A 288,358-nucleotide genomic window follows, 5' to 3' on the forward strand; every position below is an offset into this window, starting at 1 on the left:
ATTCAAATAAAATTTAAAAGGCTCACAACATGTTTTTCTCTCACTACAGGAGAATACTACAAGGTATCAGGTCCATAATTTTAGAGCTACAAGAGCATACTGCAAGTAGCTTCAAGGAGGGTTTTTCTACAGGAATAAATAGATTTTTTTTAAACGCTCACGAAGGCCCCCGATAAGACTAAATAAGTTGTTTTTTATCCAAAAGCCATAATTCTAAGCCCTTGCCATCATTTTAATTTTGCATCGGGTCTGCTACTTAATTGTGGAAATTTACCAGTCATCATATTTTGTGTCAAAGGAGTAAATTAACAAAGCAATAGTCAGTTTTTTGCCTCTCCATTTTTCTCTTGCCTCTGAAGATACTAGATAGTGTTGATTTTACTAGTGTATTAAAGACTATAATAGTTTTTCACAATTGATAAGTACTTCTAATGATATAACCAGTGTTATTTTACATTCCAATCATTAAGTAGATATACATGAAAAACTTCAACTATCCATTTCATCAATAGAGCAATAAACGGATCACAGTAAACAGTAAGCAAGAGACAAGAAACAACTGAAATTAGGCTCATAGCTAGGGCAAAACCCAACCAATCTTTCCTTATGAGAGAAACTTTGTCCAATTCCATTTTGTACAATAACTAGTCAAAGGTCAACCATTGACCATCCTAAATATTCAAGTTAAATAAATTCAAATGAGTGATAAACCATACTGATATTTTCTACAATTAAAGTCAAGTCAGCACGTCGAATTTCATCCTATAGAAGTTCAGTCAAATTGCAGGTCAACACAAAAAGTCAATGTTGAAAGTCAACATAGATAACTTGAGTCAACAAGACTGAAACTTGATCAACTATAGTCAAAGATTCCACAGAATATTCAACCTCCACAATAGTTTGTTCAAATAGAAAAAGAATGACGGGTCAATGTTGGTCAATGTAGTCAAAAGCAGAAATTCAACGTTGGTCAGAGATGCTCTTGTTTTCCTTTGCATGTGTGGATGAACCTCTATGATTTCAGATCGAATTTGTGTGTGATAAGATGTGATCAAAATGAAGCCTAGTGATGCCATATTTATATGTGCCATGATAGGTGGCTTTTCACACATGTGGGCCAACTTGTCCTTCTTGAGGTAGACTTAGTCAAACATGAAAATTTGAATGTTCTCCATTAATTTCCAATGAAAATACTAACCATAGCTACTAATTTTTCAACACTCCCTCTTAGCTAGGGAGGTACTTTTCATTCTCTCTCAAGATAAATCTTCCTGACCAATTCATAGGTCTCATAACACACAACCTAAGGAAGAGATCACAAATATAAGTCTATCTCTCTGTTAGGATCAATATTTCCGACCAATCCATAGGTCTCACAGCACAGCCTATGGGAGAGATCATTAGTCTCATCATAAGGAAAGATACATATCATCCAAATCATCTCAATTCATCTCCCCAACCACAAGGTCTCACAGCACACAGCCTAAGGGAGGAATCACCATCTCAATGCATCTCCACGACCACAAGATCTCACAACACACAACCTAAAGGAGGAATCATCATCTCAGTGCACCTCCCCAACCATAAGGTCTCACGGCACACAACCTAAGGGAGGAATCATCGTTTCAATGCATCTCATCGACCACAAGGTCTCATGGAACACAACCTAAGGGAGGAATCAGAAAATCAATGTCCTCGACCACACTGGTCTCACTGTCATCGCGACCTAAGGGAGTGACAATATTCCCGACCAATCCACAGGTCTCACAACCTCATCCTAAGGAAGATTGTCCATCATATGATGCTATGCAATCAATTCTCCCTCTCTCTCAGAGAGGGGTTCTCGAAAACTCTAATTTGTTCTCTAAAATAAGAAAACTTTATCCGAGACAATGGGTTTGTCAACACATCAGCAACCTACTTATGAGTAGGGACATATTCGAGCCTCACAACTCCCCTCTGGACAATATTCCATCTGTAATGATACTTGACTTCAATGTGCTTCGACCCGTCATGGAACATCGGGTTCTCAAAGAGATTCACATAATTTTTATTATCACAATATATAATTGTCAATTCCAACACTTTATCAAACAAATTGGCAAACAATTTTCGAAGCCACACAGTGTCACAATAAGCAGAACATGTAGCTATGTACTCAGCTTCAGTCGTACTCAGAGCAAAAGAAGTTTTCTTTCTACTAGACCATGAAATCATAGCAGTGCCCAAGCCAAAACAAAATTCATGGGCTCTCTTTCTATCATCAAAGCTTCCAACCCAATTAGCATCCGTGAACCCATGCAGCTTCAATTCTCCATTCGAAGCATATCTCAGACCATATTCAATGGTGCCACACAAATATCTCAATATGTGTTTCATTTCAACCCAATGCACATGTCGAGGCTCAACATCTTCACAGCATAGAAAATATCAAGCCTATTATTCACAAGATAATTCAACGATCCAATCAGTTTGTGAGACATTGAGGGATCAATCAAATCAAAGTCACAATCTTAGATCTTCCTCAAATTCATCATCATAGGAATGGCCATGGACTTGCATTCCATCATACCAAACCTCTGAAGGATCATAATAGCGTATTTGAGTTGTCCAACAAATATTCCATCAAGCTTTTTCCAAATTTCCAATCCCAAGTAGTAATGCATGAGACCAAGATCCTCCATTTCGAATTTAGAAACCAAGTCCCTCTTACACTAGATAATTATAACTTCAAACCCTATCAAAAAAAAAAAAATCATCTACATTCAAAAGCAACATTAAGGGCTCGCCTTCAACAACTCTGAAGTACAAGTATGGATCAGCATCACTCTTCTTGAAACCAAGACTCAACAGATAACCATCAATATAGGAGTACCATGCACGAGGGGCCTGCTTCAGCCCATATAGGCCTTTCTTCAATTTGCAAATATGTGTTTCTATATCATGAACCTAAAATCCATGAGGTTGCTCAATATAGACTTCCTCTTTAATGACCCCATTCAGAAAAGCAGTCTTGACATCCATGTGATGCAATTTCCAACCTAAAATAGAAGCAAGAGAAATGACAGATCTAATAGAAGCATACTTGGCAATGGGAGAAAACGTGTCTTCATAATCCTCTCCCTCTTTCTGGGAGAATACTTGGCCACAAATATTGCTTTGTATTTTTCAACACTTCCATCAGCAACATGCTTTATTTTGTAGATCCACTTTGAAGACAAATAGACTTTCCTTTAGGTCTTGGCATGGTTTCCTATACATAATTCTTCAATATAGTTTGATATTATTCAGTCATAGCATATTTCCAAACTTGTTCTTCAACAAATTCTTCATAGGTGGATGGCTCAGACTCAACGATCTTGCACATCATTGTTGCATATCCAAAGTATTTCTTTGGCTTCTTGCTTTCCCTGAAGGTCCCATGAGGTGCAGCATGTCAATCAGCGTCCTTCAAATTTCTTTCAAGCTAGGTAGGTCTCTTTCTAGTCTCGGGTATAGAGGCTCTTGGAGATTCAACAAGTTCATGATCATCGGATTCTTCATGAGGGGCTTGATCCATCAATTCAGGTTCTTTAGACTTCGATTCCACATTCTTCGAAGCCACCTGTATCTCTTGATCAGAGTCCAAGTGTGAACCCTTGGACTTCTATAAAGAAGCATCCTCATCAAAAATAACATCCCTTGCAAGTCTCAATATAACGTTGTCCTAGAACATAGACCCTAAAGGCCTTGGAATTTTCATTGTAGTCAACAAAAGTTCCTTTCTTCCTAGAAAGTTCCAATTTTGTCCTTTTCTCTTTGGGCAAATGAACATAAACATGACAACCAAATATTCTTAAGTGCTCAACATTTGGTCTCTCACATATGAAGACTTCTTCATGAGTCTTGTAGTCCCAGATACGATGTGGGCATCTATTTTGAGCATAGACAGTTGTTCTTGCATCTTTTCCCCATAGAAACATCAAAAGTTCTTGATCATGAAGCATGGCCTTGGCAGCTTCCATAATGGTCCTATTCTTTCTTTCGGAAGTTCCACTTTGTTGAGGATAGTAGGGAACTATCATATCCCTCTTAATTCCAACATCCATGCAAAAATCAATCAATTCCTTGGATACATATTCTCCACCATTATCAAACCTTAGAGTCTTGATTCTTCTTCATGTAGCGTTTTCAACCTATTGCTTGAATTCACGAAACTTTACAAATACTCGATCCTTGGACTTTAAGAGGTAAATCCATGTTTTGCAAGAGTAATCATCAATGAAGGAGACATAATACAAATTGCCACCCAAGGTCTTGTCAGACATAGGCCCACAAACATCAGAATGCACAAGATCTAAGATTCCTTTTGATCTACTATCACTACTAGTACATATTCCTTTAACATTTTTCCCAAGGGCGCATCCTTTGCACACTCCATCATGCTCAGTCCTAAGTTTAGGTACACCTCTACAAAATATTTCAATCTAGACAAGGTTTTATAATGTATATGATTGTATCTTCGATGCCATAGCTCATAGAGATTAGTGGTCTTGTGTAACAAGGCTTGAATTGAATGTCCAAGAAGACGATATAGGCCTCCAATTCACACACCAATGACCTTGGCAGATTCAAAAGAAGAATCCTTCTTCCATACTAGGACTTGTCCATCAATGAATGTAATTCTATATCCTTTGTATTCAAGAGATGAAATAGACAACATTTTTTTCTTCAAACTAGGAACATACAAAATATTGTTGATAGATACATTGCTACATGATTTCAATTGCAAGGATGATATATCAATGCCCTTGACTTCGTATTTTCCATTATCTCCAAGCTCAACCCTTTGAGTTATATTCTTCTCAACCAATTCAGAGAGATGTTCATGATTCCCAATCATGTGCCTAGAGGCACCACTGTCCACCAACCATATTTCATAATGACTTGCAATGGAACCTGTAAAGGTAGAATAAAATGAGTATTCAGAATCAGAATCATTCTTCTTATGTCTCCTCTTATCAGAGGATACATCAAGGTCAGCTGCAAAAGCATGATGCTTCCCTTTCCTTTTTTGATATCCATCCCTTTGATAGTAATCACTTTGATATCTCAAAGGACAATGAGCTTGATAGTGACCATATGCTTGGAAACAAAAGCATTGAACATTTGTCATATCTCATTCATCTCTTCTCTCTCTTCTATCTATTATATCATAAGAGGGAGGAGGAGGCCTTTTATGTGGAGCGGGTTCCCTTCTTGGATCAGATCTTGCTACAGGTCTCGAATTAGGTGTTAAACATAACTTCTTTGAAATCTTCCAAAATTATGTCTTATTTTCTTGTTTCTTTTTGAATGGGCTGCAAAAGCTTCTTCACTTGGATCTTCTATGTCACCTCTAGAAAGAGTCTTAATCCTTCTGTTGCGCACACAACCCACGACTTATAAAATGAAGGTGTATTCTCTCTTCCACAAATACTTGATGCAAAAGGATCCCACAATCTAGGAAAACCACCCAAAGCCACAGCTACCAATTCTTTGTCAAAACTATGATACTTCTTCTCCAATAGACTTGTGTTGATCTTGTATTTGAGAAATATTGACAAAGTATGATGCCACAGTATCATTCTTTGTCATCTTGATATTACGAAGTTGACCCTTTAGATTGATGGATTGGTTGATGTTTTTGGTAGCGTACAAACCAACAATGGAATCATACATCTCCTTGGAAGTTTGGCGATTAGCAATATAGGGGATTAGATTATCCCTAGCGGATTCTATTAAGATGCTCCTTGCCAAGATGTCAGTTGGTTTAGTAAATTTGTCTTTTCATTCTTGGTCAGCTGGTTTAGTAACTTTTCCTATAACAATTCCCAAAACCTTTTTCCTTGCAAGTACTAGGTCAATCCTAGCCTTCCATGCCTTGTGATCAGTTTCTCCTTCAAGCTTATTCTCTGCCTTCATGAAGGAATTCATGATGAAGATGACCAACCAAAATCACAAGATGAAGAATCCCAAACTCTTTCAAGGTGCTCTCAACGCTTCTTTTAAGGTGATCTCACAACTCTTTTCCTTCACCAAAGCTCTAATACCATGTTGATTTTACTTGTGTAGTAAAGACTAGTATAGTTTTTCATAATTGATAACTACTTCTAATGATACAACCAGTCTTCTTTTATAAGTAGCTATACATGTGAACTTCAACCATTCATTTCATCAATAGAGAAATATAGAGATCACAGTAGACAATAAACAAGATACAAGAGACACCAAAAATTAGGCTCACATCCAGGGGAAAACCCAACCAATCTTTCCTTATGAGAGAGAAATTTTGTCCAATTCCAATTGGTACAATATCCAGTCAAAGGTTAACCGTCGACCATCCAAAATATCCAAGTTAAATAGATTCAAATGAGAGAGAACCCATACTAATCTTTTCCACAGTCAAAGTCAAGTCAACAGGTCGAATTTCGTCCTATAAAAGTTTAGTCAAATTGTATGTCAACACAAAAAGTCAATGTCGAAAGTCAATGCATACACAAATTCAACAACACTGAAACTTGGTCAACTATAGTTAAAGATGCCACAGGTTATTCAGCCTCCAAAATAGTTCAGTTAAACAGCAGAAGAAGGATGAGTCAATGCTAGTCAATTAGTCAAAAGCATAAAGTCAACGCTAGTCAGAGATGCTCTTGTCTTCCTTCGCACATGTAGATGAACCTCTGGGATTTCAAATTGAATTTGTGTGTGATGAGATGATCCAAATGAAGTCCAACGATGCCATATTTATATGTGTCATGAGAGGTGGATTTTCACACATGTGGGTCGACTTGTCCTTCTTGAGGCCGACTTGGTCAAACATGAAAATTTGAAAATACCGACCATAGCTATTCATTTTTCAACAGATAGTTTGAATTTCGGAAACAAGTTGTTAATTTCAAATTTAATTAAAGGACTCTGCATTTTTTCTTTCATGACAGAAACCATTGTTGCCACAAGAAACCCTATAGCAGAGTATTAGCCCTTGCTTAGAAATCTGGCCAAACTTGTGAAAACAAATATTAAACTCTTGCAAATCTTGTCATACACCATGTGGGGTGGATTCAACAAAAGAGAGCCAACTGATACCATTAGGATTCATCAAGATCCTGAATTCATAGCCATCCTAAAAAACTGTCATTAGTTGGGCTTCTTTGAAAAGCTCATAGCATATGATGATGAAGTTGCCTTAAAATTTTCCATGAACTTACAACACCCTGAAGGCCAAGAAATAATCACTGTAGTCAAAGGGTTGGTAATATATGTTGATGAAGACTCAATCAGTAGGGTCACCACTCTTCCAAAGGGGTACATTGGAGCAAAGAAGAAAGGCAGATAGCTATCTACGCAAAGAGAAGATTTTCCTCCCTAATGAACAACCAGACAAGGATAAAAATGGGATCAAAATGGAAAGCCTTCCTTACCCTTGGGATGAGATAGCCTACCATGTTCTCAAGTACATTTCTTGTGATGGAAGGCTAAACATAGTTTATGCTTACCAATTTAGACTCTAGCAACTAAGATTTCAAGATGACCTACCATATCACGAGTCGTTTAGTGTCCCATATTTCCTCCTCCAATCCATAAAGGAGATGAGCACCAAGGTCAAGGAGCATAAGCATAATTACCTAGCTTATAACGACCTAATTAGATTGCTAGTCATTGATGCATCAGAACATCTTCAACATCCCATTCCCTAGGTAGACTTTGTGGATATGGATAGACAAACCTTCTTAGAGGCCCAGGTGGAGTTTGTAAAACCCCAAGCAGAGGTTGAAAATCCCCAAAAGACGTCAACTAAGAAGAGGAAAGAAAATGCAATGGCCATCCATGTACAACAGAGAGGAGAAGAACTCCTAGAGGAAGAAGAGAAGGAAATTGTAACTACATTCACAAGACTCAGCACCCCCACAAATCCAAAGACAAGTAGATCTGCTCAACATGTTGTTTACACCAGAAAGAAAAGTAATAGGGTACAATATAGTGGCATGCAAAGGCCTCCTCCCACTCCTATCACTATTGAAGAGACTCCCAATCCAAAAATAGAAGAGATAAAGGATGTAAAGGAACATAAATCAAAGGCACCAAAGATATAAACAATAGAAATGAAAGCACCCCTTGGAGAAGCATAGAAGAAAAAACAGCTACAAGGACAAACTGCCCATTCACAAGAATAGGTTGCCCTGCTACAAGAACAACTTGTAGAATTACAAGAGATTAGCTCAACCAACCCCTAGGAGATCTTCCTCGTTTTTCTCTTGGATTGGTGCAAGAAGGGTGTTTCCTGAGCACCTAACACCACAATTATTGCTCGAGGTGGAACACGAAAAAGTTAAGACTCATTAATGGAAGAGTATCACCCAATTCAAAGGTTTCGTTGATATCGCCAAGATGGAAGATGATATGAAGAGAATGGGAGAAGAAATGGCACTCCTAAGGTTGGATGAAGCAAACCAGAGGGAGCACCTGGAGAAAGAAAACAAGCAATTGAAAATCCAATTACAACAGACACAAATATTGCTACATGCAAGGGACACTCAGGTTGCAATGTTGGAAACATCTTTAGCCACCATGACACACCTCTCTTTAAAGGCAGTCAATTGCAGGCAACCCTCAAAGACTTATTATTCCTAAAAGAGCAATGGTGCCAAGTTCAGATAAACATGATTACACAGAAAGAGTCTATCCCTCTTCAAGAAGTCAATTCATTACTTTTTTCCTACATAACAGCATGGAGGACAAAACCAAGGTTGTTGAATTCTACCTTCACAACCTTGACGTGCTTTCAGACCTGGCTATTTGGGATCCAAACCCGTATCTGGGAGATACATAATTATTGGCCCTAGAATCTTAGCTAAGGTGTGAGGAGATCAAAGTTGAATAGGTAGAATAGGAACCACTCTCAAACATCTTGAGTCATTTCATGATAATGTTAAAACTTTAAGTAGAAGGATGAAAATGAAAGATAAAGGAGAATGTCACTTTTACTTTAAAAATTTAACATTACCATGAATTGCATAGAAATATTTGGGCCATAGGCTTGAATATTAGGTTTCCCCACTCCAAAATTCTTGTTAAAAAAAAAATATGTTTGGAACGTCTTTGGTTAAATAGTACGAAACTGATCAGTTTAGTTGAAAACAAGCCAATTCAGTGAAAAAAGGTCATTTTGATACCGAACTAGCCATTTTCGGTTCCAAACCTGTTAAGGTCCAACCCTAACCCCCTTATTTATGTAATAGGGTCAAGTCATAGTTATAGTTAGTTAAAGAGTCAATAAAGCCCATATTAATAATTGTAAGTGGTTGACCCGCATTTAAAGAAGGGACCACAGTTAGTTGCAAATGGGCCATGGTATTAGATAGATGGTATTAATAAGAACCATGGTACTGACCCATGGTATTGCATGTATGAATCCTATATAAAGGATAGAGACTCCCCTTAAGGAGCGTCGTGTCTTATTTTGTAATTGAGCCCAGCTCTATTGGAGGTTGCCCCCTCGAAGAGGCAAGTGAACATTGCTTTCCTTTCTGAATAATAAAATACATGTTGTTATTTCTTATTGTTCTGTGTTCTGGGTATATTTCTTCGCATATTTGGTATTCTGGTATCTTCTCATAGGTCAAGAGCATAACAAGTGGTATTAGAGCACTTTCTAGGGCCAGTGGGATCTCCATTTTTAGCAGAATTTTTTTTGGCTAGAGACGTGTTCCGGCGTCTTTAAACCACAGGATCTGTTGTTGAGCGCATAAACCTGCAGATTTGGGGAGGCATGCACGCAGGAAATACAAGAGGTGGTCACGCTTGTTGGACTCCCTTGTAACCCCTGTGGGTACCCCTTCGAGTAGTAGCGCATTAGACAGAACCGCGCATGGACTGTCTTCCAAGTACCCTCTAGGTATATCGGAAGCCCCCTAAGCTCTCTTGAAACCTCGCCATAGATAAATTGTCGACCGTCTTGCTGCTACAATACACTAAGAACAACACTCGGGGAGATTACTCGCGCGTACGATAGGGTAGTCGGGTTGTACAGCTAAGGGTACGGTTGATCTTCCTTGGTTAGCGCCCTGAAAGATTGGGCCGAGTACTATTGTTGGACCCTTATGTGTATTGCAATCTATAGCACCTGACACTCCTTGAGACCATAGTTCCCTTGTCTCTCTCTAGATCACGCATCATCTTTGCCAGATCAGATCTAGCAGGTTGGGTTTTGTCGCAACCGCAATAATTAGTTCCACCATTCAGATCTATCAGATCCTCCATTGAAAACTATCAGATCCGCCATTCAGATCCAGCAATTTGGGTTCTGTAACAGTCGCAACAATCAGATCCACCATTCAAATCTAGCAACAAGGGTTTGATCACTGCCACATTCCTACTCATACTCTGCAGTTGAGGGTTTCGCCGACAAATCTGACTATTTGTGTGGCTCCTATACCTGGGCATGATTCTCGCAGGACATTGGGCATAATTAACTTTTTTGGGAATCGGCTACTGTAGTATTCCTAAGCGAGGAGTAAAACTCCTTTCGGAGTAAAAAAAAAAAGTCTGAGACCCTCCCAGGACGCTTATAGGAGACTTAGCCCATAAGAATCAGGTCGACGGGCTGAGCAAGGTGGTACCATTCACTTGTCAGCATCAAAATTTCGGGTGGTCCCAAAAAAAAAATTCACAATAATGACAAGTGCACCAGATCTGTGCATGGTACAAACCAGAGCTCAAGTTATGGCCAATGAGAAGATAGACACCCTTGAACAAAAGTTGGAGGCATTAACGAAGCAGATCCAGACCTTAAATGACACAATCACAAAGGGCAAGTCGGGGGAACAATCAGAGGCATATGATTTTAATGAAAACCTTGAGGGCGAGTCTAGCCATTCTCTTCACTTCTATGGAAACCACCAACAGTCCCAGCCTCGACCACCCAAGCTGGACATGTATAAATTTGATGGCTCTCATCCGGCCATATGGCTAGCACAAATGGAGCAATATTTCACATTGAATCACATCAGAGATGATGCAACTAAGCTAAGTGTGGGAAGCCTGTACTTGGACCAAGAAAGATGGCAATGGTGGCAGTGGCATCAACACTGCTATGCAAGGCCAATGACTTGGCAGATATTCTCAAAAGCCCTTTTTTATCGTTTTGATTGTGAATCTAAATTTTTGGGTCGTCTTACTAAGCTCCGACAGATAGGCACAGTGCAAGAATATATTAAAGCCTTTGAAGCATTAGCCTTCTGCACAGGAGGTCTAGCAGATGAATTCTACTTGGAATGTTTTGTCAGTGGTCTCAAAGACGCCATACAAGCCCACGTTCGAATGCAAGACCCAGTCTCATGGCTGGAAGCTTGCAAGATAGCTCGTGAAGTAGAACACGCATTAGCGGCCCAGTCGACTCGTCCAAATTTCATAGCTAAGGGACGCCCCACCCAAGCTCCGAGCACTACCCAAACACTTAAGATTCAAAAGGTGTCACCAGCGAAAATGGCGAAAAGAAGAAAGCAAGGATTGTGTTACTACTATGATGAGAAATACTCCCCGAGGCATAAATGTAAGGAACCCATATTCTTTCAAATTTATGCTACTGATCACAGTTCATCTGAGAAAGCCCCACCATTTGAGGGACCAAATGAGGAAGATGAGGACAACCAGCCAGAAAATGAGCTCCCAGCTACACCTGAAGAACCAGTTATCTCGCTTCATGCTTTGGCAGGAATTTCTTCTCCCCAAACTCTCAAAATCAGAGGTTTTATTAAGCATCGCCCTGTAGTAGTCTTGATTGATAGTGGCAGTACGCATAACTTTATCCATCAAAGAGTCGTTGAAGCAATGCATTGTTTTGTCAGAGCAGTCTCTAATTTCCAGGTCCATATTGCTAATGGAGGGACAATGAAATGTGAAGGTCGTTGTGAAAATGTCAAACTTCAAATGGGGGATTATCACCTAAAGACCCACATGTTTGCCATCAACATGGGTGGGTGTGACATTGTCTTGGGTGCTGAATGGCTCCGCACACTCGGCCCAATCACAATGGATTTCCAGGAGTTATATATGAGCTTTAAGCAGAATAACCACACACATACCCTCCGCAGACTCCAGGCAGGTGCTCCTTCTATCATCAGCTCGCATAGGATGGAAAAATTGTTAAAAAAGGGCCACCATGGAGTTATAGCCCAATTTAATGCCATCCAGGCCTTCGAACCCACTTCTCTTCATATTCATCCTGAGATGCAACAGGTCTTAAACAACCATTTGCAAGTCTTTGACAAGCCTCATGAGCTTCCACCCTCGAGAGGGGAACATGATCATAGCATTACTTTGGTCCCAGGGGCACAACCACCAAATGTGCGCCCATATAGATATCCTTTCGCCCAAAAGAATGAAATTGAAAAAATCATCAAGGAACTCCTGGAAGCCGGTGTCATTCGTCCTAGCATTAGTCCTTATTCATCGCCTGTGGTCATGGTGCTCAAGAAAGATGGGGAATGGCGTATGTGTCCAGATTTCAGGGCCCTCAACAAGCTGACAGTCAAAGATAAATTTCCCATCCTAGTTGTTGATGATTTGTTGGATGAACTAAATGGGGCTCAATTCTTTACTAAGCTTGACCTTCGCTCGGGCTATCACCAAATTCGCATGAAAGAAGTAGACATTCCAAACACTGCTTTCCGAACTCATGAAGGCCATTATGAATTCCTGGTCATGCCATTTGGTCTCTGTAATGCCCCATCCACTTTTCAGAGCCTCATGAATCACCTTCTCAAACCATATCTCAGAAAACTTGTCCTTGTTTTCTTTGATGACATCCTCATCTACAGCCTCACCTGGAGCATGTAGATCTGCTCTTGCAACTACTCCGGAAGCATAAATTATTTGTCAAATTGTCCAAGTGATCTTTTGGCATGGAAGAAGTTGAGTATTTGGGCCACATTGTGGGGCATGAAGGTGTCAGGGTGGATCCCAAAAAGATCCAGGCAATGCAGGATTGGCCTCAACCAAAGACCTTGAAGAGCTTGAGAGGATTTTTGGGTCTCACCGGCTACTATCGCAAATTTGTCCGCAATTATGGTTGCATTGCTAGACCCCTCAATCACCTTCTCAAAAAAAATTCATTCCTCTGGAATGATGAAGCGCAACAGACATTTATAGCTCTCAAACATGCCATGTGTTCCACTCCCGTATTGGCACTACCCGACTTCATCAAATCTTTTGTGATTGAATGTGATGCTTCAGGTACGAGTATTGGGGCTATCCTAATGCAGGAAGGTCGACGCTTGGTATTCACTAGCCAACAACTGAGTGGGACAAATTTGGGAAAATCTACATATGAGAAGGAGATGATGGCCATCTTACATGCAGTGGATACCTGGCGACCATACTTATTGGGGTGGCATTTCCAAATCCGCACAGACCATCAAAGCCTTAAATATTTTTTGGAGCAACGCCTATCCTCGCCACAACAAAATAAATGGCTAGCCAAAATGTTGGGATATGATTATGAGATAATTTACAAGAAAGGGCGCGAAAATGTTGTAGCAGATGCTTTATCACGCCAATTTGAGGAGGAAAGCACCCTGCTAGCAATCTCTCTTCCCATTCCAGAGTGGATTGAAGAGGCTCGCAAGGAATGGTTTTCACATCCTTTGCTCTCCCAACTCATTAATAAATTGCAGGCGGATCCAAATTCCACAATGGGCTACTCTTGGCAGGATGAGATTCTTCACTACAAGGACAAAGTAGTGATATCACCAACATCCACCCTCAAAAGTCACATTTTGGAAAAGTTGCACTCATCTCCCACTACAGGCCATTCAGGCTTTTAGAAAACTTATGCTCACACTCGACGTTCATTCTTTTGGACAGGCATGAAAAAGGACATTCTTACTTTTGTAGCTGAGTGTGATGTGTGTCAGCGCCACAAAGGAGAAACAGTAAAATCCCCAAGCACATTACAGCCATTGCCCATCCCTGCCTCAATCTGGATGGAAGTTTCTATGGATTTCATTACGGGTCTTCCGAAGTCAGGCAACAAGTCAGTCATCATGGTGGTTGAGGACAGACTTTCTAAGCATGCTCATTTTTGCGCCCTACCCCACCCTTTTACACCAGCTTTTGTGGCTCAATCTTTCATGGACCAGATCTTCAAATTGCATGGCATGCCCACTTCCATTATGTCTGATCGTGACCCGATCTTCACCAGTAATTTTTGGCAGGAACTCTTCAGGCTACAAGGTACCCAACTACATCTCAGTACTTCCTATCATCCCCAAACTAATAGTCAACAAATTTCTGGAAACCTACCTCAGGTGTTTCACTTCAGAAAAGTAACATCTATGGGTACAGTGGTTACCTCTAGCCGAATGGTGGTATAATACGAACTATCATGCCACCACCAAAATGACTCCATATGAAGCAGTTTATGGTCAACTCCCTCCTTCACCTACTTCTTATATCTAGGGATGCTCGAAGGTACAAGCAATGGATCAACTCCTACAGAACCGTGCAACCATGCTGGCCCACCTCAAAGAGAATCTCCATCAAGCTCAAAATTGCATGAAGCAACAGGCAGACCAACATCGTTTAGAATGCAAATTTCAAGAAGGGGATCAAGTATTCTTGAGGCTGCAACCATATAAGCAAACATCACTCAAAGACAAGGGTTGTCAGAAATTATCTCCAAAATTCTACGGACCATATCAAATACTTCAGCGCATCGGAGAAGTAGCCTACAAGCTAGCCTTACCACCCATTGCAAAATTCCATCACGTCTTCCATGTCTCATGCCTCAAGAAAGTGGTTGGGAAACATTGCAGAATTCAAACCAGTCTACCGGACTTGGATGAAGAAGGTTCAATCTGGCTCCAACCTGAACAAGTTCTTGACACGTGAGAATGGCACCTACGTGGCCGCACGATCAAGGAAGTCCTCATCAAGTGGAAAGACACCTCTCCAGAAGATGCGACCTGGGAACCAGCCACTGTTCTTCAGCAGTTTCCGCAGCTTCAGCCTTGAGGACAAGGCTATTTTTATGGGGGAGGGCATGTTAGGGTCCAACCCTAACCCCCTTATTTATGTAATAGGGTCGAGTCATAGTTATAGTTAGTTAAAGAGTCAATAAAGCCCATATTAATAATTGTAAGTGGTTGACCCGCATTTAAATAAGGGACCACAGTTAGTTGCAAATGGGCCATGGTATTAGATAGATGGTATTAATAAGAACCATGGTACTGACCCATGGTATTGCATGTATGAATCCTATATAAAGGATAGAGACTCCCCTTGAGGAGCGTCGTGTCTTATTTTGTAATTGAGCCCAGCTCTATTGGAGGTTGCCCCCTCGAAGAGGCAAGTGAACATTGCTTTCCTTTCTGAATAATAAAATACATGCTATTATTTCTTATTGTTTTGTGTTATGGGTATATTTCTTCGCATATTTGGTATTCTGGTATCTTCTCGCAGGTCAAGAGCATAACAAAACCTCACTCCAAAACAGTTTGACCCCCAAACCGATTGAACCTGTTGATTCCATTGGTTACATTCGAATTAGTTGATTCCACTTGTTCCTGTTCGGTTCCAATAACATCCTTGGTAGATAGACAAGAGACAAATGAGAAGTACTTCTTGAACTTTGCTACAAACTCATCAATTTGAACTTCTGCTAATGTTATTTTCTACTATGACTTCCCCTTTCTCTTCTTCTTCTCTAGACATTGTGATGCATAGTGCCTATTCTTGTGGCAAATGAAGCACTTGTGCGTGCTCAAGTTCTTCTTCTTCCCCGACTGAGAGGTTGCCCTCTCATCATTACCCTTGGAACCCTTCCCTTTACCCTTCTTAGCCATACTAACCAGAGTCAGGTTCTCCTCTCCATCTCCCTGCCTACTAGCTTTAGGCTCTTCTTGAGTCTCTTCCTGGATGTGATCATCCCAAAGTCTTTCCCAATTGAGAAGGTGTTCTCGAGTGCAAATCCCCTTGACAAATGGTTCCCGTGACTTGAAAAAAGCATTCAGTTTCACATTTATGAGCTCTATGTCCTCCACTTTCTCCGTATTGGTTACAAATTGATCTCGTGTCTAGGTGATCCTCATGAAGTAACCGGTAATGTTATCAAACCTTGAAATCTAGACAAATTTGAGCTTGCTCCTTAAGATTATCTTCTTATTCATGTTTTCACTCTAGAACAAGTCCACTAGAGCTTTGAACATCTCCCCGACTGACTTATTTCTGCCAAGTGCAAAGATCAAATGATCCTTTATAACATCCATGATAATCGTTTGAGCTTTGATGTTCTTCATATGAGTTGCCTTATCTGTTGGATCTGTCGGTTTGGAACAACTTTTTCTGCAAACTCTCAAATGTCATGTTCCTTCAATAGCACAATTACCCTTGCCTTCCAGGATAGGAAATTAGATGCTCTATTCAACCTACCTTCAAATCTCAAATTGGTTGTTGCTATTTCTAGATCTCACCATTTTTCTACCTTGTCTAAGTCCTCTAGCACCACAAGAAAATAAATGTTGTTGGTTTATATATCTGCAAGGATCGGTGGATCTATGTCTTGGTCCTTTGAAACACCAACAAAAATTAGTTTCCTGATAGGTATGGTCTCCCAATATCCCTCTGACAGATAACCTCCACCAATCATGGCTCGCTACAATTGGTACTATCCTTCGCACTTATTTTCACTACTGCATATGGTCGTTGTCCTTTATGTCCCTATTGTTTTACAGCTCTGGACGGTGACTGCTCTAGTTACCAGTGACTTGTTGTATTGTGTACAATTGCATTACTTGCATCATATGGATATGTACATTGTACACCCGACTCTTGTCTGCAGCTGCTAGTGGCTCCCTGCTATAGCGATTCCTTTATTTTCTGCCTACAGCCCCTACTGGCAGCTCTATCGTTGGTTGGCTAGCGTTGGCTTGGCAGTTGCACTCTATCCCCTATGTTGACCCCTCTTTGCCATTGACAGGCCTATCACGGTTGTCTCTTCCTAGCAACTCCTTTTTCCTATTCCCCCCACATGCAGATCAACTATTGGCTGCTTGGAAAAAAGAGTAAGCACTCACATGATGGTGTGCAAAGGCAACTAGTTGTGGCTCCCACTTTATATATAGCTCTATAGTTGTTTGCCTAGGCCCATAACTCCTGCACCATCAACTCCCCTACGACTATCATATGGCTTTTCCTTGTTGTAGTGGATGGAATTTTTTTTGCTCTCATACAGTCATGATGACTCACTGCCCGTATAGACTATATGGTTCCTTTGTACGTTCAACCTCCACACGTTTGGCCATGTACGAATTATGTAGTGTACAATTCTTAGAGGTTGATTCCTCTTAGAGAAAACACTTTGATACCATGTTAAATTTCCTTAACCCAGGAACCCAACAATTTATTACCTAGCATATTTCTTTGTAGTAAAATATTTATTATGCAAATCTACTGAATAAAAGCATAGTTGGGATTTGAACACAATAAAGTAAAACAATAGAAGCAAATTAAATCACACACCAAGTCCACACATGCACACAAAGATTGTCTTCCCTTCAAATTAGTTCATTTAAATAACTTCAGAACTTGCAAGGGCTCCCTTCCTGGGATAATAGCCCGCAGAGGAAAAATACATACAACAATAAACCTGGAATTTGATCTAGTTGATCAAACCCTTGATCAGTGCTTCAATCTGTTGGCCGATTTGGATCCTTCCCTTGTTGCCCCTTGCATTCTTCCTCAAACCCTGCACACCTGGATGAAAATCCTTTTTCACCTAATCACTGAGATCTCACTATCTCACTGTGCCTAATGCACAAAGATGTGTGTTCTCCCTTAATCTAGCTTTCAATTTATAAATTTGAGTTATTCACTGAATCCACAACCCTAATCTCCAAAATGATTGACGAATATGATTAGATCTCACTTTACCGGATATCAATAGTTGAGATTCATCTAATTCGCTAATGCAAAAACCTTTGCTTTTCATTTGATTAACTCACTTCATCTTATAAAAGTCAATTACTTTAATAATTAAAATAATTGTTAAGCTTAAAGGTCAATTAGGCAACTTCGACACACCTAGACACTTGGCTTGTGCGAAAGTACTTGCCCAAGCTACTAACATCAACAATTAGGATCAATGAAAATATGAATTGTCAAATCACTTTATGTCTATAACATATCGTAACCATCTGATTACACAATTACAAATGCATGCTAAAGAGACACACTAAAGAAGTATACTTTACTTAAAAAAACATTAGGCCAAGTTGATCTTCACCAACTCCTAAGTATTTAAATACCTAACATGATGCAAACACATTAAAAGGGCTTGCGATGACATTTTGAGTGATGACTCTGGTAGACTCTTACTTTCCATTTAAGGAAATGCATGCTTCCAAACACGTACTTTGCCCTTCATCAAAGATACTATCTAGAACCTCAAATATCGAATAGTTCTAATATATCAGAATCTGAATGTCCAATAGTTCTAATATATCGGTAACTATATGCAGGCCAATTTACATCGCTACTTGTATCATGAAAGAATAGCACCAGAGATCTCAAACATTTGATTAGATTTATAACAATAATGGTACCTCTAACCTCGCTGGTTCGAACAAAGTACAATGAATAAGTTTGTAACCAGTTTTCACTTTTCATATTTGTTATAGTTGGTGCTACCAACATTTGATTAGATTTATAACAATAATGGCACCTCTAACCTCCTCGCTGGCTCCAACAAAGTACAATAAATAAGTTTGTAACCAGTTTTCAGTTTTCATTTATGTTATAGTTGGTGCTACCAATAATCTCCACATGAGCATGATCCATCTTCAAAATGATGGAAACGGTTTGCATCCCTCACAATGATCTTTCTCTTGACAATCTTGGAGATGGACTTGGTAGCACTGTGGCAATCACCACATATCCGGAGGTTTTTGGTAATATGAATAGGTGTACCAGGGATTGTTTTAATGAGACCAAAAGCAATGGCCAATTTTTCACTGTGGCTACAAAGGATGTATTCCTTCTCCTCCTCCTCTACATCATGTAGGACAAAGCTCTTGTCAGGCACATACCCTACATCCTTCATCTGTCCAGTTAAGCTTTCCAACAGTCTCTGGATCTCTTCTGACTGGTCATGTGATTGGTCTCCAGCAAGGAATGCATGAACTGTATTCTCTATCTCAATCCAGGAGCGACCTGGAGACTTTTTCAACCCACTATTAATTAGGACTGTTCTTACCTTTGCCACATCCTCCCATCTTCCAACGGGAGCATACATGTTAGATAGTAATATATAATTCCCAGCATTATCAGGCTCTAACTCCAGAAGGCGTTCTGAAACATGTTCTCCTAGCTCAGTGTTGCAGTGAGTTCTGCACGCACCAAGCAAGGCTCCCCACACGCTAGCATCAGGCTCCACTGGCAACTTTTCGATGAAGTTATGTGCCTCATACAGATGCCCTGCACGACCAAGAAGGTCAACCATGCATGCATAGTGCTCTAACTTGGGTGTGATGCAATAATCGTGAATCATGCTACTGTAGTATCGCCGTCCCTCATCCACCAGGCCTGAGTGTCTGCACGCAGACAAAACACTAATGAAGGTGTAAGCATTTGGTTCCACGCCTACTTGTTGCATCAGAGAAAAAAGTGAAAGAGCATCACTACCTTGCCCATGCATTCCATAGCCGGCAATCATGGCATTCCATGAAACGACATTCTTTTTAGATATTTTGTCGAAGACTTGACGAGCAATATCTATACTCCCACACTTGGCATACATAGCTATAAGTGAATTCAATACAGAAACGTCTGATTCAAATCCATTTTTAATTATATAATCATGGATCCATTTACCTTGCTGCAGAGCTGCTAGATGGCCACATGCTGGGAGCACGCTCACCATCGTGACTGAATTGGGTATCACATCAAAATCTTGCATCTGATAGAAGAGTGTCAAGGCTTCATTAGCATGTCCATTCTGTGCATATGCTGCAATCATTGCATTCCATGAGACCACATCTCTTTCAAGCATTTTGTCAAAGAATTGCTGGGCAATATCGATATCCCCACACTTGGCATACATAGCAAAAAGTGCAGTCCCTGCAGCAACATCTGATTCGAATCCACTTCTAATTATGTTACCATGGATACACTTGCCTTGTTTTAGAGCTTCTAAATGACCAGATGTTGGTAGTAAACTTACCATGGTGATCGAGTTGGGTGTGATATTATCCAGTTGCATTTTCCTGAACTGTCTGAATGCCTCATTCGCACATCCATTCTCAGCGTACCCTGCAATCATCGTATTCCAGGATACCACATCTCTTCTAGACATTTTGTCAAACACACGGCCTGCATTTTCTATCCCCCTACATTTGGCATACATCTCTATAAGTGTAGTACCCACAAAGACATCTGAATCAAATCCATTTCTCAGCACATAACCATGAATTTCTTTCCCCTGTTTCAGAATTCCTAACCCGGCACAAATCGTAATAGTACTTAATATGGTCGCTTCATTGAGTTTCATGTCTTCCAGTTGCATATGGTGAAACAACTGCAAAGCCTCATAATCACACCCATTCTGGGCATATCCTGCAATCATGGCGTTCCAGGAAACCGAATTCCGTTGAGACATTCCGTGAAATTTTTGCCGTGCATCCTCTAAACTTCCGCACTTTGCATACAAATCAACAAGAGCAGTGCTCACATAAACATCCGATTCAAGTCCACTTCTAATTATTTGAGAATGAATCTGCTTGCCCTCTTGCAGAGACAGTAACGCAGTGCAGGCCTTGAGTAAGAAAGGATAGGTTAACTTGTTTGGCTCTATGTCAGCTCGCTGCATTTCACAATAAAGCATTAAAGTTTCTACCCAGGGACCGTTCCAGGCATAGCCTCTGATCATGGCATTCCACAGGAAAACATTTCGTTTACAAATACTGTCAAACACTTGGCGTGCATTCGCCATACTGTTAAACATGGCATACATGTTCACAAGTTTAGTTGCCAAGAATATGTTTTGTTCGAGTCCCTTTATGAGCACTTGGGTGTGACATTGTTTTAATGATTTCACGTTGGTGCAATCCTGCAAGAGATTAACATGTGTTTTGGTTTGGGAACACGGTGGAACGAGTTGCTCGTCCATGGTTGAAGCCGGGGAAGCCATGATCGATGAAGATGATAGAAAGGGACGAGAATGAGTGAGTCTACGAGTAGCATAGCAGGCCATATATTCGTAGAAACTCTGATACTTTTCATCAAGAAATCAAACATAGGATTAGGCATCTGTGCGCAGAGTGGAACTCTGAGATCATCCCACAAGCGAAATGTTACAAACCAAAGAAAATCCAGAGATTCTTGTCGCTGTGATTGATACATCGGTAATTTCCATTCCAAAAGTATGTGATCAGATCCCAGAGCCTCATCTCAATGGCATAAAAAAGTTACTAGGAAATTCTTGTATTTGGTGGCTAATAAATGTTTCACTTTGAAATGTGGTATAGCCTTTTGAAATTGTTTTTAGATTATAAAATCTCGAGTGCAAAGTTTGAAGGGTAATGTAGATGTACATATTTGACAAATGATAAGTTAATGATTCACAATATAAATTAAATAATAAATAATTTATGAGAGAGGTATATTAGTTGGTTTTCCTTGAGCTTTAGTTTTTATCTAGTTTAAATTTTATAAGAAGGGGTTGAGGATGGGAGGCATTTATGAGGAAATTAAACTATTTCAAGTGGCATCCAAGTTCAACTGAGTTTCACACAATCTCAGTGATAGCATCTTACTCGTGGGAAGATCATTCTTCCATCCAACATTGAAGTTGACCTCGGGCTAAGCTCAACCTAGTTGAAAAAATTAAACAATAATTAAGTTAATGATTAACCAAATAAATAAGAAGAAGAATTTTAGAGTGATGGAGCTCACGCTGGAGATTAGGGTTTACTATTGTTGTCGTTCTCTCCCTCCCACCACTATGAACCAAGGTCTCAATTTTAGCTTTAAGGATGTGCTATGGTGCAAAGTTCTGCCTCCTTGCTTTCTCTTCAGAGTTGACTGAAGATTTCAAAAGCCCTCGTCTGTAGCGAATCGGCCTTTCCTCTATTGTAGCATGTGTTTTTACCATTGTGAGTACAAGAAGGTAAGGTATAGCAAGAATTCCATGTGCCTATCGTTGTTCTACGCATAAAGTAAAAGACCATAGTCCGATAAATAACCCAAACTCTGCCTACTTTGGTTCGTTTTTGTTTTGTTTGAGGTTGGTGCGATGGGTGAGCCACCCAGCGAGGATTTTCAAACCCCCTTTCTCCTATGTCCCAGTAACTCTTGCCAGCTCCTTTTCTTGGGTGTTGGCATCAGCGATGTTCACTTCACCCAAGCATAAATGGATGCCTTCTCCACGATGCGCTCTCATCCGCTCTCAAGCTTTTTTGCTCCGTTGCCCCCAAAATTGGAGTCAATCTTACTGAGAAAAAATAAAATTAATTAATTAATTAATTAAAAAAAAAATAAAGAAATAAATAAATATATATATATATATATATATATATATATATATATATATATATATATATATATATATATAAATAATAATAATTAAATAAATAATTAAATTAAATAAAATTAAAAAAAATAATAATAATAAAAATAAATAAATATAAATATAAATTAATTAATTAAATTAAATTAAATTAATTAATTAAAATATATATATATATATATATATATATATATATATATATAAATTGATCCATACTCAGTGAGCTTTCGAGTATGGTTTCAAGTCTGCATGCACAAATCCATACGCTTTTTCATTCTTTAGAACCCATATCAAAGTAGATCTGATTGAAAATCTAGATCAGAAGCAGGGTTTTTGCACAAAGGAAAATAGGAATTTCCATATATTTATAAAAACCCTTACTGGCAGATCCATATTGATTTGGGTCAAGGACGAGGACTCAATGGAGAACATCAAAAACAAGATACAATAGTGGGAGGGACTCCCAAGAATAAAGCAAAGGATCATCTCAGAAGGGAAACTCTTACAAGACAAGAGGACCCTCAAAGAATACAAGATAAGTAGAGGCTCTACTTTATCCTTGGTATCAGGATTGCCTAGAGGAATAGGACCTGGCCCTTAAACCTCCTACAAAGAAACAACCAGAGGGGGTGCAAAACATGCTAAGGCCACAACCCTAATCGGGACACTACGTGGGCCTTACATAGTGGAAAAGATGGAGAAACACCCACAATTAGAGATCTGGAACTCATAGGTAAATAACATGTTCTCATATTTTCATAAAGAGGTTGTAATTTGTAGATTTAATGTCTTATGGCCTAAATTTGAGGACCTCTACCAATGGATCTACATAAACTAGACTTCAGAATGTGACATCTACTTATGCTCGAAGGGTTTCTTCGTTGTACGCCCTTTCTCAAAAGAAGACAACCAGAAAATTATGGAGGAAGGACCATGGTTATGGGGAATAGTTGGGTTATTCACTATTCCCCGGTAACCTTGAATTTGACTCATGAGCTATGTAAGTAACAAAAATGTCCCTCTAGGTTTGTCTGCCTAACCTCCTATTCCCCTTTTGGTACCATAGTTCTTGAAGACATCAAAACGCATCGGGAGTATTTTATTAAAACAAACAGTGAGAGAATAACAAAGGGGCTTTTCACATACGTCCGCATTTGTGTGTAGATTGACCTCAGCAAGGGGCTGCCAGATAGCATCCAGCTAAACAATGGACACAAAGTCTAGATTATGAAAACACAGTCTTTAGATGTTGTATATGTGAACAAACAAGACACTTACAAGATAGTTTCCCCCTGGCCAAAAAAACAACAAATAAGAGGAAAGGGCAATTGCTTAAAACAAAGAATTGGCAACACTACGAGCCCCTATTTCTGACAATGAAGAGGAGGTAGATCAAAAGGACCCCCAAGCAAAGAAAATGAGGAAATGACTGAAATAATAACATAGGAGGAGCCCCCTCCCCGGGCAACAGATCTGAATCAGAACACAGAGATGGGAGTCACACAAATTCCTATAGTACATGAAGCAATAACAACGAAGAATGAGATGATACCAATAACCAAAAGATCTCATGTATACAATGGATACGACATTAGCTATTATCCAACTTGTCATGGGGGTTTGGAAGGAAGTAAAAAAGAAGAAAGGGAAGAAAGGAAAAGTGGATGATTTCTACAACTATACAAGTTGTTAGGCATTCTACCTAGTTTTTTCTTTGTTTTGCTTAGTTATGAGGGTTTTTAGCCACCATTTTAATGGATCCAAGTGATTCCTTATCTCTAAATACATATTAGTCATGTATCTATAAAATGTAATTTTATTTCAATTGATAATAAAATTACACTTTTTTCTGAACACAAAATGATTAACCAAATAAAGTAATTTATTTGGCAATTGATAATATTAAATTAAATATAATAAATTTGAAAAAAAAAATATTTTTTCCTCAAAAGTAGAATCATAATAATGTAGGGTGAATTTTATTTAGAATTTTAGCATATAAATTTATAAAAACATATTTTTTAAATATCCACCCTATAAAAATTTTCACTTAATTTTTTTTTAATAAAAAATACTTACCGTATAGCTCTCTTTGAATCCTCTAATTTCCTTAGGGTTAAGATCTTCATTTCAAAAAAAAATTCCCCAACCAAAAGAACTATCCCAAGTGACTAGATCTAAGATTTGAACTAAGAAATGGGAACATAGTGAATGAAGGATAACAACAAAGGGATATTTTCATGTTGGAATGAACACTTAGTCAAGAAGTTTTCATTAAAAGTTATTATGGTTATATAATAATATTATTCCCAGTTTCATATGTTACATATGGCAATAAAAAATCTTAGCATGATGTTATTAGATATTTGTCAAATTGTTGAGATTTGATTTTGATTTTGAGTCAACATTTGATACCTGAGGGCTAAGTATCGAGCAAGAATACGCTCAATTTTGTTACCTTGTCATTCATAGATTATATAGATAATTGTTATTTTATAAAGTCAAATATGATTATTGTTCTTCATATCTATATTTGTTCATAATCCTTTATTGTTAAAAGAATTGAGAATGCTTAATTGGGTAAGCATGAGAGCCAAGTTAATAAAACTTATTCATGCATGCAAAATATATCTATTAAGTAGACTTATTGTATATGTGAGATAGACGTCGTAAATATGTGTATGTGAACTTGAGGTTGCCAGTGTTTTGGTTGTGTTGGAGGTTGGATAGACTTGTAATACGTTGTAGATATATTTTATATTATTGTAGTTTTATGTTAGTTATTTATATGTTTTTTCATAGTACTTTTATTTTGAATCGTTTATTTTTGAATCGTTTATATTAAAATGAGGTTACATCAAAGAATTGTTAACCTAATCAAAATATTTGTTAAGATTTCTTATCACCATCCATACACTAATGTAATAAATATCCTTTTGTAACATGCAATAAATATCTTTTTGCATTGTGTTGTCATAAGAAAAATCACAAATACTATTTAGCATTAGGCATTCTATTAAAGAGGTTGTGTAACCTTCATATATACCAGTATTAAAGTTGATGAAATATTGAGTTCAAGTGTGATTATAAAAAATCACAATGCATAATAAGTCTTTGCCATAAAAAAAGTAGTTATATAAACAACAACTCATAGATTATATATGATTTGGTTTCAGAGCAACTTGTGATTGTTTGTCAAGCCAAAACATTGATTCTTTCTAACATGGTGGTAAAGTCTAGTTGTATTTATCCCAAGTATTCCTAATACTTTCATGGTTCCTTTGAACATGTTATTCGAGTAGGTTTTCTTGATCTTATATATTTGAAGGGCTATGCTTGATTATGGATAATCTTGACACTTAAAAGAGTTATTAATTTACAACATCATGTCATAACCACACTGCGATAATTCTAAATACTTCTTTTACTCAAGTTTTCAGTGAACATGAGCAAGGGGCAGTTGCATTATTTTAGATTTAAAGTTAGGGAAAAAATGGCTACACCATGGAAGTTTTTTTTAGCTAATAATACATGAGGAATATCTATTCTTCCAAAGTTTCTCAGGGCTAGTACTTAGTCCCATTCATTTATGCAAGCACAAGCATGTCATTGTATGGACTCAAAACTTTGTGGGGGTGACAGCAACACCCAATTTTAACCAATTCGATAATGCATACTTGACTTCCTAGACACTTTTCTTACCTACATTAGATTTTGAAGTTTTGTTGTTGTTATGTGGGGATTATTACACATTATCCACACAAAGGGGGGATGGCTTCAACATCTTTGAGCATTCCTTTACGTGACATCAAGTGTAATGGTATTATTTAAGTTGAAAATTTTGCATTTATAATGTTATTTTGATACTTAGATATTTCAAGATTAAGGAAGGTAAGGAAATTGTCCTCATTGATATTAGTGAATGATCCAAGTGGATATCGGTGGTCACACACATATTCCATTGGCTCATGTCACAACTTTCCTATTTTTACAGTTTTCTATTTTTGGCAATTTTTAGGTCATGAACTTCCAAAGCCGTTTTGAGGCCCTAAATTGTATTTTTTGGGGAAACGAGATGACGACAAGCATATATTGATGTTAATAGTTGAAAATTGTACTCCTTGAATAAACCTTTCCACTAGGATGTCATGTGTGACAAACAAAGATTGTATGCCAAAGTTATGACCCTAGGAAGTTGATGTTCCAACTTACCCCATTGGGGCCTGTAAGCCTTTGGTGCTTCATCTCCTAGGGTTAGGTTTTTGGATGTTTATGATTTCTCATTACTTTTTCATAGTAAAAAGGGATCAGACCCTCATTGAAGGAGTGTAGCCATCACATATATTCTCAAAGATAAGGTGCCACTGATCGATCTACTTTGCTTTCATTCTGCATGTATATAGTTTCAACATTTTCCATTTATTAATTGAAGTCATGACGCAGTGATGGATTTCACTTGGAGATTCCATTCTCTTATATTCTTCTTATTTTCCTTTTGTTCTTCTCTCACAAACTATAATAAACAAACCAATTTTTGACCCTTTTACGTAGCAAATGATGGCGGATGTAGAAGATGGCCTAGGCCATTCTTAACCACCAATCGAATGAGCCGATATGAATAAACATCAAAATCATGCATAGCAGTTTCACAATCTCATATGAGTGTATGCATCTCATGAGTCTAGAAAGTAGTCTGGATGACATAAAGATTGGGATAAATCTTACACATGTCATGTTGTCCAAGCTTTGTCTAAATGTGTTGCACAAAAGTATTGATTGCAACATGGTTCTCTACTCCTTGTGGGATAATAACATCAACCTACTTTTTTAAAGGTAGTATAAAATAATCAAAAGATGGCTTGATGAATTTGACATACTAATTAAGGACACAATTCACATCTCTACCTCTCTCAACTATGTGACATCTTATCCTCCTAGCCAACCTTACATTGGCATCTATGTCAACAAATATCTTTATGTTCCTTGTTTCTCATACATAGGGGCAATGAAATGCTAAAATTCCTTCTAAAATAATGACATTGATGGATTCACCTTGTGAAAGGCATCATAACACTAATGATCATGCTTGAAATCATAAATAGGTATATGAATAGATTCACCCCAGTTTAACGTACTCATATAATCAATAAGTTGTTAAGTGTCAAAAGCTTCCAGGGGATCAAAAGTATACCCTTGCATCTCCTTCAATTCCTTTAGGCTTAAACCATAATAGAATGGGTCTTGATAAATAAGAATGACATGATGATCATGGAGCTATTAAGTGATGTTTCACAAACTATAGTCTTTCTAAAAGATATAGTACTTGTAACCCTTGAACAAAAGATTGGAAACTTGAAATGATGAGGAATGGGTAAGTCTTCGAAATGTCAAATTTTTTTTATAATAATGCAGAAGCATTAAACCCAGGAGGAAATCATTGTAATTAAGTAGACATAGGGGGTCATGTATTTTTAGGAAGTAGTTTTCCTAAATGATAAATTAATGTAATTTAGGCCTTTAAGTGATTTAATTAGATGTGTGAGAGAAATTGTAAGTGCTCTCGAATAAATGAGGACATGAGTGGGAGTAATGACAAAAGAGTTCAAAATCAAATGTAACTCTTTAAACATTCCATGATTCGAGGGACAAGAGAGAGACTTTAGGAATTAATTAGAAGTGGACATAATGGACAGAGGATTTAGGAGTCGGTTCAGTAGGTATAAGAGTCAAACCAGGATCAGTTCAACAGAACTGTCTGGCATATATGTAAGCCTACGGGCAGAGTCAAAGGGAGGGGCCACTGATAGCAGAAGATCAGGCCTGTGTGAGACAGAGAGGTCTCGAATGTAATATTTTTTTTTGCATATATATATATATATATATATATGTATATCTATCTAGATATACATATATATATATATATATGTATATCTATCTAGATATACATATATATATATATATATATATATATATATATATATATATATATATATATATATATATATATATCTAGATAGATATACATATATATATATATATATATGTATATCTATCTAGATATACATATATATATATATATATATATATGTATATCTATCTAGATATATATATATATATATATATATATATATATATATATATATATATGTATATCTATCTAGATATATATATATATATATATATATATATATATATATATATATATGTATATATATATATATATATCTATCTATATATATATATATATATATATATATATCTAGATAGATATACATATATATATATATATATATATATATATCTATCTAGATATATATATATATATATATATATATATATCTAGATAGATATACCTATATATATATATATATATATATACAGAGTTTGTTCCTGACTGTGTCAGTGTTTGAAGAGTATTTTCATGAATGAATTACTTGAATTCGTAGGTTCTGCAACAGAGTGCAGGCAGAATTCTGAAGGACGCAGAGGAACAGAGTGATTTAGAGGAGTCGTAAAAGGATCTTAGAATCCAATTGAAGAAGTAAAGTGAAGCTTTGGAGAGAAGGAGTGAAGTTAAGCTCAGTGAAATTTGAGCAGCGGAGGCGGAAAGCAGAACCTTGAAGAAAAACCAAGTTACAGAAAATGTTGAAGAAACAGCGTCATTTCCAAGTAAAAGGAGCGAGAGGAGAAGTGAAGAGGAATGCACAGGAGCCGTTTGATCATATGGATCAACGATTCGGATGATGTCATGAGGAGAAAGATGAATTATCGCACCGGCGGAATTTATTTACAAAGTTAAGTCCCGCAAGTGTTAAAGTTTGTTTACACTAAAAACAAGTGCAAAACACAGTCGGATTTAGACTCTAGACTTGAAAATTTATACAAGTTGGTTTATATCTTATCGAGTCCGGAAGGCATATCAGGTCAGTGGAAACCATTGCAACAAAGACTGGAATGGGCCTTTGTAACATAGCAATTGCAATCGTGCGATTAATCGTCGACTGTCGGATCATGAACCTGATCGACGGTCACGATTAAATTGGCCATAGCATATCAGGAAAGCAGAGATCGAAAGTCAGGCCTTCATATAGTACAGCACTGTGGAGTGACTGAAGGGTGGACCCGACGACACCTATAAGTGCCAGTGGATAAATTTTGAAGTCTGCCATATATGGTTCAGGGCAAAAGGTTAGTGTAATTCCTTTGTATTGTGTTAAAGGATTATGCCGAGTGTTTATAGGCTTAAGCATTATTTTAACGCTTCCGATAGTCACATATCAGAATCGGAGGGGTGATGAGGCACATATGAAATGTGGCCTGCAAAAGTCCTAATAGCTGATAACGATTGCGATGAGGTTTAACCTCGGGGACTGTGCAGAGTTCGTATAAAAGTGGAGAAAGGTATGTTTGTAGTTATTTCCAAGGTTATAAGGAAAAAAAGGGCGCCGATAGTGTATTCATATGTTAAACCCATACGTAACCAATGTTTAAAGGGGGATGGCTGTATATATATGAATTATGGGTTATATAAAGATTCTGAAAGGTTTTTCATTCCCGATAAGAAGGATTAATGAAAAGAATTTAATCAAAGTCTTATACAAAGACTCAAGGGTTGATAGAGTCCCGATAGGAGGTTTAGGCAGGGTGATTGTGTTCCAAAAGGAAAGGAACTATACATAAAGAGGGCCTTAACCATGTATGGTTGAAGTTTGGACTCCTTGGAAGAGTCAAAAACCTAGGACTATGTACGTATGCATTTTATGCATAGTGTGGGTATGTGTGGGGGTAACCCTGCACCATTAGTGGTATCAGAGCAGAATTGAAATCAGAGTGAGGAAAGATTTCTGCGAAAGGGAGTTTTCACACAGAAGAAGGTCATGTGCATAAGTTAATTGATGAATGGTGGAAATTACAACAAAAGACTGTAAGGGGAACTTTTGAAGTTCTTGGAAGACTGTAGCAGTTCCAGTGGAGGCTTGGACTAACTAGGAACAGAGGATTCCTTGAGGAAACAGAAAGCAAGATTGCTTAGAACAATTCCTGAGGGAAAGAGGACATGGGGAGTAAACATAATACAATCCATTCAAAGTACATGAAGAATGGTGGAACAAGATCATACATAGATCTTGAAGGTGAGGTAATATGTTCTGTTTTAAATTGAGAATGTGTGTTTTTATACTAATGCATAGGTGACATCAAGAGAAGCTGTGAGAGGAAAACCATATGTCCTTGAAGACAGAGTAAGGAAAACACTCTGAAGAAAGGTGGTAGTGAACCTGAAGAATCCAACAAGAGATTGGATAGAGAGGACAACTGAAGTGTTCTCAAGAGAGAGTGAGAGATTGCAAAAGTCTAGAAGGAGCAAAGGTGTTGCTCAAGAGGAGGTTCCAGATATAGGACACCTGCTTACCAAAAGACTAAGTGAGGAGAGCTTAGTGAGGTAAGATTGTAGCCAGGAGGACTAGCTGTAGAAGAGGCTTGTTGCAGATGAGTGAGGAGCTCATGAAGAAAGAGGAGAAGAAGATGACTATTGATAGTCATAGCAAAGGTTCAGAGAGAAGCCACAGCAGAAGATATGAGAAGAAGAATGCCAAAGAAAATGGCAAGAGGATGAGTCAAGAAGAAATTGACAAAGAGGTTGCTGAATTAAAAGAACAACTCAATGCATTAAGGAGAATGCTTGAGGAAAGCCAGAGACTAGGTTGGGTCTTGAGGAAGAAGCCAGTGGAATGGCATGAGATGCAAAGAAGGCTACAGCAAAAGCAAGTAAAGTGGTTGATGGGAAAACTCAAGGAAGCTGAGTTGGAAATGGAAATGGAAGAGTCCATTTGTGAACCAGAATGGGGAGAAATTCTGGGAGATACTAAAGATGAAGACTTGAAGATTGAAACTTCAAGTGAGGCCAAAGGGTCACATGGGTTTAAAACTGACAATTTGTGTGTGTATGCAGGTGAAACATGTAAAGAAGGAAAATTGGTTGATATTTTCATAAAGGAGGAAGAAAACCAGCAGAATCTAAATTCTGTTCTGGAAAAAGATGAGATAGATAGGTCTCATATGCAGTTGGAGGAAGATATCAAGCAACCAAGTGAAGGGATTGAAGAGATTGAAGAGATTGAAGAAGAGACTATCAAAGATTTTTTGAATCATATGAATGATTTAGAACAACAAGGAGATATGATGGCTGAACCATCAAATGAGACCATAGGGTCTTATATTTTTAAAACTGATAGTTTGTGTATGATGACAGATATTGCAGGAGAAAAGTAGCCTTTTGAAGATATCTTCAGAGGAGATGAATATCTAGAAATAAAAGGTGACAAAGAAAACTTTTCAGAAGAGGAGAAATTTGACTGCATACAGAAGAAAAGGTCTATGGATGAGTCTATAGAAGCTTTCATGGAGATGAGGAATCAAGATCTTATTCTGATGAAGAATGAAGGAATATTGTCTCAGAAAGGTAATCAAATGAGTTTGATTGATGTTATTGATGGAAATCAAATGCAAGAGAATGATAATGCAGATGATGAGACAAGGATAGCTCTTGGGGAATATAAACAACAAGAGATTGAAGGCAAGCTTGGAAAAGAGACTATGTTAGCTGAAAACATAGTAAAGGATCATCAAGAAGTAAAGTGAAGCTTTGGAGAGAAGGAGTCAAGTTAAGCTCAGTGAAATTTGAGTAGCAAAGGCAGAAAGTAGAACCTTGAAGAAAACCAAGTTACAGAAAATGCTGAAGAAACAACGTCATTTCCAAGTAAAAGGAGTGAGCGGAGAAGTGAAGAGGAATGCACAGGAATTGTTTGATCATATGGATCAATGGTTCAGATGATGTCATGAGGAGAAAGAAGAATTATCACATCGGCGGAAGTTATTTACAAAGTTAAGTCCCGCAAGTGTTAAAGCCAGTTTACACTAAAAACGAGTGCAAAAAACAGTGGGATTTAGATTCCGGACTTGAAAATTTATACAAGTTGGTTTATACCCTTATCGGGTCCGGAAGGCATATCGGGTTGGTGGAAACCATTGCAACAAAGACTGGAATGGGCCTTTGTAACAGAGCGATTGCGATCGTGCGATTAATCGTCGACCGTCGGATCATGAACCTGATCGACGGTCACGATTAAATTGGCCATCGCATATCGGGAAAGCAGAGATCAGAGATATCGGTTGATCGGAGGTCGGGCCTTCATATAGTACAACATTGTGGAGCGACTGAAGGGTGGACCCGACGACACCTATAAGTGCCAATGGATAAGTTTTGAAGTCCGCCATATATGGTTCGGGGCAGAAGGTTAGTGTAATTCCTTTGTATTGTGTTAAAGGATTACGCCAAGTGTTTATAGGCTTAAGCGTTATTTTAACGCTTTCGATAGTCACATATTGGAATCGGAGGGGTGATGAGGCACATATGAAATCTGGCCTACGAAAGTCCCGATAGCCAATAATGATTGCGTTGAGGTTTAACCTTGAGGACTGTGCAGAGTCCATGTAAAAGCGAAGAAAGGTATGTTTGTAGTTATTTGCTTTGTTAAAAGGTTATAAGGAAAAAAGAGTGCTGGTAGTGTATTCATATGTTAAACCCATACATAACCAATGTTTAAAGGGGGATGGTTGTATATATATGAATTATGGGTTATATAAAGGTTCTGAAAGGTTTTTCATTCCCGATAAGAAGGATTAATGAAAAGACTTTAATCAAAGTCTTATACAAAGACTCAAGGGTTGATAGAGTCCCAATAGGAGGTTTAGGCGGGGTGATTGTGTTTCGATAGGAAAGGAACTATAGATAAGGAGGGCCTTAACCATGTATGGTTGAAGTTTGGACTCCTTGGAAGAGTCAAAAACCTGGGACTATGTATGCATGCATTTTATGCATAGTGTGGGTATGTGTGGGGGTAACCCTGCACCATACAATGTAATTGTGAGTTACAATAGATGCCACCTTTGAATAGATGATTCCTACTAATGTCATAGAATTTAGGAGTTTTGTGGGACTTTTCAAATATCTAAGAAAGTTCATATCGTCATTTTAAACTATGGAAACACTACTTCATGTAAAACCCATGGTAAGAGTTTCTAGTAAGGAAAGAATTATCAGAAGAAGAAAAAAAGTTTAAGAATTGAAGCAAAATATTAGTCAAGCATTGGTCTTAATATTACCTAACTTATAGAAGCCATTTGAAGTGGAAAAGTATGCAAGCTAGTGGATATGATATAGCAGTAGTGTTTTAAAGTTATTTGTTGGAATAGTATTGAACCACCCTACATATAATAAGGAACTCTATGCCTTGGTGTAGGTGATGAATAAATTCAATCATAATGGGTAAGGAGACCATCATCAATACTAAACACTAATATCCATAATGCTAGCATGTTCATAGTAAGCTCCAACAATCAAGACATTCAATTAGATGGCATTTCCATGGTAATTTCATCTAATAATTAAATGCAAGAAAGGCACTACTGACAAATTGAAATATGATATGTTATCAATATTGCCAACACTAAAAATGACCTATTTGGGAACAATTATGCATGTGTAGCTATTTACCGATGAAGCATACAAAGCGGAGTATGCATAGATGAGGACTTTAAGGGGGTGTATTAGTAGTTGCAGGATCAACAAGAACAAGTAGACATGGAAAACAAAGTGATTACCATATTTAATGTGGATTACTCCACAAGATGGGGGAGCTTTATGTACCAAAGCAATAAAGAGTACAACTAATAAGGGAGGCTTGTATATCTAAGCTTGATGTGTATTTCAATATTGGCAAGATTGTCGCAAACTTGAATAAGTATGTTTATTGTCCAAAGATGCAAAGAGAAGTATCTAGGTTTATCAAAGGTTGTAAATTGTGTTGTACCATCAATCTTATGGGAAGTATGTGATAGTAAATATGCTTAATAAGATGTGCATTTTGATGGTCATTAAAGGATAAGAAGTTGCAATCTTGTTCTTTAAAAGGGTTTGGGTGCACTGTGGGCCATCAAGGAGCATACTTTTTTTATAGAGATACTATATTCCTCAATACATTTTGGATCTCATTATGGAGAAGCTAGATACTAAATTAAGGAGATCCACCATAATCAACTGACCAATTGTTGGGAAGAAAGAGGTGGTGATTTGGCTTTGGTTCAACTTCTAAGAGGATACAAACAAAAACATATGAAAACCTATGATGAAATTTTGATTTACATAAAACATTCCTCCAAAACTTTGTCCACACTTCCACCGATAAATCCCTCTTTTAATATGTTCGAATATTTTTCAACATCACCATTGTATGTTGTATATTGATGGAGTAGGGGCATCATGGATAAGATCATATAGATACACCCATGGGTTCAATGAAAGTTGAAGTAATCTAAGGAAAAGTAGATGGAAAGGCATGGTCAACATGGGGTTGAAAATAGAGACTAAGTCTGGTTCCACCTCGATAAGGAAAAGCTAGAATGTTATGAAACCAGCTCACAAAAAGATAGAAAATATAGATCAACGCCTTAGAATTCAGGCTCTTCGAGGGGGCAACCTCCTTTACATTACATAAATGAACAATTCTTGGATGATACAAATGACAAGACCTCCTTTCTATATATAGGAGTCTAAGGGGTCATAATATAATCACAGCCGACATAACAATAATAATGTAAGGGCACAATAATAACAATAGTGGGCTTCTATGGGGCACAATAGTAACAATATGGGGACTACATGGGTTCAACAATATAATAAGGGGGTTGTACTAATAACAATAAGGGGTTACACTAGTAGTATAGGGGCTTAACATGCCCCTCTCCTTCAAAAAGTGTTGTCCTCAACACTTGAGTAGTTCTTGATGCTTCTGTATAAAATTCTTGTCCTCCCATGTGGAATATTCAGCGGGTAAGTTCTTCCACTTGATGAGATACTCTAAAATTGATCGATTTCATAGCTGTCGGGTTCTTGTTTCTGTGACTGATCCAGGTTCCAATATGATTTTTCCTTCCTCTTCAAGTTTTGGCAATATTGTTTGAATTGGGATCTTCTGCAAATTTTGAATGAGTGGCCACACATCTTCATCCTTCTTCCATTCATCCCTTGCTTCATTTATCCAATCTGGTTGGATAATAGAAATAGCACAAAAAAATTCTTCCACATCCTCATCCTTTCTTGAGAGTGCATCTGCAACAAAAGATTTCTTCCCTTTTCTGTACATGATGTCAAAGACATTACCCAACATATTTGTGACCCATTTTTTCTGTTCTTCTAAAGATAATATTTGTTCTAAAAAGTATTTAAGACTATCATGATCCATTTTTACCTTGAAGTGTCTTCCCATTGGGTAAGGTCTCCATTTCTTAAGTGCATGTAATATTGCCAATATTTCCTTCTCATAAATAGCTTGCTTGAGATGTAGCTGTAAAAATACCCAATCACCTACATCAAAACTTTTTTCACTGCAATGTTGACCTACTTGTTGTTTCATTCGATTCTGCACCAAAGTGGTGTTATCCTTTAAAAGTTGGAGAACTTGGTGTTGATGGTCGATGTGATCTTTCATTGCTTGAACCTTTTTCTTCTTGATATGTCCTTCTATCTTGAGAGTTTGAGGAGTGGTAATTTCTTCCAATGCTTTACAAGATATGGTTAGATTCATTTCTTGTTGCTTAATGTGATCTTTCACTTCTTGAACATTTTTCTTCTTGATATGTCCTTCTATCTTGATATTTTGAGGAGTAGTAATTCTGGCCAATGTATTACATGATATGTTTGGATTCATTTCTTCTTTCTCGATGTGATGTTTCACTCCTTGAACCTTTTTCTTCTTGATATGTCCTTCTATCTTGATAGTTTTAGGAGTGGCAATTCTTGCCAATGCTTTACAAGATATGGTAGGACTCATTTCTTCTTTCTCTCGGGTTGGGTCCTGACGTATATCCTCTTCTTTTGATGTTTCTTGATCCTTTTCTTCCTCCTCTTCATACTCTATGTAAAATAGTTTCTTCTCAGCACACTTATGACCTTTAGTGCATTTGCTATCACAATTGTAACAAAACACTTTTTCTCTTTTTTCTTCCAATTGTTGTGGTGTAACCCTTGTAGGTTGTGGAAGGCTAGGAGAAGAAACACTTCCACAATTATAGTCGTGAGTGGTGGGATTCCTTGTTTCCATAATTTCGCTTTCAATTTTTCTTGCCCACCTAAATGCATTCTCTAATGAATCAGGTTCCCAAAGACGAAACTCATGTTGAATGTTATCCTTTAAAGTACCTATGAAGACATCAATCCTTTGCTTCTCTGGAATATCATTTACCCTTATATTCAATTTTTTAAAGTCCTCAATGTGCTTTACCCTTAAACACTTTTGTTTGAGATTTATCAATTGGCTAAAGAAGGTGTTTCTCTTTGTATCCTCATAATGTGCTATCATTTCCTCCGTGAAAATTGACCACGTAACAAGTTGTTTACGAGAACAAAGCCCTTTATACCATAAAAATTGATCCAGTTCTAAATATGAAGATGCAATACATACCTTTTGTAACAGTGGTACACCATGTCGATCAAAATATTGCTCTATCTGAAGTATCCAATTTGCGGGATCCTTGCCATCAAACTTCCTCATATCTCCTTTTCTTGATTTTAGGAGTTTGATCTTGAAAAGACTATAACTCTGTAATTTTGGCTCTTCCAGTTCTGAAATTGTGATCTGCATTAGCCCTCTGTGTCTTCTTTCCAATGCCACCAGTCTGATCAAAATTGGATTCTCCAAGAAAGAGTTATGCACAATCTTCCAAAATGACCTGATTATATACCTTTCTAGAAGAGCGAACTTGTATGAAGTGCCACGTGTCACTGTTTTGACCTTAGTATCTGAAAAATATACACAGGAAACTACAATCCGTCCTCTTTCTGTAACTTCTTACGAAATTTCAATCTGATGCTCAAAACAAAAGTTATGACGATTTTCCCTAGGTCACCTGTTTGGAATGAAATTCGGGAGTCTGCAAAAAGGCCAACTTCCTCAGATCATATCTCTACAAACGTAGCATGAAACACTCTGAAATTTGGACTTGCGGTTCATAATTATTTCTTCCCAAATGGGTTTTTTTTTAGCGTCTAAAAAAAAATAAATAAAAAATAAAAAATAAAAAAAAATTATAGTGCAAATTCCACGATGACCTGTTTGGAGCAGCGAAACCCTAGAATTCAAAGCTTTGATACCAAATGTTATGAAACCAGCTCACAAAAAGATAGAAAAGATAGATCAACACCTTAGAATTCAGCCTCTTCGAGGGGGCAACCTCCTTTACATTACATAAATGAACAATTCTTGGATGATACAAATGACAAGACCTCCTTTCTATATATAGGAGTCTAAGGGGTCATAATATAATCAGAGTCGACATACAATAATAATGTAAGGGCACAATAATAACAATAGTGGGCTTCTATGGGGCACAATAGTAACAATATGGGGACTACATGGGTACAACAATATAATAAGGGGGTTGTACTAATAACAATAAGGGGTTACACTAGTAGTATAGGGGCCTAACATAGAAGGACCAAGAAAGAAAATGGAAGCCAAGGACAAAGAAAGAAAGTAAAATCCCTAAATTATAAACTCTTTGAAGTATTGGAGAAGGTAGGCAATAATGACTATAGATGCAAAATTCCACCTTATATGCACATTTTCTTAGTAGTAAATGTAGAGAACCTTAAACTCTATGAGATATCTATGCTTGACGAGGATGAAGAGGGCCATGCATTACCATCCATAGAATATCTGGCACTAGATTCACAAGCAAATATACTTGGGGATATCATTTTGTAGAAGGAAACCAAAATGATCATAGGAGGTTAATAATAACTCTAATGGGTGGATTGAAGGGATAACTTTTGCCAAGGACAAGTGGCACTCTAAGGAGATAGATGCAGAATGATTCCCTCATATCCCTCAAACTAAAGAGTTTGGATACAAAAAGCCTCCCAAATTTGGGGGAAACGATCCAAATTGGATATACATAGTTACCATGTGGCTTCCTTGATGCTTTGGAATAAGAATATAGAATTTGGGATTAGGATTAGAGATCCTCTGGTTTGGGTTAAAGAAGTGGAATTTCAGGATATTTAACCTCAAAAACAAATGTCTCAAATCTTCATTATATTATATAAGTTAATGGCTCTCAACAATCGTTAATTTTCATCAAATGGAGTTTGTACGTGAAAGATACGACCTCAACAAGGTATAAATCCAATTATTCCTTGCAACTCCAAATGGTGACCATGGCCTCTCCCAATGGTTCACCCATGTGAATTAGTAACATATGGAATCCACTAGAGACTGTTATTAACATCACAAGGATTTCAAGAGGGTTCTAAAATGCTAAGCAACCCAATCGTAATTCTAGCTATGAACAACCAAAGGAGGGAAAATGGTTCATTAATTTTGGTTGCTTTTGTTTTTCCATAATATGAGCAATGAGTGTAGAGGAGATTTTAGCATAGTAGAGTGAGATAGAAATCTATAAAGTGATGTAGCAAACCACATAGCGAACCACAATTTCTCATAGCTTCACACCAAACTTAGATCAATTTGTAATTTGCATTGAAACCTTTATTGTATACAAGCCATAAGGCACAATCCTTTCTTTCTTGTTGGGTTTCCCACATCTCATAGGGTAAATTCTATGTTCTAATTTGTGCTTTTACTATTGTTGTTCTTTGCTTTTTTCATGTCATAATAGTCAAAGAATCCACTTGGTGTGTTTTATTTCCTATTAAATCACTACAAATACCGACAGAATAGTTGTGTAATATAGTATAGGGTCACTCTAATAGTTGTAAATTTAGATTTCTTTTGGTGAGCCAACAATATCTAGTGTGGTTTAAAAATCAAAATTTGTGATTACAAACAACAACGTCTACATTTTATCAATCTTATCTTCTAAAGCTACTTCCCACACTTCCCCATAGAGCTTGTACTAATCATACTCACTATTTACTCTAGCAAAACTTTCCCATTGACACACAAGAAAGTATAATGAATGAAGTTGAACTACAAGTCAACCTCAGATCATTAATCTTGTAGGTATTTGTAAGAAAATGTGAATTTATTTATATGCAACATTCGACATCTATGACAAGACAAAACTCTTAGAAGCTACATTATTCTTACTATTGTTATCCAAAGTGACCTTCCTTTGTTTGGAATCACTTCATACCTCATAAATGAAGTCATCACATATGCCATGTGTAGAGTGGCTTTTGAATATGAGTACCAACACATGAGAATAGTTGTGACAACTAGTGTTGATATGGAAAACAACTTAACTAATCACTTCATCTTTCTTCCTTTCATGAGCAACATATCTCAGAACATCCTTCTTGAAATGTCCTTTTAATGTGGCGATTGCAATTATTCTCATTCTTCTTCCTATTTGTATCTTGCTTTCTTTTCAAGCATTTGGTTTATGTCATGCTTGGTGTGGACTACCCTCTCATTTCTTCTTCACTATGCCTTTATTGTTTAATGAATAAAGACTATATATAGTTTTGAAACCAATCCAACACATTTTTACCAACTCCCCTCTACAAAAAGACTAGAAGTATCCTCTCCAAAGCTAAGGTAAATTGAATTTGCAACGCTACAACTAATACCTCATAAAATTTATTTAAGCATCTAAGGAGAGTTGTGATATAACATTTCATTGTGATCTTTGAAACCATTGTTTCCAATTTTTTCATAAGGGAGTTAAATTAATTAAATATAAAACTATATTCTAATTTATATTATCAAAATCTTGTGATTCCTACATGGTCATCAATTGTTCCCCACTACTTTTCCATGATGTGGCATCACGCACATCAAAAATCACACCTAAGTTTTAAAAAGACACATCCAAAATCCTTTCCATTTTTTTTTCAACATCCCAACTTCAACCCAACCCATGGTTGTATTTTTTATATGGCTTCCACAACTTCATGCACATTCTTGAACAATAACATTCTTGAGCAATAACAATACATTAAAATACATGATACATTCAAATACAAGATATAGTGTATTTTCTAGAAGGAAAACAAAATACATAAATTTTATCTATATGTATGTGTAGTTTACAACTTCATATATAAAACATGAAAATTGTAATTGAGCAAATCTTGTAATTAAATTACTTTCATTCTTATGTTTATTCAATTTTGTAGAGTTAACATCTATAGATATCATATTTCTATGTTAACATTGTAGTTGTAATCTCCAATTGTTGTGTACAAGACTCGACCAACAATATTCCTCTACAAATACTCTCCAATTTACTGATGTCATCCCTCATGGATCCCTACAAACTTTGATATGTTAGCCCACATGTTATGAAACCAGCTCAAGAAAAGATAGAAAAGATAGATCAACGCCTTAGAATTCAGCCTCTTCGAGGGGGCAACCTCCTTTACATTACATAAATGAACAATTCTTGGATGATACAAATGACAAAACCTCCTTTCTATATATAGGAGTCTAGGGAGTCACAATATAATCCAGCCGACCTAACAATAAAAATATAAAGCCACAAAAATAACAATAGAGGGATTCTATGGGGCACAAAAATAACAATATGGGGGTAATAAGGGCACAACAATATAAATAAGGGGTATAACTACAATAGTAATGGGGTAATCACTAGTATTATAGGGACCCAACATGCCCCTCTCCTTCAAAAAAGTGTTGTCCTCAACGCTTGAGTAGTTCTGGATACTTCTGCATAAAATTCTCATCCTCCCATGTGGAATCTTCAGCGGATAAGTTCTTCCACTTGATAAGATACTCTGAAATTGATCGATTTCGTAGCTGTCGAGTTCTTGTTTCTGTGACTGCTTCCGGTTCCAATATAATTTTTCCTTCCTCGTCAAGTTCTGGCAATATTGTTTGAATTGGGAGCTTGTCACCTATAACCTTCTTTAAACATGAAACATGAAAAACTGGGTGCAATCGAGAAGCTGCAGGAAGCTCCAATTTGTATGCCATAGTACCAATCTTTTGCAACACCTTGTACGGACCATAATACTTTGGTGATAATTTATTATCCTTCTTAGCTTGCTTTAGGGACATTTTCTTATATGGTTGTAGCCGTAGGAATACCCAATCACCTACATCAAAACTTCTTTCACTGCGATGTTGATCTGCCTGTTGTTTCATTCTATTTTGTGCCAACACGAGGTTATCCTTTAAGAGTTGGAGGACTTGTTGTTGATGTTCGATGTGATGTTCCACTGCCTGAACCTTAGAATTTTCTCTTAAATATGATGTGATGGATGGTGGTTGATACCCATAAAGTGCCATAAATGGGGTCATTTTTGTTGCTGTATGGAAGGAAGTGTTATACCACCATTCAGCCAGAGGCAACCATTTGACCCATTGTGTCTGTTTATCAGATACAAAGCAACGAAGATATCCTTCCAAACATTTGTTTACTATCTCAGTTTGCCCATCAGATTGAGGATGATAAGATGAGCTATGAGCTAACTGAGTACCAAGACAAGAAAATAATTCTGTCCAAAAATTTCCAGTGAAAATGGGATCTCTGTCACTTACAATAATCTTTGGGTTTCCATGTAGCTTTTGAACTGTTTCCATAAATGCAGTAGAAACTGTACTGGCTTTAAATGGATGTGATAATGCACAAAAGTGTGCATACTTGGTAAGTCTGTCAACTACCACCATGATGACACTCTTTCCCTCAGACTTGGGTAAACCTGTGATAAAATCCATTGAAACCTCCTCCCAACGTTGGCTTGGAATGGATAAAGGTTGTAATAGACCCGTGTCTTAATTGTTTCAACTTTATTTTGTTGGCAAACCAAACATTCCGCCACAAACTTTTGAATATCTGATTTAAGGCCATCCCAAAAAAATTCCTTCTTAACCCTGTGGTAAGTTTTTAAAAATCCTGAGTGCCCTCCTAAGGGAGAAGTGTGCAATTCCATAAGAATCTTTTGTTTTAGCTGGGAATTCTTACAGAGGTATAAGCGATCTTTGTACCATAACGAATCATTTTGCCAGCTAAATGTATCAGAAGTACTGGAATCTTGTTGTAGCTTTCGAATAAGTGCCCACACTTCTTCGTCATTCTTCCATTCCTCCCTTGCTTCGTTTATCCAATCTGGTTGGATAATAGAAATGGCACACAACAATGCTTCCACATCCTCATCCTTTCTTGAGAGTGCATCTGCCACCACATTTTGCTTCCCTTTTTTGTAGATGATTTCAAAGTCATAACCCAACATCTTTGTGACCCACTTTTGTTGCTCTTCAGAGGATAATCTTTGTTCTAAAAAGTATTTAAGGCTATCATGATCCGTTTTTACCTTGAAGTGTCTTCCCATTAGGTAGGGTCGCCATTTCTTAAGTGCATGGAGTATTGCCAACATTTCCTTCTCATAAATAGCTTTGCTTAAAAACTTTCCCTTGATTGGACGACTTTCAAAAGCAATGGGTCTTTCATCTTGCATTAGAACAGCACCAATTCCATTTCCTGAAGCATCACATTCCACAATAAAGGTTTTTGTGAAGTCCGGTGTAGCTAAGACCGGTGCTTGGCACATTGCCTCTTTAAGATGTTCAAAGGCCTTTGTTGCTTCCGGAGTCCATGAAAATGAATCTTTCTTCAATAATGTTGTTAGAGGTGCTGCTATTCTCCCATAATTCTTAACAAACTTGCGATAATACCCTGTCAACCCAAGAAATCCTCGCAGATGCTTTATGGATGTGGGGATTTTCCATTCCTTAATGGCTTTAATTTTGCTAGGGTCTACCTTAACTCCTTCATGAGATACAATATGACCCAAATATTCCACCTCCTGGACTCCAAAGAAACATTTGGATCTTTTTGCATATAATTGTTTCTCCTCCAATAGTTGTAGCACCCTGTCAACATGTTCAACATGATCCTTCCAAGACTTGCTGTAGATTAGTATATCATCAAAAAATACTAACACAAATTTTCTAAGGAATGGTTTGAAAATTGAATTCATCAAACCTTGAAATGTTGAAGGTGCATTGGTAAGGCCAAAAGGCATGACCAAAAATTCATAATGACCCTCATGAGTTCTAAATGCCGTTTTCGGAATGTCTTCAATCTTCATTCTGATTTGATGATATCCCGAACGAAGATCCAACTTGGTGAAGTAAATTGATCCATGCAATTCATCCAGTAATTCATCAATAACAGGAATGGGGAACTTATCTTTAATAGTGAGCTTGTTGAGCTCCCTATAATCCGGACACATGCGCCATGATCCATCCTTCTTGTGCACCAATACTACTGGAGCTGAGAAAGAACTTTGACTCGGTTGAATTATACCAGCCTCTAGCATTTCTGCAACCATACGTTCAATTTCACTTTTTTGGACATAGGGATATCTGTACGGCCTGATGTTTGGAGGAACACTTCCTGGAATCAGATGAATAGCATGATCATGATCACGCATAGGTGGGAGACCTTTGGGAGTCTCAAATACCTTGGAATGATTGTCCAGGACTTTTTGGAGATCTGGAGAAATAGATGATTCCAATGTGGAAACATCTAGCGAACATAATTGTGCAATTACACCTCTTTGCTCCTTTTTTAGAAGCTTTGTCATACCATTAGAGCTGATTATCTTTCCTGGTTTCCCTGCAATACCCCTTAATTCAACTTCCTTTCCTTCCGTAGAAAATTTGATGAAAAGTTCTTGAAAATTAAAAGCTATTGTACCCAAGGATTGTAGCCATTGGACTCCTAGTACAACATCAGCACCTCCCATTGGAATGGAAAGCATTGGGCTAGTCAATACATATTCTCCCATGGATAGCTTGATATTATGGCACTTTCCAGAGCAATTTATTGTTCCTCCATTTGCAATCATCACTTGACACTCTGGTGCTGGATATAGGAAGCAATTCAATTCTTTTGCTACCCTACAATGAATAAAATTGTGGGTGCTTCCTGAATCAATCAACACTATTACCTTTTTCTTCTTGATTTGTCCTTCTATCTTGATGGTTTGAGGAGTGGTAATTCCCGCCAATGCATTACAAGATATGGTCGGATTTATTTTTTCTTCATCTAGGCTTTGTTCCTGGAGTATATCTTCTTCTTTTGACCTTTCTTGCTCCTTTTCTTCTTCCTCTTCACAATCTATGTAGAATAATTTCTTCTCAGCACACTTATGACCTTTAGTGTATTTGCTATCACAATTGTAACAAAGCCCTTTTGCTCTTTTTTCTTCCAATTGTTGTGGTGTCAACCTTATAGGTTGTGGAAGACTAGGGGCAACAACACTTCCGTCTTTATAGTTGTGAGTGGTATGCTTCCTGGTTGCCATAATTTCCATTTTTCTTGCTAACCTGAATGCCTTCTCTAATGAATCAGGTTCCCAAAGGCGAACATCATGTTGGATATTATCCTTTAAAGACCCTATGAACACATCAATCCTATGCTCCTCTGGAATATCTTTTACCCTTATGTTCAATTTTTGGAACTCCTCAATGTGCTCCATTACTGAACCCTTTTGTTTGAGACTTATCAATTGGCTAAAAAAAGTGTTGCTTTTTGTATCTTCATAATGTGCTATCAATTCTTCCGTAAAAATTGCCCAAGTGATAAATTGTTTACGAGAGCAAAGCCATTGATACCATACAAACTGATTTGGTTCCAAATATACAGTTGCCATACGTACCTTTTGTGTGTTTTGCACATTATTGAGATCGAAGAATTGCTCCATCTGTAATATCCATGTGCGGGATCCTTGCCATCAAACTTCCTCATATCGATTTTTGGAATATGGTGATTCTTCGATCCAACATTAGCGTCTATGGAATCATGATTAACATTTCTTTTGTTCTCATCATGAGTTTCCTTTACTACCTTTTCACCATTAGTGACCCTTTCTTGTAGCAACTTCTTCAATTCTTCCATGTCTGTCTTCAAATCTATCTTCAAATCTGCCATGTCTCTCTTCAAATCTGTCTTCGAATCATCCATATTAGCTTCCATGCCCTTTATCTTAGATTCCACGCCACTTATCTTAGCTTCTGTTAGCTTTTGTGAGCGTGACATTTGTTGCACTTGTTCTTGTAATTTTGATATATCATGTAGCATTTCTTCCTCTTCTTCATGAGTCATGCTAGAGCTTTCAGGTTCCTTACTAGGTGTTTGCATTTTCTTTCCTCGGGGCATCAGTTACCGATAATAATGCTTTACTATGCCCTTTGAATTCCGTTAAACCAAGCTTACACAAAATTTAAAAAAACTACACACATTTTTTCACTTTGTAGAAGCCTGATATTGAATCTGATGTATCTCTGTAATTTCAGATCATCCAGTTCTAAATTTGCTACCTATAGTAGCCTTCTGTGTCCTCTTTCCAATGCCAAGTCTGAGCCAAATTGGATTCTCCAAGGAAGAGTTATGTGAAATCTCCCACAGTGACTTGCTTTTAGACTGGTTCAGTAGAGTGAACTTGTACGACGTGCCACGAGTCACTGTTTCAACCTTTGAATCTGAAACACACACACAAGAAACTACAGTCCGTCCTCTTTCTGTACCTTCTTACGAAATTTCAATATGATCCCCAGAGAGAAAGTTATGACGATTTTCCCCAGGTCACCTGTTTTGAATGTAATTCAGGAGTCTGCAAAAAGACCAACTTCCTCAGATCATATCTCCGCAAATATCGCGCAAAAAGCTCTGAAATTCGGACCCAAGGTTCAACGCGATTTCTTCTCAAATGGGTTTTTTTTGTGACTTCTGAAACGTCACAGAAAAAAGTTATAGTGAAAATGCCACGATGACCTGTTTGGAGCAGCGAAACCCTAGAATTCAAAGCTCTGATACCAAATGTTATGAAACCAGCTCAAGAAAAGATAGAAAAGATAGATCAACGCCTTAGAATTCAGCCTCTTCGAGGGGGCAACCTCCTTTACATTACATAAATGAACAATTCTTGGATGATACAAATGACAAAACCTCCTTTCTATATATAGGAGTCTAGGGAGTCACAATATAATCCAGCCGACCTAACAATAAAAATATAAAGCCACAAAAATAACAATAGAGGGATTCTATGGGGCACAAAAACAACAATATGGGGGTAATAAGGGCACAACAATATAAATAAGGGGTATAACTACAATAATAATGGGGTAATCACTAGTATTATAGGGACGCAACACCACATTTCATGGATAATTACATGTCTCAATTGAAGGTCCTCAACTGATGCATAAGTTTGCAGAACTATAACCTTTATAATTGCCTAAAACTTTTTTGCTAGGTTCTAGTCTATTCTACAACTTAAGTTGTAGCAAAGGCTTAATGGTCAAGAATATGTGTTTCCTCCTTGGAGGTCACAAGTTTAAATCTAAGGAAGGGTAGAGCATGTATTCTTCTGTAAACTAAGTAGTCAAATTGCTAGACAAAGGGTGCCCCTTACTCCACAGACAATGTGGTCTCATATGTCAATTTCATATTTGCTTAGGTCTTTATTATTGTTGTTGTTGTTAATTTATTATTATTATTAGTCCCTCTCAATACAACACTATAACATTGCCTGTTGACTGACCAATGCAAGTTATGATGTTTAACTTTGAAAAATAAATATTTTTTTCAATATATATATTTTTTTTCAAACATTTGATTGAACTATAACTAGAAGGTCTTATTGCACGAGAAGTGCTGTCCAACCCAATATGGTAGAGATGTTGTAATGTAATGTTTAACATTTTGACTAAGTCAAAGGAGATAAAAATAAAAATTAAATTAAATTAAATAAATCGATTAGTGTAATGTAAATTTTTTAACTCACTTAAAATAAAAAAAATAAAAACTACCCTATAAAAAAAATAAAATAAAAATAACAAAATAAATACTACCCTATAAAAAATAAAAAAAAATGGCCCATGGTATTTTTTTTTTTTAACTGTAACGGTTATAGAATTTATTTATTTGAAAAGATCTTGGGTCTTTGCTGGAGTGACCCCTATTACATTGCAGAGTTCTAACTGCTGTTGATTTTGATCTACTAGATTTTCAGGGCATTTGTACAAAACTTTCATTGTTTACAATTAGCAGTCCTTTCATAAGAGAGCTGCCTTTGTTTGCCATCTGATCAGCTTCGCTATTTGACTTTCTAAGAATATGATAAAACTTGCACGTGTCAAAGTCTAGGAGAACTCTCTTCAATCTGTCCAAAATTTTGTTGAGGCTGGCATTGCTAAACAGTGTCCCCAAATTTAGATTTTTTATTATTATCTCTGAATCTCCGAAAACTTGAAGGTCTTTGACTCCTTTGTCTCTTGCAATAAGGCAAGCTTTGAGGAGCCCAAGAATCTCTGCTTGGTTGTTGGATTTCTGGCCTAATCCCCAGCTGAAACAGAGTTTTGAAAATCCATTTGGAGAGTAGATGACCCCCCCAGCACCAATGGCACCGAGATTACCTTTGGATGCTCCGTCAAAGAAAATTGTGGATAAGTTTTGAGTCCGCCACCAAGATTGAAAATTGTCATCATCGTCTCTTATGCGCCAATCTGGATTGACCTTTTGAGGAGAGAGTAGATGCTTATGCGGATAAGGCACTAGCGGGCCTAGCCACCTCTTTTCTTCGGGCAGTAACAAAGGATCATCTTTAAAATACTGTTGTTGGGCCGCTTCCAGGAGAAAGGATTTAGCTTTTGCAGCTACTTGCAACGGTGAGTGCCTCATCTCTCTGAAAATCAGCTGATTGCGGGCCAACCAAAGCTGCCAACAAACATATTTGGGGAGCGCTGTCCAGATTTTGCGCCAGAATGATTTGGGAGGGGTGCGATGGGAATAGAAGAGACTCCATGAGGCAAAGAGGTCTGAGACAGAGATCTGGGAAGGCAATGAAATCTGAAATTCCTGTAAAATGATTCCCCAGACCTCTTTAGCAAAAATGCACTCCAAGAAAAGGTGTTGGGTTGTTTCGAAATTGTTGCTGCATAACACACATCTATGCGGCCCTGCTATGTTCCTTTTTTCCATGTTATCACCAGTTAGGAGTTTATTATGGACCAGAGTCCAGAAGAAGAAATTCACTTTTGGTAAGGCTAGGGAATCCCAGACATTCTTCCAGAAGGCCGGAGTTTGACTGCTGTTTCTTGAGGCCTGCAATGCTCTGTAACCTGCAGCTATGGTGTAGACTCCGGACTGGCCCCAACCCCAGCTATCTTTCATGGATCTGTTGACAGGGGCAGCGTCCTCCAGCAGATCTTCGAGCAGGGTTTGTTGAAGGGATAACCGGGCAGGGACTCCATGAAAATCCCATCCTGCCCAATCTCCACGCTGATCCCAATTTGAAAGGTCGTATATGCTGTTGACTCCTGCTTGCTTCAGCCAGTCCCTGAGATCTGTTATGTCCTCATTGTTGTTCAGAGGTTCTTTCCCCATAATACTGTCGAGCCACAGGTGGGTGCGTTTGCCGTTACCAGGAATCCTGTAGACCTGTTTGTTGAAGAAGTTGCTGCTTCTGCAACATAATTTCCACACCTGCGTGCAGTTTGTTGTATTAGCATTGTGCAGGTTGCTGAGGGATTTGTTGGGTCCATACTTTGAACGCAGCGTGACGCTAACCGGGTGAGAGGGCTCGTGGATCAGCTTCCACAAAATCTTTCCTCCCAGCGCTAGATTGACGAGAGTGGGGTCTCTAATTTGCAGCCCGCCTTCTACCATTGTTTTTTTTACCACTTCCCAGTTCACCAAATGCATTTTTTTTCGTTGCCCTTACCTCCCTGCCACAAGAAGTCTCTGAGCAGTTTGGAGATCTGCTCCATCACATTTCTTGGTGCTAGGAGAAACGCTGCCTGGAAGATTGGAAGCGCCGACAGCATGGATTTAATTAAAATTACTTTGCCTCCCTTAGTCAGCCAGTAGCCTCCCCACGCTGCAATTTTTGTTTTGATTTTAGAGATTATTTCACTCCATAGCGATCTTTTGTTGGCTCCAGATATGATGGGGAGACCCAGGTACTTAAATCTGTCCCATGTTGCTTGACCTTTGAATCCGAGGAGAGTGGTTATGCCAGTGAGTTCCCGCTGATCTATATTCCAACTGAAGACTTCGCTTTTGCTCTCGTTGATTAAAGCCCCAGAGGCTCTGCAATAACTTCTGAGTACAGTGTCAATAGCTTTGGCTATTCTGGTGGAAGCTCCACCAAGGAGAAGGGAATCGTCAGCAAAGAGGGCATGGTTCAGGGCATCTGCTCCATGGGAAGGTTTGAGACCCGGAATGTTGCCATTAAGTCTTTCAGCAGTGAGCTTACGACTAAGGGAGTCTGCCATTATGATGTACAGGAATGGGGAGAGAGGGCATCCCTGCCTGATACCTCTCTGAGCTTGGAAAAAATTTGTAGGGCGGCCATTGACTAAAGGGGCAATCCACGGATTGTCGATGCAGGCTTTAATAAGATGAACAAAGTGGGTCGAAAAGCCAAAGGAGAGAAGGACTTTGCTAAGGAAAGTGCGATCAACTCTATCGAAGGCATTTGCCATATCTAATTTAATCAACATACCTTTCTCATTTCGCTGCTTGCTTGAATGTATAGTCTCCTGAACTTGGATTACATTGTCCAGAATATGCCTGCCTTCCACGAAACCACCTTGAGAAGAGGAGATCAATCTTTTTAACAATGGCTTGATCCGATTTGCTAACAGTTTAGCCATAATTTTATATGAAGCATTACACAACGAAATGGGCCTGAATCTTGCAAATGACTCAGGGTTGGTGTCTTTGGGGATTAAAGCGAGGTAAGTGGAGTTGGTTCCTCCACCTATCTTGGCTTTTTTCATAAACCAACTTATCATTTTGTGGAGATCAGCCTTGATAAGGTGCCAACAAGCTTTGTAGAAATGGATTGAGAATCCATCAGGCCCAGGAGCCTTGTCTGCGTCCATGGACCAGATAACGTTTATGGTTTCCTCCTTAGTGATTGGCCTGCAGAGAGTTGCGTTATCTTCAGGGCTGATGAGAGAAGGGATGTTAGAGAGGAAGTCAACAGCTTCCTCATTGTTGCTTTGAGTTCCTTCTCTGTATAGATTCCTGAAATGGGTTTCGGCGGCAGCTTTGACTTGATTAAACCCTTTGCAGACATTGCCCTCAGCTGTTTTGATTTCTGCTATATGATTCCTGGACAATCTCGCTCTATATTGCTGGTGGAAGAAGGAGGTGTTTCGATCTCCAGCCTTCAGCCACAGACTTCTGGATTTGAGTCTCCAGTATTCTTCTTCCTTTCTGAAAGATTGATATGTGGATCGTTGGGCTTTTATTTCTTTTTCCAGCAACTCTGCTGTGATATCTTTGCTTTCCATATCTATTTGCAGGGTCTGCAATGACTGGACTGACTCCTTTCTTTGATCGGTAGGAGAAGGGGTTGGTCTCTTTATCCAGTCCTTCAGAGCCTGTTTTGTGGCTTTCAACTTTTGCTCCCAGACATAGCTTGGGGATCCCGAGAAGGTTTTGGCCCATGCTGCCTTCACTGTCTCTAAAAAACCTTCTCTCTCGATCCAAAGAGGGCTGAACCGAAACGGAATAGGTCCCAGGTCTTCTTCATCTTCCAAGAGGAGCTGAATAGGCTTATGATCAGAGGCAAGTTTAGGCAGAATTTTTGTGATGATTATCTTTTTGTTCATCATTATGGAGCTTTGCACCAGGAATCGGTCTAAACGTGCTGAAATGTGGTCTGTTCCAACCCTGTTATTGGACCAAGTGTAAATGCCGTGGACAGGATTGAAGTCCAAAAGGTCCCAGCGCTGAGAGAGCTCCTCCACCACGTCTAGCATGGGGTCTCTGATGCTTGACCCCCCCTCTTCTCTTTTGCTTTCATAATGATATTAAGATCCCCGGCTATGATGATATTGCTGGGAGAAGACTGCTCTAAAAAGGCAGAGAGAGAATTCCAACATTCTCGTTTTTCAAAGTAAGAAACCAGGACGTAAAGATTGAAGAGGGAGATAGACAACTTACTTGCTTTGTGCATCAGTTCCGTGAAGATCCAGTGCTGAGTTTCATGATGATTTTTCAGATGGAATAGGTTTTCATTCCAAAGAGTTGCCAACCCTCCAGAAGTTCCCCTTGAGCTGACTGCTTTGCCTGTTCTTTTATTCCACTTTGAACTGCTAATCTCTAGAAGGGCTTGGCCTTCTATTTTGGTCTCTTGGAGCATGAGGATATCTGAGGGTTCTGCTTTCATAAGGTCCTTAACTGCTTCGATTTTGGAGGGATTCCCTAGTCCTCTACAGTTCCAAGAGATGAGATTCATTATTTACTTAAGGGGGGGTTGAGGCCTCCCTTGGAAGGCCTTTGTCTGATCGTTCGCCCAATAGACATTTCTATTGTAGCTTGACTTCCTTGTATTTTGAGTCTTTCTGCCTCCTCCTCCCTCTTTTCTTTGCGGGATTTCCTTCCTGCTTTTTTCGTTAGTCGCTCGTAGGTTTCATCCTCCGAAGAACCAGAGCTTTCCACTGGTTTTTTCCTTGCTATTTCTACATATGAGGGATTGGAGGGACTGCCTTGGTTGGCCTCGTTCTGTATTGCTTCCCCTACCTCTTTGTTTGAAGGTGGAGTGTCTGCCTGTTCTACATTCTCCTGGAGTAGAGTTACTTGATTGATCTGAGCACTTTCTGTCCCATTTGGAGTTTCTTCCATTTCCTGGTTGGATTTGGCGCTGCTAGGGCCTCCGTCCATATTGCCTTTGCCTGTGCCTTTTTTTGAGGTTGCATTTTTCTGGACTAGGGTCCATTGTTCCCCATTTTGTTTGTCTACTTGTTCCTCAACTTTCTTTTTACAGTTCTTTGCAAAGTGTCCGTGACCGTGGCAATGTCTGCATTTAAAGGGTAGTTGTTCATAGTCCAACTCCTGGACATGCATCCACCCAGCAACAGTGAGTTTGATAGCTTCCGGTAACCCCTCTTCTAGATCCACTTCTACGCAGATGCGGGCGCATGAATACTGGTCTTTTCTCGCAGCTTGATCTATGTATTTTCCCAATGCATTACCTATGATCTGGAGGGATTTTTGATTCCAGCAGTGAAGAGGCAAATGGGGGAGCCTAACCCAGACCGGGACAACAGAGGGGATGTCCTGGGTGGGATCGAAATCAGGAGACCATTTGTTTAGATAAAGACCCTGGGGTCCCATGAAATACGGTCCATTTCTAAAAATTAAGCCTCTGTCATCCGGGTTTTCGAAGACAAACACAAAGAAACCCTTACCTACAAAATAACTTTTGACTCCCTCTTTGATCAAAGGCTTCCAGTTCCTTTGAGTCCATTCATCAACCGACTTGGGAGAAGGCCAGAGGCCCGTGAACTGACCTATGAGGCCTCTCTCCGCAAGGTTCAAAGCTGCTTTGCAGGTTTCTTCTTCTGGAAGGGCCACAGATGGAATTGTGTCCAGTTTCTTAACAAACTTCTGCTGAATAGCTGAGGGAGGGCGCTTTGGTCCAGCGGCTACCATGGATCTGAATGCAAGCACCTCCGGAGGTGGCGAGGGAGGGGGATCAGGGTCCCCGCTGGCCTCCATTGTCTGAAGCTGGACGATCGGATGGGCGCAAAGGCCAGGAGCGCGCTGGAGCAGCCAGCAGACCTAGCAGAGTGTGGGCTGTGGTATTGACCCATGGTATTCATGTGGAATATAGCTTATTTAAAGCGGAAATGAAACTAGCCTAGTTTCATCTTAACTAGGATCTACCAAGATCCTACAGGGACCAAATCTCTTTTCACTCTAAAAGAGGTTTGCATATAAAGAGATTTGATTCCTCTAAGGGCTTGGTAGATCGGAGCTCAGATGGATCTAGTTTGGTTGCATCCTTTGTCCAATACAATGTCATGTGGATAACCCACTCATAGATTTTGTGTAATTTCTCCATACAATTTCAATATTCATGCCATAATTTTTACATATTTGTGGGATGGTTTTTTATTGTTAAGCTTCGCAATAAAACCATCCAAAATTAAAACTATTAAAAAAAATCATACTTAGGTAAATAACATATTTACCACCATAATTTAAGCAAGTCTCTGTATAAAAAATGGACAAGAATAAGATGTAAATAAATAAACTTACAAGGAGTTACTACCCACCATTATTTATGTGTTTTTTTAACATTTTAATAAGTAGGGATAAAAATGTAAATGTGTAGACTTACTATTGGTTATTATCCACCAGTATTTATGCAAGTCTTTGTGTTTGAGTAGGCAATCAATTCCTCCACTTCAAAAATCAATTTATTAGTTTTTGCTAATGCATGACCATAGCAATGGATTTGCTTGTTGATTTTCAATAGTTTAACATTGACCAATGCAAGTTGTAATGTTTAACTTTGAAAAATAAATATTTATTTTTCAATACTATTAAAAAAACTAATTTTCAACACAATACCCATTTCAAATTTCCAATTTTCCTACAATATCCATTTCCCCTAACTTTACCAAATTAACAAACCTTCAAATGATTTTAAGCTAATTTGGACAAAACAAACTTATGTGCAATTTTTCTCAAAACATAATTGATTCTAAGTTAATTTGAATACAACAATCTTATGTGCAATTTATCTTAGAACATAATTTCTAACTTGAGTTGAACAAATACTACCTTTGTTTATAAACACTTTATACTGAAAGTGCAAAGTGAATCCTCACAAATATGAGATGTTGTTGAGAGACAAACTCTAAATTCTTAAAGTTTAAAGAGCCCAACTTTATATATGTTCTAATTGCATTTTACAATTTTTATGTTTTTTTATTTTATTTTTATACATAAATATACACAATTCAAAAGGAGCTTTGATTATAATTAATTATCTTTAAAATTATGTATTTGGATTAAAAATGATTTTTCTTTATTACTTTATACTTTTATAAATAATGAAAATAATAATAAATATATATGCTGGCTGGTAACTCTTGGGATAATCTATTTAGCTAAGGGTTTGTCGAGAAACTCAAAGCATTTGTTGTGAACTTCACAGAAAAAAAAGGCTGAATACATCAAGATGAAGAAACAATCTGTCCTATAGGCTATCTGCAGATGAAGAAGCAATCTGTCCCATAAACTATCTTTAACCTCAAGATGAAGAAACAATCTGTCCTATAGGCTATCTGCAGATGAAGAAGCAATTTGTCCCATAAACTATCTTTAACCTCGTAAATGTTAAAATAATTTCTTTCTTGCTTACTTATTTTTTATAATTTAATATTATTTAAAAAATATTTATCTTTCATATTATTATCCATATTTAAAAGCATAATTATAATAAAGTTATGGTTAAATTAAAAGTATAAATCCCATTCTATAACAAATTCTTATATGACTATTTGAAAATAACCGCAAATAACCGTATACCTTATCAAAAAGAGTTTTTTAATAATTACGATAATATTATGAAAAATAAATTTCTTTTTTCTCATAGTCAGTCTTTATTTAAAGCTTTCCTACTTTTATTAAATGCCAAATTCTAGTGGTGTCATCGTCTGTGATAATCAGAGTATATTTTGGAAAAAAATCTTCATTTTTCTCATATTTATTCAAATAAAAAACTTCATTTGATTCAAAATTAAATCAAATACAATCTCCCGTGATGAGTCACATTAGCGTTTAAAGAGTGCTACGTTATCGCTCTCCACATAAGCCCAATGGTGAACTAGTTGGATGCATTCTATGGGTATCACTTTCATGAGATTGGTTGTTCCAAAGTCTTAAGTCAGCCGAGACCCTTGACACTAAACGGTGAACTAATTGGATGCATTCTATGGGTATCACTTTCATGAGATTAGTTGTTCCAAAGTCTTAAGTCAGCCGAGACCTTTGACACTAAATGACACCTACTGTTCAGCTACCAACACCCTCTTTTTTAAATTTGGAAAGCCCAAATTCAATCTCAATTCTGAAGAATTTTAGTGCCAGGGTTTTGCCTGCTTTCAGAGAAGGAATTCTAAGTTTACAGTTTGGATGATGAAGGGCTTTGGCCTTTATTCAGTATATGACCAGGCATTTTTCCTCCTAGGACTGTTTTCATACGCTGTCTCGGCCTTTTCCACTCCCTTAATGCTTGGAATTGATCCTCAAGGTACTTCTGGCTGCAAAGGCTTTTCTAAGTTCTCATTACTGACTGTGATGTTTGTAATTCCTAGCGGAATTACGAGGCTGATTGATGCGAGTCATGGTTTGCAGAAAAAGGATATTACGAATCAAAGAAAATACTGTGCAAAGATGGTTCCAAGAGTTTTTCTCGGGACCGTCTTAATGACGACTTCTGTGATTGTGCTGATGGAACGGATGAACCAGGTTAGCACTGTGTGTAGAACCTCAGTGAAGTTTTCATTTTTTCTGTCAATAATTTAGAAGCTACGATCACATTTGTATTATTGTAGTTCATAACTTTCGAATTGACCAGTATGAGTGATTGAGGTCATAGGTTGGGATGGCAAGTGGGTCATAGATAATTAAAAAAATGTGAAGTACAGAGAAATTGCCTTTAGATTTCTAAGGTTAGGATGGAATTCTTAATGAATGAAGAAAAATAACAGGATGGAGTAGCATTAACGTTGACACTAATGTTATATTCCTTGTCATATCTACTGTTCATCCACTGAGAACACACGGATGCACTTTGGCATGAAACTACATAGTTAAACGAACTCATTCTCGAGTGTTACTGAGATAGGTGGATTTCAAAAAAGTAGTGTTAACGCTTAGCATGTGACATGGAAGATGTGCAGAAGTCATCTTATATTTACTTGTAAAATATGATATTATCTTAGGGCATCGTGATTGTACGGATAGCTTACCTGCTTGCATTGTTACATAAGTTGTTTGGATGAAGCAGTGGTAAAATGGGAATCTTTTTCAACTTCGTCTCGAGCAAATCAAAGCTTGATGCTTCTCTATTAAGTGAGCCAACAAATTGTTTTCAACAAGTCTTTTAATTTAGCTGAAATCTTCTAGAAGTTCAACATGAACCTTTGGTGACAATCAGTCCATCTGAGATACTTCTTACTTCGTGCACACTCATAAGTGCCCTTTTTTTTACGAACTTAATCATCTTAGGATCAACACAAAACCCTTTTGTTGAAGCAATGCACCTCAAGTATTCAACTTGTTTTAGAAAATCACATTTAGATAGTTTTGTGTATTACACTTGCATCCTAGAAGATTTGCTGTAGGAATCTATGTTTGTACTCCCTTTTATAGGAGTCATAACAACTACCTGTTTCTTTCTATCCATTATCACTAATGACGATTGGTGCCAATCAACATTGTTGACAAGCGTGTTGATCAATACATTTGATATTGTTGGCACTTTGAGTCTTGACCTACTTCACAATGTTGACACTAGAACTTGGTGACTGGACATTGACAACATTATGTAAATTGGTGTTGCACTAAGTTTTCGGGTCTTTTCTCTGACTCTTCTTGTTTGCTTGCAAAGAACCACGAATTCTGTCCAATACCATTTTGTTTATTGAATGACATGCATTTTGTCAATGCATCCACAACCATCCAATTAGCATGCAAAGCCTTTGGCAATTTTGTTCAGACTCCGCCACTTCCCTATGTAATATTCAATGTTGATATGCTTCAACCTGATGTCATATTTTTTCTTTTTGCAAGATCCATCCTATATATGCAATATTTACATCAGCAAGTCCTCAACTAAGGGAGAAATAATGGATGAGATACCTGACATGATACTCCTGATTCTTTGTAAGCGCAAAGGCACTTTCATTGTCACAACAGATCACTGTCAACTTCACCCTAGCCACATTTAAATTGCCAAGCAACCAACGAAGACACTATGTTTCCATGTATCTTTATGTCATATCTATATTCTCAATTATCGTGCTTGACAAAGTAGTTGATGTCTATCTCTATCTCTTATGACACTAGTTGATTGCATTGCCATTCAACAAGAATGCATGCTAGGTAGTTGACCTTCCATTGACCTCACCTACCTAGTCAAAATCACTAAAGTCAACTCCCTCATGCTTCTGCTCCTTATTTGGTTGCCATAACAAAAATTTAATTGTTTGTTCCTTGCAAGTACCAAAAGATCCTCGCCACTACAATCCAACGCTCCTACCTCAGATTGGCCCGAAACCTTCTAACATCCCATGACATAGGCAATGTCTGACCTATTGCAAATCATGACCTATATCAAGCTCTTGGATGTACTTTGTTGTAGTACTCAATTTATCTTGTCAATCTGAGATTTAGATTTAGGCTCCATCTCCTTCAACACCATGCATCTCTCGTTAATAGGTGTTGACATAAGCTTATAAAATTTCATCCCAAACTTCTCTTGGAAGCTCATTCGACATTTCTCTTCAGTTAAAAAACTTTTTTGTTTTTTTTCTATCTTTAGTCCCTTGTATGCCAAGTCATAATGGAACTCACTCAAATCTTTCATGTCAAAATGAGACGATAATACTTTCTTAACACATGTGATCAACTAAAGATCTTAATTAGTCAACAATAGATCATTGACATACAAGGCCGCAATAACAATTTGGCCACCAACTATTCTTAGTATATGCATGGACACTACATCGAAATAACCAATTTGCAACATCACAAAGTCAAACCTTTTGTACCATTTTTGGTGACTATTTTGGTTCATATATGATCCAGGTGGATATGGTGGCCACCTGCCAATTCCACTTGGACCCCCACCATTGCTTCTTTCAGTTTTTCAATTTCCTTAATTGTAGCACAGTTTACTATTTTTAGCAGTTTTTTTCGGGTCCTAAACTTCTGAAGCTGTTTTGAGGCCCTAAACGACGTTTTTTTGGAAATCTACCGCCAACGATTACTTGTCTAAAATCGTCTTTTCCGTCATAGTCCTCGGAGAGATCTTTCCAACGGGCTATCATGCGCGTCAAATGGAGATAATATGACCAAGTCACGACCCCGGGAAGTTGGCTATCCAACTCACCCCAATGGGGCCCATAAACTCTTGGTGTTACATCTCCTTGGGTTAGCGTTTTGGTTGTTTAGGGTTTGCTTTTATTGTTCAATAATAAAAAATCCCTTGAGCCTCATTGTAAGGGAGTTTAGAGGCATGTAGCCGCTACATCTCTTCTCAGAGATAAGCTACCATTGCCTAGCTGGTTATTTCCATTTCTGTTTGTAAGCATATTTCAGTGTTTTACATTAATGAAATGAAGTATTATTTCCGCGGCATCTCTATGTTTATGGTTATCTTTGTAATTTGTTGTGTTCCTGTTTAAATCCAGATCAGTGGTATCAGAGCGGTCTGCTTTTTTCCTATGTGTTTTTTTGCATGTCCCCAACGAGGTTGGGATATAAGGAGTTAGGGCTTGAACTGGTCGAACCTTTGCAAGATCAGCCTTGCAAATCCCGACAGCCTCTCATGGTGGATGAAAAGAAAGACGAGGGGGCAGGAGATCCTATCAAAATCTTGCTCGAGGAAGCCCTCGAGCGACAAAGGAACGCGATGATGGACAACTTTGCCCAGATCCTTCAACGGCTACCCAGGGGCGACGCATCGGCTTCCAACAGCTACTCTGGACACGCCACACCGTTTAAGGTACAAGTAAATTTTGAAATCCACATATTCGAGGGTTAGATAGACGCAAATGCCATTGATAAATGGTTAAATCTGCTAGAGGGTTATTTTTCCGTTCATGATTTTTCCAGTCGGGAAAAGACTATTTTTGCTCTTCTCAAAGCAGCCCCCCACGTCAAGGACTGGTGGGAAACCTACTGTGAGCAGAAGGATGAAAGTACAGGCTCATTATTTTTAGCCGCACCCACTTGGAATTCATTCCGAGATGCCATCAAGGAGCAGTACTACCCTGTCGGAAGCTATGAGGATCAATATATAAAGTGGGCCATGCTGTGGTAGGGAAGGGACCAAGACGTGCTGGAGTTTATCAATATTTTCCATACCCTTCGCATAAAGTTGGGTATCAAAGATACAGAGCAGCATTTGGTACTCAAATACCATGGCTGCTTGCACAAGTACATCCAGGAAGAAATAGAATTCCTGAACATCTCCTCGCTCGGCACGACATATCGATATGCCGTCAAGGTCGAGCAAAAGTTTAAACAGAAGAAGCGAGACTTTGGATTTGCGAATCCAAAGCAAGGGAAAGGTGCCCCCAAACCGCAGAACAAAGGACAAAGCCAAGGCAGGGCGACCCAAGACAACCCGCCAAAGCTGCAAGCAAAGAACAACGCCGCGAAGCTGAAAAAGGACACGGGAAAGTGGTGTGAGTTCCATAAGAGCTCCACTCACAACACAAGTGAGTGTCGGGCCAAGTAGTCACTGGTGGCCGAGCTAAAGGTTTCAGAATCAGATGCATGTTCCGACTCTGAGTCAGAACCCGACAAGGGGAATGACAAAGGGAAGTAGATTATTGATGCGGAGCCCAATGCCACCGTTGCCACCACGAAGATCTAGAAGGAGGAACCCGAAGATCCAGAGGAGGAGCGTCTCTTCCACTCCCAGATGTGGGTAAGGGCTCCCCGCTACAGTTCATTGTCGATAGCGGGAGCCAAAAGAACCTCATTTTGGCAGAGGTCGTGAAGTGCTGGGTTTACCGACCACATCACATCCACAACCGTACACCATCGGGTGGCTTCATCAAGGACGGGATCTTCGCGTGAGCCAGCAGTGTCGCCTTCCATACAACATCAAGCCCTTCACGGATGAGGTATTGTGTGACATTGCTCCCCTTGAAGTTTGTGATGTATTATTAGAACAACCATACTTGTGGAAGCGACACGCTGTGCATGAATCAAGGCCCTGTGCTGTTATTGTTACTTTGGGAAATAAGTTGTACAGGATACCAGAGGTAGCACCGCCTACCGCCATCTCTTTGGTTACTGCAAAACAATGCAGTAAGCTCATTTCCAAAACCGGGAAATTTGTTTTCCTGATGATATGCCCTCAAGGAAAGAAGAAGACGGTGGCCACGACCTCCAGACAGGGCCCCTCCGCACGACAACTACAGATGGACAAGGTCGTGGAGGAGTACGAGGATATCTTCACCTCCCCTGCAGGGGTTCCTCTGCACTGTCAGGTCAAGCACTCCATCGATCTGACCCCAGGTGTGCCGCTGCCCAATGGACCAATCTATCTGCTGTTCATTCTGGAGAACGATGAAATCAAGAGGCAAATTCAGGAGCTGCTGCAGAAAGGTCACATCCGCTTGAGTTCATCGCCGTGTGGGAGCCCGATCGTGTTGGTACTGAAGAAGGATGGGACTTGGAGACTCTGTATTGACTATCGAGCGTTGAACAAGATCACTGTCTGTAATAGGTACCCGATCCCACAGATTGATGACCTCCTGGACCAACTGAAGGGGGAAAAATATTTCAGCAAGATCGATTTGAAGTCAGGATATCACCAAGTACCAATCAAACCCTCTGATGTGTGGAAGGCTGCCTTCAAAGCCAAGGAGGGCCTTTTCGAATGGTTGGTTATGCCTTTCGGATTAGCGAATGCTCCTGCAACCTTCATGAAGCTAATGGATGACATCTTGCGGCCATTCATCAACTCATTTGTAGTGGTATACTTGGATGACATCCTGATCTTCAGCCAGAGTTGGGAAGAGCATCTCCACCACATCCGAGAGGTTCTCCAAACACTGCGGCAACACAAGTTATGTGCCAATTTGGAGAAATGCACTTTTGGCATGACCCAGGTTCAGTATCTGGGATACATTATTGATGAACAGGGGGTGCATGTGGATCCAGCCAAGATCCAAGTCATTCGGGATTGGCCATCTCCAACCACTCTGAAAGAGCTTCACAACTTTCTAGGTCTTGCCAACTTCTACCACAGGTTGGTGTTGGGATTTTCTCATATCACTTGGCCCTTAAGTCAAGTCACCAGGGAGGAGCGAAAGCAAAATTCTTTTGGTCTGAATCTCAACAGAAGACATTCACAGGGTTGAAAGATCGCCTCTGCTCGACACCATTGCTCGCATTACTAGACTTGCAATAACCATTTGAGGTCGAGATAGACGCCTCTGACTATGCTATTGGGGCAATCCTTACTCAACACGGGCATCCAGTGGCATATCATAGTAAGACACTTTCGGACACAGTCTGGAAGTATCCCACTTATGACAAAGAGATGCATTCCATTGTGCAGGCATGTCGACAATGGAAGCATTACATTTTGGGGAAGGAAACGGTCATACACACAGACCACCGACCCCTGCAGTTCATACGAACCTAAGGGAAATTGCAGAATGATCGCCATCAGAAGTGGTCCACATACCTGTAACAATTCCATTTGAATATCAAGTATAAGAAGGGCAGCACTAATACTGTTGCAGATTGCCTTAGTCGACCACCAATCATGACATTAACCACTGTGCTCAACTCTTGTGGGCACGAGACTTCTGATTGGCCACTTCTCTACAAAAGCGACCCAGAATTCGGCCACACATACCAGACACTCTTGGAGGGTCAACATGTTCCAGATTTTCACCTCCAGGATGCCCTGTTATGCCACCTGGGTCACCTTTGTGTTCCTTCAAGCGAGCGTGCCAAGATGATTTGGGAAGCACACTACAATCGGGCTGTTGGGCATTTCGGAGTCGAGAAAATGGTGGCAGTACTGCAGAAGTATTTCTATTGGCTGAATCTTCGACAGGATGTCGGGAAGTACATCAGATCATGCACTGCCTGCGCCATTGCCAAACCGACCATCAAGAAGCAAGGCCTCTATAGCCCGCTGCCTACCCCTAGTCGACCTTGGGAATCCATCTCCATGGATTACATTTTAGGCCTTCCTTCCACTAAGCATGGAAATGATTGTGTTTTTGTGCTTGTCGACAGGTTCTCAAAGATGGCCATTATGGCGGCCTGCAAGAAGAATATCACAGCAGAAGCCACTACTAAACTCTTCTTTGAACGAGTGTGGGTACATTTTGGGATCCCACAGTCTATCATCTCAAATTGGGACAGCAGGTTCCTTGGTACATTTTGGTCCAGTTTCTGGTCGATGCTGGACACCAAACTTACTAAGTCCACAGCCTTCTATCCTCAAACTGATGGCCAGACAGAGGTTGTCAACAGGATGATCGTACACATTCTGCGCATGTACAACTCAAAGCATCCACGCACATGGGACGAGAGCCTCCCATATGTTTAGCACAACTACAACCGGGCTCTCCACAACTCGACTGGCCACAGCCTATTTCAGGTGGGCTTGGGATTCCAACCACTATGTCCCATTGATGTGGCCATGCCATTTGCAGCTACTCACATAGATTCGGCTCATGTCCAGTCTGAAACAGATAAGACAAACAACTTCATTGAGCACATCCAACATATTCGCCAACAGGTCCATGACATTTTGGAGAAATCAAATGCCAAGTACAAGCAGCGACATGATCAACATCGGGTGCCACACAAGTTTCAGGTGGGCGACAAAGTCTGGTTGCATTTGCAAAAGGAACGCCTTACCGGAGCCTATTGGAAACTCAGACCACTCCGATATGGTCCTTACACCATTACCAAGGCTGTGGGAGACAATGCATTTGAGCTCAGCATTCCCCCATTCCTTGGCCTGCACCCAGTGTTCAATGTGGATCGCCTTTGGCCATACTTTCCACCATTACTAGACACATCCGACATTGCAGAACAACTCACACCCACAGAGTTAAATCCAGATTGCATGGAACAAGCTGCAACTGATCGGATCATGGACACACAGATCAAGCACACTCGCCAACAGAATATCCAACTATATCGAGTTGTCAAAGTAGGCCAACTCCTTCACCAGGGCAAGTGGCTCACCAAGGACCAAGTTCAGCAGAAGTTTCCTCATCTCATGGAGGAACTCAATGCAATGGGGACCATTGCTTCCTAAGGGGGGAGGAATGATCCAGGTGGATATTGGTGGCCACCCGCCAATTCCACTTGGACCCCCACCATTGCTTCTTTCAGTTTTTCAGTTTCCTTAATTGTAGCACAATTTACTATTTTTAGCAGTTTTTCGGGTCCTAAACTTTCGGAGCCGTTTTGAGGCCCTAAATGACATTTTTTTTGGAAATCTACCGCTAGTGATTTTTTATTTAAAATCGTCTTTTCCTTCGTAGTCCTCGGAGAGATCTTCCAACGGGCTATCATGTGCGTCAAATGAAGATAATATGACCAAGCCGCGACCTCGGGAAGTTGGCTGTCCAACTCACCCCAACAGGGCCCATAAACTCTTGGTGTTACATCTCCTCGGGTTAGGGTTTTGGTTGTTTAGGGTTTTCTCTTATTGTTCAATAATAAAAAGGCCCTTGAGCCTCATTGTAAGGGAGTTCAGAGGCATGTAGCCGTCACATCTCTTCTCAGAGATAAGTTACCATCGCCCTAGCTGGTTTATTTCCATTTCTGTTTGTAAGCATATTTCAGTATTTTACATTAATGAAAAGAAGTATTATTTCCACTGCAATCTTTGTGTTTATGGTTATCTCTGTAATTTGTTGCGTTCTTGTTTAAATCGGATCAATATAACAATATTTGTAGTTGAAAAACCAACTACTCTTTACACTCCAGAGTCCACAACAAAGCCTTTAGGTTATTCCATATAAATCTCCTCGTTGAGATCCTTATTAAGAAATTTGATCTTAATGTCTATTTGGTGCACCCCTTAATTTAGTCCTGACGATGTCAACAATAATAATCTTGTTACCTCGATATCTAGTAGGCTTTGGAGAGGGAAACCCTACAAGGTATTTAAACTAGACAATGGGACAACAATGGGGTAGAGGTCCAGTGTCACCTTAGTGAAAACCCCTTGCTCTTTACAGGTTTTCACTAATGGGAGGAGTTCCGATAAGAGAGATAGAGATCAATTCTACGATAGATAGGCTATAGATGAGGTATGAGATGATCTCAGTAGGGCCCATTCGAGAGAGAGAGACAATATAAGTTCAAAGGCTTCTCTGAGGAAGCAATTTGCTCTCAATGAAAAGACCTAGAAAATGAAGGTATAAGACCTAGGGTTTGATGTATTTGATGATAATAGGAGTTCTCAAGGTCAAGACTAGAAGGAAAGGGTTTCTTACAATGCAAATCAACTATTCCAAGGATCATGAAACCTTCAAGAAAATCATTAATTTGAGAGAATAAAGACTAGGGTTTCCCTCTTAGGGCAACACCTAGGGCAAGAGAATTTATGGATGAAATTTGAGTGGATGCCCACCAAATTGAGAGATTTTGTGGCAAATCAAGTCAACTTGATGTTTAGGCTCTCAAACCTCCAAAAATCATCCTCCCTAAAATTTCTCTCAAAGTCCTATCTTCTCCTTTATCCTTGCAAGGACCGAAATTTTAAAGAGAGAGAAAATGGATAAAAATTTAGATTGATCACCAAAGACTTGGACTAGTGCCTTGTCCCTTGGGTATATGGAGTCAAGGATGTCAAAGATAGGCCAATATTGCTCTTAAGGAGGCTGAAATTTGATGCCCTAGCACAAATTTCAAGCATTTACCCACTCAGGAATAATGGAGTTTATGGGAAGAGCTACAAAGAGTTTCAACTCTAGGATAAATCTTACAATGTCATGTATGAATAATGTGTGCAATTTTCTTCTAACTAGCATTCAAAATATACTTTATCAATATTTAGGGCAACATTTAGCATAAAATAGAACTGAACATTCCCTACATTAGACATGAAAAGAAAGATCTTCAACAATAAGGCACTTACAAGACAATTTAGCAAGAAATTCCATCCATTATGCCAAGAATAGCTCCAAAAGATGTCCAAAAATTAGCTCCAAATAAAAAAATGCATCCAATCATGTAATAATCCAAGAAGAGAATAATTGCGAGTCTCTCTAAAGAGGTCAAATTCCCAAGTGAGAGATCATGAGAGATGAAATGACATCTCTCCAATATATATGAGTCCTAACATGTGCTATTATGCCTACAAGCCCCTAAAATCATAAAGTGATGGGAAAGAAGCACACCTAGGTCATAGACCATCCTAGTAACCAATGTGAACAAATGATAAATATCCTAAAGGAGGGCTGAAATGTTGACATCATGCATGCGTAGGCCTCCAGAGGGAAGGCGTTGAGGCCAAGTGGTGCCATGTGTGATGTAGAGGGCCTCTAAAATCATGATGGAGGGGTTGGCCCCTCTGTCTCGGTGCAAATCATCTTGTGGACCCCCAAGTATGGTTTGGGGCACAAAATGGGTCTCATGGGTCTCCATGTGGCTAAATCTGTATGTTTGCTCCAACGTTGAGGGCACTGAAGATGGTACAAGCCTTCGCATGTCTCCAAAGGTGAGACAAACCTCATCTAGGCACTAGATCAATTGCTAAGCCACGTGATCACTGATAAGTGGGCTGGGGCATGTTGGTCCAGGTGCATCAACCCATGAATAATATATGGCAAAGTGGAGAGGCTTTGGAGTGCTGAAGGTGCCCATGAATGCAGATGATGCTCTATGAATATTTGAGGACCCATGGCTCTCAATGCAACACTTGTGGGTGTCAATATGATCCTTTGGTGGACATGGGCCCTAGTTAAGTTGCCCAACCCATAATGAAACCCCTTGCCCCTCACACACAATATGCAGTGCTACAACTTATATCATCAGTTACATTTAATCATTTTTGCATCTAAGTGAATCAAGCTTGCAAGTAATGGGCAATATGACACTTCATACAAGGTTCCTTCTAAAATTGGACCTTAGTGACATAATGGTGTTACCTTCCTAGGTAGGAGTGGCTAATGGATGGACCCTATTAGGAATTTCCAACCCCCAAAGGGAAGTGACATGTCCTCAGTCCTCCCTTCAATTGATAGGTGTCATGTGAATAATGATGGAACAAAGGGGAGAAAGGGGTCTCAGGGCCAAATGCCATGGTCAAAGGGGTAGCAATGATGAGGAATTCCACATTTTGGGTGTACATATGTGAGGAGGGAGCAATTGTGGATGCATGAGTTACCCCGACCTTTGTTTTTCCACCCCTCTTATTGCCTTTTGCTTTTTCTTGATTTTTCTTTATATTACTCCTCGAAGCTTTAAGAAATGAGAGCATGCTTTGAATGATGTGTAGTAGTGGTTAACCCCTTAGTGGTGGGGCAGTTCATTGCCCACTAGGGGTTGGGATATGCAAGGGTTCCTTTCCATGATGTGATAGGGAAACATTGGCCCTAGGAACTGGGTGATGGCCATAATGGTGAGGGGTAGAGCTCATGCTTGGCTTTTCCCTGTTGAAAATAGTGTAACTAGGTTCGGTCTTTATAATATCAAATATTGTAATGATGTAATTTTGTATCAAGAATTTTTTTATATTTTTGCTTGAGACATGGGTTTCATGCTCAAGAAGTTTCTTGGTCTAGTTGTGGCTCCAATTGAGAGCCTTAGGATGAGTCATGTAAAATGAAGACAATCATGTATTGTTACACTTGTAAATGTAATTGTTATAAGTCAAAAGTCCTTCTAGATCATCAATGAAATACTCCAACATGTACCCACCGAATTGATGCAAAGAAACCGCTTGAAATAATTCATTTGGACAATTCTGGAAGCCTCTTATTATGTCGGCCTAATCAAGGGATCACATCGGCCTAGAGATGAGGAGGCAAGCCTATATAAAGGTAGCGTTGATACCTCCTCACGACACATTCATTCTTATTCATTCATGAAGGAAAAGCGAAGTGAAAGGGTCGAAGAAAAAGATAGCTGCAGTCAATGAGGAAGTCCGTTCCCTCATTCGAGTTCATCATCAAGTTTGTTCACACGTGCAACATTCTGATCTGATCTAGGGCATCACTTTGTATGAGTATGTTATTAGGTTAGAGGTCTGATCTAGCAACAGTTTGAAGGAGGAAGTCATTGCCAAGGAGATCGAAGTCATAAAAGGGCTAGAAGAGCCCTAACCCTCCTAGCACGTGTGTCCACGTTCTGAAGCAGAAGGTTCTGTTCTCGCTGCTCTAGAACAATCACTCCTTTGGCATCACGAGATCTCATATCAAGCTCAAATCAAAAGGTTATAATATGTATGATGAGTCTACAAGAAGTGTGAGGATAAGAGGAGGCTAGATGAGCCTGTCCTAAACCATATTTGTTGACTGTCATACTCTTGTTGCAGACCTACTATACTATTCAGAATTGCAGAAGGAGACAACTTGTTTGGGTACATGTTTGGAGGTATTGTCATTTTGATGTTGAAGGCATTGTTGAGTCAAAGTTTGGGTCTTGGAATTCATCAATAAAGATTCTATAAGAAAGAGTTCAAAGGGTTTTTCCTCTCACGATTTGGAGAGGTTTTTGCCCTGGCTTGGTGCCAATATCTTGTGTACTTGTGCATTGTTGATCTTCTTGTTTTGATAGCTGGTTGATGATAATAACTCATGTTAACAATAAGAAGCAGAATCTAAAGAAATAATATCACAAGCAATTATCATAGTTAAGAGAAATTGAATATTTAAATTGCCCTTAATTTCTCAACATGGTATCAGAGGGAGGTTCTACAAAGGGCTTGAAGAAGATCACTTCACTCATGAAGAAATTGGCAAGCATTGGATCATTTATGATAAGCTTCATCAATCAAAAGATCAAGCATGGGTTAATCTTATCAACATATCTACAAAAGTTGATGGCTTATTCTCCGCACTCTCTGGCACATTTCAAGATGAGAATATTTGGGTAATCGATAGTGGAGCTTCAAGGCATATGACGGGACACCATCATCAACTCAAGACTCTCTCCAAGGGAAAGTCTTCCTATTCTGTGGAGCTTGGTGACAACAAAAATTATCTGGTAAAAGGCATTGGATCTACCTCCATCAAGCTTGAAGACGGAAGCAACATTCATCTCAACAACATCCTTTATGTTCCAGGTCTGTGCAAAAATCTTATTTCTATTTCATCTTTAGAAGAAAAGGGTGATAGAGTTGCTTTTATAGATGGAAGGGTAGTTGTTTGGGCTAAAGATTCAAGCATTGAAAAGGCTAGAACCATTGGTGTCCGAGAAGGTAGATTATATAGATTGGCTTCTCCTATAAATCAAGCACTTGTTCATATTGAAATTAGTCCATGTGAATTATGGCATAGAAGATTGGGTCACCTTCACTACAAAATTCTTCCAACCCTAAATTCCATAGTAAATGGAATCCCGAATCTCAAAGAAGAACATGAAGGTGTATGTAAAGGCTGTGCATTGGGCAAAATTGCAAAGAAACCATTTGGTCATAGCACATCTCGTGCTCAAGAGATACTTGATCTCATACACTCTGATGTTTGTGGTCCCATGACCAAATCTCTTGGAGGACATCTATACTATGTCACTTTCATAGATGATCACTCCATGAAAACTTGGGTTTACCTTCTTCAATCCAAGGATGAATTCTTTTCAAAATTCCAAGAATTCAAAATTGAAGTGGAGAATCTCACAAAAAGAAAGATCAAGACCTTAAGTTTTGACAACGGTGGAGAATATACTTCTAAAGAACTTATAGCCTTCTGCAAGGAGGCTGGGATTAAGAGGGAGCTCATAGTTCCATATAATCCCGAGCATAATGGAGTAGCTGAGCGGAAGAACATGGCCATAGAAGAAAGTGTCAAGGCAATGCTTCATGACCAAGATCTACCAAAAATCCTATGGGGAGAAACAACTAAGACTGCTGTCTATATTCAAAATAGAAGCCCTCACAGGTCTCTAAATAATCGAAGTCTCGAAGGAGCTTTCACTGGAAAGAAACCTAATGTGGACCATCTTCGAATATTTGGATGCCCGATATATATCCACATTCCCAAGGATAAATGGAAGAAGCTCGATCTGGCAAGCAAGAAGGGATATTTGTGGGATATAGTAATTCATCCAAGGCTTGCAGAATTTACATCAAGGAAGGACATCAAATAGAGGTAAGCCGAGATGTAATCTTTGATGAAAATATTGCGTTCAAGAAGTCAAAAGACATTTCATCCGATTTCGATGAAGAGGATCTTCCTATATTCGAGGAAGAAGTCATTAAAGAAGAAGAAGATGCTTAACAAGAAGATGAAGGTCCAAGCGAACCTATCACTATCCCTGAGAAGAGGAAGAAACCTAATTGGTTGACCTCCACACTTCAAGATGTTGAAAGACACTAGGCAAGTGGAAAATTTAGAGAAAGTAAGAAACCTAAAAGGTACTCTGGGTATGCAGCCTATATGTCAAAATTGATTGAAGATGAGCCATCCACATTTGAATGGAAGTTTCCCATGCACGAGGATTACCAATCTATAATGAAGAATGGTGTTTGGGAAATTGTTCCTAGATCGGAAAACAAATCTGTGGTAACCTCGAAATGGATTTACAAGATCAAGCATACTGCGGATGGGAGCATAGACAAATACAAAGCCAAGTTTGTGGCTAGAGGTTTCTCTCAAGAAGAAGGAATTGACTATGAAGAAGCCTTTGCTCCCACAACAAGATATACAACCATTCGTTCCCTGATTTCTCTGGCAGCATCCATGAAGTGGAAAGTTCATCAAATGGACGCAAAGACAACATTTCTGAATGGTACCATAGATGAAGAAGTCTAAATTGAGCAATCTTTGGGATTTGAAGTCCAGGATAAAGAAGGCTATGTTTGCAGGTTGAAAAAGGCTCTATATGGCCTCAAGCAAGCACCTAGAGCATGGTATGCCATGATGGATGCTTATCTACAAAGACTGGGCTTTATCAAAAGTTTGGCCGATCCCAACCTCTACATCAAAGTAATAAAGGATGAACATGTCATTATCTTACTATATGTAGATGATCTTCTACTAACAGGTGTAGAAGAACGTATTCAGGAATGCAAGAAACAGTTGACTACAAAATTCGATATGAAGGATCTGGGATCCATGCACTATTATCTGGGACTGGAAGTATGGCAAGAACCCAATGAGATTTATTTGGGTCAAGGAAAGTATGTAATTGAAATTCTCAAGAGGTTTGATATGATGGAGTGCAAGCCTATGTCGACTCCTATGATAACAAACCTGAGACTGTTAAGAAACTCTGAATCCAGTCTGGTGGATCCCACAAGGTACAGGCAATTAATTGGATCCCTGATGTACCTGGTAAATACTCGGCCAGATATATGTTTTGTAGTGAATGTTCTCAGTCAGTTCCAGATGGAGCCTGTCATGATCATTGGGTGGCAGCCAAACATATATTGAGATACTTGCGAGGCACCATATATCACTGCCTAAAATATGAGAAAGGAAAAGATGTACTTTTGACAAGATTTACAAATTCCGATTGGGGATGCAGCGAGAAGGATGGAAGGAGCACTACTGGAGGATGCTTCAGTCTAGGATCCTCGATGGTCTCTTGGATGAGTAGGAAGCAAGAGACAATTGCCTTAAGTAGTGCTGAAGCCGAGTATGTAGCAGCATGTGAAGTCAGCCAGGAAGCGGTTTGGTTGAGGAAATTGTTATCTGACTTGTTTGCAGGACTGTTGGCCCCTACAACTATTCATTGTGATAATACCAGCTGTATAAGACTATCTGAGGACCCATTGTTTCATGGGAAGACAAAGCACATTAATAACAAGTATCATTATATTCGGAAGCTGGTGCAAAATGGTGTGCTAACGCTGGAGTATGTTCCCACCAATGAGCAAACTGCTGACATATTAACGAAATCACTTCTGAACAAGAAGCTTGTGTATTTTAGAGACAAGCTTGGTCTAGTTGATATGTCGTCCCTATTTGAGCGGGAAAGATAGACACTACATTTCTATCTTCTGAGAATGAAGAAGAAATGGAGGATTGAGTTATCATCTGGCATCCGACACTCTTTGAGGATGTGGTAGGGCATCCAAGATAAGAGTGGGCAAGAGGACCAATTTTCTTGAGGGCTGGGAACCTAAGATGAGAATAGTCCTAGTAGAGCATACTCAGAGAACACTCGGGTGGGTATGACCCTAAGAGAGACAATGACAAGTGTGTCTATAAGTCATTGGTCTCACCAACATTGTGCTCTGATCTATTTGAGAGATAGAGCTGTTAGTCAAGGCCTTGCTATATGGAAACAATGTTGGTTGAAATGATGCTATAACAAATGGATAACTAATCTGACTCTTTGCTTATGAGAACTCTTGTATTGAGAATGTCCATGTACCATGTATGTATGAATACCTCCCTAGTTAAGAGGGAGTGTTGAAAATAGTGTAACTAGGTTTGGTTTTCGTAATATCAAATATTGTAATGATGTAATTTTGTATCAAGAAAAATTTATATTTTTGCTTGAGACATGGGTTTCATGCTCAAGAAGTTTCTTGGTCTAGTTGTGGCTCCAATTGAGAGCCTTAGGATGAGTCATGTAAAATGAAGACAATCATGTATTGTTACACTTGTAAATGTAATTGTTATAAGTCAAAAGTCCTTCTAGATCATCAATGAAATACTCCAACATGTACCCACCGAATTGATGCAAAGAAACCGCTTGAAATAATTGATTTGGACAATTCTGGAAGCCTCTTATTATGTCGGCCTAATCAAGGGATCACATCGGCCTAGAGATGAGGAGGCAAGCCTATATAAAGGCAGCGTTGATACCTCCTCACAACACATTCATTCTCATTCATTCATGAAGGAAAAGCGAAGTGAAAGGGTCGAAGAAAAAGGTAGCCGCAGTCAATGAGGAAGTCTGTTCCCTCATCCGAGTTCATCATCAAGTTTGTTCACACGTGCGACATTCTGATCTGATCTAGGGCATCACTTTGTATGAGTATGTTATTGGGTTAGAGGTCCGATCTAGCAACAGTTTGAAGGAGGAAGTCATTGCCAAGGAGATCGAAGTCATAAAAGGGCTAGAAGAGCCCTAACCCTCCTAGCACGTGTGTCCACGTTCTGAAGCAGAAGGTTCTGTTCTCGCTGCTCTAGAACAATCACTCCTTTGGCATCACGAGATCTCATATCAAGCTCAAATCAAAAGGTTATAATATGTATGATGAGTCTACAAGAAGTGTGAGGATAAGAGGAGGCTAGATGAGCCTGTCCTAAACCATAGTCGTTGACTGCCATACTCTTGTTGCAGACCTACTATACTATTCAGAAATGCATAAGGAGACAACTTGTTTGGGTACATGTTTGGAGGTATTGTCATTTTGATGTTGAAGGCATTGTTGAGTCAAAGTTTGGGTCTTGGAATTCATCAATAAAGATTCTACAAGAAAGAGTTCAAAGGGTTTTTCCTCTCATGGTTTGGAGAGGTTTTTGCCGTGGCTTGGTGCCAATATCTTGTGTACTTGTGCATTGTTGATCTTCTTGTTTTGATAGCTGGTTGATGATAATAACTCGTGTTAACAATACACAGCAGAATCTAAGGAAACAATATCACAAACAATTATCATAGTTAAGAGAAATTGAATTTAAATTGCCATTAATTTATCAATATTGCCCATGTGCTAATGTTAATGTCCCAACCATCTTCTGCATTTTAAAATTTTCTTTCTTTTGTTTCTTGCTTGTGGCCATGATATGCTCTTTCTTTTTCTTTTTGTTGCATCAACCTTTGTGGGAAACATTTCCAGGCCCGACCCAGATATGCAGACAAGGGGAGGGGGTGTGCTAAATCCTAGTGGACCCATGGTCAAGTGGACCCGGAGAAGGGAGGTGGAATAAGGTCTCATAATGTACAAAGGGTAGTGATAAGTATGGAAACAAGATATATGGAACACACTATCTCGATCATGGATTCCTAGTAGTGCCACTTCCTAAAGCGATAGGCCACTAGGGGCGGTCCCATTGGACTAGGATAGAAAATAAACCCCCCATTTAAGGTAAGGGAACAAGACCATGGCCATGACCCTTCTTTCTTCCAAGTCACCCCATAATTTATGCCAAAGTGCGCAAAATACAAACAAGCATAAGAACCCAAATGAATAAATTACCTTTTGACCAGAAGCCCACCTTCCAACATGTGATTCTGACAAATGGGGGAGGGGACATATGATCGATTTAGGTGGCAGAGATATGAATGGCACATCACATTAGCTACAAGGTGGCTCTTAGGGGTTGCCAGCTCAAAGAGATAGATAGGAGAAAAGTTTCTCCTAGGTGTAACCCACTTTTGGTGGGTAACTAGTCTAATTGATGTTATCTTAACTAGGAGAGAAAATGTCTCTTGACTAACAACACCTTCCTTCTAATAATATCCTTTTGCCACAATTTTAGCTTTATAATATTTTGAAAACCCATGTACTTCCACTTCAAGCCTGTACTTGTAGGCATTGGTTGTGACTACTGTTACCTTCCACTTTATGGGTGATATCCATAAGGATTTTTTTTTCTTCTAGATGGTCCTCAGCCGATAGCCAACAACCACTTGCAGCCACCTGATAACTCGATGTGTCATTTTCTCCGCCACTTGAGCCAGCGATGTGGTCCCTCTCCCATCTGTTATGATCGTATGTTTGAAGGTGGGCCTTCCAAACCCGGAGGTATGGCTTATCATTGGGTGATTGAGTATTTTTCCTTACTTATCATGGACACTTTAGGCATGGATTAGTGGGGGGATTCACCGGAAAGAGTGGACTAGGTTTGTACTCTTGTCTCCTTTGCCCTCTAGATGGTTAACCTTGTATTCTAGTCCCGTGGGATCTCCTTTATTGGCTACTAAGCTTTAGGGATGGCACTACATGGGAAACCTTGATTTCGGTTGCATGGTCCCGCTTCCCAAAACCATATACATCACTCCCCTTCCACTCATTACAACCCCATTCATCATATTTCTCTCCGAGTCCACATTTGCCCGCTGGGTCCACAAGGAGTTAGCCTCCCCCTCCCCTTGTCCACACCTTAGGTCGGGCTTGGAACGATGCCCCGGAGGTTGATGCAACTAAAAAGAAGAAAAAGCATATTAGGCCACTCTCAACAAGAAATTGTACCATAAAATTCAAAAGATGGTAAGGACATACAAATTTAGCATGTGGGCAAAAGCCAAACATGAGCTCTGCCCCTTATCCATATCCATCACCCTGGTTCCTATGGGCCCTAGATGAGTCCTCTCTATCATTAAGGAACCCATGATTGACCCAACCCCTGGTGGGCAATGAACTGCCCCACCTAAAGGGGGTATCTACTGTTGTATCCTACGCATCATGCTCTCATCCCCTGGAGCCCCGAGCAGTTATAAAAGAAAAATCAATAAAAGACAAAGGGCATATGAAGTAGGGTGGAAAAATGAAGGCCATGGTAGCTCATGTACCACGATTTCTCCCTCCTACACTCACATACTCAAGTGTGGGCTTCCCCATATTAGCTACCCTTGTACCATGGCATGTGGCCCCGGAGCTTCCCCTTTACCCCCATTCCATTCCATCACTATATCACATGCCACCTACCATTTGATGGATGTACCATGGACATGTCACCCCCTTTAAAGGTTGAAACCACCTAATAGGGTCCTTGGTTAACCCCATTTTGAGCTTGGAGACACCGGTACATGCCAAAGCCCAATATGGAAGGGCATGCCATTATGAAGTGTGCACTTGTGTTTCATGATTTGTAAGCTCTTTACTTGATTACTCTCATGATTTGTTGTATTGGAAGGCGAGGAGACGCATCAAATCTTATGCGGGATTGCAGGTGGGTCTCCATTTGGGGTTTGGTCTCCCTATACGGGGTCCAAGCCCTCCAGAGGGTCACATTGGCACTTGTAGGGTGAGTGTAGATAGCATTGGGCCTCCACAATAGCAGAGAGCACTTCATGGATCTCCAACACCATTCACTGATTGCTCGTGTTCCACCTTTTGGATGAGGGTGATGCACCTGGATCACCATGCCCAACTGACTTCACACTTGTACCACACACTTGGTAGAGGTTCCAGGGTCTAGATGAGGATGTGTCTCACCGCGAGAGACAAAGGGAGGGCTTATGTCATCGTCCTAGCCCTTGCAGATGGTTTACAAGCATTATCGATCCACTTGGAGACCCATGAGGATGTCATTATGTCCCCACACCCACCTGCGGACACCACATGTGACTTGCTTGGATATCAAGCGACCAACCCCTTATTCAATATGTCTGGAGCCTATTCTCACACTTTGGCACACTTTGGACTCCACTAGGCCTTCTCAATGGCCCAACGACTCATTATGTTTACTATTTTTCCCTCTTGAGAGGCTTATCTTTCTATTTTGGAGCTATCTTGGTGGGCTTGTCACCAAGTCATATCATTATTGTACATTATTTTATTATTTGGGGCTTAATTAGGCCTAATTAGGCAAATTAAACTCATTAAAAGGATATAAATTGATGAGAGCTCATTTGAGTTTCATCATCACTGGGATTTGGATCATTTGTTTCTTCTGGAAGTTTCATTGGCCCTTTTGATGGATGAATTGAGATCTAAATGCATTTCGATGTTTGGAAGAGCTTAATGTCTTGTCTTGGAGCTTCCATTTCATTGCATTTTGATGATTGGAATAATTTCACTATACTTGTGAGTACCTTTTTCATGTTTATTTGTAATTTTGTCTCATAAATTGTCTATGGAATATTTTTGTTCATGAAGCTAGTGTAGCTGCTCTTTATGCGAAGTTGCTGGGCTTGTCTTTGTGAGGGATTTTCATATGATCATTGGAAGTATGGTGAATTATTGTCCTAGAGCAACATGAATGTTCATGAATTGCCTTGATAAGTCATTGTTTGCAATATAAAGAAGTATAAATTTCCCTTTGTAACCTAGTTGCTGCTTAGGCCATATGAAGTTGCTGGGGAATTCCTTGGTTGGAATTAAGCATATCTAAATGTTGATTTCATTTGACTCCATTCTCCCAATTGGCTAGGCACTGGTCTAGTCCAAGGTGATCACCAAACGAATATCTTTTACACCTCCTTTTCCTCTTTTCTAGGCCTAACCCTAGTAGGTCACCTAGGGCATCAAGTGAAATCTTTTGTAGCCATTCAAAACCCTTGAATTTTGGTCCACTACTGCGTTGGGGTTTTCTCAAGAGGTCCTCCAAGTTTGAGGCAAATTTGACAGTGGAATCCCGAGATATAGCAAGCCCTAGCCATAAGACCATCTCTTTCCCTAGGTTGATTTGGGTTAGTGTCCTCACTTGGATCATTGCATTTAAAATTCAAGAGAGAATTTGTCCTTTGATCCTATTCTCCTCCCTAAATAGGTCAAGCCCCTCTAGTGTTGATCAACTCCACATCCTTGACCTAGTTTGGGTCCACTTTGGTTCTTTGTGGTCCCGCAACTTTATAACTCAAATTCCACAAGGATTGCATAGAAACCACTTCTCCATAAGGATTCTTAGGTCAAGGAAACATCTTGTGAAGGGACATTCCTCAAACCTAGGCTTAAGCATCTTCTTAACCCTTCCTAGAGAGCCCATCACCTTGCTTCTTAAGCAAGTAAGCCACTCAATTGAGTCTCTCTTGTGAATAGGTTCTAGGGATCACTCTCTCCCCATTCATTGACATATTCATCCTTGTGATTCCTCTTACATTGGGTCTCCTCCCATTGGTGAAAGCCCGTAAAGAGCAGGGAGCTATAATTGAGGTGACAATGGGCTATTGCTTCATTGTTGCCACTTGACCTAGTAGTTGCTCTATAGGTTCCCCTACTAGGACCCCTGTTAGTTTGAACAGTAACATTTTTGGCGCCGTTGTCGGGGACATGAGACGCGTGTTTTGTTTCCCTTATGATGTTATTGTATATCATTCTTGGCGACTCCACTGGAAGAACGAAGCCCTAGTTCTTCTCTGAACTTTAAGGTCAATGCTTGTAGGGTGAAGTAAGCATTTCTTTAGGCATCTCTAAATTCACCTTGGCGACTCCTACATAATTCACATGTATATCTCAATAGGATGTCTTTCTTTGATGATTTACCTGCCTTGGACATCACTGGCATCCTTGGACACCCTAATCACGTCACAAGGAAGATGGTGTGTGGGGTACCCTTGTTTGATGGCGATCCACTCTCTGCAATTGATCACGTGGAAAGTTTTATTGCACATACTTCAAAGATGAAAGTGGTCCACCAAGATGTCCTTATGCTATTGTTCATGAGATCCCTCCATGGTCATTATTCATGGTTGCATAATCATGAACCTAGGAGCATATCATCCATTGAGGAATTCTTTGATGTCTTTCTCCGACATTTTCATATATGCCCTACACTAAATATTCAAGAGGAAGCCTTCATTAAGCATCATGATGTAGATGGTGAGCAGGGAGGAGGGTCCTCATTGGGTCCACAACGAAAAAAGTGATGAAGATAATTTTGAAAACACGTTTGATAGGGATGATGAGCCTATGGAAAGCTAAGTCGAGGTTAACCCTACATTTTCCAAGGATACTATTTTTGACAACCCACCTTTTGGAGACCTTGGAGAAGGTGACCTTGTAACCCCTTCAAACATTGATATCGGTGACTATTTACATATTGAAGAAGGGAAATGGGAAATTCAAGGGGATTGTTTCTACAAAGACCCTATTTATGACACCTATGATGATGATATCAATAGGACCCTTGTCATTCCTCACATCCCTGGGGTTGTAGTTGAATTGCATGTGGACTCTTTCCTCAACCCTCATTGTACTAATGGATCCTTTCTCTCACCTGAGTATAATTATCATGAGCAACCTATCTATTGTGTCTCCCCATGTCATCAATCTCCCTTTCCTTCCAATCATGACCCTATGGCAGTCATAAAGCACGATATACATGATAAAGACCATGATGAGGGTGATATGCCTGATGTTGCCATCCATCAAAGGTTTATGAGCTATTGTTGATATCTCTATCTTTTGGTTGGAAGAAAGGATCCCATGGAATAGATTACATCCCCTTGTTCCCTCTCCTTCTATGATTCTCCATGTGTGGTCATTTCATTTTCCCGCCTCCTGCCCTTGTGACCTTCCATGTTGTCATTCCTGCCTTTGCCTTTCGATCCATCGCATGAGTAAGCAAAAGGGCAGTTGTATTCATATTGACTTGATGATATGTTGGTTGCATTGGGTTTATTATTATACTGAGTACTTGGGGGAAGTAATATGCATGTTAGGATAGGATGCATTGCATATTGATTTTTGCATTAGAACTAACATCATATGATATTATCATGCTAGATTAAAATTGCATTTAGAATTAAATTGTTATTTCTTATTGATTTCTTTTATGGCCTAATACAAGCATGGGTGATCATAAGACACCACAAAAACATGCTGCCCTGTGTGCATGATTTGTGATATGTGCAGGTGACAGGTTTGCTGTCCCAAGAGATTGCTGGTGTTCTCATGACCTCCCCGTTCGAGTACGTTCTTGCACTCTTCTGAGAGGTCATGTCCTAGTTGGAGCTAGATGTTACCCACCACTTTACGGGTGATATCCATAGGGAATTTTTTTTCTCGTAGATGGTCCGTAGTTGACAGCTAGCAGCCCCTTGCAGCGAACAAATATGCCATTTTCTCTGCCACCTAAGCCAACCATGTGGTCACTCGCCCATCTGTTATGATCGTATGTTTGAAGATGGGCCTTCCAAACTTGAATGTATGACTTATCATTGGGTGATTGAGTATTTTTGTTTACTTATCATGAACACTTTGGGCATGGATTAGTGGGGGGATTTGGCGTAAAGAGTGGACTAGGTTTGTACTCGTCTCTTCTGCCCTCTGGATGGTTAACCTTGTATTCTAGTTTCATGGGATCTTTTTTATTGGCCACTAGGCTTTACGGATGGCACTACATGGGGACACCACTTGTCACTTTCTTGGATATCTAGGGGCCAACCCCTTATTCACTATGTTTGGAGCCTATTCTCACACCTTGGCACACTTTGGACTCAATCAGGCCTTCTCAATGGCCCAACGACTCATTATGTTACTATTTTGCCCTCTTGAGAGGCTTATCTTTCGGTTTTGGATATATCTTGGTGGGCTTGTCACCAAGTCATATCATTATTTTATTATTTGGGGTTTAATTAGGCCTAATTAGGCAAATCGAAATCACTAAGAAGGATATAAATTGATGAGAGCTCCTTTGAGTTTCATCATCACTGGGATTTGGATCATTTGTTTCTTTTGGAAATTTCTCTGGGCCTTTTGATGGATGAATTGGAGATCTAAATGCATTTCGATGTTTGGAAGAGCTTAATGTCTTATCTTGGAGCTTTGATTTCTTTGCATTTTGATGATTGGAATAATTTCGCTAAACTTGTGAGTACTTCTTTCATGTTTATTTGTAATTTTGTCTCATAAATTGTCTATGAAATATTTTCGTTCATGAAGCTAGTGTAGCTGCTCTATGCGAAGTTGCTGGGCTTGTCTTTGCGAGGGATTTTCATATGATCATTGGAAGTATGGTGAATTATTGTCCTAGAGGCACATGAATGTTCATGAATTGCCTTGATAAGTCATCGTTTGCAATATAAAGAAGTGCCAATTTCCCTTTGTAACATAGTTACTACTTAGGCCATATGAAGTTGCTGGGGAACTCCTTGGTTGTAATTAAGTATATCTATGTTGATTTTATTTGACTCCATTCTCCCAATTGGCCAAGCACTGGTCTAGTTCGAGGTGATCACCAACCAAATATGTTTTACACCTCCTTTCCCTCTATTCTAGGCCTAACCCTAGTAGGTCACCTAGGGCATCAACCAAAATCTTTTGTAGCGATTCAAAAGCCTTGAATTTTGGTCCAGTACTATTTTGGGGTCTTCTCAAGAGGTCCTCTAAGTTTGAGGCAAATCCGACGGTGGAATCCCGAGATATAGCAAGCCCTAGCCATAATACCATCTCTTTCCCTAGGTTGATTTGGGTTAGTGCCCTCACTTGGATCATTGCATTTAAAATTAAAGAGAGACTTTGTCCTTTGATCCTATTCTCCTTGCTAAACTGGTCAAGCCCCTCTAGTGTTGATCAACTCCACATCCTTGACCTAGTTTGGGTCCACTTTGGTTCTTTGTGGTTCCGCAACTTTATAACTCAAATCCCACAAGGATTGCATAGAAGCCACTTCTCCACATGGATTCTTAGGTCAAGGAAGCTTCTTGTCAAGGGACATTCCCCAAACCTGGGCTTAAGCATCCTCTTAACCTTTCCTAGAGAGCCCATCACCTTGCTTGTTAAGCAAGTAAGCCACTCAATTGAGTCTCTCTTGCGAATAGGTTCTAGGGATCACTCTCTCCCCATTCATTGACATTTTCATCCTTGTGATTCCTCTTACGTTGGCTCTCCTCCCATCGGTGAAACTCCGTAAAGAGCAAGGAGCTATAGCTGAGCTGACAGTGGGCTATTGCTCCATTGTTGCCACTTGACCTAGTAGTTTTTCTATAGGATCCCCTCCTAGTACCCCTGCTAGTTTGAGTGGTAACAACTACCATGTGTGATTTTCCATTAAGGAGTCATACTTTACATGAAAAGCTTTTTTCGATTCAACAAGATCATTCTTGTTGAGTGCTTCTTGCATCGACATGGGGTCATAAGTATTGGTTGTCAAAGCTTAATAAGGAAATTTGTTTGTAGTTTTCCTTGCTCTAATCAATCATCGTAGTATTGGTTTGTCCACTTTTTCGGTTTCATCATGAGTGTGACAATCAATGCTCATTGCTCATCGATTTTACATTGGATATCTCAAGCAACATTGGCTTCTCCACATTTTTTTGTCTTATCATGAGTGTCACATCAATGCTCACTGATCTATGGCAGATTGTGGACACTAGTGTCCAACCTATTGTCTTCTTCTCCTTTGTCGACTCATACCTGATCCAAATTAATGGTTTCAAATGCTGATGAAAAGGTCTCCATGTCGAAGAGCTCATCAAGAGCTTTCAAACACAATTTGAATGGTGTGAGACAAATATTGTATGCAAAGGTTATGGCCTTTGGAAGTTGAAGGCAAAACAGGGGTGGCACTAACATACAACACACTCCAATTGACATGTGGCATGTTGACATGATGATACATGGCATAATGATAGGTTGACGCATGGCATGGTCAGGTTGACACATCAACAATCACACGTTAATACATGGCACCATATTTGACATATGGCTGAATGGAATGCTACTATGTGGCACCACATGGACCAACCAAAGGCTGCAATGTGGGCCAACTAGAGGCTACCACGTGGACCTTCTAGAAGAGCTTACGTGGCACATGGTTGGCATATGGCATATGTTATGGTGGAAAATCCCAAATATTTTAGAAAAAATATTAATAAATTAATCTAAAAGTTTGAATGAATGTGGATATAACATCCTAAAAATGTGTATCCCATGAAAAATGCAACTAGTGGAGTTGAACTTTCGACTTCCTCTATATAAACCACGTGACTTATCGCTACACTAGGATGTGGATAAATGGAGATCTGCGCACAGATTTAGTGATATTGTAATTAACTATACAATATTTTTGGAGCAATATCCCAAAAAAATTGCAACAGCAAGGCTTGAACCTATGACTTTGCCTTTACAAACTCCACACCTCACCATTGCACCACAAGTTTGTCACGTGACAAATATTTCCCATAGTTGTTTACAAGGTGTATTTTATAGCAGTTTTGGGGAAAAAAGGCCATATCGCCTTTTTAATTGCAAGAAGAGGCTGGGGAGAGTATTCCACCAATGCTAAAGTCTTCCTAGAAGAGTCTTAAAGACATTTTTATTGCAGGTTGGAGATTATTTTGATGCAAGATGGCATTTTAATGTATTTTTTGTATCTTTTTAATGGATCGGATGCTCATTTGAAGCGGACTCGAAGACGTGGCCCTGGAGGGGTGAATTCCGTTAACAACTTGCTGTTATATGTCTTTCTTGCCACTGCTTATTTTGCAATTCTGTCTTTTAAATGTTCATTAAACTTTGTCAAATCCAATTAATTAATAAAGTTGCATACAACGACAATTTAAGCATTTAATTTCATTTCAAGTTTTTCTCCTTCATCTTTAACTTTTTTTCCTCAGAAAAATGCGTAAATTTTATTATCATTAGGAAACAAATTTACATTTTGCAGATACATGTCATGCATGTATTCATTTGATAGTTTATAAGCTTCAGAAAAGAAAAACTGCTGATGGTGCTGTTGATTACAAAGAAGATTTGCAAAAACCAGAAAAAATAATCTGAAGCAGTGCTGAAATAAGTCTCATCTGAAAAGTGATCTTCTGAAATGTTTGCAGAAAAATATAAACTGGGCTGTGTGAGCAGCCTCCTTGACGGTTCAGGGGCTGAAAAATGATAAATATCGGTGCCAATAAACAAAAAAAAAACACTGTTGATCTGCATTTTCAATCTGTGCTGTCTTCCTCAATGAATGGCCTATGATAGACCTTGTAGGCCTCTCCTTCAAGGTGTTCTGTTATTTCCCATGTCCTGCGAGCCAGCAGAATAGCCTCCTTAGAGAGGGTGTCTGTACATGTGTTGTGTTCCGTATAAATGTGAGAAATAGTTAAATATGAGAAAGCTGATTTGAGGCGAGATATGTCAGCTACAAGAGGTTAAAGCCTTAGGTTATAACATCTGTTCAATCCTTTAGTCCAGTTGATGATGAGCTGTGAATCCCCATAAATTTGAAGAGAAGTGATGTTCTTTTCCAAAGCAAAGACCAGTAACAGCTTAAGTGCCATGAGCTCTGGATATGACCCTTCTCCAAGCCCCATTTTCATATGGTAAGAGTGGTTGTCGTCGATGTGTAGGACAGCTCCGCCTCCACATAGTTTAGGATCGCCCTGTGCGGCCCCATCAAAGAGACCCCAGGGCCTGTTTTTGTTGATTTGAGGTTGGGGCATTTCTGATGCGAGAAGCATAGGATGGCTTAGGCAGAAGATCCAGAATAGGGAGGGATTGAACAGCTGTGGTTTCAAAAGGAATCGATTTGTCATTGAAAATAACCTTGTTTAGATTCTCAGGATTGCTCTTTGTTAAAAGATTTACCATTTTTATCTCCTTCGGCTGCAGTATAAAGACAAAGGGCTTGTGTCTTGAAAGAGAGCTAAAGATTCTCAGGATTGCTCTTTTTAAAAAGATTTACCATTTTTATCTCCCTCGACTGCAGTATAAAGACAAAGGGCTTGTGTCTTGAAAGAGAGCTTTTTGTAATTTTTCATCCATCAGACAAGCTTGTTAATAGGGGCTGATTGTAATCGTTTTCCTAATATAATGCAAAGTTTTCACTGTTGAGAATTAATTTTCTATTCTGATCTTTTTTACAAGGCAGTCTGACTCCGGTAGTTCGGGCCCACTCCTGGATGAGGCATTGTCTTCATTTGTATTATTAAGTTCGCATTTTATCTTCTTTCATCAATCATTTATCTACTAGATTAATTGTAAATTGTGTGTTTCTTTTGAGTAAAAATAATATTGATAGTCGTGATATTGATTCACATATATTGTTCCTTTAGAAGTTGATTTGTAATTGTTGTTGCTTTACTGTTGTTTCCTAGAGGTTATCTCTTAATTGTTGATGCTTTAATACTAGTTTTTCTTTTCCTCTTGCTATTTCTTTTTTCCTGTTTCATGAGTATGGTTTTCCAGCGCTGTTCCTTTGATTTTGCAAGTGTTGTTTCTTAAGTAGTAACTTAACGCTCTATATATTTTCTTGCTTTTTCCTGTTAAGAGTGATCAGAATTTGATGCCTTTGAATGGTTTTTAGAGAATATGGTTTGCCTGAAAGATTTTCTGAATGCATGCTTCAAGTTAGGAATTGATTCCTTCGTTCTAGTTAATTTGCTTGCTGTTAGAGAATTAGTTAGCATTAGTTTTAGAACCATCTCTTGCATATATTTTGTAGACAACCTTGAAATAACCAAATGAATCCTCGGGTTGATAATTTAATGTGTGGTAGTTAGTTGATCATTTAGAACAATTAATTGACCCAACAATGTGCACGAGCCTTACCTTCTGCATCTGCGGAGATTGATGTAACACTGGTCTCGGTGGAGATGTCGATGGGGAGACCATAATTATGTCCCTTGGATCAATAGCCAGTGTGGAATGCGAGATAGGGTCTTCTGCCATGGGGTTAGTTCACTTTGGGGTCTTGGTTGTGCTTTCTCAGACCACTACTTGCTGTTGGATGGCAACTTGCATTGGCAAACATTGTCGCCATCTCTGTGACAACCCCTGCATTTGAAGGGAATACCCTCATAGTCCAGTGTTTGTGTGTATTTTGTCCCTTTATATACTATCTCGATTTCGACCCATAATCCTTCTCGGATGTCCAACAACACTAGAACCCTTGTAACCTTCAATTCTTTGGTTTGCAGAAAGGACATATCAACTTCCAGAAGCTCGCCTAGGTTCGAGCCCATTGTAGAAAGAGCACTTTTTGTCCATAATATCATTGGTAATCCCGACATGCGGATCCATACAGGTATTTTGTCCATTCGTTCCTTGTTGGGTCAAAGAGGGGATTCCATCTTTTGAGAAGTAGAGGGGTAAAGTCAATGTGCCAGGGTTTTGTGAGAGCCCAAGATACCCCCTCCTTGTCTGCAAAGATCAGAGCGAACCATCCTTTGACCAATAAATGCATTTCTAGCATCTGTTTAATATGGACCTCCCATTCCTTCTTGACCCACTCCTCCAAAGAAGACTGGCTGAAGCGCCTTCCCTTAGTGCGACCTACCAAAGTGCGCTCAGACATGTGGAGCACTTGATGGATTTCAACGTCCTCCCCTAGCACCATTGATTTCGATCCAATAAGCTTTTTGACAGAGGGCTGGGGCTTTCAGAAGCACCTGCTGGTTCAAAGGGGGGTATTAGAGAGGGATTAGAGAGAGGGGTTCAGATCCTTGGCTGGCTCTTGAGATGGGTTCTGCAGGAGGGATGACAGGGTCATTGGATGGGGAGGGAAAGAAGAAAGGGGAGGAGCGAGGCGGGAGGAAAGGTTTCAGTAAACGCAGTGGGTTAATAAAACTGGTTGATATAGGGGCTACGCTAACCTGATTAGCAGGGATCGACTTGGATGGAGGCGATAGGGTTTGTTGGAAACCTAGATTGCGAGAAGACGGAGAAAAGGGAGGGATGTCAGCAAAAGGGGAGAGGGAGGGCCAGTGGAGGAGGGATTTGAAAAAGGGATGGTTCCAACAGATGAGAAGAGGGGAAACAGAGGTGACAGGTCTGAGAAGCTCGAAGGTTGTCCCTCTTCAGGTAGAGACCAGATGGAGGGGAAACTTTCATGGCTGAAATAGTAGGTTGCATCTGAGCAGTGATCACCGAGGAAAAACACATCCGACTGGGATAAGTTCTTTTAAATAACTATGTAGTAATTTAGAGAAGAGAAAGGGGGTATCCAAGACTTACCAGAGGAGGAGGTAGAGGATGGATTTGTGTTCTGATTGGTGGTAGGGTTGGTGTTGCCCGAGGGAAAACTCGATCCAACTGCATCCACTAGCAGATATGTCAGGCCTGTTCCCCTCTCTTGTTGACTGTCCATCTCGCTGCTGTGGAGGGGGAGATGCGCCTTCGACGAATCCATGCCGTCTGAGCCGTTGAGGGTTTACTGCTCGTTTCGAGGACTGGGAAGTGGTGATGTAAAAATGGCAAAACCCTCAAGGGGGTCCTCAGAATAGTTAAGTAATATTTCTTCCATGGTTAAATGGATTTACCCTAGTTGCCTTCATGCGGTGATTCCTGAGTTACCTAGCCGTTATGGAAAGCTTGAAACACCGTTTATCTTACCCTGCCTTTGGAAGTCGCGATCTCATGTATATGTTGTGAAAGCAGTTCTGGAGGGTTCATCGCGTGTTGGAAGTTCGAGCTTAACCCATGATGTCTCGAGAAAAAAACAAATGTGTGGTTGGAAGAGAGGCTTGCATGGATTCGTGGAAACCTATGGTACTCGGTCTTGTCAAAATGTGTTAGAGGTGGTCAGCAAAGGGCGTTTCTAGTGCTGGGGCTACCTACAACCCCTCCTCGATCCATTGGTTCCCTCGAAACTGCTGTGTGCTATCGCCATCTCCGCATTTGTTCCCCAGACTTGCGGCTCTCCTTCATCTTTAACTTGATTCAGGGCTTCTCCATTTTTTTCTTTGTTCTTTGTACCGCTCTCCCACCATGGATTTCATGTTAGGAAAAGCTTGTCAAAATGCCCTTTTAGACTTGGTTAGGCTTTCTTCCCCTTCACATTCCATTATTTGTCGTGGAAATGTTCATCTCGTACCGATCTCAGGATTAAACTCTTCAAGCAATCCCTCTCCACACTTGAGGCTGATTCTAAATTACCTTTGTGAGATGTGAAATTTGATTTGTCAATGTATAATGGTGAACTTGATGCAGATAATCTAGATAATTGGATCAAGCAGATTGAAGTCTATTGTAGGTTCAAAGTATTTTGGATGAAGGATCCAAAGTTCAACTAGCTACTGTTCGACTTGGAGGCGGACTGATATGGTGGGAGAGTAAGGTTCAAGAAGATTTCGTATGAAACTCCTTGGTATGAATTTACATTTGCATTAAAGAAGCAATTCTATCCATTAGGATATATGCAACAAACATTAATGGATTGGCAAAATCTAAGACAAGGTAGAGGACAAAACATGCAAGATTATACTCAAGAGTTCGAAATTAGGGAATTAAACCTAGGCATTCCTTCTTATATGCATGAAACTCTTTTGAAGTATATTGGTGGGTTGCATAGTTATTTGAGACATACTATTCTTATGTTTAACCCAACTAATCTTGATGAAGTTTGTGTCCAAGCTACTCACATCGAGTCAAGGGGAAAGAATGTCTATGAGAACTTCTTAAAGAAACCAGTTCAGCTAGTTGTAGGAAAGAACAAAGGAAAAGGTAAGGTCAAAAGAATAGCTATAGTGAAGAAAGGAGAGAAGACTATATGTTCACATTGTAAAAAGAAAGGACATGATGATGCCAGGTGTTGGAAACTTCATCTAGAGTTGAGACCTAAGAGGTTTATGAACAAGAAGGGTAATATGGAGTCCACTGCTACAATCCAACAAGATCTTGGATTAGATTTAGGCGATGAAATAAATATCATGGCCACGGGGATACAAGGTATATCTTTGTTGCTAGTTTGAGCTCTAGTGCTTATTCTTCAAAATCATAAACTATGCACGACAAAATGAAACAAAGTGAGCTATTTCTGTTGAAATTTTGATGCTCTATGTTGTAACAATTACTTATTCCAAAACTTCTTTTTGCTACAATATTAGTTAAGCAATTGTAGATTAAACATAAACCAAATGCACAATTGAAGACAACCAAGAACAAGATAAGACAATGAATTTAGGTCTAATGACCAGGGAAAAACCCACAAGGGGAAAACTCAACTAGATTCTTCTTCTATTAGATATCAATTGTTACAAAGATAAAAATACAATGAGAGATCAAGAGAATTGGTAAGTTCACCCAAATTTGAACAAGCTGTAGCATGAAGATCGCTGTTAGTAGCCATTGATGCAAACACTGAATCAACCTTCAAGTTCTGCTCTTACTCTCCAAGTCTCTCTCTTTCACAATCTTTTTCAAGTCTCTCCAACCGTCTCTCTCAAGTTCAAATTCTTCTTTCACAATACACAAGTAGTGAGAATGAGATGGTATGAGATACATATATAGGAGGAGCAACAAATTCTGGCCATAAAGGAGGAGCAATACGCATGCCTTGAGGAGGAGTTACATATGCCATTTAGGGAGGTACACATCCCTCTGTAACTCATGCCATTAAGGAGGTACGCATGCCTTTGTAACTCACGTCGTTAAGGAGAGATGCATGCCTTAGTAACTTATGCCATAAAGGAGAGAATGTAACCTATGCATCAAACAATGCATAAGAGGAACCTTTTATGACATGCTTTAATGAGTGTGTAAGAGGAATATGCCATGCTTTTAATGAGTGCGTAAGAGAGAGTGTAACATATCCATTAAGTGAGAGAGAGTAACATATGCATTAATTGAGGGGAGTTACATATGACATGATTGAGTGCCATGATTGAGAGACATGAATTTCCTTTTAATAATAATATAATAATATCATAAAGGATAATAGTAATAATAATAATATTGATGATTAAGTCGAGATTGAACTATTAGGATTGATTAATGATAAATTAAGTGATTTTCCATCAACTATATTTGATTACCAATTGATGCAAGGTGATTTACTATTTTTGGAAAGTCATACTTGAGATGCTAGACATGACTTTCTATTTTTAGAAAGTCACTCCAGAATTGTCAGAAATGAGATTTTAGATAAGGAAATTCATCCTTGAGTTGCCAATTTTCAACACTCCCTCTCAACTAGGGAGGAATTTCTTTCGGCATCAAGGATATCTACTGATCTCTGTTCATCTCTTCTTTGTATCATCTGGAACAATGATGTCTCAATCTAATGAAAATGAATCATCATAAGGGAGATTAATCTATCACCCTATATCCACTAATATTCCCATCTTGTCATAGGCTTAGGGGGATTACCACTTGTCAACACATGACAAGGATCACGCACAACCAAGTGTCACCTTTGCTTGGGGGGATTACCACTTGTCAACACATGACAGGGTCATGCTCAACCAAGAGTCAAGTGGTAGAACACCTGCATCCACAGACTTTGGGGGGATTATGACTTGTTAACACATGACAAGGATCGCGCATAACCAAGTTTCATCTTTGCTTGGGGGGGTTACCACTTGACAAGGATCATGCACAACCAAGTCTCACCTATGCTTGGGGGATTACTACTTGTCAAGGATTGCGCACAACCAAGCTTTATCACACTGATTGGCCAAATGGGTGGTACTCCCAACAAGCCCAACTTGTGGGTAGGATGTATACTAGGGTATACCTTTGGCAAGTCCTAGACTTGATTGTAGGGGGGATCACCACTTGTCAACACAAGACAAGGATCGTGCACAACTTATAGTGAAGATTTCCCTCAACCCCAGGAGCTCTCGTGGCTCCATCCCCCACTTCAGAGCTCAAACAAGAGGGAAGATCATAGCTCAGTGTTTTCAATCATTCATGATTGCCCCCACTAGGAAGGGTCACATCCGTTAGTCCAAGCTGCTCTCTGAATACTAAGAACTTCCTTTTCAGCAAAGGATTGGTAAGTATGTCAGCTATTTGATCATCAGTTGCAATATGATGGAGTCTTACTGCTCCTCTCAACACCATATCCCATATATAGTGATATTTGATCTCAATTTGCTTGGATTTGTCATGGAACACGAGATTTTCTGCAAGTCGAATTCCACTCATATTGTCATAGTATATTACTGTCGTATCTAGCACATGCTCAAACAACTCTCCAAAGAGCTTCCTCAACCATACTGCCTCACAGCTAGCCATGCTTGCAGCAATGTACTCGACTTTAGTTGAGCTAAGGGCTACAAACCAGTGTTGTGAAAATCGCGATTTTATCGTGATTTTTATACGAATTTATCGTCGGTAATTTTTTTTGCACGATTTTTATGAAATTATCGCGATAATTTCAAACTATCGCGATAAATTCGAATTTATCGCGATAACAATCGAAATTATCGTGGGGGTCTCTGGCAGTGAGGTTTTATAATGTTTTTTTTTGGTTTTTTAAGGGATGCTAAATGTTTGAAATGCAATTTTTTTTTAAAGAAACAAATAATTTTTGAGTGGGGTAGCTTAATGATCAAGTCTAGGCCCTAGTATTGATATGCTATTCATGGTAATGTTAAATTCTTAAAATAAAAGGATGAAAATGAAGATTAAGGAGAACGTCACTTTTACTTGAATTTTTAACATTACCATGAAATGACTCAGGATGTTTGAGAGTGGTTTCAGCCTCATTGGATTTCAAATGGAGAAAGTAGAATTTTAGATTTCATTCAAAATCCAGTAGACTTATCTGTTTTTCAGGATTTCAGGATTGGGAGATTGTAATGTTTCCAGGTGACACCACCTGCCTGGGCTACCCCTGCCACCAGTAGAGGACGTGTTCTACCTCCTATAGCTCCTACTTCTAGTTCTTCAGCTTCTAGAGCATAACATACTCCACTGCCAACTCCACCATCACCAGGATCTACATCTAGAGGGAAAGGGAAAGCTGTGGCATTTTCTCGCAAGAGGGCCAGAGGAAATCAATAGGATTAGACTTTAGTTATTTTCTTCATTTTATTGTATATGGCATTAGGACATGATGAGATACATTATTATATTTTTTGTTGATATTTGAGGCTGAGTTGGGACTTAGGAGTCAGGACTTACTATTCAGGACATGATTCAATGTTATGTGTGATTTTAGCACTAGAAATGATGTTAAACATCTTAAATATTAGTTCTTTTATCATATTTATGTGTCAATGTATTTATTTTATGTTGTAGATGGTTTAGATATTAAGAAAAATGAAAAAAAATGAAAAAAATGAATATTTTTGTACCAAACGATTTTTTCCCGATTATTTCCGATTATTTCCTGATAATTACGATTTTTTCCGAGCGCCGATATTATCCTGATAACGATTAATGCAACATTGCTACAAACTTCTGTTTTCTGCTCATCCAAGATATCATGGCAGATCCCAAGCTAAAGCAACATCAAGATGTGCTCTTTTTGTCAGCAGAGTTACTGGCCCAATCAACATTAGAGTATCCATGTAGTCTCACATCTCCCACAGTATACTCAATCCAAGATTGATGGTCACATGCAGGTATCTCAGCAAATGCTTTGTAGCAATCCAATGTGCATGTGATGGCTTAATCATATATTGGCTCAAAGTATTGACCGCAAAACATATGTCCGGTTTAGTGTTCATTATGAACATCAGTGCCCCATTCAATTGTTGATACTCAAAAGGATTAGCGAAATCAGGTCGTGCAACTTCACCACATAAATTTTTGAAATTCATTTCCATTGGTGTGTTCATGGACTTACATTCTGTCATACCAAATCTTTCTAGAAGCTTGACAACATATTTTCCTTGAGAAACGAAGATCTCACAAAGTCTCTGCCATACCTCTAGGCCCAGAAAGTAGTGCATCAAATGAATATCTTTCATTTCAAATTTAGAAGCTAACTCTCTCTTACATTGGAGGATAAGAGGTTCTTCACCAGTTAAAAATAGGTCATCAACATATAATACCAAAATCAAACGCATACCTTGGACCATCTTGAAGTAGAGATTTGGATCAACAATGCTTTTGGTAAAACCAAGCTTCATCAAGAAGCTATCAATGCGAACATACCAAGCTCTTGGGGGTTACTTCAATCCATAGAGAGCTTTTTTCAGTCTACACACGAGTTTTCCTATCATGCACTTCAAATCCTTATGGTTGCTCCACAAATACTTCTTCCTAGAGGAAGCCATGCAGAAAAACAATTTTCACATCCATTTGGTGAAGAGTCCATCCCTGGCTAGCAACTAGATTCACAATAGATCATATGGTAGTATATTGAGCAACAAGTGCAAAAATCTCATCATAGTCTACTCCCTTTTTCTGACAGAAACCTCTAGCCACAAAATCTAGCTTTATATTTTTCAATACTGCCATCCACACCATGTTTAGTTTTGTACAACCATTTAGGAGTCACAACAAACTTACCTTTGGGTCTTGGAACTACATCCCATACATCATTATGTATGATGGACTCATATTCTTCAGCCATTGCATCTTTCCATACTTGATCTTTGACTGTTTCTTCAAAAATGCATGGTTCAACCTGAATAATATTGCTCATGGCTACAATGTATCCTTGGAACTTGCATGGTTTCTTACTTTCTTTGAAGGTTCCTCTGGGTGTAGCATGTATATCAATATCTTGTAGAGTGTCACGAAGCCATAATGGTCTCTTTCTAGCAGGAGGATCACATGAAGGATCCAAGGGATCCATGGGCTCCATGGGTTCATCAACAAGGTCAACCTCAGGCTCAGGATCTTCTTGTGCATCCAAGGTATCATCCTGACTTTCAACATTAGCAGGAGGAGTGTCTCTTGCCTTCCCAATGTTGAAATTCTGATGTTCTATGTTGCAACAATTACTTATTCCAAAACTTCTTTCTTCTGCAATGTTAATTAAGCAATTGTAGATAGAACATACACGATATAAATCATATGAATCATATGCAAAATAAAAGACAACTAAGAACACATGTAGACAGAGAATTTAGGTCCAATGACCAGGGCAAAACCCACAAAGGGAAAACCCAACCAGATTCTTCTTCTATCAAAAATCAAATGTTCAACAAAGATATAGAGTACAATGAGAGATCAAGAGAATGAGTAAGTTCACCCGAATCTGAACAAGCTATAGCATGAAGATCATTGGTAGCAGCAACAGATGCACACTCTGAATCAACCTTCCCTTCAACTGAATCATCACTAAAACACTGAAGCATTGAATCAACCTTGTCTCACTGCTCTTACTCTCCAAGTCTCTCTCACAATCTTCTTCAACTCTCTCCAACTCTCTCTCAAGTTCAAATTCTTTTTTCACAATACATAAGTAGTAAGGGGAGAAATAATGAGGAACATATATATAGGAGGAGCATCGAATCCATGCCATAAAGGAGGAGTAACTCTCATGCCAAGAGGGAGAAAAACATATGCCCATTTAGGAAATGTAACTCATGCCATTAAGGAGGTTCACTTGCCTTTGTAACTTATGCTTTTAAGAGAGAGTGTAACATATGCATTAAAGAGTGCGTAAGAGGAATCTTTTATGACATGCTTTAATGAGAGTGTAAGAGAGTGTAAGAGGAATCTTTTATGACAAGCTTTTATTGAGTGTAAGAGAGTGTAAGAGCATTAATGAGAGTGTAAGAGGAATATGCCATGCCAATAATGAGAGTGTAAGAGAACATTATTGAGAGCCATGATTGAGTGACTTGAATTTCTTTTTAATAATAATATAATAGTATCATAAGAATAATAATATAATATTAATGATAATATTGATGATTAAGTCGAAATTGAACTATTAGGATTGATTGATGATCAGAAGGGATTTTCCATCAACAATACTTGATTACCAATTAATGCAAGGTGATTTACTATTTTTGGAAAGTCATACTTGAGACTTTCTATTTTTAGACTTTCTAGTTTTAGAAATTCTTTTTTTAGACTTTTTATTTTTAGAAATTCATCCCTGAGCTGCCAAATTTTCAACATCCAAGAGTCGCATCTTCATCAAATGTTATGTCCGTGATAAATTTTGTAGTTCTTTGACTAGACACGTATATGCTATAAGCTTTAGAATTTTCACAATAACCAACAAACGTACCTTTCTTACCTGAAACTTCCAGCTTGGTCCTCGTTATCTTTGGCACATGAAAGTGGACAGGGCAACCAAAGATCCTCAAGTGCCTAACTTCAGGTTTTTCACCAGTGAAGACTTCTTCAAGGGTCTTGTTGTTTAAGGCTCGATGTGGAGATCTATTTTGGACATAGGCAACAGTGTTAGCAGCTTCTCCCCAAAGAAACTTTGGTAGCTTCTGATCATGCAACATAGCTTTGACTGCTTCCATGATGGTTTTGTTCTTTCTTTTGGCCACACCATTTTGTTCTGGGTTATATGGTACGGTGGTCTCTTTCCTGATTCCAGCTTCTTTGTAGAAGTCAATGAAATCATTTGAAGTGAACTCTCCTCCATTGTCAGATCTAAAGATTTTGATCTGCTTTCCAGTTTATTTTTCTACCAGAGCTTTAAAGTCTTTGAACATGTTAAATGCTTGACTTTTGTTTTTCAAAAAGAAAATCCAAGTTTTGCAAGAAAAATCATCCACAAAGATTATATAATACAAGTAGCCACCAAGAGAAGTTACAGGCATAGGTCCACATAAATTAGAATGTACAAGATGAAGTACCTGACTGGTTTTGCTTTTGCTTGAAGGGAATGGTCCCTTTACATGCTTTCCATTTGCACACCCTTGGCAAACTCCATCACTATCCACTTTAATCTTAGGCATTTCAGAAACCATCTTTCTCACATGAGACAATGCTTTATACTGAAGATGAGTGAACCTTCGGTGCCACAGTTCACATTGATGATTACTATCATGAATAAATGCATGGATAAGTCTTCCACTGATTTTATAAAGATCTTCAAATCATGATCCCAAATAAGGCAAGTAATAATAATTATACATATTGACTTCATTGTTTGCAATCATATAATTCATCTTTAATTGCTACAAAAGAGTTTAGTTTAGAAAACTATCATTCCATCCTTTGCAAAAGTCATGATTCTTTCTCACAATCACTATTGTCACTAAACCCATGACCTTTCTCATCAAATATAATGTGAGAGAATCAAAATCCCCCTATCTTTAGTATTTGATTTCTGTTGGTTATTCTTTCATAACCTTTTATGCATTATACTTCTTTTTAAGAGAACATTTTCTGCACATGTATAAACAGAAGTAAAACTACTTTTTACTTTCATATGCATCGACAAGTATCAAAACCACAACTATTAAACACATGCAACACCTTAATTGCTATTTGCAAAATTACTATCATGTCTATTTATTATTGAATCAGGGAGCAGGATTTCCTGAAAAGTGATGACCTCTTTTTCCTTTTTGCTTTTTGTCTTGGGAAGCAAAGGCAGTGGGTTCTCACTCTTCATGCTTAAGAATTCTTCCTCTAAAAAAACATTTTGATCTCTTCTTAACTGCATTTTCCGAGGAGCTCATTAAATGTGGGACACTTATCATTGTCGCTGATGGTAGTGTTGTCGCATAGAATGTCTAGGCGCTGCGACAACGCTCAGATTGGGGGCTGTCACCCCGATCCCCAATCTCTCCGTTTCAGATGTCTCCCTATAGCAGGCTAAGGGGGGTAGACCCTATGGAGAAATGGAATGAAGAAGAACTAGTTGAGAACCAACCAGTTTGGGAGACACAACGAGGCGATCAAGTACTTGATTAAGGCTTAGCAAGACTTAGAATTTGATTAGATTTTAAATGATTAATACCAGTGCCTTATGGAGTCAACGATCTTGCTAGGGAAATGGAGACCAAGTAATCGATTAGCAACTGCTGCTTAGGAAACAAAGATATGAAATCTGTTTATAATTTCACGATAAAATTCTTTAACAATTGCTTGAAAATATTTGCAAAATGTCTAACATGTAATGAGCATTTAATGATTCAAGCAATGATTAATTTCACTAGATGCACAATGTCTTAGCAATTAAATTTCAAGAGATACAAATACCTTAATCAACCATAAAATTTTAAAAGCTAACCAGTTTCAAAAAAATTTATGCTAGTGACCTAATTCTAGGAAATTCACCACTTTCAAATAGTTAATCTTCAGATAAAAAATTTAAGCACATTTAACTATAGAGAAATGACAAATACTGATGCCACAACAATCTTTAGCACAAAAAGACACCAAGAAGAAATTTTAAATTTGACAACTTAATTATTTCTTAGGTGAATTTCTCGATATGCCAAGCAACACTAAATATGACCCAAAATAAATCGAAAAAAAGATCTAACAATTTTTTAAATTTTTTAATGGGCCAGAGGCCACATAAAAAAAAATTTAAAACCTTTAAATATGAAATTTATTTCGATTTAATACTTTAGGATTTCTCAAAATCACAAGTAATGTGAAGTCCCTTTTTGGATTTTAAATATTTTAGATGTTTTTTTTTGTTTTGTTTTTTTTTTTTTTTCCTCAGATTTTTTTAAATTTTTTAGAAAATTTTAATGTTTATTGAATGTAAATAAAAATTAAAAAAAATCAAAATAAAAAATCAAAAGGCAAAGTCAAATTATTAACAAAAAAAAAGTCAAAAAACAAAAGCCTAAACAAGACAATTCGAATTTCAAAAATAAAAAAAAAGAAAAGAAAACCAAAACTAAACTAAATCAAAACAAATTAAAATTATGAATTGAAAATACATCTAACCTTAATCTAACCCTACGAATATACAAAGCTAAAGAAGAAAATCCAAATTTAAATCGAAATGTTTGCAGGTCCTAGAGGCAGCAGCTGAAGGTTAGACGAGCAATGATGGAGAGGGAATGGCTCACGACGGCAACAGAAGAATGCAAGGGAAAGCCGAGGAAAGGGAAAGACTGCGAGAGAGAGGTTTTTCGTAGGATGAAGGATAACGTGGAGGTCAAGGGTATGGACATCGAGCAGCGGATGAAGAGCTACGCAGGCTAGGAGGGATGGCAGCGTGGGATGGTTTGCGTGAAGGAGGTAATATGCAGGGTTCGACGACAGCGTAAGGACTGAAGAGATTTCGACAGTGGCTGGGAGGAAATGCGTGAATCTATGGGCAATGGATGGATGAAGCTGCGTGGAGAGGGTTTGGGCGGCAGCGTGAAGTTTGAAGGGGAGTGATGGCAACGAAAGATGAGGGAGCGTGCAGGCTTGAAACTCTACGGACAACGTGGAGAGGTGGAGCTCAACGCGGACAGGGAACAACAAATTCGTTTGCAGGTTTGTGCAGGTGGCAAAGGATAGCACGCAGATCTGGAGGGGTTGGCCTGAAGGAAACGTGCAATGAAGGCTGTGTGAGGGGGATGAGATAATGCTGTAGGGTTTGTTGCAGGTGAGGTAGTAGCATGGAAGAGTTTCGATGGCGGGAGATCGCTGCGTGAAGGAGGGTTTGGTTATATGCTGTGGGTTTGAGGAGCGTATGGTAAGAGATGGGCAGCAAAGATGATGAATAAAACTGAAGGCAACAAAACCCTTTAAAAATGAATTCGAAAATGATTCTGCCTGAAAAAACCCAGGCAGCTAACAAAATGGGAAATCACTGCCCAATAAAACCTTGATATTTCCAGATTTATTAAAAAAATTTCCCTAGATTTTGAAGAGATTTTGAAACCCTTGTTCTGCAAAACAATGCCCTTGCAAAATCTGGTTTTGAGGCCAGATCTTACCCTCCAGGGCCTAGATCTGGCTTCAAAATCAAACTTCACCTTTAGATCTGCATCATATTCCTGAAAACACAAACACCCAGAATCCCGATATGCCAAAAAAAATGAAACTCCAGGAACCCTAAGTCAGAAAAATTAAAAAAATTACAAATCTATGCACAGGAGTAGCAGATCTACCAGATCTGGCGAGTGTGAGTCCAACTCTGCTCTTAGATCTGATAATCCGAGGCTCTTAAAAGCGAGATTTATCAATTTAGCACATAATTTTTTTTGAAATTTTAAATTTAAACGGAGGTGCTTTGCCCAAAACCCTTCATGCATCAACAATGAAACTTCTTATGATAAGCCCGGGATTCAATCAAGCTGGGCTCTTCAGAAAATACTAATCGGGAGTTGGCTGGTCCAACTGAAAACTTCCCCGAACACCCGATGATCTAAAAATCAAGAATTCCCTGCACAACTCAATTCAACCATTAACGTAGAGCGAGAAAACGATAATAAAATTCAGATTTAATAGAGATACCTGCCGTTATATTCAGAACTTAAATTACCATTCAGACCCCAGTGATCAAGCAGGATACCTGTGCTTAAATCACTCTTCATAAAGCTATCATCAATGCTGAAAGGAAATCTATGCATGAAAATAACACATCTTACAGCGTTTTCACGAAGAGTAATACTAGCAGAAATTAACCTCAAAGTCTTCCTTTATTGCTCATAAAAAAAAAGATTACAAGAGAACTTTCACTTAGCACACGATTCAAAGATCGAATGATCTCAACTGACAAATGATTTCCTATTTAAAGATAAATCTTTCAATGGATAGTTCGAGTGATCCTTGTCATGGTGATCTCGACCGTTGATGAGAATCAAAATTTCTTTTAATCTTATCCGTCGAAATTTTAAATATTGAGGAAATTTCGAATTTTTCAATTAAATGCATTTTAATAAGTTCAAAAATTAAAATTTTGCATTAATTTCCTCAAAATTTTGACTTTGACTTAACCCCAAGGACCCAAGGCATAAAATTTAGCAAAATAATCAATTAACCTTAGTCCCTGGATCTGTTAAGATTTAATTTTTTAAAGGACCCACGAATTTTACCTCTGGAAAATTTAAATTTACCTAGGACCTAGGACCTATGAGGGGATAAATTATTTTTCTAACCCTCAAGACACTTTACATCATGATTTTTTACATTTTTTACATCTCAAGGGGGAAAACCCATTTGAAAAAGGCCCTCACAGACTATCCATTTCTGCGACACAAATATAATCCAGTAGACTAAGCAACTTGTAATAAAATAACCTAACCAAATAGTTAGGATTATTCCCAAATCACTTTTACATAGATTCGATCTATAACACTAGGACTCGCCTAAGATCCTGGTGACAAAATTCATTCCGGCTTTGGGGTTAAGCTGAAGGAGAACTTTGCCGACCATTCGAGAATGGATCGGTGAGACAAAAAACCTCCCGAAATGTAGATCGTTACCAGAAAAATAGGTTTACCTAGGCAATTACATACATGACACAGATCTGTTGAGATTATTTACATCACATATATGCAGAATGGGTTTACATTATAACATGATAATCAGGCTGATGATGATAGCTGGACGACACAGACACATTGATTAGGTGCTATCCCTTTTGTGAAAAAAGGGGTGTACTGCTATGGGTCGTTGACACGTAGTGGTCAACATCTGGCTCTACTTGGGGACACGTTGCTGCACTGTAGGAATGTGAGAATCCAGAATCTGCATCCATGCAACACACAACAAAACATAAGTAGCTTCCATCCAAAAATCATCATATAACATTAAGCACAGGAAAAATATAAGCTCTTCATTTATTAACTATCTAGTAACATGAAAAGTAAATCTAATCCTAAAACAGAAATGAAATGCTGAAATGACAAGGTGTAGGGTTAGAAATACAATACAGAGGATGCCCCATGGCATCAGATGTCATCTTTGAAGAATAACTTGAGCATTTGGCCATTCGCAGGTAAGTCAAGTGGTTCACCATCCAATCTGCTCAAGTGGAATGAATTTGGCCCAGCAATGTCTCGGATAATGTATGGTCCCAACCACAAACTGTCAAACTTCTTATGTTTTCCTGGTTTTTCATTTTTGCGATTCCAAAGGAGAACCATATCTCTAACCTGCAAAGATCTAGATCGAGATGATTTATCAAAGCTTTTCTTAATGTTAGACTGACTTTTACATATATTATCAAAAGATGTCCTACGAGTTTCATCCAACTTCACAATATGATCAATTCTATGTTGAACAACATCTTTATTAGTGGAAAAATGCTAAAGGAGTTGATAAGCTGGCAATTCCAGGTGCACAAGTAAGGTTACATCCAAGCCATAAACTAATTCAAAGGGCCTCTTACCAGTAGCTTTCTTTTTAGTAATCCTATCTGCCCATAAAGCATACTTGATTTTGCTATTCCAAGCTCTTTTATTATCCCCTACTATCTTCTTGATAATGGTTATGAGATTTTTATTACTTGATTCAGCAAGTCCATTACCTTGAGGATAGTAATTTGATGAATGAGATAAGACAATGCCATACTTGAAACAAAAAGACGAAAATTCTGAAGAACTAAAAGCCTTGGCATTATCAGTGGTGATCTTAGCAGGGACACCAAATCTAGTAATGATATTATTTTCAATGAAATCCATAATGACCTTTTCAGTGGCATTCTTAGCAGGGATGGCTTCAACCCATTTAGTGAAATAGTCGGTAGCAGTGAAAATTCATGAGTAGCCATTGCTAGAATTTTCATGAAACTTCCCAATGAAGTCTAGACCCCAATGCTAAAAAGGTGCTTCCACAACCACAGGTTGTAAGGGCAGGGCAGCAAGCTTCTGTTTCCCAATGAATAGTTGGCAGGCTTGACAACTTCTAACAAATTTATGCACATCAGAAAAAATCGAAGGCCAATAATAACCAGCTCTCAGAATTTTGTGCGCAGTAGTTCTAGCAGCATAATGACCACCACAAAACCCCGAATGAAACTCAGAAACTAATTTCTTGGACTCAATTTCATCGACACACCTAAGTACTATGCCCTCAGGATTTCTCCATCGAAGGCCATCCTTCATGAGGCAATACTTAGTGGCTTTTAATTTAAGATCCCTTCTCTTATGAGCGACTAAATGGTTAGGACATGTAAGATTCACGAAGTAATAAATAATGTCCTTGTACCACTCAAGCTCTCGTAATCTCTGCAGCTTAGGTGAAGATGAATCGTTAAGACAAATCAAACCAAGTTTCTCATTACCTTTGGTCATCATTTGAGCCAAGCCTTGGCCTTTGACTAACTTGGTGGGTCTAATCTCTAAATCATATTCTTGTATTTTAGTAACCCACCTAGCACAAGTCCCTAAGAAATCAATTTGAGTTAATATATCTTTAACCGCAGAATGTGGGACAAAAGCAATGATTTTGGAATAACCCACACAAGTCTTGAAATGCTTAAGGGATTTGACTAAGGCATATGCTTGCTTTTCCATGGTATTGTATTTTAATTCAGAATTTTGAAGCGCTCTACTCATGAAAGCAATAGGCTACTCGTGACCATCCTTATTTTTCTGCAATAAGACACCAACAATGGTATCTTCAGAAGTGAAAGAGAAAATCATGAAATCCTTAGAGTAATCAGGACTAACTAAAACAAGGGCTTTTGCAATAGCACTTTTGATTTCCTGAAAAGCCTTTTTTCCATCTTCTAGCCAAACAAATTTTACATCTTTTTTCAGAAGACTTTGAATAGGCTTAGCTATTTCCGCGTAATTTGGAATAAATCTTCTAAGAAAATTTGTTTTTCCAAGAAAAGACTGAAGGGACATGAGATTATGGGGAAGAGGAATCTTTTGGATTGCCTCAACTCTTTCAGGATCAATCTTGATTCCATCTTTAGAAATGATGTGACCAAGTAATTTTCCTTCAGTTACTCCAAAAACAGACTTAGCTGGATTTAAAGAAATCCCATACTCTCTACATTTATCAAAAACTTGCCTAAGATGACTTATATGACTAATACCATCCTTAGAAAAAATAGTAAGATCATCCTGATAAATTTCGATAAACTTCCCAATTAAACCTTTGAAGGCATAATCCATAACCCTTTGAAACGTAGCCCCAACATTGGTTAACCCAAACGACATTCTAATATATTCAAAAGTACCCCATGGTGTGGTGAATGTAGTTTTGTGACGATCCTCCTTCTTAACCCATACCTGATTATATCCAGAAAAACCATCTAGCAATGACATCATTCCAGAACCAGTTACTCTTTGCAACATAGTCTCCATGTTCGGCAAAGGGTAATTATCTTTCTTACATGCTAGATTAAGGTTTCGAAAATCGACACAAAGTCTTATTGTACCATTCTTTTTCCTAACAATCACCAGGTTGGAACACCATGTTGAATGCCTCGTTTGAGCAATAATTCTTGCTGCAAGCATCTTTGAAAGCTCCTTTTGAACCAAAGGGGCTAACTTAGGATTTATCTGCCTAAGCTTTTGATGAAAGGGTTTAGCATTTTCATCTTTCAAAGGGATAGTGTGCTCCATGACATCTTCCCTATAACCTTTTAATTCATCATAAGAAAATGCTAAAACATCCCGATATTCACGAAGTAAATTGGTTAACTTTTTTCTTTCTTCAACATTAGTACCCTTACCAATTTTGATAATCTTTGGATCCCTAGAAGTACCAATGTTTACCTCGATGTATTCGCCTGGATCCATTTTATTTTCCTCTTTCATCTTTGTGGCATCATGCCGATCAAAGTGCTGTTCTAAAGAAACCACATTCCTAGGAGTAGGATTTATGATATCTTCATGATAATCAGATCCATCCTCCTTAGAATCTATCCGGAAATTTTCAAAATCATCCAAATTATCAAGAAAACGAATCACTTGTTTCTCGCCATCAAAAACTTGCCAATTCTCGAAGTTATTTGGAACAGAAGGCCTAAATATAACTTCCATTTTTATCTTATCCTTAATCAGCCCATCAGATAACAACAAAGTAGAAGCAGCTACAACAAGCTCATCTGTCGAACTATTCAGCTCTGTTGGGATAGCCTCAAAGTCAAGGGCATCAAAGTATTCCATAGTATCCCATACAACATTTCTATAATTATTTAACCTTTGATTGTTGCATGTAAATTTATTTTTAATTTGCATGATAATTAAGTCGGAATCCCCCTTGATGCTAAGCAACTTAACTCTTAAAGCCTTTGCCAACTCAAGACCCAACAACAAAGCTTCATATTCAGCAATGTTGTTGGTTGCTTCAAATTCCAACCGATAGGCAAATTTGAAAATATGACCAAGGGGTGATTTTAATACTACTCTTGCACCTTTACCGTGCCTAGACGATGCACCATCAAAATACATGTACCAAACTTTATCCTTGAGATCCCCAATCTTTTTATCAACCTTATCATCAGGAAGAACTATGGAATTAGATAGGATAGCATAATTCCCAATGTCAAATTGTTCTTTAATTATCTCATTATGAGGTCTCTTAGGATCTTCAACATGGAATCTTCTCTCAGGCTCTCTATTAAGTCTCACAAAACCATCACCTCTAGGAGAAGGAATCATAGCATATGACCAATTCATTTGAATACTCCCTCCTAGATCAGAGGCCCATTTTCTTGATAAAAGCATACCCCAAGCATCAGGCACATCAACAACGACAATGTCCATAACAATCATAATGTCAGGGTAAACTGATAAATGAACCTGTAAATCCTTGATCAAACCGTGAACTTCAATCTTCTTAGAATCCATGGCACATATATTGTAGTTGTTATGCTCTTAACCTGCAAAAAGATACCCAAATACAGAATATGCGAAGAAAGATACCCGGAACATAGAACAGTGAGAGACAACAACAAATATTTTATTATTCAGAAAGCAATGTTCACTGGCCTCTTCGAGGGGGCAACCTCCAATAGAGCAGAGCTCGATACAAAAATAAGACACGATGCTCCTCGTAGGGAGTCTCTATCCTTTATATATGACTCATACATGCAATACCAAGGATCAATACCATGGGTTTTATTAATACCATCTATCTAATACTACGGCCCATTTGCAACTAACTGTGGTCCCGTCATTAATTGCGGGTTAACCACTTACAATTATTAATATGGGCTTTATTGACTCTTGACTATGACTCGATCCCATTACATAAATAAGGGGGTTAGGGTGGGACCCTAACATGCCCTCCCCCTTAAGACTAGCCTTGTCGTCAAGGCTGAAGCTGCGGAAATTGCTGAAGAATAGTGGCTAGTTCCCAAGTTGCATCTTCCGGAGAGGTGTCTTTCCACTTGACGAGGACTTCCCTAATCATGCGGCCCCGCAAGTGCCTGTCTCGTGTGTCTAGGACCTGTTCAGGTTGGAGCCAGATTGACCCTTCTTCGTCCAATTCAGGTAGACTGGTTTGAATTCTGCAATTGTTCCCAATCACTTTCTTGAGGCATGAGACATGGAAAACTGGATGGATTTTTACAGTAGGTGGCAAAGCCAACTTGTAAGCCACTTCTCCAATGCGCTGAAGTACTTGATATGGTCCGTCGAATTTTGGAGATAGTTTCTGACAACCCTTGTCTTTGAGTGATGTTTGCTTATATGGTTGCAGCCTCAAAAAGACCTGATCCCCTTCTTGAAATTGGCGCTCTGAGCAATGCTGGTCTACTTGTTGCTTCATGCGGTTCTGAGCTTGATGAAGATTCTCTCTAAGATGGGCGAGCATGGTTGCGCGGTGTTGTAGGAGTTGATCTACTGCTTGTACTTTTGAGCACCCCTTGAGATAAGAAGTAGGGGAAGGAGGGAGTTGACCATATACTGCTTCATATGGAGTCATTTTGGTGGTGGCATGATAGTTGGTGTTATACCACCATTCAGCCAGAGGTAACCACTGTACCTAAAGATGTTGCTTTTCTGAAGTGAAACACCTAAGGTAGGTTTCCAGACATTTGTTGACGGCTTCAGTTTGACCATCCGTTTGCGGATGATAGGAAGTACTGAGTTTTAGTTGAGTGCCTTGTATCCTGAAGAGTTCTTGCCAAAAATTACTGGTGAAGATCGGGTCGCGATCAGACACAATAGAAGTGGGCATGCCGTGCAATTTGAAGATCTGATCCATGAAAGATTGAGCGACCAAAGTTGGTGTAAACAGGTGGGGTAGGGCGCAGAAATGAGCATACTTCGAAAGTCTGTCCACAACCACCATGATGACTGACTTGTTTCCTGACTTTGGAAGACCTGTAATGAAATCCATAGAAACCTCCGTCCAAATTGATGCCTGGATGGGCAACGGTTGTAATGTGCCTGGTGTATTGACGGTCTCCCCTTTGTGGCGTTGACAGACATCGCATTCTGCTACGAAAGTAAGGATGTCCTTTTTCATGCCTGTCCAAAAAAATGATCTTCTGGTGTGAGCATACATCTTCTGAAAGCCTGAATGTCCTGCAATGGGGGATGAGTGCAATTCTGCCAAAATGCGACTTTTGAGGGTGGATGTTGGTGATATTACGACTCTGTCCCTGTAGCGAAGAATATCATCTTGCCACGAGTAGCCCTTGGTGGAATTTGGATCTACCTGCAATTGAGAAATGAGTTGGGAGAGCCAGGGATGTGAAAACCATTCCCTGTGAGCCTCTTCAATCCATTCTGGAATGGGGAGGGAAATTGCTAGCAGAGTACTTTCCTCCTCAAATTGGCGAGATAATGCATCTGCTACACTATTGTCTTTCCCTTTCTTGTAAATGATCTTATAATCATATCACAGCATTTTGGCGAGCCATTTATTTTGTTGTGGGGAGGATAGGCGTTGCTCCAAAAAATATTTAAGATTGTGATGATCTGTGCGGATTTGGAAACGTCGCCCCAATAAGTAAGGTCGCCAGGTTTCTACTGCATGTAAGATGGCCATCATTTCCTTCTCGTAGGTAGATTGGCCCAGATTCTTCCCACTTAGTTGTTGGCTTGTGAAGGCCAAAGGTTGTCCTTTTTGCATTAAGATCGCCCCAATACCTGTACCCGAAGCATCACATTCAATGACAAAAGATTTGGTGAAGTCAGGTAGTGCTAAGACTGGAGTGGAACACATGGCATTTTTGAGAGCTGTAAATGCCTGTTGTGCTTCCTCATTCCAGAAGAATGAATTTTTCTTCAGGAGTTGAGTGAGGGGCTTCGCTATGCAACCATAGTTGCGGACAAATTTACGATAATAGCCTGTGAGACCCAAAAATCGTCTCAAGCTCTTCAAGGTCTTAGGTTGAGGCCAATCCTGCATTGCCTGCATCTTTTTGGGGTCCACCTTGACACCTTCACGCCCCACAATGTGGCCCAAATACTCAACTTCTTCCATGCCAAACGAACACTTGGACATCTTGACAAATAATTTATGCTTGCGGAGCAGTTGCAAGAGTAGATCTACATGCTGAAGATGTGCGGCCCAAGTGCAACTATAGATGAGGATGTCATCGAAGAAGACAAGGACAAATTTCCTGAGATATGGTTTGAGAATGTGGTTCATAAGGCTCTGAAAAGTAGAGGGGGCATTACAAAGACCGAATGGCATGACCAGGAACTCATAATGGCCTTCATGAGTTCTGAAAGCAGTCTTTGGAATGTCGACTTCCTTCATGCGAATTTGGTGGTAGCCTGAGCGAAGATCCAACTTAGTGAAGAATTGAGCCCCATTGAGTTCATCTAGCAAATAGTCAACCACTGGGATGGGAAATTTATCTTTGACTGTCAACTTATTGAGGGCCCTGAAGTCTGGACACATCCGCCACTCCCCATCTTTCTTGAGCACCATGACCACCGGTGATGAATAAGGACTAATGCTGGGACGAATGACACCTGCTTATCCTGCCGGGATAAGTGAAACAAGGACAAGGAACTTATCCCGGCAAGAGACGAGAGGAATAAGATGAATGTTGAAGAAACCAAGGACAAAAAAAACTCTATCCCTGGCAACGACGCCAAAAAATGTTGTCGCACAGAATGTCTAGGCACCGCGACAACGCTTAGATTGGGGGCTGTCACCCTGATCCCCAATCTCTCCGTTTAAGCTGTCTCCCTATAGCAGGCTAAGGGGGGTAGACCCTATGGAAAAATGGAATGAAGAAGAACTAGTTGAGAACCAACCAGTTCGGGAGACACAGCGAGGCGATCAAGTACTTGATTAAGGCTTAGCAAGACTTAGAATTTGATTAGATTTTAAATGATTAATACCAGTGCCTTATGGAGTCAACGCTCTTGCTAGGGAAATGGAGACCAAGTAATCGATCAGCAACTGCTGCTTAGGAAACAGAGATATGAAATCTGTTTATAATTTCACGATAAAATTCTTTAACAATTGCTTGAAAATATTTGCAAAATGTCTAACATGTAACGAGCATTTAATGATTCAAGCAATGATTAATTTCACTAGATGCACAATGTCTTAGCAATTAAATTTCAAGAGATACAAATACCTTAATCAACCATGAAATTTTAAAAGCTAACCAGTTTCAAAAAAATTTATGCTTAGTGACCCAAATCTAGGAAATTCACCACTTTCAAATAGTTAATCTTCAGATAAAAAATTTAAGCACATTTAACTATAGAGAAATGACAAACACTGATACCACAACAATCTTTAGCACAAAAAGACACCAAAAAGAAATTTTAAATTTGACAACTTAATTATTTCTTAGGTGAATTTCTCGATATGCCAAGCAACACTAAATATGACCCAAAATAAATCGAAAAAAAGATTTAACAATCTTTTAAATTTTTTAATGGGCCAGAGGCCACATAAAAAAAAATTTAAAACCTTTAAATATGAAATTTATTTCGATTTCATACTTTAGGATTTCTCAAAGTCACAAGTAATGTGAAGTCCCTTTTTGGATTTTAAATATTTTAAATGTTTTTAGGATTTTTAGTTTTTTTTAGATTTTTTAAATTTTTTTTTAGAAAATTTTAATGTTTATTGAATGTAAATAAAAATTAAAAAAAAAAATCAAAATCAAAAATCAAAAGGCAAAGTCAAATTATTAACAAAAAAAAGTCGAAAAACAAAAGCCTAAACAAGACAATTCGAATTTCAAAAATAAAAAAAAAGAAAACCAAAACTACTAAATCAAAACAAATTAAAATCATGAAATGAAAATACGTCTAACCCTAATCTAACCCTACGAATATACAAAGCTAAAGAAGAAAATCCAAATTTAAATCGAAATGTTTGCAGGTCCTAGAAGCAGCGATTGAAGGTTAGACGAGCAACGATGGAAAGGGAATGGCTCATGACGGCAGCAAAAGGATGCAAGGGAAAGCCGAGGAAAGGGAACGACTGCGAGAGAGAGGTTTTTCGTAGGTTGAAGGATAGCGTGGAGGTCAAGGGTATGGACAGCGAGTAGCGGATGAAGAGCTACACAGGCTAGGAGGGATGGTAGCGTGGGATGGTCTGTGTGAAGGAGGTAATACACAGGGTTCGACGACAACGTAAGGAATGAAGAGATTTTGACCGTGGCTGGGAGGAAATGTGTGAATCTATGGGCAGCGGATGGATGAAGCTGCATGGAGAGGGTTTGGGCGACAACATGAAGTTTGAAGGGGAGTGATGGCAATGAAAGATGAGGGAGAGTGTAGGCTTGAAACTCTACGAATAACGTGGAGAGGTGGAGCTCAACGCGGACAGGGAACGACAGATTCGTTTGCAGGTTTGTGCAGGTGGCAAAGGATAGCACGCAGATCTGGAGGGGTTGGCCTGAAGGGAACGTTCAACGAAGGTTGCGTGAGGGGGATGAGCTAATGCCGCAGGGTTTATTGCAGGTGAGGGAGCAATGTGGAAGAGTTTCGATAGCGGGAGATGGCTGCGTGAAGGAGGGTTTGGTTATACTCTGCGGGTTTGAGGAGCGTATGGCAAGAGATGGGCAACAAAGATGATGAATAAAACTGAAGGCAACAAAACCCTTTAAAAATGAATTCGAAAATGATTTTGCCTGAAAAACCCCAGGCAACAAACAAAATGGGAAATCGCTGCCTAATAAAACCCTGATATTTCCAGATTTAAATGTTATATTCTGCTTCAGGATTTATTAAAATTTTTTCCCCAGATTTAGAAGAGATTTTGAAACCCTTGTTCTGCAAAACAATGCCCTTGCAAAAGCTGGTTTTGAGGCCAGATCTTACCCTCCAGGGCCTAGATTTGGCTTCAAAATCAAACTTCACCTTCAGATCTGCAACCTGTTCCTGAAAACACAAACACCCAAAATCTCGATATACCAAAAAAAATGAAACCCCAGAAACCCTAAGTCAGAAAAATTAAAAAAATTACAAATCTATGCACAAGAGTAGCAGATCTACCAGATCTGGCGAGTGTGAGTCCAACTCCGCTCCCAGATCTGATAATCTGAGGCTCTTAAAAGCCAGATTTATCAATTTAGCACATAATTTTTTTTGAAATTTTAAATTTAAACGGAGGTGCTTCGCCCAAAACCCTTCATGCATCAACAATGAAACTTCTTATGATAAGCCTGGGATTCAATCAAGCTGGGCTCTTCAGAAAATACTAATCGGGAGTTGGCTGGTCCAACTGAAAACTTCTTCGAATGCCCGATGATTTAAAAATCAAGAATTCCCTGCACAATTCAATTCAACCATTAACGTAGAGCGAGAAAACGATAATAAAATTCAGATTTAATAGAGATACCTGCCATTATATTCAGAACTTAAATTACCATTCAAACCCCAGTGATCAAGCAAGATACTTGTGCTTAAATCACTCTTCATAAAGCTATCATCAATGGCTAAAAGGAAATCTATGCATGAAAATAATACATCTTACAACATTTCCACGAAGAGTAACAACAACAGAAATTAACCCCAAAGTCTTTCTTTATTGCTCATAAAAAAAAAGATTACAAGAGAGCTTTCACTTAGTACACGACTCAAAGATTGAATGATCTCAACTGACAAATGACCTCCTATTTAAAGATAAATCTTCCAACGGCTAGTTCGAGTGATTCTTGTCAAAATGATCTCGACCATTGATGAGGATCAAAATTTCTTTTAATTTCATCCGTCGAAATTTTAAATATTGAGGAAATTTCGAATTTTTCAATTAAATGCATTTTAATAAATTAAAAAATTAAAATTTTGCATTAATTTCCTCAAAATTTTGACTTTGACTTAACCCCAAGGACCCAAGGCATAAAATTTAGCAAAATAATCAATTAACCTTAGTCGCTGGACCTGTTAAGATTTAATTTTTTAAAGGACCCATGAATTTTAAACCCCTCCATCAAGTTGGCTTCAAGCACATCAAACACATCAAGTCGGCCTCACTAATAAAGCTACAACCACTATAAATAAGAGGTGCTATTCAACCTATTTTGCATCACTTGGATATGCAACTATAGAAGAAAGGAGGAAGTGTGAATATCATAAGTAAGAGCTTATCTCATAGCAAGAAGTGAAGGAAAGCCCAACAAAGAAGGAGGAAGCCTAATGTTTGTCTTTCTGTCACACGTGTGAAAGGATTGAAGTACTGCAGGATGAAGGTACAAGATTATGATTGCAGGCCGAATTGCAGAAGGACTAAAGCCCTAATTGATTAATATGATGGACCAAAGACCTACTTGATTCTGCATTGTCTTGAAGGAAAATTTTTGAGGGCTGGCTTGATGGATGGAGATAAAGTCTTTGTCTTGGTCAAAGGTCAAGGTTGTCTCATTTGATTTGATCCTAAAGAAGAGAAGAAGAATTTTTGGGTTTTGGGCTGGCTTGATGGATGGAGATAAAGTCTTTGTCTTGGTCAAAGGTCAAGGTTGTCTCATTTGATTTTGATCCTAAAGAGGAGAAGAAGAATTTTTGGGTTTTCCACTAGAAGTGGGGTTTTTCCCTAGTTGAATGCCCTACATCTTGTGTTCTCTTTTGTGTTTGTGATCCTCATTGTTTGGCATTTGTCTTGATGATACAAACTTAATAATTGGAAAGAAGAACTAATAAGAAACTTCACAAGAAAATGTCAAAGAAAGAGAAATCAACATTATAAAAACCCTAACTATGCTGCCCTGAAGGATTTCTCAACAAAGGGCAATGTCATATCTTGGTAATAAAGCATAGAACAAGCCATTTCCATGATTTCCTTATTATTACACTCAACCACTCCATTTTGTTTATGAGTATAAGGAACAATCTTTTGCCAAGAAATGCCACGAGAGTGAAGAAACTGTTGAAAAGCATTACTAATGTACTCACCTCCCCCATTAGTCTAGAGACACTTGATCTTCTGTTTGCACTGAGCTTTAGCAAGAGTTTTGAACTAATGAAATTTGCCAAACAGCTCACCTTTGGATTTAATGGTGTAGACCCATAGGAACTGGGAATAATCATCAGCAGAAGTGAAGAAGTAATTGGCTCCTCAAGAGAAGAAGCGGCCATGGGACCACAAATGTCACTATGAATCAATTGAAGGGGCTTAGAGGCATGCCTTGAGTTGTCCTTTGGAAAGGACTCATGATGATGTTTACCCATCACACATGCGTCACAAACATCACGGTTAAGAGGGCTTATTTGTGGAAGAACCTCAGTTAGGCAACAACAACTCATGTCTCAAAGACCTATAATTGATGTGACCAAGATGAACGTACCATATCTTGCTGTCATCATCTTCATTGGCCACCATTGCAATGCATTTATTCAAAGTTGGGGATGAAGAGGATTTCCGCAACTTGTACATATGTTTGTATTCATAACAATATTCACAAGCAACAACTTTGATCCTGCAATTTATGTCTTTAACAACCCATTTTTCTGGCCAAAATTCCACCTTTTTATTGGTGTGTGATGCAAAAAATGGATAATATATTTGGTCCCATTCCAGGGACATGAAGAACATCCCCATAGTTAACATTATCATTAATAATAGTGCCAAAACTAGAAACTGGAAGAGTTGAGTCGTCATTGATAGTTACCTGTTCACCTTTATGATGATCACTGTAGTGGATGAGAAGGTGCTTATGTTTTGTCATCTGTCTAGTAACTAGTTCCCCCATAATCTGCAATCCATTCCTGTGAAGAGGTGGAAGACCGTAAACAACAATGCACAGCTAAATCTGTAGCGTTATTGGTATTTTCTTCAAAGAGAGCATTGAAGAGTTGAGTCATCATTAGTAGGTACCTGCTCACCTTTATGTTGATACTATAGTGGGAGAGAAGATGCTTGTGTTTTGTCATATTTCTAATTACCCCAAGATCTGCAATTCATTCCCATGAAGAGGTGGAAGACCATAAACTAGAGTGCACAGCTAAATGTGCAGCGTTATCGGCCTTTTCTCCAAAGAGGGCCTTGTTGCCAGCTATTTGCCAAGCAATTTCTTCAATCTTTTAAAGGCAAAGAGGATTTTTTTTGAAAGAATGATACTCCTTATGGTAGTAAACGCAGGTCATCCTCTTTTTCTTTGAAGATTTGGAAGTATCTCCTGTAGACTCAATTATGTATGAGGTACTGGTAGAAGCCTTAGAATGGGTTTGTTCTCTAGAGGTTAGTTCAGAACTTCAGCCTAACTCCTCAAGGTGACTTGGTGTTGGATAAAGTTAGAAAACATATCTTCTAAAGCAGGCAAAGTAGGTGTCTTAAAAAGAGGAATGCTGTAAAAAATGATTGCAAAATTTTTAAGTGCAAGAGAAAGGTTAATAAGGGATGCTGGATAAGGTTAGAAGACATATCCTCTAAAGTAAGCAAGGCAGGTGCCATGAGAAAAACAGGAATGTTGTAAGAGACGATAGCAAAATTTCTGATTGCAAAAGAAAGGCTTCAAGGACAATGCTGATATTTTTAGAATCTCGTTTACATTGGCCACCAGATATAACAATATCAATCTTTAGGTTCTTGAAGTTGGTAATATCCTCGACAATAAAATCAGATATTTTGAGGTTGGAGAGCTCAGTTTCAAAATGATCGACTTGAGTTGTGTTCTCTATGCCAAATAAATCATGGAAAGCATCCCAAATCTGCTTCGCACTCTTCTTTCACTTGGTGTGATGAACAAGGTTTGACTTCAGAGTCCACATAAAGAGAGATCAACCCTAGGGCTTCGTCCTTCTTCAAATATATTAGATGATAACTGTCATCATCTTCAGGTGGAAGCGGTTTCTCCAAATACATCCATAAATCTTTGCTTTGAAGAAGGGGTGTCATTTGATCAGCCCACATATGGTATTTGGTTCCATGAAGATGATAAACCTACCTTTTTCCATCCATAACGCTAGGGCTGCTCTTAAAACCTGCAATAGATTGGTTGTAAGAAGAAAAAAGGAGAGTGTTGCACTAAAAGAGGGCACAATTCTACAAAATAACCCCTTAAATCTGATGATAAAGGCGAACCAAGAACCAAGGAAGGAGGGCCCTGGTGGAAGAGAAGGTAGAAAATCGTGAAAACTGTTTGCTCCAAAAAGTGAGTGCTGATATCTTAGTCTCAGACCTGAATTGACCCTAAAGGCTAAAACAGCTCCAGAAACCTAGTTTCAGAGTTGGAATAACTCTGAAATAATGCTGGATACAGAAAGAAGAGTCCACACTAGCTTTGATACCATGTTGAGATAAGATAGTGGATCTACAATGAAATCTTCGTTAAATCCTAATTTAGCTGTGCTACAAATACATCAGAAAAGAAACAACACTTAAATGATGTACACAAGAAAGATTGTTGTAATGCTTGAGCACATGAACAAGAAAACTGCTCCGGAGAAAGATTTCTCTTACGCTTTTATCAATTAATAACTTGAGTGAATGATTTACAAATGAGGGTGGTGATGTAGGCTTTTCCACATGAGGAGAGTGATGTATTTAAATATTTATTTTATATTTTAGGTGAGCTTTTGTCTTGTCAATGGTAGCATGTGGCATGAACAATGAAGGTTAATGTAGCAAATTTTATGTTGTCTTTTACTACAGTACCATTAAAGCTCAAGTAAATATTCGTCCTGAGACATGCTCCATAAATTTTATATTTTGTAGGAACATCAGCTTGTCCGGAAGGAAAATTCTATTGCACAAACACTGGGCATGCACCAATTCTAATGTCGTCATCTCGAGTCAATGATGGTATTTGTGGTAAGTGTCTATGTTGTGTCCTGCCAAACATTATCTGCTTGTTATTGCACTGATCTCTATTCTATGTATGCACAGAATAATAATTTATTGCTTGATTAAGATTCATAAAAATGTTATCTTTAATTATTTATCGTGGTGTATCAATTGGTGGCCTTATTTCATATCTTTCCCTAAGTTCATATGATATGAAGAAATATACATTAAAATCAATGTGTCATATGAACCAACGTATAAAACGCTTGGCTTTCATAGAATACAGATCTGATTCTTCCTATGAAAGAGGCAAAAATATTTATCAGGAGACAGTAAAACAGGCATTAATATAATCTTTGGAATGTGAGTTTAGGAGTTAAAACTTAAAATAATAAAATCTGCAGGGCCTTTTTGTTTCGAAAAGCTTGCCTGTCATGCTCTCAGCAACTCCAAGGCCTTTAATATATCTTTGGGACCTGGGTTCACTATTTGCAATTCATGTTAGTGTGTTTCTCTGTGGTCAATTTCAGCTTCCTTAAATCCCTAATATATGTATTTGAATGCATGCATACATGCTTCCATACCTGATTGCAGACATGCATACATACTGATGTCTTTGTATAGTTATGTGCATCCATACTTACCTGGGCGGGGTCAATCGATGATCAAGAAGGTCGATGGCCTAGGAAGGCCACCTCCATTGCACTTGGGAGGGGGGTCTACCTAGCATCTCCCATTGAGGTATGCACATCCATACATGGATGAATCCATATCTCAACGTAGACATGCATGCATATCCGCATTGAAAATAATGGCTGTGATAAAAATGTTTGATTATCTGTATTTTTAATCATATGTTATTATTATTATTTTTTTCACAAAATCGGCAGCTAAATGTATTCAAAAAAAGAAGGGGAGACTAAGCTCCGGTGTTACAATAGAAGAGCTCATAGGATGAGCTTGCAGCTGAATTACATTGAAGCATTCCGTTGAAATGCTTTTATATTCAATTTGAAAGGCTCTAACACAAGTGTAAATTCGGATAAACTGAGACAAAAGCAAACTGACTTTACAATACATCTAATCTATACTTATGTGACTGATCTGTCGAGCAGTGGAGTCCTTCAGGTGGCTGTCAGCTTCTGCAACCTTTATACTAGAGGAACTGGTACTTGGGGCGTTGATCTTATCCATCATATACTTGAGAATATCAACAGACTCCTGAATGTGCGCACAGGTATTTGTTTGAGCGTTGAATTGCTCTTGCAGAGAAGAGATGCGATGAAGGAAGAGGTTGAGATCAGCCTCATATTTGGCTGTGATAATCCTTGTAGCAGCATCGATTTTTTCATCCAGGAGATGCTGATGCGTTCTGACTTGCTCAAGTTCAGCTTGTAAGTCACGACAATGAAGACAATCTTCACTGCGGTCCATCCAAAGAACTTCAAAACTGGCCTGGAGCGAAACTGAAAGAGGGCTCTCACAAGCTGTAGCGGTGACAATGGGAACCCAAAGGAGGATCAGAATAGCAGGGAAGAGAGTTGAAAGAAGTCTCAGAAACTCGGGGACAGAGCTAAAGGAAATATCAGACTTTAAAGCAGGGGCTAATGCTGGGCGAGAGGAAGCATGAATGTGCAAAACAGAAATGCGATGAGGCAAGATGGTGATCCTTATCAAAGCAGAGAGGAAGGATCGGGCGTTAAGGAGCCTGTGAAATGAAGCGAAAACATTAATAGATATCGTAAGCCGACTGTTAACCACGGAAACGAGAGCAGAGGGGTCAACGAGCATGAAGATGGGGGCTTGCGGATGAAGGGGAGGCTTCCCGGAATAAATAACCGGCGGGCAGAGGCCCATGAAGTACCGGATCACGTGAAAGGAGCTTGGGCGATCACGGAGTTCACAGGAATAGCTTAGATTCAGAGGAACAACAAAATCTGCAATGAGATACGAAGGGATTTTCGGCGGCTTGCGACAGAGGACATCGGGATTACTGTGGATTTGGTCAGGGTACATTTTGGCAAAAACGCGGGTCATTTGATATAAACAAATTAAAACAATCATGAAAATCAAGGGATGAAATGGTGTAAGTCCTCATTGTTATAGAGAATGCTTCCTTTGGGCCGAGAGCAAGCTTGACTGGCCCGTTTGTCAGCTTCTCGGTTAATGGATCGAAGAATGTGATAGAAATGGAATTCCTGATCATGGGATATCAAGACTTTGCATCTACTGATGGTTTGCTGCAAGAAAATATTGGAAGCTTTCCGCCTGCTGTTCATTAAATTAATAATGATGGCAGAGTCGCCGAAGATGAGGGCTTTTTTGATTCCCTGAGCCTGTAACTGAAGAATGCCTTGATAGAGGGCCAGAGCTTCGGCCCTGTTGTTTGAGAGGATTCCCAATCCCCATTCAAAGGAGACTAAGGGTTCACCAGAAGGATTGAAGATAATGCCCCCTGCTCCCGCCGCTCCCAGATTTGATTTAGAAGCACCGTCAAAGAACAAGGAGTGGGAGTTACTTGAGCGAAGCCAATTGCTGAAGTCGTCCTGCTTTAAGCGAATTTTCCATCTGTGACTGTTAGCTTTGCCCAGATTGCTGCAGACTTTCACTGTTGGGGGGATACTAATCTTGTCGATTAAATTTCTTATGAAATCTTTTTCCTCAGCCCATAGACTAGTTATGTCAATTTTTTTAGTGATCTTAGAAGCAATAGTTTCGATCGCCAGACTTTTTGCCTTGATACAAAGATGCCTGATTGAAGTCTCTTTGTCTCTAAATATCATGTTGTTCCGAGCAATCTAGATCCTCCATAAAAGAGCAAATGGGAGGGCGTCCCACACTCTCTTAGCAGGATTATGTTTCATGGATTGCCAGGGGTAATTTCTTTTCCAATTATTTAGAGCTTCGCCAATGGATTGCTGAGGATTCCAGATGGGGGGCGCGGAAGGATTGATGCTGCTCCAACAAGAGACTGCGAAAGGACATGAGATAAAAAGATGCTGTATAGACTCCTCTGCTTCTTGGCAATTAGGACATCTGGAGGGTCCAACAATACCTCTTTTTTTAAGGTTCTCTGCAGTGAGAGTTTTTTCTTTCAAGAGAATCCACATGAAGAATTTTACCTTAGGAATTGCTTCTGCTTTCCTTAAAATCTTCCAATGTATCCATGTTGGCGCTGGGTGTTCCTTGCTGTTTAAATAATCATAGCCTGCTTGAATTGTGTAGCTGGTTCCTGTGGGGTCCCATCTGAATTCATCCTTGTCGTTTTTAAAAGTGGGAGCAATGCTGTGCAGATGTTTACAAAAGTTGTCAAAGCTGCCTTTGAGGCGTTGAGGGATGGGAGGAAAATTCCATCGCATCCAAGCATGGGTTATTGCATCCCATTGAGAAATTTGGTCTAAATTACATATACCTTTACTTTGGAGAAAGAGAATTATTGAATCCATACCTGGGAGGCTGTTGATTGGTGGATTTCCCATGATTTTATCAGTGCCAATGTTGACTTTCTTACCTCCTTTAGGCACCTTGGAAACGTTTTGTGCCATGAATGTGATGGCTTTTTTACATAGCTTCCAAATCTTTGTGCAGTTTCTGTTGGGAATCTCAGCCGCAAGCAGATGCTGCCTTGGTTGGCTGAGGTATTTTGCCTCCAAGACTTTTTTCCACCAGGCTGTTTGGTTTTCCATGAGTCTCCATATCAACTTTCCGCCAAAGGCTAAATTCATGAGAGTTGGGGATCTAATGCCAAGGCCTCCTTTCTCTTGGTTTTGAATGACTTGTTTCCATCCAACCAAGTTGAATTTTTTCCTCTCATTTTTCCCTCCCTGCCAAAGAAAGAATCTGAGAACACTGTCCATTTTGCGAAGAAAGGAAGCTGGAGCTTGTGCCAGGGAAAATTGATAAAGGGGAAGAGAGGAAAGGCCCGATTTGAGGAGCACCAGCCGCCCAGCTGGATTGAGCCAAGAAGTTCCCCACTTCTGGACTTTTCTTTTCATTTTGTCTAAGGTTAATTCCCAAACATCTGCCCTTGCATTCCCTATACTCACCGGCATTCCCAGGTAGCTGAAATAGTCCCAATTTAACTTGCAAGGAACACCAAAAATGTTGGCAATGCTTTGAATCGTTTGAGCTGAAGCATTCCATCTGTAAATACAACTTTTGAGATGGTTAATCTGGCCCCCTGAGTATCTCATGAATTGATCTAGCAAGGATTTGAATCTTCGAGCTATGATTGTGGTCGCCCCACCTAGCAGCAAAGTATCGTCAGCGAATTGGGAATGGTTGATGTTTTTTACTCCATCTTCAAATTTAATACCAGTGATGAGGCCTGCTTGCCTCTTGTGGTCAAGCGCACAGCTGAATGACTTTGCCATTAAGAGGAAAAGGTAAGGGGATAAGGGGCAACCTTGTCTTAATCCTCTTGAGGATCGAAAGGAAGGTCCAGGTCTACCATTGATAAGGGGAGCAATCCAAGGACCAGAGATACAGGCTCTTATGATATCAAGAAAGAAGGGAGAGAAGCCCATTTTCTGGAGAACCGCAAAAAGAAAAGAATGCCTTACCCTGTCAAAGGCATTGGCCAAGTCCAATTTCAGAATAAAGCCCTTTTCATTCCTGGAGTGGCTAGAATGAATGGCTTCCTGAACCAAGAGAATGGAATCTGAAATTTGCCTGTTAGCCATAAAGCCTCCTTGGTTTTCAGAAATTAACATCGGTAGGAGAGGTTTGAGACGGGAAGCAAGGATTTTTGTGAAGATTTTATAGGAAGAATTGCATAATGATATTGGCCTGAAGCGGGAGAAATTAGAAGGGCGGTTCTCCTTTGGAATGAGGGCCAGGTGTGTTGAGTTTGTATAGCCTCCTATTTTGCCTTTCCTCTGAATCCATTTGAAGTATTTTATGAGATCCTTTTTTATCAAATCCCAATATTCTCTATAAAAACATATTGGGAAACCGTCCGGTCCGGGTGCCTTGTTAGGCTGAAGGCACCAAATTGCTTCCTTAATTTCTTCCTCTTTTATCTCTTCTGTCAATTTTTTGTTTAAATCTGCTGTAATTTTGGTTGGCAAATGCTGCAGGAGGTCATCAAAGAGTTCTTCCTCCCCTGTTTCAGTTAAGAGCTCCTTGAAATGGTCTGAGGCAGCACCTTTAATAGCTGTTTGATCAGTGTGTTGGGTCCCTGCATTGTCTATGATGACTGTTATGTTGTTTTTGATTTGCCGAGCAGTGGCTTGCTTATGAAAGAAAGAGGTATTCTTATCTCCGCTTTTCAGCCAAGTCTGCCTAGATTTTATACGCCATTTTTCTTCCTCTTCTCTTTTGATACTGCATAACTGATTGTAAAGGTTTTCTTCTTGAATCTTTTCATCCTGATGGTACTCTTGATTTTCTATTGCACATTGAAGGTCTTCAATTTTGGCTTTCACCTCTCGTTTTTTTCCTCTGGTTCATTATACTATGTTTTTGCCCAATTTTTGAGCGCTTTTTTCACATTTTTTAATTTGTTCTCCCATATAAAGCCTGGAGATCCTTCAACATGTTGACCCCAGGTTTGCTGAATCAGACTTTTGGCTGCTTGATAATCGCTCCAGATATGATTGTATTTGAATGGAAGAGGCCCAAGAGGGCAGTGCGTATCCATAGCTAAAGTAATTGGATAGTGATCTGAGACCGCAAAGGGCAGAATGGTGGCGTTGACAACTGAATAAGTGGAAAGAAAGGAGATATTAACCAGAAACCGATCCAGTCTCTCCATTATATTGTTGCTACCCAATCTGCGATTACTCCAGGTGTATTTTCGGTTTTTTGGAATGATGTCGATCAGATCACCGTTTTGCATTATGGTTTCCAGCTGATTTCTAAATGGGTCTGGCGTAAAGCTTCCCCCACGCTTTTCATTGGCATGTAAAATTAAATTTAAATCGCCCCCTAAGATGATGTTGCTGTTGTCTTCTTCCATTATGTTCTTGCTGAGAGAATCCCAGCAAACTTCTTTGTCCCTGTAATGGTTAGGGGCGTAAACATTGAAAATCACAATCTGCTGTTTGCTCATGTTGTTCCTCAACACTGTCTTTATCCAATGCTGTTCTATTATTTCAGCTTCACTGTTCCACTCTTCCTGGCTCCAAATAGTAGTAATCCCACCTGAGGCCCCTCTGGCTTCACATGTACATCCTTTATAGCGCTTATGACGGTCAATGATCTTGTTAATTTCTGACTCTCTCTGTTTTGTTTCCTGCAATAAGATAATGGATGGTTGCTCTTGATTTATAAGATCCTTTAGGGCGTTGGTTTTGGAGGGGTGCCCAAGTCCCCTGCTATTCCATGAAAGATTAATCATTTCAAAACTGTGATTCGAGGAGTTGCTCTCCCTCCCTTATCTTTGCTTGCTGTTTCTTTATCTATTGATCCCTGTATGTAAGATTCTATAGGATTCTGGAGTCCTAGAGCTATGTCTTTTTGCGCGTTCTCATCCCTGTGCTGTTTGGAAGACTTTCTTCCCGGCTTCTTTTGACCATCTAGAGAGGGCCCCTGATCCTTGGAGTTGCTTCGAGTGATTCTAGGAGGGAGTGGATCTGATGGTAGGTAGGAGGGAATGGTCATGGAATGGGGGGAAGAGGGGGGCTCAGATTGATTCAAAGGAGCAGGGGAATCTTCAGGAAGGGAAAGGATGTGAAAGGGGTTGGAGGAGGGAGAAGAAGGAAGAGGGTTCAGCTGGCGGCCAGAAGATTGAGGCGGATGAGGGGAAGAAGGAAGAGGGGACGAGGGCGGGGGGGGAAGGATTATGAGAGATGGGAGGGTGTTGAGTGGAAGGTCCAGCTTCATTGGGTAGTTTGTGGCCAGGGGTTGTTTTTTTCTTTTTGACCATTTCCCATTGCTCTTCTTGCAGATTATTATCAACATTAGAGAGCTTAGTGCAATGGTTAGCAAAATGACCATACTCGTGACATACCTTACACTTGAAAGGGATCTGCTCAGAGTCGAGTTGCTGAATGTGCGACCAGTCGTCAACTTTGAGCTTGATGGCTTCTGGAAGACCTTTACCCAGATCAACTTCAACGCAAATACGGGCACATGCCTGCATATTATCTCTTGGCTCACTCCGATCAATGTATTTCCCGACCGCATTTCCAATGGCATGCACTGACTCGTCTCCCCAGCAATGCAATGGGAGGTGAGGGAGACGAACCCAAACAGGAACCGCATTAGGGATATCTAGCTCCGGGTCGAAGTCTGGCGTCCATTTGTTTAAGTACAAACCTCTGGAATCCATGAAGTAAGGTCCATTGCGGAATATCAAATCCTTGTCTTCCTTTGTCTCAAAATGAAAAGTGAAGTAACCCTTCCCACAAAATCTGATAGAAATTTTCCCTTGAATTTTATCTGTCCAATTCCTTTCCACCCACCTCTGAACAGTTTTTGGTGAGGGCCAGAGACCTGTAAATTGCCCTATAAGTCCTTTTTCCGCCAGAGCAAGAGCAACCATTCTGGGCAAAGTAGGAGGGAGAGAGACTTCCTGTAACCCCTCGATTTTTTTGACAAACTTGGAAATCGAAGGGCGAGCACGCTGAGGAGGTAAGGAGTTTATCAATGCCGAAAATGCTTGCTGTTGTGCTGCCTCCTCCGGTGGAGCCTCCGGAGGGGCCATCCGAGCAGCTGAGGGTCGATCCAAGGTAGGTTGTAGGCGTCGAAGGGAGCAGGATCGCGCGCGCTAGGATCTTCAAACAGGTTGCAGGCGACGGCTGCAGCAGGAGCGCGTGCGCTAGGTTTAATCACCTTGTTAGTGGTATTATGAAATGTTTATTAATCATATGTTATTATTATTTGGCTTGGTGAGTGAATCTTTGTTAATGACTTTGGCCTACATCTTGTTTAGATGCTGTGATCGAGGGGTATCTATTTGACCAAATTCACCCAAGAGTTGCACTTGGTCTCGACTCTCATCTGTTCATATATGCCACACCCATAATCTGTCAAGGTTGTTGGTATGTCCACATGGTCTTGGCTGTGGTATGAATCCATTTGCAACATTAACACAACAACAATTCTTCAATGGGTTTGGAACCCATATTTCAACACTAAAAATGCTTTGTCTTAGCCACTTGACCACTGTTAGTTTTTGTAGCATCGGATGTGTTGTAGCCAAGAAATTTGGCGGAGAGGCTAAAATACATGAGATCTCCAAAACCTAGAAATCGTTTCTGGAAATTCCACATGGAGATGGCTTAATTAGATTATTAACCGCTTTTTAAATATTTCCCTAGTCTAAGCTTAGGGAATATGGTTAATTAATCAGAATTAATTAAGTCAAGGTGAGAATAGTCTAGAACCTCAACAGAGCAACTTCAAGATGATCCTAGTCCTTGATTAAGATTTATTCTTGGCTATTGGAGTCCCAACAGAGGATTATAAGAAGAAGTCGATGGGTGCTTGGAGAATACACTTCAATAGTTTGATTTCTTTGGCATATCATTTTCCAGAGAGAAGCAACAGTTGCCAGAGAGCTAGAGATTGAAGCAGAGACAATGAGGGGCAGAGATAGTGATGCTGGAGGAAGATTCCTAGATCCGGCGAGTGCATTTGCAGAGAGGCAAAAGAGCCACAGTGAGACTGACGTAGGGACTGTGCAGTAGCCTCTAGAGGTAGTTCGATTTGCAGATTCGGGAAGTCATTTCAGTGTTCCGGTGGTAGAAGAATTTTGCAGAGGCCGGGAGAAAAATTTCCAGAGTTAGTGGCAAGTAGAAGAGGCAACAGAGTGTGAGATCTAGGCCGTACGGATTTGTGCCTGCGCAGAGCCCATGCAGAGGGTGACACAGGGCAAGACATAGAGGGTTTTAGAGGCTAGTGTTCAGTACCGGATTTGCTTGTGGGGTGAGGAAAATTCCTCACTAGATTTTTGCTAGTGTTTTTCTCCGCAGGATAGCCAGTTTCGACATCTAGATTATTGTACTCAAATTTCACTGCTGCATAATAATAAAACCCTAGCTGCTGCACCAATTTTCCCAGGTTGGGTTTTTCTAGGGACATTTGTCCAAAAACAATTGCCATTTTTATTATGTGTGTGTGCTATATTTTCTTAGATTCCAACTATTTTTCTTTCGCAATATTTATTTGTGAAAATCACAGTGTGAATTATTTGTCGTAACAAACTACAAATAAATTGAAAATTAGGAAAATAATTTCCAGTTGCTGTGATAGATGAAATTTTCACATGGTATCAGAGCCTAAGTGATTAACCGGGAAGCTTACAAGCGGAGGAGAGAATTTCGCTATTCAGAGGGAACAAAATACCAAAATTCTCAGAGACTGCGCAATTCCTTGACAGGCAGGCTGAATTGTTGAGGTAGGAGTTTGATTTTTCAATGTAGGATTGGCAGAAAAATTCGATTTGCCCAAGATGGTGATTCTAGTAGTTAGAGGGAGTAGCAATGACTTAGATTTTTGCTGAGCATATCTTTGGTTGGACGCAGAGGGTTTTGCAGTTGTAGAATCATCGTCAGGTGGAAGAGAAAAACACAGACAATGGAGGGAAAATTTCTCTCATGGAACTTCGAGTCTTAGAAGTTCGAATTTCCAGTTGCAAATTAGCAGTAGAAGCTAGTAGGTCTACGCGTTCTAGGAGAGAGTGCGAGTAGTAGAGCAACAACCGAGCAGAAGGAAAGAGGGAGTTTTCGACAAATTCAGAGATGACCACAACAAGGCTTAGAAATCAGGATAGGTTGGAGGGAGCCTCCAACTATGTCATTTAGAAGGTTAGGATCTCCTTCCTTCTAGATGAATATGGCCTGAAAGCCTACCTAGATATTGTGGTGGAAGTTCCCCAGGATGCAGATCAACTCAAGGAATACAGGAAGGAGATGGCAAGGGCAAAGTGGTTGATCTTGGATGGAGTCCAAGATCATATAGTCTCACATCTGGCAGATAAAAGCACAACCAAAGAGATGTCGGTAGTTCTCTCCATGCTATATCAGAATTCTTCCAAGCAATGAAAGATGTTCATGGAAGAGAAGCTCAGATGCATCAGGATGGAGAAGGGAGAAGGCATACATCCCTTCCTCACCAGGATTCAGGAGGTCCGAGATCAGATTGCATTTGTTGGGGCAACATCTCAACTATCAAAGATAGTATGGTTGGCACTAAACAGTGTCTCGAAGGATTGGAAAGTCTTTGTCCAAAGCATATTGGGCAAATACACGCTACCTAGATGGGACAGGATGTGGGCCGATCTACAACAGGAGAAGATGAGGTGAGATTTACTTAAGAGCTCAGTAGTGGCAACAATAGCAACAAATCGAAGGGTATGAAGGAAGAAGAGAATGTGGCCCTTGCATCGAAGGGTTCCAGTGATGGGTAGGGGGAGCAAAAGAAGAATAAGAAGGACCAGTTGAAGGTCCAAGTGCTTTAGGTGTAGTGAGTTTGCTCACTACAGTACCCAGTGTCCTCTCAGGAAGAAGGACAGGTAAGAGAAGCAGGACCAGCAGGTAGCATTCGCGGAAATAGACAAACTTTCCTTTAGGATAGAGGAAGAGTTTGCTATGTTCGCATACATACCTCTAGGAGTGAGGTGGGGTGATTTGATACTGTAGCGGCGTAGCCCCAGAGAGCTACAGAGATTGGGTAGGGTCCTTGAGGAGTCCACCTCATGGATCATTACCTTGCTACGGGGGCCCACAATATTCAGTAGCAGGATGGATCAATGGCAGTCAGAGGATGAGGAGTGCAGTACTGTGTTGACAGCAGAGCAGGTGGCTCAGTGCAGAGTTGGCAGCAACGCAGATTCTTCAGTGATAGTGCAGATGCTAGTAACAGTTAGAGGCTCGGGACAGAGGCATCATACTAGTAACTCAACACAGTTGATTCAGTATTTCAGATGCTTCTCAGTTGCAGTTGTTGCAGTTGCAGCAACAACAAATGAGAGGGAGTTGTAGTGAAGATGCAGAGTTGGTAGCAGTACAACAGTGTCAGCAGCAACATAGATGTAGCATCAGAGTTGCGCAGTAGTTGGTGGCAGCAGCAGCCAGACATCAGCAGCGTGACAGCTTGACAGGCACCATACAGAGACAAAGTTTTGTGGCAGGATGTGTAACACTAGAGGGAACGTAATCCTCGCTAAGAGGGAGTGTTAGTTTCTGTAGGATCGGATGTGTTTTAGCCACGAAATTTGGTGGAGAGGCTAGAATACATGAGATCTCCAAAACCCATAAATCGTTTATGGAAATTCCACCTAGAGATGGCTTAATTAGATTATTAACCAATTTTAAAATATTTCCTAAGTCTAGACTTAGGGAATATGGTTAATTAATCAGAATTAATTAAGTCAAGGTGAGAATAGTCTAAAAACTCACATGGATTGACTTCAAGATGATCCTAGCCCTTGATTAAGATTTAATCTTAGTCGTTGGAGTCCCAACAGAGGATTATAAGAAGAAGTTGATGGGCACTTGGAGAACACACTTCAGCAGTTCGATTTCTAGAGAGCAGCAACAATTGCCGGAGAACTAGAGATCGAAGCAAAGATAGTGAGGGGCAGAGACAATGAGGCTGGAGGAATATTTCAAGATCTAGCAAGTGCATTGGCAGAGAGGCAGAAGAGCCACAGTGAGGCTGACACAGGGATTGCGCAATAGCCTCTAGAGGCAGTTCAAATTGCAGATTTAGGAAGTCATTTTAGTGTTCCGGTGGTAGAAGAATTTTGTAGAGGCCAAGGGAAACATTTTTAGAGTTAGTGGCAAGCAGAAGAGGTAGCACAGTGTGAGATCCAGGCCATACGAATTTGCGCCTGCGTAGAGTCCACATAGAGGGTGACGCAGGGCAAGACGTATAGGGTTTTAGAGGCCAGTGTTTAGTACCAGATTTGTCTGTTGGGTGAGGTAAATTCCTCACTAAAGTTTTGCCATTATTTTTCTTTGCAAGATAGTCAGTTTTGACATCCAAATTATTGTACTTAGATTTCACTGCTACATAGTAATAAAACCCTCGCTGCTGTACCAGTTTTCCCAAGTTGGGATTTTGCGGGGATATGTGTCCAAAAATAACTGTCATTTTTATTATGTGTGTGTGCTAGATTTTCTCAGATATTTTTCTTCCGTGATATTTATTTGTGAAAATCACAGTGTGAATTATTTGGTATTTGCCGTAGCAAACTGGAGATAAATTGTTAAATAAATTAACAATTAGGAAAACAATTTCCAGTTGTTGTGATAGATGAAATTTTCACAACCACAACCTACTTGACATATATTGTTATTTATTATTGGTTCAGTGCTCTTTCATTAGTATCAAATACCATTTAATGTTTACTTGAACATTATAGTACTAATTTTACTATTTACAAGTTGTAGATTATTGTTATTGGATAAACATTATTTTACTATTAGTTTATATTATTCAATTATGAATTTAATTATACTCTTTGGATGTTATATATTGCTGACCTCAAAATTAGTGTAGAGAATCTTGATAACATGCATGTGGGCATGTAGAAGGCATCTATTTCAATCTTGGATTCTAAATAGATTAGTTTAACAATAAAATTGGAGTCATCATTAGGGGGGATCATGTAACATGATTACTCACGGGGGTATCTTTGTGTTATTAGGACTTGTTACCCACCTAACCTCTAGGAAAAAAAATTTCTGCCATTTTGATCAACTTGAAAGCAAGAAGCCCTATGATGATCTACAATTAGTTAGTCTCAAAGGCCCTCCATCCATGCTTTGGTTAGTGCTTTATGACATTTGGCTTACTTATTAGATGAAGATGGGTCATCTATTATAAGGTACACTAACCATTTTTATAATCAAGTGCTTTCATTTATTGTTAGAGATCATTTTAGTATGGATCACAGGTTGAATTGAATGATAGACCACTTTTGGTTATATTCTTGTTCCCATGCTTCACCTTGGTGGTTATCCCTAACCCTTAGTCCAATGTGACCTTCTTTAAGGCCTTTTTTCCATTGTCTAGGAGAAGCACAAATAGGAGGCACTGATTTATGTAGTGTGTCCACGGTAATCCATACTTAACACTTTCTCTTTTACCACCTATACCCTATATCCACATCCCATCTTTTGGTTGATTGTTATTTATGACCAATACCTTTTTTTCCTCATTCCAGAGTAGGGCCCTAAAAACTTTTCCCTAAGAGGTTGATGCAACAAAAGAAAAGAAAGAGCATGAGCCATTATGATAAAATGCAAAAAATTGGCTGGGATATAGTAAAGTACATGGACAAGAGCCTAGTTTGAGCTCTAGCCCCCTCATTAGCCCTCAACCAGTTCCTAGCTAATGCATAAGAAAATCAAAATGAAAGGAATTTTAATATCCCAACCCCGATGAGCAATAAACTGCGTTATCTTTAGGGAGTAAAAGATGTATAGATGAAAGGTTTTAACCAAAGCTATGCAAAAAAAAAAAATCCATGAAGAAAAAGGGGCACAAGAGGAGTGGTAAAAATAGGTTGAGGAAAAGGTTAACTCAAGCCCTGTTACACACCAAAAGTGGGTGACCCCTAAGAGAATTTTTTTCCTATTCATCTCTTCCAGTCAGCAGTCAACAATCCTTGACAACCACCTTGTAGCTGATGTGACGTGCCATTCATATCTTGGCCAACTGCATCAATCATATGTCTCCTCGCCCATTTTTCCAAGAGCACATTTTGGAAAGTGGGTTTCTAATTAGAAGGCACTTTATTCATTTTGTAATCGAGTGCTTATGCTTGTTTGTATTTGGGCATTTTGGCATGGATTATGGGGTAACTTGGAAGGAAGAAGGATCTTAATCGTGATTTCGTTCCGTCACATTAAATGGGGGGTTAATTTTTAATCCTAGCCCAGTGGGACTTCCCATAATGACCCATGGCTTTAGGAAGGGATAGTACTTGGGAAGTCATGATTGAGATAGTGTAGCCCCATCTCTCCCTATTCCATACTCACCACTTTCCATCTTACATTATGAGCCCCTATTTCGCCTCCCTTGTCTGGGTTCAGTTGACCATTGGTTCTCTGGGATTTGGCACCCACACATCCTCATACCTAGGTAGGGCTTGGAAATGCACCTTGGTAGGTTGATGCAACTAAAAGAAATAGAAAGAGCGTATGGTGGTTGTTGAATTTGTAATTATGTTTGGTCTTCATAATGTACACTTGGTCACTTGATGTAATTGTATTTATCATTATAAAGCATATTTATAAATGCTTGAGTCAAAATCCCATTGCAACTTTTTTTTTTTTGAAAATTTGAATTTTTTGAAATGTAAATTTTGGCTCCAAAAGTGACAAGTTGGCTTCCCTCCATGTCAAGTCAGCCTTAGCCAAGAGACACGTCCATTCACCCAAGATAGACTACTATATAAAGGCAGCTCGACCTCCTCCATTGACACATTCACATTCTCTCACATAAGAAATTTTATGGGCAAGTGAGAAAAGGACAAGAACGATGAAGAAGGATGAAAAAGAAGTTTGCGTTTTCTCTCCTCTTTCTCTTTAGCAAATTGCACGTGTGGAGTAATCTCTCTCTCTGTAGTTCTCATTTTTTTGTGGCAACTATTATAGGGGGCCAAATTTTTTGGTTAATGGGGGAACTGTTTCAGGGCCAAAATTCTGGGGCAACTGGCTATTGCAAGAGGGCCAAAATTCTGGAAGTGCGGGATCAAGAGTGAAGTGTAGGGTCAGATTGTGTGAATTGACCTAGAGGAGAAGACCAGGTTTGACGATAGGTCTAGGTTTGTCTCTCATTGAACAAGAAGAATTTCTCCATTGAAAAAGTTGTTGGTTTTTCCCCATAGTGGGTTTTCCAGGGTAAATCTTGTGTGTTGTGATATCTACTATTCTACTGTTCTTTATGGTTGAATTTCTAAAGTATAATTGTTGAATGATATATTGGAATAAGCTAAAAGAAGATCTACATCAAAAGTAATTATCATAATTTCAGAAATATTGTGCTAACCCTAATTGCACTAAGAAAATCAACATGGTATCAGAGCTTTGGTGAAGGAAGAAGGGAACATTGAGATCACCTTGACAAAACCCTAGAAAGCATTTTATTCAAGTTCTTCTTGTAGATTGGTTTCTATGGCTTCCTCTATGAAATCTGAAAACAAGCTAGAGGGAGCATCTAATTTCAGAGCTTGGAAATTTAGAATAGATATTCTTCTTGCCAAGAACAAGGTTTTGGACATTGTGAAAGGAAAGGTTGTTGAACTAGAAGATGATGTAGGAAAAGAAAAGTTCAAGGATGATGACATGTGGCTGGTAGATAGTGGAGCATCAAGGCACATTACTGGAGAATGTGGGAATCTCTCAAGTATGATAGAAAATAAGTTGTCTCAAAGGGTTGAACTAGGTGACAATAACAACTATGTAGTCAAAGGAGTTGGAAAGGTGTTCATAGCGCTGGAATTTGGTAACAATGTACATCTCAACAACGTTCACTATGTACCAGGTTTGAAAAAGAATCTTGTCTCTGTTTCTTGTTTAGAAGATAAATGAGATAAAGTTGCTTTTGTGGATGGCAAAGTACTCGTTTTCTCCAAGGGCTCTAGTACATATGATGCTAGGGTTATTGGCATTCGTGATGGGAGACTATATAAACTTGTAAGTCAACCAGATCAAGCACTAGTACATGACGAAATAAATCCAAGTGAGATATGGCACTGAAGGTATGGACATCTTCATTTTAGAGCATTACCTGAATTGAGTCAAATAGTGTTAGAGGTACCTGAATTGCAAATAAAAAATGGTGTATGTAAAGGCTGTGCTCTTGTGAAGAACATCAAGAAACCATTTCCAAATAGTGACAACATATCTAAGGAAGCGTTGGACCTGATTCATTCTGATGTATGTGGTCCGATGCTTGTAAAATCGCTTGGTGGTTCGCTGTACTATGTGACATTTTTTGATGACTTATCTTGTAAGACATGGTTATATCTCTTGCAGACTAAGGACGAAGTATTTGACAAGTTCCAGGAATTCAATGCTGAAGTGGAAAACTTGATAGGTAGAAAGATCAAGATCTGACAATGGAGGAGAATACACCTCAAAGGAGCTTGTTGCTTTCTGCAAGAAAGATGGGATTAAGAGAGAGCTAATTGTCCCCTATAATCCATAACAAAATGGTGTAGCAGAACGAAAGAATAGGTCCATCGAAGAATTTGTTAAGGCCATGATGCATGACTTGGACTTGTCGTTGTTCTTATGGGGTGAACCATCACAGACAACTGTGTACATTCAAAATCAAAGTCCTCGTAAAGTTTTGGAAGGTATGACTCCTGAAGAAGCTTTCTCTAAAAGGAAGCTAAAGGTCGGGCACATGAGAATCTTTGGTTGTATTGTATATATTCATGTTCCTAAGGATAAGAGGAACAAGCTTGAGCCTTCAGGAAAGAAAGACATATTTGTTGGATATAATGAATCTTCAAAGGCCTACATAATATACATTCCAGAGCAGTGTCGGATTGAGGTTAGTCGAGATGTCACCTTCGATGAGAAAGTGGCATATTGGAGGTCTAAGGAAGTCTCTGTAGATTCCTTGGATGAAGTAAAGCAGGAGGCCTCAAGGGAGGAGCATTCAAGTTCTACAAAATGTACCGGAAGGCCAAAAGGGCCTCAAGATCCAGCAGAACCAGTCATAGTTCTAGAGATCAAGAAGAGACCAACATGGCTTAGATCCACATTGGAAGAGGCAGAAGGACATGCAGCTCCTGATGGCACATCTAGAGAGGTGAAGAAACCTAAAAGGTTCTCCAGCTATGTAGCTCTCATGACAAAACTCATTGATGAAGAACCTTCCACATATGAAGAAGCAACTAGTCAGCAGGTTTGGAAGGAGGCAATGAATGAAGAGTACCAATCAATCATGAAGAATGATGTTTGGGAAATCATGCCAAGGCCTAAAGGGAAGTTAGTGGTGACTTCCAAGTGGATATACAAGATTAAGCATGCTGTAGATGGGAGTATTGACAAATACAAGGCATGGTTCGTGGCTAGAGGATTCTCCCAGAAAGAGGGAGAAGACTATGATGAGAGTTTTGCTTAAATTGCCAGGTACACCTTTATTAGATCCATCATCTTACTCGCTGCTTCTATGGGATGTGAGCTGCACTAGATGGATGTAAAAACTACTTTCCTTAATGGCGTGATTAAGGAAGAGGTGTACATAGAGAAAGCTCAAGGATTTGAGGTATATGGAAAGGAGTCTCATGTTTGTAGGTTGAAAAAGGCCTTGTATGGACTCAAGCAAGCTCCAAGAGCTTGGTATGCTTGTATTGACAATTATCTGATGAGACTGGGATTTACCAAGAGTGAAGCCGATCCAAACCTTTACTTTAAGGTTGTGAAGAATGCACTTGTGATCTTATTATTATATGTTGATGACTTGTTTTTGACAGGTGTCGAACCTCTTATCATTCAGTGTAAGAAGCAGTTGGCTTCTGAGTTCGACATGAAGGATCTTGGGTTGATGCACTATTACTTGGGATTAGAAGTATGACAAAAACCTGGTGAAGTCTTCCTTGGTCAAGGAAAGTATGTATTAGAGATCCTTCAGAGATTTGGTATGATGGATTGCAAATCCATGGCGACTCCCATGGTGACTAACTTGAAGAAGTTAAGAGTCTCCAACTCCAGATTGGTAGATCTATCTATGTACTGACGACTGATTGGCATGTTAATGTATTTGGTTAAAACCAAGCCGAACATCTGCTTTGTTGTGAACACCTTGAGCCAGTTCCAGGTAGAATTGAGGCATGAGCATTGGATTGAAACAAAGCACATCTTGAGATATCTGCGTGGTACAATGAATTATGGCTTGAGGTATGTTGCAAACAAGGATGTACAACTTCAGGGATATACAAACGCTGATTGGGCAGAAAGTGCTGAGGAAGTAGAGGTCGATCACACTCAACACTTTTGAAGCTGAGTACATTGCAGCCAATGAGGTTTGTACTGAAGCAGTATGGCTTCGGAAATTGTTTACACGATTGTTCGACCAAGAGTTGGAATTGACAATGATACATTGCGATAATCAAAGCTGTGTGAAGCTTTCAAAGAATCACGTGTTCATGACAGGTCGAAGCATATTGAGATCAAGCACCACTACATCTGTGACATGGTGTAGAGGAAAGCAATAAGGCTTGAGTACATCTCCATCGATGAGCAAACAACTGATGTTCTGACGATGCCGTTGCCAAGAGACAAGTTTGTGTACTTCAGAGACAAGCTGGAGCTCATGGAGATTACCCCTCTCGTTGAGAGGGAGTGCTGATATGTCTGTAGCACGGATGGACATTCTCCCGGAATATGTTGAGTGAGTGTCTCTTGGAGGTGGACCTTGATCACACACCAGGAATGGTGGAGTGAGGTCCTAGACCTTGATCACACACTAGGCATGGTGGAGTGAGATCCTTCAACATCTGGACCCTAATCACTCACAGGAAGGGTGGAGTGAGGTCCTGGACCCTGATCACACACCGAGAAGGGTAGAGTGAGGTCCTTTCAACATTTAGACCCGATCACTAACTAGGAAGGGGTTGAGTGAGGTCTTGGCCCAGAGAGATCAACAGGAAAGGTGAGTGAGTGCTTTCTAGTTGAGGGTCTCAACATATTTGGCCTAGGTAGAAGCCAAGAGATTCGAGGATTGATCAGTCTAGAGGAGTGAGTCCTGATATGCTGATGACAGTGCCATGGGTTTGGCACTGCCCCAGATATGGCCACTAGCGGATGTTGATGATAGATGATGATGCTGGTAATAATGGATAACCTTTTCTTTAGAGAAATTTGTTCAATTTGAGAACATTTATGAAAATGATTATGACTACCTCCCTAGTTAAGAGGGAGTTTTGAACTCGTAACTATGGTTGGTCTTCATAACGTACATTTGGTCACTTAATGTAATTGTATTTATCATTGTAAAGCATATTTATAAATGCTTGAGTCAAAGTCCCATTGTGACTTTAAAAAAATGAAAATATGAATTTTTGAAATGTACAATTCGGCTTCAAAATTGACAAGTCAACTTCCCTCCAAGTCGAGTCGGCCCTGGTCAAGAGACACGTCCATTCACCCAAGACAGACTATTATATAAAGGCAGCTCAACCTCCTCCATTGACACATTCACATTCTCTCACACAAGACAATTTATGGGCAAGTGAGCGAAGGACAAGAAGGATGAAGAAGGACGAAAAAGAAGGTTGAGTTTTCTCTCTTCTCTCTCTCTCTCTCTAGAAACTTGCAAGCATGGAGTAATCTCTCTCTTTGTAGTTCGCATTTTTCTGGGGCAACTGTTGTAGGGGGTTGAAATTTCGGGGTTACTGGGGCAACTGTTGCAGGGCCGGAATTTTGGGGCAACTAGCAATTGTAGGAGGGTTGAAATTTTGGAAGTGCAAGATCAAGAGCAAAGTGCGGCGTTAGATTGGGTGACTTGAATTGGAGGAGAAGACCAAGTTTGACCATAGGTCTAGGTGTCTCTCATTGAACAAGAATAATTTCTCTATTAAAAAGGTTGTTGGGTCTTTCCCCATAGTGGGTTTTCCTAGGGTAAATCTTGTGTGTTGTGATATCTACTATTCTGCAATTCTTTATGGTTGAATTTCTGAACTATAATTGTTGAATGATATATTGGAATAAGCTAAAAGAAGATCTATGACAAAAGTACTTACCATAATTTCAGAAATATTGTGCTAACCCTAATTGGACTAAGAAAATCAACAACAACAACATGAAAAAAAAAGAAAAATCAAAATGCAAAATATGGCCGAGACTTACAACTTAGCACATAATTGCTATACATCATACTAAGCAAGCTCTCATTCCTTGAGCTATGAGAAGTGATACATGTTGATTTCTTGTAGCATCAGATGTGCTCTAAGCCTCAAAATACGCAGGGAGGCTTGGACACATGTATTCCATAATACCCAGAAACCGTTTGGGAAATTCCACTCGGAGACAATTTTATTAAAATAATTAATTATTTTTAATGGGTCACTAAGTCTAAACTTAGGAAATTAAAATAGATTAAAGGGTATTAATCTAACCGTGGGTGAAACTTCTAGAAGAAGACGAGGATCAAGCCAAATTGATCTGAGCCATTGATTAGGATTTAATTTGGGCCATTGGTTCTCAACAGAAGGATTATAATAGGAGTCTTGATGGGCATTTGGAAGACACATCGAGTGGAGATTAGAATATCGAATTTCTGAAGCACAAAAGTTGCTAGGAAGAGAATTTGAAGTGATCTTTTGCAGTGAGGGGTAGGGATAGTTCCGGTTGGAGATTTCTCTTGATCTGGGAATACTTAGTAGAGGAGGCAGAGAGAGATTCGGGAGAGGCAGCGCAGAGACTAAGCTGGCCAGCGTAGGCTGACGCAGAGGCAACGCAAAGCCTTGAGGAGGTCTGTATTTTTGCTGGAGGAATCGATTTCTGAAGTTGGAAGCCGTGGTGTGAGACCGAGAGGTGGAAATCAAAGTTCTTGGGAGGCAAATCAATCAACAGAGAGAGTGACACTGTGACGTTGGGCTAACGTAGTGACTGCGCAAAGGCGGCAAGGAGCAAGCCATTCTGTGGCTGGATCAATCGGAATCGCCTGTGATAGTGTACGGTACTTCTCACTATTCTTCTGTCAGTGATATTCTTTGTACTGGATAGCCAAAAAGGCATCCAAAGATTGTATTTAGAAACTACTGCTTAATAATAAAACCCTTAGTTGTTGCACTAGTTTTCCTGCATTGGGTTTTTCCGGGGACATTTGTGCCAAAGCAACGATGTAATGTTTTGTGTATTTCTTTCTTGCTCAGTTTCTTGTTTCCGCTTATAATTATAAGTTGTGAACGTTGCAGTTGTATTTACTTTGATATTTACAGTAGAACACAGTAAATAACTTGCATGGGTTAACAAGTAGGAGAAGTAATATCAGTTTGCTGCAGTAGTGATTCGGGGTTTCTCAAATTTTCACAATACAAAGAAAAATCAAGAAAAATGCATTTAGAGGGGTGGAAAAGCAAGGGTCAAGGTGACTCATGCATCCACGATTGCTCTCTCCTCACATATATACACCTAAGATGAGGTACTCCACATAGCAGGTCCCTTTGACCATGATAATTGGCCATAAATTCTTTTCCCCTCCGTTCCATTATTATTCACATGGAACCTATTGATTGAAGGGTGGACCAAGGACATCTCACTTCCCCTAGGAGCTTGAGAACACCTAATAGGATCGTGTATTAATCACTCCTACCTAAGGAGGTAACACCATTACGTGACTAAGGTTGCAATTTTGGAAGAGAAGCCTTCTATGAAGTGTTAATTTGCCCATTTCTTTCAAGCTTGGTTCACTTTGATGCAATAATTACTAATGTACTTGATGGTGAAAGTTGCAGCACTAGATATTGCCTGTAATTTGCAGGTGGTTCCATCTATAGGTCTGTGCAACTTAATTGGGGTCCAGGTCCTCAAAGGACATATTAACACCAACAAGTGATGCGTTGAGGGTCGTGGGACTCCGGATAATTGTAGAGCATCATTCATATCCATGGGCACCTTCAACATCCACGGAGTTCCTGCACTTTGCCCTATATCATTTATGGGATGATGCACTTGGGTCAACATGCCCCCAGTTGGCTTAGCAATATTACAGGGTCAGGCAGTGATCCACGACCCAAATGAGGTTTGTCTCATGCCATGAGACATGGGAGGGCTAGCACCATCTTCAGTGCCCTCAATGTTAGAGTAGAATTAGGCTTATTCATCGCCAGGAGACCCATGAGGCCCATTTTTGTGCCCCAAGCCCAAAACTGGGGCCCACAGAGGATTTTGGTAAAGATCTAAGGGCCAACCCCTAGAGCATGATTTTAGAGGGCTTCTATGCTTGTCTTGGCACTCAAGGCACCCAATGCAAGCCCTAGAAGGGCAATCTGCTAGCATGATGTCAGTGTCTTGGTCACTTCAACTTACACGTGTGGAGACATTTATATTTTTTTATGAAAGCTACAAGGCTGGCTTGTGAACTTGCTTGTAGTTTTCCCATTATTTTATTATTTGAGGGGCTTGTAGGCTAAAATAGGCCTTAGTAGGACACATATAAATTAGAGATCATGCCATTGTGATCTCTCATCATCACACATTGGAATTTCGGCCTCCTTAGAGGAACTCACACTTGCTTTCTTGTGGATTTTTGGAGATCTTTGGATGCATTTTGATATTTGGAGCTGATCTTGGATATTCTTTGGAGCTATTCTTTGGTCTAATGGATGGAAATCTTGCATGTTATCTTGTAAGTGAATTTTATTGTTGAATATCTATTTCTTGAATGTCTAATGTATGGAATTATTGATTTTAGGTTATGCTAAATTGTGCCCTAATTTGTTGAAGATCAATTTTGAATGCTATCTAGATGAATGTTGCATGCATTACTCATACATAACATGTGATGAATTGTCCTAGTGAACTCCTAGTAGCTCTCCTATAAAACTCCATTTTTTCATTGAGTGGGTAAATGCTTGAAATTTGATTGCTAGGGCATCAAATTTTGACCTCCTTGGGAACAATTTTAGCTAATCTTTGACATCCTTGACTCCATATTCCTAAGGGACAAGGCACTAGTCCAATCAATTGGTGATCATTCTCAAATTTTATCCATATTTTTTCTCTCTCAATTCGACCCTTTCAAGGCTAAGTTAGGAAACTAGGGCTTGGTGTGAATCCCTAGGCAAGAGGAATTTTGGTGGTTGGAGAGCCTAAACATCAAGAGGATAGTATTTGCCACAAAATCTATCCTTTTGGTGGGCATCCACTTCAATTTCATCCATAAATTTCCTTGCCCTAGTTGTTTGCCTAAGAGGGAAACCCTAGTTTTCCTTCCTTCAACTTAAGGGCTTCCTTGAAGGTTTCATGAGCCTTATCATAGCTGATATACATTGTAAGAAACCTTTTTTCCTAGACTTGACCTTTGGTTACTCCAACACTCATCAAATTTATCAAACCCTAGGTCTTGTGTCCTCTTTTCTAAGTCTCATGATAGAAAGCGAATTGCTTCCTTGTGAAGCTTTGGACCCAAGTTGTGTTTTTCTTGAAGAGCTCCTAAGGAGAGAATTTCACACATTAACCATAGATCATCTCTTATAGGTGTTCCCTCTCCTACTAGGACTCCTCCGATCGATGAAATCCATAAAGAGCAGGGGTTTTTGACTGTGGTGATAGTGGGACACTACCCCATTGTTGCCTCTTGTTCTAGCCTATGCTTTGTAGGGCTTCCCTCTCTAAGGCCTGCTAGTTTTTGCAGCAACAAGTCCCACAATTGATCCCTTTTCACATGATAATGCTCAAGAATGGGATGATATTTCATACTTGGTACACAGATGGTGGCATCTTCCATGAAGCAAATCCTCCACCATACCACTATTTATTTGCACCTACCGATTGATGTGTTGGTTTAAGAACTATTCCTCCCCTTAGGGTTGGAAGCACCTATTAGGGCCTCTGGATAATGCTCCCATATGTAAGCACAGTAACTTGTTTACATACCCTTAGCTAGAAAGACATTTGAAGATGATGCTTGTGTGAAGTACTTTAGTGACTTCTGCATTATATATGGCCCATTTTAATACTTTTATGGTTACTTTACCTATGATGATGATCTCACTTGATTTTGCGGGTATGTTTCAAATGTTTTCTCCTAGGTACGACGACCATCCCTTGAGGGATTGATTTACTCCTCCAACACTTCAAAGAGGATGTCCATCCCCACTTGATGACCCTTCAAGGCACTATACCTAGAACGTTGACCAATTTGAGAAGAGCATTGACCTTGGGATGTATCCAGTATTGATGATGACTTTCTTCTTTCCCTCTAGAGCTTGAGATGCTACTCACTGAAGCCAAGACATTTCTTAGAAGGAAAATGTACCTGAGAGACCACAAGACACCCCAAAGCTAGCATTGCACTTTCTTGTGTTGATGTTTGTAGCTCGGGTAGGTACTTCTAAGTTCTACAAAAGCCTGAGTGTTTAGGTGTGCAAAAGTTGCCTAAAGTCTCCTTAGACACTTGCTCTCGTGTGAGCAAGTTGTTTTTGTAACTTAACATAAGTTAAACTGTAATATCCCCAATTTTGTGAGCATGGGAATTTTGCCTAATTTTGGTGATATTAAGTAAAGGGGTAAATATTATTTTGGAGAAAGGTGGCATTATTATTTTATTGGAGATTGGCGACAAATTATTATTTAATTAAAATGGAGGCAAAAGTTACTTGGTGGAAAATGGCCCCCACTAATAAATAATAATTAAAAAAGGAGTCTAGAAGCATGGGGAGAAATTATAAAAGGAGGATGAACTCATTTGCTAATCATCTTTTGACTATTACATTTCACCTTTTATCTTCTCTTAGGGATATTTAGCACAAGAAGAAAAGTGTTTTTTAGCACCGGGAATTCCAAGCGGAATTCCACCTCTACCTTCGGTGGACTTCGAGTGTCACCCTAGGGGAGTAAGAAGGAGTCCATCTCAAGGCTTCTCTAGGAGCTACATTGCATACTATTTCTAGCTGGAGCATGCTTCTCTTAGGGTGCAAAAGGTAATTCGAAGTGGCTAAGAGAAGCTAGCAGATAGTGGAGTTTTGGCCACAGAATTTGCAGAGAATTAGCCATAGGGAGGATGAGTTTTTCCTTGGGGATTTATAGGGCCGAGAGTGCTGCATTTTGGAGGACTGAATTTATCTATTCCAAGGCCTGCGCAGGGGTTTATTGGTAGCTTTTGTCCACTTGCAAAGATTCATAATTTGGGAAGCATTCGAGCTCGGATTTGCTTGGTGATTGAGGGGAGAAATTTGCAGGAGATAGGGAGAATTTCTTGGAGGGAGATTTGGGTCAAATTCCGCAGTATCTAAATTGTAGGGTGTTTTCTAGACAAATTGCGCAATTTACACTTGTTGGGGGTCACTAGGGGTCGATGGATTCAACCCAAACACTTTCTTGGTTTTTGTGGGTTTTGTGAGAGGAGTCCGAGGTTAATTTCATAGAATTTTCTGGGAGTATTTCTGGCAAAAATCTGTGTTCTAGTTAGTAGCCAACAACAAAAATTATTGGAGAAAGGCGCAGTTCACTCCAGGACCATTTCTGCCACTTGGGTTTGTGAGATTTTTCTGGGTTATTCTAGGTTCCTTGTGAGGAGGCTCTAGTTAATTTCCTGGAATTTTTCGAGCAGTTTAGAGGGCCAAAACACCGATCCATTCTAGCCAGCAATAGCAAAATTTACTGGGCCAACACAAAGACTCGGGGAGAGTAGTTTCCAACACTTGGGCAACTCCATTTTCACCTGGGACTTGCCTAGCTTGTTGTAGCAAACCCAGGTTCCTCTTCTTCATTTATATGTACCTTGTTTTCTCAGTTAATAAAATGGTTCAACTATTGGTACAATTTCTGGTGCAACTTGCCATTATGCTAGTGTGTTAATTTCATGGTTACATGCTTATGCTTTATTTGCTGTTATCACTTACTATTTCCCACTAGGAATATTACAATGGTATCAGAGCCATAATCTTGGCTCAGCCTGTGGGAAACCTTTCATTCTATGACAAGAAAAAAAAAAATCATGGGATCTAAAGAAAGGTTAAAATCAAACAACATAGCAGTAACCTTGAATGAGGTGATTAGGATGTGCAACAAATGATGATTCATGTGGGGATGCAACTAATTCATACTACAATTGGGAATCAGGACGATTCTCAATAATACAACAAATCCACTATCCCAAAATTATGGATAATGCATCAAGATGGCAAGACATGATTGCAACTGATGTGGAGTTATTGGCACCAAATTGGAGAGCATACCAATCATTTGGACATGGCATTCAGGCGTCCCTTTCTTTTTGGGAGTTTTGTGAACTAAGAGACATGCACAAATCAGTGGGAATTCAGTGGAATAATGCAGGCATGATGAGGAGGATTAAGGCAAAATATGGAGTAGTTGAAGGGGCCATGGTTCGCCAGGAAACAATTGAGCATACACCCGTTGATGAGATACCATCCGTTGTTGAGGTATCCATTGATGAGGTATCTGGGGTTATGACCAAGTACTTAGGTGATAGCAGCGCACCACAGGTTGATGAGGTGTCGGGAGACATATCCACAGTTGATGAGGAGCCGATAGGTACAGAGGCATCTAGATCTATGCCCGAGTTACTGGACGACAGCCACCTGCAGCTAATTGGCGAACATGTCTTGCGTGTTGGGTTATCTATGGAGGAGCAGTTGGAGGCTCATGTTGAGTCCATGATGGAGGAGGATGTGCAACCATCCTTTGGGCTAGCCATTGATGAGGGGCAGCATAGAGACCAGACGTTGGGATTTCAGCACAGTTCGTTTCAAAGGCACATTGACGGGATCTATAGCGTTATTAGCCCACCCTTATGCATTGGATTGAGGGAGGTAGAATTGTCTAGACAAACTCGAGGGGATGGCCAAGTTAGCAGGACTAAGCGACATGAGCTGAGATTGACACCACATTAGCTTGGAGGGCTTGTTCCTTCCACAAGGGATTGTACATTCGATCCCTCCTTTAGGATTGGATGGTGAGAGGTACTGAGTTGGTACCCGATGGAGTAGGCTAGGTGGTTGGATACATCCATGGCCACATTTCAATGGAGGCCATGGAGTACTAGAGGTACTTGAATGCTAGACTGTTGTTGGGATCCAATCGGGATTTCCCATCACATCATAGAGCCAGTAGGTGATGGTAGTAGCTACGTGATGGATCTGACGTTTGGGCGCACACATTTTCAGATCTTCATCAAAGCCTCTGACAACACTAGTGACAGGATGGTTTGATAGGGGAGCAAACAAATGTCATGCGTTGTCTTGGCTATTGAATGTGCATGGAGTCACAAGGTGATTAGCTTACTCTAGCAGGAGCTGGTAGGAGTTGGTGGCATTGGAAGGCGACCAGACCCATTACATGGAGATGGTGCTCTCTCATTGGTATATTGGACACCAAAGCCATTGAGGATAGGCACGGTAGTGTCATTCCCGTTGGCATGTGAGGAGTTAGGTCGTTCAGGTCTTTCATGGCAGATGGGGAGATGTAACCTACATCATGGAGGGCTTACTAGTAGAGTGGTGGATGCGTCGACACATGTGGAATGGCATATGATACAGGGTGGTATGACAGTAGGCAGTGGTACCCAAGGGTGCACAAGGATATTTCGCAGAGTCCAGTGTTATGCAGAGGGATGCAACCTGATGCATACAGACCCAATTTTAGACCCTAACATCTAGTGTTGTATAGAGGTATGCAGTGATGAGCAGTGGGTTGCAGAGGAGCATGGAGATGCATGGTTGTTTGATGTAGCATGTTGGTTTGCATTGAGCGACGCACATTGCATCGAGTACACATGGGGAGTGGCAGGTACAGTGACACAGGCATGATATGAGATGGTACAACAGTAGCACGGGGTATCCAGTGGTGTACAGGGATAGGTTGCATGGTAAAGTGTTAGGTTGAGGAGTACAGGGATACTCGGTGGGATGCAAGGGCATATGGTGTTGCATAGCGAGGTCTTGGAGGGTTGTCTCCAAGGAGACTTATGGACGGAGACACCGGGCATACCTTTGGGTGTAGTTTACCAAGGATCGACGGGGATGCAGATGAGCGATACTCGATGGTATCCATGGGGACTCACATGTCTGTACCTCTTATACATCACTTACAAGCACAGACGATTTGGCTGTTGCCCATTAACACTCTGGGCGCAAACAATGGGGGATAGGGAGCGCACGCGAGATATTGGGTTGACACTCAATGCACTAGGGGAGAGACTGCTCAGCGGTGGCATTGGGTCGGTGCACGAGTTGATAGCGACAGGTTGGGGGATGAGGTGATCATCTGCAAGGGTGGCATATCGTTCATCAGTGAGCATACGCTTGGGGAGCTAGTCACGAGGGAGACGTGGCACTCTTTCCACGGGGCATGTCAAGACCATGCATGAGCAAAGGATACCGTGTAGGACTGAGGCAGATTTCCAGTATATGTCCAGTCTCCAAATATTGTATTGGCACATTATTGAGAGGGCGGATGGTAGATTCAGTGGTGATGGTTGGCAGGAGCAGGACGGGTCCGCATACACTGAGTCAATTGCGAGTATCAAATACCCATCTATTGGTTGTCTTTAGGGGGTAGTTATTTGGCACATGTGGCTTCCGACAGTCATCGGTACTACGCAGTGGCAGACGCAGGGTAGATTAGTATGCATCAAATTAGTTCATGATATATGGGGCCTATATGTCGGTTGAATGCAAGGGCTAGGGACGAGGAACAAACAGATTCCAGCAGTTGTTAGAGCTATGCCACAACGGGTTTGGCTAGGGGATTCAGTTGGTTGATAGGTCACTCCATCTCGTGAGGAGAGGGACCATAGCAGAGGGTGATCTAGCTCGCTTTGGGGTTGACACATGGGGGATCATTGAGGCCTCCATTGTTTGGTGAGGTAGGCTTCTTCAGTTGCAGCTCAAGATCGAGACTAGCGATGGGTGGGTAAATATTGACATCATAGAGACACCTAGGTAGGATGAGCTTGGCCTTCGTTGATATTTCACCTCCAAGTTTCAGGGGAGGAGGTTGTAGTGTGCACACGATGGGAAGCCTATTCGAGTCAGAGTGGCGTAGTGACAACATGGTGGTGCTTTTATGAGACGAGCATGGGACCTGGGCATCACAGTAGTAGACAACTCAACAACCTTTAGGGATGCGCTGGCTGCTATAGGGGAGATCACTCAGATTTTCTGTTGGGCTTCAATGACTCACTAATGGCGTGGGAGACTTCATCATCATGGCAAGTTGGTTAGCAGGAGGATATCAGGGGAGCACATGCGGGAGAGACTTTGTCCCCACATGGATAGGGCTGTATCTTCAAGTGTTTACTCTTGGTGTGCATGAGGTGGACTTCTTGGTAGGGCAGCTTCATGGAGAGTTGGAAAAAGTCCTACATTATCATGATGCTCTACTTATTGATAGTATGGAGAGGGCTTCTGGAGCTTATACCTGGTTGGCAGTGAGTGGAGCAAGGGGCGCTTCACATTGATTAGGATGCCTTGGGATGCTGGTATTGAGAGATTCCTTCATGATCAGACAATGCAGAGATCGGGGATGAATCAATGGCACGTTTGGGACCCTGGTATTATTGGTGATGATAGTGGTGATTAGCAGGTAGAGGGGGCACTAGTTTCGGCATTGCTTGAGGACAAGCAATTTTTGTCGGGGAGGACTTTAATATCCCCAATTTTGTGAGCATGGGAATTTTGCCTAATTTTGGTGATATTAAGTAGAGGGGTAAATATTATTTTGGAGAAAGTTGACAAGTATTATTTTATTGGAGATTAGTGGAAAATTATTATTTAATTAAAATGGAGGCAAAAGTCACTTAGTCGAAAATGCCCCCCACTAATAAAATAATAATAAAAAAGGAGTCTAGAAGCATGGGGAGATATTATAAAAGGAGGATGGACTCATTTGTGAATCATCATTTGACTATTACATTTCACCTTTCATTTTCTCTTGGGGCTAATTAGCACAAGAAGAAAAGTGTTGTTTAGCCCCAGGAATTCCAAGCGGAATTCCACCTCTACCTTCAGGTGGACTTCGAGTGTCACCCTAGGGGAGTAAGAAGGAGTCCATCTCAGGGCTTCTCTAGGAGGTACATTGCATACTATTTCTAGCTAGTGCATGCTTCTCTTAGGGCGTAGAAGGAAATTTGAAGGGGCTGAGAGAAGCTAGCAGACAGTGGAGTTTTGGCCAAAGAATTTGCAGAGAATTATCCATAGGGAGGATGAGTTTTTCCTTGGGGATTTACAGGGCTAAGAGTGCTGCATTTTGGAGGACCGAATTTATCTATTCCAAGGCTTGCGCAGGGGTTTACTGACAACTTTTGTCCACTTTGTAGAGTTTCAGAATTTGGGGAGCATTCGAGCTGGGATCTACTTGGTGATTGAGGGGAGAAATTTGCAGGAGTTAGGGAGGATTTCTTGGAGGGAGATTTGGGCCAAATTACGCAGTATCTAAATTGTACGGTGTTTTCTGGCCAAATTGCGCAATTTACACTTGTTGGGGGTCACCAGGGGTCAGTGGATTCAACCCAAACCCTTTTTGGGTTTTTGTGGATTTGGTGAGAGGAGTCCGCGGTTAATTTCATAGAATTTTTTAGGTAGCATTTCTGGCAGAAATCAGTGTTCTAGTCAGTAGCCAACAACAAAAATTATGGGAGAAAGATGCAGTTCACTTCGAGACCATTTCCGCCACTTGGGTCCATGATATTTTTCTGGGTTATTCTGAGTTCCTTTTGAGGATGATTCAATTAATTTCCTCGAATTTCCGAGCAGTTTAGAGGGCGGAAACACTAATTCCATTCTAGCCAGCAGTAGTAGAATTTACTATGCCAACGCAGAGACTTGGGGAGAGTGGTTTGCAACACTTGGGCAACTCCATTTTCACCTAGGACTTCATTAGCTTGCTGTAGCAAGCCCAAGTTCCTTTTCTTCATTTAGATGTACCTTGTTTTCTCAGTTAATAAAATGGCACAACCCTTGGTACAATTTCTTGTGCAATTTATCATTATGCTAGTGTGTTAGTTTTATGGTTACATGCTTATGCTTTATTTGCTGTTATCACTTAATATTTCCCACTATGGATATTACATAAACTTAGGAAAAACACATGATTATTATGTTGTCTTATTGAGCTAAAGTAAACTTAGGAAAAGTAAATTAACTACTTTAATGATTATGTTTTAATCTGAACCCTTGATCTCACGTGAGGCAAGATCTAATCTTGGCCATCAATCACTTTGGAAATTAGGGTTAGGGATCTAACTCATTGTAAAATTATAAAAGCAAGGATAGGGAGAAGGAGAAGACACCATACAACAACACAAGATTGAGAGAGGCATCTAAGTGAGTGTGTTAGGTTTGAAGAAGGGGGAAACAAGGAGATCCAGATCACTCAAGGAGGGCTTGATCGGATGTATCCGATCTAATTGTTGTAATTATTTCCTAAGTTGGGTCATTTTCCCAAGTGGCCCAAGTAGGTTTTCAAGAATTTTAATGAAAAACATTGGGTAGAATTTGTTGTATCATCTTTTCATGATTGAGATTGGTAAATTTTTCTTTCGTTGAATTTTTGTGCCAATGATCCTAGCTGTGCATTTGATTAGTAGATCATGAATATGCTAGGAATTAAGTGCCAGGTGCTAGGTTTATAGGAATTCTAACATGGTATTAGAGTGTAAACTCTGAGGTACCGATCTTCGAATTACAGGGCCTAGGTTCGTACAGGATCGTTGGGGCTAGGTTTGACTGTGATCATATGACCATAATTTTTTTAGGGTCGAAAGAAATTGGCCACAAGGAGGCCGTACGATGTATTAAGCAACACAAATGATTAAGTAGAACTTTTTTGCTGCACAAACTAGGGCCTAGTTAAAAATAAATTTTTTTAAAAGGAAAATAATTAACAAAAAGGCGTTTGATACTCTAAAGTGCTAGGTTTGTAGGGAAACCGATCTATGAATCACATATGCCAGGTTCATACATGATTATCGGGGCCAGGTTTGGCTCTGATCATATGAGGGGAAACTTTTTTAAGAAGGCTAAAGGAATCGACCATATGACTTGACTTCCGCTAAAGAAATTTTTTTGAAGGGGGCGAATTTTTTTATGCCAAATTAAAGTTAAATATAAAAATAAATAATAAATAAATAATAAAAGGAGGCCTGATGGCTGGTGGCTGACAGTTTCCCAACTGCTAGCTAGCCTCACCACCGCCAACTGGACTGGTCGACTGATAAGGGATTGGCAGGCAATGACCATGTTGTGTAATGAAGCCATAGCAGGTTGGCCACTCGATAGTGAGGAGGCTGTCAGACCTTGCCGACACGTCAATGTGCTAGATTTGGCCGCAACATGGACTCACCAATAGACAACACAGGTGGAGAGACTGCTCATGTGGAGCTCGATAATAGCCATCACCAAGCAGTTGTAGAGTTGCTGCCGAGTGAGGGAGTACATTGTTTAAACGGTAGAGTCGTGGAGTAGTGGTTGCGGAGGGGGACACAACTCGTAGTGTCCGACAAGCTAGCCATAGCTTCCGCTGAAGGAGGCTCATGAACAAATAGCCGCTGCATGGGTTGAGGACCAAAGTTGCGGGCTAGAGCTCACAACCGGCCAAAAAATATACCACAAGTTGACAAGGCACAACCAATCCAGTAAAGGCACAACCAATCCAGTAGAGGCGAACGCAAGGATGGTTGAGAAAAGCAACGACTGAGTTTTCGCAGCAACTGTGGGATGGTGTAGGTGATAGGTTGATAGCTGCCCGACCACATGGCGTAGATGTAGATCAGGTCAACTTGGGACAACTGTCTGCCACAAAATTGTATGACGCAGATGTAGGGCTGACAAAGGATTTCAATAGTAGGTACAATTACAAATCTGTAGCAATGCAGGAAGGCTCGAAGGCAAGCCGCGACAAGGTTGTTGTGCCAGGCGAAGAAGGTTGCTGTCAAGGTAGGGTCAGGTTTGTGCAACAATAGAGAAGATGGTTAGATGCTGAGTGAATAGGTGATCAATAGACAACGAGTACATGGCTGCGTCAAAGACAAATCCATGGGCACTAGGCCAAAGTGATGAGGACCTATAGATTGGTGGAGGTTAGTCCTCAGAGAGAGAGAGAGGGAGACTGTACTTTTGATTTGTGGTAGCATCAAATGTGCTCTAGCCATGAAAATTGGTGGAGAGGCTAAAGCACATGATATCTCCAAGACCCAAAAATGGTTTGGGGAAATTCCACCCGGTTAGAGAGATATTAAAATAATTAATATTTTTAATGGAGTTCCTGACTCTAAACTTAGGAAAACTAAAATATTAATGGGTATTAATATAAAATTGGGTGAGAATGTTCTAAATGACATGGATCAAGTGAAATCTAATCTTAGCAGTTGATTAGAGACTTAATCTCGGCCGTTGAAGACTCAACAGGAAAAGTATAAGAGGAGGCTTGAGGATCAGTTGGAGATACACCAAAATTGATCAGTCAGTTCGATTTTCTGGAGCGGGGTTTGCTGAGAAAATTCGAACAAGTGATCTGAGCGCAGCGAGGGGTAGTGAGTACATAGCATAAAGGCAGAGATAATGCCTGAGGATCAATGCAGTGGCAGAGGGGCTACGCAGAGGCAATAGGAGCCATGCAAAGGCAACTAGTGATTGCACAGACGCTGAGGGGCCTGCATGGGTGACGCAGAAGGCCAGAGAGCTGACACAAAGAGGTAGAAGGCTGACGCAGAGGGTTTAGGAGTGACGCTGAGACTAGCAGGGTTGATGCAGAGCCTTGGAGAAGCGCTGGAAGGATTTTCGTGGGGCAGACTTGCTGAATATCTATCTTCGAGAAGAGGTATTACTGCCAGGTAGATATCTTTGTTGGGTGAGCCAGTTTGGTACACTAGTGAGCACGTGGGCCCCTTCTCTACGTGGTCCCTTGGCCCCCTTGGCTCCCCTTTTAAGTTACAACGTTGTGCTACTAGGGAGTGACTATATTCAAAAAGTGAGTTATGTCCCCCTTTCCTCACCTTTTTATTTATAAATAACTATAGAAGGCAAAATTGAGCAAAATCGAATATTCCAATTAGCCATGGCTAATTAGGAATATTACAGTCTCCCCCGGCAAAATGTTGCTTGTTCTCAAGCAACTGAAGTGATGGATGCTGCAAAATTTTCTCACTCTCCCAAGTGGCATCCTCATCCAGTAAATTCTTCCACCTCACCAAGAATTCCCGGACCGTGCTGCTCCGCAGATGCCTCTCCCTAGTACTAATAATAGCCTCTGGCTGCAACACCAAATGCCCTTCATCATCCATGGGTGGTAGCTCATCTGTCACTGTCACCTGCTGTCCCAATGCCTTTTTCAGGCATGATACATGAAAAACATTATGAATCTTGCTGCCTTGGGGCAGCTCCAATTCATACACAACCTGTCCAATCCTGTGTATCACCCTGTATGGCCCATAAAAGCGGGGCTTGAGCTTCTTCGCTCCCTTCTGCTTCAGTGACGATTGTCGGTATGGCTGTAATCGTAGGTAGACCAAGTCCCCTACCTCAAACTGTCTCTCTACCCGATCCCTGTCAGCATACAGCTTCTGCTGGTTCTGCGCTGTAGCCATATTATCCTTGAGAGCTCGGAGGATATCCTGACTCTCTTGGATCCAAATCTTGGCTCTCGGAGCCTTGCTAGCACCAAACATCACGTTAGCAAAAGACAAAGGATGATATCCATACAAAGCATAGAATGGTGACATACCAATAGACATGTGATGTGTAGTGTTGTAGCAGTACTCCCCCAGATGCAGCCACTTCAGCCATGCTCGCCGCTGCCCACTGACATAGTTACATAAGTAGCCCTCTAGCCACTTGTTAACTATCTTTGTCTGCTCGTCCATTTGTGGGTGATAACTCGTACTCGGTGTCAACTCCGTCCCCACCAACCGAAAAAGCTCCTGCCAAAACCTGCCCACGAAACGACTGTCCCTGTCACTGATGATGGTCTTAGGAAGACCATGTAGCCTGAAGACCTCTCTGAAGAACAACTCGGCCACCTGCACTACTGTGTAGTGTGCAGATATGGCGAAAAAGTGTGCATACTTTGTCAGTCGATCAACGACGACAAAGATACAATCCTTGCCCTACACCATGGGCAACCTTGTGATGAAGTCCATCGAAATACTCTGCCATTTCCCCTCCGGAATGGGAAGAGGCTACAATAATCCTGCGGGATGGCTTATCTCCCCCTTGTTCCTCTGGCAAATATCGCACTCTTGGATATGCTGGAGTACGTCCTCCTTGAGGCCCTTCCATGAGAACCTCTCTCTAATGGCCCTGTAGGTTTTGGTAAACCCCTGATGGCCAGCCAATGGTGAATCATGTGATGCCTGAAGTATCTTCTTCTTGAGCTAAGATCTCTCAGTCAAGAAGATCCGGTCCCTATAGTAGATGATCTCTTCGACTACCCTGTACCTGTCATCCGCCACCTGCCCATCCAGAACCTCACATGCAAATCTGTCCTTGGAGTACTCTACTAAGAGTCGAGCCCTCCAGTTTGTGTCCAAGCTCATAAGAGACAACGTGGCTGGTCTACGTGAAAGGGCATTTTCTACCACGTTGTTCTTACCCTTGACATACTCATTGTCAAAGTCATACGCTTGGATCTTACTGATCCACTTCTGCTGCCTCTCCTGTAGCTGTTTCTGCTCCAAAAAGAATCTGAGGCTGTTGTGATCAGTCCTCACCCTGAACCTGTTACCCACTAAATACTGTCGGAATTTGGCCAATGCATGCATAATGGCCAGCATCTCCTTGTCGTATATAGAATACAACCTCTCATGCGGAAGGAGCTTCCGGCTTTCAAAGGCTATAGGGTGACCTCTGTGCATCAACACTGCGCCGATCCCCTCTCTCGACGCATCACACTCCAAAACAAATGGCTGCGAAAAATTCGGCAATACAAGCACTGGGCAGCTGCTCATCACCTCCTTGAGCCTATCAAAGGCTCGCTGCGCTGTATCTGACCAACTGAATGCCCCCTTCCTCGTCAGATCTGTCAGGGGCGCAGCAAGCTGTGAGAAACTCTTGACGAACTTCCGGTAGTAAGTACAAATGCAAATGAATTCCGGAAGTTCTGTCATGTTCCTCGGCTTCGGCCAATCTCTGATGGCCCTGATCTTCTCCTCGTGGACTCTCACTCCGCCCACCCCTATGATGTGTCCTAAGTACAACATCTCCGTCAACCCAAACTCACACTTGGAGGGCTTGGCATAGAACTGCTGCTCCTCCAAGATGCGCAACACTGTCTCAATGTGCTGGAGATGCTCCTCCCAAGTCCTGCTGTAAATGAGAATATCATCAAAGAACACCAACACAAACTTCCTTAAGTGACTGCGGAAGATGTGATTCATGCAGGCTTGGAATGTGGCTGGGGCGTTGGTTAGCCCGAAGGGCATCACCAAAAACTCAAAGTGCCCATAGTGACACCTGAAGGCAGTCTTGGGAATGTCTTGCTCCCTCACGCGAATCTGATGGTACCCAGATCTCAAATCAATTTTTGAGAAGAACCATGCTCCTCTCAACTCATCCATCCTGGGTATGGGTACCTGTTCTTCAGGGTCTTCTTGTTCAGGGCCCTGTAGTCAATGCACATCCTCAATGTGCCATCCTTCTTCTTCACCAACACCACGGAAGAAGCAAAAGGACTCGTGCTTGGCCGAATGTGCCCAAGAGCCAGCAACTCCTGAATGGCCTGCTCAATCTCATCCCGATAGGCCTTGGGATGCCTATAGGGGGTAGTAATCACTGCCTGTATGCCCTGCTCAAGCTCAATGGTGTGTTCAAACCCCTGGTCCGGTGGCTGTCCTGGCAGAATCTCCCCAAACACTGTGGCATACTGGTCAAGGATGGATTGTATTTCTGGGTGCACTGTTTGCCCTGTAGTCCCTGCCTCTGATGCACGTAGCTCCACTGCCCACTCTATGTCTCCCTTTCGGAAGACTGCCTCCATCCAATGAGCCGAAACAGTCTGAGGCTGATATGTGCGCTGTCCCCGTATCTTCTCATGCCTCCCTGTCTTCTCATCATCCCACTCCATCTCTAGGGCCTTCCAATCTGTCGTGACCTTCCCTAGAGTGATAAGCCATTGAACACCCAGTATCAGGTTGGTGTCCGGAATATTGACCACAAAAAAGTGGTCAGTTAGTGTGTAGGTGCCCATCGTCACTAATAACTCTGGGACATAATGAGCACACACCATGGTCTGATCTCCTGGGACCAAAACTGAAAAGCCATCGAAGCTCTCTGTTTGTATACCTCTCTGCTCAACCATCTGTGCATTGATGAAGTTGTGGGTTGCCCCACTGTCAACCAAAACTAATACTCGCTGGCCACGTACTGTCCCCCATAAGCGCAACATCAAATACTTGGGAACTCCTCGCAATGCTGCAAGGGCCCCTCCAGTAGGTGCAAAAGCTACACCACCTGCTGGTGGTGGTGGAGGTGGCAAAAGATCCTGCGCGACATGACTACCTCCTGCGTCCATATCATCCTCCTCATCCTCTTCCTCGCTGCTCTCGGAGAAGACCTCAATAAAATGTGCTTTGCCAGCAGCACATCTATGTCCCGGTGCCCACGGCTCCTGACAGGTAAAGCACAACCGCTTCTTCTTCAGCCCCCTCTTGGCATCATCATCAATCTGTGCTTGTCCTGGATTCCCCTTTGGAGGCGGAATCCTCACATCCTTCCCCTTAGGCTGGAAAGTCTCTCTGGGGGTGAAATGTCCGGGTCTTGGGTAAGGCATCCTGTAAGTCCTGGGTCCTACTAATAGCATCCTGGAGTGTGGCTGGTCTAGTGGATCTGACTAGACCTCGAAGTGGCTCTGCTAACCCCTCAACAAACATGTAGATCCTCCGTGTCGCGGATAGATTTGGCACCATCACTGAAACCCTCAAGAAGTCTGCAATGTAGGTCTTTGGGTTCCCGGTCTGTTTGAGCCTCGTCAGCTCAACAAAGTGCTGTTCTGGATCCCCCCGATCAAACCTCTCTATCAATCTCCTGGTGAACTCGGCATATGTCATCACTGTGGAGTGTCTGAGTGTAACCATCCCATGGAACCACCAGTCCTGGGCCTCACCATCCAAATGTAATGTCGCCACCTTGATGGCCTCTGTCTCCGACATCTGGTTAAGCTGGAAATAGATGTCCAGCTTCTCCACCCAAGACTTTGTCGAATTGTTTGATAAGCCATCAAACGTAGGCAAGTGGAATCTACTAGCTGTGCGGTGGGTGTCTCCATCGTGATAATGTCGATATCCTCCGTGATGGTTGCAGGGTCTACTATCCTGCTGGAGTTGAACAAAGTCTCTGAATGGGAGAGCATCCCTGAACTCCTGCCCATAGGCCTGGTACTCTGCAAAATAATCGCCCATATGACCGAGCTCTGCCTCCTACTGGGCTCCGGCCACCGTGTCTGCTCCTAGGAAAGTGGGCATGGTAGAACGTGTAGGGGCATGTGAGGCCATCTGCTGAGTACTATCACGCTGAGTGGCACCCTGCTCTCGAAAATGGTGGGATGTACCCGATCCCTCACCAACTTGGAAAACCCATGGGTTCTCACGCTATCTAGCCTCCACCGCCGTGAATCTCTGCTCCATCACCTCGATCTGCCTTGACAGATCCTGCACTGATTTGAGGAGCATGTTCGCAAATCTCTTTTTGTCCTCATTTGCCATCAGATCCTCCTGCTCTGCGTCCACCACATGCTCTTCCTGTTCTGTGTTCACCACAGGCTCCTCCTGTTCTGTGTCCACCACCCAAATACAATCTCCCTCTCCATAGGTGTTCTCCAACCTACGTTCAATATCTCTGTATTTCCTATCTCTGTAACAGATGTAGGGCTTCTCCTTTGGTGTCATAGACTGCTAACTCCACAGGCTGAGCTAGATCTATGCTCTGATACCACTGTAATATCCCCTATCAGGGGTATCCCTCAAACACAAGCAATATAGTAGCCGGGGTGCTCAAAGAGATAAAACAAAAATAATAGTAGTGCAACATACAGTAATGTATACATGGAATATAAGCAGATACTCGAGGCATGCAAAGAGAAATTCTAAGCCATTTTATTATACTAAGTAATGAAAAGAGTACAAGAGGTGATCAAAAAGATAACACCTCGACTTGCAAAAGGTAAGTGAAGAAATACACCTAGAATAGTAAGGAAATGGCCTCTCTCTGAACTGCGTCCAAGCTGCCGGAGAACTGCTGTGTTGCTGCTACTGCTGGAATCAAGTGAGGATTTGGGGCTGTTCCCCTCCTCAGAAAATGCTGAAACTCTGGAATCAACCTCTGCTCAATAAACCCAGAAAAGCCTAGAAAGCTTTTCTAAAATAGCTAACCCCCGAAAATCACCCCCTTGAGGATCTACGCTATCCCTCAAGGCTCTGCGCTGCTCCTGAAGAGAATCCTCCAAAACTCTACCCGAGACTCTGCCAAAATCCTCCAATATGCAAGGGCTGATCCCTTGCTCAATCTCCAAGCTCAAATCCTCCACATAAACCCAATCCGGAGCTCCTACCAAAAGAGACTGCGTCCTCCCCTCTCAAGACTGCGCAGTGATCAAAATGCTCAATTCCTCCTCAACTCCAGAAATCGCCCCTCCTCCAAAATATTGATGAAACTACCTTGCCCGAGCAGGCACTTGAAGTCCCCCGGGGCTAAGGGTGAGATCTCCGAATGGTGACACTCGTTGCACTAAACAATGCTGCAGACAGGCTAAACAACCAGCGTGCTCTAAGTCGAAGTGATTAGCTCAAATGCAGCATAATATGATGCCAAAATGAGGAGGCTCCTCTCTCCTTTATAGCGTTGGCCTCTCGCAAAACCCTAAGGCCCACCTCCTCCAACGTAGCCTTTCTCTTGCCACGTGCTCCTTCTCCATCTGCGTAGTCCCTCCAAGTGTCTACGTGGGCCCCTTCTCTACATGGTCCCTTGGCCCCCTTGGCTCCCCTTTTAAGTTACAATGTTGTGCTACTAGGGAGTGACTTTATTCAAAAAGTGAGTTATGTCCCCCTTTCCTCACCTTTTTATTTATAAATAACTATAGAAGGCAAAATTGAGCAAAATCGAATATTCCAATTAGCCATGGCTAGTTAGGAATATTACAGGGAGAAGGTGAGAAACAAATGCTTTAAGGTGGTCACCTAAGGAAGACCAGTGGCTATTCCTTTGGGAGAAATGGAGTCAAGAAGATTCCAATGATTAGGATGGTTTCATTTAGTCAAGGAGGCCTCTAGAACAATTTCGCATGACAATTAGGGCATGAGGAAAATGGCTTAAAGGTATTTATACTTCAAGGTGCAATATGTGATGACTTATCAAGATAAATTTCAATGAAATATCTCTAGGAACATTCACTTATTCAAACATGGCCCATAACATGATGCAATGCTAATAAAAGACAAATTTATACCTTTTCAGTGTTCGCCAAAGAAAAGCAACGAAATTTCAGCCTAATATAGCGAAAATCCAACATCATTTGTGTGACATAGAAAATAATGACAAAATAGCATTAAAAGAACACTTACATGTGAGAACAAGTATACTGAATCATCATCATATGCCAATATAGAAGCTCCAAGACAAAAATGAAGATATCCAAACCTCAAAATTCATCCATCCATCCAATTTCGTCCTCTAAAAGGAATAGTGAAAATCTCTTAAGAGAGAATGATCAATCCAACCGATGATGAGAGAATGAATCCATCACACTTCTATTTATACACTTCCTAATGAATTCAATTTAGCTATTTAGGTCTAATTTAGCCCCTAGAATAAAATAATGTGCATAATAATACTAACTTTTTGTGACAAGCACACCAAATAGCTCAATAATACATGAATAAACCTCTCAAGAGGGTCGAATGATCAATTGATTGAATCGTTAGGCCTTTGAGGAGGCCTAATGAAGTCCAAAGGGTGCCATGATGTAGAAATGGACTCCCAACATAGTGGACAAGGGGTTGGCCCCTTGTTTTCCAAGAAAAAACTTGTGGTGCTCCCAAGTGGGTGTGGGGGCACAAGGTCATCCTCATGGGTCTCCAAATGGATCGGAAGTGTCTGTAGACCATTTGTAAGGGCTGGAATGATGACATAAGCCCTGCTTCTACAACGAGCAACAATCCTCTGGACCTTGGAACTCCTGCCAAGTGTATGGTGCATCTATGGAGCCGACTGGGCATGGTGAACCAAGTGCATCATCCTCGTTCAAAAGGTGGAATAGGAACAATCAACGAACATTGCTGGGGATCCATGAAGTAATCTCGGCTATGGTGGAGGCCCATGGCTCTCAACGCTCACCCTACAAGTGCCAATGTGGCCCTCTGGAGGGCTAGGACCTCGTATAGGGAAACCAAGCCCAAAATAGCAATCCACCTGCAATCCTGCATAAGATCCAATGTGTCCCCTTGCCCTCCAATACAACAAATCATTAGAATAATCAAGTAAAAGGGCTTACAAGTCATGGAACCAATGGGGCATTTCATGGTGGCATGCCCTTCCATAGTGGGCTTTGGTATGTATAAGAGTTTCCAATCTCAATAGGGGGTTAGCCAAGGACCCTATTAGGTGGTTTCAACATCTAAAGTGGGTGACATGTCCATGGTGCATCCTTCAAGTGGCAGGTGGAAAATTATATAATAATGGAATGGAGTGGGAATGAGGGGAAACATGTAGGCCACATGTCAAGTTGCAAGGGTAGCTATAAAACGGGGAAGCCCATACCTGGGTATATAAGTGTAGGAGTGAGCAGATCGTGGTAAATGAGTTAGCCCGACCTTTGTTTTCTCGCCCTTCTTCGTATTCCTTTTGCCTTTTATTGATTTTTCTTCATAACTTCTTGGGGCTCCAGGGGATGGAGAGCATGATGTGTGAGATGTAGCAGTGAATACCACCTTAAGGTGGGGCAGTTCATTGCCCACCAGGGGTTTGGACAATCATGGGTTCCTTAATGATAGAGGGGGCTCATTTAGGGCCCATAGGAACTAGGGTGATGGCCATGGATAAGGGGTAGAGCTCATGTTTGGCTTTTGCCCATGCACTAAATTTGTATGTCCCAGTCATATTTTGCATTTTGTGGTACATTTCTTGTTGAGAGTGGCCAGATTATGCTTTTATTTTTCCTTTTAGTTGAATCAACCTCCTGGGCATCGTTCTAGGCCCAACCCAAGGTGTGGGGAAGGGGTGCGGGAGGCTAACCCTATGTGGATCTAGTGGACACAGGTGGACCTAGATGGGAAAATAGATGAATGGGGGTAAAGTGAGTGGAAGGGGAATGATGTAGGTGGTATCGGGAAGCAGGACCACAACCAAAATTTGGATTTCCCGTGGAGTGCGAGCCCAACAACCAAATGGTCAGTGAAGGAGATCCCATGGGACTAGGATACAAGGGTAACGACGAAATTGGGCAATGGAGACAAGAATATAAGCCTAATCCACTCTTTCGCCGAATCCCCCCACCAATCTATGTCTCAAAGTGCCCATGACAAGTAAGGAAAATTACTCAACTATAACAATGAAAAGCCATACCTTTGGGGTTGGAAGGACCACCTTCAAACATACATTCATGACAAGTGGTTGAGGGACCACATGACAAGCTCAGGTGGCGGAGAAAATGGCACATTGTGCTATCTAATCGCTACAAGGGGCTGTTGGCTGCCGGCTGAGGACCATCTAGGAGAATTTTTTTCTCCCATACACACTAGCCATAGGTGGTGGGTAACATCTGGCTCCAACTAGGACATGAGCTCTCGGACAAGTGGGCGGACCTATTCGAATGGGAGGTCATGAGAACACCAACAATCTCTTGGTTACCGTAGACCTGTTACCTGCACATATCAAAGACTAAACACATGGGGCAACATGTTTCTATTGTGTCTTATGAACACCCATGCTTAGTGTTAGGCCATAAAATTAACAAGAAAGTAAATAGAATGCAAATTTAATCGAAATGCATCTAATCTACTATGATAAATATCATATGATGTTAGTTCTAATGCCAAAATCAGCGTGCAAGGCATCCTACACTAACAAGCATATTGTAAGGCTAATACTAAGTGTAATCATAAAGCCAATGCAACCAACATACATCATAACAATATACATATTCCTGCCAGTATGATTATTCATGCAGAAAATCCCAAATGATGCAGATATAATCACATGGAGGATGAAGCGGGTGGGAGGAGGGAAAATATGATTTCCATGCTAGATGAGAGGAAGCCTTAGGAGAAGGAAAATAAATCAATCTAGAAGTGCAGGAATTTCCCTCGAGGTACACAATGGTGGAATGCATGATCACTTTCAAGAACTCCCTATCACAATCATTGTTTATAATATAATGCTTTGTAGGGGCCACAAGGTCGTGATGAGAGGGGAACGAAGGGCAAGGGAAGGAAGGGGTGTAACAAAATGGTTGCTCAAGATGATGGACACATTGTAGAGGGGAGGTCATGGAGTGATCAGAACACTGAGAGTGTGTCCAAGGAGATAAAGTATATTCAATGAGGGGTTCTTCTTTGATACTATATACTCGGAAGAGGGAAAGGGCTTACGGTCACTTGAGGTCATATGACTAGGGTGAGGGAATCACTTGATGAAAACTCAAGATGATGAACAATTGGAAAAGGCCAAAGGGAGGGTGGAGTATTGTATTCAATGGGTTTCTCTTTCCCAAAATCATAATCTAAAGGCTCACTTGATTTGAATATAGATTCATACCTAGGATAGGTGGGAGCCTTATCGATTTCCTTAGTATCAAATATTGGATCTCTCATAAAAGGAGAATCGATTACTTCCAACTGTCCCTCTTCATGCAAGGGAAAATAATAATTCTCCTTCCCAAGGGTATCAATGGATATGACATCATAAATAATGCCTGAGAGAAAGGGAAGACCAATGTCAGTCTACTCCTCCTTGTCGGTATAATAAATGGGAGCACAATCAAATTGAGGACCAATGATTTCCCACTTCTCCTTTTTAATCTGTAAATAATCTCCAATGTCATCTTCCAAGGGGCTAATGGGATCACCTTCCTCAAGGTTTTCAAAAGGAGAGTCATCGGGAGTAATATCCTCGAGAAAGGCAAGGTTAGTCTCAATTTCACCTTCCATAGACACATCCTTCCCAACACGTGTTTTCAAAGTCAACTTGTTCATCATGTGGACCTAATGAGGACTCATCTTCCTGCTCATCACCAAGATCCTCAAGGTTATCTCCAACTCCTTCATCTTGACTAATGAGACCTGTTGTCGCACGAATTGGCACGACAACGCTCAGACCAGGGGCTGTCACTCTGATCCCCGATCCCTCCGTTTAAGCCTGTTTCTCGCGGCTAAGGGGGGTAGTCCCTGTGGGATGATGAGGCCAACTGTCGACCAGTTGGTTGGGAAACACGAGATATGATAAAAAAGGGCTCGATGGATTTGGTTAATTTAACAGACCAGTGCCTTAAGAGATTGTTATTAAAATGATCACTTGTTAGATGATGTAGAAACATAAACGTGAACAGCAATCATCTATCTTCAGCTAAATCACAATGCTCTTAGAATGATAAAAAACGATATCCAGCAACTGAAAAAAAAAAAAAAAAAAATGAATGCTTTAAACCACCACGCATCATAAACCATTAACCAGATATCAACTTCGCATCTCGACTTGAAAATTTTAGATCTCAGCATGAACGACAATTCCCGAAAAATAACTGGATCTGAGAAAGAAAAAATTCCGCAAAATTTTTCATTTTTTTATTTTTATAAAATGAAAATTAAAAAATCTAAAAAAAATATAAAACTTTAGACTTAAAATCTATTCTAATTAAAATCTAAAACATCAACTTAAAGTCTAAAACATAAAATTAAATTAATCTAACCAAGTCTAATTTCTAAAATCTAAATATAAAAAAAAAAACTAAGGCTAAATTTTTTTATAAATAAATCTTTTTTTTTGATATTTTTATTTTTTATATTATACAAATGAAAATCTAAAAATTAAAATCAAATAAAAGTTAAATCCTAAAACTAACACAACGCATTTTTTATTGGATTTCTTATATTCAAAATACAATTAACAAAATCCTAAAAAAAAAAAAAAAAACTAAGTCGCAAGGCATATATACATGAAACTAAAACTAAAAAAAATGAAAACGAAACTATAAGAAACCCTAAATCTAGAGCTACGACTCATAAAACGCGTATCTGATCGACTGAAGATGCCAGCCACGGATGCATATCAAATCGAAAACAAATAAAAGGAAATGCGTAACCTTACCCTCCTGTTCACGCGGAAAAATGAAATCGAATTTGTGTAGACAGGCAGGAATGACTGAAATAGCGTAACGTGATATGCTTACGGCCCAAAAAATTACGCAGACGTATAATGCATTCAACCATGCGTATTTCCGAATTGATATGGCACAGAATCGTTTACCTCGAACGTGGTATCACATGCATATGAGCTCTCCAGTGCAGCAACACAAATGCGGGGTGTGATGGGTTCTTTAAGATACGCCTTTATGCTTGAAACAGGGAGTTCAAATGAGCCCGGCTCAAAACCTGGATTCAGTTTTCCGTCATACTCAAATTTTGCTATACATGAGCTGTAGCGGTGCCACTCGGCTTGTATCTAAGGGGGCAGCATCTGTGACAGTTCGTGCTCAAAAATAGGCTTGAAGGAAGAGAAAGGCAGACGGACCGTCTGCCATTGTTCCTTAATGGTGTCAAAGCTTGTAGTATATCCCACAGCATCCGAGTCTGTGCTTGTGCGAATTATAAGTTTATACCGACGTCCATCTCCTTTCAACCGCAGCTCTAATCCATCATATGCATAAAGGTCTTCCAAAAGAGAGAGGTTCTGAGACCAAACTCGTGAATGCGTATACGGCAAATGACAGAACTCCTGCGTCCAAGTGAACACAGCGTGACTATACCCTGGCCGCTACAGTGCAGAGAAAACAAGCCGCGCTTGCCTTGTTTGCCGTGGTTAGCAGATATCTCATCCGATCTTGTCGGTGTTTGTTTGTGCTAAAGGTATTGCGAGACACGTCCCACAGATTTCCTGGTCCTTATGCGTTTGCAGGTGCTTGGGGCTGGGAAGATTGACGATGGTCATGCAAAGACAAAACCCTACACTTGCAAAAGAAAAACAAAACCCTACACTTGCAAAAGAAAAACAAAACCCTAATGAAGTATACCAGAAAAGAAAATATGAAACCCTAGAACAGCTAATAAATGTACAGATTTGGCCCCTTTGACAGCCAGATTCAGCAATAATTGCAATAATGTTTTCAATATATCAGAAATTTTTGAACTTCACTGTGAACAGAAAGAAAATCTCTCAATGTAAAACAGAAAAGAAACTTTGAATGATTAACCCAAGGAACAATCAGCTGGGCTCTGCACAGAAAAGCCAGTGGGAGTCGGCTGGTTCAGCCCAGAACTTCCCCAAACGCCCACCTGTACCCTTTACCTAAAGATCTCCTGCACACCTCAAGCAAACATCAGTAAAGAGGGCAAGAAATGTTGCTAGATTTCAAGGAATAATGGAGATACCTGCCATTATTCCAGAAACCCTACAACATTCAAACCCTAGCACGTGAGCAAGATACCTGTACCCACAATACTCTGAAAACCAGCTATTATTAACTGCTGAAAACTGAAATATGCAGAAAAAACAATCATCTCACAGCAATTCCGGAGAGTAACACCAGCCAGTTTTGAACCCCAAAGTCTTTTTATTAATCAGAAAATCAGATTACAAGAGAGCTTTCTCAGTATAGACTCACAGATCAGATCATCTCAAATGACTCCCTAAGACCCTATATAAAGGAAATGATCCTAACGGCTAGTTCGAGTGATCCATGTAGAAATGATCTCGACCGTTGATGAGGATCAACACATCTCTTGATCTCATCCGTCGATTTATTAACTTAAAATATTATTATTTTATTAGTTATGGTTTTTTGCTCCATTTTATAATTTTTATTTATTTTTTATTATTTTATTATTTTTATTCATTTTTTTTTTAATTTTTTAATTCATTTTAAAATGGATCACTGAACTAAGCCTTCGGAAACATCACCTAGGACCTAGGACTTAGGACTCATGAGGGGATTTAAAACATTTCTCGACCCTCAGGACACATTACATCATGACTTTTACAAAATTACATCTTAAGGGACAAACCCATTTAATACAGACCCTCACAAAACACCTAGTTCTGCGACACAACTATAATCTAGCAGATTAACTCACTAGGATTCTCCTAAAGTTCTAATGACAAAATCCATCCCGGCTTTGGGGTCAGGTTTGAAGGAAAACTCTGCCGATCCATGGATCGGTGAGACGAAAAACCTTCCGGGACATAGATTATCATAGAAAGTTAGGTCCACCTAGGCAACTTTACATACATGACTCTGATCTGCTTAGATTATTTACAACTTATACATGCAGACTGGGTTTACAACAAAAATTGATCAAGCTGCTGATGATGGCAGGATGGCACGGACATGCTGATCAGGTGTTGCTTCTTTCTGTCAAGAAAAACGGGGTGCACTGCATGGGTAGTTGACCAGTAGAGGTCAACATCTGGTTCTACTTGGGGACACGTTGCTGCTTGCAGGAATGTGAGAATCCAGAATCTGCATCCATACAACACAAAAATAAGTAGCGTCCATCCATAAATCAGCATATACATTAAGCACAGGAAAGAAAAAAGCTCTTCATTTATTAACTATCTAAAGCAGAAATGAAAATGCGGAAAAAAACAAGGAGTAGGGTTAGAAATACGCTACAAAGGATGCCCTACGGCATCAGATGTGTTCAATATAGTGCATACTGAGCATTTGCCTGCTTTCAGGCAAATCTGTCGGCTGCTTGTCGGATGTGCCATGTCCAATTTTGCATATGGTAGGACTCTTTCCTATCCGAAAATCAAGCTGCTCACGGCCGTCTGATGCATCAAATCTTCATTTAATCTTCTTCCTCTTGCGCTTCTTCTTTCTGGCAGGATGAATTACTGATGATCTGGAACTTTCTGTTTCGAAACTATCAGATGAAGTGTGTAAGTTATGCATGCTAAGTCTTTTTGTGTCTTGCATCTGATTTTCATCGTTTTTAAGCTTATCTGGATCACCTTCAATTATCCACTTAATGACCTCCTCATAGTAAGATGGAACTTGTTGCGGCAAATGAGAAGGCTCCTGGTTTCTCTTATCATCTGACCATTGTTGAATCTTTTGAACTTGTATTCTAATGGCATCCATCTGACTAGAGCATTCATCTCTTATAGCGCTGATTTGCATGGCATGGTTTTCTTGCATGTGTTTTATTACCTTATCATTCTTTTCCTCTATGTCCATCAAGCAATGTTGCATGAAATTTATCTCTTCTTTATGATTCGCTTGCATGTCAGCCAACTGATTGTTATGATTGAATGTCATAGAGTCAACTTCCCTATCATGATCAGCTTTCATGGTCACCATATTTTCCTCTAAGACTAACATCTTGCTTTGCATGCTTCTAATTTCTGTTTCATATTTAATTTTCATGGCCTCAATTTCCTTAGCATGCTGATTTTGCGTGTCCTCAATCTCCTTATTACGTTTTTCCAGATGGGTGCGTAAAGTTTTAACATCATTGATAAGATTAGTTTGGTTGCTTTCCATAATTTTCACCATCATCTTTAAATCTTGTATTATTTGCTTTTGCTCCTCCTTTTCATTGTCATTTATCCCCGATTTTTCACTATCATGAACTTGATCTGCAATAGTTCCGGCTGATGACATATTCTGATCTTGAACTCTTTCTTCAACAGCTTGACCTTTAATATGATTACTTTCTTCTTTTTGCACAATTTTAGAGGTAGAAGGCAAGCTGTTTGGACTATTATATCTATCTTTAAAAGCATCGAGAATGTCTTGTAAAGAAGTGAAAAAATCATTAGGAAAATTATTAAACCAATTCAAGGCATCACCCTCTAAAGAATGGACAAATAGACGCATCTTGAAATCTTCATGATTATATTGAGGAAATCTACAATATAAGATCTTTACACAAGTAAACATGTTTAAATGATGTTTAACAGCGACCGGATCATCACCCGAGAACTTAAATAATTTAGAAATGGCCTCTTTCGGAAGATCATGGAGATTATTAGTAAAATGACATGGTTTACATGAATAATCCATGATGAACAACAGGGGATGAAATGGATGATAGAAAGAGATTTCTGCTCAAGAAAATTAAGAGATGAGAGAAGTGGAGTCGCCACTTGAACAACGAATCTGATTCTAGGATCCAAAAAGTAAACACAAGCAGATATGAGGAAAGCTTCTTGTCTGGGAAAAATGAGAAAAATGGAGTCGCCACCCAAACAAGAAACAAAACCGAAGAGATGCTGCTGATATGTGATGAAAAAATGCCAAAATATTTGAATCTGCCAGCTCAAATGAGAGATGAGAAGATGAGACGCTGAATGTCGATGAAACCCCAAGAACAGAAAAACTCTGTCCCCGGCAGCGGCGCCAAAAAATGTTGTCGCGCGAATTGGCACGACAACGCTCAGACCGGGGGCTGTCACTCTGATCCCTGATCCCTCCGTTTAAGCCTGTATCCCGCGGCTAAGGGGGGTAGTCCCTGTGGGATGATGAGGCCAACTGTCGACCAGTTGGTTGGGCAACACGAGATACGATAAAAAAGGGCTCGATGGATTTGGTTAATTTAACAGACCAGTGCCTTAAGAGATTGTTATTAAAATGATCACTTGTTAGATGATGTAGAAACATAAACGTGAACAACAATCATCTATCTTCAGCTAAATCACAATGCTCTTAGAATGATAAAAAACGATATCCAGTGACTGAAAATTAAAAAAAAAAAATATGAATGCTTTAAACCACCACGCATCATAAACCATTAACCAGATATCAACTTCGCATCTCGACTTGAAAATTTTAGATCTCAGCATGAACGACAATTCCCGAAAAATAACTGGATCTGAGAAAGAAAAAATTCCGCAAAATTTTTCAATTTTTTTTTTTATTTTTTTTTAATTTTTATAAAATGAAAATTAAAAAATCTAAAAAATATATAAAACTTTAGACTTAAAATCTATTCTAATTAAAATCTAAAACATCAACTTAAAGTCTAAAACATAAAATTAAATTAATCTAACCAAGTCTAATTTCTAAAATCTAAATATAAAAAAAAAACTAAGGCTAAATTTTTTTATAAATAAATCTTTTTTTTTGATATTTTTATTTTTTATATTATACAAATGAAAATCTAAAAATTAAAATCAAATAAAAGTTAAATCCTAAAACTAACACAACGCATTTTTTATTGGATTTTTTATATTCAAAATACAATTAACAAAATCCTAAAAAAAAAAAAACTAAGTCGCAAGGCATATATACATGAAACTAAAACTAAAAAAAATGAAAACGAAACTATAAGAAACCCTAAATCTAGAGCTACGACTCATAAAACGCGTATCTGATCCACTGAAGATGCCAACCACGGATGGATATCAAATCGAAAACAAATAAAAGGAAATGCGTAACCTTACCCTCCTGTTCACGCGGAAAAATGAAATCGAATTTGTGTAGACAGGCAGGAATGACTGAAATAGCGTAAGGTGATATGCTTACGGCCCAAAAAATTACGCAGACGTATAATGCATTCAACCATGCGTATTTCCGAATTGATATGGCACAGAATCGTTTACCTCGAACGTGGTATCACATGCATATGAGCTCTCCAATGCAGCAACACAAACGCGGGGTGTGATGGGTTCTTTAAGATACGCCTTTATGCTTGAAACAGGGAGTTCAAATGAGCCCGGCTCAAAACCTGGATTCAGTTTACCGTCATACTCAAATTTTGCTCTACATGAGCTGTAGCGGTGCCACTCGGCTTGTATCTAAGAGGGCAACGTCTGTGACAGTTCGTGCTCAAAAATAGGCTTGAAGGAAGAGAAAGGCAGACGGACCGTCTGCCATTGTTCCTTAATGGTGTCAAAGCTTGTAGTATATCCCACAGCATCCGAGTCTGTGCTTGTGCGAATTATAAGTTTATACCGACGTCCATCTCCTTTCAACCGCAGCTCTAATCCATCATATGCATAAAGGTCTTCCAAAAGAGAGAAGTTCTGAGACCAAACTCGTGAATGCGTATACGGCAAATGACAGAACTCCTGCGTCCAAGTGAACACAGCGTGACTATACCCTGGCCGCTACAGTGCAGAGAAAACAAGCCGTGCTTGCCTTGTTTGCCGTGGTTAGCAGATATCTCATCCGATCTTGACGGTGTTTGTTTGTGCTAAAGGCATTGCGAGACACGTCCCACAGATTTCCCGGTCCTTATGCGTTTGCAGGTGCTTGGGGCTGAGAAGATTGACGATGGTCATGCAAAGACAAAACCCTACACCTGCAAAAGAAAAACAAAACCCTAATGAAGTATACCAGAAAAGAAAATATGAAACCCTAGAACAGCTAATAAATGTACAGATTTGGCCCCTTTGACAGCCAGATTCAACAATAATTGCAATAATGTTTTCAATATATCAGAAATTTTTGAACTTCACTGTGAACAGAAAGAAAATCTCTCAATGTAAAACAGAAAAGAAACTTTGAATGATTAACCCAAGGAACAATCAGCTGGGCTCTGCACAGAAAAGCCAGTGGGAGTCGGCTGGTTCAGCCCAGAACTTCCCCAAACGCCCACCTGTACCCTTTACCTAAAGATCTCCTGCACACCTCAAGCAAACATCAGTAAAGAGGGCAAGAAATGCTGCTAGATTTCAAGGAATAATGGAGATACCTGCCATTATTCCAGAAACCCTACAACATTCAAACCCTAGCACGTGAGCAAGATACCTGTACTCACAATACTCTGAAAACCAGCTATTATTAACTGCTGAAAACTGAAATATGCAGAAAAAACAATCATCTCACAGCAATTCCGGAGAGTAACACCAGCCAGTTTTGAACCCCAAAGTCTTTTTATTAATCAGAAAATCAGATTACAAGAGAGCTTTCTCAGTACAGACTCACAGATCAGATCATCTCAAATGACTCCCTAAGACCCTATATAAAGGAAATGATCCTAACGGCTAGTTCGAGTGATCCATGTAGAAATGATCTCGACCGTTGATGAGGATCAAGACATCTCTTGATCTCATCCGTCGATTTATTAACTTAAAATATTATTATTTTATTAGTTATGGTTTTTTGCTCCATTTTATAATTTTTATTTATTTTTTATTATTTTATTATTTTTATTCATTTTTTTTTAATTTTTTAATTCATTTTAAAATGGATCACTGAACTAAGCCTTCAGAAACATCACCTAGGACCTAGGACTTAGGACTCATGAGGGGATTTAAAACATTTCTCGACCCTCAGGACACATTACATCATGACTTTTACAAAATTACATCTTAAGGGACAAACCCATTTAATACAGACCCTCACAAAACACCCAGTTCTGCGACACAACTATAATCTAGCAGATTAACTCACCAGGATTCTCCTAAAGTTCTAATGACAAAATCCATCCCGGCTTTGGGGTCAGGTTTGAAGGAAAACTCTGCCGATCCATGGATCGGTGAGACGAAAAACCTTATGGGACATAGATTATCATAGAAAGTTAGGTCCACCTAGGCAACTTTACATACATGACTCTGATCTGCTTAGATTATTTACAACTTATACATGCAGACTGGGTTTACAACAAAAATTGATCAAGCTGCTGATGATGGCAGGATGGCACGGACATGCTGATCAAGTGCTGCTTCTTTCTGTCAAGAAAAACGGGGTGCACTGCATGGGTAGTTGACCAGTAGAGGTCAACAAGACCTTCCCTTCGGAGGGCTTCCTCTAGGCTCTCGCAAGCAGCTTCATTAGATTGGAATTTGGGTCCCTTATATTCTATGAATTTGTTGAGCAACTCGATAAAATATGAAATGCTTTCAGACTCACCCCAGTCAAGCCAACCTCGGTGCTTGTATTCAATAGAAGCAATAAATAACTCCATGAGGTTGTCTAGATGAACTACATTAACTTTAGAAGCATGCTTAATAAGTTTTCCTATGTGGTCCATTACTTTGGATGGATCGCCCTTGAATATTTTGCATGAACTTCCGATCCAGGCCATTTGGGTACCCTGGAATCCATGTGATATCCAAAGGAGGAAACAACTTAGAATCCATTCATCTTTATGTATTGATATCATGGGAGTCGCCAGGGTGAACTAAAATTGCCTTAACAAATGCTTGCTTCACCCTACAAGCATTGACGTTGAGGTTGAATGAAGAACTAGGGCTTTTGTTCTGCCAGTGGAGTTGCCAATAATGATATGTCAATATTTCGTATGGGGAACAAAAACACACGTCTCATGTCCCCGGCAACAACACCAAAATGTTACCACTCAAACTAGCAGGGATCCTAGGAGGGGATGCTAGAAGGGCAACCACTCGGTCAAGGGAAACAATGGAGCGATAGTCCACTATCACCTCAACTAACGCTCCCTTCTCTTTACGACCTTTCACAGATGGGGTGAGACACGGTATAATGAGGATCCCTTAGATGAATGGATCAATGATCCTAGAAGCCTATTCACAAGAGAGGCTCAAATGTATGGCTTACTTGCTTGGAAAGCAAGATGACGCTCAAATGTATGGCTTACTTGCTTGGAAAGCAAGATGAGACTCTCTAAGAAGTGCTTAGGGGAATTCCAAGGGCTAGGGTTTTGGTTTTATGACTTGTCAAGGAGATTCCTAGCCCCTAAAATCCTTTTGTAATCTTGGATTCGAAGTGGTCTTTGTGGATTGATCTTTAAAATGTTATGGGATCACACAGGGCGAAGTGGACCCAGAATTAGGTCAACAAGATGGAATTGATCAACCAAGGGTGTGCGTGACCTAATTGAGGGGGAGAAATGGATTAAAGGAGAAATTTTCTTTGAATTTAATGCAATAATCCCAATGAGGTCACCGACACAGGGAAACCTAGGGAAAGAAATGGTCCTCGATATAGGGCTTGCAATATCTCAAGATCGCATCGTCGGATTTGCTTCAAATTTGGAGGGCCTCTAGAGAAAAATCCAACGTAATTGTGGGCAAAAAATGGAAGTATTTGGATGGCTAGATTGTGAGATCAGTGATGCCCTGGGTGACCTATGTAGGCTAGTCGTAGAAAGAAAGGAAGAAGGTGAGAAAAATATGGTTTAAGGTGATCACCTATGGAAGACCAGTGCCTATTCCTTTGGGAGAAATGGAGTCAAGAAAATTCCAATGATTGTGATGGTTTCATTCAGTCAAGGGGGCCTCCAAAACAATTTCGCATGACAATTAAGGCATGAGGAAAATTGCTTCAAGGTGCAATATGTGACGACTTAACAAGATAAATTTCAACGAAATATCTCTAGGAACATTCACTTATTCAAAAATGACCCATAACATGATGCAACGGTAATAAAAGACAAATTTATACCCTTTTAGTGTTCGCCAAAGAAAAGCAGCAAAATTTCAGCCTAGTATAGCGAAAATCCCAGCATCATTTGTGTGACATAGAAAATAATGACAAAATAGCATTAAAAGAACACTTACATGTGAGAACAAGTATATCCAATCATCATCATATGACAATATAGAAGCTCCAAGACAAAAATGAAGATATCTAAACATCAAAAGTCATCCATCCATCCAATTTCATCTTCCAAAAAGAATAGTAAAAATCTCTTAAGAGAGAATGATCAATCCAACTGAGGATGAGAGAATGAATCCATCAAACTTCTATTTATACACTTCCTAATGAATTTAATTTAGCTAATTAGGCCTAATTTAGCCCCTAGAATAAAACAATGTGCATAATAACACTAACTTTGTGGGACAAGCCCACCAAATGGCTCAATAATACATGAATAAGCCTCTCAAGAGGGTTGAATGATCAACTGATTGAATTGTTAGGCCTTTAAGGAGGCCCAATGAAGTCCAAAGGGTGCCATGATGTAGAAATGGACTCCCAACATAGTGGACAAGGGGTTGGCCCCTTGTTTTCCAAGCAAAATCCTGTGGTGCTCCCAAGTGGGTGTGGGGGCACAAGGTCATCCTCATGGGTCTCCAAATGGATCTGAAGTGTCTGTAGACCATCTATAAGAGCTGGAATGGTGACATAAGCCCTGCCTTTGTAGCGGGGAACAATCCTCTGGACCCTGGAACATCTACCAAGTGTATGGTGCATCTGTGGAGCTGATTGGGCATGGTGAACCAAGTGCATCATCTTCGTCCAAAAGGTGGAATAGGAGCAATCAACGAATGCTGTTGGGGATCCATGAAGTAATCTCGGCTATGGTGGAGGCCCATGGCTCTCAATGCTCACCCTACAAGTGCCAATGTGGCCCTTTGGAGGGCTATGACCTCGTATAGGGAAACCAAGCCCAAAATTGCAATCCACCTGCAATCCTGCATAAGATCCAATGCATCCCCTTGCCCTCTAATACAACAAATCATTAGAATAATCATGTAAAAGGGCTTACACGTCATGGAACCAATGGGGCACTTCATGGTGGCATGCCCTTCCATAGTGGGCTTTGGTATGTATAAGCATCTCCAATCTCAATAGGGGGTTAGCCAAGTACCCTATTAGGTGGTTTAAAGTGGGTGATCAAGGGAAACATCCAGGCCACATGTCAAGTTGCAAGGGTAGCTATAACAAGGGGAAGTCCATACCTGTCCTGACGATGAACCACACTGGTTGGTTCGCAACGTGTCGACAAATGTAATATCATGTGATTTACGCCGAAGAATTTCTCGTAAAGTCCATACTTATTGAATTTTCCAAGTCTATTCTTTAGAAAATTAATCTGTATTTTGTTGGTTTATTTCTTTTACTTGCTTAAATTTGAACAAGTTATTTAAAACATTTAAATACCAAAATAAACACAATACAGTCACAACATCTACAAATCATCAAATGAAAGAAAACAAACACACAAGTGACACTGTTATTTTTGGACAAATGTCCCCGGAAAAACCCAATGCAGGAAAACTGGTACAGCTATTCAAAGTGTTATATTATTATGCAGTCATTTTGAGTACAACAGGGTGCCTAACCAGCTCACCCGATAGAGAAAAATACACGCCAACAATACCTCTATATTCGGAAACAGGTATTCAGAAAACCTATTCCACGAAACCCTCTTCGGCACAACTGAAGGTTAGCGCTGACCCTTCTGGTCTCTACGTCAGCCTCTTGATGACCTGCATTAGCCGCAGGACCCTCTGTGTCAGCCCTCTGAGGCACTACGCAGCCTTTAGGACCCTCTGCGTCACTCCAGTAGCCTCTGCATGATTGACGCAGTCCCTCTAGCCTCTGCGCTCTATGCTGGGCTCTACGTAGCCTGAACTGGCTGCTGCTCTCGCTCTCTCTGCTTCTGCGCTGGTCTCTCAGTACTGTCTCTGCCTCTCTACCTCATATTCACTACCCCTCGCTGCTGATTACTTATTCAACTTTGCTTAGCAACCTCGTTTTAGCAAAATGAATGGCTGATCACTTTGGTGTGTTCTCCAACTGACCCTCAAGCCTCCTCTTATACTTTTCTCGTTGGTCCTTCAACAGTCGAGATTAAATCTCTAATCAATGGCTAAGATTAGATTTGGCTTGATCCATGACTTTTGGAACCTTCTAACCCAGTTTTATATTAATACCCATTTATATTTTATTTTTCCTAAGTTTAGACTTGGGAGGTCCATTAAAAGTATTAATTATTTTAATATCTTCCAAACCGGGTACAGTTTGTCCAAACCATTTCTGGGTCTTGGAGATCTCATGTGCTTTAGCCTCTCCACCAATTTTCATGGCTAGAGCACATCCGATGCTACCCCAAATCAACAATACCTGTGTATATAACATAGGATGGAGCAGATTGTGATACATGAGTTAGCCCGACCTTTGTTTTCCACCCTTCTTCATATGCCTTTTTCCTTTTATTGATTTTTCTTCATAACTGCTCGACGCTTCAGGGTATGGAGAGCATGATGTGTGAGATGTAGCAGTGAATACCCCCTTAAGGTGGGGCAGTTCATTGCCCTCCAAGGGTTGGGACAATCATGGTTTCCTTAATGATAGAGGGCGCTCATCTAGGGCCCATAGGAATTAGGGTGATGGCCATGGATAAGGGGTAGAGCTCATGTTTGGATTTTGCCCATGCGCTAAATTTGTATGTCCCGACCATCTTTTACATTTTGTGGTACATTTCTTGTTGAGAGTGGCCAAATTATGCTTTTACTTTTCCTTTTAGCTGCATCAACCTCCGAGGCATCATTCTAGGCCCAATCCAAGGTGTGGGGAAGGAGAGAGGGAGGCTAACCCTATGTGGACCCAGATGGGAAAATAGATTAATGGGGGTAAAGTGAGTGGAAGGGGAATGATGTAGGTGTTATTGGGAAGCGGGACCACACAACCAAAAATGGGATTTCCCATGGAGTGCTAACCCAACAACCAAATGGTCGGTGAAAGAGATCCCATGGGACTAGGATACAAGGGTAACGAAAAAATTGGGCAATGGAGACAAGAATATAAGCCTAACGCACTCTTTCCGCGAATCCCCCCACCAATCTATGTCCAAAAGTACCGATGAAAAGTAAAGAAAATTACTCAACTATACCAATGAGAGGCCATACCATTGGGGTTGGAAGGCCCACCTTCAAACATACATTCATGACAAGTGGTTGAGGGACCACATGACCGGCTCAGGTGGTGTTGAAAATGGCACAATGTGCTATTTGGCCGCTACAAGGGGCTGCTGGCTGAGGACCATCTAGGATTTTTTTTTTTCTCCCATACACACTACCCACAGGTGGTGGGTAACATTTGGCTCCAACTAGGACATGAGCTCTCGGACAAGTGGGTGGACCTACTCGAATGGGAGGTCATGAGAACACCAACAATCTCTTGGTTACCATAGACCTGTTACTTGCACATATCAAAGGCTAAATGCACGGGGCAACATGTTTCTATGGTGTCTTATGATCACCCATGCTTAGTGTTAGGCCATAAAATTAACAAGAAAGTAAATATAATGCAAATTTAATCTAAATGCATCTAATCTACTATGAGAAATATCATATGATGTTGGTTCTAATGCCAAAATCAGCATGCAATGCATCCTACCCTAACATGCATATTGTAAGGCTAATATCAAGTGTAATCATAAAGCCAATGCAACCAACATATCATCATATCAATGTACATATTCCTTCCAGTTTGATTACTCATGCAGCCAATCCAAAATGATGCAGACATAATCACATGGAAAATGAAGCGGGTGGGAGGTGGGAAAATATGATTTCCATGCTAGTGAGAGGAAGCTGTAGGAGAAGGAAAATAAATCAATCTAGAAGTGCGGGAATTTCCCTCTAGGTACACAATGGTGGAATGCATGATCACTTTCAAGAACTCCCTATCACAATCATTGTTTATAATATAATGCTTTGTAGGGGCCACATAGTCGTGATGATAGGGGAACAAAGGGCAAGGGAAGGAAGGGGTGCAACAAATAGGTTGCTCAAGATGATGGACACATTGGAGAGGCTAGGTTACGGAGTGATTAAAACCCTGAGAGTGTGTCCAAGGAGATGAAGTATATTCAATGAGGGGTTCTTCCTTGATACTATATACTCAGAAGAGGGAAAGGGCTTACGGTCACTTGAGGTCATATGACTAGGGTAAGGGAATCACTTGATGAAGACTCAAGATGATGAACGATGGGAAAAGGCCAAAGGAAGGGTGGAGTATTGTATTCAATGGGTTTCTCTTTCCCAAAATCATAATCTAAAGGCTTAGGTGCAGTGTTGCAGGAAACGTCCCCCCCGGGATTAAAAGCCTGATCTGCGATTTGTATGGATCCGTGGGTGGTTCGCCCTCCGAAACGTGTTTCAGAAAAACCGAAACGCGGATCGGGCTAAAAAATGCGGTTCCTGCCATTTTGGAACCTTACAGCCCGATCTGCGTTTCGGTTTTCTGGATCCATGTTTCGGTTTTTTCCGAAACGCGTTTCGTACAAAGATAATTGAGCAACTATATGCTTAGCACTTGTCCATTTGGGAGCATGCATGCAATTAGTGATTCTAGGATGATGATGATTGAGTTGAGATGCCACCCCCATCTGGTCCCTTGGTTCCTAGGTTCCATGGTTCAACACCAACAGCAAGGGGTTTGTCTTCATCAGTTTCAGTGCCACAACTTTCACAGGCGCCATCTTCTTCATTGCCACCACATGGAGGCCCACCACCATGTTCTCTTCGTGGTGGAAGGAGGAGAGATTTGTAGATATATTCACAATTTACTACTTTTGTCATATATTAATCATTAGACTTGTAGGCTTGTGAATTTGAACCTTTTTGTCTTGGCGTTGACCAAGTGACCTATTTTGTAAACATTATTATTTGAATTTTGGACATGACAAATGTTGACAGTTGCTCACTTGCTAGATAAATCATAATATGCTCTATGTTTTATGTTTTATAATATGCTTAAATGTTTTATGTTTTATAATATGCTTAAAAATTTGATGTATGTTTGTAATTGCTAGAATATAGATGGTTGATGCTCGAATAATTAATCATTGATGTACATACTAGTAACTACAATGGAATCATGGATGCCATATCTATCTTGATTTATGCAAAAATATGCATGTTTTCATGTCTTCTACAACTAATTTGGTATTTGGGATGTTTATTTTGAATATAAATGCAAAAAATATAATATATATATATATACATATATATAGCAGATGCTTCGCTTCCCAGATTTTTGGAAAATGACGCTTCCGCGTCCCCGTTTCGTCCCCGCTTCGTGCAACATTTCTCAAGTGATTTGAATATAGAATCATACTTAAGATAGGTGGGAGCCTTATTGATTTCCTTAGTATCAAAGATTGGATCTCTCATAAAAGGAGAATCGATTGCTTCCAACTGTCTCTCTTCATGCAAGGGAAAATAATAATTCTCCTTCCCAAGGGTATCGATGGATATGACATCATAAATAATGCCTGAGAGAAAGGGAAGACCAATCTCAGCTTAGTCCTCCTTGTCGGTATAATAAATGGGAGCACAATCAAATTGAGGACCAATGATTTCCCACTTCTCCTTTTTAATTTGTAAATAATCTCCAATGTCATCTTCCAAGGGGCTAATGGGATCACCTTCCTTAAGGTTCTCAAAAGGAGAGTAATCAGGAGTAATATCCTCGAGAAAGGCAAGGTTAGTCTCAATTTCACCTTCCATAGACACATCCTTCCCAACATGTGTTTTCAAAGTCATCTTGTTCATCATGTGGACCTAATGAGGACTCATCTTCCTGCTCATCACCAAGATCCTCAAGGTAATCTCCAACTCCTTCATCTTGACTAATGAGACCTTCCCTTCAGAGGGCTTCCTCCAAGCTCTTGCAAGCAACTTCATTAGATTGGAATTTGGGTCCCTTATATTTTATGAATTTGTTGAACAACTTGATAAAAGATGAAATGCTTTTAAACTCACACCATTCAAGTCCACCTCAGTGCTTGTATTCAATAGAAGCAATAAATAACTTGCCGAGGCTGTCTAGATGAACCACATTAACTTCAGAAGCATGCTTAATAAGTTTTGCTATGTGGTCCATTACTGTGGATGGATCGCCCTTGAATATTTTGCATGAACTTCTGATCCAGGCCATTTGGGTATCCTAGAATCCATGTGATATCCAAAGCAGGAGACCACTAATGAAGCTTTTTAGAAGCCATTGATCTTTATATATTGATATCATGGGAGTCGCGAGGGTGAACTAAAATTGCCTTAACAAATGCTTGCTTCACCCTACAAGCATTGACTTTGAGGTTCAATGAAGAACTTGGGCTTTCGTTCTTCCAGTGGAGTTGCCAATAATGATATGTCAATATGTCTTATGAGGAACAAAACACATGTCTCGTGTCCCCGACATCAACGCCAAAATGTTACCACTCAAACTGGCAGGGGTCCTAGGAGGGGATCCTAGAAGGGCAACCACTAGGTCAAGGGCAACAATGGAGTGATAGCCCACTATTACCTCAACTAAGGCTCCCTACTCTTTACGGACTTTCATCGATGGGACGAGACAAAATACTTTCATCGATGGGATGAGACAAAATATAATGAGGATCATTTAGATGAATGGATCAATGATAGGGTTAAAGGTGATCTTAGAAGCCTAGTCACAAGAGAGGCTCAAATGTATGGCTTACTTGCTTGGAAAGCAAGATGAGACTCTCTAAGAAGGGCTTAGGGGAATTCCAAGGGCTAGGGTTTTGGTTTTATGACTTGTCAAGGAGATTCCTAGCCTATAAAATCCTTTTGTAATCTTGGATTGATCTTTAAATGTTATGGGACCACACAGGGCCAAGTGGACCCAAAATTAGGTCAAGAGGATGGAATTGATCAACCAAGTGTGTGCTTGACCTAATTGAGGGGGAGAAATGGATTAAAGGAGAATTTTTCTTTGAATTTAATGCAATAATCCCAATGAGGTCACCGGCCAAGGGAAACCTAGGGCAAGAAACGCTCATCGAGCTAGGGCTTGCAATATCTCGAGATCGTACTGTTGGATTTGCTTCAAATTTCGAGGGCCTTTAGAGCAGGGTCCAGTGCGGTTGTGGGCCAAAAATAGAAGTATTTGGATGGCTAGATTGTGAGATAAGTGATGCCCTAGGTGACCTATGTAGGTTAGGCCTAGAAAGAAAGCGAGAAGGTGAGAAAAATATGGTTTAAGGTGATCACCTATGGAAGACCAGTGCCTATTCCTTTGGGAGAAATGGAGTCAAGAAAATTCCAATGATTAGGATGGTTTCATTCAGTGAAGGAGGCCTCCAGAACAATTTCACATGACAATTAGGGCATGAGGAAAATTGCTTCAAGGTGCAATATGTGATGACTTATCAAGATAAATTTCAATGAAATATCTCTTGGAACATTCACTTATTCAAACATGGCCCATAACATGATGCAACGCTAATAAAAGACAAATTTATACCCTTTCAGTGTTCGCTAAAGAAAAACAACAAAATTTCAGCCTAGTATAGTGAAAATCCCAGCATCATTTATGTGACATAGAAAATAATGACAAAATAGCATTAAAAGAGCACTTACGTGTGAGAACAAGTATAGCCAATTATCATCATATGCCAATATAGAAGCTCCAAGACAAAAATGAAGATATCCAAACATCAAAATTCATCCATCCATCCAATTTTGTCCTCCAAAAAGAATAATGAAAATCTCTTAAGAGAGAATGATCAATGCAATTGATGATGAGAGAATGAAGGTTCAATGTGTGAACCAGGCACCCAGACCAAAAGATGTGTGGATGAGTACGCTCAATAATTTTTCCTGCTGCCTTACAATTTGCTGCATTATCTGTGATCACTTGAACCACATTATTCGGACCAACATCTTTGATTGATTTCAATAGGAGATCTGCAATGTTTTGTGCAGTTGCACTGATGGAGGAGGAGTCATGACATGCAATAAATACTGCACCCTTAGAAGAAACACCAAGAACATTTATCAAATGTTGGTTTCTAATATTTGTCCACCCATCTGATACAATGGATACCCCATAATCCACCCACTCATGTGTAAAACGTGTCAAAGCTCTTTGAACCTTAGCTTTTTCTCTTTCTAATAACACTGTTCTAGCTTTCTCATAGTTGGGGGCCTTGTATCCTTTTGGGGCTTCATTGATGGCCTTTACCATGTCATGCCAATAGGGAGAGCGAAGCACATTGAATGGTACACCGCAAGCACAAAGAAAACGGACTACCTTTCCATCCACATCATCCCTCCCAGCAACATTAAGGAAATCCCCTATTGTTTTTCTACCTCCAGAGGTTGCAGAAGTGCCATAAGGAGATGGGCAACTACCAAATTTAGAGGTTGCACTTGATTCTGAATGAGTTTTTTGTTTCTTGTTTTTTTGTTGTGCAGCCATCTCTATTTTGATGTATTTTTGTCTTTGTTCACTTGAAATTTTTGTGCAAATGGCTACCCCCACAGAACCCTTTTTTTCATCACTCTCTAGCACCCCACAAAGATGCCTCCTCAGACGGGTATATGAACCCGTATATGGTTTTCCTCCATGACAATCATGAGGGCACATCCATTTGTAAGATCCACCACCCTTTCCCCCTTCAAGTTTGGTCACAAAGGTCCACAAGGGATTTGATGTACCTTTCCCATCTTGTGCTTCAGTGTCCTCTTCAAGTTCATCCCCTTCCTCTTCAAACCCTTCCTCCTCATCATACATTGGGTCACTACTATTAGGAGTCCCAAGTTCATCCCCTTCCTCTTCCCCTCTATTCCTCACCCTTGCCATCATTAAAACCAAGAGTGGAATGATACATAGAAGCCAAAAGAACACCATCTTGGAATATGGATATAGGTGGTGGACAACCTGTAAATAAAGGAGCAAGTAGAAACAATGGGAAAGAGTAGGAGAGGGAGGAGAAAAATACAATTTTTTTTTCAAAAAAACAAGGGAGTTTGGGGTTTGAACTTACCTCTTTAGCTCTTGTAGATGAAGTCCTCCAAGCTCTTGCTCCAAGCTCCTCCTCCTTCTCCTAGCTCCTCCTTCTTCACTCCTCCAAGCTCTCCTCTCTTCTCCTCTCTTCTCCTCTCCTTTCCTCTCTTCTCTTCTCCTCTCCTCTCTTCTCTTCTCCAACTCTCATAAACTCAAAGTGAGAAAATGAGAAGAGAATGGGGGCTTTATTCTTTTCTAAACTCACCCTAAAGTGACCCTAACCCACCCCTAACCCACCCCCTCATGCTTAGTTAAGTTAGATATTAAATGAAATTAAAAAAAAAATTTGAACTGCGCGGGTTGCGTTCGGGTTGCGCCCGGGTGGCGTGCGGGTGGCGTGCGCTTCCGGGCAGGTTGCGTGGCGCCACCCCATGCCCGAACCGCATGCCGAAGCGCGATTCCGGGGTGGCGCAACCTGTTTTGGCAGGAATCGTTAAAAAAAATCGGAACCGCGCAACCTTGAAAACGGAACCGCGATTCCTCTGTGGATTCCGGAACGCAACCGCTCGGGGCGCGGTTCCGGGTTTGGATCCTCCGGGGGGGGGGCGATTCCGGTAACATTGATTTATACACTTCCTAATGAATTTGATTTAACTAATTAGGCCTAATTTAGCCCCTAGAATAAAATAATGTGCATAATAATGCTAATTTTTTGCGAGAAGCCCACCAAATAGCTCAATATTACATTAGTAAGCCTCTCAAGAGTGTCGAATGATCAACTGAGTGAATCATTGGGCCTTTGAGGAGGCTTATTGAAGTCCAAAGGGTGCCATGATGTAGAAATGGACTCCCAACATAGTGGACAAGGGGTTGGCCCCTTGTTTTCCAAGCAAAAACCTGTGGTGCTCCCAAGTGGGTGTGGGGGCACAAGGTCATCGTCATGGGTCTCCAAATGGATCTGAAGTGCTTGTAGACCATCTGTAAGGTTTGGAATGATGACATACGGCCAACCTCTACAGTGGGGAACAATCTTCTGGACCCTGGAACATCTGCCAAGTGAAAGGTGCATTTGTGGAGCTGGTTGGGCATGGTGAACCAAGTGCATCATCCTCGTCCAAATGGTGGAATAGGAGCAATCAACGAACGCTACTGGGGATCCATGAAGTAATCTCGGCTAATGTGGAGGTCCATGGCTCTCAACACTCACCCTACAAGTGCCAATGTGGCCCCTTGGAGGGCTAGGACCTCATATAGGGAAACCAAGCCCCAAATGGCAATCCACCTGCAATCCTGCATAAGATCCAATGTGTCCCCTTGCCCTCCAATACAACAAATCATTAGAATAATCAAGTAAAAGAGCTTACAAGCCATGGAACCAATGGGGCACTTCATGGTGGCATGCCCTTCCATAGTGGGCTATGGTATGTATAAGTGTCTCTAATCTCAATAGGGGGTTAGCCAGGGACCCTATTAGGTGGTTTCAACCTCTAAAGGGGGTGACATGTCCATGGTGCATCCTTCAAGTGGCAGGAGGAAAATGATATAATGATGGAATGGAGTGGGGATGAGGGGAAACATCTAGGCCACATGTCAAGGTGCAAGGGTAGCTATAACAAGGGGAAGTCCATACTTGGGTATATAAGTGTAGGAGGGAGTAGATCGTGGTACATGAGTTTCCCCGACCTTTGTTTTTTCACCCTTCTTCATATTCCTTTTTCCTTTTATTGATTTTTCTTCATAACTGCTCGGGGCTCCACGGGATGGAGAGCCATGATGTGTGAATACCCCCTTAAGTAGGAGCAGTTCATTGACCATCAGAGGTTGGGACAATCATGGGTTCCTTAATGATAGAGGGGCTCATCTAGGGCCCATAGGAACCAGGGTGATGGCCATGGGTAAGGGGTAGAGCTCATGTGTAGGAATTTACAGGGTAAGTTCCACAGAAAGAATACCAAAAGGACACCGCTCACAACCAGATCTCAAATCAATACACCAGTATTTTTGACGTGGTTAAAACCCTCAGAGTGCAAGGAGGGAAACAGTCCACGGCCTGTCCCAACGTGGGTACTACAGGCAATTTATTAATCAAAGAATGAAAATTTACATAAGCTTCTCTCATGCACGGATTACTCGAACAATGACCCTCCATGCGCTTTAAATAGAACTGATGGACCAATCGGGTGTCAAGCCACGGATCAAGTGTCGGTAATACCGAGGTGAGAGTGAACCGTCGGATCACTACATATCGTGACCGTCGGATTGTAAGTTACAAAATGTACAACGGTAAAGAAACACACTTTATCTAACTCTAACCTAACTCTATACTAGACCAAGTTGAACTTAACTATATCCTATGTGTCGGAATATCCTAACATCCCCCCTTAAGAACAACTTGGGATAGGATTGAAGGATTTACAAATATGACACAATAGGAGAAGGAAGGAGGCACTAGAGCCTATCCCCCCTTAGTGACAACTTCCTGAACTCCAAGCATATATCGAAGTTTAGTGAACTTCGCCTCTGTGAAAGCCTTTGTGAAGATGTCTGCAACCTGATCATCTGTTGGACAATATTGCACTTCAAGAACATGGTCATGAATGAGCTTTCTGATGAAGTGCATGTGTAGTTCAATGTGTTTGCTGCGCTGATGCTGGACTGGATCTTTGCATAGCTGAATGGCACTTTGATTATCACACCAAAGTGTGGTTGGATGCTGCTGCTCAAAGCCAAACTCTGATAGGATCTGACGAAGCCACAAGGCTTCCTTACTAGCTTCACGGCACCACGATACTCTGCTTCTGCTGACGAAAGAGAAATGGCAGCCTGTTTCTTACAAGCCCATGTAATAGGTCCTGAACCAAGAGTGAAGACATAACCGGCAGTAGACTTCCGATCATCAGGGTCACCAGCCCAATCAGAATCAGTGAAACCAACTAACAGAGGAGCTGCTTTGGCACTGTAATGAATCCCAAACTGTATTGTACCTCGAACATAACGAAGTATTCTTTTAGCTGCTTTCCAATGACTTTCACGGGGATTTTGCATAAAACGAGCAACAAGGCCAACAGCAAAGGAAAGATCAGGACGAGTATGGGTTAAATACAAGAGTTTTCCGACAAGTTGACGGTATAAGGTAGCATCAACTTCAGGAGAAGTACAAGAGACTGAAAGTTTGACTCCAGACTGAAAGGGAGAAGGGGCTGGCTTACAGTCTTCCATGTGAAAATGACGAAGAATATCACAAGCATACTTGGACTGGGAAAGGAAAATACCCTCTTGGGATTGCAAGACTTGAAGACCGAGAAAATAGTGTAAGTGTCCTAAGTCTGTCATTTCAAATTTCTTTTTAAGGCTGGACTTCACATGGTTTATAAGGTTGGGATCACTACCAGTAAGAATAAGATCATCAACATAAAGAACAAGGATGATAAGAGAGTTGCCCACTTTCTTGGTGTAGACAGTATTGTCAGAATGACACCTAGAAAAGCCAGATTCTAAAAGAAAGCTATCCATTTTGGCATACCAAGCCCGAGGAGCTTGCTTGAGGCCATAAAGGGATTTCTTAAGTCGACAAACAAGGCTGGAGTCTGTTTGTATGAAGCCAATGGGTTGTTCCATATAGATTTCTTCCTGCAAGTCCCCATGCAAGAAGGCAGATTTAACATCCATTTGATGGACTTCCCATTTTAAAGAGGCAGCAAGGGAAAGAACAAGGCGGATAGAGTTCATTTTGGCAACAGGGGAGAAGGTTTCAGTGTAGTCAATGCCTTCAACCTGTGAAAAGCCCTTAGCAACGAGACGAGCTTTATGTTTATCAACTTTCCCATCTGGTCCATACTTGGTTCTGTAAACCCATTTACATCTAACAAGTTTGCGTCCCTTTGGTAGAGGAACAAGATCCCATGTATCATTTGTCATTAATGAATGATATTCTTCATTCATAGCTGCTTCCCAATGTGGATGGCCTGAAGCTTCTGCAAAAGTGTCAGGATCATGATTTACTGGAGCTTGAGCCAGTAAAGAAGAGGCTCTTTCAAACTGAGAACGTGTACGTCGCTGATCTGTAGGATCACCGGCAAGATCACCTGCTGCATCCCGAGTAGCACGGACCCATCTTGGAAGTTGAGGATCCTGAGAAGGTGGGGGAGGATTATCATCCTCGCTTTCATCATCTGAAGAAGAAATGTTTTCAAAAGTAGAAGAGATAGGAAGAGGTGGCACATCCGCCGGACTAGGCTCGCAGGCCGATTTATTTTCATCAAATTTTACATCTCTTCTAATGATAACATTTTTGGACTTAAATGGAATAAGTCTATAACCTTTTACATCTTCAGAATATCCAACAAAAGTACATTTCTCACTCTTAGGTTCTAAAGCTTTATGCTTTTCATCTGGAATATGGGCCCATGCTTCACTTCCAAACACACGAAAGTGACTTACATCTGGTTTAATGGAACTCCAAGCTTCTTCTGGAGTGATATTCTCTAGAACCTTAGTAGGAGTGCGATTGATTATATAATTTGCACAATTAATTGCTTCGGCCCAAAAACTAAGACTGAGTCCTTTAGATTGCAGCATACAATTAGCCATTTCCTTTAAGGTGCGATTTTTCCTTTCAGCTACACCATTTTGTTGTGGAGTGTATGGAACAGTATGTTGCATTTGAATTCCATTTTCGGTGCAAAAGTTGATGAATGTGTTTTTAACATATTCTCCACCATTATCAGTTCTTAGCTTAAGAATTTGATGTCCAGATTGTTTTTCAACAAATGCTTTGAAGGCCAAAAAAGTGGTAAATACTTCGCTCTTGAGTTTTAAGAAGTATACCCAAGTGCGTCTGGAGAAATCATCAATGAAAGTTAAGAAGTACTTGCAGCCAGAGAATGAAGCAACAGGAAGAGGACCACATAAATCACTGTGCACAAGCTGTAAAGGGGCTGAGGCGTGCCAAGAGGCACGTTTGTCAAAACTGTCCCGATGATGTTTTCCGAGTACACATCCGGAACAAACACCATCTCTGCAAGATACCATAGGAAGACCTGTCACCATATTTTCTTTACATAGATGCTGAAGGGAGCGATAGTTTAAGTGACCAAATCGCTCATGCCAAAGTTTGCTCACTTCATCATTATGAGCAACAAATACTGAGGGAAGATTGGATGACCCAAAGTTGTGAAACTTATACAACCTTTTGGAATCATCAGCAAGACCAGTAGCTAGAATCTGTTTAGGATCTTTTAGATCCTTGATTACAACATCATGAGGTGAAAATTCAACAATTTTACCTTCACCTGAATGAGTTATCTGATAGACAGATAGAAGGTTGCAGGATAAGGTTGGAACACATAATACATCATTAAACTGACCATTGTCTAGATGAACAGTTCCAGTCCCTACAACATTAAGAGATCTATCATCACCAATATAGAGATCTATCATCACCAATATATATATTTTTGGTGTTACAATCATTTAAAGAAGAAAACATGGCTTGGTTTTTGGCCATGTGACAAGAGGCTCCAGAATCAATGAGCCACTCATGAGAATGAGAAGAAGAAGATACATTTAATGCATAACCAGACTGAGATGATTGACAATGACATGCAGAAAGTGCCATTCCGGAAGTTGAAGTTGAAGTAGGCTCCACATGGATGTTATGTTTCTTCATTGCGGCTTCCAAGGCTTCCATCTTCTTAAAGCATTTAGATTCTAAGTGGCCATCTCGATTACAAAAGTTACAATGTCTATCAGTCTTCTTCCATTTGTTTTTATTGGTTTTATCATTTTGCTGAAATGATCTTTCATTTTGAGGCTGAAATGGTTTAGGACCATTCTTTTGAGGATATGACTTCTTAGGATTCTTTGAATTTGGTTGCTGCTGGGCGGCTAACGCTTTCGTGGAAGAGTTTCCAAGATTAAGAAGACCAAGGTGTAAGAGTTTTTCTTGTTCTCTTATTAAGGAATCACAAAAGGAGTCAAAGGAGGGGGCTTGTAGTCTTGTCCTTGACAAATGAAAGCTTCCCTTGTAGAATGGAAAGTGGAAACAAATACAGAGTAGGCTGGTCCCAACTTAGTAAGGATGGAATAAATAAGGTTACCATCTTCTTTCTTAACTTTAACACCTTCCAAGAGATATCTAAGGTTCTTGAATTTGGACAAGAAATCTTCAATGCAAGAAAAATTATTAGGATCCAAAGTAAGCAGCTCATTTTCAAGTTGATGGGCTCTAATTTCATTTTTAATCCCAAAAACTTTAGCAAGTTTTTCTAATGCTTCATGAGGAGTCTCAAGTTCTGCAATGTGGAATCTAAGATCAGGAGAAATAGACATCCCTATCAAACCACGTGCTTGATCTTGTCTATTTTCCCATTTTGCCGCCTTGTCTTCATCTTTTGGTTTCTTCTCTTGGTCTGTGGCTATTCTGAAGAGACCTTTACTTCTAAGTAAATCTTCCATGTAGGCTACCCATTGGAAGTAGTTAGTGCTGTCAAGAATGACTTGGCATGGACTTTCCATTTTAAAAAAAAACTGAAGCTGAAGATGCTGAAAGTAAGTGTTCCAATGGATAGATCTCGAAAAAATAGGCGGTTTTAAAAAAAACGGCTCTGAAAAAGGCTTCCGGATGAAGAAGTTATGGCTTTTTGAAAAAATTGTTGAAGTTGCCGGCAAAGTGCGCGAATGTGCGGGAATGAAAAAATCCGCCCCCACAAAATGGAGACTTGAACCCAAGACCTCTACTCTCTTAAAATAGCTTTGAACCAATTGATCTATACAAAAAATTTGAGAGAGAGAGAGAGAGGGGGGGGGCCTCGGTTTGCGTGCTTGCCTTGAGAAAGCTCTTTTTCCCTACAAAACACAAAACACAAAACCCAACACGAATATGCAAAGAAAAACGAACCTTGCGGCTCGAAGTTAGCTTTAGCCAAAAAACTAGAAATTTAAAAAAAAATCTCAAAGTTAGCTTTAGCCGAAAAACTAAATATTTTTCTCAATGTTTCTGATTTTCCGAGATCACACTAAGGTGCAGGGAAAAGAGCATACGCATGAGAAAAATCCTTCCTTTCTGTTTCTGATTTGCCCAGATCGCACAGAGTCGCAGGGCAAAGAGCATACGCAGAAATGAAAGGTATAGATCCGGTTAAAAAAAAAGGCTAAATAAATTGAGACCGAAATAAGCAGAGAGAAAATAACAGTAAACTGCAAAAAAACACTGTATACCTCCCGATCTGAAAAATGACGCAGCTAGGGCTACCGGAAACCTTTTCGCGTGAAACGAAAGGGGTTCCTCACTGGAACAGATGCTCCGAACGCAACAGAGCAGTCCTCTCGGCCCGAAAGCAGTCAGAAACAACAGATCTAGGAAACGACAGCCGCATGCAGTTCTACCGGCTTCAGATTTGGATCACCAACGGATGCGGCCCTCAAATAGCTCTGATACCATGTAGGAATTTACAGGGTAAGTTCCACAGAAAGAATACCAAAAGGACACCGCTCACAACCAGATCTCAAATCAATACACCAGTATTTTTGACGTGGTTAAAACCCTCAGAGTGCAAGGAGGGAAACAGTCCACGGCCTGTCCCAACGTGGGTACTACAGGCAATTTATTAATCAAAGAATGAAAATTTACATAAGCTTCTCTCATGCACGGATTACCCGAACAATGACCCTCCATGCGCTTTAAATAGAACTCATGGACCAATCGGGTGTCAAGCCACGGATGAAGTGTCGGTAATACCGAGGTGAGAGTGAACCGTCGGATCACTACATATCGTGACCGTCGGATTGTAAGTTACAAAATGTACAACGGTAAAGAAACACACTTTACCTAACTCTAACCTAACTTTATACTAGACCAAGTTGAACTTAACTATATCCTATGTGTCGGAATATCCTAACATCATGTTTGGCTTTTGTCCACGCGCTAAATTTGTATGTCTCGGCCATCTTTTGCATTCTGTGGTACATTTCCTGTTGAGAGTGGCCAAATTATGTTTTTACTTTTCTTTTTAGCTGCATCAACCTTCGAGGCATCGTTCCAGGCCCGACCCAAGGTGTGGGGAAGGAGAGGGGGAGGCTAACCCTATGTGGACCTAGATGGGAAAATAGATGAATGGGGGTAAAGTGAGTGGAAGGGGAATGATGTAGGTGGTATTGGGAAGCGGGACCATGCAACCAAAATTGGGATTTCTCGTGGAGTACCAACCCAAAATCCAAATTATCAGTAAGGGAGACCCCACAGGACTAGGATACAAGGGTAACCATGAAATTAGGCAATAGAGACAAGAATATAAGCCTAACCCACTCTTTCCAGCGAATCCCCCCACCAATCTATGTCCAAAAGTGCCCATGACAAGTAAGAAAAATTACTCAAGTATACTATTGAAAGCCATACCTTTGAGGTCAGAAGTCCCACTTTCAAACATACATTCATGACAAGTGGTTGAGGGACCACATGACCGGCTCAGGTGGTGGAGAAACTAACACATCGAGCTATCTGGTGGCTATAAGGGGTTGTTGCCTGCCGACTGAGGACCATCTAGGAGAAAATTTATCGCCCATACACACTACCCACAGGTGGTGGGTAATAGTTGCTATTATTCAAAGTATTATGGAGAACACTACATACATATCAACAATAGATAATGTCAAAGCATTATTTGAGTTGATTAAAGGTCTAACCAAGTATATAACTGGAACACCGTTTGTGGATGAGCTTGATGAGGAAGATTTTAAGGAAGAGCAAAATTTGGTGGCGCAACTTGTTCATATGCTAGTAAATGAAGACCAGGAGGCAATAGAAATTAGAGGAGGAAAGAATACCTTTTGAGATTATAGTTGAGCAAAAAGGTTCAGTTTTCATTTGAATGATTCACATGTCTTGTAGTGGAAACACCCTTGAAGATATATATGTTGACATATATGGTAGCCTTTCAAAGCACCAAGGTCACGTTGCTAGTAATAAACATTCCAATTAATGGTAGGGTTAAGTTTGACTTTCGCATCTATTGGCCTAGGAGATTTGTATAGAAAACAAGATGGAACTTGGAAACATGGAAACTCCACAATGGATGATGCCTATGACATTCACACCGGCAAATACAATTCCATGCACATCTTGTGCCACATAGAGGCAGATCTTGAAAGCTGCAATAGCCCTAGATAATTTCTGATCAGAGTAGAGCTGCCACTAAGGTATATTGGACATGTTGATGGAGTTTGTAACTTTAGAAGGCAGTGTGTGTAGGCTTTCACTAAGTCTTATATCAAGGACTGCAATTAGTACTGCATTTGCTCAAAATGAAACCACCGAAGCCAGATAGGAAGCAAGCATAAATCAAGAAAGTTTGTACTTGTTGATGATGAACAACTGTTGACTATTCTAGCTAAGAGACTTGCAGAACTTGTTGAAGAACACAAAATATGCGGAATTGACTAGGGTTTCATTAGACATCAATCATGTTGTTTACTAGACTTGCTCTTTCAGTGAAGGTTCAAGGTGAGATAGAAAATACTAACAAAAATAGTTACAAAGGGCTTTACTCAAATGAAAGTGTTAACCACATGATGAGGGGTTTATCATTTCTGATAGTAGCACAAATTAAGTAGTCACATCCATTTTTTCTTTTATTATATTGTGAATATTATCTTTTGTCATGAAAATACCAAACTCATGTAAAATCAATATGAATTATCAAGTGATTAGGCATAGGAGAGTCACGAGGAAGTCTAAGAGTCATAAGGAAGGTGAAAGGTCACTTTCCATTTCTATAAATGTATCTTGATGCCTCCAAAGAAGGGACTTTTCAGCACTTGAGTTATGTTAGCATTTAGGTAGTTGGAGCTTTCTTGCTCTTGGTAGATTTTAGGCTAAGTGGTGGTGAGGCTAGGTTTTTGTCTTGGAGATGATATGAGTAGCGCTCATTCCACTATTGGATTTTGATGGGTTTGTGGCATAGGTACTTGGCTTTGTAGTATTATTAATAAGAAGTTTTTCATTTTTTGCACAAATTCCCACTCATTCCTCTACTAGTTGTAATGGCTAACCAATACTCCAATTATGTGTGTGTGTGTGTGCTTTCATATTGGTCATATGTTAATGAACTAATTCGTGGCTTATGGCTTATATGTTTGCTTTGGATCTTTGCTCTCTTATTCCATGCAGATGCTAGTAACTAATAGTGAACTAATTTGCAATTGACGTCTAGTACTTTCTTGCTGGCATGTTTAAGATGGTCTAGCTAATTGATTCCTCTTGGTGACAATGTTATATGTAGAATCTTCACTCTTAGCTTGGAGGGTCGCGCCAAAGGTTGGTGTGAAATATTGCTAGCCACACCTATCCATTCATGGGAACAACTCTTTGATGAATTTTGATTTGCTTTTGGAAAGTATAATCATAAGGAGTTATGTAAGAAGATCAATGAGCTTAGGATGAAGCCTAATGAATCACTTGAAGATTTTGCAAATAGATTTCTCAATCTCTATTTTAGATTTTCTGAGAAGGACGTTGATTGGGATCATTTGGGCTTAATTTATGTTTTTGAGGAAAAATTCATATATGAGTTGAATATTGAGAATCAATCAATGAATGATTCTAATGATTCACATGTTATAGAACAACCGAATCTTATTGTAATGTCCCCATTTTTAGTTTTACTTATGATCTAAGTGACATGACACGAGGACATGAGACACGGAGGTCACGTAAATACGAGTATTCAATACAAAATGCAGCGACCTGGAAACAGGGCACAAGGGGCACATTTTATATATATATATATATATATACGGAAATATAGTTTTTTATCCATATTAAATTGCAGGCTGTAGCTTATCCAATCAAATTAAAATATAATTACTTCAAAGTTCACATTTCGTGGGCTTAAGTCGAGGAAGTTGTTCTGAATGATGTTGGGCTTATACAAGAGCTATCCTCTTTTCAGAAGTGTCTTTGCATGAGTATGTGGAGAATAATGATAAGAAATTGGTATAAATCTGCCTTAAATCCTAAGTATCTCTCACACTTTGGGGTAGTAAATAATTATACATTGGAAATGATTCCTCTTGCAAGTTAAATGGATTGGTTAGTCAATGAATTAATACTAGTATAGGAAGGGATTTGGAGTTTAACTAGCATGACATTTAATAGTATCATGGAATTTCAGTTTGAAAGAGGGCACAACCACAACATATTTCCATATTATTACACTTTGTGATGTGGAGGAACTGTGTAAAGGATCAAAGAAATGCAAGAGTGATGTGGCAAATTAAATGTAGTGTCTGATTAGTGATGAGAACAATAGTTTGAGAGAGTAAGAAATATGATCACGTGCATTCACATAAATACTAGTTGGTTGGTTATAGAAATACCTATGCCAAATGTAAAATTAAAATAAATCACAAATATAAGAAAGAATTAAAGATCACTAGTCATATTAGTGGCTCCATGCACTTGTTTATAAATATAATAGTGATTGACCTAGCCATATATGAAGGACACAACGAAAACGCCAGAATATGTTTTACGTTTTACAGGACACGATGAAAAACGTTTTCGACGCGTTTTAGGGCCGTTTTTGTGTCCGACACATTAAATACGGGACACGGGACCTTGGAGGACGTGTCCTGTGACTTAACTTATGATGTAGTCAGGATGGATTTCTAGGATGTGTGACAACTAGGTCACAGGAGTGGGGTTACATCATTAGTGGGCCTGGAGTGTTTTTGGAGGAGTTTTATGGGGTCCGATGGAGTTCGCTTGTTGTATTTCATCATCAGGGGCAGTTCTGCACAATTCGTTCTTGGTTCTGTTGCATTCTGATGAATCCCATAAAACGGGGTTTTTGTTAGCATAATTTAATTAAAAAATGCTAAAGGTGTTGTTTCGAGGGGAATATTTGGAGAAACACCTTATTCTAATAGCTCGTTGGAACCAGAATGAAGAAATCTCCAGGATGGGATGGTGAAATGAGACTTCTAGTGGCTGTTGAAAGTATGGTGACTAAATAATCATTTCGTAGGGTTAAAAAGTGATTTCATTAGTCACTTTATTAAATAAAAAAAGGAAAAGTGCTTAATAGGAGAGAAAGGCCAGAAAAGGGAAATGTGACTAAAATAAAATAAAATAAAAAGTCACTTAAAGTGAAATAAGAGAGAGAAGCTTCTAGAGTGACAATAAAATAATAAAATAAAATACTTCTAGAAGAATGGAGAACCATCCACCAAGTCTCTAAAAGGAGGGGAAATAGATCATTTGGGACATCGTGGTTTGGAGTAATTTTCTTATTGGGGAGGTTTGGAAATGAGGTTCGCAGCGTTCAGCAAGCCCTTGGTCAAAAACCCTTGGGTTTCCTATTGTGAATTGGACGAAAACCCAACCCACCATTGATGAGATTTCATTCAGAAATCTCACAGAGCTTCAACAACATTATTGGAGATCAGATCTGCAACAGATCTGAAGTGTGGAGTGAGGATCATTTAGATTCTCAATTTGGGCATCAATTTCAGTTGCAGTATATTGCGGGAGGCCAGTGTTAGCATTGCAACAGTATTTTGGAGGTCATCTCAGCTATTCTTCCGCTCAGCTATTGATATCTGTATTGTCATGTAACCTTATTTAAATAAATAAATAAAGTTGAGTTTGCTGCCATTCTTCGTGTCATTTGAGTTTATAGTATTTTATCAATTTGCTGGATTAGCAGCGTTTATGTAATTTCTGGATTTTATTTTATTTTATTTGTTGTCTTTGTGAAAAATGTTTGTCCCCCTTTTTTCTTCAAATTGCTGTCAAATATTTTAAAGATGTGTTATCTCTTTTTTTAACATTGAATTCTTATGCAGGGCTGTTATACTCTTTCTTTGTTTGGTATATTTATAAACTAAGTCACAGAACACGTCCTTCAGGGTCACATGTCCCATATTTCACGTGTCGGACACGAAATACGACCTAAAACGTGTCCAAAACTGTTTTTATCGTGTCCTCCAATCGCGACACGCGTTTTCGACGTGGCAAAAACGTGCCCTAACGTTTTTTCTCCTTAGGACACATGTCCCACAAAAAGTCACTCATAAATCCCGTGCATGGTTCATTTTTTTGGTTTTTTTTGGTCATTTTTCGCTGTCGAAGCTCACTGGAGTCGTTGTTGTGTTGGAACTTGGTCATTGTTTGGTCATTGGAGTCATTGTTGTGTTTTGTTGGAAGTTCCTTTAGCGATTCCCAACTATCAACTTCACATCGACCTGGGTCCTGGATAATAGCATTCATGGTTTGGAGCTCATGGTTTGGGGCTTAAATTTCTTGTTTTTGAGTGTGTGGGGGCCAGGTTGGCATTTTCTTGTATTCCATATGACTTTGTATCAATGTATTCAAGAGCCTTTTCAGGTGTCGACTGCCATTCATGATTTTAACTTTTTGAAATAGCTTTCTTCATGGTCTCTATAGCTCGATTCATTTGCTTGTTCTCTAAATAACCATCCACAAACATTTCCCATGTTTTGAAATTTGGTTTTCCTCCTTTTTCTAAAACATGTTCAAGAAAGACTTTGCGGGTTGCCTTTTCAATCATTCCTTTTGTGATATAGGCATCAATTAGTACATTGGGCACTTTGATATCATAACTTAGGCCATCGAATGCCCACTCTTCAAAACATTTTTCGACTCCCTACATATATCCAAGTTTGACCAATGAAGAAAGAATGCATATATAATCATTGTATTGTTTTAAATGCAAATTTTAATGGCTACAGAGAGTTGACTTAAATATATAGGCTCGACCTAGTTGAGTTTGTCTTGCAATTGCCCACATTTTCCAGGATGTGCAACTTGAGTGAGTCAGATTCATATACTAGTCAACAAGAGAGCTAGAGCTGCCGAGAAAGAAAATATCAACGTCTAATGTCATATGTGCAATACGCATAATGCCCCTGTTGTGATCCTTGATTTGGTTCTCTATCTGTTTAATAAGTTAATAACATGAAGTTTCAAGAATGAACATTGAATTGTGAGCAATGAGCATCATTGATGTAGTAAATTAATAAACTAATACTATATTTCAGCAGTGTTCCATGGGGACACGTTCCCTAGGGTCAGGTGCACGCACCCCTCACACTCCACGCACCCGGGACGGGGGGACATCTGGGGAAACGTTTCTCCATGTCCCCCTTTTGGGGAGACGTGGGGAGATGCAAGGGGGGACATTTCCCCCCCTCAATATGGCCTATGCGCCCCCCATTAAATTTGCTTGTAAACAATGATTTATGACAGGGAAAACCTAGTATTTGACCATATTTCCCTACTAATGCTATGCAATTCATGGTAATGTTAAATTCTTAAAGTAAAAGGATGAAAATGTACTTTTACTTAAATTTTTAACATTACCATGAAATGACTCAGGATGTTTGAGAGTGGTTCCGACCTCATTGGATTTCATATGGAGAAAGTAGAATTTTAGATCTCACTCAAAATCCAGCAAACTTAACCGTTTTTTAGGAATTCAGGATTCGATGGATTGCAAAGTTTCCATTGCATTTTGTCATGTACAAGGGTATGGAATTTTTATTTAATGAAGAGCACCAAGCCCTCTTTGTACTTTAGAGTGACTTTTAGACCCATCACTCCACTGTTTTTGAGTTTTAGTTATATCAATTTACTATTCCAGTATTCAGATTTCAGTGTCTATTATAGTCTATTTTGCTTAGTACTAATTAGATTCTAGAGTGATGAATGATGGATTCTAATTTTAAATTAATTTAGAATCTAGAATTATGAATGATGAATTTAATTTTTAAATCAATGTAGATTCTAGAATGGTGAATAATGAATAATGAATATGGATTGGAGTATTTCATTATTGAATCTCGTGGTCTATGGATGAATCATGTATGTATTAGTAAGGATGATGAGTATGGATCAATGTATTTTATTATTTAATTCAATTATGTATGTATCATTGTATTTATGCTTTCATTATTGAATATGAATTTGAAATATATATATATATATATATATATATTAAAAAGGAAAAAAAAATATATGCCCTGACATCCCCCCATCTCCCCTAAATTTCCCTAAAATTTGAGGGTACTCCCACACGTCCCCCTTGTGCGTCTCCCCGTCCCGGAGTCTTGGTGGAACATTGTATTTCAGTGACTTAATATGGATCAGAACTATATTTCAGTATTATATATGTATAAAAAACGTGTCCTGTTTCTGGGGTCGCTGTGTCTTGTGTTGAATACTCGTATTTACGTGTCCTCGTGTCATGTGACTTAATTTATAAAATATTAAAGTAGTTTTTGGGTAATTTATGTATCTAACTAACTGCTTTAATAATATATTAATTATCCTATGTTGGGAATAACATTATATGAATGTTTGATATAGGAGGACCTTTATGGAGTAATGTCCCTCGTTTTAAATCATCTTGGAATTCGAGATCCTCTCCAAATATTCCTATGGAGTCTTTCCTAATTCAACCTGCTAACTTCTTTTCCCAATAAGTTAACCTGACTTTTTTCTTGATTCATCATTAGATATTTTTCGTTTGATAGGGAAGGATGATATGGTTTTAAGCATCATTTCCCTTATTTTCTGGAATCGTTAGTAAATATAACCAGGTCTTCACATTGGTCTTACGTTTCTTGGACATTCAAACATCAACATATTCTCTTTTCCAGTCATGCTGTAATTTCATGTCTAATCACATATTGAACATGTTTGCAGATTGTTGTGACGGCAGTGATGAATATTATGGAAAAATAAGATGTCCTAATACTTGCAGGAAGGCTGGGAAGGCCGTCACAGAGAAGCTGTTGGAAAATTTCATAGTTAACAAAGAAAGATTCTCCATAGATAAACAAGAAAGACAGCATGAAAAACGGAAATTCTTGTCTGAAGAAACCGCATTAAGATCAACGAAGCAAGAAGACAAGAAACTCAAAGATACAATCCAAAAACTCAAGGGTAACATGGCAGTTTAGTTATTCTGATGTTATAAATGTTCTGATAGTGTTCTTGATATTCAATATAAGTTTTTACTAATCAATGCTGGTTACAGTCTAAACATGGCATGTCTAGAATCCTTCAAAGTATATTTGAGTGACAGGCTTGAAGGAAAAAAACCAATAGCAGGAAATGATTTACAAAGATTGTAAATGACAGACTTGAAGGTGTTGCCGCTGCTCGAACTGGTTGTTGTTGCTTCGATACTAGTTTTTTCGCAGTGCTCTTCTTGTTGTAGGCGTGGCCAGCGACAGTCTAGGCGTAGGAGGCTTTAACAAGCATGGTTGAAAATCCTTTGATAAAAGGTCAGTTATTGTCAGCATGTTTGATTGTGCAGGAATTTGCAATATTTTTACTGTTGTGTTTTATAATGGCTTAATATGTTTTGACAAAATAAGCTGGCTACAGATCTGCAGCAAAGAAGCTAGTTAGTTGATCCTGTCAACAACAAAAAAACAAGAAATCTTATTGTCAAGAAATAGTGGAAGTATTGATTATCCATTTTGTTTCTGGTTAAGGACCAGATTTTTCCTAGCAGGTAAAACACCCTCCTAGGTGATATTATAGTAAAGCCTTGAGTAATTATTGAATCAATGTATTGGGAAATTCCAGTTCCTCATTTCAGCATGATATTACCTTGCAAGCTTCTTATTTTTGGGGCATGTTTCACTATCAAACACATGCATGTATGAATTCAAGAGCTCCCTTAATAACTATACTCATCTTATGCATGTTCCATTATTTCTATACTTTTCTGTTTAACTGCTTCCTTCACACTTCTTGGCTGAACGTAGTTATGTTGTGTTATTAATTGAAACATAAACTAGGATTACAAACAAATGAGTGCCTGCAAGTAAAGTCACAATTTATTTAATGGTAAAGTTTTCTGGGTCTGCTTGAAACAACTTTTGTCAAATTTTCCCTTTTTATGGTTTGCTAATTATATCTTCTGCATGGATGTTCTGCATTCTATCAACTTTGAAACAAAAACACATGTGAAAGCAGCCTAGACTAGGATTTACACATAAAGTTGCATAGTACATGTCAAATGTCCCCAAAACACATGGACTTTCACATATAACATTAAAAATTGTGACATTTTGGTGCTCTGGATTTTGTAGGTGCTTGCCAGCTTTGTTATCTGATCCATCTTTGTCTAGAGTCTAGTACCATAACAAGACCTGATGCTTTAAGGATCCCCTTGAGGTTTGTTCCTAAAATGAATTTGAAGATGGATCTGTGACAGCCTATCAATGGTCTGACAACCTTGCTATGACCTATGGTAGTTCTCATGTTAAAACATAGAATAAGAAATGGAAAGAAAGAACATTTAAAATTATCTCTAAACTCTAAAAGAACCTGAGAAGATTCTTTTGCAAGGTTATTATATTGAATTCAATTTTTGGATCTACATTTGCAATTTTTTGGTTTTTGATTATAATTTATAAAATCTGCACATCAATATTTTAAATGTCCATAGAAATTTGAAAACTATAACCTTGACAAATACTCAAATCCTGAAAATGTGAGAATTCATTGTTTGTCACATGATCTACGCCTGCACTTTTGGTAATTTTAATTGCAGGTCCATGAGAGCTCTGTAGTCAGAAAGTCCTTATATAACTGTTTTGCAACATTGTAGAAGATTTATTATTCAAATCAAGTTTTGGTAAGTTTTACAGCAAGTCAATGAGAGCTCTGTATTCAGAAAGTCCTTATATAACTGCTTTGCAAAATTGTAGAAGTTTTATATTTCAATTAAATTTGTACATTATAAAAAAGAAGTTATGTGCTTAAATTCTCTCCGTGGGAAAATATATGTACTAGTGATTAGAGTATTAAAAAGACTATATTAAGGGAAACAAGTATAATAAATGACAAGGAAAGGTTGTGAATCCAGGTGAACTATATAACATTATTTAAATAAGAGAGGAAAGGAAGATAATCGTCATCAGCATATTTACCTAGAGGGTAGTTGAACAAATCATTGAGACATGTGAGGAAGAAAAAGGGTTTCCATCAAGAGTCTTAATATTGCTTGGCTATGCTTTGATCTGAAATGGATCCTTGAAGTCATGGTATGGTATAGGTTATTTCTTTAGTTATTTAGTATTGAGGAACATTGGTTATTTTTTGTGCTTTAAGCTTGATTTTCACACCTTAGAGAAATTCTTGAATTCCTTCACAGTGGCCAAGCATGTGGAGGTATTTGTAGTTGAAGGTGTGAGCAAGGTGGAGTGGAAGGCTTCGATTTGCACTCCACACCCCGCATAAGAAGCAAGGTGTGTAGATCCATGAGCCTGTGTAGGAAGGAACATGGGTTTCCTAGGGGCAGAATGCCACACTTGCACTTCGAAGAGGTTAAAGCTTGGAAAGTTGTGGACCAAGCAGAGAATAAGCCATGCGGAGGTCATCAAGGGGAGCCTAACCCTCACATTGAGCATCTTGCACTCCACATCGGGAAAAGTCATAAGAGTGACCAAGCAGAGAACAAGTCATGCAAAGGTTGTCACGTGGGGGTTGGGTTTGGTGGGGTGAGGGGGACAGGTTGTTGAATTAATACCTTTGATTAATAATGTGTATTTGTACATGATGAAAGGCTAGAGAGCCTAGCAATGTATTAGTTTTTGAATATTAATAATAAAAATACATACTTGTCTATACGTGGACAACGAAAAAAACATAGGGGGGCTATGATTCCACGAGAGAGTGGGGGTAGCTAGATCAGTTAGACCAAATTATAATATTTTATTTGTTGATGTCGGTAGCTCAGACATGTACTTCCACAGGTTTTGTGTCGAATGCGTGGGAAGTTACTTGAAGTCCTTTTATCATTGTAGTTCATTTAAATTAAAGTTAATTATTAAAGTGAAGGGCCTTTTTAATTTTTAGGAGTTGATTAAAGTCTAATAAAGTGTAATTTAAGTACATTAGTAGTTTAGATGTAATATCTAACGTCGATTTGGATTTAATCTTAATTGTTGATCTCAATGAGAGATTAGATTTGTGAAGACATCAACTCAAAATTATAAAGGAAGAGCAAGATAGAAGGAAGAGAGACAAAGATAGAAGTCACTGTGACCGTAACCTAGTCGCACAGAGAGAATGGGTTTGCTCGCTGTGCAAGGCAAGGAGAGAAGGAAAGTAGCAGCAGAGAATTGGCCTCAACCAATTAGTGAAGGCCATACACACAAATAGGAGAAGGTTGTATGATTGGACATAGTAGCACCAACAAGGGGTTTGATTCGACCAATAATTCAACCAACAGATCAACCGTATGATTCTCTGGAGGAAGTTGTCCAAATCAGGTCATACAATAGCCATGGTTTGTTGTGGGTTAATATTTCTCAGTGGGTAACTTTTCCCAGTGTGCGAAGCCCTTGTAAGTTTAGAATACTATTAATGAAAAAATTATTTTGAAGGGAAACAAAATTGTTATGTATTTGGATAATATTTTATTTGTTTTTGTTGTTTGTTCTTCAGTTAAATTTATGACCAGTATAATTATTCTACAATCTAAAATTTTTGTTTTAAATTTCAGTGAGTAATTTTGTTTAAGAATCATAAGTAATCTACCTATGGTTGGAAAAGAGATTTAACATTATTAAATCCGTATTTGAAATGGTTGTAAAAAGGAGTTAGGTGAGCTTCTTGGGAAGACCACATAGCACATTGTGAACATTTATATGATAACCATATTTTTGATGGTTGGGGTTATTTTCCTCATTTTTCATTCTCATTTGTGCTTGTTCTTGCTTCGTGGAGAGAAGAGGAGTTTTATTGCAGAGACCCATTACTATGTAATGTCTAAAACAAGAAAAACATAAGCAGATCCAAAACACTATAATATTTCATTTAATATTCTCTTTAAATATTCAGGATTTCACTTTAGAAAATTATGCTGTAATTATCTTCAATCAAATTACGCAAATTCATCATGAAACTATCGGTAAACAAAGAAACATAAAGATGCAACTTAAAATGGACAAGGAACGCAGGCAATGAACCTCAGTGTTATTATATTACTATGAAATATAAAATTACATGCTAAGACAGAATAGCCGGAAAATGGCTGAGATGAAGCCCTCCAAACTGCTGTGAACTGAATCTAACTTCTCCATTGAAATTGGAACTGATAGCACACTTGTGAATTTTGGATGAATTTAGCAAGGCATGAGACGGGTTTTCTTGCGATCTCACTGAATCACCCAAGGGTTTTTGTCCTGAGGCTATTGAGGTGAGAACTTGGGTCTCCAAACCTCAACACAAAGACAATGTACAAATCCAAGATGTCCCCAAATGATCTCATCATCCTCCTTCCAAAAGCTTGATAGGTAGATCTCCAATCTTCTAAAAGTATTTGATTTTGATTATTTTAGTATTATTATAGAAGCTCCCCCTTAACTTCATCTAAGCGACTTTTAATTTAATTTAATTTTACTTAAGTCACTTTTGGCCCTTTTCATTTAATTAATCATTTCCCCCTTCTTTTATTTAATTAAGTGACCAATTAAAGTCACTTTTAATTCAAGAAAATGGTAAATCACCCACCATACTTTCTCTGGCTGTTGTAAGTCACTTTTCATCATCCCATCTTGTAGATCTTCTTATTCTGGTTCCAACGAGATATTACACTAAGGTGTTCCATCAAATATCTCTCCTAAAATGTTACCTTAAGCTTAAGTAATTAAGTTAGGCTTAATAACCCCGTTTTATGAGAATTATCATAATGCAATGTAACCAAAACTAATATGTGCGAAACCTTGATGATGGAATATGCCAAGCTAATGCCGTTGGACCCCATAAAACTCCTCAAAACCCCTTCAGGACTGTTGATGAGGTAATCCTGCTATTGTAACTTGGCCATCATGAACCCTGGGAATTCATCTTGGCTTTGCTATAGAGGAAACTGAAAATGGGGACATTACAAGTCCTCCCACCCCAAGATTGCTTGCCCTCAAGCAATTCGTATGTCCACAATAGAGGCTTCTGCATATTGATACAAGGATCCCATATGAACCAATAGGTCACATAATGCATCTGTGCTAAAAAAACTTGAACATATCTCTTGATACTTAGATCCCAAACAAACCTCTAACCAATATTACCATCAATAGATCCACCTGGATCCCAATGCCACCTAAGTCCTTGGACTTGTGGGTCATGATACCACCTTGGTGCTCCATCACTGTTTGTGCTTAAGAGCTCATGCTGTGCTATGTTCTTGGCTAAGAATATCCTCCTAAGAATCATCCCATGAATAGAGTACCAACTCATAATATCTCACTAATCCATCCCATGGGAATGATCGAATGTCTGAATATCTATACATGAAGTAGGTCTTGTGAAAATTCCTAAAATGAAAATCCTATTGCAACAACTGGTATTATTTCTTTAATTGATAAATTAATTATTCAGTTTATTGCTACAACAACATCAAAATAAACACACTGCAACCTTCACAAATAAAATTATGCAGAAATAATAGCGCTCGAAACTGAAAACATATTATCACACACAATCAAAATGACACCGTTATTTTTGGACAAATGTCCCTAGAAAAAACCAACTTGGGAAAACCGGTGCAACAGTGAGGGCTTTATTATTATGCAACAATGAAAATTTGAGTACAATCTATGGATGCCCAATTGGCAGTCCAAACAAGTATCTGACAGAAATAATTAGAGATAAAAATTCTCTCACCCCACAAGCAATCTCGACACTAACATCCGCAGAAATATGGCCATCCAAGCCCCAACGTGAGCCTCTTTGCACTGCCTCTGTGTTGTTTCTCACAGGTGTGGCTCGATTCTATCTCTAAGCAAGCCGTCTAGTCCGCCTTTGCTGTTGGAAGTGATTCTCTGGCCCTTTGGAAGGCTTTTCCAGCCTCTTGAAACTGAATTGACCTCCTCCTTAGCTAAATTGAATTGCTCAGCGTTAGCTTTTGTGCAGTCTCTACGCTGCTTCTGCACGGATCATTTCTGTGACTTACTGCTGCCTCTCTGGATTTGGAAAACTTCCTTTCAGATCATTGTCCCAACCCCTCGCCTCTCTGGATTTGGAAAACTTCCTTTCAGATCATTGTCCCAACCCCTCGCTATCTTTGATGCCTCACTGAAGCTCGAATTCTCCGGCAACGAACTGTTGCTACTCTGGAAAATTGAATTCTCCATGTGACTGGTGCATCCTCCATCACCACATCAATCCCTTTTTATATCTCCCTGTTGAGACTCCAACGACTAAGATTAAATCTTAATCGATGGCTCATATAATTTTTGGATCGATTCGTGTGAGTTTCTAGAGAATTCTCATCTTGACTTAATTAATTAAGTAGCCATAATCTCTAAGTTTAGACTTAGGAAGTATTTAAAAATTAGTTAATAATTTAATTAAGCCATTTCTAGGTGAAATTTCTAGAAACGATTTCTGGCTTTTGGAGATCTCATGTATTCTAGCCTCTCCACCAAATTTTGTGGCTAGAACACATTCGATGCTACAGAAACTAACACTCCCTTTTAGCGATGAATGTGTTATAGTGCTGCACATCCTACTACAACATCCTGTCTCTGTATCACCTCCTATTACGTTGTTGATGTCTGGCTATTGTTGTGCACCAACTACTATGTAACTTTGATGCTGCATTTGTGTTGCTGCTGACATTGCCATACTGCTGCCAACACTGCATCTGCATTGCAATTCCCTCTCATCTATTGCTACTACAAATACAACCTCTGCAACTGAAAAATATCAGAAATACTGAATCAACTATGTTCGTATGATGCATATGTCTCCCAAGTTTTCACTGCTACTAGCCTCTGCACTCTCTGAAGAATCTGCGCTGTTGTTGACTCTGCACTGTGCCACTCTACATTGTTGCCAACTTTGCACTTCGCTCTCCAACATCTGACTGCAACTAGTCTGCAACTGTCACTCTGAAATTCTGATTGCACCTCTGACACTGATCCATCCTGCTACTGAATACTATGGCCCCCCATAGCTAGGTAATGATCCATGAGGTTGACTCCTGAAGGACCCTGCCCAATCTTTGTAGTCTCTGGGGCTACAAGTCCAAGTCACCCCACCTCACTCTTGGAGGTAGAGCTACAAGTCCAAGTCACCCCACCTCACTCTTGGAGGTATGTTGGCAATCTTTGTGAAGTCTTCCTCCAACCTGGAGGATAACCTATCTATCTCAACATGTGCTATTGCTTGGTCCTACTTCTCCTCTTTGTCCTTCTTTCTAATAGGACACTGGGTACTGTAGTGGCCAAACTCACCACACCTGAAGCACTTGACCTTAGATAGGTCATTCTTCTTCTTCTTCTGCTCCCCCTGCCCTTGAATGGGACCCTTTGATGCGAGGGCCACATTCCCCTCCTCCTTCACCACCTTCTGTCCGTTGCTATTGCTCCCATTGATGGAGTTCTTCAATAGAGCTCGTCTCAACTCTTGTTGCAAATCAACCCACATTATGTCCCATCTTGGTAGTGTGTCTCTGCCCAATATGCTTTGGACGAAGACCTGTCAATCTTCTGAGACACTATTGAGTGTTATAATTTTATTTTATTTTTTAAATGTTTTTTTAATATTATTTATTTATTTTTTAAAGTTTTAATATTTTTAAAATAGTTTTTAATTTATATATATTTTTTAGTTTATTTTTTTATTTTTCTCTAAGATATATATATATATATATATAGTATCTATGTCTGTGTTTTTTTACTTGTATTTTTTTATTTTTTAATTTTTTATTATTCTTAAGGATTTTGTTTTTTATTTTATTTTATTGTTTTTATAAAATTGTATGTTCTATTTTTTTTAATAATTTTTTTGTTATTTTTATTTAAAATTTTATATGAATCATTTTTTTGGAAAAAACTTCAAATATTATCATTTTTGGATATAAAATTCATAAATTTGAGCTATTTTTTCAACTTTTTTTATTCAATTTTTTCATAAAAATATGTTATTTAACATGTTATTTTTAGTGAAAATGTTTCAAAATACGTATTTTTTAATTATATCTATATGCAAAATGTGTATTTTTGTAAGCCATTAGAATTATTAGTTTTTAGTGACAATTGTTTTATATGTATTGAAGTATTAATTAACGGTATATAAATTTATAAAAAATTCTAAGCTCAAAATATTAATGGTATTATTATTTTTAAACTTTGCAAAAAAAAAAAATCATTATAGAAAAACATTGCAAAGAAAAACAAAAAGACATGTTTGGAAAACCCTTAAAAAACAAACCTTTTAGGATGAAAAACAAGAAGAGGAATAAGACAACTTGAAAAATGGTTAAATAATTAAAATTTAAAAAAAATTATGCATACTCAAGACATTAGGAAATTTAAAGTGTCAAAAATATGCCTTAAAAAACTGTTGATACTTTTCAAAATCCGCATGAAAATCACCAACATTTAAAAAATTATCGACACTTAATACATTAGAAAATTTGAAGTGTAAAAATTAAGCCCTCTAAAGAAAAGGGGTTGATGTTGCATCAACACTTTTCAAAATCAGCACGAAAACCACTAACATTTAAAAAAAAATATTCAGACTTGATACTTAATAAAATTTGAAGTGTCAAAATTATGCTAAAAAATATGTTTATTCTGAATCAACACTTTTTAAAATCAGATGATTTTTTTTGTTACCTCAAAAAAATGGGTAATCGGTAAAGTTCTTGTTTGATCGGTAACTATCATTAGCTCTGAAGGTTGAGGCGCTACCCAACAGTTGAAAGTTGGTCTCATACCTCCTGAATCTTGGTGAGGAAGGGATCTATGCCTTCCCCCTTCTACATCCTGATGCATCTCAACTTCTCCTCTAGGAACATTTTTCGCTGCTCGAAAGTACCCTGGTATAACGTGGAGAGAGCATCCCACATTTCTTTGGTTGTTCCCTTGGCCGCTATATGAGAGACTATATGGTCTCGGACTCCATCCAGGATCAACCACTTCGCCCACATCATCTTCTTCCTATATTCCTTGAGTTGGTCTGCATCCTGAAGAACTACTACTACATTATCAATGTAGGCTTTCAAGCAATATTCATATGGAAGGAAGGACATCCTAGCCTTCTAGATGACATAGTTGGAAGCTCCATCCAACCTATCCTAATCTCTAAGCCCTGGAGTGACCATCTCTGAAATTGTCAAAAACTCCCTCTTTCCTTGTGCTCGACTGCTGCTCTGCTATTTGCGCTCCCTCTTGGAATGCGTGGCTTTGCTAGCTGCTGTTGTCAATCTGCAACTGGAAATTCAAACTTCCGAGACTCAAAGTTCCCTGAGGAAAATTTTCCCTTTGATATGTGTGCTTTTCTCTTCCCCCTGACACAGATTCTACTTCTGCAAATTGCAACAAAACCCTCTGTGTCCAACTATAAATCTTCTCTGCAAAAATCTGAGCTACAGTTGCTCCCTTTGACTGTTGGAATCATCCTCATGAGCAAATCAAATTTTCTGCACCCTTGCAATTGAAAATCGAATTGTTGTCCCAACAATTCGACATGCCTGTCGAGCATTGCATTGCCTCAAGAGTTTTGGCCTGTTGCTCCCTATGAGCAGTGAAATTCTATTCTTTCGCTTATGAGCTTTCAACTGATCACTTACGCTCTAATACTATGTGAAATTTTCTAAGATTGAAATCCTATTGCAGCAATTGGTATTATTTATTTTAACTGATAAATTAATTATTCAAATTATTGCCATGACAACATCGAAATAAACACACTGCAACCTTAAAAAATAAAATTATGCGGAAATAAGAGCGCTAGAAAATAAGAAAACACTAGCACACACAATAAAAATGACACCATTATTTTTGGACAAATGTCCCCGAAAAAACCCAACTTGGGAAAACCGGTGCAACAGTGAGGGTTTTATTATTTTGAAGTAGTGAAAATTTGAGTACATCTATGGATGCCCAACTGGAAATCCAAACAACAAGGATTTGACAGAAATAATTAAAGAGAAAAATTCTCTCACCCCACAAGAAATCTTGACATCTGGCCGTCCAAACCCAATGTGAGCCCTTTTGCGCTGCCTCTGCGCAGTCTCTCACATGTGGCTCGATTCTTCCTCTGAGCAAGCTGTCGTCTAGTCTTTCTTTGCTGCTGGAAGTGACTCTCTGACCCTTTGGAAGACTCTCTTGGCCTCTGGAAACTGAATCAACCTCCTCCTCAGCTAAATCGAATTGCTTTGCATCAGAGTCTGCGCTGCTTCTACATGGATCATTTCTATCATTTGCTGTGACCTCTCCGAATTTGGAAAACTTCCTCTGGATCACTGTTCCTGCCTCCTTACTATCTCTGCTACCTCACTGAAGTTCGAATTCTCTGACAATTGACTGCTGTTACTCTGGAAAATCGAATTCTCCAAGTAACTCTGATGCATCCTCCATCACCACATGGATTCCTTCTTATATCTTCATGTTGTGACTCCAACGACCAAGATTAAATCTTAATCAATGGCTCAGATCATTTCTGGATCGATCCGTGTGAGTTTCTAGAGAATTCTCATCTTGACTTAATTAATTATGATTAATTAGCCATATTCCCTAAGTTTAGACTTAGGAAATATTTAAAAATTCGCTAATAATATAATTAAGCCATCTCTAGGTGGAATTTCCAGATCCGAGTTTTGGGTTTTGGAGATCTCATGTATTCTAGCCTCTCCACCAAATTTTGTGGCTAGAACACATCCAATGCTACAAAAAATAACATGTCCACCATCAAATGCGGCTCCATGGTCAGCTCATGTTGCTCTGCCAGGTTAACTAACATGATCCATCTTAGAAACTTTGCCCCTCTCCCCAATGTATAGAGGTGGGATGGTAGTGTTGCAAGACCTATCTATGTACTCCTGAAGAGCGTTGCTTTAGAACTCCTAAGTGTACTCTTGTTGCCTTGCTAGGAACTGTTACCACTCAAACTAGCAGGGACTTAAAGGGGTTCCCAAGAGGGCAATTGCTAGGTTAAGCGCAACGATGAAGGCTTAACCCACTGTCACCACAACTAAGTCTCCTTGCTCTTTACAGACTTTCATCGATGGGAGGAGTCCCAATAGTGTAGGGATCACTTGTAAATATATGTCAATGGATAGGTGAGAAGTAACCTTGAAAAACCTTTCCCAAGGATGGAGTGAAGAATGAAACTTGCTTGGTCTTTAAGCAAGGGACTTGGTCCAATAGGGGTAAGGGGTGAGGATTGGAGGGTTGAGGAAGAAAGGATGGGTTTATAAACAAGGTTATAAATCCCTATAATCCTTGGGAAACTTGGATTCCCAAATGGTTCTTGACAAATAATCTTTATTGAGAAATGGGACGACACAGGGCCGAGTGGACCCAACCCAGGTTCGGGGATGGATTGTAGCAACCAATGATGTTCCTATCCTGGACAAGGTGAGGGGAAATGGCCAAACAAGAATACTTTCTTTAAAAATTTGAATTGATCCTATTAAGCTCTAGCTTTGGGGATGCCGAGGCACAATCCAATCTTAAAGCTAGGGCTTGGGATTCTCGAAGATTCCACCATTAGAATTGCCTCAAATTTGGAGAAGAGGGAGGGGATCCACCAACACAGTTGCTTATATGAGATCAAATTTTTTCCTTGGGTCAATTCCCGGGAAATTGATGCCCTAGGTGACCTAATGGGGCTAGATTTGGGGAAGAAGGGAAAATGGTTAATAACAGAGTTGAAATGATCACCCTTTTTGTGGGATCAATGCCTAGTTCACTTGGGGATATGGAGTCAAGGATAATGATGAGTAAGAACTTGGTTTCTTAATCAAGGAGGCCTAGAAAGTCAACTTCGTCCAATGTTGTGAAAAGAAAAGAAAAGTGACCTTCAAGCATTTACACTTTAAATAAAATGATGCAAGCTTCTCAAGATAAATAGATCTCTAGGACATTTCATTTATATAACATTGGCCCATACATTAAAGTAGATAAAACATGCTCAATTCCACATTTCGATAATGCAACAACTAGACCTAATTTTAGCAGTGTGCAACAACAATAATAATAGCATCAAAATTTACTTACAACGTTATAGAGTATATCTAACCAACATTTTGTTGGCTCAATAAAGCTCTAAGACAAGAGAAATATCCCAAATCCATACATCAAAATTCATCCATCTCCAAAAGTACCCACCAACGAAAAAGTGTGAAAATTCTCTATGATTAGAGAGATCCCAAGTTAAGTGATGATCCAAATAAATGTATCTAACATCAATATATAGCCTCTTAAGGATTTCGAATTAGCAGATGGGCCTACATTAGCCCCTAATGATAAAATAATGTGCAATTAAAACCCCTATTGGTGACAAGCCCACCAAAATAGCTCACAAGTGTAAAAATAAGCCTCACAAGGGGCCAAATAATAATATGTACATGTCGTGGGGCCCTCCAAAGGCCTAATAATGTCCTGAAGTGCCATACTGAGGAATAAATTCCTTTGAATATGATGGACAAGGGGGTGACTCCTTGTTCTCCAAGTAGTAGACTTATGGTGCTCCCACTGGGTCTGAGGGCACATAAATGACCCCATGGGTCTCCATATGAATCAGAGATGCCTGTATATCCTCTGCAAGGGTCCGAGTGGTGGAATGGATGCTTCCATGACATCGTACAAATCCTGGGGCACTTGCCAAGAGTGTGGGGCTCTTGTGGGGGCCTGCTAGGCATAATATACCAAGCATATCATCATCATCCCAAAAGTGGATTGCTAATAGTCTCTGAGCATCGATGAAGATCTGTGGAATGTTGTTTGCTGCTGTGGAGGCCAATGGATCTCTATGCACACCCTATATGTGCCAATATAGACCAATGGGGGTTAGGATCCCGTATAGGGAGACTAAACCCAAATGGAAACCCCCTGTAATCATGCATGAGATCCAATGCATCCCCTAGGCTTCCAATACAACCAATCATTAAAATAATAGGGTAAAAGAGCTTACAAATCATGGATAACAAAGTGGGAACTTCATAATGGCATGCCCTTCTGTAGTGGGCTTTGACATGTGTTAGTGTCTCGAAGCTCGAAAGGGGGTTAACCAAGTACCTTATTAGGTGGTTTCAACCCTTAAAGAGGATAGTAAGTCCAAGGTACAACCCTCCAATGGGGGTGGAAAGTGATAAATAAGTGGAATGGAGCAGGGAATGAGAGGTGCAATCCTGGGCTACATATTGGGGCATAGGGGTAGCTAGGTAAGGGGAAGCCCACACCGGGGTATGTAATGTGTCAGAGTGAGCAATCATAGTACATGAGATGCATCGACCTTCATTTTTCCACTCTTCTTTATATGCCTTTTTCCTTTTATGAATTTTCTTTAATTAACTGCTCGGGGCTTAAAGGACAAGAGCATGATGTGTAAGATATATCCGTGATTACCCCCTTTTAGGTAGGGTGGTTCATTTCCCTCCAGGTTTGGGACAATGATGGGTTCCTGAATGATAAGGGAGGCTCATCTAGGGCCTATGAAACCAGGGCGATGACCATGGATTAGGGTAGAGCTCATGTATTGGCTTTTGCCCATGTGCTAATTATTTTGTTCTGGCCATCTTTTGCATTTTGAGGTGCAATTTCCTGTTAAATGTGACCAATTATGTTTTTTTCTTTTTCTTTTAATTGCTTCAACCTCAAGGGCATCATTCTAGGTCTGACCCAAGGTGGGGGCAAGGAGATTGGGAGGCTAAACCTTTGTGGACTCAGGTGGGAGAAATGATGAATGTGGTATAGTGAGTGGAAAGGGAGTAATATATGCATATAAAGGAGCAGGACCATGCACCCAAAGTCAGGGTTTCCCAAGTAGTACCATCCTAGAATGAAATGGTCAATAAAGGAGATCCCACGAGATTAAGATCCAAGGGTAACATCCAAAAGAGATCAAGGGGACAAGAGCACAAACTAAGTCCACTCTTTCTGCCAATCCCCTCATCAATCCATACCTAGAAGTATCCATGATAAGTAAACCCAATACTCAATTACCAAATGACAAAACATACCTTTAGATTCGGGAGGCTCACCTTCAAACATACGATCAATACAGGTGGATGAGGGACCACACGACTGGTTCAGGTGGCAGAGAAATGACACAACGAGCTAGTAGGATGCTGCAAGGGGCTACTAGCTGCCCTCTGACGTTCATCATGAAGAAAAATTTCTCCTAAGGATATCACCCATGAAGTGGTGGGTAACATCTGGCTCCAACTGAGACACACGATCTCTCTCGAAGTAGACGAGGTTGTTCGAATAGGAGGTCATAAGAACTCCAACAATATTTTGGTCATCGTTGACCTGTTATCTGCACATGTCAAAGATCAAAGCCACGAGACAACATGTTTTTCATCGTGTCTTATGATCACCCATGCTTAATGTTAGCCCATAAACCAACAAGAAATAAAATATGCATTTTTTTTTTCTAAATGCAATCTAATCTATCATGAGAAATATCATATGCAGTTAGTTCTAATGCAAAAATTATCATGCAATGCATCCTACCCTAACATGCATATAATGAAGTTATTATTAAGTGTAATCATAACGCTAGTGCAACCAACATATCATCAAGTCAATATAAATATGCCTACTATATGATTACTCACATAGCAAATTCCAAAGCGAATGCAAACCCAAACACATGGAGGATGTTGCGGGCGGGAGGTGGAAAAATATGATGCCCACACATGGATGATTATGTGAGAAGATGTAAGAAAATGATGTAATCTAGTCCATGAGATCTTCTCTTGTGACCAAAATATAGAGATGTTGACAACCAAGCTCATAAACTTTTGATGGATGGTGGCATATCACTTTCACCAATGTCCTTATTATTTACATCATGGATAATGGCCTTCATCAAGTTATGATGGGGAAAGGGAGGCCGACGAGATGGAGAAGTAGGTTACTCATGATGATTCCAATGGAGAAGGGAGACTATGGAGTGATCAAAACCCTGAGGGCGCGTCCAAAGAGGAAAAGTATAATCAATGAAGGGATTTTCCTTGACACTATACTCAGGAGGGGGAAAAGGCTCACATTTACTTGAGATCATATGACCAGGGGTGAAGGAATCACTTGATGAGGACTCAAGATGATGACTAATAGGAAAAAGGGAGAAATACATATTATATTCAATAGGTTGCGCTTTCCCAAAATCATAATCTAAAGGCTCAAGTGATTTGAACATAGAATCATACTCAGGAGAAGTGGGAGCCTTATCAATCTCCTTGGTATCAAAGATTGGGTCTCTCCTAAAAGGAAAATTGATTACTTCCAATTGCCCCTCTTTATGCAAAGGAAAATAAAGATTCTCCTTCCCAAGGGTATCAATGGGTATGTCATCATAAATAGTGGTTGAGGGAAAGGGAAGACCAATCTCATTATCATCCTCCTTGTCGGTATCATAAATGTGAGCACAATCAAATTGAGGAACAAAAATTTCCCATTTCTCCTTTTCAATGTGAAAATAATCCTCAATGTCATCTTTCAAGGAGTCAATGGGGTCATCTCTCTCAAGGTTTTCAAAAGAGGATTCACTGGGAGTAATATCCTTGAGAAAGGTATGGTTGGTCTCAATTTCACTTTCCATAAGTTCGTCCTTCTCAACACGTGTCCTCAAAATCATTATTTTCATCATGTGGACCAAAGGAGGACTCATCTTCTTGCTCATTAACTATATTCTTAATATCTTGATGATGCTCAATGAAGGCTTCCTCTTGGATGCTTAATTCAGGGTGTAATTGAAAATGCCTAAGAAAGCCATCAACAAACTCTTCAATAAATGAGATGCTCCTACATTCATGATTATGTAGCCATGAGTTATGAACATCGAGAGATGCCATGAACAATAACATAAGGAAATATTGGTGGACACTTCTATCTTGAAGCATGTGCATTAAATATTTCTACGTGGTCAATTGTGAAGAGTGGGTCACCATCAAACACAGCATTTCACATAGCATCCTTCCCGCCACATGATTAGGATGTCCAGGGATGTTAGCAATGTATAAAGCAGTAAATTTACGAAAGAATGCCAATCTATTTGAGTTATACATGAAACATATGTAGGAGTCGTCAGGGTGAAATTAAAGATGCCTAGAAAAATGCTTGCTTCACCCTATAAGCATCGACCTTAAAGTTCAATGAAGGACTAGGGCTTTGTTCTTCTAATGGAGTCACCAATAATGGTATGTCACTTTTTCGTATGGGGAACAAAACACACATTTTGTGTCCCCGACAACGGTGCCAGAAATTTTACCCCTCAAACCAGCAGGGGACTTAAAAGGGGTTCCTAAGAGGGGAACTGCTAGGTTAAGGGCAACGGTGGAGGCTTAGCCCACTCCCACCACAGCTAAGTCTCCTTCCTCTTTATGGACTTTCACCGATGGGAGGAGTCCCGATAGTGTACGGATCACTTGTAAAGTATATGTCAATGGATAGGTGGAAAGTGACCCTAGAAACCCTTTCCCAAGGATGGAGTGAAGAATGGAACTTTCTTGCTCTTTAAGCAAGGTACTTGGTTCACCAGGGGTAAGGGGTGAGGATTGGAGGGTTGAGGGAGAAAGAATGGGCTTATAAACAAGGTTCTCAATCCCTATAATCCTTGGGAAACTTGGATTCCCAAATGGTTCTTGACAAATAATCTTTATTGAGAAATGGGACCACACGGGGCCAAGTGGACCCAACCTAAGTTCGGGGATGGAATGTAGCAACCAATGATGTTCCTGTGCTGGACAAGGTGAGGGGAAAGGACCAAACAAGAATACTTTCTTTAAAAGTTTGAACCGATCCTATTGACGTCTAGCCTTAGGGATTCCTAGGCACAATTTGATCTTAAAGCTAGGGCTTGGGATTCCTGGAGATTGCACCGTTAGAATTGCCTCAAATTTGGAGGAGAGGGAGGGGACCCACCAATGCAGTTTCCTATAGGAGATATAATTTTTTCCTTGGGTCAATTCCTGGGAAATTGATGCCCTAGGTGACCTAATGAGGCTAGACTTAGGGAAGAAGGGGACAATAATTAAAAAGGGGGTTGAAATGATCACCCTTTTTGTGGGATAAGTGCCTAGTTCACTTGGGGATATGGAGTCAAGGATAATGATGAGTGAGAACTTGGTTTCTTGATCAAGGAGGCTTAGAAAGTCAACTTTGTCCAATGTTGAGAAAAGAAAAGAAAAGTGACCTTCAAGCATTTATACTTCAAAGAAAATGATGCAAGCTTCTCGAAATAAATAAATCTCTAGGACATTTTATTCATATAACATTGGCCCATACATTAAATTAGCTAAAACATGCTCAATTCCACATTTCGATAATGCAACAATTAGCCCTAATTTTAGTAGTATGCAGCGACAAGAATAATAACATCAAAATTTACTTACAACGTTATAGAGTATATCCAACCAACATTTCATTTGCTCAATAAATCTCCAAGACAAGATAAATAGCCCAAATCCATACATCAAAATTCATCCATCTCCAAAAATATCCACCAAGGAAAAAGTGTGAAAATTCTCTATGATTAGAGAGATCCCAAGTCAAGTGATGATACAAATGAATGTATCTAACATCAATATATAGCCTCCTAAGGAGTTCGAATTAGCCTTTGGGCCTACATTAGCCCCTATTGATAAAATAATGTGCAGATAAAACCCATATTGATGAGAATCCCATCAAACTAGCTCACAAGTGTAAAAATAAGCCTCATAAGGGGCCATATAATAATATGTACATGTTGTGGGGCCCTCCAAAGGCCTAATAATGTCTTGAAGTGCCATATTGACGAATAAATTCCTCGGAATATGACGGACAACGGGGTGGCCCCTTTTTCTCCAAGTAATAGACTATGGTGCTCCTAGTGGGTCTGAGGGGACATAAATGACCCCATGGGTCTCCATATGAATCAGAGATACGTGTAGATCCTCTGCAAGGGTCCGAGTGGTGGAATGAATGCTGGCATGACATCGTACAAATCTTAGGACACTTGCCAAGAGTGTGGGGCTCCTGTGGGGGCTTGCTGGTCATAATGTACCAAGCATATCATCATCATCCAAAAAGTGGATCACTAGTAATCTCTAAGCATCAATGAAGATCTGTGGAGTGTTGTCTTCTGCTGTGGAGGCCAATGGATCTCTATGCACACCCTATATGTGCCAATGTAGACCTCTGGGGGTTAGGATCCCATATAGGGAGACCAAACCCAAATGGAAACCACCTATAATCCTGCATAAGATCCAATGCACCCCCTAGGCTTCCAGTACAACCCGTCATTAAAATAATCGGGTAAAAGAGTTTACAAATCATGGATATCAAAGTGGGAACTTCATAATGGCATGCCCTTGCGTAGTGGGCTTTGACATGTGCTAGTGTCTCGAAGCTCCAAAGGAGGTTAACCAAGTACCTTATTAGGTGGTTCAACACTTAAAGGGGATAATATGTCCAAGGTACAACCCTCCAATGGGGTTGGAAAGTGATGAATAATTGGAATGGAATAGGGAATGAGAGGGGAAATCCTAGGCCACATATTGGGGCATAGGGGTAGCTAGGTAAGGGGAAGTCCAAACTCGGGTATGGAATGTGTAGGAGGGAGCAATCGTGGTACATGAGGTGCCTCGACCTTAATTTTTCCACCCTTATTTATATGCTTTTTTCCTTTGATGAATTTTCTTTAAGAAACTTCTCGGGGCTCAAAGGACAAGAGCATGATGTGTAAGATATATCAATGATTACCCCCTTTTAGGTAGGGCGATTCATTTCCCTCTAGGGGTTGGGACAATGATGGGTTCCTGAATGATAAAAAAGGCTCATCTAGGGTCTATGGAACCATGTCGATGACCATGGATTAAGGTAGAGCTCAGTATTGACTTTTGCCCACATGCTAATTATTTTGTCCTGACCATCTTTTGCATTTTATGGTATAATTTCCTATTAAATGTGGCCAATTATTCTTTTTCTTTTAACTGCTTCAAGCTTCGGTGCATCATTCCAAGCTTGACCTAAGGTGGGGTTAAGGAGATAGGGTGGTTGGCCCTATGTGGACCCAGTTCGGAGAAATGATGAATGGGGTATAGTGAGTGGAAAGGGAGTAATATATGCGGATAAAGGAGTAGGACCACACACCCAAAGTCAGGGTTTCCCAAGTAGTACCACCTGAGAACCAAATTGTCAATAAAGGAGATCCCATGGGAATAAGATCCAAGGGTAGCATCCAAAAGAGATCGAGGGGACAAGAGCACAAACTAAGTCCACCCTTTCCACCAAATCCCCTCATCAATCCATACCTAGAAGTATCCATGATAAGTAAACCCAATACTCAATTACCAAATGACAAGACATACCTCTAGATTCAGGAGGCTCGCCTTCAATCATATGATCAATACATGTGGGTGAGGGACCACATGGCTGGCTCAAGTGGCAGAGAAATGGCACAACGAGCTAGTAGGAGGCTGCTGGCTGTCGGCCGAGGTTCATCATGGAGAAAAATTTCTCCTGGGGATACCACCCACAAAATGGCGGGTAATAAGAACGTCAACTATCCCTCAACACTAGATAGCTTGTCCATTGAGTCAACACACACCACTCTAAGCTCTTCAATTTTACTTTTCTATTGCAAGATGGTGCCTCATACTGCCTGGATCTTTTGTTTCAACACCATAAGATCTGTCCTGAAATGCTCAGTCTTCTCCTGGAGGCTACTGTTTGAAATTATTGTAGCCTTGCTAGCTGCTTTTACATCTATTTTCACCTCATCGTTGGGTGGACGCAAAGATGGATGCTCAACCACCACCACCGCGTCTCCAACTTGAGCCTCCAACTAGCTCTCTAAATATGGCTTATCATGCATACTATGAATATCATCCTCCTCGTCTGACTCATGCTCCTTGATTTGATTTTCATGCTGGATCATTAGGAGCTCCTCTTGTCAGTCTCCCTGAATGTATTCTCCTTGGTTTTCTTCACTTATGGAGTCAAATTGGTGATCATTCCCTTCAACCATTAAGCATGGATGCATAGGTGGGATGCTATCATCATCTCCATGTGATTTCTCATGCCTTCCAAGGGTGTCTTAATGAAAACCAATGGACTTATACATCACTTTTTCCCGAGCCTTCAATGGGCTCTCCAAAAGAATAGACCCGTGATGTGATTCAAGCATTCCTTAGTCATGTCACTCCTCGTGATAATGCAAGTTAGAGTGTTCTGCATGCGAAAACTGTCCAGCCATGGACCCTTCAACTCTTTCCAAGATCAACTAACTTTAGTTCCTTGCCATTTCCTGTTCTTCTTCAATTTATGTAGTCTCATATGCTTCTCTATCTCTTTTACATTTGTGCTATGGTGTCCATGCTTCTTGACATGTGAAACAAATCTTCTCTCTTCTCATTTGATTTCTTCTCTTCCTTGGGATTTATGGAGATTTCTTTTGTTTTGGCCCCTCATCCTTTCCAGATCTAAACTCCCCAAACATGTCCTCATCAAATTTCTTCTTATGAAAGGGTCAACACTAATGGCCGCGAGCTGCCTTAACGACTTATCCAACCTCTGTTGGTCTTTGGCGAAGTTACTTGAGACCCTTTGTGGATCATCCATGAGCTAATAAATTTTCAAATCCTTCTTATGCCAATAACCAATGAAATCCATCCAATTTCTGATAAGAATAAATTGAATTTCCTGATTGGTCAGTTCCTTTAGGAATGAGGTTTTTGTTTGTCTTTGAGGGTTTCTAGTAGTTTATATTGTATGCAGGCAAGTCTAGTCTAAACTTCAACAAAATCATATATTGGACAACAACATAATTTTTATTTAAGATACTATTACCCACCAAAAGTGGGTGGCCCCATAGGATAATTTTTCACTTAGATATCTCTTCTGCTGACAACCAATAACCCTTGACAACCACCACTATAGCTGATTTGTTGTGCCATTTGATCTCTACTCCATGAACTAGTCATATGTCCCCTTGCCCATTTCTAGAGAGCACATGTTTGAAGGTGGGAAATCCGACCCTAAAGGTATGTTTTCATTGTGCAATCAAGTGCTTATGCTTGTTTTCCTTGGGCATATTGGGCATGGATTATTGGGTGAATTGGAAAAAGGAAGCATTTTGGCTGTAGTTTTGTTCCCTCACATTAAATGGGGGGTTAATCCTTAATCATAGTCCCATGGGATCTCCCCTATTGGCTTATGACTTCAGGAAAGACATTACTTGGGAAACCCTGATTTTGGTAGTGCGGTCCCGTTTTCCCATTTTACATTTTTCACTCCCCTCCGCACATTACAAACCCTATTTCATCATCTTCCCTGTTTGGGTCCACAAGGCACTGGTGCGATCCCTTCCTTTGTCCATATGTCTGGGTCGGGCCTAGAACCATTTCCCTGGAGGTTGATGCAACTAAAATAACGTTAAAAACATATCGTGTCCACAAACAAGAAACAAAAAAAAAGAACATCGTAAAATGAAAAAGATGGTTGGGACACTCAATATAACACGTGGGAAAAAACCAGACATGCATTTTACCCCTTCATCATGGCCATCACCCTGGTTCCTAGGGCCCTTGAGTGCCCCACACATCATTAAGGAACCTATGCACATTCCAGCCCCTAGTGGGTGATGAATTGTCTCACCTTAAGGAGGTAATAGTTGTTTCATATCTCTCACATGTTCTTATTTCTTAGAACCCCGAGCAGGAAATACAAAGAAAAATCATAAAAAGGCAAAAGGAAAATAATGAAGGGTGGAAAATAAAGGCCGAGGTAATTCATGCATCCATGATTTCTCCCTCCTACGTCTGTACACCAAAATATGTGTACATACCTCATCATTACCATCTTTGAACACATGACATTTGGCTTTGAAACCCCTGTGTCCCTATCCATCTCATCATTATTCACTTGACCCCTATTAATTGAATGATGTACCTTGGACTTTTCTTTCCCCTTAGGGATTGGAAACACCTAATAGGGTTGTTCATTAACCACTCCTACCTAGAGAAGTAACACTATTATAAGCTTAAAGCCCAAAATTTGGAAGGGAAGCCCATTATGAATTCTTAATGTGCCCAACAAGATTGGTTTACTTACATGCATCAGTGAATTATTGTACTTGATGGTGAGGAAACACATTGGATCTTGTATGTAATTGACAAGTGGTTTCATCATGGGATGGGCAATTTAATTGGGGTTGAAGCCCACCAAAGGATCATGTTGACACTCCTAGGGGATGCGTTGAGAGCCATGAGACTCTGTCATGTGTTAGAGCATCGTTTCATGTGGTGGGAACCTTCAACATCCTCAACAGTCTGCTCATTGCCCCATATTATTTGCGAGATGCACTTGGACAAATGTGCCTCGATCAACTTAGCATAATTATGGCAGTTGATCCAAGTCCCAGAGGGGGTTTTTTTTCACCTGTGAGACATGGGAAGGAAATCACCATTGTCAGAACTCTCATATGGAAGATTATATAGGCTTATATATCATTAGGAGACCCATGAGACCAACATTTATGCCCCAACACCACTTTGGTGCCCCACATGATGACTTTCATGGAGGATTAGGGGCCATCCCCTAGTTCATATTTTATGGAGCCCTCTCCCACATCTTGGCACTTAGAGGACTCAATGTGGCCCTCCAACGACCCTGCATCAACATGATGTCATTAACACAACTAGCAATTGGATGGATAAATCAAATTTTATGAAAGCTACTGGGTTGGCTTGTGACCAAGGTTTGTTTCTTGCTCATTATTTTAATATTTTGGGGGCTAATTAGATTTAGAGAGGCTCATATCAATAGAATTAAGGCTCATTTGTATTTCATCATCATCATCACTTAAATTCTTCTCTTGTAAAAGAAATCATTTTTTCTTTGGAAGCTATTAGAGATTATTTGATGCATTTTGACATTTGGAGCTAGAATTTTCGATCTTCTTTGGAGCTATCTCATGATTTGTGGATGGATATATCATATTTTCATTTTGTAAGTGCTACTTGTTGAACATTTTTCTTGGAATAATGTTTAATGTATGGGTTGCAACTAGGGCAATGTTATTGTACCCTAATTGTTGAAAATCAATTTTGGAAAGCTATTGGATTGACAATTGCATATGCTACTATTAGTAACAAACGATGAATGTTCCTAGTGGATGAAATTTTGTTTTTCCTCCATGAAACTTCATAATTTTGAGTATGTAATTGTTAAAGCTTGATATGCAGGGTGTCAATCTTTAACCTCCTCAAGGATGATTTTATCCAATTAAGAATCATCTTAGACTCCAACAAAGTCACCGATCAAATGAGAACTATTACCTCAAAACGAGAACTCTAGCAAAAAAAACCCCAAAAAAGATGAAAAGACAACCCAAAAACGAAAAAATGTGTATGCTGGAACGATGTTTTTTTGAGGGTAAGTTTTCAACAATTTTTTTAAAATGACAGTAAAAACTGTTTTTTTTTGTGCAAAAAAATGAAATAAACACCCTGGAAACAAAAAGTGTTGATGCTAGAACAACAATATATATATTTTTTGTTCGGGTTACAATTTCAAATTTTTAGCAATGACATTAAAGATAAAATATCAGAGCTTTAAAAACGTTAAAATTCCAACAATTTTCAAGCATGACGTTAAAGATAAAATATCACGTCTCTGAAAAGCCTTAAAATTTCAACAATTTCCATCCATGCGGTTAAAGATAAAATATCATGACTCTAAAAAAACCCTAAAATTCTAATTGTTTTCAACCATAACATTAAACATAAAATATCATAATTCAGAAAAACCTTGAAATTTTGACAAATTTTCAACCATGGAATTAAAAACCTTAAGCTTTCAACATATTTCAACCATGACTTTATGAACAAATTATATGACAAACAATTTTTTAAAATGAACACCTAAATGAAATAGTCATTATTCTAAGAGTAATTCTTATTTTAAAGGCTAAAAATATAGTTCTTTAAACAAAGTATCCCCTTTTAATGAGGCATTAACATTGCAACATTTTTTTAAACGTAGGTATACTAAATGATAACAATAAATAATATCACGACAATATCATTGTATAATTTAAAAATCCAACATTAATTTCTAATATTCTTTTACTTTTAATTAAAATATCAACATTGGTAGATTGAATATAACATAAATTATTTCTCTATGTTATTGTTGCATTGTGGATATTCTAAACAAATGAATTCTTCATAATTAAAACATATAATACAAAAAACATAGAAATGGCTCATAACTTCATGTAAGATCATATAGAAGTTAAAATATTTATTTCAAGTTACCATGCAAATATCATTTACATAAAATGTCTTAGACAATTATTCAAAATCACTCATAGGTTTTGGCACACCATCATAATCTACATCTTCAAATGAATGACTAGATGCAGATGAAGACTAGTGCCCCATTTGAGTCAACATGCATGTCCACCATTTCAGGTTTCAAAACTCTTCTAGATCTATGACTCGATCCAAAAAATTCTCATCTTAACATTATTTATTCTGGTAGCAACCTCTTCAGAATCTCTATGGTCCTGAAGCGAAGAGTTCCTCTCTTTGTTAAATTGAAGTCATAAAAAAGTATGTCAACATCCTTCAATTTTAAGAGGTTTGTGCAACGATGATTTATATGTGTACCTTTTCTTTTTCTCTTTCTACAAATTTGTTTATCAAATACCATCTCTAGCTTGTACACGCCATTTAATGAGTGGGTATTTGTGGCATACCAATGTACTTCAACAACTGTAACATCTTAATTTTCTTTAATGACCTTTATAACCTTGCAAACCCAGAATGGATAGCCATGTGGATCTCCATCTGCAAACACTGCGCTCATGCAACCCTCCTTAACATCCCGCACAAAACTCCTATAAAAGTATTTTATGACTTCACGTTGTGCACGCGATCTTCTAGAACCAATATACATTTCTCTTTCTTCTACTTGTGGAGAATTAATAATACCTTGAGATTGTTGTTGTTCAACAATGTTTTTTTTCCTTGCATTCATTTGGCAATTTTTGTGGCCAAATAAATGGAGTATTCAAAAGTATATCTTCATTTCTTAATCTTGAAATTATATCACTTCAATTATTGAAAAAAGGCTCCCACCAAACTGAATCAGCGACATCAAAGTACTCATATGTATCTCTAATAGATTCTTTAATTTCTTCCAAGCATTCATAATAATCTCTCTCTCTTATGCCTTCACGCATTATTGAGTTCAACGACTAATTGTAATAACAATATATTTGATGCAAATATTGGATGATTTGGAATAAACTTAAAAAATTCTAAACCTGATGATGACCCCCATTTTGTAGCAATTGAATACTTCTTGCCCCATATAAGTGTTTTCCCATCAATTTTTTTGATATGAAATTGATGTTAGAAGTTAATGTTATTAAGTTGTTCAATGCATTTCTCCTCATCATGCAATCACAAAATAAACCTTTGCATGTCAATATTTTTTTCCAACACATGAAAAACATGCTATGGAATGTATGATTTCTTAATACATTCAGTTAATGATGACAATCTCCCAACATCCTTCCTCCTCAATGTTACTGAAAAATGAATGAACATCTAGTCAATATGGTCATGAGCATGCCAAACAAGAAGTAAACCTACCTTTACCTTTTGAAAAATTATCAGTTCAACAAGCATGTTTAGATATCCAAAAATAATTTGATTTTTATTTTTACAACTAGTGTTGTTTGCAGATACAAAGTAATAGGAAGACTACCAGACCAACGAGAAAGCACTTCATGAATTACGGTAATGGTCAGATTCGCATCATTATGAATATTTGGAGTTGTGAAGTAAACCCTTGGCAACCTTTTCCCATAATAGACCATACAACCACCAAGTGACACTGAATAAAATTTTATTCCTTCAATTTTTTTGGTGTGCGAACAAAATGTGGTAGAAGCGTTTTCTTCTAGTCCATACCATCAATTATCAAATCCAAATATTTATTCGGATTATCATAACACTTCTTTCGATGCTTATACAATTTTTTTCCTTTCACTTGTTTGTTGTTTGTGATACTCCTGAAGTACTTTGACAATGAAATCTACACATAACATAAAATAAACCTATTAATAAATATATTTTCATAGTTGATAACTATTTATTTTAAAAAATAATGTTATGGATGCATACCACTTTCTTCCCTTGGACATTTATCCTTTTTTTTTGTTAATTTATTTAAGAGAAGCACATGTACTGCAAACACCCATCTTTGTCTTCTTAGGAATACGAAAATTGTTGAATTCATTCTTCCATAACCCCGTAAAATATGAATATGTAATAAAATTACCATTTCCTTCAACATCTTCTGCATATTATTTATATAAATTGTAGATTTTTCGTCTTGAGAAATTAATTACGAATATTTATTGTGTCTTTATTTGGCATACACTCTCCATGTTTTGAAAATATGTCTTGCATCCATGAAATTGCAATATTTTCTAATGGCCCAACCTCTTGTATATGACGTATTTATAAATAAAATGTGGGATCTTTTTCCAATCTTGCTTGGATTCTTGACAAACGAAAATTACCAATTGAATGAAACATTTTGAAACCTTTTCTACAGAGAAATACATTCCATCATGATAATCATAAGCTACCAGTGTGGATTGTATGCAAGCCAGTAAATATGAATTTTGTATGCTTTTATTCATTGACAAATATATTTTCATTTTCTCTAATGCAAACTTGAAATCCATATGCTTCAAGCAATCTTTTTGAAAACATTCACTTGAAATTAGATCACTGATAACACTTCTTCTTGTGAAATATTCTGTCTTATCCCTTGTATAACTGGAATATCTTGGATTGATATGAAAATGTCTACTCCCACTCTAGATACAATATTTTCTTGGAACATATCCATCATTTCATTATCCTCTCTAGAAGCAATTTCATCATCATCAGGAGGAATATTATCCTCACTATGATCATTTTGAACATAGTTAGGAAAATCATCACCATCATTGCTTGGAAATATTCATTACCATCCCCACTTGAATGAAATTATTTATACCATCATTTGTGCTTTTGAAATACTGACTCAGATGCAATTCTTCACCATCTTCATCTATGCTTTTGAAATCTTCACTTGGAGGAATTTCATCATCATTTTTTCTGCCCTTCAAATAATTGCTTGGAGGAAATCCTTCACCATCCTCATCTCTTCTTTTGAAATCCTCGCTTGGAGGAAATTCATCATCACCATCAGTGCCTTTGAAATACTGATTCAGATAAAATGCATTATTCACTTATGTGCTTGTAAAACTATCATTTGCAAGAAATTCTACATTCTCTCCTTCATCACCGGTGCTCTCATAATCCTTACGATTAGGACTAAGTGGAAAATATGACTTTCTATTCATAGTAAAATTACCATTTGTAGGAAATTCTTCACCCTCTCCGTCATCACCGGTGCTCTCCTAATCCTTAGGATTATGACTGAGTGGAAATTTTGACTCTTTATTTACTGAAAATTCTTCATCCTCCCTTTCGTCAGTGGTTCTCTCATAATCCTTAGGATTAATACTAAGTGGAGACTTTGACCCTCTATTTATTGAAAATTATTCATTCTCCCCCTCTCCCTCGTCAGTGGTGCTCTCATAATCCTTAGAATCATGATTAACTGAAAAATTTGACTCTCTATTTACTGGAAGTTCTTTATCATCCCATTCAATAGTGCTGCTGTCATAATCCTTAGGATTAGGACTCAGTGGAAAATTTTACTCTCTATTCACTGGAAATTCTTCATCCTGCCCTCCATCAGTGGTGCTCTCATAATCCTTAGGATTAAGATTAAGTGGAAAATTTGACTCTCTATATACTGTAAATTCTTCTTCATGTCCTTCGTTAGTGGTGCTCTCATAAACCCCAGGATTAGGACTAAGTGAAAAATTGGACTCTTTATTTACAAGAAATTCTTCATCCTTCCCTTCATCAGTGTTGCTCTCATTATCCATTGGGTAATGACCAAGTGAAAAATTTGACTCGTTGTTCATAGTGAAAGAATTTTTGTTATTTTCATCAATATGAATGGAGTTGTTACATGAGGAACATGTTGATGCTCTAGAAAGAGAAACTTCACTATCAGAAGAACCCATGACTTCCAAACAAAAGATGTTGAATGACACAAATGCACTTTCTCCCAATGACAATTTATAGCTCAAAGAATGAAAATTTCCCTCCAAATTTCCCCCCAAATTTTTTCGCTGAAAAGTTTCCCTCCAAAGTACCCCCCCTCCAAAAAAAAATTTTGCCAAAATTTTTCCCCTCCAAAAATTTCATTTGAAATATTTCCTGTAGTAATTTACAGGGTAAGTTCCTCAAATAGAACACAAAGACACCGCTCACAAACAGATCACAGATCAATACACCAATATTATTGACGTGGTTAAAACTCTTAAAGAGGGAAACAGTCCATGGCCTGAGCCAACGCGGCCACTTTAGACAATTTATTAATAAAAGAAAGAAAATTTACATAAGCTTCTCTCATAAACGGTCACCCTACAAATGACTCTCCATGCTCTTTAAATAGAGATCATGGAATAATCGGGTGTTAAGCCATAGATCAAGTGTCAATAATACCGAGGAGAGAATGAACCGTTGGATCACTTCATGTCTAGAACATGTCATGATCGTCAAATTGTAAGTTACAAATGTACATAGTAAAGAAACACACTTACCTAACTCTACACTAGACCGAGTTATGCTTAACTATTTCCTATGTGTCAGAATATTCTAATATCCCCCCTTAAGAACAACTTGGGATAGGATTGAAGGATGTACAAATATGACACAATAGGAGAAGGAAGGAGACATTAGAACCTATCCCCCCTTAGTGACAACTTCCTAAATTCCAACCATAAATCGAAGTTTAATAAAATTTGCCTCTGTGAGAGCCTTTGTAAAGATGTCTGCAACTTGATCATAGGTTGAACAATATTGCACTTCAAGAACATGGTCATGAATGAGCTCTCTGATGAAGTGCATGTGTAGTTCAATGTGTTTGTTGTGCTGATGTTGGACTGGATCTTTGCATAGTTGAATGGCATTTTGATTATCACACCAAGGTGTAGTCGGATGCTGTTGTTGAAAGCCAAACTCTGATAGGATTTGATGAAGCCACAGGGCTTTCTTACTAGCTTCTACGGCACCACGATATTTTGCTTCTGATGAAGAAAGAGAAATGACACTTTGTTTCTTGTAAGCCCATGTAATAGGTCCATAACCAAGGGTGAAGACATAACCTGCAGTAGACTTCTGATCATCAGGGTCACCAACCCAATTAGAACCAGTGAAATCAACCAATAGAGGATTTTCTTATGCACTGTAATGGATCCCAAACTGAACTGTACCTCAAACATAACGAAGTATTCTTTTAGCTACTTTCTAATGACTTTTGTGTGGGTTTTGCATAAACTGAGCAATAAGGCCAACAACAAAGGAAAGGTCGGGACATGTATGGGTCAAATACAAAAGTTTTCCTACAAGCTAACACTATAAGGTAGCATCAACTTCAGGGGAAGTACAAGTGACTGAAAGTTTGGCTCCAGACTGAAAGGGAGAAGGGCTGGCTTACAGTCTTCCATGTGAAAGTGGTGTAGAAAATCATAGGCATACTTGGACTGGGAAAGGGAAATACCTTCCTTGGATTGTAAGACTTGAAGACCCTGAAAATAATGCAAGTTTCCTAAATCTGTCATTTCAAACTGCTTTTTAATGCTGGACTTCACATGGTTTATAAGGTTGGGATCACTACCAGTAAGGATAAGATCATCAACATAAAGAAGAAGAATGATAAGAGAATTACCCACTTTCTTGGTGTAGACAATGTTGTTAGAATGACACCTAGAAAAGCCAGTATCTAAAAGAAAACTATCCATTTTGGCATACCAAACCCTAGGGGCTTGCTTGAGACCATAAAGGGACTTCTTAAGCCGACATACAAGGCTGGAGTTTGTTTGTATAAAGCCAGGAGGTTTTTCCATATAGATTTCTTCATGCAAGTCCCCATGCAAAAAGGCAGATTTAACATCCATCTGATGGACTTCCCATTTGAAAGTGGTAGCAAGGGAAAGAACAAGGCAGATAGAGTTCATTTTGGCAACAGGGGAGAAGGTTTCAACATATACAATGCCTTCAACTTGTGGAAAACCCTTAGCAACAAGATGAGCTTTATGTTTATCAACTTTTCCATCTAGTCCATACTTGGTTCTATAAACCCATTTGCATCTAACAAGTTTTCATCCCTTTGGAAGAGGAACAAGATCCCATGTATCATTTGCCAATAATGAATGATATTCTTCATTCATAGCTGCGTCCCAATTTGGATGGCCTGAAGCTTCTACAAAGGTGTCAGGATCATAATTCGTTGAATCTTGAGCCAATAAAGAAGAGGCTCTATCGAACTGAGAATGTGTACGTCGCTGATCTGTAGGATCACCTGCAAGAGCACCTACTGCATCCCAAGTAGGACGGACCCATTTTGGAAGCTGAGGAGCTGAAGGAGGATCTTGAAAAGGTGGGGGAGGATTGTCATCCTCGCTGTCATCATTTGAAGAAGAAATATTTTCAGAATTAGAAGGGATAGAGAGAGGTGACACATTTGTCAAACTAGGCTCGTAGGCTAATATATTTTCAACAAACTTTACATCTCTTCTAATGACATCTTCAGAATATCCAACAAAAAAACATTTTTCACTCTTAGGTTCTAATGATTTATGTTTCTCATCGGGAATATGGGCCCATGCTTCACTTCCAAAAACACGAAAGTGTCTTACATCTGGTTTAATTGAGCTCCATGCTTCTTCTGGAGTGATATTCTTTAAAACATTAGTAGGAGTGTGATTTATTATGTAATTTTCACAGTTAATTGATTCTGCCCAAAAATTAATATTAAGTCCTTTAGGTTGAAGCATACAATTAGCCATTTCCTTTAAGGTGCGATTCTTCTTTTCAACTATCCCATTTTGTTGTGGAGTATATGGAACAGTATGTTGCATTTGAATTCCATACTCAGTGCAAAAGTTGATGAATTTGTTGTTAACATATTCTCCATCATTATCATATCTTAGCTTAAGAATTTGATGTCCAAATTGTTTCTCAACAAAGGCCTTAAAGGCCAAGAACATGTTAAATACTTCACTATTGAGTTTTAAGAAGTATACCCAAGTGCGTTTGGAGAAATCATTAATGAAAGTTAAGAAATACTTATAGCCATAGAATGAAACAACTGGAAGTGGACCACATAAATCACTAAGCACAAGCTGTAAAGGGGCTGAGGCATGCCAAGAGGCACGCTTTTCAAAACTATCACGATGATGTTTTCTGAGTACACATTTGGAACAAACACCATATCTGCAAGATACCATAGGAAGACATGTCACCATATTTTCTTTACATAGATTTTGAAGGGAGCAATAGTTTAAGTGACCAAATCGCTTATGCCAAAGTTTTCTCACTTCATCATTATGAGCAACAAATATCGAGGGAAGAGTTGATGACCCAAACTTCTTAAACTTATACAACCTTGTAGAATCATCAACAATGCTAGTAGTTAAAATTTGTCTAGGATCTCTTAGGTCCTTAATTACAACATCATGAGGCGAAAATTCAATGATTTTACCTTCACCTGAATGAGTTATCTGATATACAGATAGAAGGTTCCAGGATAAGGTTGGAACACATAATACATCATTAAATTGACCATTGTCTAGATGAACAGTTCCAGTCCCTACAACACTAAGAGATCTATCATCACCAACATCTATATTTTTGGTGTTACAATCATTTAAATAAGAAAAAATTGCTTTGTTTTTGGCCATGTGATAAGAAGCTCCATAATCAATGAGCCACTCATGAGAATGAGAAGAAGAAGATACATTTAATGCATAACCAGACCGAGATGCTTGACAACCACATGTAGAAAGTATTATTCCTGATGATGAAGTTGAAGTTGAAGAATGCTTCAAATGGATGTTATGCTTCTTCATTGCTGCTTCCAAGGCTTCCATCTTCTTAACGCATTTGGATTCTAAGTGGCCATCTCGATTACAAAAGTTGCAATGTCTATCAGTCTTTTTCCCTTTGTTTTTATTTGCCTTATCATTTTGTTGAATTGATTTTTCATTTTGACACTGAAATTGCTTAAGACCCTTGTTTGGTTTAGGACTATTCTTTTTAGGATGTTGCTTCTTAGGATTCTTTGAATTTGGTTGTTGCTAGGTGGCTAAGGATTTCTTAGAAGAGTTTCCAAGATTAAGAAGACCAAATGGTAAGAGTTTTTCTTGTTCTATTATTAAAGAATCACAAAAGACATCAAAAGAGGGGGACTTGTAGTCTTGTTATTGAGAAATGAAGGCTTCTCTAGTAGAATGGAAGGTGGAAACAAATACAGAATAGGCTGGTCCCAACTTAGTAAGAATGGAAGAGATAATGCTACCATCTTCTTTCTTAACCTTAACACCTTCTAAGAGAAGTCTAAGGGTCTTGAACTTGGACAAAAAATATTCAATGGAAGAAAAATTATTGGGGTCCAATGTAAGAAACTCATTTTCGAGTTGATGGGCTCTAATTTCATTTTTAATTCCAAAAACTTTAGTGAGTTGTTTCATTGCTTCTAGGGGTATTAAGTTCTGTGATATGAAATCTAAGGTCCGAAGAAATAGACATCCATATTAACCCACGTGCTTGATCTTGCCTATTTTCCCATTTGGCTGCCTTATCTTCATCTTTATGTTTAGTTTTTTGGCCTGAGGCTATTTTGTAAAGACCTTTACTTCTAAGTAAATTCACAATGTAGGACCACCATTGGAAATAGTTGGTGCTGCCAAGAATAATTTGGCATGGACTTTCCATTTTAACACAAACTGAAGCTGAAAATGTTGAAACTAAGTGTTCCAATAAAAAGATTTCAAAAAATTAGGCCGATTAAAAAAAATGGCTCTGAAAATGGTTTATGGATGAAAAAGTCATGGCTTTTTGAAGAAAAATTGTTGAAGATGCCGACGAAGTGTGTGAACGTGTGAAAGTGAATGATAATGTTATATTTAAAAAAAATTCCTCCCCTTTCCAAACTTAATCTAATTAGCTCACTTTAAAAAAGATTTTATGTGACCCACTTTTATAAATAAGTGAAAGTCACTTTTACAATGGTATTTTATGAGCTACTCACTAAATTGTAACTTGAATAAAAGATAAAGAGACTTTAGAAGTATAAGTGACTCATTTTTTATAATGGGTGAGAACACTTTTACATAAAGTAACTTTAAAACATAAGTTACATGTAATTTTTGAAAAAGTAACCCAACAAAAAGAAAGACTTGAACCCAAGACCTCTATTCTCATAAAGTAACTTTGGATCAAGTGAGTTAGTTTAAAAGGTTAGGAATTTTTGGAAAAGAGGAATGGTTTTTTTTTGGTTATTGAAGCTTTGGGGTGTGTGCTTACTTGAAAAAGCTCTTTTTTGTTACAAAACAAAAAATTACACAACCTAAAATGGACATGAAAAAAAAAACCAAACCTTATGGCTTGAAGTTAGCTTTCGCCGGATCCTAAATATTTTCCTCAATGTTTCTGATTTTCCGAGATCTCACTAAGGCGCGGTAGAAAAGAGCATACGCATGAGAAAAATTCTTCTTTTCTATTTCAGATTTGCCCAGATCGCACAGAGTTGCGGGGCAAAGAGCATACGCAGAAATTAAAGGTATATATCCGGTAAAAAAATAGAGAGCTAAATAAACCGAAATAAACAAAGAGATGAATAACTAAACCTGCAAAAAAGACTGTATACCTCCAGATCTTAAAAATGACGTAGCTAGGGCTACCAAAAACCTTTTCGCGTAAAACGAAAGGGGTTCCTCATTGGAATAGATGCGCCTAACACAATAGACCAGTCCTCTCACCCCGAAAGCAGTCAGAAACAATAGATCTAGGAAATGACAGTCGGATGCAGTTGTGCCGACTTCGGATTTGGATCACCAACGGATGCGGCCCTAAAATAGCTCTGATACCATGTAGGAATTTATAGGGTAAGTTCCTCAGATAGAAAACCAAAGGACACCGCTCAGAAACAGATCACAAATCAATACACCAATATTCTTGATGTGGTTAAAACCCTCAAAGAGGAAAACAGTCTACGACCTGAGCCAACGCGGCCACTTCAGTGAATTTATTAATAAAAGAAAGAAAATTTACATAAGCTTCTTCATGAATGGTCACCCTACAAATGAACCTTCATGCTCTTTAAATAGAGATCATAGTCCAATCGGGTGTTAAGCCACGGATCAAGTGTCGGTAATACCAATGAGAGAATGAATCGTCGGATCACTTCATGTCTAGAACATATCATGACTGTCAGATTGTAAGTTACAAATGTACATAGTAAAGAAACACACTTTACCTCACTCTACACTATACCAAGTTATACATAACTATTTCCTATGTGTCGGAATATCCTAACATTTCCCTCCAAAATTTTCCTCTAAGATTTATTCGAAAACATTCTACTAAAATTTTGGTCTTGAAAATTTTGACCCTATTTTCTATTCAAATTTTCCATAGAAATTTTCTATTAATGTATTCCTTCGAAATTAAAATAAATCTTTTACTTAAATTATTTAACAATAACTAGGTAACTAAGTTAATTTTTATAATTTATATTATATTTTTTATCCCACATTGAATAAAAGTTAATTTAAACATATAATATTAACTATATATTAATTTTTCTTAATCTTAATTTTAATTTTAATCCCATATTCAAGAAACGTTAAAGTAACTCCATAATCTTCACTATATAATAACTTTCATTATTTTTGTTCCTCACATCACATCAAGTCTTGGGTTTCGTTAAAAAAATTGGAGCGATTTTGTGGAAGAGATGCATTGTCATCGATGACATATTCAACGCGAGTTTTTCGCATTTCAAAGGTTAGTTTTCCTTCTATTTTGACCATTGAAATAGGAATTTGGGGAATCTATGTTGTTTTATGGTTTTTATGCTCCAAAACTATTTTTTTTTAATATCATATTTTAGAGGAAAAACACATCAAAAAATCAATTCTTTTTTAGAATTTTATAGGGAAAAAAGACAAAACAAACTCATATTTGTAGGATTTTTAGGAGAAAAAATAAGGAAAATCATATTTTTTAGGGCTTTGAAATAGAAAAGCCAGTGTTCATTTTTTTTTTTTTAACTTTATTTTTAATTTTTCTTGGGGGGATTTCAATTCCTTAATTCAAAATTTATGAAATCATTGAAACAAGGCAGACCCAGGTTCAAATCCCCCTTGAGGTGATTGATTTACGGAAATGAGGACAAGTTGTAACCCCATAGGTTTACTAGAAATTACATGGCGAGATGTTGGGTTCCTCCAGGATACCAAAAAAAACCTATTCCTTTAAAAAATAACATTAAATTAAAAAAATTTTTTTTTTTTCCAAAAAGAAATTAAAAAATTATATCTAGCGGGGGGGCCCACTGCCTTTTGGCCCCCAACTGGGCGGAGGGCCGATTATGGGAATCGACCCTTTGCCCAGCGGGGGCCAAGCTCAATATTGTCCCTCCACTGAGCATAAGGGTCGAGGGCCAACGAGCGCTCGCCCGAGCACAATTTTTTTAAATTTTTTTTTTTATTTTATTTATTTTGATTGTAAAATTAAATTTTAAGGTGTTTTTTAATAATTTTGTTTTTTGTTTTTATTTTTATATTTGTTTTAACATTTTTTTTAGTGTGTTTTATTTTTGTGTTTTTTAAATAAAATTAGAATAAATATGTTTAACTTTTAAATGTTTTGTTTGTTTAATTAAGATATGTGTTTTTTAGTTAACATATATATATATATATCTATATATATATATATATATATATATATATATATATATATATATATATATATATATATATATATATATATATATATATATATATATATATATATATATAATCATGAAGGTGGTATCAAAGAAGTTTTTTGTGAATGTTTTTGAAACAAGAACAATAATTACATCATCTAAAGTTGCAGCTGGACTCTCTATGAATACTGCTGAACGAAGCTAGACTGAGATAGATGGTAAAAGTCAAACAACTGACCCCTCAAATACATTCAAGAATATTTTAGAATGGAGGAATGCACGAGAAATAAATAAAACAAAATTTACATGAAATGTTAAAGATAGGAGAAAACAATGAAGATGTACATATTTATCTATATTGTGGTATGATTAACTTTGGTGAACCATATGAGGTGATGGGAAAAGTACCAGACATATGTTTATAATATTATAAAACTCCCCAAGACATGTGAAAGTGTTAGATATTATCTCTTAAAGGTCAAGTTTGACACATATGAAGAATCTACAACACTGTGTGAAGAAGCCACACTCAACATTGCAAATAACATTGTAAGTATGCTTATTTATATTTATGTGTTATGCATTATTGTAAGTATCATTATATTTTTTATAACTTATTTATCATTGACATATTATATTTCGTTTTATAAAATTTTGTTGAGTCTTTCAATTATGTTGGAGGGTATTTATTATCTAAAACCAAACATTATGAATGTGATTAACATTTTCCACACAGAGGCAGAAAACGAAAGGAGAAGGAAGCAAAGAACAATAGTTCATGAAACTACAAGAGTACATACATGGGATCAACAAATAATCCTTAAAGTAGATCAATCTAGTAAAGCTAGAAATGTTACTTTTGAAAATGTGGAAGCTTAAGATGAAGAATATGTTGGCATTAGTGAGAATGAGATTAAAACTGTTGTTGAAAAGAAGAAAAGCTATAAAACACCAAAAATAAAAATTTCCACAGATTTCTCTCTTATAGTTGACGATGAGGAGATTGTTTATATTGAATAAAGTATGTTAACTAGTAAGAGGAAGAAATCAAAATTTGGTCAATCTGAAAAATTCATGTGCACCAGTGAAGATCAAAGTGAAAGCTCTAAAGGTAGTAGGGAAATCATAAAACCAAGTGTTTATTTAGAGGATGACATTATTAAACCAAAACAAAATGCCATTCAATATCAGTTGATGAAGAATAACTTAATGACAGAAAAAATTTCAGCTTAATGTTAGCCAATTGTTTGAGCCAAATGAAGGAAAATCTAAATGTCAAATTAGAAATCCACCCCAACTACATGTCCATAACTTGAAAACATTGATTAGGTACAATCCGTAAGAACATATGGTTGATTATGTGGTTCTTGTTGATCCAATTCAAGTTCCCAACAAAGAAGCATTTGATAAGATAAGATGTTTTGAATACAAATATTATGTAATTGGGCAGAGCCATTCTGCAGAGGCTAGACGACAATTGATGGCGAAATATCTCAATATATCTCTTTTTGAAACAATGAAATGTATCATTTATGTTGGTTTAACAAAAACAAAAGAAAAATTATTGGGATGGGATCTTAATACAAATAATGAGTATAGGATGTATATGACTTTCATCCAAAGGGTTAGATTTATTTATAATGAATTTGAAGAAAAATGTGGTGGAGATAAGTCAAAAGTCAGTATAAACTTTTAGAAGGAATGTTGAATGGAAATATGTTATCAAATTGAGGAAAGGATCAATTCAAAAGGTGGAAAAGTAAATTCATATTTATTCAGAGGTATGGATAACATTTTCCAGTTAACATTTAGAACTTGGGAGATATGAGAATTGATTGATGATAGTTTTAACATGTGGGAGAGTATTGCCATACAAAATCAAAAGGTTAAAAATTCCAAACCCTTAATATGTATCAACTGTAAGATATGTCCTGAAATCAAGCATCTTCTAGATGATATGACTATCACACCTTGGAGAACAATGCAATAAGTGAAGGATGATAGACTAGTCAAATCAATATTATCTCGTGTGAAGTCAAGTGAATTATCATTGGACGAAATGTGTTCATATTTTCAAAAATAAGTTTGTTGAATTATTTTTACTTATTTTTGGATTATAATTTTCTTTTAAATATAACATATTTTTGTTGGTAGTATTTGTTATACATATCACCATATTAACAATGTTTACTTTATTTATTCAATCATAAGGTTTATATGAAAATACAAGAACATATGGTTAAAATGTTGAATGAAAAGAGTTGGGATGATGTTGTACGCAACTACTCAAATTCAAGTAACACTTAAATATTTTTATCTTGCATTCAAAAATGTATGTTTATTTATACATTTATTTTATTCATATGTAAACTAATTTTTATTTATTGCTGATACATATATTTGTTTATTTCATTAAAAATGTCGAAGAAAAATGAAAATGGAGTACCAAATAATTTCAAAATCTTTATTGAAAAATTAAGTTGGAAAGGTTAAGAAAACAACATTTTAATAATATTGAACTTAATCCTTGTCTTAGTCATTTCATTTGGAATGTGATCAACACTATCTAATATCAAATAATACAAGGTGATTGTCAATACATTGCAAAACTCACACATAAAAGGGAATATTCCCTAGTTATTGCAGATATTCGTCATGGTTTCAATTTACCAAACATTGGATATGATAGTGAACCTTATAGTTATTAAGCTTTTAATAGTGTTTATGGGCTTTTAAGAAGTCACAACATCACCACTTTGAAGATTTGTGATATTTCATTCAGACACACAATTTTCAATGTTATTATCAAGCTTTAAGGAAAAAGAAAATTCAAGGATGCAACTTACATGGTAAGACGTTGAAATTATATGTTTTATTAATGTTAAAAAAATATTTATGTATAAGTTAATTGAACTTTTACTATTTCATGTTACAGGAAAAAGTCAAATTTTATTGGTTGCAGAGATCAACCAATTATAAGTGAGTGTGAGTTCATCCATGTTGAATGTTGGATAAAAGATGATATCTATAAGCCTATTTTTCTGAACAGAGTAGATGGAAAGAGTCATAGCCAAGTATTGGTTCAGTTTGTTGTCGTAGGAAAACTAACATATTCAAATAAGATGAAAAATGAGAGATAGTTAACATTTATAAAAAACCATAGGCATTGATTAACTATCTTATAGATTTATGTTCAAATGAAGGAAATTGGGTTTTGGATTTATTCTCAGGTTCAAGTGAGTTTAATTATATAAAATTGAATTGCATTATTTTATTTTTTATTTTTTGTGTTTATACTAATTAATTATTTCTTTTGTGCTTGATTATTAGGTATAACACTAGCATGTTGCTTACAAAAAGGAAGAAATTGCATTGCCTTTGAAAAAGACTCACTACAATGTAGTTTTATTCAACAAAGAATTAATGTTATTCACTTTCTTGCAGATGCAATGCAAGAAGTTGGTTTGAGGAAATGATATTTTAATGAGTCACGTTTGGCAAAAAAGCCAAGGAACCTCAACTAGGGTTAGATTGAATGATTGGAAAATGATACTTTGTGAGATTTGCAGACATCAAAGATCTATTAGAAGAGGAAAATGACCAAACTGAAACACAAAATATTATGGGAGAAGACAATAATGAAACTCTAGAAGACGATGAATATGGATTATATAATATTATTGATTAAATTTAAGTTATGCTTGCAAATCAAACTCATTTTTGAGAACTATTAATTAGTTATAATTGTAATGCTTTGACTTTGAGATTTTATGAGAAGACTAAATATTCAATTATCGTTGTTATATGTTTAATATTTGTATTATTTGATTTTCACTTTAACTTTTATGTCAATAAATATCTTTTGAAAAAAACTTTGATCATTATTAATTTTTGACATAAAATTAATAATTTTTTTTTTTTTTTTTTTCCAAGTTTTTTGTTAAAAATTTCCCATAAAGGTCGTTTATTTGACATGTCATTTTTCTACAAAAAAATTTCAAAATATGTATTTTTTTTATTATATCTATATATTCAAAATGTGTAATTTTTGGTCAAATATTTAAAATTATTGATTTTTTAGTGACAATTATTTGATGTGCATTGAAATATTAATTAACGATACATAAATATATAGAAAATCCTAACTTTAAAATATTAACCCATTTTTTTAACTATGCAAAAAAATGAAGATTTCATTACAAAAAAAATTGAAAAAAAAAACACAAATCTGAAAAAAACTTAAAAAAAATATCTTGGGGAAGAAGAAGAAGAAGAAAATTATGACTATTTCAAAAATTGGTAAATTTTAAAAATTATTATCCACACTTAATACATTAGAAAATTTAAAGTGTAAAAAATAAGCCCCGTAAAAAAAGGGATTGATGCTGCATCAACACCTTTCAAAATCAACATGAAAATTGGTAACATTTTAACAAAAAATGTTCATACTTGATACATAAGAAAATTTAACATGTCACAATATGCTAAAAAAAGGTGTATTCTGAATCAACACTTTTCAATATTGGATGATTTTTTTACTACCTCTAAAAAGTGAGAACTCTATACAATTCCTGTTTGATTGGTAACTATGTTTGCCATGGCCTAAAGGACTAGGAACTAGTCTAAGGAGTTTGTTGATCAACTCATCCTTTCTCCATATTTTCTCCTCAATTCTTTGACATGTTTCTCTAGGACAACTAGGTTAGAGAATCAAGCAAATTCCCTTAGAGATTTACTTTTGGGATTCTGTGCGGACAAGACTCTTCCTTAGGGTCTTGCCTAAAGGATCTCCAAGTTTGGTGGATTTTCTAATGGTTCCTTATCCATAAAATCTTGTTCCCTAGAAAGGAAACCCTATCTTGTTTCTCCTAGACTAAGGGAATTTCTTGAGGGTTGTATGAGCATAGTATTCATTGGAATAAATAAGAAGAAACCATTTCTTCTCCTTTGTCTTGACCTTGTGAGGAACTTGGAAGTATTTATTCCCACCATTATTTATAAAACCCTAGGTCTAGTGTAAGTCTTTCTAAGGTCTCTCAAAGGATATGAAAAACCCCTTGGAAGTGTTAAAACATCACATAAAGCTTCTTTGAGAGGTATGTTCCCATCACTTGGGGCCTTGATTTTAGGAATGCATATTATAATTGCATATGTCAAAACCATAAGTCTTGAACTCCTTACTTTCAAGGCCTTTCTTGGAGAGTGTTTTAGTTTCTTTGAAGCATTGAGCCATTTTTGCACGTCTCCTTGAATGGTCTTTATGCAATCACTTCACACATAAATCATTGATCCATTCAATCTAGGTGATTCCCTTCCCCACCGAGGCTCCTCCCATCAGTGAAAATTTGTAAATAGCAAGGGACTTTGACTGACATGAAAACGGGTCATTGTCCCATTGTTGTCACTTCATCTAATGGGTGCCCCTTTCGTTTTCCATTCCTTAGGGCCCTGCTAGATTGTGGGGTAACATTTTTGGCATCGTTTCTAGGTAGGATGCAAATCTGCCTCCTTGGCATAATATTTGAAGAGAAAATTCCTTTAATGACAATATAGATCCTCTTCTGGCAAATCCATTGGAAGAACGAATCCCTTGTTATTCATTGAATCGCAAAGCCAATGCTTGTAGGTTGAAGTAGACATCTTTGAGTTCACCCTGGCGACTCCTACATGATTGATATGTGTAACCCAATAGGATGTCTTACTTTGATAAAATCCCTTAGACATCACTAGCATTCTTGGGTACCCGAATCATGTCATCTTACACACAATAATTGAGGTGCCCAAGTTTTATGGTGATCCATCTTCTTCTATTGATATTGTGACAAGATTTGATATATGTACCACAAAATATTATGTGGTTCATCATGATGTGCTCATAATGTTGTTCACAAGGTCCCTTAGAGGTCATGATTCATGGTTATATAATTGCAAGCCTATGAGTATTTAATTAATTGAAGCATTATTTGTTAACTTTATGGAGCATCATCGAACTAAGGACCAGGATTGCCCAATGTTAGATATTGATTTTCAAAAGGAAGGCTTCATTGAACATAATGAGGATCATAAGGAATAAGAAGATCCCTTTCTAGATCATCAAGATGATATCATTGATGAAGACATTAAGGGAGATCTTGAATGCAAGCAAGATAAGGAATTTGATGAAGAAGCTTCCTTAGAAAGTAAAATTGAAGATAACCCCATCTTTTTCAAGGGATTTATCTACGATATTGTACATATCAAAGACCTTGAGAAAGAAAACCCTATTAACCCCTTGTATATTAGTGATTTATTGCATATTGAAGAAGGGAAATGAGAGATCACAAACCATCATTTCGAAAAAGATCCTATCTATGACATCGATGAAGAACGCAAATTTGTGGAAAATAAAGTTGAGGCTAGCCCTGTTTTTGTCAAGGATATTATTCTTAATGATACGCCTTTTGAGCCCCTTGAAGAGCAAGGTGATCCCATGAATCATTTAAGAATATACATTGAAGATGACTTTCATGTTGTAGAAGGGAAATGGGAGATTATTATCTACTATTTCGACAAAGACCCCCATTATGATGTTGATGATGACCCTGATAAGGATCTTGATTTTCCTTGTATTCCATGTCATCAAGAAACATTGATAACTTTTGAGAAATACTTGGGCCTTAGTATTAAAAATGATGAACACATGGTGGTCTCCCCTTTTCAACATGATCCTTGTAATAAGCAACCTGAATGGTATAATTTCCCTTGCTTTCCTTATTTTCCCTCCTATCCTTCTCGACCAGAGCATGAGGATATAAAAGGGAACTTCATGAATAAGAGAACATTTGAGAAAATGTTATGGGGTTTGATCAATGATTTCTACATATTCTTGATCAAAGGAAAGACTTGATGGTGCATACCTGACTCATGTTCCCCTCCTTTGTCTGTTTTTCCTTTACATGATTCATGGTTGCTCTATTTTCCCACCTCCCACCCTTGCGACCTTCCATATGAGTGTCATGATTGCCATGTTTTCTTTCAAATGTATATCATAATTGAGTGGGATGCATTGCATATTGATTTTGCATAGCTAATATCATCATATCATGTTCTCATGCTAAAATATGTTCATTTAGATTATATTTGCATCATAGAACAAATTTTCTTTTCTGTATGGTTTATTATTTGATAAAAACATGGGCAATAAAAGTAAGCCTTGGACATATGATTCCAAAGTTGTTTGTGATGTGAAAGATATAGGTCTGCAGTCGCAGAGGATTTTTGGTGTTCTCATGACCTCCTGCTCAAGTATATAGTTCATGCACTCTACAATGAGCTCATGTCCCACTTGAACCCAGATGTTACCCACCAAAAGTGGGTGACCCCATAGGAAATTTTTTCTCCTAGATATCTCTTCAGCCAACAGCCAACAACCCTTGACAACCACTAGTGTAATTGATTCATTGTGCCAATTGATCTCCACTCCCTAAAATAGTCATATGTCCCCTTGCCCATTTGTCGAGAGCATATGTTTGAAGATTGGTAGTCCAACCCTAACAATATGTTTTCATTGTGCAATCAAGATCTTATGATTGTTTTTCCTTAGGCATATTGGGCGTATATTATTGGGCGACTTGGAAAAAGGAATGGTTTTAACTGTATTTTTGTTCCCTCACCTTAAATGGGGGGTTAATCCTCAATTATAGTCTCGTGGTATCTCCCTTATTGGCTTATGGCACCAGGAAAGTCAGTACTTGGGAAACCCCGATTTTGGTAGCGCGGTCCTGTTTTCTCATTTCACAATTTTCACTCCCCTTTGTACATTACAAACCCTATTTCATAATCTTCCCTCTCTGGGTCCACATGACTACTAGGTCATCAAGGCACTGGTGCACCCCCTCTGCTTGTCCACATGTATGGGGAGAGCCTGTAACTATTGCGTTGGAGTTTGATGCAACGAAAAGAACATTAAAAGTGTATCGTGGCTACAAGCAAGAAACAAAAGAAAAGAAAATCATACAGTGAAAAATATAACTGGGACATTCAATCTAACACGTGAGCAGAAACTAAACATGAGCTCTACCCCTTCTTCATGGCCATTACCCTGGTATTAAGGCCCTTGAGTGCCCCACACAGCATTAAGGAACTGATGCACATCCCGACCCGTGGTGGGAGATGAATTGTCCCACCTTAAGGGGGTAATACTTGCTGCATATCTCTCACAACATGCTCTTATTTCCTACATCCTTGGGGTGTAATACAAAGAAAAATAATAAAAGGAAAAAAAATAATGAAGGGTGGAAAAACAAAGGTCCAGGTAACTCATGTATCCACGATTTCTCCCTCCTACATCTATACACCCAAATATGTGGACATCCCTCACCATTACCACCCTTGAACCCATGGCATTTGGCTTTGAGAGCCATGTGTCCCTATCCATATCATCACTATTCACATGAAACGTATCAATTGAAGGATGTACCTTGGACTTGTATTTCCCCTTAGGGGTTGGGAACACCTAATAAGGTTGTTTATTAACCACTCCTACCTAGGGAGGTAAAACTATTACAAGCTTAAAGCCCCAAATTTGGAATGGAAGCCCATTATGAAGTATCAATCTGCCCTTTATCAACAAACTTGGTTCAATTATGTGAACTAATGAATTATCGTAGATGATGGTGAGGAAGAACATTGGATCTTATATGTAATTGGAAGGTGGTTTCATCATGGTCTGGCCAACTTAATTAGGGCCCAAGTCCACCAGAGGATCATATTGACACTCTTAGGGGATGTTTTGAGAACCATGAGACTCCATCATGTGTTAGAGCATAATTTCATGCCATGGGCACCTTAAGAAACCTCAACAACCTACTCATTACCCCATATTATTCGTGAGATGATGTACTTGGATCAGTGTGTCCCGATCGACTTAACATAATTATGACAACTGATCCAAGGCCCAAAGGAGGATTGTTTTCACCTGTAAGACATGGGAGGGAAAGCACCATCCTCAGAGTCCTCATTTGGAGCATTATACATGCTTATATATCATCAAGAGACCCATGAGAGAAATATTTATGCCCCAAAACCAATTTGGGGCCCCACATGATGACTTGCATGGAGGATTAAGGGCCATCCCCTAGTTCATATTTTATGGATCCCTCTCCGGCATCTTGGCACTTAGATTACTCAATGTGGCCCTACAACGACCTTGCATTAGCCTGACGTTATCGACTCGACTAACAATTGGATGGCTAAATAAAAATTTATGAAAGATACTTGGTCAACTTGTGACCAAGGCTTGTTTCTTGCTCATTATTTTAATATTTTGGGGGCTAATTAGGCTAATTCCATTTAGATAGGCTCATATAAATAGAACTACGCCTCATTTGTATTTCATCGTCATCATCACTTTGATTCTTCTCTTGTAAAAGAACTCACACTTTTCCTTTGGAAGCTATTGGAGATTCTTTGATGCATTTTGACATTTGAAGTTGAAATTTTCGATCTTCTTTGGAGCTATCTCATGATTTGTGGATGGATATATTATATTGTCATCTTGTAAGTGCTACTTATTGAAAATTTTTCTTGGAATAATGTGTAATGTATGGAATTTGCAATTAGGTCAATGCAATTGTGCCCTAATTGTTGAAAATCATTTTTGGAAGTTATTGGTTTGGCAATTGCCTATGTCACTCATTGTATGGAAAATAATGAATTCTCCTAGTGGATGAAATTTTATTTTTCCTCTATAAAAATCCACAAATTTTGAGTAGGTAAATGTTAAAGTTTGATAGCTAGGGCATCAATATTTAGCCTCCTTAAGGACAATTTTATCCAATTAAGAATCATCTTAGACTCCATGTCCCAAAGGACTAGGCACTAGTTCAAAAAGTTTGGTGATCAACTCCTCCTTTCTCCATATTTTATCCTCCTTAATTCTCTGACCCCTTTCTCTAGGATGGATAGGTTAGGGAATCAAGCGAATTTCCTTAGGGACTGAATTTTGGGATTCCATGCAGACATGACTCTTCCTTAGGTATTTCGAAGAGGATCCCCAAGTTTGGTGGATTTATTACAGTTCTTTATCCATAAAATCTTGTGCCCTCAGTGTGGCCTAAAAGGGAAAACCTAGGTTGTCTCTCCTAGACTAAGGGACTTTATTGAGGGTTGTATGAGCATATAATTCATTGGAATAAATCATAAGAAATCCTTTCTTCTCCATTTCCTTGACCTTGTGAGTGCCTTGGAAGTATTTCTTCCCACGATTATTCATAAAACCCTAGGTCTAGCACAAGTATTTCCTATATCTCTTAAAGGAAGCGAAAAACCCATTAGAAGTATTAAAACATCACATAGAACTTCTTTGAGAGGTACTATCCCATCACTCAGGGTCCTTATATTAGGAATACCTATTACAATTGCATATATCAAAACCCTAAGTATTGAACTATGTGCTTTCAAGGCCTTTCTCGGAGATCATTTTAGCTTCTTTGAAGCATTGAGCCATTTTTTTGTCTCTCCTTGAATGGGATTTGTGGAATCACTTCACACCTAAATCTTTGATCCATTCATTCTAGGTGATTTCCTTCCCACCAGGACTCCTCCCATTGGTGAAAGTTCGTAAAGAGCAGAGGAATTTGAGTAAGGTGACAATGGGTCATTGTCCCATTGTTGTCACTTAGTCTAGTTGTTGCCCCTTTAATTTTCCCTTCCTTAGGGCCCTGCTATATTGTGTGGTAATAAATACCACTCTTCACACACTAATTCTCATTGCTCATGAAACATGACCAATACAAAACATTACAAGCCTTTAATAAATTAATACACAGTGGCATATATATTCCATTGAGTCACTCAATTATCAATGGAAAGTAGTAACATAACAACAAAATTCTTACCTCATTGTGGCATATACACAACTCTACAATAAGACTCAAGGTACATTTTTTTTTTTCATGCTGCAGTAAATTAAGGCAGTAATACATCGATCTTCTATCAACATGCCAAGATTGTACCCCATGAAACTTACAATATTATACTTCAACAATATAATTATGGTACAAAAATGAACAACAAATCAATCTTGCATAGTAGCTAATCCTTTGATATCTGCAACACAATAGCAATCTTATTCTTCTATTCATTGTTATACAATGGTATCAAATCACTATCATACATAAGGCATAGCTCAAAGTTTGGAAACCATACTCAGATATACCAATGCAATAGAAATAACACATAACATATGACAACTATACTCTGTTCATTCAATTAATGGCGAAATTTAGTGCTCTGCAACATTTGGTTTGGTAAATGAATGATAAATTCGTCCTCAATTAAGTCTGCAACCTGACCCCTCAAAGATGAATTTAAAGGCCCAATAATGCAATCTACTAGGGGCAATTCAACCTCCTCACTAGAATACAACAGATCATGTCAAGGGATGTGATCGAACTTCACTAAATATGCATTTTGATCCCCTAAAGGAGAATGTTTCGACCTGTAGAAGATACGAGTCTCTCAGCCCACACAATAATTTGTTCTAGGTTTAGAAAGCTAAAGAGGATCACGCTAAAAAAATACTATAATCCTGAATTTCTAAATGAGGATCATGCCTAATAATATATTGGATCTCATTCTTTTCCTTATGTTGGGTAATTTTATGTATTCAACCCTTCCACAATAGTTGCACGCACTCAGAACTTGGCCACAAAGTTTAGCCTATGAACCTTGTCTATATGTTGGGAAATGATTTATTTGATCTCGTCCCTTGGACAAATCTGACTGTGCAATTATGATAATTTCAGCCTTTCCTCCTTAGATGAATTTTCTTGGAAATCTTTGCCATTATAATTCATTCTTCTAGCCTAATCTCAGATTAAACTAGGGTTTTCAGTGTGTCATGGTGTTGGTATTCCAAGAAATTGGGCCCATAGTGGAATCACACTAGCGATTCAATCAAAAGGACAACAACATTTTAGCACACACTTCTCCTTGGTTTCACACAGTGTATAACTTGCTTGGAAATTGTATGTTGGCTATACAGACTTGTGCTGGACAATAATTAACATTCATCCCTTTGCATAAGTTAGTTGTGCCATGTAACAAGAAATTTGGCGGTGATCCTTAACACACATATGCCCTTCATGACATTATGTGGTCGAAAATTCTGATTCAATAGGTTGATCGACCTCTACGTTCCTTGGCCTCTACGTACAACGATGTGGCCTTTGAGATCCACAAACTCCCACATATGAGTCAATTGTAGCTTTCAGTCTGCTTCATGTTGATTTTTCCATGACACTTAAGAAATAGGTTTGAGTCTAAGATAACGATCACAAACACACTCAAATGCTTCAACATAGGCACTTTTCATAATGGAAAGTAAATATAAGTGAATCAACATGTACACAAGACAAATTTTAACCCACAACTTATTATATTACAAAACTTTAATACAACAACCTTAGGGCTCCTGTACCAGGGATCATGGACCTTACAATCAACCCTGATACAAGATACAACTAGGGCTTGGTATTAACAACTATGATGACCAATATTTCCCTCAACAAAGTACACTTGACCTACTTGTTTATGGTGCACATCCACAGTCCTTTCAATCCACGTACCTTGAACACATATGGGGGGTACTTTGCTTCCCCTTCTACTAATCACTGCAAATTTTGGCATTTTAGAAAGTTTGCATCTCTAGCTCAACAATACACCTCTATCAATAACTCTTGGCTGCTCCAATATGATTGAACATAAGCTTCCTTATAGCACTACTTTTGCCACTTCAATGAACACTTCTCCTAAGGTCTTCGACATGCTTTCCGTCTATTTGTCCTTTACTCCTTAAAGACACCAATACATCATTAGGGGACTTTTGAGGTCTAAAATGGGCCTCCTAAGAAAAATATACAACCAAAATAAAATTTATAAGAACCAATAGGATTCAAGATGATGATGTCAACCATGGGGGATGATTCACCATTTTTGGAGTAAAAAGGTAAAAAGATAAAAAAAATAATAATAATAAAACTACTTTTTCAACTCGTATTTTCAACTTATCTCCTTAAGGTTTTACTCAAATTTCAAGCGGGAGTACTTGTTGGATGAAAATTTTAATTACTCATCCAAGGAATACCTATGTTTCATACTTTTGATGTACGCTACTACACGAAAAATGAGAAATACATGAAAAAAATGTGATTGCAATCATGTTTTTCATGTATTTCTCATTTTTCGTGTAGCAGGGTCCATCTAAAGTGTGGAGCATGAGCACTCCTTGGATGATGAATCAAAATTTTCATCCAACGAGTGTTTCCGCTTGAAATTTGAGTAAACCCATAGGGAGATAAGTTGAAAATATGAGTTGAAAAAAACTAGTTTTTTCTTTTTTCCATCCAAAATTTGATGATGTAATCTAATATTATTTATTATTTCCACTATTATTTTATAATTTCCTTAGGAGGCATATTTTATACCTCAAAATTCCCCTAATGATGGTCTTCATTATTTCTCTCTTACCACTGAGGTTTTCCCACCTACAACTCACCGGACTAGGGCACACAACCAACCCTCTTGATTGCCCTTTTTTTCCTCCAAAAGTCAATCCTTAGGGCAATTTAATTCTACCCTCAAACTGTCACTATGCAACTCCAATAATGAAAAGAATTAGGGCCTCCAAAAATTGGCCTTTTAACTGTGATATGTTCACTCCTTGTTGGTAGTATTAGGGCATCCACAATATTGTTTTCCTAAGCCCTTTAGGATAAATCTACCATACACCATGAAATAGAAATCATCACATATAAAAGCTCAGTCAAACATACCCTTCATAGATGCTACTGCTACCTTAAAAGAGCTTAGTCTTGTGCACTAGAATACTAAGATTTTTTCCCTTTTTAGGGCTCCTGCAATTACTTCAGAGATGCCCTAACTTCAGCCACACCAGATCTCCTTATTCTCTGTAGTTACCTCATACACAAGCCTGCTAAACATTGCGTCGTACCTTCAAGAGATGACACCTTTCTTGAACTCCTTTCTAACCCTCTTAGCCCTCCAAAATAGGTCCCATGACCCTCCAAAAAAGCTAGTACAAGGCTCTTGACCCTCTTATCTCGAACATAGAAAACTCAACCAGAATCACAGAGGATATACCTCAACCCTTAACACATAACCATTTCAATTATCACATCCAATAAATCCTTATCTTGGCCTAACCAGAACACAAAAAAGATAATAGACCTTCATCCTTCTTCACCCTTCCAACTTAGCTCCTTAGGAATTCTGCAACTCTTGGACTGATCTTTCACTTTTATGAATGAGTGAATGAGATAATATTTGTCCGCTATTTATAGAGTTCTAGGTGGGTGTCACTAGCCACCTATGATTTCCACATAACACCAAATATGACCTAAACAATATGTTTAAACTTTATAAAATCAGAGAACAAAAATCCATTTCATCCAACCAATGCCACCTCATTGATTCCTTTGGTTCCCCTTATCCCCTTAAGGGTCCCCCACATTCCCTCAATGGTCAAACCATCAAAATATCAACTTGGTTTCACACCCATCAATTTGGGTGCAAAACCCATTGCTTGGGTACTTTGCTAAGAAATCCCATGTGGGTCAAAATTCTCCCAGACCTAGTACCCCAGGGTGTGGGAGTACCTCCCAAGCTACACAAAACAACACTTCAGGGAATGACGTCTTGGTTAATGGTGAGCCTGGCCTTTAGTTGTGTGGAAGATTCAACCCCTAAACAATTACTCGACTGCCCCAATCTATGCGTATTTCCATTTATATATGTAACATAAACCTACATGTATACATGTTATTGATAAGTCATCAAGTACGTGGCTCACACATCGACTTAAGCCCTCATCTTGTACGTGATGCACATGTATAACTCACGCACAAGTCATTCAATTGCAGGGAAAACATTCTTCATTGTTGTATGTTCACAAATGTAAGCTATCACATTCTTTGTCTACGAACATTCAAACACATAGGTATGGCTTGAATTTTGTTCCAACGTAGGCAACTTTTGAAGGTTATATTGGCCTCTAATGAGAGGAGACTCTCAGATTCCTCAAACAAAACTCACAGAATCCACAGAGGATACTCTTGGCCTGCAAATAAAAATCATCTCCCTTATTTCTAATAATTTATTCAGCCCTTGAAGCTGATACTCAACCTTCTAAATGGACAAATTCAGTTTGATGAATGAATGGATTTCAGATCTCTCATATAACTCGACATTGAAACAAAATTAGCACAAAATTAAACTAAACTTGGTATGCTTGGTACGTCGCTGCTACAATTATCTTAAAAAATAAATAACCCATAGAATTGGATTCAAGTTGTTATAGAATTAAAAACTCTCAGGTTGGCAGAAAAACCACCTTTGATACCATTGTAATGCCCCGAACAAGAAAAAATTAAACAAATTCAGAACACTATAATATTTCGTTTAATATTTAATTAAATATTCAATATTTTGCTTCAAAAAATTATGCCGTAATTATCTTCTATCAAATTACTCAAATACATAATGAAATTATCGACGAAGTAAGAAACATAAAGTTGCAACTTTAAATGGGCAAAAAACACATGCAACGAACCTCAACGTTATTTATTACTATGAAATATGAAATTACATGCTAATACAAAATAGGCAAAAAATGGCTAAGATGAAGCCCTCCAATCTACTGCAAAATGAATTTGACGTCTCCACTGAAACTAGAACTAATAGCACACCTGTGAATTCTGGATGAATTCACTAAGGGATGAGTTGGATTTTCATCCAATCTCACCGAATCAACCAAGGGTTTTCATCTTGGGGTACTAGGCTGAGAACCTATTTCTCCAAAACACACCACAAAGACAATACAAAAATCCAAGATGTCCCAAATGATCTCACCCCGCTCCTTTTAAAAGCTCGATAGATGGATCTCCAATCTTCTAGAAGTATTTTATTTTGATTATTTTAGTATTATTCTAGAAGCTACCCCTTGACTTCATCTAAGTGACTTTTGATTAAATTTAATTTTACTTAAGTCACTTTTGGCCTTTGTCATTTAATTAATCATTTTCCTTTTTTTAAAAATTAAGTGACTAATTAAAGTCACTTTTAATTTGAGAAAATGGGAAATCGCCTACCATACTTTCTATTGCCATTGGAAGTCACTTGTCATCATCCCATCTTGTAGATCTCTGCATTCCGATTACAATGATCTATTGCACTAATGTGTTCCATCAAATATTCCTCTCAGAATGTCACCTTAAGAGTAAGTAATCAAGTTAGGCTCAATAATAACCCCGTTTTATGGGAATGATTAGAATGTAATAGAACCAAAAGCAAGTTGTGCAGAACTGACCATGATGATGGAATATGCCAAGGGAACGCCATTGGACCCAATAGAACTCCTCAAAACCCCTCTAATACCTATGATGACATAATTGTGCTCTTGTGATCTAGCCATCTTGTAACCTAGAAATCCATACTCACTGTACTATAGAGGAAACTGAAAATGGGGGCATTACATGTCCTCCCACCCCAAGATTGCTTGCCCTCAAGTAATATGTATCTGTCCACACTAAAGGCATCTACATATTGATACTAGGATCCCATATTAACCATTGGGTCACATCATGCCTCTGTGTTAAACAAACATGAATAGATCACTCGATACTTGGATCCTAAAAATAACCTCCAAACAATATTGCCATTAATAGACCCGATTGGATCTCAAGGACACCCTAGTCCTGGGGCCTACGAGTTATTATACCACCTTTGATCTAGGTGGATATTGGTGGACACCGACCTATTCCACTTGGACCCCCTCTGTTGTTTCTTTTCAGTTTCCTTAATTATAGCACAACTTACTATTTTTGGCAGTCTTTTGTGTCCTAAACTTCCGGAGCTGTTTTGAGGGACTAAAATATGTTTTTAGGGAAAATAGAGAGACTAGAAAATCCCCACACCAATTTACTTGATTTATTTTCGCCTTCTCTTTGAGATCTTCCAAATGAGGTATTATGATAGCCAAACAAAGATCGTATGCCAAAGTTATGACCCTCGGAAGTTATGTACCAATTTACCCAAACGAGGCCCATAGCTTTGGCGCTTCATCTCCTAGGGTTAGGTTTTTGGATGTTTAGGGTTTTCCATTATTTCTCAATAATAAATAGGCATGTGAGCCTCATTGCAACATAGTTCAAAGGCATGTAGCTGCCACATCTCTTCTCAGAGATAAGCTAACATTGCCCGAGCTAGTTTATTTCCATTTCTATATGTAAGCATATTTCAGTCCATTGATATTAATGAAATGAAGTTTTATTTCTGCTGCATCTCTATGTTTATGTGTATATCTGCATTTTGTTACGTTCTTGCATAAGTTCGAATCAGTGGTATTAGAGTGGTCTACTCTTTCACTATTTTTATTTGCATGTAACCAACGAGGTTAAGGTATAAGGAGTTAGGGCTCGAACTGGTTGAACCTTTGTAAGACTAGCCTTGCAAACTCCAACAATCTCCGATGGCAGAAAAAAAGGAAGACGAGGGGCAAGAGATCTTTTCAAATATTTCTTGGGGAATACCTCGAGTGACAGAGGAATGAGATGATGGATAAATTTTCTCAGATCCTTTGGCGGCTACCCATAGGTGACACATCTTCATCCAAAAGCCACTCTAGAGGTGCCACTCCTTTTAAGGTACAAGTTAACTTTGACATTCCCATATTTGAAGGACAGATAGATGTAGACACCATAGATAGATGGTTAAATCTGTTGGAAGGATATTTTTCAGTTCATGACTTTTCCAATCGGGAAAATATTACTTTTTCACTCCTCAAATCCTTCCCACAAGTCAAGGACTGGTGGGAAACCTACTATGAACAAAAGGACAAAGGGAATCCTCACTATTTTTATTCACATCCACTTGGAATTGTTTCTAAGACACCATCAAGGAACAATATTATCCTGTGGGGAGCTATGAATATAAATACATAAAGTGGACCATGCTGAGGTAGGGAAGGGACCAAGATGTGTCAGAGTTCACAAATGTTTTCCATACACTTCACATGAAGCTAGGTATCAAGGATTCTGAGCTTCATTTGGTACTCAAGTATCACGACTATCTACAAAAGTACATACAAGACGAGATGGAGTTCCTATCAATACACTATTAAGATCAAGAAATTTTTTAAATAGAAGCGAGACTTTGGATCCGCGAATCCGAAGCAAGGGAAAGGCACGCCCAAACCACAGAACAAAGGACAAAGCCAAGGCGGGGTGACCCAGGACAACTTGTCAAAGCCGCAAGAAAAGAACAACACCATGAAGAAAAGGAAGGACACAGGGAAACAGTGTGAGTTCCATAAGAGCCCGACTCACAATACAAGTGAGTGTTGAGCCAAGTAGTCACTGGTGGCTGAGATGAAGGCTTCCAAATCAGATGCATGTTCTGAATCCGAGTGGGAAACTGACAAGGAGAATGACAAAGGGAAGTAGAGTATTGATGCAGATGCTAGTGACGTCATTGCCACCACTAAGATCTAGAAGGATGAGCCTGAAGATCTAGAGGAGGGGGAGCGACTCTTGCACTGACAGATGTGGGTGAAGGGTTTTCCGCTATAGTTCATTCTCGATAGTGGGAGCCAAAAGAGCCTCATTTCAGCGGAGATCATGAAGCAGTCGGGCCTACTAACCACACTGTTATCCTCCACAATATCTAAAGGCTGAAAAGGGAGATCAAAGGAGGTAACCTCAAACAACTTAGGGTTCAGCAGCTTGCCCTGCTAAACCAGAAAGGGATCTCTCTATGAATTCATAGCCAATGATGAATGGAATGGAAAAATGTGTTAGGTTAGATATGTTAGGCTTAGGTATGGTTTTGATGCTGGATAAGGGATGAAAACTAGGTAGCTAGGTCAAAGTATCAAAGGGTTACAACAACAAAGATATAGAGGAGCAAGGTAGAAATGCTATTGTGATGGATTTACAACAGAGCTTACATGAAAATAATTCTGCTTATAACCTTTAAGGAAAATCACTGAGGAAATAAGATATGGAAAGGAAAGATGTATATCATTCATAAAAAACTATAACAAAGAAAATACATCATCACAAACTCGTTGCACATGAATTCCTAGATAATAGCTGCAAACTGCTCCTTTGATTTCCTGAATAAAGAGTTGAAACACAAGCTACAAGTGTTCTCACCTTTGATGTCCAACCTATTCCATGACTGAAAAATAGATACATATAGAATAAAAACCATCTTCCCCTCTCTCAAGGTCGAATCCTTCAGTTTAGGAACTGATTTCATGAGGTGTTCAAACAAAACCCTAATGTCTAGGGAGGTTAAAACAAATCCTCCATTTAAACTTTGACTGAACTGCCCTCATAAATGAGGCCTAAACTTACATAAAAACAACTTAACAACCATATTTACCCTTAATTACATCAAAATTAGATCAAATCTAAGGAATTACATCATAAAAACTCGAATCCAGCTAATAAAACTGAGAAAAAGTAGCTTCAGGAAAAAGCGCAATGTGTCAGGAGAAAGCACAACGAATTTGGGAGAATTGACTTTTGGAGGCCTTGCCGAGGTCCAAATCAGGAGTTTGATGGCTAATTGTAAAGCTGTGGATGTATGATACATGATGTAATCTTCAAGAGCTGAAAAAGGTTGCTTCTAGCCCTGCAAAAATTCATTCTCTCAAAGGTACTCCATAAAGCGCATCGTGCTCTTCAAAAAGAGGGCAAAGAGGTGTTTTTTGAGTAGTTTTTAGCCCTTTCTACCTAACCAAACTTGCTGAAGGTCTGCTCCCAAAGGATATAAGTGATGTAAAAGTCATGCCAAATCTTAATATGAAAACAAAATTTCATTTTGAGTTCCCCATCAAAAGCACAACGTGGGGCACACTGCATTTTTGACCTAGGGACTGTCTCAAAAATTTCCAAAAATTCTGGGCTTTCTTACAAAAACAGGGCTCAAAGATGGAGGAATATGTCTCTAACCATAATTTTTTTTTACAAAATAGAGAGATATTTTTTTCTTTGGTATCTTATGAACAACACCCTGCTCCATTTTTCAAAACTACTTTCTCATTTGTTGAGAATCCAAGTTTTAAGTTTATCGCTAAAAATTGCAATAGCAAAGCGTGCTCATAGCAAAAACGTAGCGAAATGTTTGGAGAGTGATTTGGAGACCTTCCGAGAGAATTTTTGGGCTGAAAGTAGTATTTTTGGAAATATATGGATGTATGCCACACAATAGAGTCATCAAACACTGCAAACAATTGCTCCAAGACACCTAACGATTCAATTTCCCAAGACTACTCCAGAAGTGCAACAACTCTCTTGTAGCAACTGTATTTTGGGAATTTATCCAAAATAATAATACCTGTGCATAAAATGAAGGATGTTTTGTTCCTTGACCTATCATTGTCAAAAAATTCTTTCACTTTTGTAAAATTCATCTGCATTTGGTCAGAAACATATTTTGAAGTAAAATTGTCCCTATGTGCAGCAAATGCTTTGTCAATGTCCCTTTGACCTAGTGTAGGAGATGGCTCACTCTCTTGCTCTTTCTTCCTCTTGAGACCTCTTATCCTTGGCCCCATTATTATTCCTTTACTCGGTAGTCTCATAATCCATAGAAAACGCTAGCTCAATGGGAAGGGAAATTAAGGCTTGGTGTAGGGAAAAATAAGGGATTTTGGTAGCTTCTGAAATTGAGGGAGATGAAGGGGTTTTAGGGTCTCTAAATTCTTGGGAACATTATGGGGGTTAGGGATAGATGTTATGAAGTGAGGGGAAGTGGAATTTTTGGATCTGAGTCATGGGAAGGGATGAAAAGCTAGGAAAAATATTCCTAGTCTCAAAATGCATAGTATGGGCTAGGGTTTGTGAGGAAAAGTGATGAAATGAGGAATTTGATGAGTGAAAGAATGGGAGATGGCGTATGAAGAATGTAGGAGCGTGTTTGAGCTCTTTCATAATGAAATGAGTGAGAGAATTAAATTGTGATGGTCTTTTATAGCTAGTGGAAGTCAATTTCTTCATAGTGGTTAGGTGGCCCAGCATATGTTTTTCACTTTTGTTTTGAAAACTATGTAGCTTTGGAATATTAAATGCAGATTTGGAACATTAGAACGTATTACATGATATTTGAAATAAATTACACTTTGAAACAATTTTTTTTAAGCAAATTCCCTATCACTACTCCTTCATTTGTCAGATTTATGAATGAAATGGAAAATTATGATGACTTTGACCCTAATGACCTAATGGTGACACTGAGATGAATGAGGACCATGATGGTACAACTGAGATAATGATGATGACCTTTCAGTAATGGCACATCCAACTGACTGATGACAATGACTAGAACATGGAAATTTTAAAAGGAGTAGTAATAGACCTAGACACACTAGCCAGTGACCAAATTTTTATTTTGAAAACCTAATGAAATGATAAAAATTTGACTTGAGACCCTAAACAAACCTTGTAAGAGAATATTTGATCACTGGTGACTAGAAGGATTGACAGACACTAACATGGGCTCCAATTGGGGATGGAAAATCCTTTAAGAGGTGTCAAGAACAACATAGACCAAGTAGCCTTATCCATTGGGCATGGAGTCAAAGACAAAATACCAAACTCATTACTGAAATTTGACTGACAAACTGAACTAAATTTACTAAAAAAAACATACTGACTGAAATTACTTATGGCAACAGACCATCGGGATCTTAGGGCCTTCACTCTATGCTTCAAATCCTGATGATAACTACCCACCTTCTGAAGATATATATATATACAATCATGTGTAATGATCCCTCCAGTGTAACCAATCTAGAAAATGTCTACTTACTTGAATCCTGCTCATACTTTCCTTGAGTAGGCAGAAAAAACAAAATCTAGGCAACTGTATCCACTGATGATGTGCTCATGATCCATAAATATAATAAAACTCATCTCCTTTGATGACTGCAACAACATGACAAAAGGATCCTGAAACTCGTGAATGACTACCTTTTCTTGATGATCAACAACGAGACAAGAATATTCTTCCTTTTTAGAAATTGGTTGTTTATAAAATGAAGTTTGTCATTCTCAAGTGAAACAGATGTAGATTGAAAATTTTTGGATGAACTTTGTAATGAGACTCTTACTGAACAAGACAATGAAGACAACTGCTTGATCAAATTCATGTCATATTTGTTTTGAAGCTCATAGTTAAGTAATGGAGGACTTCAATGACTACATATATCATCCACAATATGAGCTATTGGATCAAGGAGAACTTGAGAGGACTCCTTCAACTTGTCATACATTGGTTCCAATGAGACTACGTGATTTTCTATAAGCTTGTCATTCTTCGCTTCAGAGATATTATCAAAATTTTTCTTCAAAAAATGAAATGAATCAAAACTTAATGGTACAAAATTATCCTGCATCATTTCATAATATGTTTAAGATTATGAAGTTTCATGTGTGATTTGAAACTCAATGTGACTTAGTGGTTGTGATTCTAGAGCGAAAAAAGCTTCCATATCATAAGTGACGACCTCAACCAAATCATGAGAAGGCTACCCATTTATGCTGTTGACAATTCACTTACTTGTTTGCTTATAAGTTTCTCTTATTTTTTCAAATGAGGAGAAACATAAGGGTAAAGAGTCGAGATTAGGCAGTTCATTGTCTTTTATATGCTCAATATCAAAACTGACGGACTATTGATTTCTAATCTTAGGAAAGTTTTATCTCAGTAATTGAAATGAAGTAAAAAATAAAGGCAAAGACCTTTAACCTGCTTTGAAATTTTATGGATTCTCTTCATTTCTATCATGATTAATATGCATAAACTGAGTGCTATATTTGAGTTACTGTAACTAAACTTCTTCCTCCCAAAAACATGTCGCTGATTGCCTTGAAGAGTCAGCCTCTATTTCAACAACATAATCATCATCATACTGATCATACTTGGGTAAATCATCAATATAAGGTATGACATCAAGCATACACATTAGATTAGTAGATTGATCCTCCATGGATTGATTTACAAATCCATTTCCACGACTATCCATAAATGAATACATAAAACAATCATTTTATGATCTTCGGTAACTGGAATGAGTAGGATAATGGTTAGGATAAACAACCTATTCATCTTCTGCAATAAGTGGGGCATGGTGTTTCTAAACCACAGATTCATCTCTCATGATGATCTTTTTCATAATTTCTTCCATCGTGCTTACCAAAATGTCGAGCTTCACTTCTGAAGATGTCAAGTGTTCCTTCCCTATGTTCTCCCTCTCTGCATCCTTCAATCTTGATCTTTTGACGAACAAAGTAACTTCCACAACTATTTCACTGTCCTGCATTTCTTCAAGTGTTTTAGTGTTCCTTTCTCTCAATTGAAACTCCATCTCCGGATCAAAGGCATCCGGGTAGTGTAAGAGAGCTAAACCGGGAGGTGGTTTTATATCAGCAGGCATTGAATGGTATACTTGATTGAGTCTAGTTGAAAAGTATTACATTGTTTCTCTTGATTGTATTTCAAAATGATTATATTCTTCTAAAATTAGAAAAATATTTCTCTTGATCACCCATATATCAAGGAATACTTTCACAAACTGATGAAAATTGAAAATGCTTGCAGCTAGCAAGTTTTTGAACAATTTCTTAGGTTCACCTTGCAAATATTATGAAAAAATATTGATACTGACATCATCTTCTTCAACCTCAAAAAGGTCGAGAAAAAAATTCAAAACTCTGAATGTGTTTTTCAGCAGTGATGTCACCATATTCTCCATCAAACTTGGGAAGATATTTTTAATGATTTTAAGGGAAATCATGGAGTATAGGAGGTAAGATGTGTGGCTTGTATCTATCGAGAAGTTTACAAGGTGTAGGAGTATGTACAAAAAATTTAGCATTAGTCTTAATGTCTTGAGGCTCATCAAGTTGAAGATGATCAACATAAGATTCAGAAGAAGGGTCTTTATCAAAATCAAAATTTGTATTCACAATATTCAAAGGAATGGAATCAAATGCGGGTCTGGGATCTTTTCTCAAATACAATATACTCTGGAAAACCTTCTTGACATTCTCAGGAAAAGAGAATAAATAATTTACAACAAAGAACATGAAGTCTTGGATGAAATTCCAACTTGAATTCCTATCTTCCCATATTGTCCTTTCATTTTCTTGTTGGTAAGTTCATCCTCCAGTGGAGTCTTTGAATTAAATTTGAAACCTATTTGGAGTCACCAAGTGAATGATTTCATCCTTCCTTTGTCTGACCATAGTCTACCATCAGCAAATCAGATCTGATCCTTGTCATTATTTCCCAGGGAAGATATGATCTTACGTTCCCGACAACGACACCAAAATGTTATCCTCCACAATATGCCAAGGATGAGAAGGGAGGTCGAAGGAGGTAACCTTAAACCACTTAGGGTTCAGCAACTAGCCCTGCTAAACAAGAGAGGGATATCTCTATGATTTGATAGCCAATGATGATGGAATGGAAAAATATGTTTGGCTCAGGAAGGGTTTTGAGTTTTAGGGTTTTGATGCTGGATAAGGGATGAAAACTAGGTAGCTAGGTCAAAGTATCAAAGAGTTACAACAACAAAGATATAGAGGAGCAATGTAGCAATTTTTTTGCGATGGATTTAGGGTTTGAAGGTGTAGTGTAGTGTTTGAAAGAAGAATAAGGTCTTAATGAGCATGTGCACCATGAATTCATTAGTTAGGGAGAAAAATTACACAAAATGACTTTCCCATCAAAATACAACTTACATGAAAAGAATTATGCTTATAACCTTTAAGGAAAATCACTGAAGAAATAAGATATGGAAAATAAAGATGTACATCATTCATAAAAAACTATAACAAAGAAAATACATCATCACAAACTCACTGCACATGAATTCGTAGATAATAGCTGCAAACTGCTCCTTTGATTTCCTAAATAAAGAGATGAAATACAAGTTACAAGTGCTCTCACCTCTGATGTCCAACCTGTTCTATGACTGAAAAATAGATACATGTAGACTAAAATCCATCTTCCCCTCTCTCAGGGTTGATTCCTTCAGTTTAGGAACTAATTTCATGAGGTGTTCAAACAAAACCCTAATGTCTAGGGAGGCTAAAACAAATCCTCCATTTAAACTTTGACTGAACTGCCCACATAAATGAGGTCTAAAATTACCTTAAAAACAACTTAACAAGCATATGTACCGTTAATTACATAAAAATTAGATCTAAGCTAAGAAATTACATCATAAAAAACTGAATATAACTCATAAAACTGAGAAAAAGTAGCTTTAGGCAAAAGCTCAACGAAATCAGGCAAAAGCGCATCGTGTCAGGAGAAAGCGTAGAGAAATTGGGAGAATTGACTTTTGGAGGCCTTCTCGAGGTTCAAATCAGGAGCTGGATGGATCATTGTAAAAATGTATATGTCTGCTACATGATGGAATATTCAAGAGATGAGAAAATTTTCTTCTAGCCCTACAAAACTTCATTCTCCCAAAGTTACTCCCAAAAGGGAATCACGCTCTTCAAAAAGGGGGTAGAGAGGTGTTTTTTGAGTAGTTTTTAGCCCTTTCCACCAACCAGAACTTCTTGAAGGTCTGCTCCCAAAGGCTATAAGTTATGTAAAAGTCATGAAAACTATGAATATGCAAACAAAATTTCATATGGAGTTCCCCATCAAAAGCACAGCGTGGGCACGTTGCGTTTTTGACCTAGTGACTATCTCAAAAATTGCCAAAACTTCAGGCTTTCTTACACAAATAGGGCTCAAATATGGAGTAATATATCTATAACCATAACATTTTTTACAAAACTGGGAGCGGTTTTTGTTCTTTGGTATCTTATGAACAGAACCCTCCTCCATTTCTCAAAACTACTCTCCCATTTGTTTAGAATCCAGCTTTTACATTTATCGCTAAAAATTGCAAAAGCGCAGTGTGCTCATAGAAAAAACACAACGAAAAGTTTGGAGAGTGATTTGGAGGCCTACCTAGAGGATTTTTGGGCTTCAAGTGGTATTTTTGGAAATCTAGGGATATCTTCTACACAATAGAGTCATCAAACACTTCAAACAACTGCTCCAAGATACCTAACAATTCATTTTCCCAAGACTACTCCATAAGTGAAACAACTCTCCTGTAGCAACTATATTTTGGGAATTTAACCCCAATAATAATACCTGTGCATAAAATGAAGGAGGATTTTATTCCTTGGCCTATCATTGACAAAAATCTCTTTCCCTTTCGTAAAATTCATCTGCATTTGGTGAGAAACATATTTTGAATAAAACTGTCCCTATGTGCAACAAATGATTTTTCAATGTCCCTTTGACCTAGTGGAGGAGTGGTTCACTCTCTTGCTCTTTATTCCTCTTGAGACCTCTTATCATTGGCCCCCTTTATTCTTACTCTTCTTATTAGTCTCATAATCCATAGAAAACCCTAGCTCAATGGGAAGGGAAATTAGGGTTTGGTGTAGGGAAAAACAAGGGATTTGGGTAGTTTCTAAAATTGTGGGAGATGAAGGGGTTTTAGGGTCTCTAAATTCCTGGAAAAAATATGGAAGGTAGGGATAGGTGTTATGAAGTGAGGGGATGTGGAATTTTGGTATTTGAGTGATGGAAAACTAGGAAACACAGTGCTAGTCTAAAAATGCATAGTAGGGACTAGGGTTTGTGAGGAAAAGTGATGAGATGAGGAATTTGATGAGGGAACGTGTGGGAGATGGTGTATGAAGGGTGTAGGAGCACGTATGAGATATTTTATAATGAAATGAGTGAGAGAAATAAATTGTGATGGTCTTTTATAGCTAGTGGAAGTCAATATCTTCATAGTGGTAGGGTGGCCCACCATATGTTTTTCACTTTTGCTTTGAAAACTATGTAGCTTTCACATATTCAATGCAGTTTTGGAACATTATAACTTATTAAATGATATTTGAAATAAATTACACTTTGAAAAAAAATATTTAAAAACAAATTCCCTATCACTACTCCCTCATTTGTCATATTTATGAATGAGATGACAAATTATGATGACTTTGACCCGAATGACCTAATGGTGACACTGATCTGAATGAGGACGATGATTGTTTGACTGAGAGGATGATGATGACCTTTTAGTGATGGCACATCCAACTGAATGATGAAAATGACTGGAACATGGAAATTTTGAAAGGAGTAGTAATAGACCTAGACACACTAGCCAACGACCAAATTTTTATTTTGAAAACCTGATGAAATGATAATTTGACTTGAGACCTTAACACAAACCTTGTAAGAGCATATTTGATCACTGGTGACTAGCAGGACTGAGATACACTAACATTGACTCCATATGGGGATGGAAATCCTTTAGGAGGTGTCAAGAACACCGTAGGCCAAGTAGCCTTATCCATTGGGCATGGAGTAAAAAACAATAGACCATGCTCAATACTCAAAGTTGACTAACAAACTGAACTAAATTGACTAAAAACAAGACACTGACTGAACTTACTTATGGCAACAGACCATCGGTATCTTAGGGCCTTCACTTCGGGCTTCAAATTTTGACGATAACTGCCCACCTACTGAAGATATATATATATACAATCATGCGTAATGATCCCTCCAGTGTAACCAATCCATCAAATGGCTACTTACTTGAATCCTACTCACACTTTCCTTGAGAAGGCAGAAAAAACAAAAGCTAAGCAACTCCAAGTATCCATTGAAGATGTTCTCATGATCCATAAATATAATAAAACTCATCTCCCTTGATGACTGCAACAACTTGACAAAAGGATCCTGAAACTCGTGAATGACTTCCTTTTTTTGATGATCAACAATGAGACAAGAATCTTCTTCCTTTTTAGACATTGGTTGTTTTACAAAACAAATTTTTTCATTCTCAAGTGAAACAAATGTAGATTGCAAATTTTTTGATGAAATTTCTAATGGGACTCCTACTGAACAAGACAATGAAGCCAATTGCCTGATCAAATTCGTGTCATATTTGTTTTGAAGCTCATAGTTAACTAATGGAGAAGGGCTTTGACTATAGATATCATCCAAAACATCATCTATTGGATCAAGGAGGACTTGAGAGGACTGCTTCAACTTGTCATACATAGGTTCCAATGAGACTACATGATTTTCTATAAGCTTGTCATTCTTCGCTTCAGAGATATTATCAAAATGTTTCTTCAAAAACTGAAATGAATCAAAAGTTAATGGTACAAAATTATCCTGCATCATTTCATAATATGTTTAAGATTCTGAACTTTCATCTATGATTTGAAACTCAATGTGAATCAACAAATGCGATTCTAAAGTGAAAGAAGCTTCCATATCACAAGTGACATCCTCAACCAATTCATGAGAAGGTTGCCCATTTATGCTGTTGAAAATTTGCTTACTTGGTTGCTTATAGGTTTCTATTATTTTTTCAAATGAGGAGAAACATAAGGGTAAAGAGTCAAGATTAGGTAGTTCATTGTATTCTACATGCTCAATATCAAAACTGAAGGACTGCTGATTTCTAATCTTAGGAAAGTTTTCTCTGAGTAATTGAAATGAAGTAAAACATAAAGGAAAAGGCCTTTCACCTGCTTTGAAATTTTTTGGATTCTCTTCATTTCTGTCATGATTGATATGCATAGGCTGAGCATTATATTTGAGTTACTGTAACTGAAATTCTTCCTCCCAAAAATATGCCGCTGATTGCCTTGAAGAGTCAGCCTCTATTTCAACAACATAATCATCATCATACTAATCATACTTAGGTAACCCATCGATATAAAGTATGACATCAAGCATACACATTAGATTAGCATATTGACCCTCCACGAATTGATTTATAAATCCATTTTCATGACTATCCATAAATGAATACATAAAACAATCATTTTTTGATCTTTGGTAACTAGAATGAGTAGGATAATGGTTAGGGTCAACAAATTCTTCTTCTTCTACAATAAGTGGGACATGGTGTTTCTAAACAGAAAATTCATCTCTCATGATGATCTTTTCCATCATTTCTTCCATTGTGCTTACCAAAATGTCGAGCTTCACTTCTGAAGATGTCATTTGTTCCTTCCCTATGTTCTCCCTCTCTGCTTCCTTCAATTTTTACCTTTTGACCAAAAAATCAGCTTCCACAACTATTGCATTGTCGTGCATTTCTTCGAGTGTTGTAGTGTTCCTTTCTCTCAATGGAAACTCCATCTCCAAATCAAAGGCATTCGGGTAGTGTAAGAGAGCTAAACCGGGAGGTGGTTTTATATTAGCAGGCATTGAATGGTATACTTGATTGCATCTAGCTAAAAAGTGTTCCACTGTATATTTTGATTGTCTTTCCAAATGATTATATTCTTCTAAAATCAGAAAATCATTTCTCTTGATCACCCATTGATGGGCCTCTAAATTAGACATAAATTAATGCCCATGCCTCTAATTTAAAACATAAATTAAGGCCTATGACCATCCTTCAGAACATTAAACCTCTCTTTTTGCATTAGATAATTTATTTTTAACTTTAATATATTCATTAGGAAGGTTTATGAATAAGTGAATATTTGTGCCTAATATTATTTATTTTTTGTGGAATATTATGAGAATATGGGGCATATTATAAAGAGTTGGAGGAGGAGATAATTTAGGGACTTGTTCCCTACTACTAGAGGATCAATAATAAATAATAAGTCAACAAGATATTATGGAATTATGGCACAAATTGTGTAACTCCAATGATTGAGAAAATCTAGGAATGTGTTCCACCAATCAAGGGGACTAGATCCACTAATCAAGGGAATTTCGTGGGGAAATCTTCCTCCATTCATGGGGAATGATTCCTAAAATTTTGTATAAGTACCAAGTCGAATTTGCCTCTAGGGGGAGTTTTTCTTTAGTGCGAGTGTGGAGAGAGCTTGTATTTTTGCAACTCCATTGTATTTTCTTGCAGGGATGTAATTCTATTGATGAAAATAATGAAGATTAGTGTCATGTTCAGATTCTAAATCTTGTTCTCCTCTATAGGTCTCTGAGTTTCCTTGGGCTTGGCCATCCTAGGGGCCTCAAAGCCCTTTTGTAGCATTTTCTTTCCTTCTTTTCATTGCTTATTCACATGCATGTCTTGTTTTCATTTCTTTCTATTTATGCATTTAGAACTAATGATTTCTTGTTGTAGGATTGAGTTAAATGGTTGATGTAAGTTCTTTTGTAGGATCACATGCATTATTTGATCCTTGGAAAATATTTGGAAGTTCATAATAATCATTGAGTTGCTTGGATTAGTCTTCTTATTCCCAAATCTAGATTGTTGGATCTCTCGAATTTATCTTTGCTTTACTTATTGTAATAATTAGATCACTGTATTATTTTTAGACTAAGAGATGAGTGTCAATATAGATGTGTATTAGAGATTGAAAATAGGGATTTAATGGTTGAGTGATAAAATTAGATATTGAGTTGTCAATGCAATTAGTATAAGATTTGATTCATAAAAGAGGAAAGAATGTAATGACAAAGAGATTATCGAGAATAGAGTGAGTAAGCGAGAGGTGTGACAGAGATAGGGTTTGAGATTGAAACAGAGGTCATACAAATTGTTGTAATCGAGCCGAGAGGGCCAAGACTCTATAATTTCCATTTTGTTGAATAATTGATTGAAGTGTGGTGTGGACGCACTGTTTTGGTGCAGAAATTCTCTTATGACTGTGTATCGGTGTTCTGGACCCTAATCGGGTATTTTTCTTTATTCATACATTTTATTTATAAATCACAGTCAATTAATGTTAAGCATTAATACTGAGTTGAAGCGCTAAAACTTTCCTTAAGCACCTTTATTAAAAGTATGAATTAAGCACGTGGGTGGTATTGATAAGTGGGAAGCAGTATCTCGTGTGCCCTAAAGGCTGTAAATGATATTCCTAAAATTCACGTGATTAACCTTAGCGGGAAACACGTAGCATGGGAAAACCAATTTTCTCGTGTGCTCTCGACCTGCGATCGATCGTGCAAGATTTCGCGCGAGATTGCGTGACAACCATTCGATTGGACAGGTCACATCGATGGTGGAAATCGTCCGGGTTAGTTGGTGAGCGGACGACGCGATATCTGTTGGATCTGGAGAAGTGAGATCAATGGCACGGATTGAAACGCTTGATAAAAGGAAGTCAACGAGGGACCGAAAGTGATTGGTCAGATAAGCGGGACCCTTAGGGTAGAAATCCACATACATAATCTGTTTGTACGCAACTGATTGGTTACAAAGTTAACTCGTAGTTGAATTACATACGACCACCTCATTTTCGTTAAGACAAAAAGACAAAAAAAACAAATTTATTTTATTCATTTACATGCACAGTAGTAGAAGGTTTGATGGTTTGAATCTGCATGCTTAGGATAGTAGGACTGCATACATGTTAACTTAGCATTCTTTTGAAGCAAAGCATCTTAGGAGATTATTAGAAAATGGTGTGTTTTAGAATTTTATTTCATTCTCTTTCCTTGTACTTTCTTTCTTGCAATAGCTTAAGGTTCCATTTCGAGCATTTCCTTTTATGCAATTAGTTTAGGATTTGACTTCAGCACATGCACTCCATTACATCATGACAGTAAAGGAAGGACACATTGTATGCTGCACACATAGTGCCGATACCTCTTAAGTTTGTACGAACCCTGGGTTGATAATTAAAGTCAATAACCTTGGTAGTTGCAACATTCTTGTTGCAATATCGAGGCCCATCACTTTTTGGTGCCGTTGCCGGGGAGATGTCAGAGTATGCATTGTTTTCTTCCCTAGTTGATTCATTTATTTTTTGCAAAAAAACAAAAATATTTTCATTAGGCATATTTAATTTCAAAAGTAGAAAATTGCATTGCATTATAGTTCTCATTCAATCATAAAAACAAAAAGATCTCCAACACCAACCCACCCCCCCTTTGATTGTGTGGTGCAGTAAGAGCCACATCACCATTCACTTTTGCAGGTAGAAGAAGAAGATGGAAAAGAATGTAGAAGAAATGGATGGAGATGATGACAATGAGGAAGATCCTCTTGGATTTCCCATTCAAGATACTGATGGAAGTGTGCACATGAAGAACATCCCTCCATCTTTTCTTCCAAAATTTCATGGTCTAAGGTCAAAGGATCTGGAAACCTTTCTCTTTGAATTTGAGATTGTTTGTAGATCTTATGGTTACTTATTAAAAACTAAAAAATTGAGATTGTTTCCAGCAACATTGAAGGATAGAGCTCTTAAATGGTTCATGAGTTTAGGGACTAATTCAATAATATCATGGAATGATATGCAAAAGATATTCCTAGAAAAATATAAAGATCATGATCTTAAAGAAGAAATCTTTAGAATGAATCAAAGAGAAGATGAGAGCCTTGAGGATCTAATAAAGAGGTTCATGTACAATGTTAAGAGGGGAAAACTACATAATTTTGGATCCAACACACTAAAAACCCTCTTACTTAGAAAAATAGGGATGAGTGGATTGATCTCCTTAATCTCATGAGTAGAGGTGATGTGTATCAATTATCATTTGAAGAAATTTGTGAAACATACAAACACATATCAAGAGGAAAAGCAAGAGTAGGTAAATTAACATCAATATCGGTAAGTCAAGCTAAACTTGGAAATTTATTTGATGATTTTAAAATAGAAATTCTTATCAATCTAACAAAACAAGTAGAAATGTTAAGAATACAAGACGAAGGAAAAGAAAATGCTGATATTTGTGTTGTAGAATCACATGATGTTAAATGTTTCTCCTCATTACCAAGGTTGAAGGAAGTTCACCAAGAGGAAAATGGAGCAAGTCAATTGCCAATGCAACAAAGTTATGTAGCTCTAAGAGGACCATGGAAACCTATTCAGTATGATATGATGCAAGAGTGTAATTCACAATTTCAAGCTTATGCACATCCACCTAAAAGTAATTGGAACACACCCTTTCCTTGGCAACATTGACCATCTCAACCCTAAAACCAATCTTAGCAACAAGGTTGGCAAGGAACTTATGGGAGCCATCCACAATATCCTTAATATTTTCCTCAATATCCTCCATACCAAACTTCATGTTATCCTTACCATTCACCTCCACCACAACCACAACCCCATTCACATCCATCTCAAATATACACTCCAACTCAACTACCGATACCACCATTTCCAAACCCGCACATTGAAATAGCTCAGTCCACTTACAATGCTGAGGTACAACACTTCCAAACATGTCCTCTTAAGCTCAAAGGTATTCACCATAGTTTAGGAAGAGTATTGCAAAAAATAGATTCTCTTGATATCATTGAAGGACTACATCCAGAAGAAGAAGATTCGAAAGAGAATATCAAAGAATCATGGGTTGCACTTGATGAAGAGAAGACATCAAAATTAGAGATTGAGAAAGCACCCTCATGGTCACCATCAAATCCTCCATGTATTCAAGAGAAAAATCAACAAAGAGAGGAAGATTTTAAGGTCATGGTAGAAGAAGACATGAAGAATGATCTAGATTAGCAAAAGTACTAGGGACATCACAACTACATTGAAATATGGTTCCAGAAAATCACAAAGTTGCAACATCACTCTCTTCCTCAACTATTCTTGATCCTTCAAAGTCAAATCATTTGGTGTCTGAAATCCATGTACATGTCAAAGCATAAATTTCAAGCCTACACATCATTGTGTCTGTCATCTTGATGTGCACATGGCTCCATTCGAAGTATTCTTATACTTGAAAGTCATTTTGTTTTTCAAGTAGGGTAGGGTAGAAAAAAAAAAGAAAAAAAAAGAAGAAAAAAAAAAATCTCGGGTGAAAACCTCCATGGAGCGCCTCAGATTGACTCATTTATTGAAAACCTCCATGAGGCGGTCAATGGGCTTAAAAGAAAAAAGAGGAAAAAAGAAAAGATCCTAGGTGAAAACCTCCTTTGAGGTGCCCAGGCAGACCTACTAGTTGAAAACCTCCTTGAGGCGGCTAGTAGGCCTAGAAGAAAAAAAGGGAAAAAATAAAAAATATTTGCTTCATATATCTCCCTGAATAGTACATGTACTCTCCAACATCTGCAAGCAACAAGGACAAGTTGGTACCAAAAGGAAAATTGGTCAAGCCTAGTCAAAAGAAGTCAAATTTTGACTTTCTCCTACTTTTCTCAAATGCTTCAACAAGGACAAGGCCATGCCAATCCATCACCCTCATCTATTTTTACCATCCACCCATCATTCTCGAGCTTCTACCACTCATTTTCCTTGCTGTCCTAAAAAACTGCAAGATGCTCTATTTTACTACAGGATACAAAAATACATAGAGCAGAAAATTGTTTTTGCCATAACTTGAAAACCATTCATCCATTTGCGAATCTGTTTCATGTGGAGATGCATATGGATGCTGGTAGCATGCTCAAGCAATTTCAACAAATTCCAGTGCATGGTTTTCAAGGAATTGGCCTCCATCACCTTCATCCATTTTTGCATTTTCTCAATATCTATGTATCCATTTAAAAATTTGTTTCATGGGGAGATGCATATGGATGATGGTAACATGCCCAATCAATTTCAACAAATTCCAGTGCACGATTTCCAAGAAATTGACCTCCATCACCTTCAACCATTTTTTTTTCTCGAGATCTGTGCATCCATTGACCAAAATTTTTCTATGAGGAGGTGCATAATGATGATGGCAACATGCTCAAAAAGTTTCAGCGTAGTTCGGTCAACAGTTTGGGAGATATGGACAAAACAAATCATTGTAATATAAACCTACAGGATACAGAACAACACCTACAGGATTGGCAGTGAGTAGTTTTAAAGGAGATCCAGAGGTAAACGAATCTCCTCCAAAGCTTAGCAACAACATCAGGATCATTAAAATCACCATCCAACACCTGCACATCAACATGAACTCAGCAGCAACATGCATGTCTCTCCAACAACCATCAGGTAGGTACAGGTATGAAATATTCTTGAACTCTTCTCTTGAGCATATTATAGTTAGAAATTTGTTATCAATGCATGAGAGATGAGGTTTTATAAGCTAAGGATTGGTTAGCAGTCTCAGTTGCCTTCAATTAGTTAATTGCAACTCACTCCTTCACTCATGCAAGGTTGAAAAGTTAAATTATGAAGGGTGATGATTTCAATGAATGAGGACAGTAGTTAAAAGAATAAATTTTTGCAAAGGCCAAGATCACCACAACATTCCAAGCCCTCCATCCATGTCATATTAACTATCTATTCATCATTCATCCATCCCATTTCATTCTTGAAAAAAAAGAAAAAAAAGAGCGCATCCTCTCCATTTTCATGAAATTTCCATTTGCAGGTCGGCAAGAAGGATGGTCAAAGATCAAAGGAGGATCACAAAGAGACCCCTGCCACTCACATTTTTATTTTACCACTCATTACCATTCATTCCTCCACCATTTCTGTCATTTTTTCCACTCTACTTCAGTTTACAAAGGGATTGTGTTTTCTACAGGATGATCCTATAGGAATTATAGTGACCCAAAAATCATACAAGAGGTGTCTAAATGGCAGAACAAGGTAGTAGAAGGTTGATAAGGATGTGGAAGACCTTGCCAAACTAAGAAAATATTCAAGAACTCATCTTGAATAAGGGAAATAAAGCAAGCTAATGGTCTAAAAAAAAATGATTTTTTCTTTAAACAAATATGTTTTTGGGCTTGTCCTTGCAGAGCTTACAACCAAGATTCTTAATGCACAAAAGAGAAGCCACTAGGGCCATGGATGAGGCACAATGAGGTCACTAAGTTACTCAGAGGATGCGCAACACTTTCAGCAGGGGGTATGATGGGCCTCTAAATTTGACATAAATTAAGGCCCATGCCTCTAATTTAAAACATAAATTAAGGCCTATGACCATCCTTCAGCATATTAAACCTCTCTTTTTACATTGGATAATTTATTTTTAACTTTAATATATACATTAGGAAGGTTTATGAATAATTGAATATTTATGCCTAATATTATTAATTTTTTGTGGAATAATATGAGAATATGGGGCAGATTATGAAGAGTTGGAGGAGGAGATAATTTAGGTACTTGTTCCCTACTGCTGGAGGATCAATAATACATAATAAGTCAACAATATATTATGGAATTATGGCACAAATTGTGGAACTCCAATGATTGAGAAAATCTAGGAATGTGTTCCACCAATCAAGGGATTTTGGTGGGGAAAGCTTCCTCCATTCATGGGGAATGGTTCCTAATCATTTTGTATAAGTACCAAGTCGAATTTTCCTCTAGGGGGAGTTTTACATTAGTGTGAGTGTGGAGAAAGCTTGTATTTTTGCAGCTCCATTGTATTTTCTTGCAGGGATGTAATTCTATTGATGAAAATAATGAATATTGGTGTCATGTTCAACTTCTAAATCTTGTTCTCCTCTATAGGTCTCTGAGTTTCCTTGGGCTTAGCCATCCCAGGAGCCTCAGAGCCCTTTTGTATCACTTTCTTTCATTTTTTTCATTTCTTATTCACATGCATCTCTTGTTTTTATTTCTTTCTATTTATGCATTTAGAATTAATGATTTCTTGTTGTAGGATTGAGTTAAATGGTTGATGTAAGTTCTTTTGTAGGATCACAAACATTATTTCATCCTTGGAAAAGATTTGGAAGTTCATAATAATCATTGAGTTGCTTGGATTAGTCTTCTTATTCCCAAATCTAGATTGTTGGATCTCTCGAATTTATCTTTGCTTTAATTATTGTAATAATTAGATCACTGTATTATTTTTAGACTAAGAGATGAGTGTTAGTATAGATGTGTATCAGAGCTTGAGAATAGGGATTTAATGGTTGAGTGATAAAACTAGAGATTGAGTTGTCAATGCAGTTAGGATAGGATTTGAATCATAAAAGAGGAAAGAATGTAACAACAGAGAGATTATCAAGAATAGAGTGAGTAAGTGAGAGCTGTGACAGAGATAGGGTTTGAGATTGAAATAGAGGTCAGACAAACTGTTGTAATCGAGCCGAGAGGGCCAAGACTCTGTAATTTCCATTTTGTTGAATAATTGATTGAAGTGTGGCGTGGACGCACTTTTCTAGTGCAAAAATTCTCTTATGACTGTGAATCGGCGTTTTGGGCCCTAATTGGGTATTTTTCTTTATTCATATATTTTATTTATAAATCACAGTCAATTAGTGTTAAGTGTTATTACTGAGTTTAAGCGCTAAACCTTTCCTTAAGTGCCTTTATTAAAAGTATGAATTACGCATGTGGGTGGTATTGATAAGTGGGAAGCGGTATCTCGCGCGCCATAAAGGCTGTAAATGGTATTGCTAAAATTCACGTGATTAACCATAGCAGGAAACACGTAGCACGAGAAAACCACTTTTCTCGCGCGCTTTTGACCTGATATCAATCATGCAAGATTTCGCGCGAGACTGCGCGACATCTGTTCAATTGGACGGGTCACATTGACGGTGGAAATCGTCCGGGTTAGTTGGTGAGTGGATGACGTGATATCCGTTGGATCTGGAGAAGTTAGATCAACAACGCAGATTGAAGCACTTGATAAAAGGAAGTCAATGAGGGATGGACAATGATTGGTCAGATAAGCAGGACCCTTAGGGTAAAAATCCACGTACAGAATCTGTTTGTGCGTAGTTGATTGGTTACAAAGTTAACCCGTAGTCGAATTACAAACTGCCACCTCATTTTCGTCAAAACAAAAAGACAAAAAGAAAAAAAAAATTATTTTATTCATTTACATGCATAGCAATAGAAGGTTTGATGGTTTGAATCTGCATGCTTAGGACAATAGGAATGCATACATGTTAACTTATCATTCTTTTGAAGCAAAGCCTCTCAGGAGATAATTAGAAAATGGTGTGTTTTAGTATTTTTTTTCATTCTCTTTCCTTGTACTTTCTTTGTTGCAATAGGTTAAGGTTCCATTTTGAGCATTTCATTTTATGCAATTACTTTAGGATTTGACTTCAGCACATGCACTCCATTACATCCTAACAACACAGGAAGGACACATTGTATGCTACACACATAGTGCTGATACCTCTTAAGTTTGTACAAACCCCGTGTTGATAATTAAAGTCATTAGCCTTGTGAGTTGCAGCATTCTTGTTGCAATACTGAGGCCCATCACCCATTTATCAAGGAAGAATTTCATAAACTGTTGAAAATTGAAAATGGCTGCAGCTAGCAAGTTTTTGAACCATTTCTTGGCTTCACCTTGCAAAGATAAAGCAAAAATCCTGATACTGACATCATCTTATTCAACCTCAAAAAGGTTGAGAAAATTTTCAAAACTCTGAATTTGTTTTTCAGCAGTGATGTCACCATATTCTCCATCGAACCTCAAACTATATTTGTAATAATTGTCAAGGAAATCATGGAGTATAGGAGGTAAGATTAGTGGCTTGTATCTATCTATAATTTTACAAGGTGTAGGAGTATGTACAAAAACTATAAGATTAGTCTTTAAACAATGTAAACTTTGAAACGAGAACTGATAATGTTACCCGTTTTGTAGAGATAGCAAAAAAGTGATTCGATTTTGAAAAGGGGTGATGCAGAACACACGTCTTTTTTATAGCATAGTTTTTGGCACTTTAATTTTTTTTATGTACATTACATTTTAGAATGGTAGTGATTTTCATGCTGATTTTAAAAAGTGGTAATTCTGCGTCAGGCCATTTTTTTAAAAGACCTATTTTTTGACTTTAAATTTTCTAATGTATGAAATGTAAATAATTATTTTCTAAATTTAATAATTTTTAAAGTGGTCTTCTTCATATTTTCTTGTTTTTATTTTAATTTTTTTTTTTAAGTGAGGTTTTTATCGTTTTGCATATTTAAAGAAGAAGGTCGATATTTTGAATTTTCGATATTCTACATATTTATATATCGTTAATTAAAATTTCAATCCAAATGAAATAATTGTCTCTAAAAAGCAATAATTTTTAACAATTGACAAAAAAATAACCATTTTTAACATAAATATAACTAAAAAACTACACATTTTGATAATTTTTTGCTAAAGATGACATGTCAAAATCACAATTTTTATAGGAAAATTTTAACTCAAAATGGTTAAATAATAGTTTTTTTTATGGATTTCATGTCAAAAAATAATAATAATCACTGTTTTTTTTTCAAAAAATAATGATTAACATAAAAATAAATGCGAAAATCACATAATAAAATATTGAACACATAACAACCTTAATTGAGTGCTTATTCTTCTTATAAAATGTCAGTGTCAAAACATTACAAGTATAACTAATTAATAGTTTCCAAAAATGAGCTTGATTCCCAAGCATAACTTAAATTTAATCAACAATGTCACGTAATCCAAACTCTTCGTCCTCTGGAGTTTTATCATTGTCTTCTTCCATAATGTTTTCTGCTTCATTTTGCTCATTTTCCTCCTCTAATGGATCTTTGATGTTTGCGAATATCCCAATGTATGCCTTTCCAATCATTCCGTGTAATGGTGGTTGGGGTTCCTTTGCCTTTTTCGCCACACATGATTCACTAAAGTCCCATTTCTTCAACCCAATTTCTTTCATTGCATCTGGAAGAAATTGAATAGCATTAATTCTTTGCTAAATAAAATTGCACTGTATTGGATCTTTTTCAATGGAAATGTAATTTCTTCCTTTTTGAAGGCAACATGTTAGTGTTGTACCTAATTATCAAGCACAAAAGAAATAATGAAGTAAATTAGTACAATGAAATATAAATTAATAAATAACATATTGAAATTCAATTCCATATAATAAAACTTACCTGAGCCAGAAAATAAATCCAAAACCCAATCTCCTTCATTTGACTACCGCAAAGACATGGCTAAATGGCTCGATCGAGCACTTAAAAAGGGCTCAATCGAGCAATCATTTTTTCCACCCAAACATGCCATCTCTTGCCAAAAAGTGTAACCCAGCTCCATGCTTTCACCCTTATAGATTATGAATTTCTAACAATCTATATCCTAATTATTATTATTATCCAATTTTAAGGTCATAGCCAATCCAGACACCAAATTGGTGTATGAAACCCCCTTGTTTGTGGGACAAGAGACCCACCTCCACGCAACGATTTGATTATTGTCTACCAAGGCTTACCTACTCTAACCCCTTCTAATTTTTGAACCTGTGACCTCTTAGGAGGAAACACATGCTCTTAACCATTAGGCCTATTCATGCTCTAAGAAAGTGCATCTAATTAGCTAAATATAGTAATCTAGAAACTCACAATTATAACTCACGATCACAATATATAACACACATGTAACACACCTATAAGATTACAAACTATGATAATATGTTTGAGAATACAAGCATAACTATTTCCTTTTATGCCTCTCCAATGGGAATGTAATTATGAACTAGAATCTAGCCTAGGTTTGGAGGTTGTGTTTTAAAATTGATGTATTAATAAAGCCTATATGTGTAATCTTAAATGTATAAAATTGTATTTTATACTATTTAAAAAAAATGGATTTGAACGTTCATTTTGTTAGGTTTAAAGGTTAGATAATTTAGCACAAAATTTAACGTTGATTTCCAAGTTATTAATTTGTTTCAATTTCCAAAAAAATTACATATTTGAATATTGATATAAACTGTATTAACACTATCTATCTATCTATATAACATAATATTATATTAGTTTAATTTAATGATATATATTTAACATCTTCCCACATAACTTTTCCAAGAATCATTGCTACTGTCATATAACTTTGAAATATACTCTAAAATATCGATAGAAATCTTTTACTTTTCACAAAATCTCATATATATATTCTCAAGGAACTCTTAATCATAAATGCACAAAGTCATTACAATCATGGTATTATAGTCATCATATCACTAGTAAGAAAATAATAGCATTTCACCCACCACTCCCAATTAACCTTCTGAATATATATATATATATATATATATATATATATATCTATATCTATATATATATATATATATATATATATATATATATATATATATATATATATATATATATAACAAGTTAGTTAATATAAATATCTAAAACAACATTGGCATCCGGGGAAAAACTACTGAGCTTTGTGTACATGTCATTGACATCGTGGGGAATAAGAACAACGATCGTTCTATGGGGTGGACCATCGAAACCGTTAGCAGTAAATTTCTTGCCACTGGAAATCTAAATTGTTAGAGATTTCTAAAATAACATTGTGTAGTATATGTTATCCATGTTATCCATCCATACTTTCAGTACTTGCCTACCATGATAAGATGGATCTTAATGTTTTATAGCCTGATTTCCTAACAAAGGATAACATACTTTCAGTACTTGCCTACCATGATAAGATGGATCTTAATGTTTTGTAGCCCGATTTCCTAACAAAGGATAACATACTTTCAGTACTTGCCTACCATGATAAGATGGATCTTAATGTTTTGTAGCCTGATTTCCTAACAAATGCCAAGTGATACGATCATGCGATATGCCAAGTTTATCTTGTAACATATCACATCTTAGAAATTGTTTCTGAAGAAAATCAACAACCACCCACACCAGTTGGTTATAGCAGGAGAATATAATTGACCTAATTTCGAAGATTCATACGATATACTCAAATATATCCCATGTTTGACTATAATGTTTTCAATCCAAAAATTCTAAGAATTTCCATTGCTCAAATTGAAATTTGAACTAAACTATTCGAGTGCTAACGAAATTCTCAAATCATAGTTGCAATCATAATTTGCATTCTTGACACTCCAGCTGCAAGATTCACAACCCTGCCAAGAAAATGGTGTGAAAAAAGGGCAGAAGGATAGTGTGAGTGTACAAAGATGTTGGACGGAAAGAGAATGGTCAACGTATGTTATAAAGCTATCTATGATTCTCCCGCCGACATCGAACCCTATTGAATTCTTTGTCCATGTCGGCTTTCTCAAACGTTGATCGTGAGGTTCAGTTGCACTGTAAAATTTTGATGGACTGAGGGAGAAATTAGAATGTTACAATATTTAAATATTGTAATAGTTTTTTGAGTTTTACATTCAGATTTTAAATATTGTAATAGTTTTTTGAGTTTTACATTCAGGTTTGAGTGCAGAAACTCTTTCCTCATTTCATTACTCCATCTCATATATTTATATTGTTTTCTTGATAGATATTTATATTTATATTAACTAACTTGTTAGATATTAACTAACTTGTTAATGGCTTCATTCATATATATATAAAACAAAAAAACAACACCAACACACAATATTCATAGTTTGAAACTAATTTGACAAGAAATGATTAGAGTTAACTAATTTGACAAGAAATTAATTAGAATGAAGCCATTAACAACGCAAACACTATGTTCATGGTATGAAACTCATTTTACAAGAAATAGTTCGACATGAGATCAGAGATTTGCAAGTCTCTGCGACTATAATGATGCTGGGGTGATTCTGAGAATCGCAGGGTGGTGGGCGATTCTTAGAATCACCCCGATGGCTCTGATGTTTCAAAATCTTCATGTATTTCAAAAGCATGACCCAACAAATTTAATTTCGTGAATGATTAAAACATTGACGATTACTAGTACTTTGGGTTGATAATGTTCAACGAATTAGATTAGGTGAGTAATTAGAACATGTGGATATTTTTTGAATATCAGAGCCATCAAGGCGATTCTGAGAATCGCGAGGTGGTGGGGCGATTCTCAGAATCGCCTCGATGGCTATGTTTCATAATTGATTATAATTTTACACAAAGTATATGAATTTTATTAGTTTGCTACACTGCATGTTATTCTTTAATACACTCATTCAAATAAAACATAATTCGTGCACGAAGACAACTGGGAGCTTGAGTGTGGGAAGTGCGAAGCATTGGTTATTGAGCGTGGATCTGGTGACTTTTGAACCAGAGTTTGTAAGGTAAAAGAAATGCAATTTTGCTTGCTGAATTTTGCATTGGAGCCCGTGGTGGAAGCTATGTTGGGATTAGTGTGGAATAGTATTAAGTAGATCATATTAAACAAGTTGGGACATGCACTCTTCCTTGGAGATCGTGTGAGCAAAGTCTAAACTTATTTTACCTTATATGAATTTCCTTTTGCAGGCCAATCCTTCACCATATTTCTTTTATCACATTATTTCTCTACTTATTAATTTTAAATAAGGTTCACTTGTTATTTTTAAAATCAAGTTAAAGGAAAAGTGAATTCATGTAAGTGGAGAGTCGTAAGAGAAACTGAATACAAATTTTAATGTTGGATGGTTGGCTAGAAATCGTTTGGTAAAATTGTAGTTTGCAAGATTGGACATGGAAGTCTCTTCCGAACTATCTCATATTCAAACTCGTAATTAAGAGTCAACATATTTCAAAGAAAAATGAAAGTATAGTGGTTCATTTCTTATCACATTAAGAAAAACATAAAGATTAAAAAATTATATAACACATGACTTTTTATAATTTCGAAAAGGAGAAGACATAAACACCAAGCTGGAAGGGATTCACCATCATAGATTCCATATGTTCTAATTATAATTTTGAAACATCAGAGCCATCAGGGCTATTATGAGAATTGCCCCGCCAGCTAGCGATTCTGAGAATCGCGGGTGGTGGGGTGATTCTCAGAATCACCCTGATGGCTTTGATGTTTCAAAATTGATTATAATTTTACACAAAGTATATGAATTTTATTAGTTTGCTACACTGCATGTTATTCTTTAATACACTTATTCAAATAAAACATAATTCATGCACGAAGACAACTGGGAGCTTGAGCGTGGGAAGTGTGAAGCGTTGGTTATTGAGCGTGGATCTGGTGACTTTTGAACCAGAGTTCATAAGGTAAACGAAATGCAAGTTTGCCTGCTGAATTTTGCGTTGGAGCCCGTGGTGGAAGCTACATTGGGATTAGCGTGGAATAGTATTAAGCAGATCATATTAAACAATATGGGACATGCACTCTTCCTTGGAGATCCGCGTGAGCAAAGTATAAATTATAATTTTGAAACATCAAAGCCATCGGGGAAATTTTGAGAATCACCCCGTCACCCCACGATTATGAGAATTGCGGGGTGGCTAGGCAATTCTCAGAATTTCCCCGATGGCCCTGATGTTTCAAATTGATTATAATTTTACACAAAGTATACGAATTTTATTAGTTTGCTACACTGCTTGTTATTCTTTAATACACTCATTCAAATAAAACATAATTTGTGCAGGAAGACAACTGGGAGCTTGAGTGTGGGAAGTGCGAAGCGTTGGTTATTGAGCATGGATCTGGAGACTTTTGAACCAGAGTTCGTAAGGTAAAAGAAATGCAAGTTTGCTTGCTGAATTTTGTGTTGGAGCCCGTGGTGAAAGCTACATTGGGATTAGCGTGGAATAGTATTAAGCAGATCGTATTAAACAAGTTGGGACATGCATTCTTCCTTGGAGATCCACGTGAGCAAAGTCTAAATTATAATTTTGAAACATCAAAACCATTGGGGAAATTCTGGGGCAATTCTGGGCGATTCTCAGAATCGTCTCGATGGCTCTGATGTTTCAAAATTTATTATAATTTTACACAAAGTATATGAATTTTATTAGTTTGCTACACTACATGTTCTTCTTTAATACACTCATTCGAATAAAACATAATTCGTGCACGAATATAACTAAGAGCTTGAGTGTGGGAAGTGCGAAGCGTTGGTTATTGAGCGTGGCTCTGGTGACTTTTGAACCAGATTTCGTAAGGCAAAAGAAATGCAAGTTTGCCTGCTGATTTTTGCGTTGGAGCCCGTGGTGGAAGCTATGTTGGGGTTAGCGTGGAATAGTATTAAGAAGATCGTATTAAACAAGTTGGTACATGCACTTTTCCTTTGAGATATGCGTGAGAAAAATCTAAATTATAATTTTGAAACATCAGAGCCATCGAGGCGATTCTGAGAATCGCCCCGCCACCTTGCGATTCCGAGAATCACGGGGTGGCTGGGCGATTCTCAGAATCGCCCCAATGGCTTTGATGTTTCAAAATTGATTATAATTTTACACAAAGTATATGAATTTTATTAGTTTGCTACACTGCATGTTATTATTTAATACACTCATTCAATCAAAACATAATTCATGCACGAAGACAACTGGGAGCTTGAGCGTGGGAAGTGCGAAGTGTTGGTGGTAGCTGTCTAGTCTACCGCATCGAATTCAGTGAATAAATTTCAGGGAAACGTGCTTTCTCTAATCAAGGTTGAAAATGAACTGCAACTAAATAGAAGTATAACTAGCATTTGCGCCTTTTTGTGCAAAGGTCATGCCGATAGGGCTGACTAAGAACTCCATTGGAAGTTTTTATGACCTCATTTAAATCTCTACAATGCCAGTCTAATAATCTCTACAGTGTTAAATAAGATTATTTTTTTTGTTTTTTCTCATCCCATCCCTTTCGTATATATTTTCTGTGTATAGTTAAATTTTTTGGTTGTATATGACTGTTTTTTGGGTTAAAGAATTACGTAAAATTGATTAAACTAGGTCATTCTTGCCATTCCTTTCCATTCTCAGCCAATGCTATGGTTGTTTAAAAAGCAATCCTTTTTGAAGTCGATCGTTAGTTTATTCACTCTGTTGTATTGGTATTGCTCTCATCAACTCCAAACCTATTATCCATCAAATCATTCCGTAATGCAAACAAGAAAATTAGTTGGACGCAGTAAAGAGTCACTCTTCTATTACCCATAGATTCTTATATGGAAGATTACCAGAAGGCACTTGAGAGTTGAAAAGAATGCCTGTAACTTATCCTGACAAAATCATAATAAAATAAAGAACACATACATGGAGCTAAATAAATATATTGCTATCATCGATCAAATTTAGTATCAAAGTCTTTGTTTCCTTGTCCAGGTATTAAGAATTTCTCTTTCTTGAGCATAAAGGAAATAATTTCTTAACCTAAAACAGGATGGAATCGAACTAAACGTAAAGACAATGTTCTTAATCTCAGGCCTGTTGGCATCGAGTTAAACCTAAAGGCAATTGGCAGGAGCCAACTCGGTACCTTATAATATGTTTTCTAAAATTAATTGGGGTTGAGCACTGTCAACGTAACTTGCATGCTTTTGTGGGGTGGCGGGGCGAGGGCGATTCTCAGAATCGCCCCATGTGCCCACTTCTTACACTCTCCAATTGGAAATCCTGTAAAACAATTGCATTGAAGTAATAGGGCGTTTCTCAGAATCGCCCTATTACTTCAATGCAGTTGTTTTACAAAATTAAGAAGAAAACATGAAAATTTATATGGGTTTTATTAAAAAAGGATATGAGATAGTAATTTGTTTAATAAAAATAATGTATTGAAATGTAACATGACTATTGAAATTGAAACAACAATAAAAAAAACATTACTAGTCGCAAAACCTATAATTTTTAATTTGTCATAAATTTATATTGCCATAATAAGAATGCCTACATTGCATGAATGATTCACTGAAAGATTAAGGGTAGCCGTCGTGCACCACGCATAGGCAGACGTGCAACAATGTTAACATGACTGGATTCTCCCCGAAAAAACATGGGAAACTTCAATGAGTTAGCGCCAAAACAATTTAACCATAAACAAAATGAAAACGTAACTTGCATGCTTTTGCGGGGTGGCGGGGCAAGGGCGATTCTCAAAATCACCCTATTACTTCAACACAGTTGTTTTACAAAATTAAGAAGAAAACATGAAAATTTATATGCGTTTTATTAAAAAAAGATGTGAGATAATAATTTGTTTAATAAAAATAATGTATTGAAATGTAACATGACTATTGAAATTGAAACAACAATAAAAAAAACATTACTAGTTGCAAAACCCATAATTTTTAATTTTTTCATAAATTTATATTGCCATAATAAGAATGCCTACATTGCATGAACAATTCACTGAAAGAGTAAGGGTAGCCGTTGTGCGCCATGCATAGGTAGACGTGTAGCAGCGTTAACACGATTGGAGCCTCCCTGAAAAAACATGGGAAACTTCAATGAGTTAGTGCCAAAACAATTTAACCATAAACAAAATAAAAACGTAACTTGCAAGCTTTTGTGGGGTGGTGGGGCGAGGGTAGTTCTCAAAATTTCCCCATGTGCCCACTTCTTACACTCTCCAATTGGAAATCCTGTAAAACAACTGCATTGAAGTAATAGGGTGATTCTCATAATCACCCTATTACTTCAACGCAGTTGTTTTACAAAATTAAGAAGAAAACATGAAAATTTATATGCGTTTTATTAAAAAAAGATATGAGATAATAATTTGTTTAATAAAAATAATGTATTGAAATGTAACATGGCTATTGAAATTGAAACAGCAATAAAAAACATTACTAGTTGCAAAACCCATAATTTTTTATTTTTTCATAAATTTATATTGCCATAAACACTTTATATTAACATATTAAATCTCATATTACTTAAAATTTATCTCTTATCTAATAATCAACGAGCGGTCAAGAATTGTAGAAAAATAACTATTTCATTAGGAAAGAATAATAACTTAAAATAGTTATTCAAGATATCTTTACATTTAATTTGTCAAATCAAGAAGAGGAAAAGCTTCCAAATCAAAAAGTAAACATAAAACTAAAATTTAGAAAATTCAGAAAATTATGTTGGATATGTATGATTAGGTTGATACGTATTTTATTAAAATAAGATGTGAGATTATAATTTTTTTTTTTAAATATATATTGGACCATGACATGAATATTAAAATATGGGTAGTGGTAAATTGAAAATATTAATTATATGGAACGTGTTTTTTTTAATAGAGCTGCTAGTAAACACGGCTCACCCCACTCAATTTCCATGCTCCATTTTCGTCATCCTCTCTCTACATAGAAATTGAGATTGACAGAAACCTGAGAACGTCACGGAATTTGCTTTGCCAAACTGTCATGATGTGTTTGCAATTGGAAATCCTGTAAAATAACTGCGTTGAAGTAATAGGGCGATTCTCAGTAAGGCGATATTACCCACTCCTCTCCGTCTTCATGTCTCATTGATCTAAACACTGTGCTCGAGATCAACTGGGGTTGAGCGTTATCACCATCTTAGCCCTCCTCGGGAATGACATGATCAGTTTGTTCTCACTTGGCTTTGTTACAGTCGTATCAAGCACTGTTAAGGCATCAACTTCTAATGTTGGTGGCTCGCTTTCTATAAAAATGTGTATCCTTTCAAATAATTTAATCACCCAATGCATGATATCTCTGTGCACATCAATATTGCTTCTGTTTGGTGATCCATCCATTTCCTCATATTCTCATATTTGAAGTAATAAGGTGATTTTGAGAATCGCCCTATTACTTCAACACAGTTGTTTTATAGGATTTCCAATTGGAGAGTGTAAGAATTGGGCACGCAAAAGCATGCAAGTTATTTGATTACAGTGATTAATCTCGCAGCATCAAATCACATAACTTGCATGCTTTTTCTGAGTGGCGGGGGGAGGGTGATTCTCAGAATCGCCCCATGTGCCCACTTCTTACACTCTCCAGAATATTTTAATGTAAACTTCTTACACTCTCCACATCATCTTCAAATAATCTTTACTCATAAACAACTTCTCAGCTGAGAAATCGACCCCCTCTGTCTTCATCAGATAACAATGTTCGTGAATTTGTCTATAGTGGTGGAGTGCCTTGTCATCCACAACAACGATGAGAAGATTCTTGAGCAAGTTTTCAGTTTCGTTGCCCTCTCAGAAACTCTACAAGAAGAGATCGATCATGCTATTATTCTGTGCCCATGCTGTGTTCAGTGACGTGATTATAACCGTTCTATTTTGGTTTGCAACCTTGGACAGTGTTAACTCTAGATTCGAAATATTTTTATTCTACACACAAACCTATACATTAGTAGTGTGGCCTTTATATACCATATTTTATTCCATAAATATGAAGTTGTTCTTAGTGTTCATGCTTTAGAATGAAAAGATATCACTCCACTATTCAATTACTAAAGCTTATTTAAAGAACTACATACTTTATAATCTATATGAAAAAATCAATATATATGTCAAAGTTTAATTTCCATGTTATTAAATACACATTCAATTCAAATAACTAGATTAATTTCTATAATTTCTACGAAAAAATTCAATACACCTCTCTAAATTTAACTTCAATGTTATTAAATAGACATTTAATTCAAATAGCTAGATGTTTCAAATAACTAGATTAATTTCTATAATCTCTACGAAAAAAATTCGATACACCTCTCTAATTTTAATTTCAATGTTATTAAATAGACATTTAATTCAAATAGCTAGATGTTTAAAAAATCTTAGAAAATTTATTTACGCATTGCATCTCTTTATATGTTTTTCCAAAGACTGTAAAGTGAAAAAGTACAACTAATATATATATATATATATATATATATAGATATATCATGTTTTAATAAATAAAACTGTTGGACATTAGTATGTGATTTCATGTAAATGCAAAACCAAAAAATAAATTGTTTTTAGTCATTTAATTATTTATAAATGGAGTTGGTTAAACATAAATGTTGTTATCCATAAATGGAGTCAGTTATTAGTAAGCGAGAAATTTTCTGTGTGTAATAAGTTTGCATTAAAATATGCTGGAGAGTGTAAGAAGTGGGCACATGGGGTGGTTCTGAGAATCGCCATCGCCCTGCCATCCCGCAAAAGCATGCAAGTTATGTGATTACAGTAAACTATAAACTCAAAACGGGAACTCTTGTCACCCCGCAAAAAGCATGAAATTTTTTCGCAAGAGTTCCTGTTTCAGCATCCAGTCACTCATATGAAGATGTGAATTTTGATGGTGTGCAAGAAAATATGAGTAATTTTGAATAATTTTTTAAGACAACTTATATAATTGATGTTTGCATCGTATCTTGAAATAAAATTTTTGATTTCCATATGGTGTTAAATGAGAAGTTATGCGTCATTTTTATGTTGTTGGATTATATGTCTTAATTATGATAATTTTTATTGTTTAGAATATCTATAATGCAACATTAAATTAGAGATATAATGTATGTTTCATTCAATAGACAAATACTGACATTTGAATTCATTTAGTCATGCAATTTGTTCATAATGTCATGGTTTTTTAATTTTATGGTTGAAAAAATTTCAATTTCTTTTGTATCTAGCATGTTATGGTTGAAAACATGTTGAATTTATACTTAGGAAAGAAAAATGTTATTCTACCAAAAACATTAGGGTGCTTTTTTCCTCATAAACAACTTTTTTTGGCACATAAAAATTCAGTTTTACTAGCATTTTTTTTTTAAATGTTGAAAATTGACCTTGAAAAAAATCATCGTTCCAGTATCATCACTTTTTTGTTTTCAAGGTGTTTTTTGCACGAAAATTTCATTTTCACTTCCATTTTTAAAACATGTTCAGAATTGACCCTAAAAGAAAAATCATCGTTCCAGTATACACACTTTTCGTTTTTAGCACTGTTTTTGATGTTTTTTCGAGGTTTTTTTGGCCAAATTTCTCGTTTTGAGTTTATAGTTCCCGTTTCAAAGTTTACATTGTTTTTATTTCTTTAGGCTCATCAAGTTGAAGATGATCAACATAATATTCATAAGTAGGTTCTTGATCAAAATCAAAATTTGTATTCACACTCTTCAAAGGAAAGGAATCAAATGCGGGTCTGGGATCTTTTCTCAAATACAATATGCTATGGAAAAACTTCTTGACATTCTTAGGAAAAGAGGGGAAATAATTTAGAATAAAGAACATGAAGTCTTGGATGAAATTCCAACTTGAATACCTGATCTTCCCATATTGTCTTTTCATTTTTATGTTGGTAAGGTTCATCCTCGAGTGGATTCTTCGAATTAAATTTGAAATTGATTTGGAGTCACCAAGTGAATGATTTCAGCCTTCCTGTGTCTGACTGCTGTCCACCATCAACAAATCAGATATGATCCTTGTCGTTATTTCTAAGGGAAGATATAATCTTACGTTACCCGGGAACATCGCCAAAATGTTATCCTCCATAATATCCCAAAGCTGAGAAGGGAGATTGAAGGAGGTAATCTCAAACCACTTAGGGTTCAACAGCTAACCTTGCTAAACCAGAGAGGGATCTCTCTATGTCTTCACAACCAATGATGACTGGAATGGGAAAATAGGATAGGCTAGATATGTTAGGCTCAGCTAGGGTTTTGAGTTTTAGGGTTTTGATGTTGGATAAGGGATGAAAACCAGGTAGCTAGGTTAAAGTATCAAAGCGTTACAACAACAAAGGTATAAAGGAAAAATGTAGCAATTCCTTTGTGATGGATTTAGGGTTTGAAGGTGTAGTGTAGTGTTTGAAAGAAGAATAATGCCTTAATGAGCATGTGAACCATGAATTCATTAGTTAGGGAGAAAATTTACACAAAATGACTTTCCCATCAAAACAGAGCTTACAGGAACATACTTATGCTTATAACCTTTAAGGAAAATCACTGAAGAAATAAGATATGGAAAAGAAAGATGTATATCATTCATACAAAACTATAACAGAGAAAATGCATCATCACAAACTCACTGCACATGACTTCCTAGATAATAGATGTAGACTTCTCCTTCGATTTCCTGAATAAAGAGTTGAAATACAAGCTACAAGTGTTCTCACCTCTGATGTCCAACCTGTTCTATGACTGAAAAATAGATATAGATATAGACTAAAAACCATCTTGCCCTCTCTCAGGGTCGAATCCTTCAGTTTAGGAACTGATTTCATAAGGTGTTCAAACAAAACCCTAATGTCTAGGGAGGCTAAAACAAATCCTCCATTTAAACTTTGACTCAACTACCTTAATAAATGAGGCCTAAACTTACATAAACACAACTTAGCAAGCCTATTTACCCTTAATTACATCAAAATTACATCAAATATAAGCAATCACATCATAAAGACTCGAATCCAATTGATAAAACAGATAAAATGTAGCTTCAGGCAAAAGCACAATGAAATCAGGCAAAAACGCAATGTGTCAGGACAAATCATAGTGAATTTGGGAGAATTGACTTTTGGAGGCCTTCCCAAGGTCCACATCGTGAGATTGATGGCTCATTGTAAAGCTGTAGATGTCTGCTACATGAAGGAATATTCAAGAGATGAAAAAGGTTGCTTCTAGCCCTGAAAAAGTTCATTCTCCTAAAGGTACTCCCAAAATCGCATCACGCTCTTCAAAAAGAGGGCAGAGAGGTGTTTTTTTAGTAGTTTTCAGCCCTTTCCACCTACCAAAAGTTGCTGAAGGTCTACTACCAAAGGCTAGAAGTGATGTACAAGTCATGCCAAATCTGAATATGCGAACACAATGTCATTTGGAGTTTCCCATCAAAAGTGCAGCGTGGCGTACACTGCGTTTTTTACCCAGTGACTGTCTAAAAAATTGCCAAAAATTTTGGGCTTTCTTACAAAAATAGGGCTCAAAGATGGAGGAATATCTATCCAACCATAACATTTTTTACAAAAATAGTGCTGTTTTTTTTCTTTGGTATCTTATGAACAAAATCATCATCCATTTTTCAAACATACTTTCCCATTTATTTAGAATGCATGTTTTATGTTTATCGCTAAAAATTGCAAAAGCACAGCGTGCTCAAGCAAAAACACAACGAAACGTTTGGAGAGTGATTTGGAGGCCTTCCTAGAGGAGTCTTGGGAATTTATCATCAACAATAATAAATGTGCATAAAATGAAGGATGTTTTTGTTCCTTGGCCTATCATTCAAAAAAATCGCTTTCACTTTTGTAAAATTCATCTACATTTGGTCAGAAACATATTTTGAAGCAAAACTGTCCCTATGTGCAACAAATGATTTGTTAATGTCTCTTTGACCTAGTGGAGGAGATGGCTCACTCTCTTTCTCTTTCTTCCTCTTGAGACATCTTATCCTTGGCCCCCTTTATGCTTCCTCTGCTCAGTATTCTCATAATCCATAGCAAACCCTAGCTCAATGGGAAGGGAAATTAGGGTTTGGTGTAGGGAAAAATAAGGGATTTGGGTAGTTTATGAAATTGAGGGAGATGAAGGGGTTTTAGGGTCTCTAAATTCTTGGGAAAATTATGGGGTGTAGGGATAGATGTTATGAAGCGAGGGGAAGTGGAATTTTTGGATTTGAGTGATGGGAAGGGATGAAAAACTAGGAAACACTCTCCTAGTCTAAAAATGCATAGAAGGGACTAGGGTTTGTGAGGAAAAGTGATGGAATGAGGAATTTGATGAAGGAAAGTGTGGTAGATGGTGTATGAAGAGTGTATGAGGTCTTTTCTAATGAAATGAGTGAGAGAAATAAATTGTGATGGTCTTTTATTTTATAAATTGTAATGAAAATGTGATGAGTGAGAGAAATAAAGTGCGAGTGACTAATTTTTTATTTTGAAAACCTAATGAAATGATAAAAATTTGACTTGAGACCCTAACACAAACCTTGTAAGAGCATATTTGGCCACTGGTGACTGGCAGGACTGATAGGCATAACATTGGCTCCAGTTGAGGATGAAAACGCCTTTAGGAGGTGTCAAGAACACCGTAGACCAAGTAACCTTATCCATTGGGCAAGGATTCAAAAACAAAAGACCAAAATCAATATTGAAAGTTGACTGACAAACTGAACTAACTTGACTAAAAAAACATAATGACTGAACTTACTTATGGAAACAGACCTTTAGGATATTAGGGCCTTCACTCTAGGCTTCAAATCCTGATGATAACCACCCACCTACTGAAGATATATATATATATATATATATATATACAATCATGTGTAATGATCCCTCCAGTGTAACCAATCTAGAAAATGGCTACTTACTGGAATCCTGCTCACACTTTCCTTGAGAAGACACAAAAAAAAAGCTAGGCAACTTTGAGTATCCACTAAAGTTGTGCTCATGATCGATAAATATAATAAAACTCATCTCCCTTGATGCTCAATATCAAAACTGAAGGACTGCAGATTTCTAATCTTAGGAATTTTTTTCTCTCAGTAATTTAAATGAAGTAAAACATAAAGGAAAGGACCTTTCACCTTCTTTGAAATTTTTTGGATTCTCTTCATTGCTGTCATGATTGAAATGCATAGGCTGAGTGCTATATTTGAGTTACTGTAACTGAACTTATTCCTCCCAAAAATTTGTTGCTGATTGCCTTGAAGAGTCAGCCTCTATTTCAACAACATAATCATCATCACGCTGATCATACTTGGGTAACTCATCAATATAAGGTATGACATCAAGCATACACATTACATCAATAGATTGATCCTCCACGGATTGATTTACAAATCAATCTTTACGACTATCCATAAATGAATACATAAAACAATCATTTTCTGATCTTCAGTAACTGGAATGAGTAGGATAATGGTTAGGGACAACAACCTCTTATTCTTCTACAATAAGTGGGACATAGTGTTTCTAAACAGAAAATTCATCTCTCATGATGATCTTTCCCATCATTTCTTCCATTGTGCTTACCAAATGTTGAGCTTCACTTCTGAAGATGTCAGGTGGTCCTTCCCTATGTTCTCCCTCTCTGCTTCCTTCAATTTTGACCTTTTTACCAACATATTAGCTTCCACAACTATTGCATTGTCCTACATTTCTTTGAGTGTTGTAGTGTTCCTTTCTCTCAATTGAAACTCATTCTCCAGATCAAAGGCATTCACGTAGTGTAAGAGAGCTAAACCGTGAGGCATTTTTATATCAGCATGCATTGAATGGTATACTTGATTGAATCTAGCTGAAAAGTGTTGCACTATTTCTCTTGATTATCTTTCCAAATGATTATATTCTTCTAAAATCAGAAAAGGATTTCTCTTGATCACCCATATATCAAGGAATACTTTCACAAACTGAAAATGCTTGCAGGTAGCAAGTTTTTGAACCATTTCTTGGCCTCACCTTGCAAAGATAAAGAAAAAATCCTAGTATTGACATCATCTTATTCAACCTCAGAAAGGTCAAGAAATTTTTTAAAACTCTGAATGTGTTTTTCAGCAGTGATGTCACCATATTCTTCGTCAAACCTGGGAAGATATTTGTAATAATTTTTAGGGAAATCATGGAGTATAGGAGGTAAGATGAGTGGCTTGTATCTATCTGTAATTTTACAACATGTAGGAGTATGTACAGAAACTGTAGGATTAGTCTTGATGTCTTGAGGCTCATCAAGTTGAAGATGATCAACATAAGATTCATAAGAATGGTATTGATCATAACCAAAATTTGTGTTCACAATCTTCAAAGGAAAGGAATCAAATGCAGGTATGGGATCTTTTCTCAAATACAATATACTCTAGAAAACCTTCTTGACATTCTCAGGAAAAGAGGAAATAATTTATAATAAAGAACATGAAGTCTTGGATGAAAGTCCAACTTGAATACTTGATCTTGCCATATTGTCCTTTCATTTTTCTATTGGTAAGGTTCATCCTCTAGTGGAGTCTTCAAATTAAATTTTAAATTGATTTGGATTTGCCAAGTGAATGATTTAAGCCTTCCTGTGTCTAACTGCTGTCCACCATCAATAAATCAGATATGATCCTTGTCATTCTTTCCAAGGGAATAAATGATCTTATGTTCCCTGACAATGGCACCAAATTGTTATCCTCCACAATATCCCAAGTTTGAGAAGGGAGATCGAAGGAGGTAACCTCAAACCACTTAGGGTTCAGCAGCTAGCCCTACTAAACCAGAGAGGGATCTCTCTATGAATTCACAGCCAATGATGACTGGAATGGGAAAATATGTTAGGCTCAGGTAGGGTTTTGAGTTTTAGGGTTTTGATGCTGGATAAGGGATGAAAAGTAGGTATCTAGGTCAAAGTATCAAAGGGTTACAAGAGCAAAGATATAGAGGAGTAAGGTAGGAACACTTTTGTGATGGAATTAGGGTTTTAAGGTGTAGTGTAGTGTTTGAAAGAAGAATAAGGTCTTAATGAGCATGTGCACCATGAATTCATTAGTTAGGGATAAAAATTACACAAAATGACTTTCCCATCAAAACAAAGTTTACATGAAAAGAATTATGCTTATAACCTTTAAGGAAAATCATTGAAGAAATAAGATATGGAAAATTAACAAAGAAAATACATCATCACAAACTCGTTGCACATGAATTCCTAGATAATAGCTGCAAACTCCTCCTTTGATTTCCTGAATAAAGAGTTGAAATACAAGCTACAAGTGTTCTCACCTTTGATGTCCAACCTACTCCATGGCTGAAAAATAGATACATATAGAATAAAAAACATCTTTCCCTCTCTCAGGGATGAATCCTTTAGTTTAGGAACTGATTTCATGAGGTGTTCAAACAAAACCCTAATGTCTAGGGAGGTTAAAACAAATCCTCCATTTAAAATTTGATTGAATTGCCCTCATAAATGAGGTCTAAACTTACATAAAAACAAATTAACAAGCCTATTTACCCTTAATTACATCAATTCTAAGAAATTACATCATAAAAGCTCGAATCCAACTGATAAAACTGAGTGCAGCAAAATCATGCAAAAGCACAACATGTCAGGAGAAAGCACAGTGAATTTGGGAGAATTGACTTTTGGAGGTGTTCCCTAGGTCTAAATTAGGAGACTGATGGCTCATTATAAAGATGTGGATGTCTTCTACATGATGGAATGTTCAAGAGCTGAAAAAGGTTGCTTCTAGCCCTGCAAAATTTCATTGTCCCAAAGGTACTCCCAAAAGCACATCATGCTCTTCAAAAAGAGGGCAGAGAGGTGTGTTTTGAGTAGTTTTCAGCCCTTTGCACCCACCAAAACTTGCTGAAGGTATGCTCCCAAAGGCTATAAGTGATGTACAAGTCATGTAAAATATGAAACCTCTTTCACCCTTGTAAAATTCATCTGCATTTTACAAACTGATGAAAATGAGGCCTAAACTTACATAAAAACATCTTAACAAGCCTATTTACCCTTAATTACATCAAAATTACATCAAATCTAAGAAATTACATCATAGAAACTCGAATCCAACTGATAAAATTGAGAAAAAGTAGCTTCAGGCAAAATTGAAGCTAAAATCACAGTGAAATAGGGCAAAAGCGCAACATTCTAGGAGAAAGTGTAACAAATTTTTGAGAATTGACTTTTGGATGCCTTCCCGAGGTCCAAATCAGAATCTTGATGGCTCATTGGAAAGTTGTGGATGTATGATACATGATGGAATATTTAAGAGCTGAAAAACGTTGCTTCCATCCCTCAAAAACATAATTATTCTAGAGGTACTCCAAAAAACAAAATGTGCTCTTCAAAAAGCGGGAAGAGAGGTGTTTTTGAGTAGTTTTCAGCCCTTTCCACCTACCAAAACTTGCTGAAGGTTTTCTCCCAAAGGCTAGAAGTGATGAAAAGTCATGCAAAATCTGAATATTCAAACAAAATTTCATTTGGAGTTCCCCATCAAAAGCGCAACGTGGGGCATGCTGTGTTTTTGACCTAGTGACTGTCTCAAAAATTTCCAAAAATTTTGGGTTTTCTTACAACATTAGGGATCAAAGATGGAGGAATATCTCTCTAACCATAACACGGTTTACAAAAAAGAGAGAGGTTTTTTATTTCACATCTTATGAACAAAAACCTCCTCTAGTTTTTAACAATACTCTCCCATTTGTTTAGAATCCAAGTTTGACGTTTATTGCTAAAAATTGCAAAAGCGCAACATGGTCAGAGAAAAAACGCAGGGAAAAGTTTGGAGGGTGATTTGGAGGCCTTCCCAGAGGTTTTTTTGGCTGCAAGGGGTATAGTTGGAAATATATGGATGTATTCCACACAGTAGAGTCATCAAGCACTGCAAAAACCTATCCAAGACACCTAAAAATTCAATTTCCCAACACTACTCTAGAAGTGCAACAACTCTCCTGTAGCAACTGTATATTGGGAATTTCTCCCCAATAATAATAATTTTGCATAAATGGAAGTGGGTTTTTGTTCCTTGGCCTATCATTGACAAAATTTTCTTTCACTTTTGTAAAATTCATCTTCATTTGGTGAGAAACATATTTTGAAGAAAAATTGTCCCTATGTGCATCAAATGATTTGTCAATGTCCCTTTGACCTAGTGGAGGAGATGGCTCACTCTCTTACTCTTTCTGCCTCTTGAGACCTATTTTCCTTGGCCCCTTTTATGCTTACACTACTCACTATTCTCATAATCCATAGCAAACCCTAGCTCAATGTGAAGGGAAATTAGGGTTTGGTGTAGGGAAAAACAAGGGATTTGGGCAGTTTATGAAATTGAGGGAGATGAAGGGCTTTTAGGGTCTTGAAATCCTTGGGAAAATTATGGGGGGTAGGCATAGATGTTATGAAGTGATGGGAAGTGGAATTTTTGGATTTGAGTGATGGGAAGGGATGAAAAACTAGGAAACAAAGTCCTAGTCTAAAAATGCATAGTAGGGACTAAGGTTTGTGAGGAAAAGTGATGAAATGAGGAATTTGATGAGGGAAAGTGTGGGAGATGGTGTATGAAGAGTGTAGGAGTGTGTATGAGCTCTTTTATAATGAAATTAGTGAGATAAATAAATTGTGATGGTATTTTATAGCTAGTGGAAGTCAATTTCTTCATAGTGGTAGGGTGGCCCACTATATGTTTTTCAATTTTTCTTTGAAAACCATGTAGATTTGGCATATTCAATGCAGATTTGGAACATTAGACCTTATTACATGATATTTGAAATAAATTACACTTTGAAACAAATTTTTTAAAGAAAATTCCCTATCACTACTCCTTCATTTGTCGGATTTATGAATGAAATGACAAATTATGATGACTTTGACCCTAATGACCTAATGGTGACACTGAGCTGAATGAGGACCATGATGGTATGCATGAGATGATGATGATGACCTTTCAGTGATGGCACATACAACTGGGTGATGGAAATGACTAGAACATGGAAATTTTGAAAGGAGTAGTAATATACCTAGACACACTAGTGAGTGACCAAATTTTTATTTTGAAAACCTAATGAAATGATAAAAATTTGACTTGAGACCCTAACATGAACCTTATAAAGCATATTTGATCACTGGTGACTGGAAGGACTGAAAATTAATAACATTGGCTCCATCTGGGGATGGAAGATCCTTTAGGATGTGTTAAGAACATCATAGACCAAGTAGCCTTATCCATTGGGCATGGAGTAAAAAACAAAAGACCAAACTCAATATTGAAAGTTGACTAACAAACTGAACTAACTTTACTAAAAAAACATACTGATTTTACATACTTATGGCAACAGACCATCGAGATCTTAGGCCTTCACTCCAGGCTTAAAATCTTGATGATAACCGCCCACCTACTGAGGATACACACACACACACACACACACACACACACACACACACACACACACACACACACACACACACACACACACACACACACAATCATGTGTAATGATCCCTCCAATGTAACTAATCTAGCAAATGGCTACTTACTTGAATCCTGCTTAGAGTTTCCTTAAGCAGGCAGAAAAAACAAAAGCTAGGAAACTCCGAGTATCCACTAAAGATGTGCTCATGATCCATAAATATAATAAAACTCATCTCCCTTGATGACTGCAACAACTTCAAAAAGGATCCTAAAACTCGTGAATAACTACCTTTTCTTGATGATCAACAACAAGACAAGAATCTTATTCTTATCTAGAAATTGGTTTTTTTATAAAATGAAGTTTGTCATTCTTAAGAGAAACAGATGTAGACTGCAAATTTTTAAATGAACTTTGTAATGAGACTCCTACTGAACAAGATAATGAAGCCA

At 38.5% G+C, this 288,358-nt stretch overlaps 1 protein-coding gene, 1 non-coding gene and 1 pseudogene across 3 annotated transcripts; 2 read left to right on the forward strand and 1 right to left on the reverse strand.

The window, feature by feature from the left end:
• Positions 1 to 18,518: 18,518 nt before the first annotated feature.
• LOC149203797 (pentatricopeptide repeat-containing protein At4g30700 pseudogene) lies at positions 18,519 to 21,509 on the reverse strand (annotated as a pseudogene).
• A 33,781-nt stretch (positions 21,510 to 55,290) lies between these two features.
• Positions 55,291 to 194,053, forward strand: LOC149203798 (glucosidase 2 subunit beta-like). Of its 2 annotated transcripts, XR_016253970.1 has the most exons (7): positions 55,291 to 55,685; positions 55,790 to 55,903; positions 113,424 to 113,519; positions 192,366 to 192,605; positions 192,804 to 192,949; positions 193,053 to 193,182; positions 193,766 to 194,053. XR_016253970.1 is itself a non-coding variant. In XM_089403553.1 (6 exons), the coding sequence occupies exons 1-5, from the start codon at positions 55,568 to 55,570 to the stop codon at positions 192,917 to 192,919; spliced, it is 684 nt and encodes a 227-aa protein (XP_089259679.1). In that variant the 5' UTR covers positions 55,291 to 55,567; the 3' UTR covers positions 192,920 to 192,949; positions 193,053 to 193,393. The 2 variants fall into 2 exon arrangements, 1 of the variants encoding a protein (XP_089259679.1); XM_089403553.1 differs by lacking the exon at positions 193,766 to 194,053 and having other exon boundaries at positions 193,053 to 193,393.
• On the forward strand, positions 114,129 to 114,284 carry LOC149203799 (U1 spliceosomal RNA). Its single transcript, XR_016254056.1, has one exon. It is a non-coding gene; the product is annotated as a U1 spliceosomal RNA (small nuclear RNA).
• Positions 194,054 to 288,358: the final 94,305 nt, after the last annotated feature.

This window comes from Pinus tabuliformis, chromosome 2_1 (assembly GCF_031772625.1).
Source record: "Pinus tabuliformis cultivar Carrire ecotype Pingquan chromosome 2_1, CPIR1, whole genome shotgun sequence".
Taxonomy (NCBI): domain Eukaryota; kingdom Viridiplantae; phylum Streptophyta; class Pinopsida; order Pinales; family Pinaceae; genus Pinus; species Pinus tabuliformis.

What these genes read in the sequence shown, in the direction of transcription:
- LOC149203798 (XM_089403553.1), top strand. Translation starts at nt 55,568, where the DNA reads ATGATGAAGGGCTTTGGCCTTTATTCAGTATATGACCAGGCATTTTTC. An exon ending in TGATGGAACGGATGAACCAG is followed by an intron (nt 55,904 to 113,423) that starts GTTAGCACTGTG and finishes TATATTTTGTAG; the next exon opens with GAACATCAGCTTGTCCGGAA. An exon ending in AGTCAATGATGGTATTTGTG is followed by an intron (nt 113,520 to 192,365) that starts GTAAGTGTCTAT and finishes ACATGTTTGCAG; the next exon opens with ATTGTTGTGACGGCAGTGAT.